Raw genomic sequence first — 231,575 nt, forward strand, 5'->3', positions numbered from 1 at the left:
CTACCAGCCTGCCCCTTCTTTCATGGTCCCAATCTCCCCTGTGCAGCTCTCCTTCCAGATCTCACCCCCACGGGAAGATTCCAGAACATGGCATATGGTAAATGAGCTCTTCTCGCCGTGTCTTCAGCCCTATGCCAAGTAGCCACTTTCTGCACTTGCTAATCCGAGTTCCTCACCTCCTGCTGCAGCCGCCTGCGTGACCAGTTCCCTGTATTAAGTCCCCTGCATTGCTGGCATGGCTTCTGTCTTGCAGACTGGCCCCTGCTCTCCAGTCCTTGCTAGTAAGGGATGATCGCAGGGCCGAGATCCTCAGCTGGGGTTCCAGGATGGAGCTGCTCATGTCTGAGCTCAGATATGTTAGGATCCTTTTGAAGGTGGAACCCATCACGTGCGGAGGCACCAACCCGAGCTTTTATCAGCACCGGCTGATAGCAAGACCCTGGGGAATTAAGTAGCTGCCGTAGTCAGATGTCAGGGCAGCAAGGACGGCCACCAAGACCACAGTGTGGGTGGACTGGACTGGAGTATATTTGGAAAGCTTGGGTATAGCTTAAGGTGCAGTCACGGAACCAGAGCGTTCCAACAGCAGCCTTCAGAGGAATCTCTTATTTTTTTTAAGATTTGTTTTATTTACTTATTTTTAAATAATCTCTACACCCAACACGGAGTGTGAACCCACAACCCCGACACCAAGAGTCACCTGCTCTACCGCCTAAGCCAGCCGGGTGCCCCGAGGAACGTCTTATTATTGCGCTGGCAAAGTAGCAGAACTGAGGACCAGACTCCGAACTTCAAGTTGTAAACTATGATGTAAGTTGGACACACAGTCCTGCCAAGACTCTTACGTTAAGGGCTGGTCATTAATGGAGGAGAAGTGTGACCCTGAGATTTGGGGTGGAGACATTGGAACAAATGTGAAATCCCGTATCAGCAGGACTTTCTAAAACAGAGCATAAAACCTCTCCTCTGTATGCAGAGAATGGCCTTGAAATCCTTCATTTCCTGAAGCAGTTCTCATTAGCAGATATTCTCATTAGCAAAGAAAGTGGACTTCCACAGGATTCAGATAATCCAGATGAAGGAATGAAAGAAAGCCTGCCCCAGAGAAACAAAAATAAAAAATGACCTTCCAAATAAACTGGGCGGTAGATGTAATTAGTGTTCTCGTGTCTTCAAAGTGCCCTGCAGAGGCAAGAGTACTAATTTATATCAGACTTTAATAAATCAAAGGCCTAGAAACCACTAAATAAAGGGTAAAATATTGTTACCAGACTAAAAAAAGAGAACATAGGATAAAAAATTTTCATCCACAAAACACACACACACACACACACACTGAGAGAGAGAGAGAGAGAGGAAAATAAACATGGAACAGGAGGGACAAAAGAAAACAAATTAAGACGGTATAGTTAAGCCAAAGTATATCACAAAAAGGGTGGCTCAGTCGGTTAAGCGTCCAACTCTTGCTTTCAGCTACGGTCATGATCTCACGGTTTGTGAGTTCAAGCCCCACGTCAGGCTCTGTGCTGACAGTGTGGAGTCTGCCTGGGATTCTTTCTCTCTCCCTCTCTCTCTGCCTCTCCCCACTCTCTCTTTCAGAAATAAAGAAAATATTTTTAAAATGTCATTTTCTCTGTTTTTAATTAGCAAAATTTAAAAACTGGAAACTCTATGCCACTCTCTCCCAGTTTTTCAGTGTGTTCGTTCTGCTCATTTTCCACACCTGTATTATTAAGAACTTCTTCATACCTCTTACAATCTTAAGTACTGAAAAGGTGTGAGGCCCCTGGGTGGCTCAGTCGCTTGAGCATCCGACTTCGGCTCAGGTCATGATCTCATGGTTGGTGAGTTCAACCCCGCATCAGGCTCTGTGCTGACAGCTTAGAGCCTGGAGCTGCTTCATATTCTGTGTCTCCCTTTCTCTCTGACCCTCCCCTGATCACGCTCTCTCTCTCTCTCTCTCTCTCTCTCTCAAAATAAATAAACTTAAAAGATCACACTGACTGTAAGTGAACCGAGTCCACAGATGTGAGCTGCAATTCTAGTCACTGTATGTCCAAGCTGCGATCTGTCAACCTGACTTCTCTGTTGTTGTCGACCTTGATCACCTGCCTGAGCTAGTGTTGGTCAAGCCACGCTTTTTCTCTACCTTTCCAGGCTGTGCAGCCCCCACACGCTAAAGGCATGGGGAGCTAGGCTCCACATCCCCACGTATGAAGTATCTAGGTAAGTATGAACCTGCTCCCCATGCAAGATGTGTTTAATCCTCCCCTCTTTGCTTAATAATGGACTTCACTCTGTAGGTACTCAGGGATATTCACATTGTACTTTGGGTTACAATCCGACACTACGTGACTTGTTTTCTTGCTCACACTGTTCCAGCTTCGACCCTCCACAGCTCTTTCAGTCGGCTCCTGTCTCCCTTTGACATTCCCGCACCGTTTTCAAAAATTAACGCGTAGACTTCATGTTTTTTACTACCATTTTAGATTCATAAAAACATTGAGTAGATCGTAGAGGAAGTCCCGCGTGCCCATCCAGCCCTGGCATGCTTACGCCTTTTCAAAGCTGGAGTTGACTTTCAAAGGTTGACGTTTGACAGGCTGTGCTATAAACACCAGCAGGACTGAAGACGCGGTTTGCCGGTCTCCACGTCAGCGGGAGCCCCCACTCCCTCCTTGCCACAGTTGTTTCTGCTTATGTTCTTTTATCACTTGGGTCTGTGCTTACAGTTTTGGAAGCATATTAAATGTTTTAGGGTGGTGGTCAACTGGAATGTTGTTTCTTTGATTCCAAACGTGTTTTAAAATAATTTTAAAGCGCTACGAAAAAGGGAATATAAGTGGCTTTTCGTGACAGTGACGGAATGTCTGCTTGAGCACAGAATTCCCCTGTTCCTCACAACCCGCATTTAATGGTTCTCTTACCACGAACTTCTTTACTCATAAGCCGGTGGAATGTTGCGGCTCTGGTGCCTGGTGTGTGTGGCGGGGTAGGTGTGTCAGTTACTTTGGAGGCTGAGGAACTCCGAAAGGATCCTGGAGCTTCGCGGGGAGGGGGATGGGGACAAGGCTGCGTCTCCCGGCAGGTGAATCACAGCTGGAACGTCGAGGTCTCGGGTCAGCAGGGGCCAGGGCTGATGGACTTGGAAGATTAAACCTCAAAGGTTAAGGACCAGACAGCACCTTTCAGGCTGAAGGTGACAGTGGGTGTGGCCCTCCTGACCGGTCCCCAGGCAGATGAAGCGGGTGCGAATGTCCTTTCCTTTCGGGGCTTCTAAGCTTCATTAAAGCTCTTGCCTAGCCCGGCTCCCCCTGACCATGGTTTGGTCTCCAGCGAGGGGCTCCAGGGGCCCAGCAAGGGTGCTGAGCTGCTAGGACCCAGGCCGTCTGTCCAGATCCACGACTCCCGGGCCCCGTGGGGCCCGTCCACGGGGAACGGCGTGTCCTCCAACTGGTGGGGTCACACACTTCCACAAGGCCACTGCAGCCACCTCGGACGTCACTGCTACCTGGCGGGACGCTGGCCCGCGTGTCTGCGTGGGTACCCGCAGGCTGAGCCCCCCGGCCCCCACATCACACAGGGCAGTTGGGTCATCACTCTCTGCAGAAGCGGAACCGGAGGCTGCCACGTGAACTTACAGATCACCTGCCCAAGGCCCCAGGCAGACCCAGGGTTCAAGGCCATGTCGAAGGCCCGGAGACGGCTGCTGCAAGGGCGCCTCTGCCTCAAAGCCGTTGTGATACCCACTCCAAGTCTCCAGCCCGTTAGTCCTGAGGAATGTGAGGAAAGCTGCACAGGGGAAATCTGATAAGGCAGCTGAAAAAAGGAGTTAATTGGTTTTCTGGATGACTGCAGTGCTTACTCCCCTTTTGCTCAAACAAATGCTTCCCCCGAGTTCATAAAGCAGCCGGGCAGCCTCTTTCGGCCACAAAACCTTTAGCTGCGGGCTCTTGGAGGAGCGGCCACGGTTGGCTGAGGCCTCACAGGCGCTTTGAACCACGGAGCTGTGAGCTCGGTGATGGATTTGAAGCCCATGACTCACGGGATGGCTCATTTACTTCTGTAAATATCCGTCATCAATTCCCCTGGCAGTGGGGAACCCGGTCCATCTCTGCCGAGAGGAGAAGAGCGTTCGTTCTTTGCCACATTTTCTACTCGTTGTGCCTCACGCAACAGCTAACAGGCCGCCGACCGCCGTCAGAGGCGCTGCTGTTGTTGACAACACACGATTAGTTTGGATGTGTTCTTAGCGGTCTGGCAGGAAGGTACAGGGCACAGAATGAAAGCCAGGAAAAGTCCCGTCCTGGGTTTTACACACTTCAGTTTGCACAAACAACTCCTTGCACGGTTCCTCGCTGGCATTTAACACTGGGCGTGTGACGCAGACGTGAGAGGACCGCACCAGAGCTGCGTGCCGAATGTCGCTGTGTGTGCGCCCTCGGTACAGCGGCACCGCGGTCAGCGCGGGAAGACGGCCGGGCCGAGGACAGGGTGGTGTGGCCGCTCTCCTGCTGGCCAGCTCGAGTCGCCCAACTGCTCCCGCCTCCTTCTAACCTGAAAAACAAAAGTGCAGTCGCTTATTAATTTCTGACCCAGTTAAAAGCGGCCAATGATCGTGTGCCACGAGACGTGACCTCGCCTCGCTGTCCTTCTGCGGCTCCCCCGTCACCAGGAACCCGAGGACTGCTGTGTCATTGTCCCCGTGTTAAAAGTGGGGTGCACCAGCGTTGGCTCCGTCTAGAACTGGGTCTTTGTTCTCTCCTGACAGTTTTATTTAATTGTCATAGACTCTGGGTCTGGAGTTCTGTCTCGTCCAGCAAGAGAGCGGATGCAGGATTAAACACGTGAGAGAGGCTAACGTCCGGGAGGAGACAAGAGCCCCAAGCAAGGGTCCTCGCTCTGTTTTTATTAGGATCAGAAGGCTCACAAGCTCGATGGACGTGCACAAAGAGACAATGAAATCGTGAACATCAACTCATGGGTGTGAGGGAAAGCGGTTTTGAAGTTATGCGGTGTTAGGGGTTTGGATCAGTACAAAACAAAGTGGGCAGCAGGTTGTTTGCAGCAGACGTGAGGCACCACCTCTGTTTACCTGAACTGACCTAGGGGACAAGACAGGGCAAGCTACCTCAGGGTCAACAAGGCACCCTTCTTCTGCTACTTAGCTCCGCTCAGGGCAGCTTGGCCCAGCTGCAGTCTGTAGCCCTATTTACCTATTTACCTCTCGTGGTCCTTCCCTCCTGTGAAAACAGCTTCCTGCTATGGTACTAAGTTGGGGGGCATTTCCACCCTGAATACCTAACCTTGCTTACCTCATCTTGGATGCTTTCATCCTGAGATTCCCTATCCCTATACCTTTGTCCTACACTGGGGGACTTTGCCCCGTTTACCCAAACATGGGTGCGTTCGTCCTGTGGCTTTGTAATTCTTCATGCCTTGTTCCTAAGCTTATTCCCCACATTTAATTCCCAATTCTCTATATTTGGCAGATTTGTTTTGCTTTGTTCTTAAAATTCAGAAGCTATGGAGAATTCAACATAACAATCCTAAATGCTAACGGCATCCACAACTTGATCACACTTAACTTTTTTATCTTTGGTTTACAGAATGGGGTCAAGGCCATGCAAACAGCAGGAAGGGAGAAGGAAGCGGGTGAGGAGGAGGAGACGGGAGCTCGGCCGGGCTGGCACAGCATTCACACGTTCGCGCGGTTCCAGGGTGACATCCCAAGAGATTTCAGCCGGAAAACTGGCTACCTTCTCTGTTCAGGTGAGTGCTTCCCCCTGGGGTCCCACAGCACATTTCCAGGTAAACAGCCCACTGCTTGAGCTCTATTTCCAGAATTCCGGAAAGCATGTTAGTGACAAACAAATAGGATTTACCACCTTCCTGTGAGAAAAAAAACCCAGTCCAATTCCAATGCTCTGCTCTAATTCCCGTGGAACCTTGTTAGGCCCTCCCGCCCCTCAGTGATGGGCGCTACCCTCCCCCCACCCCCCCACCCCACGATGGGCGCTAAGACCTTTTGTTTCAGCTCAGTCTTCCTACATTCCTAACTTTTCTTTTTAGTCTGGGAAACTGTCTCCGTATATTTTTATTTTATTGGCAATATTTTATACACACGACTCTCTAAAAATTAATTTGAAATTCACTTAATTAATTAACTAAATTAAAGTCAAAAATAAGCTATTGGGACTAGACCAAAATAGGAAGCATTTGCTCGGTGAAGGAAACCATCAGCAAAATGAAAAGACAGCCTATGGATGGGAGAAGATATTTGCAAATGACATATCCGATAAAGGGTTAGTGTCCAAAATATATAAAGAACTTATTCAACCCAATACCCCCCAAAAAGCCAAACAACAACAACAACAACAAAAAAAAATCCCAAATAATCTGATTGAAAAATGGGCAGAGAGCCTAAATAGACACTTCTCCAGAGGAGACATCCAGATGGCCAACACACACATGAAAACATGCTCCCCATCACTCATCATCAGGGAAATGCAAATCAAACCACAATGAGATGCCACCTCACACCGGTCAGAATGGCTAAGATCGAAAGACTAGAGATAATGAGTTGACAAGGATGTGGAGAAAAAGGGACTCTCCTGCAAACTGCTGAAGCCACTGTGGAGATCAGTGTGCAGGGTCTTCAAAAAGTTAAAAATAAAATTATCATGTGACCCAGGACTCCATTACTGGTGTTTACCCAAAGAATGCAAAAACACTAATTTGAGAAGATACATACATTATTTTTTTTCAACGTTTTTTATTTATTTTTGGGACAGAGAGAGACAGAGCATGAACGGGGGAGGGGCAGAGAGAGAGGGAGACACAGAATCGGAAACAGGCTCCAGGCTCCGAGCCATCAGCCCAGAGCCCGACGTGGGGCTCGAACTCATGGACCGCGAGATCGTGACCTGGCTGAAGTCGGACGCTTAACCGACTGCGCCACCCAGGCGCCCCGATACATACATTATTTATAAAGGCCAAGATATGGAAGCAGCCCAGTTGTCCGTGGGTAGACAGATGGCTAAAGAAGGTGTGCTGTATGTACAATGGGATATTACTCGGCCTTAAAAAAGGATGAGATCTTGCCGTTGTGACAACATGGATAGAGCTAGAGGGTATTGTGTTGAGTGAAATAAGTCAGAGAAAAGATAAATATGATCTCAGTTATATGTGGAACCTAAAAGACAAAACCAATGAACAAACAAAAACCAGAAAGACTCCTAAGTACAGAGAAAAAAATGGCAGATGCAGAGGGAAGACAGGTGAGGGACAAGTGGGGGGGGGGGGTGAAGAGGACTCATGGGTACAAACTTCCAATTAAACTTCCACGACAAGCAAGTCAAGGGGCGCCTGGGGGGCAGGGAACGTAGTCGATAATATCGTAATGATGTCGTAAGGAGCCAGATGGTCACCGCACCTCCCGTGGCGAGCATTGTATAAAGTGCAGGATGGTTGTGCACCTGAAACTATTATACTGTATATCACGTGTACTTAAACAATAAAAAATAATTAGCTTTTTCTGTTCCCAAGATAACAAATGTACCTTGAAAAATTGAGAAGCCCCTAAAAACCACCTAAAGGGTAATAGTCGGGCATAACCGCACCCACAGGGGTGGCCACCGCTGGTGGTTTAGTATCCACGCGCCCAGCCTTCTCTGTGTGCGCGTGGGAACACGCACCTGGATCTGCACACGCTCTTCTGTGACCTCCTATCCCTTTCAGCATTCTGTTTCTTCCGTTCCATGTGTAGAGTCTACATCAACAGATAGGCTACAGCCTATTATAGTCTGCATAATACCTGTCCCGATGGGTGTATCCAATTTATGTCACTAACTTCCCTCTTCGTATTCTTGGACATCCATTTTGTTTTCAACTTTTGCTCGATTACATATGAAAAACATTAAGCCCGTTTTAAAACAGCTTTGGACCCAAATCACTGGTGAAGCCCAGTTGTAAAGCCACGAATTTGGATTGAACAATTGCCCTAAGTCTTTTCCAAAAACGTTTCCTTGAAGCTGAATTTCTCAATTAGCCAATCCTATTAAGAGTTAGTATGATTTAGGGACGACTGCAGTCTTCCTGCTTCCACATGACTCTTCACAAAGGCGACGGGGCAGTACCGTGAGGTAGGAAGGGACGGGCTTGGGAGCCGGGGGACAAAGGGACGGGCTTGGGAGCCGGGGGAACAGAGATGTGGATCCCAGCTCTGCCATCGGCCGTCTGTGTGACTGTGGAAAGGCACGGAAATACCCTAGACTGTGGCTTCCTGGTCACCGTGCGCGGCACAGGATAAAACACTACACTAACGAAACTCATAAACACTGTGCAGCTGCCTTGGACTATATTTCTATCACAACGAAAAGTTATAGATGAGCCTTTTCCTCGGCAAACCTCCCCGACGCAGGAACTATGATCCCCCTTAGAAATAAGGAGACTGAGACTCCAAGAAGTTGTGTGCCTTCCCCGAGTTCACACAGCAGTAAACGGCCAGAGGCTCGAACTCAGGAGTCTTACAAGCCGACGGTCTTCATGCTGTAGCTCACGAACCAATCATACCTTTGTAATAGGAATTTAAATGACCAACTGGAATTTAACTTTAAAATCCTTATTTGAGGGGCTCCTGGGTGGCTCAGTCGGTTGAGCGTCCGACGTCGGCTCAGGTCATGATCTCACGGTCTGTGAGTTCAAGCCCCGTATCAGGCTCCGTGCTGACAGCTCAGAGCCTGGAGCCTGCTTTGGATTCTGTGTCTCCCTCTCTCTCTGCCCTTCCCCCGCTCACGTTCTGTCTCCCTCTCTCTCTCTCTCTCTCTCTGTCTCTCTCTCTCTCCCTCTCTGTCTCTCAAAAATAAATAAACATTAAAAAAATTTAAAAAGGTTAGGGGCACCTGGGTGGCTCAGTCGGTTGAGTGTCCGACTTCGGCTCAGGTCATGATCTCACCGTTCCTGAGTTTGAGCCCGTTGTCGGGCTCTGTGCTGACAGCTCGGAGCCAGGAGCTGCTTTGGATTCTGTGTCTCCCTCTCTCTCTGCCCCTCCCCTGCTCACGCTGTGTCTCTGTCTCAAAAATAAATAAACATTAAAAAAACTTTTAATCCTTATTTGAATAATAATGCTCTATAAAATGCATTCATACTTCTTATGTTAGCACTACTTAAAAACTAGGAGACAAAGAACCCAATATAAAATCGTCTCCTAAAATCTTTTATCATGTCTCGAAGCTGTCTTTTAGAAAATAACATTTCTTTTGCTTCCCAAAGGGGCCCTGTTTCCCTCCCCGAAGTCTCTGGTGTGTTGCATGGAAATGTCAGTTTCTTTGTAATTCTTTATTATTATTATTTATTAATTTCAAAGTTTTGTTTATTTTTGAGAGCGAGAGAGCATGTGCAGGGGAGGGGCAGAGAGAGAGGGAGACACAGAATCCAGAGCAGGCTCCGAGATGTCACTGCCCCACACGGGGCTGGAACCCACCAACCGTGAGATCATGACCCGAGCCGCAGTCCAGAGTGGGCACTTCACCTACAGCTTCCCTCCTGGTGATCCGTCACCTCAGGAAACCACCTGGGATTCTGGCCAGAAGAGCTTCTGAAGACGGCGTTCAGCGCAGAAACACTCCCACGGTGACCAGTGTCTCCAGACGGAAGAAGCGGTTCAGAATGGCCTCACCTCCCTCCGTAAAGGCCGGGGAGGGAGAGGAAAGGGCGCCCCGTGCTGCCTGCCGCCGGCGCTGGGCCCCGCACGACTTCCTGGCGCCCGGACACCTGCCCCGCGGGGCCCCAGATGCGCTGCCCCAGGTGACCCGGGAGAGCATGCCAGGGGCGGCCAGGAGCCGGCCTCGTGCTGCCCTCTGCCGGCCAGAGCGCCGAACTGCAGCGGAGACACGGGACGGGCAGGCGCGCTGAACCCCTGGTGTACCGCTGGCCCCCGCCCTGGCCCTCAGTCTTTGCCTCACTGAGAAAAGCTGCTGTCACGACAGCCCGTCTCGTTTTCAGAAGGCTCGCAAGGCCGATCCGCTCGTGATGGGGAAGAGAGAGGAGGAGGCAGCCAAGTGTGCTGCGGATTTCTCCGGAAAGCCTGTGCTCAAACCTCCCACCGCCCCGTGGCTCTGGGCAGGCTCGCTCTCCCACCTCCAGGCTTTTCCGCCTTAAAACAGAAGGAGCACATGCACTTCCTCTGCAAGGTTTTGAAAGGCTTCAATAAGTCAATGTTTAAAAATGCAGGTACTTGGTGAACCTTTGCAAACCATGGCATAAAAGTGGTTGCAGAATGTCTACTAGTGGGTTTCTAAGTTTGATTTTTTTTCCGGATTACACAAAAGGCTGCAGGGAGACTCATTTCATTACCCTGAATCTATCTGAAGAGGAAGCCTAGTTCAGCATTACAGGTGTGTGAATATTGTATTGTTTCATGTATTATAATCTTATCAGAGATAAATTGAAAAGTAGCAGAAGGTCTAAATATATACAATTACTTCAGTAGTAGTAATCCACGAGCCAAGGCCTGCCCACATAGTTCTGTCTACGTGATGCAGAAACCGCTCTCTGGGGTGTCACTGTCCCCTTGGAGTGTGAGTCACCGCTGAGGTCACACATCTGACGTAAACGTGCTGTAACCACGTCGTACATGTGTCACATTAAGGAATTAGTGCATTAATTAGGATTGTGTTGCTATGCATTTTCCTTCCGGCTTCACAGGGGAGACCCTAACTCTGAATCCAGCTCTGGCCACTGAACAAACACCTCTCAGATGCCAGAGAACATGATTGAGATGGACAGACACATCCTAACCCAGCGGGCACAGAGACCTCGCACCTGCAAACGGCCGCCAGCCGGCATTAGGTCGGGCTGGCCAGCCCTCTGGCCCCTTCTCCTCCTGGCCACAGGAAGGACCACTGTGATGCCGGTCACCACTTTGACTGAGTCTTGGTGCCTTCCACCCGCACACACAGGGTATGAAGTTCATGTCCATACCGAGTTTTCATTTACTAAGATTTTGAACCTTGCTGAATGAGGAGCAGACCTCAGCCGCATTGAGAAAGCCCCCGGACTAAACTGGCGTTGGAATGACAGCTGGCAAAAGTGGGCAGGCCCCACACGCTGAGCCAAACAGAGCGAATGGGAGGCTTGAATGGGATGGAGAATCTCCTTACTCCTTACAGAATATGGAAAACGCACAGAATACACGTGGAAGTCACTTGTCATGACAGGAAGCAGGGAAAATACAGCGTGAGTTTTAAAAAGGGAGAGGGGGCGCCTGGGTGGCTTGGTCGGTTGGGCATCCGACTTCGGCTCAGGTCATGATCTCACGTTTCGTGAGTTCGAGCCCCGCATCGGGCTCTGTGCTGACAGCTCAGAGCCTGAAGCCTGTTTCAGATTCTGTGTCTTCCTCTCTCTCTGCCCCTCCCCTGTTCATGCTCTGTCTCTCTCGGTCTCAAAAATAAATAAGCGTTAAAAAATTAAAAAATAAAATAAAATAAAAAGGGAGAGAATGTATTGAGAGGATCACGTGATTCTTGTCCTTTTATTGACACGATGCATCACACTGATTGACTGGTGGGTATTGAACCAGCCCTGCAGCCCAGGGATAAATCCCACTTAGTCGTGGTGAATAATCCTTTTAAAAAGTTTTTTTTAATGTTTACTTATTTTTGAGAGACAGAGAGAGACAGAACATGAGCAGAGGAGGGGCAGAGAGAGAGGGAGACACAGAATCCGAAGCAGGCTCCAGGCTCCAAGCTGTCAGCACAGAGCCCGACGCGGGACTCGAACTCACGAAACGTGAGATCATAACCTGAGCCAAAGTTGGATGTTTAACCGATGGAACCACCCAGGTGCTCCTAAATGCAAAGAACATTTATTTTTAAGTTTATTTATTTATTTTTTGAGAGAGGTAGAGAGCAAATGGGGGAGGGGCAGAGAGAGGTAAACGGAGAATCTCAGGCAGACTCCTTGCTGTTAGCACAGAGCCCAACAAGGGACTGGATCCCATGAACTGTGAGATCATGACCTGGGCTGAAATCAAGAGTCAGACGCTCAACCAACTGAGCCACCCATGTGCCCCAGAAGCCAAGAACTTTTTATTATTTGTTACGAGTAAGGAGGCAGGGAGCTCGCTCTCAAAGCGCTGTCTCCCCGCGGGGTTTGTACAGAAGGTTTGCATTCAGCGTCCGAGGTGGGGGTGGGGAGCTTGTCTGTATGCTGGCACACACATCGTATTTCAAAAACTGGTGGAAAACTCCTCCGGTAGGAGGAGATCTTAGTGTTATAATGAGCTGAAGGTAAGTTCGGGATGTCCTGGGGGCTTCCTCACAGGCCCTTGGTTCCAATCCTTGGTCCCAGCTAACAGACTCACGTGAGCACCAAAATCAATCCGACAGTAAAATTGTCTGGCAAGGTTTGTAAAGCAACCATAATAAAAATGCTTCCAGAAGCAATGATGGAAGGTTGAAACAAATGAAAACACAGAACATCTCGACAAAGAGAAGTGACAAAAAAGGACCAAGTAGGAATTACAGGATTGAAAAATATAACAACAGAAGTGAAAGAAGGTTGGCGGAGCTCAGTGGTGGCACTGTGTCAGTGAACTTGAGGACAGATCAAGATCATGTCCCCCATCTGAGCGACAGAGAGAAAAGAGACTGCAGAAAATAAAGAGGGGGTGCCTGCGTGGCTCAGTCGGTTAAGCGTCTGACTTTGGCTCAGATCATGACCTCACAGTTCGTGAGCTTGAGCCCCACATCAGGTGCTCTGCCGTCAGCATGGGGCCTGCTTGAGATCCTCTGTCCTCCCTCTCTGCCCCTCTCCTGCTCGTGCTTGCTCTCTCTCAAAAATAAATAAACATTAAAAAAGATAAAATAATTTTTAAAAAGTTAAACTTGGAAGGCAAAGTTAAAAAAATAAAGGTAACAGATCAAAAACTAAAAAAAAAAAAAAAAGAATCTAAGTGAACGCTAATCAGGATAAACTTAAAAAAAAAGTCCACACCAAGGCACATAAAAATAAAACCTCTTCAAACAAAAGACAAAGGAGAAATGATGCATAACCTATTACCAAAAAACCCGATGTGAGTGACAATCGATGTCCTGTCTGAAACCATGGAGGCCAAGAGGAAGGAAGGGCCAGGAGAGAGCAAACTCTCAACCACAATTGTTACAGAGAAAACCACAGATCCAAAATGGCGCCACTTAGGCCAAGTCCCCAAACCAGGGCTCAATACCTAATGTGACTGCACTTCTAACCTCCCCAGAGTGGAGTCTTGGTCAGGAATTTTCTGATGGGCACTGGCCACCTGGGCCTCTCTGTCCCCTCAAGGGAAGATGAGGTCACCCGTGTGCCTTCGCCCTAGAAACAGACCGTGCCTGGAATTATCCTTTCCTTTTGTTAATAACTTCCCTGCCCTACCCTCCTTCCATAAAAACCTTCCATTTGTACAATTCCCCAGAACTAGATGGGCTGCTGACGATTCATGACACATTTAATAAAGCCAGTTAGATCTCAAATGTACTCGGTTGAATGTTTGTTATTTAATACTTTATACCTGGCAAAACTATCCTTCAAGAATGAAGGGGAAATAAAAACATTCTCAGATAAAGGAAAACTCAGGGAAATTAGCAGCAGCAGACCCAGCCTTAAGGAATGGCTGAAGGAAACTCTCCAAATGAAAAGAAAACGACCAAAGAAGACAGAATTTCAGTATGAAAAGCAGGATGATAATAGTAATGGTAATAACCGGGGTAAATATAATAAACTATCCTTTACTCCATAGAGTTCTTTACTTTTTGATGGCTAAAGCAAAAATTGTAACACCGTCTAATGGTGGAATTCAACATATGTAAACAAAAGACTTAAGACAATTGTATTCGATGTGGAGAACAAAAGCAGAAGAAAAAAATTAAATTTCCTTACAACTGGACAGAGGGACTTTCTCCCGGGTAGCTCAGCTGCCTCGATGGTGACACTTTGCTGAGGGTTAAAGGCAACCTTAGCTTGACATTGTCCCAACCCCCCAGGATCCCGTGAATCTTCTCTAACATCTAAAAATCCTTTTGGAAACCTCCTTGATCTCTACCCCCCAAATATATGTCAGCAATCATCCTCCAAGCATGTGGCCCCTGCTACGCACCTGCAGGGTCTCATGACTGAGGTTTTACCAGACGTCAGTAAATGACCTTCTCCTCACGGCAGCTGGCTCCTCAAGGTCCCGGAAACCTTGCTTCCAAATTCCGTAGAGACTTCTACACGGAGCCTGACTCGGGACTTGATCCCACCACCCTGGGATCATGACCCGAGCCAAAATCAGGAGTTGGACGCTTAACCAGGTGAGTCACCCAGGCGTCCCTGCTTCAAAATTTCTTAACGGAGATGGGAAAAGAATCTAAACGGAGGCAAGATTTCAGCACCTGAGTTGAAGTCCTAGAACTGCTGTCAGTACCAGAGAAAATGTGCGTGTGTCCAAATACATGCTTACTTAGCCATGCCTACACTGTAACACTGTATCCACATGCGCATGTGTATTGTATCCATATGTATGAATACTGTAACCGCTAAAACAAGCACTAAGAAAACCATATAAAGTGATACAGTAAAAAATGTTAAAAATAGAGGCGCCTGGGTGCCTCAGTTCCTTGAGCTTCTGACTTTGGCTCAGGTCATGATCTCACCGTTCACGAGTTCGAGCCCTGCATCGGGCTCAGTGCTGTCAGCACAAAGCCTGCTTTGAATTCTCTGTCTCCCTCTCTTTCTGCCCCTCCCCTGCTCTCTCTCTCTCTCTCTCTCTCTCTTTCTCTCTCTCTCCAAAAAATAAACATTTTTTAAATGTTAAAAATACAATTCATTTCTAAAAAATATTCAAGTGACCCAACTAAGAAAAGAGAAACAAAGGAACAAGAAACAGAAGAGGCAGACCCAAATGATAAAATGGCAAAGCAAAGCCCTAATGCACCAACAATGACCTTAAATGTAAGCAGCCTGTATACACAGAGTATTAAAATTGAATTAAATGCAGAGATTATCAGAGTAAATAAAAACCCAGTTCATTATATGCTGTCTGTAAGATGCTCAAGTCAAATGTAATTAACAGGTAGATGGAAAGAACAGAAGGGAAACTGATATATCATGCAAACATTAATTTTAAAGAGGCCTGTTAACAGCAGATAAAGTAGACTACAGAATGAAGAAATCACTAAGGACAGGAAGGGGCATCACCTCGTGACACAAGAATCAATCAACCAACAATGTATATAATCCTAAAACGCAGACCCCAGGAAACAGAGTTTCACAGTATATGAAGCAAAAACTGACAGAGCTAAAAACATAGCTGGCCAAACCCAAAATTGTAGTCGGAGACGTCCTCCCCCGTGACACAGACTGCTCTACCAGATGGAAAGTCGGTAAGGATACCTGAGAACGACAGAAAACCCGCAACCGACGGAACCACACGAATGTTTTCAGAGCCCTGCCCTCAGCAGTGTCTCAGTCACCGAGGTAACCAATAACCCAGATTATAGGTCCCACAGAATTGAAAGTGTGTTCTCTGACCATAACGGAATCAAACTGGAAATCAGTAACAGAGAGAGAACAGAAAAGTCCCCACTGTGTGGAAACTAGACGCCACACCTGTAAGTAACCCATGAGCCAAAGAGGAAGTTGGAAAGGAAATTTTGGAGAGACGTGAAGCTGTATGAAGAGGAACCTGTGCTTATCAGCATCTGTGGGATGCGGCCAGAAAAGCGCTGACAGGGAAACGTCTCGTGCCAAGTGCTTACATCGGAGAAGAGGGACAGTTTCAGATCGATGCTGTAAGTTCCCAGTTGAAAAAACTAGAAAAATAAGGCCGAAGTAAATACAAAGCAAGAAAATGAAGAAAATAATAATGAGAAAAGCAGAAATCGATACAACTGAGAACAGAAGAAACGTCAGGAAAATCGATGAAGTGCAAAGCGGGTTAGTTCTTCCAAAAACGTCAACAAAATTGGTAAACTTCTAGAAAGGCTGAGAAAGATCGTGAGGATACACAAATCACCAATATGAGGTATAAACCTAAGAAAAGCCCCAGCTGCAGATCCGGTGGCCGTCAAGGGATAAACAAGGATTGCCGTGAGCAGCTTACGCTCCTACGTAGGAAAACTTGGGAGAAGGGGACCAGCTCCTCGAAAACCACAAACTACCGAAATTCGGCTGAAACGGAGTAGATGGGTTGAATAGGTATACAACCTTTTTTTAAGAATTCACCTTGCCGAGGTTACCAAAACAGAAACATCCAGACCCAGATGCTTTCGCCAAAAAACTTTAGCACGCATTTGAAGAAGAATCACAAAATTGTCTCTAGAAAACATCAGACAAGGGAGGGTTTCGTGAGCCCAGCATAACCAGTGAACATCCAAAGTGTAGAGAACTCACGTGGCTCACTAGCAAGGGGTAATCGTCAGCATCCAATTCAAAAGTGGGCAAAGGTCTCGAGTCGATACGTCTCCACAGGAGACGTCCAGACGGCAAAGACGCATGAAAAGGTGCTCAACACCGCTCATCATCGGGGAAATGCAAACCCAAAGCCCAAGGAGATACCACCTCACGTCTACTGAATGACCGTTACAAAAAACACAAGAGACAAGTGCTGGAGAGGATGTGGAGGAAAGGGACCCTCGTGCACAGTTGGTGGGAGTGCAAACTGGTGCAGCCGCCGTGGGAACCAGTGTGCAGGGTCCTCAAAATCTTCAAAGCAAAAGTCTAATGGGATCCAGCAATCCCACTGCTGGGTGTACGTCCAGCGGAAACGAAACCACTCTCTCAAAGAGATCTCTGCTCTCATTCACTGCAGCGTTATTCACAGCAGTCAAGACGTGGAAACAACCTAAGTCCCCATTGAGGGACGAAGGACAAAGATGACGTGCTCTGCACACTCACAGAGGAATATGATTCAGCCACGAGAAAGAAGGAAACCCTGCCGTTTGCAAACGCATGAATGAACCTGAAAGTCATGCTAAGTGAAAGAAGCCGGACGGAGGAGAGAAATAGTGCATGATCTCACTTGTTTGTGGAACCCAAGAAAGCCAAACTCGTAGAAACAGAGAGCGGATGAGTGTCTGCAGGGGGCCGGGGGCTGAGGGAAGCGGGGAGATGGCCAGGGGATAGAAACTTTCAGTTCCGAGGTGACTAAGTTCTGGAGATCTAATGTGCAACAAGGCGGTTACAGTTAACACACTGTACTGAGTCCTTGAACTTCGCTGAGACAGCAGGTCTTAAATGTTATTGCCATACACACATACACAAAAAAGGTAGCTGTGCGAGGTGGCCGATGTGCTAAGTGACCGTAAGGCGGTGAACATTTCAAATGGACGTCTATCACCTCAACCCATTGTACGCCTCGAACTCACACAGGGTCATTTATCAATTATAAAACTGGACAAAATAAAGGAAACACATAAATAGGCAAAATGTGTCCTTTGGATTTATTTTTATCCTTTAGAATCCTACCGTCTCTTAACACAGTTTCATGCTCTTTTCCCTCCATAAAAAAATGCGACAAGGTGTGTCTGGCAAAAGGAAAAGGTTGTCTGTCCCTTCAGGTTGGACGAGAAATACCTTGTCAGGAAATGTGCATCCGACCCACCATACGTTCCTCTTACCATCTGGCTGAGATGAACGGAAAGTGGTCTTCTGATAGTAAATCAATACCAAAGCAGGATAGGAAGAGTGTTTTAGATCAGGTTTCCGTAATGCCACTGTTGACTCTGCGATAATGCTTCAAAACGATGCTGCGGTCTCTGCCAACAATAGACTCAAAAGTGCAATTTTGGCAAAATAAATAAAATGATGGTTTAAAAAAATGGTTTTCTTTTGCAATGATCTCACAGGTCGCAACATTGACATCAAGGACATTTCTTGTAGAATATGCAGGAGATGGAAGAAAAGACGTTGCAATAATGGAGACAGAGGCGCGAGAGACGAGAGAAAGCCAGGTCCTGGTGTGCCCGCTGGGTGCACATACACGATCCTCACAGCGACCCCCGACAAGGTGCCAGCCAGCACCTTGCCCCCTGCTTCTCAGCCCTGGCCTGAAGGGTTCCCTCCAACCCCATCAGGACCTCCGGGGCTTGGGCCCGGGCAGGGTGATTTTAAAACATCCCCACGTGATGCTGATATGCGGTCAAAGCCTCAGCCCCCAGGGCAGCGGAAAGACGCCCCGCCCCCATCCCCAGGGACCCCTGTCCCCAGTCGACCTCAGGCTCTCAGGCTCCAGCTGCTCTTTTCTTCTTCGAGGGCGTTGCACTCACTTGACCCGTGGTCATCCTTCTCTGTGACCTCTGACTCCTGTCACTGAAGAAGAACCTGCACGCTCCTTGTCCACATGCACCTACTGTTCAGTGTCCCTAGATGCCCCCCCCCAGACCCCTTGTAGAACTCACACCTCCCTCCACAGCCCTGGCCCAGAGTGTCCCCCACTCAGAGGCTCACTACCCACCCCCCTCCATGATGCCATGAAGCAAATCTCAAACTCCTGACCATGGTATCCTGACATGTTTGGGTAGATCATTGATATTTGACCAGACAAATACAAAATGTAACTAAAATGAGAGCCAGCAAGCTTTTTTTTTTTTTAACTTGGCACTCTTTGTTTATGGTGGACCGTCCCCATGGAAACTGGGGATAAAAATAGCCGGCCTGTGTGTGTACCTGGTAACGTTGTGATGAGCACACGGGACACTATGAATGTCCTTATCCAGGAAGCTGTTGCATTGCTGAGCTGGGCACTCCCTCCAAGGCCCAAGCCTCACCGACGGGCTTCGAAACGGAGGTGTCGGTGTTTGGGAGACTCCCCAGCTCCCATCCTGCTCCCATCCTTCCAGATAGCCTCTCTGCTGGCATCTAGGCCGCCGTGCACTCCCAGCAGCCAGGCTGGAAGCCTGTGCTCACTTCTCGTCCGACCCGAGCTCGCCCCACATGGGGCCACGGCCACTTGGAAAACTCTCTTTTCTTGGGGCCCCCTGTTCTATGAAACGGGTTGATTGTGTCTCCTCCCGTGGCTCCTGCTTCTGTCAGTTTGTGGAAGGGGTCTCGGGTGCCCAGGAGTGGACTTTGCACACAGCGCCCCTCCCCCGCCACTCCTGTGATTTATCCCTTGACTGTGAGCTCCTGGAGGGCAGAGGCCACGTTTTATTAATACCTATAACCCAATATCGATACTTTGCCATTCAATAAGAGTTTGCTATGAATAAATAAATGAATACTGATTAAATATGATTCAAAAGGCACTTAGGGGAGAGATGTTCTGTGAGTCATAAATATTCAGAGGCCGAGTAGGAGGCATCCTTGAGCGCTTCACGGGGCCAAGAAAAGGTTCCTTTACCCCTAATTTGGCCTTGTGAGATAACATAGGTGATGTGTGACAGTCATGTGTTTGGCACAAAACCCGTAACTTGAAACGGTCCTTGGACGAGGACCTCAAGGGCCGTAAATACGCACAGCGCCCCCACTGGCGGAGGCCAGCTCTGCGGCCGGCTCCTAGGTCACTGTGCAGCACTGGACCCGCCAGCCCGGGGCCACCTTCCCCAGGGGGGTAAAGGCGCGGGGATACTCTGTGGGCCGTGCCCTTGTCCTCACTGCCGACGTCAGATGGTTAAAAGTCCCCTCTTCCTTCACGGCATTTTGTGTGTCGACCACCAATTCACTTATTCAAGCCTTTTAAATTCCCCTGCTGCTAATTATAGGATAAGTAGCTTCACGGATGTGCCTACTGTGAAAAGCTAAGGCCTCCTCAGAAAAGTAGTAAATGCGCCTCTTCCAAACTAGAGGGATGTCCCCAAATCCTGAGGTCCTGGGACAACAGTCTGTCCACTCTACTCCGATCTTTGTGGCGTTACAGAAGGCAGTCTTGCCCTTGAAGGTTTCTTATTTCTAGGCTGAGAAATGTTTGTCTGGTCTGTTTCCATCAGTGCCCGGAACTCTGCCTCGCATCCCAGAGTGGACTTGGCAGGACCCGTTCTGGGGGCGCTCAAGTGTTACATTTACCTTCAGTGCCTCCTGGATGACCTGGAACTTTCCGCTGTGCTGACTATACCCCGAAGCCGTGGTTTCTAAGAGCCCAGACAAGCTGTATTTTCTATAATCTGAAGTACCTCCAACCACATGTGCAAACAGATCACATTCGAGACCCGGCAAAGGCCACCTGGACGTTTCAATTTGTCAAAGTGCATTCAGAGTCGAACCTTCCTTATGCCAAGTGGTGCCGAAACCACAGAATCGCAGGGCAAGAAAGGATCTTGACAGTCTGATCCATTTTCTTCCCTTCAGGGGAACTATTTCCCTCGCCCCAGACAGGGCGACATAATCCTTGACCTTTGAAGTCCTTCAGAGAAGGTGACCCTGAGTCTGTCGTCGGGACAGACCCTGTCGTCTGTCGTTCTTACCGGAACTGCTCCGTCAGGACACCTGGATCCAGCAGGCCTACTCTGGAGGATCGTTTCTGCCAGGAGACCAGGACCGTGATGATTCCAACCCCCTGGTCTGTGTTTGTTGGCAGGTGCACAGGCCTGGGCGGGCGTCCGTGTGTGTGTGTGTGTGTGTGTGTGTGTGTGCGTGCGCGCGTGTGTGTGTGTGCGTGCGCGCACGTGTGCATGAGCTCTGGGCCTTGAGGCCCCGGGTGGAAACAGGGAGCTGGGCACCCACACCTCACTGCAGGATCTTCTAGATCCTTCCCGGGTCGGAGACATCACACCCACCCAGCGAGGCCGAGTCCCTCAGGACCTGCTGGCTGCCTTCTCCAGACACAGTCATCCCAGGACTTCACCTTCCACCCTAGAGACCCGCCCCCATCCCCACAAGTGCAGAGGACCATTGCAAGGCAGGACACGCTAGTTATTGGGGACCCCCCAGTACCCACAGCTCAGCTCACTCACCCCCAGCACGATGCTGAACAGACTGTTCCTGTTGCAAACTCTGCCATTGTGTCCCTGCAAAGAGGTGAAATGACACCCAAACAGTTAGCCGGTGAGTAGTTACTGAGTTCCGACCATGTGTAGGAACTACTGAGTAGCAGTTACTCTGGAATTACTGAGTTCCAACCTCGTTGACTTTGGCACCGTGGAGAACCTCTCACAGTGCTGAGCAAATGGGGGGATTCCCTCAGGGCTCTCAGTGTTTCCTGCTCTCTTTCCTAGGGGGAGGGGTGGCACACCCAGGGCTGCCCCCAAGAGTAGAACTGGCCTCGGCGACAGGAGACTAAATGGCGTGTCCATGGACAAGCCCACGCCCGGTCCCTCTCAGTCTGTGGCCTCGAAGGCAGCATGGTAATGAACGGACAAGGGACTTGGAGCCAGACTTGGGGTCCTTTGAAATCTGAGTTACTTATCTTTCTGAACGTGAGTGTCCTCAGCTCTCAAGTTTGATGTCACAAGGTTGTGACAAATTATAATGGTTTCTACTGTTGTCCTTCCAAAGATTTATTTGGTTACCACCCCTGGGTGTGATCGCTATAGGCCGGGCATTGTCCTTCTGGGCACGTCTACACTGCCAGCCTCCAATTTTCCTAAACCTTTGGGGTTTTGGTTCTTGGACTTGTTGCTTTATAAAATGGCTAAGATTAACTGAATTACATAATAATAATAATAATAACATGAAGATGGTTGTCTGTCACGTCCACGTTTTTATGAGTCCCTCTAAGGAATATCTTTGCATCTATGACTCCGTATCCTTTATGACTACAAAGACAAGATTGAGGCTTCTCATATTTTGGGGACACGTAGGTTGTAGCGATTGGGCACGTCTTATGTGTCAAGCACATTTCTATAAATCAAACCAGATAAAAGCAGACACGTAAATCAGAGAAACTCCAGTAAAGGCCAAAGTTTCGAAGGTGCACCACAGGAGATGTGACGTCACGGGGGTTTGACGGAGAATTGGCTCATTTTGTGTCACGGGAACAGCAAAAGTTTAGAACACTGCATCTTAGGGGCACCTGGGTGGCTCCAACAGTTGAGGGCCCAGCTCTTGATTTCAGCTCAGGTCACAATCTCAGGGTCATGAAATTGAGCCCCGTGTCCACGTTGGGCTTTCTGATGAGTATGGAGACTGCTTAGGACTCTCTCCCTCTCTCTCTCTCCCTCTCTCTCTCTCTTTCTCTCTCTCCCTCCCTCTCTCTCTCTCCAAAAAAACAAACAAAACACCGCATCTTAGTTTGTAACATTATTCTTATTTTCCAGCACTGTGCCTTGGTGGCACATTATTGAATGAGTAGCTCATCTAAATAACGAGTCAGTGGTTAAATGGACTTGTCAGGGAAAAGGGAACTACAGTCACAATAACTCAGATGATGGCGAATTACGCTCACAGTCAGAAGAATTCGTGGGGCCAGCAAAGCACGAAACGTGCAAATTTATCAGTATTTCAGAGAAACCAAAACAGTTCCTCTGTTAAGAAGAAATGTTGCGGGGTGACTGGGTGGCTCAGTCGGTTGAGCGTCTGACTTCGGCTCAGGTCATGATCTCACAGTCTGTGAGTTCGAGCCCCGCATCGGGCTCGGTGCTGACAGCTCAGAGCCTGGAGCCTGCTTCAGACTCTGTGTCTCCCTCTCCCTCTGCCCCTCCCCTGCTCACGCTCTGACTCTCTGTCTTTCAGTAATAAATAAATGTTAAAAAAAAAAAGGATGAATGGATGGGTGGCAAATAAGCACATGAAAGCTGGTCAAAATCATTAGTCACTAGAGAAATGCTTTTAAAAACCATGCACAGGGGCACCTGGGTGGCTCAGTCAGTTAAGCGTCTGACTTCAGCTCAGGTCACGATCTCATGGTCCGTGAGTTCGTGCCCCGCATTGGGCTCTGGGCTGATGGCTCAGAGCCTGGAGCCTGCTTCTGATTCTGTGTCTCCCTCTCTCTCTGCCCCTCCCCCGTTCATGCTCTGTCTCTGTCTCAAAAATAAATAAAAACATTAAGAAAAAAATTTTTTTTAAAAAAGAAGGAATGTTGTGGGGCGCCTGGGTGGCTTGGTCGGTTGGGCGTCCGACTTTGGCTCAGGTCATGATCTCACGGTCCATGAGTTCAAGCCCCGCGTCGGGCTCTGTGCTGACAGCTCAGAGCCTGGGGCCTGTTTCAGATTCTGTGTCTCCCTCTCTCTCTGCTCCTCCCCAGTTCATGCTCTGTCTCTCTCTGTCTCAAAAATAAATAAAAGTTAAAAAAAAATTAAAAATAAATAAATAAAAAGAAGGAATGTTGCTAATTAGGATTTTATCACCGCTACAGTTCGTCTTATTTACTTTGCTGTATACATAAGGCATTCCTACATGACTTTACACTTGTCCGTATTCAAGGAAGATCATAAGTTTGAAAGCTTTGTTGAAACTACGGAGCCACAGTATTTCTTTCAAGGTCCATATATCCTCAAGTTTGAGAAAAAGCAACATGGAGTGGTTACATGTATTTTGTATTTTATGTCACATACATAATGTTGGCATTTGTGTTGTATTTCGTATTACACGTAAATGTTTAAAGTTTTGGTTCCACTCTACCTTTGGGAATAAACAAAATTCACATTTTTTATTGCTAAATGTATTAAGTGATACTTACTTTCTTCAAAAGTTCTGCCTGCCCCTTGGGGTGACCAACAACCGAACTTGCTGGGATTCAGTCCACACACGGTGACATTGGGACAATAGTGCTGGTGTCACAGGGAGCTTGTAAGCACTCAGTTTTATGATGGACGTGGAAGCCTCCAGGGCATGGCCCCACGGAGGCCCAGCGTGTGGACAAGTGCATATTTGTTACCGATTGACTCGCATTGAATGTAGGGATTTACAGTGTTTCCGACACACTGTGCTCTCTTCCTGTCCCGAATCAGGCCAACAAGGATTTGCTTAATCTATTCATCACCTTAACATTTTCCCAACACACTTCTTTTCTTTTGTTTATTTTCACACTGATAGGTGACGCTTTTTCCTCCATCAGTCCTCATGAAAATCTCTCTGGATGCTTGAAAATATGAGTAGCCTCCTGTGCTTTTCTAGCCTTATTACTTATTTCTCAAGTGTGGCAACCAAAGGGATGTAAAGATCTCCAGGTGCAGAAGCTGGTAGGAAGATGTTTTCTGCTCTGCTTCCATCATCTTCCGTGATGATGTGTGGCAGCGTCTTGTTGACGTTTTTGTTGACCACAGCAGGACACCGGGTTTCGATTTCATCTGCCTGTGCCAGAACACTTCCCTTCAAGGCTTTGCTGGACCTCAAAGTCCCCCGTCTGCAAAGAAGCCTCATCATCCCCCACCTGCCCTCCTGCCTTTGTCCTTATCACTCGGGCAGAAATCCTGGCTCTACTGTGATTCCTCCTCGCCCCCTTCTTGCCACCAGATCTGTCCCTTCCTCTTCCGCTCCTAGACCTCCAGTCCACCCATCTGTTCATTCAAAGGTGTCGTTGGGTGCCTGCAAAGTGCTGGACCCTGAGCTGGTACCAGGAACCCAAAGAGGACTGGAGGGCGGTGTCTGCCCTCAGGAAAGCAGGAAGAGTCCAGCCGCCGGGCAGCAGGATAACTGGTCTACCAAGTGTGCACGGGGGTCCCGAGCTGGGCTGAGAAGTGTCACTAGCTCGGCAGCTCCAAAACCTGCTTCCCAGGGAGTTGCTGCCTAACTGGGGGGAGAGTGCTAGAAACCCGTGGGAAGGGAGGGAGAAGGGAGAAGCGCACGGACCCAGGAATCTGCTCCACTGACCTCGTCTGTGAAGGGGGGGTGACAAGAGCTCCCACCTGGGGGGGCAGACGTGCGAAGCTGGTGAAACGGCACATGTGGGGCTTCACGTCGGAGGGCAGGTGCTCCGAGCCGGTTAGCTCCTCCTGTTTTTCAAAGAGCACATGGTCTTACCGGGAAAATGGGATGTAAAATCATGACAAGTTCCACACAGATAAAAGTACTGAAATAACGTGTAACGTTCTGCTGACAAAGGTCTGAAGGCACACAGCCTGTGCTCTCGCCCCAACCCTCCTCCACCGTTCGCATGAGAGGCCACGCGACAAGCTGTCACTGTCTGCATGCCTGCTGCGTTCTGCACACTTTGCTGGGTGCTTTAACCAGTTCCTTCCAATTTCCACATTACCGTGAGTGGCCACTGGGTCCCCTGTGCATGAAGAAATTAGAGCTCAGTGTGAGAAGGGCCCACCTGACAGGGAACAGCTTGGAGCAGGTGGTTGAGGATCGTACCCAGGACAATCAGCCCTGGAGCACAGCCCACCCCACCTGGAGCACCGCCCACCCCACCTGGAGCAAGCCCACCCCACCTGGAGCACCGCTCACTCCACCTGGAACACAGCCCACCCCAGCAGGAGCACAGCCCACCCCACCTGGAGCACAGCTCGCCCCGTCTTCCCTGTAGCACAGCTCACTCCACCTGGAGCACTACCCACCCCAACAGGAGCACCGCCCACCCCACCTGGAGCACTGCCCACCCCACCTGGAGCACTACCCACCCCAGCAGGAGCATAGCCCACCCCACCAGGAGCACAGCTCACCCTACCTGGAGCACAGCCCACCCCACCTGGAGCACAGCCCACCCCACCCGGAGCACAGCTCACCCCAGTTGGAGCACAGCCCACCCCATGGGGAAGATCATACTTCCTCCTCCTGGAATCACTGGTAGGTGTCACTGCCAGCTCCTGCGTCCATGCAATTTATGACCCTCCTAAATGAAACTTGCTCTGAATGTGGTCCGGCAATGACCTTTGGGAAGGACAGAACCATGGCTCATTCAGAAATGGATCAAGGCAGAAGGTGGGGAATTAAAACAGCCCAGTCTGGGCTTACACAGTGCCTGCTCCCCGAGATCAACCTTGAGAAAAATCTCATTTTTCTGTTTCCCACGGCCCCTGAGGCTGGATGGTGCTCACTTCACGGCAGCCTCGGAACCCCTTTCCTTGACTTCCTGGCTAACCGCTCTGTTCTTCGCACAGGGAGGGCAGATCTGTGCTGAGGATGAGGCTGGGACAGGGGGCCTGGGACAGGGCTGGGCAGGAGCCAACACCCGATAGCCACAGCAGGAAAGTCCTTTTACTTTGGAATTGAAGCTCTGTGAGTTCTGTGAGGAATTCACATCTCCAGTCACTAAAAATGGGGGCACTTGTTCCTAAAGTAAGTTGTCCAGGTGACGTATTTTCAGAATTCGCAATGCGATAAGAACGGGAATTTCTTCTTTGTTGATCTAAGTGTGTCACCTCCTATGTGGCCAGAGGAAGTTTTTCAACACAGAACTAGAAAAGATCAAGGACGATAAGAGGAATGGCACTCAATCTACTCTGCCAGTATTTATTTATATATTCGTGTTTTCAGAGGGTCGGGCTCAGAAGAAAGGAAGAGCCACTGAGAGAAATAACGAAGGAGGAGGCTGGGCACAGGCTTCTCCAAGGGAGGCCCATCCGTGCCTGGCTGCTGGCTCCCTCCGCTCGCTTGGCCTCCTTTCCCTCCAGCGGCTTTGCCACCGGCATGGAGCCTGCACCTTGGGCTCCGACCGCTTCACGGGGAAGCTGGTGTTGATTTGTGTGAGTGACGTAATCTTACAGAAAAAGGTGTTACAGTAAAACATCACTGTGGCTCCAATGACGATAAACATTGACATTAAATTACCCTTTGGGGGTGCCTGGGTGGCTTAGTCAGTTAAGCGGCCAACTTCAGCTCAGGTCATGACCTTACTGTTCATGAGTTCGAGCCCTGCGTCAGGCTCTGTGCTGACAGCTCAGAGCCTGAAGCCTGCTTCTGATTCAGGGTCTCCCTCTTCTCTGCCCCTCCCCTGCTCATACTCTGTCTCTCTCTCTCAAAAATAAACATTTAAAAAAAGAAATAAAAATTTTAAAAAATTACCCTTTGAACTAGTGTATTGTACCCAACATATTCATAAAAAATGACTTTAATATTATGGATTCTGGCCATAAGTAAAAAATTCCAGCGTGAAGGATTTTCACCATCAACCTGCCTCTGAAGAACTATCTTCTAGTGTCTTACGGAGTGTTTGTCACGAGGCATTCACATCAGGTTATTGTCCGCCCCCCCCCCATCCCCCAGAGCTGTAAAGACACGCAGGGTGCTGCCACCTGGATACTAGGCTGTCGTCATGGGGGGCACGCAGTGCTGGGTGGGAAACTGAGTAGTCACTTAACACCCAGTACCACCTTCTTGTGCCGGCAGAAAGAAGGGATCATGAGAAAGACGGGAGGAAGCAGTTTTGTCTACGAAATCCTGGGTTCCAAGAAGTGCCTCTGGCAGTATGAAGGCTATGAGCCAAGCTGTGGGGAGAATAACACCCCAGAACCAAACAAGCAGGACAGCAGCAGAGGGCGAACAGAAGGTGCTTACCCACCCGCACCCCTGCCTTCAGTCCCGCCCACGACCCCAGCCTCCCAGGCGGGCTGGGGGCCGCTCTCAGGAGCAGAAGTGGAGCCCGGGGGCAGGCGGGCGGGGGGGGGGGGCCCAGGAGAACCAAGCCTTCTTTCTGGAAAACCGGGAGGAAGGATCCGCTGTGCTTGGCCCACATTAGCCCGCTGTCAACGCTTCGCCCCTTTGCGGTGACGTCTGCCTTCCCTTCTTCCTGCGTGTAAATACATGTCTGCTTCCCTCAACCCTCTGAGACTCAGCTGCATCTGTCAAAACCTCCAAAGGTCCCATGTGCCCTCTAAACACTTCTTTAGACTAAGGATGCTGTAGCCTGAATTCCACACTGACTGCTGACCCCGTGACGCCCTTCATCCTATGTTCCTGCAAGTACGTGACCTAGTCTAGGGCCACCCCTTGCCTGCACTGGGTTTTCTCAGCGGGTGTCCACCGGTCAGCCTTTGTCTGTCTGTCCGTATTTGCTCTCTTGACTCCCGGACCACCTGTAGTGGAAGAGGCTCAGGGGTTTGGGTGTGTGCATGCGGGGGCCCCGCCACTCTCAGGCTTCATCAGCGCCCACGGTGGGTCTCCTAGCTCTTTCCTGGACCTCTGCAGGTTCTTTTACCTTCATAAGCCACTGGACACATGCCTGCAGGCCGAAGGGGCTCATCTCAGGCCCAGGCGGCCTCCTCACCTGCCTTTTCTCCCTGGGGTGGAAAGTGGCACCACCAGAGCCCGATCCGCAGGCGCAGAGGAAGTTTGCAGCCACGTTGGGCCCCGCGGCCCAGCGTGCACGCTCCAGCCTGTGCACTTGTGCCTTGTGGCCGCTGACGAAGGTCCGTGGACCAGACTGCGGGGCGTGTGTGTCCAAAACCAGTTTTCGGGTGATTTTTAAGGAATTCCAGGCTATCTGAAGTCTGGGCTAAATCCAGCTATCTCAGAATTTGGAGATCTTCAAAGGAAAAACTGAAAGCCCTGAAAAGCATCATGGGTCATGATAACAGACACGAGAGACTTTTTAAAAATAGAGACATGTTAAGACCTGACATGTTTGAGCCGGGGGCTGACCTAGCCGGTACCCTTGCAGTGGGGGCTCCAGACTGTCCTCTGCCCTCTCGCTTTCCAACAGGAAATCAACGTCCCTCAAGGACGGGACCTTGCGTTTTCCCAAAGACGGTATTTTAGTTCTGTCCCATCCCCAGCGTCTGTACCTCTATCCTGGTGGCTGTCACCCTGCTGCCGTCTGGTCCAGGCCGTGCTCAGTGTGTTATTAGTTACACAGATCAACTAAGCGGACGGTCCAGAATTAGAAGAGTGGAGCTTCCCGTTTGAGACCGTGATGGCCGTGCCATCCAGAATCCAGAACGGGGACCCTGAGCTCAGGCAGAGGGGTGCAGGGTGGAGGTGGTGGCAGCTGGTGAAGTGTCCTTGGGCCCTCCCCCCTCTGCTCAGCGCTTGGAGGTGGGTGGGCGGCACCCCTGCAGGGCTGAGCTCGTGGAGATAAGAGCAGCCAGCGCTGACTGGGTTCTCTCCAAGGGCCAGACATGTCCCAACACGTTTAGTGCTTGTGGGAACCCTGCCAAGTGTGAACTAATGGTGAGTTACAGATGAGAAACCAGGCTCGGAACCGGGGTGTGAACCCCCACAGCCCTGCCCACGCGCCGCACCACCACTGTCTGCACCCCCCACTCCCGCCCCGGAGGTCAGGCCCTGGGAGGCCAGGCCCCAGGAGGTCAGACCCTGAGAGGTTAAGCCCCAGAGGTCAGGTCGCAGGAGGTCAGGCCCCAGGAGGTCAGACCCTGAGAGGTTAAGCCCCAGAAGTCAGGTCGCAGGAGGTCAGGCCCCAGGAGGTCAGACCCTGAGAGGTTAAGCCCCAGAGGTCAAGCCCCAGAGGTCAGACCCGGAGGTCAGGCCCTGCGGGGTCATTAGAGCAGTGCATGTGCCCGGGGCCGGCACACGACTAAGGCCACCTGCTGTCATCTGCCTGTTTCCTGAGCTCTGTCACATTCTGCCCACTGTCCCCAGTGAGCTCCCCTGGGGCACCGAGAGGCCAGAGCTGTGGATGACAGGTGCCCAGGCGGGACCTCCATCCCTGGGTGGCCCCAGCCTCCCTGAGGCACAGGGCTCAGGGGCCCAGACCTGCCGTCCGCTGTCCCGGGCCAGGTCCTGGAGCCATGACATAACTCCTTCACTGGTCGCGGCGGGGACACTGCTCTCAAGCGGCACTGTCCCAGCGGGAGCTTCAGCTTTTGAGATATGGGAAAAGGGCCAGAAGGAGAGCAGCCGAATCCGGGAAGCACCTGCAGCAGCCGGCCGTCACCTGGCAACAGAGGGAGATGCTGGGGGCGCCCAGGTCTGGGAGGGGAGGGAGAGGAGGAAGAGGCCCAGCCTTGCCACTCCCCACCTGGGCTCAGAGAACCCCCGACGGAGGAGCCTGGGGCCCTAAGGAGGAGTCTCTGGAGGCTTGGTTAAATGAGCTTCCTTACTGCAGCACACGCCTGCCAGCTCAGGGCCGTCTCGCCGCAGACAGCTGGACGGTGACCGTCTCCTTGGAGGGACTGGCTGGATCCTATGGGAGCTCTGGAAACATCTCACTCATTTACGGTGAAGAGAGGCCACCCCTCCAGCTCACTCACTGGCTCAGTGCCAGTCTTGGAGGAGAAACAGAAAAGGCGGGACACCCGGTGATCCGCTCATCTGCCCCCCAACCTTCACTGCATCCCCAGGATGATCCCAAGGCTCACATTCTGAGCAGGTAGCAAGTAAGAGTCTGAGTCTTCAGGTCTTTCCCCTGCAGCCTTAGCCATCAGGGGGGAGCTTCCAGAACAGACCTGCCAGGACCCCCCGCAGGGTCTCCTTGGCGTCCACCCTCGCACTGCTGCCCCCTTCCAGATCTGCGTCCTGCCACCAAGGGTGGGAGCCTCCTGGCGTTTCGGTCAAGTACTGATTCAGTGAACCCCTACTGTGTACCCAGCCCTGTGGGAGGCCCTCAGGCAGTGGTCCTCAGCTCTGACCACTTGTACACAAGGCCATGTTTGCTCCTGTCCCAGACACCGCTGTGTAGGTCTGGCCGATGCCTGGCCCGGGCCTGTCAGCACCCCCGTGATTCCCCCGGGCAGCCAGCGTGGGGACCCGCTGTGCCCGGGGTATAGGCACTCAGACCCTCCCTGTGAGTGCTCCTGGTGTGGCCAGCTCTTCATCACCCTAGACATCAAGTGCCCTATTAAGGGGGGGAGACTTTAGGGGGAAGGGGCCCCAAGAGTGCAGAGCGTGTGAACCCGAGGCGAAGCCCACACTCTGCCTCTGAGGACTGTGTTCCCCGTCGTCGGCCTCCTTTGTCGCTGAATCAGCACAACGTGAAAATGCAGTCAGATCAATTAATTGCTACTTGACATCCTGGCCACACAGGCAGGTGGCTTCATCCCATCAGATGCATGGTCACTTCAAACAAAACTGCCCCACCCCCTTCCGCAGCCTCTACTCACACCGTGGGGCTCAGGACCCCAGGGTCCTCTGTCCTGTTCCTTAAAGCTTAGCCCGTTTGCCTCTCAAGGTGGTAAAAATCGGAGAACTTAGTTTTCTTTAGGGAGCAGTGAGTTGATAAGGCTTACTATGTTCACTTTCTCAGAGATGTTTCTATTCTGTTGGTGTTAGTATCATAAGCTTCACGGTGTCACGAACCTGCACTGTGTTGGGAGACTGTTTGCCACGAGGCTCGCATCTCTGCATGTCCAGCAAGAGGGCACTCACTGCCCTTTGTCCCCGACCATCGTCCCCAGATGTCTGTATGACTAACAGCCTTGAAAGACAGAGAGGACGGCTCCTTCTGGACCCTGGGTAGCCATGCGTCCTGCCTGTTGTAAAGGATTCAAGTTCCCCAAGTTCAGGGATCTTCTCTGTAAGGCACCCCACACGTGTGGCCCCCACCCGGCCCGTGTGTATCATCCCGTGGGACTTGAGGACAATTATGTCGGTGACCCTACTGCCTGTTGTGACATGAGTAATAAGTCCTGTCCCCGACCCAGGAGCCTCCTGCCTCCTTCGTGCACCTGCACAACTGTGGCCAGCTGACGGGGCCGCCTGCAACAGGCGGCAGTCCAGACTCTGTCGGACAGGACAGTCGCACAGTGGGCGGCCCCACAGCGGCCAGAACGACTGACCTACAGCAACACAGGGCGGCGGGTTGGAAAGGCCATTTAACCCATTAACATAGAAATGCTACAGCAAGTACACTGCTGTCGTTATGAAGGTAGAAACCACTGTGCTCACACACACACTTCCTAGGTGCACATGTGGACGCACGACTACAGAAAGTTGACAGCAGGGGCCCACTGAACTTGCGATTTGGGCTAGCAGTTCCCTGGGACGGGGAGGGCTCACACGTCAAGGGAGGTCACTGTCAGAGTCCTGGCTTTTGTTTGCGGTGCTGGCTTTTTAGACGCGTATTGCATTTTCAAAAGTATAACCGGTAACCCCCTACCATCCACTGGCCGCTGAAGGAAGCGTGGAAAGAACCACAGATCACGGTTAATCCAGTTTGTACATCTGAGTGTGGTGGGATAAATAGAGAGTTCAAGAATATATTACTGCATTAATGGATAGATGGATGGACAGATAAGTGATGGGATGAAGCTTGACCGAAGTACAATATCCTTCTCAGTGAAGTGATGTCTGGAAGACGAACCGAGACATTGGCTTAAAGGAATTGAGAAGCAAAGCCACCTGGGGGATTTCTCTTACAGAAACACCTGTGGGCGGCTAGCAGTGGGGTGGGCTAAAGGGGTGACGGGCAATCAGGAGGGCACTTGTTGGGATGAGCACTGGGTGCTGTGTGCAAGTGAGGGATGCCGAATTCTGTTCCTGGAATGATTGCTACATTATATGTTAACTAACTCGGCTTTAAATTTAGAGAAGAAAAGATTATTTAAAACAGAAAACAAACAACAAACAAACGCCTCTGGTGGCAACAGCTCACACCGAAGATGCCAAGATAAGACACATTCTGGTCCCGGGCTGGGCACCCTTGAACTTTGCAGGGGGTCCAGGCAGACCACGCACAGCATTACGAGAACCCGCAGCAGAGCATGCGCCCTGGCTTCTTCACCCCCTAAGGTCCCACAGGGGCCGAGGGTGCCGGGAACAGCACCGAACCGCGACTCCTCATTCCTGCCCAGCGCTCCCTGAATGCGGGGGACACGTGTGCACTGCTCGCCAAAGCTCAGACCGAATCACAAGGCGCCGGGGGGCAGTTCTGAGCCCCACCAGACCTGCGCCTGTGGCTGGACACCAGCCAGCCACAGTCCGCTGACAGCGAGGTGTCAGCCCCCTGTCGTGCTATGTGTGTGGACGTCGTGCACAGGATCTAGTGCACAGCGGTTCTGGCCCCAGCACCTGCTGCCTGTGCTGACACCCCCAGCAGGGGGGTGGGGATATGCTCAGTCGTCCGGGCCTCCAGGCCTCAGTCTCGCCTCCCAGTTAATTTCCTTGAGGGGCAGAAGTGCCCTGGGCTGAGAAAGGCCTGTGTGATCCCAGGGCAAGTATTAGGTGGGGCTTTAAGAGTACCTGCAAGGAAACAAAATATTAATCACTGAAAAGTGTAATTCCAAGACCCATGCCACTTGGGACCTTGCTGGGGATCTGCTGTTGATAAGCTTAGTGACCTTGGGGATATCCCTCGACTTCTCTCGTGTCCCCGCCAGTGAAGCCTGGAGGTCATAGCGGACCATCTCCCACAGGCCCTCCTTGTGTTGGAACGCTACAATCCTGCAGTTCTGTGCTCGACGCATTTCCTTGTGCAAACGCAAGTCCTGTTTCCCGGCCCCTCGAAGAGGGATCAGAAGACAGAGATCCCGTCTCCAGGGTGAGCAGCTGTCTCTCGTCTGTGTCCGCCCAGCAGGCACAGTCAGGACACCGAAGTTCTTCGCGGGGGGTGGGGGTGGGGGGGGGGGAGTGGTGCCCTCTAGTTAACGACACCATCACTTCCCCAGTCTGAGAAGATTCATTAAATGATGTCTGTGAAGTACGTGAGGTCATCAAAGGAAATTGCTCTATGAATCCAAGATATTAAAAATAGAAGTGAAAGCAGAGACATTTAAACTCAAGGATAAAGATTTCCTGTGTGGCTCCATAAACCGTGGGCTCTGCGCGGAGCCCACGGCACTGCCGAGGGGAAGGGCAGCGTCTGTGTGGGAGCCTGCAGAGGCCTGGGGTGGGAGGTCAGCACAGTGGGGAGATGTCAACCGTCTGTAGGGAGCCCCACCCACAGACTCAATAAACGGGGCCACACAGCACGCGGCTCGGCCGCCCCAACCGGGAGACACGGCGACACGGAGCGGTGGACAGAGGCAGCCATGCGAAGTGGGGGACGGGGTTCTAACCCTTCCCCGACCTTGAGTAAGTCACCCCCCTCCCTGAGGCTCATCTTATTGAGGATGGGTTGAGGGGCGCCTTTCAGGGGTGCCTGGCTGGCTCAGTCGGCTAAGGGTCTGACTCTCCATCTCGGTTCAGCTCATGATCTCACGGTTGTGAGTTCAAGCCCCATGTCGGGCTCTGTGCTGACAGTGCAGAGGCTGCCTGGGATTCTGCCTCCTCCTCTGCCCCTCCCCTGCTCGCGCTCTGTCTCTCTGTCTCTGTCTCTATCTCTCTCTCAAAATAAAAAAGTAAACATTAGAAAAAATAAAAATGAAATAAAGAATGGGTTCACCAGATAATTTCTTCGGTTCCTCTGAGTCTTGTGATGTGTTTGCAGCAACAGTCTGCTCAAATCCCTGAAGCCTCTGGGGTCCGATTCCTCCCGCATGAGAGGCTGGGGCACGTGATGGCCAAGAACCTAGACCCCGGAGAAAGGCTGCCTTGGTTTGAATCTCAGTTCTGCCATTTTTAAATATTTTCCCTCCACATCTTATTGTGAAAAAATTTTAAAGTCAGGAAATCCGAATGAATTGCTCAGTGAACACCCGTATACCCACCACCTAGATGCTGTGTAGTCAACACTTTATCCACACCTGCTCGTCTGTCTACTCCTCTGTCCATCAGTCTGTCGTGTTCTTTACAGATTTCAGAATAAGCTGCAAATGTCAGTGCACTTTTGCTTCCTCTCGGTCCTGCAGCGTTTTAGCCGTGAGATCTTGGGTCAGTCGGGCTCTCTTCGCCTGTTCCCCACCGGTGAGACACGGCTGTATGTGGCCCGACCAGAATCACCTTGTGGGGCAGTTAATGGACACAAAGCACTTAGGGCCTGAGCGTTGGCCCTAAGTGTTGGCTGTCATTCCCGGAAAACAGAGACGTCGCAGGACTCACAGCCTCGCTCCAGAGCAAGTCTCTACGCCAAGGTCTCTTCCCCAGAAGGACCAGAGTCGTACACACGGCATCTCACAAGCAGGACACAAGATTATGGAGAAAACTTACGGGGGAGACTGTCCCTACGTGCCCAAGGAGCACCGGGCAGGTGCAGGCGTGTCTGCTCTGGCCGTGCCGGGACTCGCCCTCCTCGGCCTCTGCGCAGGCGTGGACTGACGGCGCCGGGCCTGCAGCCTCCCGTCACATCATCCGTGACACCATCTGTGTCACCTTTTATTCATTGAATAGTTTCAACTTAGAGGGAGTTAGAAAGAAAATAACCCAGTGCCCAGATCTAACTATTTGCAAAATGTCTTTATTCCCCTGCTCTGTTCTTGGAAGTGGTGGAAATCACCCCAAACAACCCCGTTGAGTGACCGTGAAGAGTGAGGCTGTTCTCCCACACAGGGAACACTTGTCACACACAGAACTTCAGGGCGTCTGACGTCCGGCGTGAGCGCCTTCAGTTGTAGGACCCTCAGGGCTTATGCGTCCTATTTTGTTTGTGTCTCTCTTGCCTCTTTCAATCTAGGCCCATCTCCCCAAGGAGGCGGGCCAGTTTCCAGGTAGAAAACCCCACATTCTGCATTTGTCTGATTGTTCCCTTCGGAGACGGGTGCTTTGCCTCCTTCTCCTGCATTTCCTGCAAACTGGAAGCATCGGTTCGTTTCAATTTCCGGGGTTGGGTGTGAGAACGTGTGGTTATTTTTATTTTCTGATACCTGACGATTTTCTCCTTCTTCCTGAGGAAATTCAGGTGAGAACAGACAATGTCAGACGGCAGGTGGATGGAGACACGTCTATTAACCCCTCCCCCTGCAAGAGTTGCTGAAGTCACGTGCTGCCCCTGGTTTTCTCCGGGGCGGATCTGCCTCTCACTGCGGGGACTGCGGCCTCAGTGATCCCACCCGAAGTTTGTCCCGCCACAATTCCGGACCCCCTGGTCTCGTCGAGGGGTCAACATGGTGTCTGCAATCCAGTTCTGGTTGGAGAGGAAGACCAAACGGTAATAAACTCAACACCGATTTCATTTTCGGGTAGAAAAGAATATTCCTGCAACTTCTCACTTCCGTAAAAGACATTTTTTTCCTTTTGTCTGTAGCTTCTTTTACGATGCTGATTCTGCTTTCTCGTTCTTCCCTGCCTCTCGACCCTGAAAACCCGCAGAAGGTGACAGTTCGTGTGGACTGAGATCCCAAGTCTCTGCCTGGGCAGCAGCCCCGCCCCTCCTGCAAATCATTTACCGGACATTGGATTGGACTTTATCCAGAGTACTTTAATGTCCCTTGATGTGTCCTGTTTCACAACTGGACACATGTTCTTGCGTTTACAAGGAAGTCAGTAAACTGAACGGTACTTTTATGGAAATTTCGAATTTGCCTGTCATTGACACACTTTCCCTTGCACAAGGCTAAAACACAAATACGTTCTTCATTTAAAAATAAAGAACGATCCTATTTAAAATTAGTAAAAAGTGACCCTCTGTAGGCCTGCAGTCTAACCGGCATGGCCGTGAAGGGAAGCTGTCCCGGAGTGTGACGCGGGCTTGTATCCGTGGGCTCACGGGGTCCTCGACCACGGCCCCAGGGCCCGGACCAGATGCCGCCCACCTCCCCAGGTTCAGTCAGCAGGCAGCGTGGTGCCCAGAAACGGGGAATCAATCGTAAGACAGCCACACCATCCAAGGCAGAAGTCAATCAAATGACATTTCTTTTCTGGACTCCTGCCGTGCTGTCATTGTCCCCTAACCCACAGGCTCCAGGGTCACGCCCCTGAGAATGGGGTCCTTTTCCTCCCCAAGCTGTGTCCCCGGCTCCGACCACGCATCCCGCCCCGGGGATCCCATCTCTGATCTCTGATGTCAGGCTGGAAGGTGTGGTGGCCACATGGGGTGGGGTACTGTCCCCCAAAGTCATGTCCGCCTGAGCCTGTGAACGTGATAGGCTCTTTGCAGACACAATCACGTCACGATGAGGCCACACCCGCCTGGGGTGGGTCCTCACCCATGGTGACTGGTGTCCTCTGAGAGGGAGGGAAGTCAACACACACGTGAAAGATGAAGCCACGTGAGGATGGAGGCAGAGACCGCAGGGCTGTGGCCACAGGTCCAGGACCATCGCAGGAAACGGAGGGGCCGGGAAGGACTCTCCCGTGGAGCTTCCGAGGGGCTGTGGCCCTTCAGACCCCTTGTGTTTGCCCCCTGGTCTCCAGACTGGGAAGAGCGCCCTCCCAGGCTCTCTCTGCAATGGCAGGACACTCCAGGAGGCACCAATGACCGCTCTGGGGTGAAGCGCAGGGAGGGAGGTGAAGGGAGGCCGGGCTCCCTGGGGCTGCGTGCACATCACACACCCCCACCCCACCCCCAGCCAATAAGGACAGCCGATGGCTCTTCTGAGCTACTGTGTAAAAGATCCACATCAAAATGTGAAAGAAAGTGTAACTTTTTATTTCCAAGTAGAGTTCACACGCACAAGCCCGATCCGCTCACTCGTCCTCCCCTCCCCCGCTCCCACCCGGCAGAGGCTTGTCCTGGGGAGGGGGCAAATCCATTCAATAACTCAGAAAATAATTCAAAAGCTTTTAAAAGAATGAAAGTTAAAGGTGTAGGACTTTCTGTATTTTGGTTTTTAGGCCAAGTAAAAACTGCACTCGCGTGAAAGCGGCCGAGAAAAGCCTCACACACAGGCAGCCATGGCACCCCATGTCGCCCAGTAACACGGACACCGGACACCGGCCTGGGGCCTCCTGGGGCCTCCTGGGCGGGGGCGGGGGGGGGCGGGGACTTACAGGAAGCTGGCCCGGCTCTTTGAGGTTAACTTCTCAGTTTCTTCAGTCCTCAACAAAGACCTCATCATGCCTTTCTCCTCGGCAAATTGTTCACTTAAGAAGAATTTGCAAATGAAAAGGCAGAAAAGAAAAGAGCAGTGAAAAGTGTCTCTTAACCTTCCTTTGAAGGAGAGATCTTTCCAATGTCACCTACCAGACCCCAAAATCTGCCTCCGGGACGCAGTCCTTCCGCGGTGTGACCGAAAGGCGCAGGCTGCAGCGTGCGGTAACCTGGAACATACATTTCCTAATGACCTACGGTTTGGGGTTGAATTAAATATTGAAGCAAGCTCCAGAAATACCTGCAAGGAAACACACCAGCAATATTATATCGATTGTGTTAGACTGTTTAATAATTAATCCGCTCACCTCGGGTCTGAATGTCGTCCTGTTTCTCCCTCGGCTCCACAAGCACCTGCGGAGGGGCTGCAGCTCGCGGGCCTCGTGTGCTGTTGGAGGAGGTTGAAGACACTGACCGGCTGTGTCTCCATCTCATGCCAACCAAGGCAAGACGCCTTAAGCACACTCCTTCTTAGGGCAAAAGGGACTCCATTTGTTCTCTCCTCAGCGGGACACCCATCCCAGGATCATTCTAGAGTCTGTCAGGTCAAGCCTCGCAGGATCGCTACGTGAATATCTAGAAGGGCACTGGTGAGATTGGGGCTGACCTCGGAGGTCTTGCCAGTGTTTGAACATCATTCGAGGGCCGTGAGCTCAGCTCGGAGGCCATTTGTATGATAACACCCCCCTCCCCCCCCCCCCCCCCCCCCCCCCCCCCCCCGCCCAGCGCAGCCCCCACGAGTGCTCAACCAGAAATGCTGGCTTCTCTGCGTGTTTCTGCCTCTTCAGAGACACCCACGCGGAACATCACCCTGAGTGTGAACCCAAAGCCATCGGCAGGGCAGATGAGGCCCATGGCGCCCGCTCACCCGCCCTGAGCTCCTGACGGAGGCTCCCATGGGGCCCCATCAAGTTACCCACTCAGCAGCTGCTTTGGCAAAAACAACCTTGGGGAAAGTGTTTGCCAACAGGAAGAACTCCGGGTCACCTGCTGGGTGTTTGGTCTTGTCTCCACCATTGGCAAGGAGATGAGGACTTCCTCATTCCATCCGGGGGCGGGCAGGACCGCTGTCCTTTCCTGCTTCTCTGTTGGGTGTCAGAGCAAACCCAGCAGCAGGGCGCCTCCGCCTCAGGAGGGACCAGGTGGCCCCCCGCTGTGGCTCCCAGGGGGATTCCGCACACTCAGCACAGGTGCGGGGCCTGGGGGGGTCGGTACCCCCTCGAGGGGGGATTAGGCTAATCCAGTGCTGGGAAAGGGTGACAGGGGATACGGGGTGCTGAGGGGGGCCGTGAGGACCTCACGAGGAGCGGCGTCCTTGAGGAACGGAGGAGGGCCAAGGGGCACACTACCCTCCGCTCTGGGTCCACGTCTCCAGATGCCCGAGCTGCAGGATTACGTGGCACCCGGTGCCTGGTGCATCGGGGCTCAGCAGGTGGAACAAGGAGCACAGCGGGCATCAGGCAGGAAACGCAGGAAAGCCACGCTTCATGCTTCACCCCTCTCCCTTGTTCATCCGTCTGTCCTCGCATCCACCCAGCGAGTCTCTCTCAGGCCCAGAGGTGAGCACTGGGTCAGCCCCAGGGCCGGGGAAGCACATGCCATCGAGGACCCTAGAGTGGCCCCTTGTCGTCTGGTGCCCACCGTCCTCGAGGTCTGCCGGAGCCCCTCGGAAACAGCACGGACACTTCCAGTTCTGTGGCAACCCCGTTGTCTGCAACGGAAGAGAACCCAAGACGCAGGCGGGGTGTGAAGCTCGCCGGGTCTGGGATCGGAGCAGCGACGGACTGGCCATGGGTCTGGGATCGGAGCAGTGACGGACTGGCCATGGAACCTCTGAGCTCCTCCACACTGCCGCCATCCTGGGAGAGGTGTGCGTGGGCCAGCAAGGTGCGCTCTGTGGGCAGCCGTCCTCTGCTCCGGTCTGTGGCACTCTGGGCTGGAGGGGAGGTCGCCACCACCGCGGACACCCAGCAGCCCCGGCAAAACCCCGTGGTCGCCGCCTCCCTCCCCCCCAACCCACCTCACGGAGAAAATGAGCGATGTGGCCATGGGGCTCCATCCAGCTGGCGACCCAGGCAGGTCATGCTGTCCGTGCCTTGGGGCCACGCCCACCCTTGCACCACCCCCTCCCCACAAACAGACCACATATCAAGCTCATTAATGAGAAACTTTCTTACATGAAGCAGAAATTTGACGCGATTTCTCCTGGGTCGTGTGTCCTCTCACTCGTCGCTGACAAAGTCCCGTCCCAAGTGCCCCGAACTCTCCCTTGGTTGTGAAACATTGACCTCTGTGCCCATCTTCTACACCCCATCCAGCCAAACGAAGTCCCACTGACTCCTTGTGACCATCCATTGTGCCTCAAGACTGTCCCTCAGGTCGAGCCCACAGCAAGATTATGGGGAATATTTAGGGGTGCCCGGTGGTTCTGTTGGTTGGGCATCTGACTCTTGATTTTGGCTCAGGTCACGATCTCACGGTTTGTGGGATAGAGCCCTGCGTTGGACTCTGTGCTGACAGCTCAGAGCCTGCTTGGGACTCTCTTCCCCTCTCTCTCTGCTCCTCCCCCACTGGCACACTCTCTCTCTCTCTCTCAAAATAAATAAACACACGTTAAAAAAATATTATGGGGAATATGTCAAGTAGCGAAAGCAAGCAAGAAAGCAAAAACTCCCAAGGTAGAGTACTTACTGCTAAGGAAAGAGTTTCTCCGTAATGTCATCAGGTCACAGTCTCTAGACTGCTGAGACTCTTCCCACAGTCTTGCCTCAGTCTCCCCATTTAAAAGAAGAAGAGTGGGGCTGATAACCTCTAGTTCTATCTGGATCCGGAGCAGCCAGGGTCCCACATGGGAGAAACACCACTCACACGGAGAGACACGCAGAGGCCACGTCTTCCCAAACTGCACCGTGGGGCCACTTGAGGATTCATGTTAGAATAACCAATGCTCAGTCACCTGGAAAGATGTGCCAGGTCCCAAGAGGGTGGCGGGGGGCTGCCCCATTCAGTGGAGTGCAGAGCCTTGATTTTCAACTAAGCATTTAACTCTTTGCTCAGCACGGGTGAGCCTCTGAGGGTTCACGGTCTCTACTCAGAGTTGAACGCCTTTCCCCCTTTTCCTTCTACCTAAGTCACATGCTGGACAGCAGAGCTCCCCGCATTTTGTGGTCGTTTTCTTGTTTGTCTGGGGCTGAAATTTGGGAGAAATGGCTGGTTTAGAGCTTCGCAGTGGGGAACAGACCTGCTCTGGGCAACGTCAGAGCCCCATGCCTGGCAAATAAATCAGAAGGTGTTTCTCTAAAAGCTTTGAAATTTGAAGGACAATTCAAGATAAAACTCAGAGAAAAAGCAGTAACTCCTCGAATTACCTTTGGTCAACATGCCGAACACTTCAGAGTGGCCACTCAGGTCTTATGAGGAAGGAGTGAGTGGCCCTCGGAGGGGAGTGGGGTGTTAGTTTTCCCACTTGGTGCAAGAGAAGTGGAAAGCCAGCGAGGCGGGGTGATACGTGCGGGGGACCCTATGGGTCCCAGGCTGGAGTCGGGATTTGATCGCAAGCTCCCCGAACCCTGTCCACAGAGGCCCCCGGACGTCGGTGTCACGAGATGCGACTCCCCAGGACTCAACCTGCCACACGGCACTCTTGTCAACCCGTCTCTGAGCACTGGTCAGGCGGACGGGGTCTGGCAGCAGCTATTGGCATCTTGCCGTCAGAACCTGAAATGACCCCCAGCGTCACGACACCAGCCCTTGGAGTTTGCTGTCAGCAGCCTCTTCCCCCGTAAAACCCTGCCTCCTGCTGAAACATCAGACCTTGTCAGGTACTTAAGGAGGCACGGCTATCGCAAAAGGAGAATCAGAAGAGTAGAAATGGACACAAAAACTGTTGCAAACACCCTCCTTGGTAGTCATGCCTTACTCATAAACGTACCTCATCAGCACTTAGACCACAAATTTTGTACTATAAGTGGAATTTCTAAAAGAGTCTAACTTACATTTTCTTACTTCAACCAGCTCTTTATGAATAATGCATGACTTACCGATGCTTATCAAGTCTGACTTGGAAAATGAGAGAGTAAATTTAGTCAAATGAAAGGAAAGGAAAAACTCTAAATCAGTCCAGTATTCAAGATCTCCAATAACAGCAAAATATGGCAAGCACTTAAAAAAAATAACTGACCAAGGAAAAGTCCTCTCCCGGTCACCTAGTACACGTAGAAGGACATGCCACCATTTATATAGAACTGCACCCAGTGACATTGGTTTGCTGTGTATGAAATGTCCCCTTATCCTCGGTCCTGGCCAACCCCAGGTGCTCTCAGGCCCCCTATGCTTTCTTGAGCCGTCTGGTAAAATTCTGTAAGAGTCTGGCAGGGCTGCTTTAGACATTAAAGATCTGCAAAGACCCAGACCTTACGTGGGAAACATGAGAGCCCAGCTCCGCCTGTCTGCCAGGAGACGGCACGGGGCGAGGCCACTGGCAGGTCCAGCCGCCGCTGTCACGAGAACCTCAGTCCCTAGTCACTCGGGAAGGAGGGGATGTGGACCAGCATCAGAAGACGGGGACAGGGGTGAAGAACAAAGAGGAAGGAGACGCCAGGCAGCACCAGCGTGTGCCCATTGGGAGCCACCTGCCCTCCCTGCCAGCAGAGAGGAGAGCCATCTGAATCACAAACGCTGGGTCCTTCCACGGAGGACGCAGAGAGCTGGGGCCCAGGATGTGCCCCCGTGGCTGGAGGGGAAGAGAGAAAAAGAGAAAACCAAAATGAACAACGGAAGGAGGGAGGGAAGGGAAGTTTCAAACGAAAGTGTTTACATTCATGTCAATTCTCTTACGTGGAACCAGTTCAAATTGTTTATGTTTAACCATACTCAACTCCATTTTTACAAACGTGGCCGGGGTCACGTGTCCAAGAAGCCAGCTGACAAATGTACGCCATACAAGTCTCTTACTTTCAGTGTTCCAGGAAAAAAGGATCTTTTTGTTAATATAAAGAAAACAGCCTAACAAAGTTGGGTGTCTTGTGAGTGGTGACCAAACACAGCCAAATAGTTTCCCATATCGTGCTCCTGTGAGAAAACCAAAAAGCTGGATGTCAGTCTGTGAAAACAGGAGGTTCTGGCAGCAGAGTGGGAAACGTCTGATTCTGTATTTGCCCCCTTTTCCTTTGCAAAGCCGCCCTGTGATCACCAGGACCTTAGACATGGTGTGATCTCAGTGTGTCATGGGCTAGAATCATTTACAGATATTTACTGCCGTTCTGTGTGTGCAAAACACTATTCTTTTCCCAGATGCCATTGCTACGCCCTTCATACACGCCAGATAAGTACTTTCTAATCTACTTCCTCAGACCTTCCTCACGAGAACCCCGTGAAAGATGTACGTATTCTCACGTCAACACGGGAAAACTCAAGGTTGCGGGTGGGTTTTATCAAAGTCAACTTAGCAACCTGGAGAGGATACAAAACTGTCAGACCCCCTTAAACAGCCGCCAACTAGGGGAGCCTGGGGGGCTCAGTGGGTTGAGCGACTGACTGCGTCTCAGGTCACCATCTCGCGGTTTGTGAGTTCGAGCCCCACGTCGGGCTCTGTGCTAACAGCTCAGAGCCCGGAGCCTGCTTCAGATTCTGTGTCTCCCTCTCTCTCTGCCCCTCCCCAGCTCACGCTTTTTGTCTCTCTGTCTCTCAATAATAAATAAACGTTAAAACAAAACAAAACAAAAACAGCCGCCATCTGACCGGCCTCTCCGCGGCTCCGAGCAGGCAGATCCCTGCACACTCCTCGTGCACGAACGCACCAGCGAAGCAGAGGAAGCCAGCCTGTGCCAGGCCCTGGCCCCAGCTGTGTGCACCCAGCGGCCCGAGCCCCGTGTCTCCCCGTGCAGGCCTCCCCAGGCTTGTCTCTCAGGCGCCGCGAGATTGTTCCTGTGACGGGACTTAATAAGCCCCGTGTAAACTCGAGCGAGGCATGCTTGTGGCTCTCAAGGTCTGAACTTGAGTGCATAGGGGAGCATCCCTGTACTGTACCAACTCCCAGGGGAAAGTTAATAGATTTTTTTTTTTTTTTTTTTTATTTATTTTTGGGACAGAGAGAGACAGAGCATGAACGGGGGAGGGGCAGAGAGAGAGGGAGACACAGAATCGGAAACAGGCTCCAGGCTCTGAGCCATCAGCCCAGAGCCTGACGCGGGGCTCGAACTCACGGACCGCGAGATCGTGACCTGGCTGAAGTCGGCCGCTTAACCGACTGCGCCACCCAGGCGCCCCAATAGATTTATTTTAAACATGTTCCTGAAATCAAAGAGGTATTCCACACTTGTTCTAGTAAATTATTCTCAGAAGACCCAAGAATCAATGGCTGGGGAAATAGCTTCTTTGTTTCGGCACAAGTGCCACGTTTGGGGCCACACTGTGTGAATCAATGTATTTGTTGATTCGATAAGAGAACAGCATTATGCTTTTCTTTGTTGGGGCCCAAATTACGCACTCATTTTCTGCTTCTACCAACACCTGCTGTATGTCAGAGGGTCTGCTGTGGCCCCGGGCCCCACAGCAGGCTGGGGACCGGAGACAGCTCTCCCGTGGCTTCTCCCTGAGACTGTGGGGTTCCCACAAAGGGAAAGCCTTCCCTGAGGGGGCGCTCCCCCCACCCCACCTCCCTCCCTGCTTCAGACAGGAGGCCTTTTAGCACCGGGACAAGCAGGCCCTGTGCTGTTAGGAAAAAACAGGGCTTCTGCCCAGGTAGTGAGTGACAAAGGCCAAAGTCATGACTCTGACCAGGAGACACAGCGGGAGCAGGGGAAGGACAGGGGACAGGCCTTAGGTTTGGAGGGGAGTCTGCCTGCCAGTAACCTAGACAGATAAGATGGCTCAACCCACGTGCCTGCTTGCCTCACACTGAGGGCACTCCCAGGGGACGGACGCTATGCCGCACCAGGAAAGTCCCAGGAAGCCAGGCCAACTGGCCCCTCAGGGTTCCAACCCCCGTGACCCTCAGTCCTGGAGTCAGAGCCCCAGGGCTCTGGACTCACTGCACCCGCAAGAACCTGTGGTCAACCACAGTCCCTCCTCCCTGTGTCCTACTGGGCCATCCCTCCAATGGCGGGGCAGTGACTTCCAGTCCCCACCTGTGGGCTGAGATTGCCAGTGCTGCCCCGCTGGGGTCAGCCCCAGACCCTGCTGCTGTTCAAGTAGTGATAGTAGTAAGCGCTTCTTGGAATGTGCATTAGCGGGGCTCCAACACCCACCAAACCTCACTATTGACCTATCGGAGCCGGCGTGATCGGAGTTCCCAGGCTTGTGTGTGGAGATCTGATCTCCGTGTTGAATAATTTAGGACTCTGGCAAGCAACTTCAGACGTTCCATTTGCCAACGTCGGGGTGCTGAGTTTTTGAGTTTTTTTCTCCGAAACTTTGGTTTGAAAGAATAAAGTTAAAAGGGATAAGCTTTCAGGCTGTCTTCTCCCCTCCATTAATGGGTTTCCTTCAGGTGGCTTGATGGAAATGGCTCGGAGTTGGTGGATGTAAAGTTGAAATTTGATACATGTTGCCATATTGGAAAGAAAGACAAAGAGACGAAGGGAGAGAGAAGGGGGGGAGGGAAGAAAACACCGGCACAGAGCTTTGTGTTATATATTATGTGCACACGGAATTGCCCCCCAGCACAGGACAGAAATATGGAGTTATTGGGGCCCTGGGTAGGACCGATTCACTAGCTGAGACAATGTATGTCACACTTGGAAACAAGTGAAAACATGACGTGACTTGTATTTAACTGACATTTTGTCTGAAAGTGACCACATGTGTGACAGAGGAAAAAGAGGCAACACTGAGGGGTGCTTATAATCTGTCCTCTCTTTTATCCCTGCCCCCCACCCCTTACATCCTGGACCCCACCCTGCGCCTGCCCCCACCCCTGCTGTCTCCGCCCACCTCTCGGACAGCCCCTTGCCCCCACCCCTGCCCCCCACCTCTGCTCCCATCCCGGGCATCCCACATACACCCACCCCGTGTCCTGGCCCCCCCACCCCTTCCCCCACCCCTGCCATCCCCTCCACATCCCAGACAGCCACCTGCCCCCACCCCTGCCATTCCCCCCCCCCCACTTTCTGGACAACCCCTTGCCCCCACCCCTGTTTCCAACCCAGCTGTCCCACACCCACCCCCCCATGTCCCAGCCCCCCTGCTCCCCCCGCTGTCCCCCACCCACATCTGCACAGCCCCCTGCCCCCACCCCTGCCATCTCCTCCCACTGCCCCCACCCCTGCCCAGCCCCGGGAGCAGCACAGGACACTCCGGAGAAGGCTCTGTGCTGGAGTGGTGTCTCCATATTTTGGAGCAGCACCTGTGTCCAATGCCATCGCCACTGTCCTGAAATGAGACTCACATGTGATGTGAGCCACCTGTACACACGACTTTTTAGAAATCTATGTGGTCCCCAAATTGCTACTCAAAGAAATATACAAGAGAAAACAAGAGTCATTGAAAATAAAAGAATACAAGGCTGCCTGGGCAGCTCAGTCGGTTGAGTGTCTGACTTCGCTCAGGTCCTGATCTCACGGTTTGTGAGTTTGAGCCCCGAGTCGGCACAGAGCCTGCTTCGGATCCTCTGTGTCCCCCTCTCTCTACCCCTCCCACTCACACTCTCTGTCTCTCAAAAATAAAACTAAAAAAAAATTTTAAATAAAAGAATACACATTTAAATATGTAAATTCTCAGACATGATTACAGTAGGAAACATAATAAACCAGTCAGATGCTCAGACTTTGCTATATTAGTCTTGCTTTTTAAAAGTAAGTTCAGAAGCAACATCATACAGCTCAGGGGAAATGACAAACTGCAGTGATAATTGTCACCAGTGTCCATAATTCTTGGCGATGTTACATGTGCCGCCTTGACCATAATTTTGCTGGAGGCTTCTGCTGGGCCTCTGACGTGGGCGTGCTGCAGTGAAGGGAAGCAGCCCACATGCCACTTGGGTCCCTGAGTGCCCTCCTACCTCGGAGATCACCGTGAGCCGGGGTTTCTCAGCCTCAACACTATTGGTATTTCGGACCGGGTAATGTTTTGCTGTGGGGGCTGCACTGTGCATCTTAGGGCATTTGGGGGCACACCCCAAGCCAGGAACGCCCTCTCCCCAGTCACGAGGATTGGAAATGTCTCCAGGTATTGTCAGATGTCCCCTGGCAGAGAGACAGGGCCCCAGGTGACAACCACTGACGACGTGAGCTACATACTGTCCTCTCGAGGTCTCTGCTTAATGCATTTAGTGATTTTCTAAAACAGGATATGCCAGCAGGAGCCTGACTTCCCGCAGAGAACAGAGCCTGATATTGTCCTAGTGAGAATGTGAAAGTTTTCAAGAAATCTGACCCAGGAAAACCGCTTACGTTTCTTCCTTTATTCCAGTTAAGCTCGGTCATTGTTTTGTGTATGAGTTTAGCCAATATTACTTTACCTATTAGCTATTCTGTATGGTTTTTTCTTCCCCCAACCCAGGAGCACCTTTGAAAAGTAATCACACCATACGTATGCCTTTTTGAAGCTTGGAGGACGCTCAAAATCAGGTTTGATCAATACCATCATAATGAAGATTAAAGTGTGATTTTTGGTTCCTTAAGAAACTATTACAACAATTTATCATAGCTGGTCAGGTAGTCAATATAAACAAAACTCACTGAAGAAAAATAATCACTAGCTTATGTAATACAAATTTAATTGATTTACTTCTATTATTAAAAAACTAATGGATAATTTGTCAGAGTTAAATATTTATAGCTCCAATTTAAAAATTTGATCTCTACTTTTTGTAGCCTAAAACTAAGCCAGTGGATGTACTTAATGCTGTCTCAGATTATACCAGAATGACACCACATATCAGCTGGTAAAATATGTTTCTAGGCTTGCATTTTTCTTTTCTTTTCTTGTTAATGTTTATTTATTTTTGAGAGACAGAAAAAGACAGAGCGTGAATTGGGGAGGGGCAGAGAGAGAGGGAGACAGAATCCGAAGCAGGCTCCAGGCCCTGAGCGGTCAGCACAGAGCCTGACGCGGGGCTCGAACTCACAGATTGTGAGATCATGACCTGAACTGAAGTCGGACGCTGAACCAAGTCACCCAGGCGCCCACCCCACTGCTTTGGAATTTTAAACTTAATTCGTATCTATACATCTTTCTAGTTTATTCAAAAATACCTTACACTAACTCAATTTGTAAATTAAGTAGGAATTTAATTATGCAAAGTTGAAGCTGCATTAAAGGAGAGGCTGGTGAAGGGTTATTTATGAAGTCCCTTCCACAGGGACATTGCATAGACATTTCTCACATGCATAGGCATTTCTCACAGCCATCTTATCTTTACGTATTTCCCCCACTTTACAGGAAGGAAGCTGTGGCTCAAGGAAGCAAAGTAACTCGCCCCCCAACCCACAGACATCATCTACAACAAACCAAGGGACAAGGTCTTTTGCCAACCTGCAAAATGTGAGCAGATGAAAATAAATCCCCAACAGCTAGAAAACTCACAAGGTATCACTATCTGCATTTCAAACAACGAGGGAAGGAAGTGGGACACTGATGGCCTTGAACACAGGCCCAAAGTGGCCGTGGTCCTGACCTAGAGGCCCAGCGAGGCAGACGGCAGAAGTCCAGAGTGGCATGGGACCTGCGCATTCTAGTTCTGGGGCCCCTGAGAGGTGATGTCGCTGGATCTGGACGCCAGGTCTGAGCCACTAAGCAGTGCCCTCCCCGAGCCAAGCTCTGTGCTGAGGCAGGAGAGGATTCAAAGGACAGGGACACGGGGCAAAGGAAAGGACGTCCAGTGGGAGAAAGGAGAGGAGGCCAAGAGGCCACACACAGCGGTCAGGGGTTCACTTCATGAGCACAAGACAATCAATAGCAGACAGACCTTCCTGCCGACAAATCAGATAACCTAGATGAGCTCAGCCCTAGAAAAACAAACTACTGAAAATGACTCAAGAAGGGACAGAACATCTGAATATACTTAGGACAGTTAAAGAGATTTACTTAGTCATTAAAACCTTTTCTGCAAAGAAAGGCTCAGGCTCAAATGGCTTCGCTGGTGAGTTCAACCAAACGTCTAAAGACGAATCAATACCAGACCTTCACAAACTCTTCCTAAAAAAACAGAGAGAGACACTTCCTAACTCCTTCCATGAAGCCAATATGACTCTGACACCAAAGCCAGCTAAGGCTGTGATCACACGAAAACTACAAACCAGAGGCGTATCGATCCTTATGCAAGAATCCTCAACTAAATACCAGCGAACCAAACCCAGCAACATACAGGAAGGATCATGTACCGTGACGAGTGGGGCATATGCCAAGAATGTAGAGTGATTCAATGTACAAAAATCAATGTAATACAGCACTTTATTTTTTAAGACTTTTTTTTAAGTTTATTCATTTATTTAAAGAGTGGGGAAGGAGCAGAGAAAGAGAATTCTAAGCAGGTTCCGCACTGTCAGTGCAGAGCCTGATGCAGGGCTTAAATTCACCAACTGAGATCATGACCTGAAGTCAAGAGTTGGACCCTCAACAGACTGAGCCCCCCGGGCATTGTCATACGGCACTGTAATATGGTAAAAGACAAAAAGCACATGGCCATCTTAATTGACACAGAAAAGGCATTTGACCAAATCCTTTCATGATGGAAGGAAGGAAGGAAGGGGGAGGGAGAGAAGGGAAAGACGAGACAAGACAAGACAAGACAAGACAAGACAAGGCAAGACAAGGCAAGAAAAGAAAAGAGAAACAAACCAGGAATAGAAGGCAACTGCCTCTACTTGACAAAGGTCCCTGTGAAAACCTGCAGCTGACATCACCCCTGCTGGTGAAAGTCTGTCCTCTGTCCCCTGAGAGCAGAACAGGCAAGGACACTCTTGCCACTTGTGTTCAATCTCGTACCATAGCTTCTAACACAGTAGTTGGCGCGCGCACGCACACACACGCACACACACACACACACACACACATACACAAGAGGTATCCATATCGGAAAAGAAGAAGTAAAATTAACTCTCTCTGAAGTTTCTGAGGAACGACCCACATGGAGACAGGTGGATCACCATGCAGGATTGATCATTATTGAAGGCAGCTGATGGCTATCTTTTTCTCTAATTTTACATACGTTTAAAATTTTATATAATAAAGATTTTTTTTTAAATCTCAACTGTCAGGGCGCCTGGGTGGCTCAGTCAGTTAAGCATCTGACTCTCGGTTTTGGCTCAGGCCATGATCTCATGGTTGCATGGGTTCGAGCCCCGTGTCGGGCTCTGAACGGACACGGCGGATTCTCTCTTTCTTCCTCTTTCTCTGCCCCTTCCCTGATCACACTGACTCTGTCTCTCTCAAAATAAATCAATAAACTTAAAAAAAATCATAACCGTCATTACCATTGAAAGATATTTTTAAGCAATGAGGAATATTCCTAGGAAGTTCAGGTGTTTATAAATCAGAGGGGGGAGGATATTTGAAAAGGACACTTTTCCATTCTTCCTGAGGTAGTCACAGGTGAGAGTTCCATCATGAGGGTCTGAGGCTACTGAATAACTACACGAGTCAGAATCCAAGACTTCTCATTTACTCCGAATCTGTCACAAGGAATCTTGTGGATACATTTATTGCTTTTGTTTTATTAAGAGAAAGCTCAGTAGTTCACACAGCAAACACGTTTGTAAAGATCAGTGTTACTTCCACGTTTTCCCAAGTCACTGTCTCTCAGGAGACAGATTCTTCCCTCTACTTCTTATCTAACTAACCTGCAATTAACAGAATTGACTTTTTAGAACTTGGCTCACCATCCTCAGGGCAGCTTCCTGGGTCCTTCCAGGCCAGGGTGACACACAGGACACTGCATTCTCCTTTGGAAACTTTAACACAGGTTTTCACGGCATCTTTGTTTTGCAGATTAGGTGGCTGCTGTCATCTCCCCACTGGGCCACTTGATGAGCCCAGGGGCTGTGTGTGTCCTTACCTGATGTCAGCCCCAGGCCCCGGTGCAACGTCTGGCACACAGGGGTTCTGCATACGTGGTTGTCGAATGAATAAATGTGAGGACAGACGAACATATGGATAAACGAATTGATGCTGTTAGTTACCAGTGCCTGGTCATTATTTTAGACTTTATACTATAAAAACTTGGAATTTCACCTTTTTGCAATAGCTTTTCAGTATCTTTATCAAGAACATCAGATTCAGACATTTAAACATACTGCTTTGCTTTTACACCCATCTGTTTGTCGTCCTTATTCAGAATATGCCATAGGCTTTATCTTACCGATCTTTATCAGAGTAGAATTGCATTCAACAAAACTATCATCAGTTCCTGTTTTATATCATCGTAAAATTTGTGTATTTATTTATCTATTGAATTGGTTCCTTACAAAAAGAAGCTTATTGGGACATTTGACAGAACCTTAAAAGAAAAACATTTTCATTTGTTGTATTTATTTTATTAAATTGATTTGAATTTAAGAGTTCTGTCTCAGAAAACCTCAAGTTTCACCTCATCTATAGCATAAGGGTAAATTTACCAGAAAAAGTAAGAAGTTGTCCTGTCATTATGTAAGTGAGTACCAAAAGAGTAAAAATGCTTCATGATTAATGCATGTAGCTCTTAACATTCTAGCCATCTGTGCTTTATGTGGTCTGCCGGTTTGTTAATAATGCATTACTATTTGTTTCTATCCCAAATAAGTTGCGTGACAGGAAAAGACACCAAGTTTTTTTAAGACACCAAAATTTTAACCCACTTCATGAAATCTGAATTTCATGTCAGGTGTGGATAAACCTCCCCTCCCCTCTTCTTCTCTCCCACCCCCTCCCACCCCTTCCCAAGCCAACCCAAGCCAACCCAACCCACCTGATCCCATCCCATCTCTGTCCCAGTCCATCTCTGTCCCATCCCAAACCACTCTTGGGCCATGTCAGCCAATACTGTTTTCCAGTGTACCTATTTCACCATGTTATTCATTTATTACCTTACAATCCTTTAATTTCCTTGTTCTGTCCTGGCCACAAGCCCTGTATTCAGAGTAGATAGTGTGAATACACTCTGGCCCATCTGATGCTGACATTATAGCTGCTGTCCATGTCAATAGCTGGGTGCTAAACATTTTGAATTTCTCTCCAGCTATATGACTTGGTACATGTTTCCCCTAAAGGGTTCCTGTGCTGTGGGGAGGAGTGGAAACTTTATTTCCCCGAGCCTGGTGGCAGGAAGTGAGGCAGAGAACTCTTTCCCGTCACTCCCTGCTGGAATGAGCAAACATGCAGGTTGGAGTCGTCAGAATCCAGAGCCTCTCTCTGGAATGAAGTGTGGTGCGCATGCACGATAGGTGTGCACACACGATTGATAGATGTGCACACACGACTGATAGATGCGCACACATGATAGGCGTGTGCACACGATTAATAGGTGTGCACACATGATAGGTGCACACACACGATAGATGTGCACACATGATAGGCGTGTGCACATGATAGGTGTGCACACACGACTGATAGGTGCACACACATGAGTGATAAGCGTGCACACATGATAGGTGTGCACACACATGATAGGTGTGCACACACAATAGGTCTGCACACAGCGTCTATTGTGGTGGCCCCATCTTCTAAAGACACCCCCCCACCCCCATAAGACCCTGCAGTCCAGGGGCAGAAGTGATCTTCCGGTTGGGAAGTACCCGTGGGTGTGGGTCCCCTGACACTGTAGCATGAACTCCTTCCATGGTTGGTGCTCTGGGGTAATGGAAAATGAAAATATGGAAATAAGATTAGCTTCTGACCCGAGGGACCTACAGTTTAGTTTGGGAACCAAGGATAATGCATAGAATCACACTGTCCAGGGTCAAACAGAATACGGTGAAATAACAACAAACACACAACGGCACCGCTACAAGAGCTTCTCACGTGTTAAGACAGGAACCTGTAAGCAGTCCATGAGGCAGGGATCGTCATTTCCCCGTTTCACAGACGAGACCCAGGGAGCTCACACAACCCTCCACGGTCTTGAGTTAGCAAGCGGCAGACCGGGATTTGAATCCAGCAGTCTGGCTCCGGCGTTAATTTTTACACTGTGAAAGCCATGGCTGTTTCCTGGAGAGACAGCCAGTGATGACCTCCCCCAGGGCTCTCGGCAGGAATCGTTCCATCTCGAGGGGTGAAGGAGAGCCATTGCCATAGGCTCACAGAATCGGGGACGGCTGCAAGGCCAGGCTCAGAAGGTGGCCGCGCAGACCAGACACAGGGAGCTGGGTGACCCACCACAGGCAGGCCTGGAGTAGCAGCGACCCCTTCTACAAACACTTCCTCTGCCTTTGGGCTGCTTGTTCAAGGAGAAAAGTCACAGAGATGGTTGAATACCACCCCCGGCTGCACTGGGGAGCAGAGAGAGGAAAGGCTACCTCCTGATCTCCTGTGGTCAGAGATCCCATTGTGCTCAGCGCACGCTGAGTGGTCCCCCCACACCGGAGCTGGGGGAAACGCAGTAGAGAATGACGTCGCACCTCACAAGTGCTGGGAACTGTCTCGCGTCCAAGACCTCGCTAGGTGGGATGTCCCAAGGCGGGGACAGGGCTGGTGGGAAGCGGGCGGCGTAGCCCCAAACTGGCCGCATGCCCTACGGTGGGCTCTCTAGGGAGGCATGTGGGCTGGGCCTCTGCAGACAGGGGGAGGCAAAGCGGGGCAGGGGGAGGAGGCCTAGAGAACACCAGGAGACCTGTTGTTCCAGCAGGCCTTTCGTCCCGGCTCCCACGTGCCCAGCTCGTTACTGTCCAGGCACTGCCGCTGCCAGAACTAGAGGGATGCACTTTGCTAAAGGATGTCACAGAAGCCATGCAGAGAGTGGCGCACGACCAAGTACCTGTGAAGCCACCGCCAGGGAGAAAACACAGGGGGTGCCACGGCGCCTGCGTCAGGTCCCTGCTGCCGTGAGACATGTTATCCCAGACACAGACGCCCAAACAGCACACACTTACCTCCCGGTGTCTGTGGGCCAGGGGTCCGAGGACAGTTAGCAGAGGCCTCTGCTCAGGGTCTCGGGACCTTGACATCAAGGTGTGGCGGGGGCGGGGCTCCCGCTGAGGCTCAGAGCTGCCTTCCACATTCGCCACTGGCTGCTGGACTTGGTCCCTTGCGGTTGAGGGACCGAGCTCCCTGTTTGTTGCACCTGCCGGCCGGGGACTGTTGTCAGGTGCGGGGGCGCCTGCTGTCCCCTGCCATGTGGCACTTGTGGCAACACGACAGTCTGCCCCTTCAAGGCCAACAGGAGTGTCCCTGCTGCTTCCAATCTGTCTGACTTCTGCCCTTCATCCAGGCCCACCTGCAAAGTCTCCTTTTGAGTAACTTCCAGTCAACTGATTAGGGACCCTAATTACATCCGCAAAATCCCTTTGCGATATGACCGACATAGTCTCTGGAGAGAAAGCCCAGCGCCTGCGGGACTGCAGAGAGCACACGCAGCTTCTGCCTCCCACGACCCTGGAGAAAGGAGAAATACCTGAGGAGGGGAATGTTCCATCTGTGCTCTGCAAGGGGGGAGGGGGTTGCCCAGCGCCCAGGAGGGAGGGGAGGGTTCCAGGGGGTGGAGTCAGTAACAGCAGGAAAGGGTTACATACGTGGGGTCAGCCGAAGTGTGAGAGCCAGAGAGAACGAGATTGAAAAGTTGTGTTTCGGTCAATAAAAAGCAATGAGACGGGGCGCCTGGACACCTCAGTCAGTTAAGCTTCTGACTCTTGATTTCAGCTCAGGTCAGGATCTCACAGTCTGTGCGATTCAGCCCTGTGTTGGGCTCTGTGAGGACAGGGCGGAGCCTGCTTGGGATCCTCTCTCTCCCCGTCTCTCTGCCCCTCCCCTGCTCATGCGCATGTGCACGCATTCTCTCTCAAAAATACATAAACTTAAAAAAAAAGGCAATGAAATCAAATTAATATTTAATTGTGAATATGTCAACCATAAATTGGGTGATAGGATCAAATTCTTTATTGTAAAATTCACAAAAGTAAAACGACTCCATGCTTGTAATATAACAAACAATAAGGTTTATAAATAGACCCTCAGCAGCCACGTGAGACTCAGTTAGACCAAGACGCCACAGAGCTATTAGCAGTCCCTTTCTCTGCCATTAGGGACTCTGGGCGGTATTGATCCTCCTGCCGCGGCCATCAGGATGAGCCAAGGGAACACCCCTCTGTCCCCCATGAGCTGAGGTCCACACAGCCATCCCCAGCTCACAGCCATGGCAGGCGGGTGAGGAGGGGTGGGAAGAGAGGGTGAAGGAAGGGAAGGGGAGGCAGGGCAGAGACAGAAGACACACGTGTGATGAGGGACCTCTGGTCACTGGGGTTCAAGAAGCCTCGGAGGTTCTGAGCCACCCTTGTTACAGGCCAGTAGTCCCCACAGCTGCATCTGGCCCTGGTCTGTCCTCACACAGTTCCCAAATCCTCAAGATAAACACAGCAAGAAGTCCTTTTTTTTTTTTTTTTTTTTTTTTTCCGTTTTTACTTTAGGTGGAATTCTGAACGACGGAGAATCAGAGCCCAAACGGGAGACACAGAAGCTAGTCTGGCAATCCCGCAGACGTGACAGCAGGTTCCAGATCTGCTGAGACAGTGAAGGATGGGGTGTGGGTGACGTTCCCACCGAGACTCACGTGGGACCTAGCAGGTGAAGGAGTGTCTTTGTCACCAGCACAGAAGACGTTCTCCGCGACGTTGCCTTCCCCACCCGGCAAACGTCCCCCTGGAGCAGCTGAGAAAAAAGTGTTTTAAAGGGCGGAAACTAATGCAAGCGGTAGGTTCTATTGTGCATATTTCAGATCCGGGATGTGGAATTCGCGGCCTCACTTGATGACATTTTAATTAAGTTTCTAATTTTACCAGGGAGGGAGCAAAAATAATCTATTGGTATCTTAAAGGCTGACATCACCTCAGACTCCCGGACAGCCTCAGGGTGCAGGGCTGAGGACAGGCCAACCCCAGGACCGCTGTGGCACCGAGATCCCAGCTGAGGGCAACAGAGACCCTGTGGGCTCAGGAGAAACTTCCGAGCCTCCCTTAACTCCACGGGAGACTCTAAACGGGGGGCCTTTCCCAGAGTAAGAGCTATTAGCAGAGATGAATGTTATCCGGGTGAGCCATCTGCATGGCAGGACAGACATCTAATTGCCGAACATCTGTCCTCTTTCCACCCTGCGAGGTGGGTTCCTTTCTCCGGCGGCCCCAGACCCTCACGTTCCCGATGACACACACACCTCAGTTTGCCCTACTCTCTTCAGAATTTCCAGGTCTGTGTGCGTTCCTCATACACACGCCCATTAAATTTGATTTTCTCCTGTTAATGTCTCATGTCAATTTGATTCTTAGTCCAGCCAGCAGGACCTTGGAGGGGTTTGCTCAGGATCCTGGAGTTCTGGGTCATTCTCTGAAGGCTTCCAAAGCAGATGGAAGAAAACATCCATCCTCACAGCCTCTCGGGATGCAGATTCTTCAAGGACTTCCTTTTCCTAAGAGACGTCACACCAACAGAGGCACACAGTCTGCTTCCTGCTCTGTTAGGCCAGAAATTGATCATTTCAGTCCCAAATTGGTAGCCTGTCTCCATTTATACCTTAGATTGAAAAATGGGAGACAACTTTTAGAAAAGAATTTATAATGAAAACTCCCTGGTTAAAACTAACTATACTTATTATTTGTAGTGAGTGCTTTTAGTTAAAATAAGGTTCCCCAAGTAGGAAATCATTCTAAGAAACTGCCACATGCTGTTTGCTTGATTTTTTTAGGGAACTGATCTGCCAAGTTGCGAGACCCTCCCTTCATAGCATCTACTCGAATACCCACTCATATTTTGGGGCTCACGGGGTACCTCGGCACCCAGTTCTGTTGTGAATGTGATCCATGGGTTTTTGTTTGGCTATGTGGCCACTCTGTTTTAAGGCTGAGATTTGGAACAACTAAAGACTCTGCCACCATCGTCTTCTACTTTCAACCTTTTTTTGGATACATCATCGTACTTTATTCAAATTCCACTCTGATCACCTATGGTCCAAGAACACTCGAATAATAAACCAAATATGAACAGATGTTAAAGATTGGCCTTTATTATAGCCAATGATGCCAATCACTTGCCTGTGATCTTGCCGACATAAAACCACATCCACCCCTCGGCGGCCACCAAACCACTCAGCATAGTTTCCTTAAACGTGAACTGTTTGAAGCTACCAGTTTGAGGACTCTTGACTACTTCTTTCAAGCTCTGAGTAGCTGTAGGGATCTCAACAGGGGTTGGAGGAACCAGCCCAACCTTGGCATAGTGCCCAAACGCGGCCAGTCAAGGCTTCAGGTAAGTCGCAGCGGCATTCACCAGTGTAGGAACCTTCTCGGTGAGGTTATAGACAAAGTGGGCCGTGGTTCCAAGATCACTTTGGACATGTTTTAAACCAGCATTTCCTACCTACGACTCTGTACTCAGCCAAATCACCCATTAGGTATTACATCAGAGAAAAAACTTGTTTTGGACATTTACTTTCCATCCAGGAAAGCATGCAGGAAGCTACTGGAGAATATATTCCACCAAAATAAAGAGACACAACACAAAAGGAGGTACGGGATCCGGACGAGTGGTGGACGGCATTCCCAGGACAGGTGAAGGGAGGCCACCGTGGGGCCAGCACAGGGCGCCAGGCGGCTGCAGGAGAGCATCTCTGAGTGAGAACCGGATGTGTGTGCTCACATGGACAGTTTTGCAATGTTGTCAGAGCTGGCTGTGATTAGCAGCAAATAAGTAAAACCCTGGATTGCGAGTAACTTGTTCTGCGAGGGTTCTGGAAGACGAGCAAAACGTTTCTCATAAATTTTAACTAGATAAACAAGCGACGTCACATGATCACAACTGAGCCAACGATTCTTGAAATTTGCTTTGACCCACTAGTGCTTTGGATTACAAGCATGTTTCGAGAACGAGTTATGCTCACAAACCAAGTTTTACTGTACATAGAAGATCAAGAAAATGAAGGGAAGGAAGGAGTGGTGACCATCAAGGAAGAAAGTTTGTGCAGGAAAAGACCTGTAGTGAGAACACAGCCGTGGAGCGTCCGTACCATGGAGGCACACGGCAATGTCCGCTCACGCAGAATAGCACGTAGTGTTAATACGCAGAATACTGACCCAACGAGGATGTGCTAAACTGTGGGGGTAGGCAGTGGGGGGGGGGGGGGGAGAGGGAGGTGTTCGCAGCAGTAGAAAAGAGGTAAACACTTGGTCTCCTCTAGGAAGAAATCAATCGATAGCTTCCAAGGTAAAAAATAATACAGCATAAGCACATTTTTACAAATATGGAAACAATCAAGGAAGAAAAAGCCAAGGTTATAGGTGATTCTCTGCAGGAAAGGGTTTCAAGCTGAGGTGTCTGGTTATTGTCATAGGCCAGGTAGCTCTTAATTTTAAAGCCATGCAAATGCATGTCATTGATTAAAAGTAAAATGCATTTTTCACATAAGCAAAGTTTTATTGCAACACAGAAAACACACCTGATGCGCGTCCGCCAGGTTACACGGAAGGAAACCAACCGATCTTTGTCTTTCCTCTTCTGTTCCAGGTGCACGCTGTTTTGGACCCAGCCCAGCACTTTCCCCACAGGACACTCGGGTCTGAGGCAGAGACGGTGTGACCGCTGTTCCGGTGTGAGGACTCTCCCCTCTGCAGACAGCCCTGGACCCACATACATCTTGACCTTGTTGGGAGTGCTGGCCAGAGGTGTCCTGCTTTGTTCTGGGCAGCGGCTCTTGGCCAGGGGGTCAGCCTCTCAAACACGCACACGCTTGCCCTTCTCCCACGCGAGGACCACTGTGGTGGACCTGAGGAGGCCCCAACTGGTTGGCCAGGTCATGTGATTGTACAGAGGTCACGAGTGGAGGGGCCTGGGGCAACACTGGTGGTAAGGGGGCAGGCGCCCAGGCTGTGAGGCAGGGCAGGGCTCCCAGTTGCCGCAACCTGGACTCACCAGGGAATGTGCTGGGGCTCCTTAGGGTCTCCTCCCTGGATGCAGCAAGCTGGGGAATAAGGCCATGCATCCCCTGGAGGGGACCAAGTAGAGAGGAAAGAAGGATGACACTTGCTGAAAGCCTCTAGTATGGGTCAAATTACACAAATCATGACATTTAGCCTCGTCCTCTCAGCTCCCTGATGCTGACCTGAGCATTCGATTGTGCCCCCAGGCTGGGGACCCACCGTGGGTCACCCTTTTGTATCTTTGACTTCCCAAAGCACCAGCCCTGTCCCATCATCGCTGGCGGGGGGGTGAGGAAGCCCAGAGAAGTGGAGAGCTGGGGGGAGAGTGGGGGGAATTAGCCTCTACGGGCAGAGCCCAAGGCCCAAGGCCCTTTGCCCACATCTCCGTGCTTCCCACCCCACCCCACCTCCTGACCGAAACTCGACTCCCCCCGCACCCCCTGGGCTCCTGGAACAACTCTTTCTCTTTCTGCCTCTTTGAGTATGACTTCTCCAGGTGGGGTCATACACGATGGGTCCTCTCGTGTCTAGCTTATTTTACTCAGAATAATGTCTTCAAAACTATTAAATTACATACATGCATATGTACATTTTTCATTTTTGGCTCTTTGATTAAAATCAGATCACCTCCAGTTAAAACTGATGAAATATTCTTGTAGATTATGATAGGTAATTGATACCTTAAGGAAAACCATTTCATCTTTCTCTTTACAGAGAGAGAGGGACAAGAAAAAGCACTTTCCCTGTTTTCTGGAACGCGCCCACAAATAAAGGCGCGGCGACACGCTGTCCTATGCCGGCAAAGCGCCTGGATGGGGCAGCTGCTCTGAGTGACACTCCACCCGAATTATTGTCCAGCTCCAATCTCAAAGCCCTGGATTTTATTTCTGTTGTCAGCAGCATCTTTAAGCTTCTGTTCAAATAAATGAGGACGACAAATTATTTTCATGACTTTCTTGGTAATTTCAAGCTCCACAGAACTTAGCTTTTTTTTTCCTGAAAGGAAACTGGAATTAAAATAATTGATTTCTTTAGGAAAAAAAAAAAAAAAACAAGGGGCAGGGGTGCAGGGAGTGTGGAAAAGAAATCAGGAAAGAGAAAATAATTCTTAGCATCTTTTCCTTTTATGTATTTTCTCACTGAAAGATAACTGGGAGAAATGGGGAACTAAGAAGCAAACGTACTGAGATCAGGCTCACTTTGGGACAGGCGACCCCCTGGCATGGCAGTCCCAGCAGGCGTTGAAGCGGGGTCTCCGTGGTGGTGCACTGAGCACGGCGGAGGGGCAGGGCCTGGAGACCCCGAGCAAAGCGTCTAGGGCTCACTCCCCAGCCGTGTCTGCACACCTGAAAGAAGAAAGCCTAAGAAGAAAAAGGCACAGAGCGACAGTGGAGACAAACCTGTCAAGGACAGGAGTCAGAGAGCGGGTGGTGTCTGAGGATGGGCGAGCATGGGGACCCCGCAGCCAGACCTGGTGAGCACAGGAGTCCCAGGACTCGGTGATGGTTTTCACGGCAGAGCTCACACCAGCGTTGCCCAGAAGATGAAATCTTGATAATTCTTTGCGATTGGCAAATCGCAAAGTCACATATTCTGGATTAAGAATGATAATGAAGGTAACTTATTCCATTTTGGATACCTGTGTACTGACCGACTCTCAGGAGTCACTTCCTCACTGGCTCCTCCCAGGTGTGGGGACACCGGACCCTGTGTCATCACCACATTCCTGGAGAAGGGGATGGCGAGTGTGGCGGAGTGAGGTGACCTCAGTCACAGTTGAACCCAGGACCTCACTCTCCACAACACCCCCTCACATACTGCCTGGTCTAAGCGCACAGGTGTTTTCTCTACCTGTGCTGGAACCTCGTACCCTCCCTTTATCCTGCTCCATGAGTGCTCGTGGCTGAAATAGCAGTGTAGGGACATTCACTTTTTCACTTTTACTGAGCACCTATCATGTACAAGGGACCGTGCTATGCCCTGGGGAGATCAACAGGACCCGTAATAGAGGGCATCGCAGGCAGACAGACGTTCAGACCAGCGGATCTCAAACTTGCCGGGTCTCGGAGCTTTTAAAAAACACTGATGCTGGGACCCCATTCCAGACCGATAGAATCCAAGAGCCGGGACTGGGGGGAGGGAGGGGTCCCAAGGAATCTCTGTTAAAAATATGTATATATCCCTGGGTGATTTTAATTGGCAACCAGGGCTTTTCGACAAATAACTAAGTTATGCTGAGTTGGTGCCTTTAAAAGTACTAGTAGAGAAACTAATAACAGAGGGAGCTGAGGAAGGTATAGGGGATGAGGGTGTGACTACAAAGGAGGAGCAGGTTTGTGGGACGAAGTGGGGTTGCCGCAGAAGATTCCAGACAAAAGGGATGAGGGAAGCCAGAGGAAGCCTGTGGCTTTTTGCCACTGGGGAATCCCAGGACAAATCTGTGGGAAGACAGAGCCCACACTATCTGGCCCTGCAGGGACAGTGGCCTGAGAGAGGGGTACAGAATGCTCCAGCAGCTTGGAGGGGCAAGGCTGCTCACCGAGGAGGCCGAACCCCCCAGCGCAGGGTGCCTGTCCTTCCTCACACAAAAACAGAACACATCAATAGCTCATACTTCCCTGTCCCGTGTCTTCAGTAGTCACTTTGGGCTTCAGCTTTGTCATTGGAGAGAAAGGTAACAGTTCTGAACCATCTTTCCTGGAAGGTTCCACTTTTTCACCCCCCCCATTCTTATTTCCCCAAAGTTTTTTTCACTTAGAAGTCAATGAACCCAAGACCCCTGGTTACCATAGGAGGCATCTCCAAGGTGGAGGGGAGGGACGGACAGCAGGTGTTCACGAGTCTGTGCACAGGTGTGGGTGAGCATCCAGAGGCGAACCTGCAGTTTGACTTCAGTTCTGGAGTTTGCCTCCTGCTTTGTCCCCGCTCTCACCAGACAGCACTTGCCGTGGTGAGGCAGCCATGCTGTGGGGGTTGGCAGCGGGGGTCCCCATGACCTGACGATGAGTAAGATCCCTCCATTCTCCTTGGATGCTTGCCAGTCAGCAGTCAAGGATCTGCACTAAATCCAGGCCTATGCCGACCATCTACCGGCATTCTACCACCCAGGGATGTGCACTTAGCCGACCCAGTCAGAGTCCAAGATTCTCTCTCCCCAGTGGGAACGGAGAGACACATATTCCCGCCGCCATTTCGCTAGGGACTGGCTGTGATCCTGGCAACACTTCCCACGACTCTTTAAGTCGGTCTGTGCAGACAATTTCCAAGATGACCACACACAGTTCTCTCCTCTCATGCTGCCAGGCCCTCCTCCAACCAAGATGTGAAATCTAGTCTACTCCTCTCCTTGGATCTGGGCCAGCTTTGGAACCTACTTTCCCTGAGAGAATGTGGCAGACGCAGTGTCCCAGCTTTCAGGGGCTGTATAACGTCTACTTTGGCCCTCTCGGTTTCCAGCTGCCGCGTAAGGAAGCAGAGGCTAGACTGATGAGAAACCGTGTGGAGCAACAAAGGTCAGTCCGCTCCCAGCTTTTCATCCCCCAGGCTGAGACACTGGACATGACCGAAGCCCCTGAACCTTCCAGAACCTTCCAGGCCCAGTGGAGTCCCCCAGAGAATTCAGGTGCACGAACAGTCCCTGTCAGCACCAAGGAGCCATCCCACCAAACCACGGGGTCCTGAGAAATAAACACTTATTGTCAAAGCCCCCAAGTTTGTAGAGATTTGTCGTACAGAGGTAACTCGTTCACAGGGGACTTGGATTTTCTGTTCCTTTTATAGAGTTCTAACTGATCTGTTTCCATAGGTTTTAAATTAAGATGCTCACAGCTGCAGCAGGATTGGTTAATGGCCCAATGGTGTCATCGGGGACCCATGCTTCCTCCCATCTTCCCGTGCTGTCATCCCCATGGTGACAAAGTTCCTCAAGCGACCTCCTGTCCTGGACGTGGGACCTGGCCAGACATGAGGGGGGCCCTGTCCCAGACACGGGACCCAGCCAGATGTGAGGAGGGCTTCCTCTTTATGTGCCTTTTTAAGAGTGAGCAGCCATTTCCCCCATAGCAGGACTCATTGGCTTTGACTTGTTATAAAGCAGTCACTGCGAGGAATGGCTGATAGGACCCGGGGTTTGCCCCTCGGCATGCAGGGACGGGGCCCTGGAGCAGGATGGGTTTCCACCAGCCAGGACAGAGGGCATGCGTCTGCACCGTTGACTAAAACAGACACTCCTGAGAGACGGGCAGCCTTTGCCAGCAGCCCTGCAAGACGTCTGCTTGTGCCCGCACACCCTCCATCCAAATGTCACTGTTTGCAGGGCAGAAGGCTAGTCAAAATCTGGCACAGCCATCAAGGTCCTGTCAGGAAGCAGGGGGCTTGAGAGACTTAGGAGACGGTGTGAGGGAGAGACATTTGCCGCGGCACCGTCACGGTTCTGTGACCCAGCCAGGGGTGCTGCTGTCCAGGGACAGCACCACAACCTAAAGAGGCAGGGAGTCGTTCTTGGAGCCTGACACCAGTTGTCACAACTGAACGGGAAGGCCTACAAGCCCTGTCCTCACAGAGGGACACAGACACGGTCCTGGTAGAGGCCAGGCGGGAGGGGAGGAGGGCACACCCAGGCTCTCAGCCGATTTCAACCCGAAGCAGTCTGTCCTGTTGGTGAAGGTCCAGTGAGCACAGCCACTGGCCTCCTGGGCACAGGGCAGGACAGAAGGACAGAGTAGATTTGTCTGCAATGTGGAGAATCGACGTGTTAGTTGACCAAAACCTGGAGTGTTTTTCTGCAGGAAAGTAGTTCAGAATCCGGGGTAGTTTAGTCACTATCACCATGAAGCTGTTCTCATTTCTACCCATCTGCACCTGGGCCAGCAGGTGCACAACCAGGCTTCTCTTCCACCACCAGCCGGGAGGACGTTCACACCCCTGCACACCTCCCAGGGCAGGGGTGCTGCCCCTACAGCCGCTGCCCCTCAGATTTCCTGAGTGGTGACCGAGGGGCAGCAGGAAGAGAAGACAGAGTGAGGGATATCAGTTAAAGCCAGGCTGACTATGGAGCTGGAGAGGGGAAAACAAACGTTCTCTGGTGTTGGTTCCAGGGGGCAGTTCTGTCTGGTTCAGAGAGAGCAGGCACCGGGGGCACTGCAGGGGGACCTGGAGGCCGGGTTGCCTTCCCTGGGGTCAGGCTTGCCCTCCTGGTGTCCTGCCTCCTGGAGGGGACTGGTGGGGGGGGCGGGGCAGGGGCCGGACCAGCCAAACCAGGAGAGGCGTCACCGTGGGGCTGGCAGCTGGTGTAACAGGCTCAAGGATTCCAGCCCCTCGCCCCCGCCCCCGCCCCCGCCCCCGCCAGACGGTCAGGGTTTCCACTGTCACGACTCTGGAGACCTAAGGCCAGGAGGCAAGGGCTACGGAGGGAAGGAGTTTCAGAGGGGAGGGATCCCACGAGGCAGGCCCGATGCTCACCTTCACCCCAGCGCACAAAAGCTGAGCGAAGCTGGGCAGCCACCTGAGGCACGACTCGGCCCCGTGTGGCACCTGCAAACCAGGAGCGGCCACGCGTGGCGACGGGCCCAGCACCAGGGCGCGACGCAGGCCCGGCTGGTGGGTCCCGCGCCGCCATCGGGCCTTCCGGAGGGAGACAGAAGTTTGGGAGCATGCGGGAAGGGGGGGGGGGTACGGGGTGGGGGGGGGAGCCGGGCCGCGGGTCCGAGGCTCCCCAAGGGGCACGGTCCCCGCGGCCCGGCCGCAGGGCGGGCCCCGGGAGGCGGAAGCAACAGGGAGTCGTCCCCGCCCGCCGGCCTCCCGCCTCCGGCCTCCCCCCTCCGGCCTCCGCTCCGGGGCCCTCGGGAAGCCCGCGCCCTGGGGGCGGGCCGGGCACGGGCACGCGGAGGGCGGGCCACGGCCGCGCGCGCGCGCGCGGGGGTGGGGGCGCGGGGCGGGGGCCGCGGGGCGCATGCTCACTCGCTCTCGTGACGCGCTCGCCGGGGCCGGGCGGCCGGAGGCAGGGCCGAGAGGGGCGGCGGGCGGGGGGCAGGGGAGGGAGGGGAGGAGCCGGGGCGCCGAGCGGCGCCGAGCGGGGAGAGGAGGAGCCGAGCGGCGCCGAGCGGAGCAGAGGAGCGGCGGGCGCCGGAGAGGAGCACACGGTCCGCGCCTCCTCGCTCCCGGCCCGCGCCTCCTCGCTCCCGGCCCGCAGCCCCCCGCCGGCACCCAGGGCCCCGAGCCGCCACCCCGGGCCCCGAGCCGCCACCCCGGGCCGGGCCGGGCATGAGCGCGGAGGGGCCGCGGCCGCCTCCCGCTCCGCCCGGCGCGCCCAGGCCGTGACCGGGTCGGGGGCGCGCGGCCGCACTCGGGCCCGGGCCCATGGGCGCGCCGAGCCGGGCGCGGGGGCGCTGAGCGCGGCGGGCGCGGCCGGAGGAGCCATGGACTGCAGCCTGGTGCGGACGCTGGTGCACAGATACGTGAGTGCCGCCCGCCGCGGGGGTGCGGGGGGTGTCGGGGGTGCGGGGTCTGGGGACCCCGCCGCGGCCGGAGGGTGGGACGGGCCCTGAAGACCCCGTGGGGTTCGGGGGGTGCGAGCCTCGGGGACCCGGCGGGGGTGCGGGGGTGGGTGGGACGGGCCCTGGGTACCCCGCTGCAGCCGGGCGCGGCTTGCCGAGGGTGCACCTCGGGCTTGCGACGGCCCGGCCCGGGCGTGCACCTGCTCCGCCCCGCCGCCGCGCGCTCCCTGGAGTCCGGAGGGGACGGGGCTGCCCCGGGGAGACCTTGGTAGGTTTGCGCGCGGCCCGGGGCTGGGAAGGGACTCCCGTTCGGCTCTGCCTGTCGCGCCCGCACGGGGACTCAGAGATGGGAGAGTCACACTCCAGAAAGGCAGGGACTTTGGTTCGTGTTTGTAACACCACCGGGGGAATCCAGAAGTGAAGTTTGGCATCTTATCCCCCTCCCCCCGGAAAGTAACCAATCAGATCGGCGCCCGGGTGTTGTGGGCTTCCTCTGGAGTCCACACTCGCTGGTGACCGGGTGTTGGGGTCAGGGGAGGCTCGGAGGGGAGAGCAGGTTCTGTTTTACATCAGAGCGAGGGGACACCGCGTGCGGCTGTAGTCCCTGGCACCGGTATGAAGGGGGTGTGTGTGCACAAGAGAAGGAAAACTGTCCGGAGGGTGGTGTTTCCTGCCACTGTCTCCACAAAAGGCTCCTTGTTCCCCAGTGGCTGACGTCCGCGCTGGGGCACAGGTCTGAGGAGTCGCTCTCCCTGAGGATTGAGGGCATTATTATGGGTACTTCGCTATAGGAATTACCTCGGGCAGACTTTTCATCTTTATGAGCTGCCTTTGAGAAGGACACTCTGGCAGAGATCAGTTGTCTCTTTTCATCTCTGGGATCGCCAGGTCACTAACCCCGAGTTGTTCACTAACCGGGAGGCTCCAGAGTCCAGGGAACTCCCGGCCACCTTCCTCAGGCACTTGTTCCCTGGGGCAGGTCTCAGGGCCTTACGGTTGAGCGGGTTGAGTGAGAGTCACCCAGACTCTGGGAAGGGCGGGGCCAGACTTGGGATCTGGAGCTCATATAATTTCCCCCAAAGTCCCTGTTCTGATGTGAGTGGTAAATATCAGGTGACACCTTTGTTTCTCCACTGGGGTAAGTTCTGGAAACCTCAGCACAGCGACTGCAGGTGACAAGGTTTGTCAGAGAAATGCGTCGCCGGGCAAGGATGTTCTGTGTTACTCCTGTGTCCAGGAGGTGCGGTCCCGTTCACAAGGCCTTTTCCGGCCTTTGTTTGCTCAAAGGGAAAAGGAGAAAAGGGTGGAACTAGTATTTGCCTAAAAAGTGCTTACAGCTTTTCAGTTAATTTTCATTCCCTTCCAACTCTTCACATTTTGTGATCAAAGTAACAAAAAGGAGGGTTTCGCTGTGTGGGGAACGGGCTGCCCGCAGGAGAGTTGCCGGAGGTGTGGGTGTCTCTCCTCTGACCCTGAGGCTGGAGGCCCCCAAGGGTGGATCTGACCTCTCAGTTCCTGACCCTTCTCCTGGGAATGGGGTGGACACATGTCCAGCGTTTGCTCTGTCCTTTCCTCCAGGCCCTCAGCTGTTTCAGCTGGTATCATCTTCTATACATTTTCATGTAGTTTGCATATTAAAATTCCCTTTTGCTGTGTTCTTAGGTTTGTGAAATGACATCTTCCCTCAAACCTAAGTGGCATCTTCCTTAGTGAACTTTCCCAGCCTGTGCGTTATCTGGTGACGTTCCTGGAACGCAAGTTAGGGGCCACTGTTATTTGTGTTTCTCAATTCCACGTCTTTTTTTTTTTTTCTTCCAGTCTGATCATTTGACTATTTAACCATATTCGCATATAAGACTATTCATTTCTATGATATTAAAGTCATTTTGATGCTATTAAACTAGTTTGAGTTTTTCCAGAAACACGATCTGTTTTCTTGGTTATCTTTAATATGTAGGACCAAATTATATTTCCTTTTGCTAGAGGAAGAGGGGCCTGGGATTGAACGCTTACGTCCCTGTGGTTTCCTTATGTGACTTATTTTATAAGAATGAACAAAAGCCTGTATATGCCCTGTTCTCTTCCAGTGTCCACATGGTCAGAGTTTCTAGGACAGAGAAAACTTTTAAGCCCCTTCTGAGGTGTGAGGGTTGCCAAAAGGTAACCTCTTGGAAAACGTTGCTACCGATACTTTATTCTGGCAAATTCCAGGGGGAGAGAGAGAACAGGCAAATGACTGGGAGAAGTCTGTCCTGGGTCAGGCCACGGACACTCCAGAGCACGAACGACCGGTTGTGTGGATGGATGTAAGTTGTGCACAGATTATTTGTGTTTACAAATAGCACAGTGTTTATGTACCATGATGTGTGTGTCATGAGGTAGTTTGGCCTACTTAAAAAAAATTTTTTTTTAATTTAAAAAGTGGATGGAAAACTAGTGTCATTTCCTCTTTAGACACACGAGCTGGGAAGCCCTGGTTCAGGCCAGGGTTTCAGTTCTGGGGGAACCAGCGTAGCCTGGCGGGTCACCGCAGCTTCCATGGGCACCTGCTTGAATGTGAACCTGGCTGGCCTGCTGCATGAGCGCTATAACCTTGGGGAGAGGTTCTCTCATCTGAGAACCGTCCTGGCTCCCATTCAGGGGGCTGTCGTCAGGACTGTGTGTGTGAGGTGATACAGGGCAGGAGCTGAGAGCAGTGCCTGGCTCTCAGGAAATGCTCAGGACATTTATCACCACCGGCTGTTAACACAGTTGGGTCCCAGCAGGCCGGGTTGGCATGGAGGGAGGGAGAAGCCCTCTGTTGGTTGACTCCAGTCAGCGCCGTCAGTGGGGCCCGGGCTGCACGGGAGGTCACTGGTGCCCCAAGATACCGCAGGCCATATGCAGAGTCCACGGTCCACATCTGGCCATGAAGTTGGTTCATGGGGGAGCATCCCAGGCCAGGATGCGCTCACAGCCATGACACCACGTCCCTTGCTTTCCATGCTGCACATTTAGAAGACCCGACTTTAACACTCTGGAGGTCAGGAGCCTAATTTTGTTATGTCTGTGTGATGTGTCTGCCACCCTCAGCCGGGGCATTCGCGAGTTCTTTTCTGCCACCTGCCACGGTCTCTACTTGTGTCTTACACTGTTTGCTCTCTAGGATATTTCGAACATTTTAAGAGACTAAACTTCTGAAAAAGGTGAAGGTTTTCCTTGCTGGCAGTAGATCATGTTTCTGGAACAATTTGTTACACCAGGACTTTATAAGGAAAAAGTAAATATTTTTGGTCCCTGGGAGAACTTTAAGCATGACTGTGTTCAAGTGCATTAAACCATCTAAAGGTCCAACTGTTTTATGTGTGTGCATGTGTCTACTTTTGTTCCTTTTTATCAGCAAGCCATCTGTGACACACGGTCAGTGTTCACCTGAGAGGCGGCCTGTCCTAAAACGGCATTCTTTTGACTTGGTGACTCCAGTCTCTGTTAAACACTTAAAATGCCGGGGGATTTGGGAGTTGCCTCTCCTGATCCAGCGTTAGATGGCCCTGTGGGGTCTGCAGGTATTTGACAGAGGTGAATCCCCCCTCGGCCACGGCCACGGTCACTCCACCTGTCTCCTGTGGACCAGGGCTGCCCGGCCTCGGCCTCACCTGCTGAGGTGTTCACACAAGCTTGCCCAGCCCTGATCCTGACCTCAGCGGTGCTGCTTCTCAGCCGCACATTTTAAAGTAATCTGCCTAGTCTGTAACTTAACCTTTATGTTCTAGCTTTCAGTTAAAGTTTCTGCATTTTCTCTCAAACCCTGTTTAACTTCTGCATGTTGAGAGCAAGTGATCCTGAGACGCTTTTATTCTGTGCCACAGGGTCAGTTTCATAACACTGGGGAAAAGGAGCGTGTATGATGGGTTTTGCTACAGTCCGTTAAGTTTCTAAGGGATGAGGACGCCGTCTCCGTTTACAGTTGGTTAGAACTGTATTCAAACCACTGATAAACAGACTTCACCGCTTAACTGCACAGGAAGTCCTGTGTTTACAAACCTAAACGCAAATTGTTCCCTGTGCTTGGACCAGATGTTCCAGCAGAAACGGTTGATGAGACATGGTTGGATCCCTAAGTCCCAGACTTATAAATGCTTTTCTAACCCAGTTAAATGGAGGCAGAAATGCTATTTATTTGCAGAGAAAATCAATGGAAGGCGATTTTTACAGGGCTAGCAGTTCAGGACTAAACTAGGACTGTTTTTGCTTTCACTGGGATGCTGGTACCTGAGAGAAACAGAATAGTAGATCACGGAGGCCACAGCTCATACCCCGCCTCTGCCTTGTGAGCCGTGGGCACGCCGGCCAACTTCCCCGGTTTCTCTCTTGAGACGGAGGTGATGAGGGTGCCTCCCTGCACGGAGCTTTCACGTGCCCTGCTAGGAATAGATCCCCCCCCCCCCAACACACACACCCCTGCCAGTGTTCGCAGACCTCCAGACCCTCCCCTTTACATGGAGCATGGAGACTTTGCCCTGGGCTTCGTGGAGGGAAGGCAGTCACCAGACAGGACACCCCCTCTCCCAGGCAGCCCACCAGCCTTGCCCTGTCTGCTCTCGCCTCCTTCTGGTGTGGGGCCCCACGTCTCTCTCTTTCTCCTGGATCATCTGTGTCCCTCGGTCGTCTCTGTGGCAGTGGCCAACCCTTCAGATCGCCCCTTCTTTGCGGACTTTCCCGACCCCACACGCCCCTCCCGTTCTCGACCTCTTCCATCTCCTTCACAGCTGAACTTCTGCTATTGTGCTGCTGTCTCCTGCTGTCCCCCTGCAGTCCCCTCACACTCCAGAGGGGTCACCACCATCACCCTGGTGGCCTCAGGTCCACCTGCGAGGCCCTTGGTGTCCTTCGGGTCCCCCCAGCTCACACTGAGGGCATGCTGACTTCTCTCTGAGCCTTGCACATCCAAGCTCTGTCCCTGGGGCACTTACCTTCAGATAGGGGGAGGCAGACAGAGAGCAAAACACAGGCATAAATGTTGGGGTGGACCTGGGGGAGTGAGCCGTATGCCAGGCAGACAGGCTGCACTGCAGCCCCGTAGCAGCCCCTCAGCTTTCCTGCCTGCCCCGGACCCTGTGCTGGCACCCTCACCCCTCCATCCTCACCCCTGCATGGCCCTTCTTGGGTCCCCAGGACCCCGTGCTGGCGCCCTCCCCCCTCCATCTGCACCCCTGCCCAGCCCTTCTTGGGTCCCCCGGGCCCTGTGCTGGCGCCCTCCCGCCTCCATCCGCACCCCTGCCCGGCCCTTCTTGGGCCCCCGGGCCCTGTGCTGGCACCCTCCCCCCTCCATCCGTACCCCTGCCCGGCCCTTCTCGGGTTCCCAGGACCCCGTGCTGGCACCCTCACCCCTCCATCCTCACCCCTGCCTGGCCCTTCTTGGGTCCCCCGGACCCCGTGCTGGCGCCCTCCCCCCTCCATCTGCACCCCTGCCCAGCCCTTCTCGGGTCCCCCGGACCCCGTGCTGGCGCCCTCCCGCCTCCATCCACACCCCTGCCCGGCCCTTCTCGGGCCCCCGGACCCTGTGCTGGCACCCTCCCCCCTCCATCCATACCCCTGCCCGGCCGTTCTCAGGTTCCCAGGACCCCGTGCTGGCGCCCTCCCCCCTCCATCCACACCCCTGCCCGGCCCTTCTCAGGTCCCCTGGGCTCTGTGCTGGCGCCCTCCCTCCTTCATCCACACCCTGCCCAGCCCTTCTCGGGCCCCCAGACCCCGTGCTAGCGCCCTCCCCCCTCCACCTGCACTCCTGCCTGGCCCTTCTCGGGCCCCCGGGCCCTGTGCTGGCACCCTCCCCCCTCCATCCGCACCCCTGCCCGGCCCTTCTCAGGTCCCCAGGACCCCATGCTTGTGCCCTCCCTCCTTCATCCTCACCCCTGCCTGGGAGGAGCCCCCAAATACCTTCTCCATGTCCGTGGGTCCCACATCTCTTTCTTTCCGCATCCCAGCTGCCCTGCCATGCTCCTGAACAGTTCCTGGTGCAGGGTCATTCCTGCGGAAACATCTGCCGAACAAGTGATTTCCACCTCCCCCTTTCAGTATTGCTGATACGTATGTGGGTGGGCGCTTCTGAAGGAAACTCACGGGTGTTTCCAAGGATCAGGAGTGATTCATGATTCATGAGAGTCTCTTAAAACATGTTTAATGTGACTTCAAACTTTTGGATTTTCTCTTGGTACATTTCACAGTGGTCATTAAGCTGTGGGGGCGGCAGGCAGCTGTCCCACCCCCTTGCGCGGTGAGCACTACACTGGCGCGGGTTGGGTCCTCAGGGCCACAGCCCAGGGTCCCCGCGCCCCACCGGGTGGCCTGCCTGGCTTGGTGGCTTCCATGGGACACATTTCCCCGGTCTTGGTTTAGCGCTTCCTGTGGATCGTGGCGACTCCTTGGGTAACTGGGTCCCTGGGACCAGCGTTCTGGCTGGACCACGGGGCCCTCTCCTGGAGGCGTGTGGAGCCCAAGCTCTTACCTGCTCCCCGGCAGGAGACGACCCCTGACACAGGGCACAGAACTTCTGGCACAAATGCTTTTCATTTTCTGGGCAAGTAACTGGGTTTCCCAAAATTTGTTAGATTCTCAAAGGAGCACCTGCCTTGGTCAGGGTTGGAGCCCTTGTCCGAGGACACAGGTGGGAAGCTGGTGGCCCACCCGGGGAGGTGAGGGTGCCTGTCTGCACCTGCAGGAGCCGCAGGGGCCTGAGAGCCAGGCTGAGTGTCCGCAGGGGATTTCTGTCCTTTCCCCAGCCTCTCCTTTGTCGGGCTGAGGCCAGACCCGAACGGGAGCTCTGTGGGCAGCCGCACCTGTACTTGCCTCTGCAAACAGCTCTTGAAACGTGTCCCCAGCCACTCTAGGTGGGGGAGATACTCATTTTGTGTGAATATGAACTGGGTTCTTGTCAGAAGCGGTGGGTAAATTTTTCCCGCTCAGACAGTTGGTGAGACAGTTGGTGAAGATAAGATCATTTCCCTGGTTTAGAAAATAAGATGGGAATTTCAAGAGAAGGTTTGTTACCTACGAGGAAGACTTTGGCCAAAGACCAGCAAATTATGCATTCCACACAGGTGGTGTCTCTGCCCCCAGTCTGCTCATCCCCTCGCTCCCATGCCCTAGAAGAGAGTAAGGAGGGGGGCTGCTGAGAGAGAGGGAGGGAGAGAGACACAGGGACAGAGACAGAGAGAGAGCGACAGAGAACGAAGGGACGGCCCCCTCTCTGAAGGAGCCTGGGATGTCTTGCATGGGAAACAGGGAGCCCTCGCAGCGTCTCCGTGACAGGCACCCCGTCTATTCCGCACAAGAAGTGATCTTGGCCACTGCGGTCTGCATCCCGTGAGGGGTGGTCCTGTGCCGTCAGCGCGCCCTGCCGCGTCCTAGAATGACCTTGAGAAGCAGGCCAGTCCACTCACAGCTCACTGCAGGAGTCACTTCACTGAAACCCTGGACCTCTTTTGCCTTATTGGTGAGTTTGCCCCCAGGTGCCCCTGCCTGGACCCAGTTTCCCGCCTCCCAGATCAGACTCGGGAGGACGGCGGGCGCTTTGCAGGAGGACGTGGGGACAGAAGTTCATGAACCAGGGTGTACCCAAGAATGAGAGTGGTCTTGGCACTCTGAGGTGTGCCGTCTGGAGAAGCTGGTTTGTGACTATGATCTGCTTGGACCCCTGGTCCTTCTTCTCATTGTTACCCTGGGGCCTGCACTTTCATGTCCAGGAAACACACAGATATGACATTTTGTTGATGTGCGTGAGCAGGTATCCATCCTCATGAGTTAGCGTATGCGTAGTTAGTCCTGGGATGGCAGGTGATGGTTGGCATGTGACAGTCAGGCTCTGCTTAGTTTGGTTCAGAGGTGAGGAGCTCGGGGTCGTCTGCCCTCCTGGAGAAGACCCCCCATGTGTGCCTGATGCTGTCACGCCGGGAGGATTCCGGAGCCAGGGAACCAAGGGCCAGGGGTAGAATCTGGTGTAAAGCACGTGGCCAGCAATTCATTTTGCCCCGTGAGTAACTTTCCCACGTCGTTATGGCCCCGGAGAGACGGAGCAGCCCCGGCAGGTCTCATCGCCGACGTAGACTGTGCGGGTACCATGTTGGGCTCGGGTTGAAGGTACCTCTTCCTTCCTCCAGTGGTACCTGCTTGTGGAACCCGTCGTGTCTCAGGACCTGAGCCGTCTTCGGAGGATGGAGATCCGTGAGAGGCTGTAGATATGGCTCTGTGATAGGGAGCCGTGCGTGCCCGAGAAGGTGCCGGAACATGCTTCCCCTTTGCCCCGAGAGTCCCGAATTCTTCATGTAGACGTGGCGTGTGGCCCAGACCCATGAGGGGAGCCCGCACCCTTCCAGGCTGCTCCTCGCTGGCACATTCACCTGGGGGCTCGCTCCCCCTCCCATGTCAGCTTGAGCGTGCAAGGAGAGAGTAGGCTGCAAAATCAAAGTAAGTGGCGCAGAATCGACACACACACCAGGCTCTTCTTGGAAGCCCTGCGGCCTGCAGCCCCGCAGCCCTAGAGCCTGGTGCTGTGTGTCGATTTTGCGCCATTTACTTTGATTTTTCAGCTCACCTCTTCTGCCCCCCGTGTCTTTTCCCGTGTCTTACTGGGTGAGGTTAGCAGCCGGCCAGTTTCTGGAATGGTCGTCCTGCTGACATGGATTATCAGGGAAATAGATGCTAAGAATGTGGTACAGGAGGAATTGTTTTCATCCAGAGATGACACTCTGTTCACTGTGTTTTCTTTTTTTTCTTTACTTACTTTGAGAGAGGGAGAGAGCAAGTGCAAGCTGGGGCAAGGCAGAGAGAGGGAGACCGGATCCCAGGCAGGCTCCATGTTATCACTGAAGACAGAGTGAGACAGGTACGTGTCTGTCTCAGCTCAGGCTGGGTAACAAAACGCCCCAGGCCAGGCAGCTTAGACCACAGACAGCCCAAGATCAAGGAGCTGGCACGTTCATTTCTGGTGAGAGCCCCTTCCTGGCCTACAGAAGGCCGCCCTTGCACCGTGTCCTCACGCGGCCTTTGCGCGTGTGCTCAGAGAGAGAGAATGCTGGTGATCACCGTCTCCAGATATGATCACATGGGGCTTAGGGCTTGAATATGTGAATTTGGGAGAGGCCCTGTCCAGTCTGTAATGGTGGTGTATTGAGAAAGCGGGCACTGTTTAGGTTGTGAGTGTTCAAACAAATGGGAAAAGCAGAGAGAGGGGTTTGAAAAAGCACATTAAGTTTGCTTAGTGTTCTATCAAAAATATAGAAATAAATGTTCCACAGAATCTGGGAAGAGAAAAATAAGATCAATATTTAGTGGGAATGGGTCCTTTCTTTAAAACTGTGGATGTCGGTGATTGGGCCACCATTTGGCAGAACAGCCCCAGTTTCCATCGCCCCATAGATCTGAGGTTGTAGTCGTTTATGTTTTTCTCCCTACTGCTCCTTTCCCTGGTGCAGGAGGCTGGCAGGAGAGTGGCCGCTGGTATAAAACAAGGCTGTGAGGTATTGTTTTGGTCTTTGTATTATAATCCAAATACACAGCGTCTGGCTTGTTGACGGGACAGATGTCACCATATTCGGCACATAACTGGATTGGACGCGTCTGCTTGGGCTGCTGTGTCGTGGTCTAGTTGTTCTAGTAAATGCAATTGCATCTGGGGACTTCTGTTGGCCTCTGAACAGGATGACATTTCACCTTTGGCAGAATTGGAGAGTGAGCGTTGGAAATTGAGCCCTACTCTCTGGTTAGGGTGATGGGAACGCACTGTCCCCCTGCGGCTGCCCGGAGCCTGGACCACCTGTAGCCGTGTGGGCTGGCAGGTGGCCGAGTTCCCGACCTGGCCGCTGCCCCTTTCTGTGCCGGGTTTTTTACAGTCACAGCCTCGTTGTCCTTCATTAAGTATTTGCTTACGTGGTTGTAGCGTCAAGCAGAAATGACCCTAAAGCATGATTCATCTTTGGATCAGGAGTGAGGGTGGCCTCCGATACATGTCGGAGGAGCTCTGGATATTTTCTCTCACTTTGCTGATGGTGTGGGCTGAGTGGTCCCAGCCTGCAGGAGGAACCGTAAAAACATTTGCGACGCTGCTTGAAGCCACGGCCCCAGAGGACATCCTCCAGCTTGCGGCACTGTCTTTCCCAAAACCCCGTGTGCACATGAGATCCAGAAGCTTTCCAGTCCATGTTTTGGGAAATGAGTCTGAGATTGGCGTGGCAGCCAGTCCCCCCTCCCCGAGTACCTGCTGTAGCCCAGGGTGGTGTGACTGCTGTTCTCCTCCCTGGACAGACCTGCCGGCCTGCCCGGAGAGGAGGTGGCCACCCCACTCGGCATTACATAATCTCCCTCCTTCAGAGAAAAGAGGATTTCCTCCAGCCTATTTTCAGCAAAGGATTAGGGGCAATGAAGTTCTACCATTAGGATGTCATCTAGATTTTCGTGTGATTTTTCAAGAAGCCCTCAGAAACTCCCCACCAGGGGCGCCTGGGTGGCGCAGTCGGTTAAGCGTCCGACTTCAGCCAGGTCACGATCTCGCGGTCCGTGAGTTCGAGCCCCGCGTCAGGCTTGGGCTGATGGCTCAGAGCCTGGAGCCTGTTTCCGATTCTGTGTCTCCCTCTCTCTCTGCCCCTCCCCCGTTCATGCTCTGTCTCTCTCTGTCCCAAAAATAAATAAAAAACGTTGAAAAAATTAAAAAAAAAAAACAAACAAAAAACAAAAACTCCCCACCAAAACACAAGTTTGGAAATCGTGGAATCAATTGAAAATTGTTATGTGGAATAAAATTCTGGAATGGTCATTTGTATGGAAGACATGGGATTTGAGGGTAAATCAGACTAGGTTTACAAAATGCCAGAGAGTGACAGATAATCCATACACATATGGAAGGATTTGAGGCACCTTTTCTCTCTAGTGTGTGTGGTGCTGTTTTGATTCAGGTAAATGCGGACGAGCCACCGAAGGGTTGGGTGGCCGTGCAGCATGTGCCTTTTCCGCAGTAACATCCAGCTTGGATGAAAACCCAGGATCCCTGTGCGTGTGACGAGAGCCGCGTGGCCATTGTGTGGGCTGGCTCTTGGTCCTTGCGCTGATGTCCCCTCACTCCTTTGTGTTTCTCTGATGTAAAGTGGCAGTAAAATATGTGAGCTCCTGGCATTGAGAACACATATGGGGCAAACCCATGAAGACTCTTGAGAAGCATGTGGCATACTCAGCACATCGGTCCATCGGGTACTTGGTGAGTGCCTGCTGTGTGCGCCGGGGCTTCCGTGGGGGCTCAGCAGGCAGACTCGCGGGCTCGCCTGGAACTGTGCACAGGTGGCAGCTGATGGAGAGTAAGCGCGGAGCTGGCTTGGCGCCAGGAAGGGCTGCGGAGCCACGTCAGGGCCACCGGCCGGGACACTGGTGCAGAAGGTGGGGGGTGAGCGCAGCACAGCCCATCCTCCAGGGGCCCGACTTGCACGAGGCGCTGCTCACATGCCGTTGCCTAAAACGGGTGTTGCTGGTGATGAAGAGTTAAGTTTGTTTTGAAACCATGTGGTCAAATGGGGAAAATGGTACATAACACATAAAGTAGGGTGATCTTTAGGGGTACAAAGAAGTATCCATTTATTGGACAAACACGCTGGTTTATGGCAGTTGTTTTCATTGTAGTGAAACTTACGTAACCTAAGATTTACCTTTCTCCCCACTTTTAGGAACATGCGCGTTTCCCTGTCGTGCGGCCACCGCCGTCTCCAAAACCATTTTGTCATCCCGAATGGGAACTGATTCACAGCAGTTTTAGGTAGTTCGTTGTGTTTGACATCGTATGTCGTGCTGGTTTGGAAACACACATTTTTAACCAATGAGAAAGACCTCAACAGGGTCATGAAGAGAGGTTACTGACACTTGAGCACTAATTACATTTTAATGCAAAATGTACCCAAGTAGGAGGGTTTTTTTCTTTTAAGTAATTTGTGACGGTAACTTTTACTGAAACTTAAACACTTGAACGTGAAGATTTGTCTGAGGTTTGTTTTGCTTAATCTGTGTTTGTCTGCAAGCATCACTTTGGGGATGGTTCTGGAGAATAGCACCTGGTATTCGTCCTACAAAAGTGATCTTCCACAAGGCAGAATTTCTTTTTCTTTCTTTTTTAATGTTTATTTATTTTTGAGAGAGAGCAGGGATGGGGCAGAGAGAAAGGGGGAGAGAGAGAATCCCAAGCAGGCTCCAAGCTGTCAGCACCAAGCCCTCCGTGAGACTCAAACCCACAAACCGTGAGATCATGACCTGACCTGAAATCAAGAATCAGACGCTTAACAGACTGAGCCACCCAGGCTCCCTTCATGAGGCAGAATTATGTAAAAGTTATGTCTACACGGCAGTACATTCAGAGCAAACAGCTTATCATAATAAGTTTGTTTAATGATGTTTATGGAGTCACGTGGCTTTATCCTAAGTGCATTTGTAAGAAGTAGGAATTAAAGCATTTTATGGACATTTTCTTCCAGAAGCTCCCTTCTGCTAATTGACTGGTTTGACTGCGTTATCCATTTTCAGTGAATCTGTAACATGTTTTTTTACTATCTTACAGATGATTAAGAAATAGATTAGTTAAATTCAAAATTACATGTGAGAGTGTCTTCTCTAAAATGGTCCGTTCTGTGAGAAGTGATTGATTTCTACCAAAGGTGATGCGAGGTTTTTTTATCCTTAAATTGGAGTAATTCTTTGATTTCATAAATTGCTCCATTGCTTTTCAGACAACAGCTTGGCTCCAAGAGCTACAGGTCCCCGGGCACTAAGGTGCTCGATTTAGGAACAAGAAATTTAGCTGTAAAACTAAGCGATTATATTATAAATACTCTGTCTCATTAAAAACCATGGCTGTGCAGTAAGCTGGCCAGACGCCCTGTCTGGCAGGTAACCCTTGGAGTTGACAGAAAGCAAAAAGTAAAAATAGAGAATTAATGGCTTTTTCTTTGGATCCTCACATTTTAGTTCATTAAAAAATGTGTTGAGGGGTGCCTGGGTGGCTCAGTCAGTTGAGCGTCTGACTCTTGATTTCGGCTTTGGTCATGATCTCACGGTTTGTGAGTTCAATCCCTGCATTGGACTCTGTGCTGACAGTGTGGAGCCTGCTTGGGATTCTGTCTGTCTGTCTCTGTCTCTCTCTGCCCCCCCCCCCCCCCCCCCCCGCACTCTCTCTCTCTCTCTCTCTCAAAATAAACAAACTTAAAAAATTGGGTTGATATTGGCCTTTATGAATTTATTACCCTTGCAGATTCAGAGATGTGCTTCATCTGACAGATGGCGTCTCGAGCTCCTCACTCAGGGTGTGGTCTGTGCTCTAAGAGGGTGGCATGTGGCATGGAGTTGTCCTCTTTTGTCCCCACCCTGCTACAGACAGTCCACGCAGCCGTGGTCACGTCTCTCCTGCCTGTGCTGTGAGCTCAAGGCTGGGGTTTCTGTCAGAATTCAGGATCCTGAGTATCTTATTCCATTTTGGTTTGTTCCTCCAGCCGGCTGGCGAGGGCCGGGCTCCAGAGCAAACCCTAGGAGGCCATCCAGGGTGCCGGTTCTCTGTTGGGGGATGGATGTTGGGGGGGGGGGGCTCTGTGCAGGTACACTGTCACTGTGGCCCCCAGGCAGCAGCCTGGCCCTCTGCCTCCCATCCTTGGGAATCCTGGTCCAGGTTAGGACCAGGACACACGTGTGGCCTAGCCTGTGTGTTGTTCCTCAGCTCCCACATGTCCACGTGGTTGATCGTCGTGTGGCGGGCCGGGGACTGGAATCTGCCATCAGTGACAGTTTCGCCAGATTCTCAGGACCGTCTCTGCAGGCGTGCAGGGTGCGATGTGGAGGTCTGGGCTCTGGTCCCATGGGCCCACAGCTTTTCCAGTAGATTTAAATTGTGTCTTAAAGGCCGGGAGGTGGCCTCCAAACACGTGAGCTCCAAGCCAGTGAGCTCCAAGGAGTGCACCTTGTAGCCATGGTCCCCTTGTGTTGCCCATGTGGCTCTGACCTGTGTTAGTTCCGGATTTGGGCCGGACTGCAGCTTGAAGGCCACTCCCAGTGCCCGGCGGCCGCCCGGGGCTCACTGATGGATGTGAGCCAGCGCCTAGGGTTGCTCTAGCTGTGACAGCAGGGAGGACCGAGGGCAGGACTGGAGGGCAGGACCTGGTCTTCAGGAGTGTGGCCCTACATCGGGGGGGGCCCTCCCTGGGCCTATGGCTCTGACACCCTGGCTTTGCATTTGGCGTCCTCTGTGGGTGGGAGCGCCCAATATCAAACGTTTAACGACAAGAGAACCATGTCGCTCACAGGTGGCAGCTGGACAGGTAAGGAAGACCAGTTCTATCATTTGGCAAATACTGAAATAACAAAACCCGTGATGGGACAAGTCACAGAGACCTGCTGTCCCTGAGGCTCCTGGGAGGGGACGAGGACACATTTTTCCTGCAGCTCTGGCTCCTGTCTTCCCACAAACCTGGTGGTGATTTGGAATTAGCAGCAGTGGGCTCAGGGGCAATGGTTGGGCTGAGGGCAGCCAGGGAGAAGGGTCCTGCGTGCCAGGCACCCGGGCCTGAGAACAAATACGGGCAAGGTGGGGTAATGGTGCTTCCCATCTGGTGCCCCTTTCCTTCCCGGTGCCTGAGCCTTGCTGCTGTCCACAGCGGGTGGTCTGGCGACCCCCGCCCTCCAGCCTGCAGCAGGTAAGGCTTGCACCAGGCACCGGGGATAGGAGTGGGGGGCAGGCTTACGGCAGCCTCACCCCGTGTTCTCCGGACTCTTCCTAGAGCTGCTCTGTTGTAATCTAGTATTTGCTGGGACTTGAAGTAGGGAGAAATTGTCCTCAGTTATTTGCTCAAAATAAAAACTCAGAGGGCAGGCTCCTGACACAGGTTGGCTATCAGGCCCGCCCGTGGGACGGAAGAAAAGGACGAGGAAGGGCCCCACTGAGCCCACCCGCCAACCGGTGCTGTGTGGCCTCGTGCTCCCGGGGTGACCGGCTCTTGGTTTTGGTTTTGAAGTCCTGGCTTTCCCGCATTCCAGACGTGAGTTCACTGGAGAGCGGCGTCTCCGGGAACCGGGGGAGCGTGTGAAGCCACGTTCAGCATCTGGAGTGATGGGAGCAGACAGAGAGGCAGCCTGCATCCACCCATCCGTCCCTGTGCGACCAGCAGGTGACGAACGCAGAGGGGGTCGTCCTCCCCAGCCAGGGGTGCGGGGTGCAGGGGATGCTGGCCCCACGGGGAGACATGAGGTTGTCTGCTGGCTGCTTGAACCATGACTGCCAGCTGCCTCTTGTGCAGTCTGCTTCCACTGCCCCCTCCCTCCCCAGGCTGGGAACTCCGCTCTTCCCCAAAGTGCTGCAGCTGGTTTCTGTTTCCCATAGAACCCGGCGTGAGGGCTGGCTTTCTGCAGCCCTCCTGTGTCCAGGTGGGTGTCCTTTAGACCCACCCCCGGTGACGGGCCCAGGGCAGGGTCTCTCCCCTCCTGCGTGACCACTACATAGACCTCGTTAGGAAGCTCAGGCAGGCTCCCCAGTTTGGCTGGGTGCCAGGGCAGTGGGGCGACAGCAGCCCGCCCTTCATGGTTGGAAGCACTCTGGCTGTAAACTGCTGGCCACACACCCCAGACCTCTCCCCGGGAGCCCCCGTTCATGGACCAGCCTGGTGTCTCGCCCGAGGCGAAACCCGTGTCTGACGGGCCACTCTCTGGCTGGAGCAAAATCAGTCTGCTGCCTCCTCTTCTGTCCTCAGGCAGAGTGGCAGGTGTGTACCAGCCTGCGTGGGGGTCCCCCTTCGAGTGCACCCCCTCGCAGGAGGTGCTGTGGTGTCTCCGAGGTCGGCCGTTTCTCCAGCAGCCGCCCCTGGACCTCAGTGCCCCAGGAGAACTGGAATTGGCCTTTGTTTGGATGTTGGAAGGAGACACATTGGGTCAGTGTGAGCTGATCCTTCAAAGTTTCGAACAAATTCAGCTGAATTCAGTGAATTCGTAATAGTTCCAGATCATCTGTTTTGGTATTCTGCGTAGTACGTAACCGCTGACAAAGCTATGAATTTTTGTGAGATGAAGTCATTTTTCCTGTGGGTGTAAGAATTTATATTACTGAACGTACTTAAATAAGAACCCGCACGTGTATGATGGTTTTGGGTGTGCTGTCTGTCGCAAGAGATCAGTGGGCTTTTAGTATTTGTGGAGTGCTGTGGCCTCTTAGGCTCCAGTTTTCAGGCAGGATGGAAAGTTCCTTCCCCGTCTGTGGTGTGGGAAGATCACATTCTGGCCATCTAATCTTTGGCTGACGGCTAACTGTTGGTAAGAATGGAATGAAACCACACAGAGCTTGGGTGTCCCCGGTCGAGGCAGAAGAAAGCCAGGAATATTGGCGAGGGGCCGAGGCCGATGCAGACAGAGGGAGGCGGGGTGTGCGAGGTCCTCACACCCCTCTCCCCTGCTCTTCCTTCCAAGGCCCCACTCCCTCCTCTCCCCTGCCTTCTCCAGCCCTCACTTCCTGCTCATTAAGGAGCATTTTCTGGGTCCAGGGACCTGGGAGCCGTGACGCCTGATGGGGGACACTTTCACCCAGGGAAGATGCCTGTGGTAGTTTTCCTGTGTTAATTGACACGGTGGCGATAGCCCCGCCTCTTCCACGGGCTGGGAGCTGCCGTGGGGCAGGTGGGGGGCACAGGAAGGAGGGAGGAGAGGTGGGGGGCCCGGCCTGGCCGCTCCGTGGGCAGCTTGCCCTTCCAGCGCTGCGTCCCGTGCTTATTTTGTGTGCTTCCGTGGTACGGCCCTCGTCCTGTGATGCGGCTTTGACAGGGACCTAGAACGAGCAGGTGAGCTACTCCTGACTCCTGACCGCGGGACGGTGGCCAGCTCCCGAAGCTGTCGGTCCTGGAGTTCCTGGCGGATCAGTGAGGTAACATGCAGCATTTTTTACTGTGGTGACAGGCACGTGGTCGAAAACTTAGCGACGTAGCCATCTGACGAGCTGAGAAGCAGAGGCGCTGGGCACGTTCACAGTATGGTGCTGTGTCATCACCCTCCAACTCGGGGACTCTTCACCTTGCAGACGGAGCCTCTGCCCCCCTTAAACCCCAGCCCCCCAGCCCCTGGCAGCCTCCCGCTCTCTTTTGACGAGTCTGAGTGCATCGCGTGGGCAGACTCACACAGTATCCGCCTTGCTGTGACCGGCTCGGTTCACTCGGCGTAACGGCTCCGGTTCTATCCATGTAGCGGAATTTGTCAGAACCCGTGTCAGAATTGCCCTCGTCTTTGAAGCTGAATAACCGAATGTCACACACGTTGTTCATCCTCGTCGTCGGTGCCCGGACCTTCCCACGAGACTAGTGCCCTCACGTTGTCCCAACGTGCCGCGAAGAACGAGCGGGGTCAGCTCTGTCGGGTGCTGGCTGTGTTCCCTGTGCGCCTGGGCCCCGGCACTGACCCGTCTGTTCTTTCCACACGTCATCAGATTCCCCCTTTCCCTGGGAATTCTTTCTAGGTCTTTCTCCGGTGCGGCCTTAATCCACGCCTGTTCATATGTGGCTGCTTTGCCAGTGTTAATTTGCACCCAGTAGGTTCCCTGCTGTTCTGTGAGTATTTCTTAGTAACTGGGCCGGTGCCCCGAGGGCCTGGGGACCCCGACTTCCCTTCTGGGTGTGGCTCCCAACCCCCGAGGCTTGGGCAGGATGTGGAAGCACCTCTTCCTTAGAAATCCCATTCTTCCCTCATCCACGGCGATGCAGTCTGCTCGGGAGGGAGAGCTACATGTGTGTCCAGTCTTTGGGGTGTGCTCCCTGGCAGCCTCAGGGTGGGAGGAGTCCTGGGAGGAGGCCTGTGAGCTCCTTTGCCCCGTGAATTTGGGGAGACTGCAGACGCTACAGAATTCTGGCCAGAAGTGCTTGTGGCAACTTCTGCTTTCTGAGCCTGGTTCTCCAGCCTCCCAGAGCTGCCCCCAGTCCCTGCAGTAAACTACTTGGCAGAGCAAACGAGTGCTGCTCCCCGGGCCAGGCTTCTCTCTGGACCCAGTGCTTCCCTGGACCCAGCTGCTCCCTGGGCCTGGCTGTCCTGCTTTGAGCCGCACACCTGGTGGTCAGGAGCCGATCAGCTGTGTCTTGTGCATTCCAGGCCCACAGGAGCTACGGATACACTAAGTGGTAGTCGAGAGCCCCACACAGGCATAGTGAGTGGGCTTGCGGCCTGGGCGGGGATGTGGGCGTGTTCTGAGAATGAGGAAGTGGAGATTTTCTGCTGGGAATTCTGTGAATGAGGACTGAGAACCACAGGCACAGATTATTCTGCCTGGAGAAGAAATGTTTTCTTCCTTCAAGTATAAAGAATTGAATGATCGGGGCAAAATGTAAAATGCAAGATATGGTCTCATTTATCTGCAGTAAAAGGCTGGTAAAGCCGGCACATGACCAGGTCGCAGCCAACATCTTTTTCTCCTGAATCACATCCAACCTGTTTTGCCACTTTTGTTTCAGAGCGCAGGGTTGCAGTCCAGCACGGATGTGTGCCCTCTGGTCACACCATGCTAACTTAGGTCCGCCCATGGGATTCTTTGGAAAACACTTTCAGAAAGAAATGTTTTATCCACTTTCAGAAAGAAACGTATTATCCGGGTGGAGAATAAACGCTTGTGGCAAATGTTTCTGGTGCTTCGGGTCTGCGTGTGCAACCTTTAGGTTACTGCACTTTGCAAACACTACTGTTAAGTTTACAGGTTTTAGGTTTTATCTGTTAATTCGTTTTCAGCTTCTCTCCCTGCTTTTAATGGCAAGTGAGAGTGATAATTCCCTCCCTGTCTGAAGATACTGACCTCCTTAAATAACTGGGAGGGGACGGAACCAAACCTCCTGCCTGATGCTACTCTTAGAAGTTTCAAAACGACACGGCGGCGGAGCAGCTGCCGCAGCGTCTGAGGGGCTTGTCTCTGCCGCGTTCGCCACACGAGAGGCCCTGCTTGGCTTTACTTCTGCTCGGTGCTTTTGCCACTGGAAAAAGGTGTAAAAGCAACGCGGGTTATTAAGTCGTCTGCATTTTTTTGTGGCTTTAACAATTTCAAACTTATTTCGGCTCACGACGTTCGTTCCCCTTTTGTTGGCGCTCATAAAATTTGATTTGTCAGCCAGCTAAAAACCAGCACTTCTGGTCAGCAATCCCAGGGCTTCGTGCACATTCCGGAGAACTCCAGGTGCCGTTTGAAATCTCGGTGTGTCCGGTGGGGCCCTGCCTCCGTGTTGTGTGTGGTGCCCCCTGGGGAGGCGGAGACAGAGGGTCAGGACCTCTGGGTCGGGACCCGTTTGTCCCTCTGTTCAGGTTCTGGTAATCATCCTACCCTGTTCCATGGGTTTTGAGTTAACACTTAGCGGTCAAGAGCAGGGTCCATTAGAGGCTAGTCTTTTACGATAGAATAGTAAGGGGCCAGGAAGGCTTAAGATTTTGCCGTTGGTTTTAACAGAAAAAAAGACCGTGTGTGGACAGCCTATACATGTCTGAGGTGCGTACATGTGGTGTTTGAATGGCACTGACTGCTGTTTTGGCAAATTGTCAAGGGGGCCGCGGGCTGTGGCCTGAGTGTGTCCTTTTGAAGCAGGGTTAGGTAATTTTATGATCATGTGCCTCAGGTATATAAACGGCTTCAGAAGAGGCAATAAAAAAGCAAATGAATATAGAAGATCACCTTGTATTTTTTTCTTATATAATTTTCCCGTTTATTACTTTGTTGTGAAACACCATTAAAATCTTGGGAAAATCTCAGGTTGGTTAACCTGTACATTGTGGAAGTAATCCCACTTACTTAAAACACTGTATCCTGGGGGCGCCTGGGTGGCTTAGTCGGTTGAGCGTCTGATTTCAGCTCAGGTCATTATCTCACAGTCAGTGAGTTCAAGCCCCGTATCGGGCTCTGTGCTGACAGCTCAGAGCCTGGAGCCTGCTTCAGATTCTGTGTCTCCCTCTCTTTCTGACCCTCCCCTCGTTCATGTTCTGTCTCTCTCTGTCTCAAAAATAAATAAACATTAAAAAAAAAAAAAACACTGTATTCTGATGTGGAGTAAATATTTCCATTCCATGAATGGGGATTCACCTCAGAGAATCACAGTCCAGGAGCACAATAGTGCGGAAGTCCTGGGAATTTTCCACGAGGTGGGCTGCAGCGGTATTGATTACACTCAAATCTCTGCAGGAGAACGATTCAGCCTTTCCCTGAGAGTTCGTGCACAGCAATACTGTGCGGTCCTTTCAAAAGATGACGTCGAGTGCGGGTTCCTGATGTGGGGAGAAGTCTCTACTGTGCTGGATGAGAAAGCACATCACTGGCCGTATGTATGACATGACCTCACTGTGATTAGGCTTTTCTGTTTGGATTCATGTAAATATAGGCATAGAAAAAAATCTGGAAAACACGCACAAAAATGTTAGTCACGATTGTGGCTTATTGGTATTTTCATCTTTGTTGTTCTGTCTTGTGCTAAAAGTTTTATACTGATCATGTTTTACTTTTGTAATCAGAGAAGAGAATAAAGCTTTTACGATAGAAGTGAGTTGCACAGCTCTGACCATTACCGCCATTATTCTAGGAACAGACCCTTAGCAGACCTGAGCCTCTGTCCTGCACCTGATGGAACTGAGCTCAGGGGCCCAAGACCTGGCTCTTGGATTCCCCACGTGTTAGCCCTTGGGATGCCCACCAGCCTTGCCCCACGAGCATAGTTCCATTTGTGCCACGAAGACCTCCTCCCCCAACACCAAGACTACCTTAATTTATTTATTTTATGCGTACATATTTTAATGTTTATTCATTTTTGAGAGAGAGAGAGAGAGGGTGTAAGCAGGGGAGGGGCAGAGAGAGAGGAAGACACAGAATCCGAAGCAGCTCCAGGCTCCGAGCTGTCAGCACAGAGCCCGACACAGGGCTTGAGCTCACCGACTGTGAGATCATGACCTGAGCCCAAGTCGGACGCCCAACCGACTGAGTCCCGCCCCCCACCCCAGCACCCCTCCATGAAGAATTAATTGTGCAGGCAGACACTGTGGCGAGTGCCCTGGTTGTGTTTCTCATGGACCACACACTCCACACAACGTGGGAGAGGAAGAGTGGTGTGGGTGTGGCGGTCAGTGGACAGAGAGACCCCTGCCGCAGGCATAGTATGAACACGGAGCCATTACGGCATTTGGTGTAAATATCATAGAAATCCTGTATCCACCTTGGCTTAACCGTCCAGCGAAATTCCAGGGCTGTGTCCCCACTTGACGTGCTCACGCCTGCTTGGATGCGTTCAGTAGTTGCTGGCAAAGTGGGTTTCCACCTCAGGATGGACTTCTACGGCCTAGAGATGCTCTCGGACGCCAGGTCTGTTTCCAGCCTTCTGATAAACGGGCTGCAGAGAACTTCTCCGTACATAGGTCTTTCTCTGGGCCTCTGTGTTTGTGTCCTTTAGGGCAGGTTCTCAAAAGGAGACTTAGTCTGTGTGAGGGAAGAATGGTTTCCAGATTACTTCCAGAAACTCCCACTTCCACTGGCATGCACAGAGGTGTCAAGTTTTACTGTTCTTTGTTGTTTTTTAATTTCTTACCAGCATTGAATATCTTTGGCCTGTTGTTTTAACTTGCATTTCACTTATTGATAGTTTAGTGTGGGGCTTCATCTTGTCGACTGGCTGTTTGCACAGAAGCTAACAGATTGACTGGTTGGTTAAGGAATCTGGAACCTTCTGCTCAGTCCAGTTCATCACATGACCCAGGGCTGGGGGTCCCACAGGGGAGTCTTGCACAGAATGCTTTCCTTTTTGTTTCTAAAATGTGTCAGTCTATGCAGGCGGAGCCCACTTTAGAAAATCTGCAACATACACATTGTGCACGTGTGTTTATAAGTGTGTTACACACACACACCACACATGCTGCACTGAATTGGGGTTCTCAGGGAATTTGTAGTAACCAGAAGTTTAAGATGAAAGTAAAAATGTTTGTCTTTATCTCTTTTTTGTTTTTTTAAATTACTCGTTCACTTTAATAGAGTGTGTATGCGCACAGGGGGCGAGGGGCAAAGAGAGAGACAGAGCGCAGGGGAGGGGCAGAGAGAGAGAGAGAGAGAGAGAGAGAGAGAGAGAGAGAAAGAATCCCAAGCAGGCTCCATGCAGAGCCTGACATGAGGCTCAAACTCATGAACTATAAGATCGTGATCTTAGACAGAACCAAGAGTTGGAAATATAACGGACTGAGCCCCCCAGACTCCCCTTTCGTTTTTATTTCTAATCTGCAAACTAAAGTAGTGACTCTGAACAGAGAGTAGGTTTCCTGTGCCTGGTCACTTGCCTCGCCGTCCTGTGGGTCCCACCTTTGCAGGTAGAACGGCCAAACGTCGGCTTGTTGCATGAAAAGCAAATGTACCAATGTGGCCAATGTGACCAGATACTTGAATACTTCTCTCTGTGATTTCCTGTTCATGACTTTATAGTTTCAGAGTGGACTGAGTATGAATGTGCCTCTTTGCAGTGACGCTGCGTGTTTGCTGACTGCAAACCGCCCCTGTGCCCTGCATGTGTCACCATGTGCCTGTTGTCCACGTGGCAGCGTCTCAGAGCATCCGTGTCGTAGGACGGGCTTCCTCCTGAGCTGTAGCTCCAGGATTGAGCATTATCTTAGATGTGCCTCAATTTCTAGAAAATAGTGTAAGTAGTACTGGCCACTAACGCCGCTGAGCTAGGAGGCCCAGCTGGGTCCGGAGGAAGGCTGTTCATTCGTTCCGTCTTCTTCCTTCCAGGAAGGATTTCAAGTAGCTTACTGGAATTAAAAAAAAAAAAAAAAAAAAGAATCAGTGGGGAGCTACAGACAGTGGGATGAGCTCTTTTCTGAGGTGTGCACAAAACAAGTGTATTAATTTGGAAATGTGAATTGAATGTGGGCGGTTTCTAGCATGTTAAAATCGTACATTTGAGTACACAGGTTTCCTATCCATACAGCTTGACAAATCATTGGAAATCTGTTTTGAGAACCTGTGCCCTGATGGTGTGCACCAACAGAGGAGACACCGGCAGTAAACAAATAAATTATTAAGATGACCTCGTAGACAACACCAAGTGCTGGCAAGGGTGCGGAGCGGTTGGGGCTCTGACGTTCACGCTGCTGGTGGGACCTCCAGCTGGGGGCCCCTCCGACAGCTGCTTGGCCGTATTTAGTGAATTAGGTGCATCTGGAAACCACGCAAACGTCGGTCTGCAGTAGACAAAAACAACAAATCACGGGATGTTCGGGCAATGGCAGAGTCCCGTGAAATAGAATGAGCCAATAGGCACGAGTCTCACAGTCCTGGTGTTAAGGCAGAGCCGCCTGACAGAAGGTCTGTATTCTATGATCCCATTTATGAAGCTCCAACCAGACACAGAGGTCACGACGAAGATCCCCTGATGGGCGTGGTGGGAGGGCCTTCTCAGGGCACAGGTGAGGGTCTGTTTCTTGAGCCGGACCTGGGCACCCTGGGGAGGACTGAGCTGCACACCTGGGACAGTCACTTGTCAGTGGAATGTTCACTGAGATGCAGAGTAAGTCGTGTGGGTGTCGGTATCATGGAGGAACCTCCAGTGGGGGTGGGAGGTGGGGAATGATGGGCTTCGGGTGGGGGAGCAGTTTCACACAGAGTGGTGAGGCCTAGGGCCTGAGGAGGGGAGGGAAGGTTGTCCAGGAGCAGGATGGTGCATGCAAAGGCCCTGAGGTGGGTGCCTTGGGGAAGGCAGAGGGCTGGGGCAGTGAGCAACCAGGAGCCACAGGCAGGGAGGTCAGGTGGGTGAGTGGGAGCCCCGTGTACCTTTTACTCTGAGCAGAAGGGAAACCATGGAGGATGTTGGGAGAGCTATGAAACGCGCCGTCTTGTAAAAGGTCACTCTGGTCGGTGTCGTGAATAACGGCAGGGGTCAGGTGAAAGCCGTTCCTTCAGGGCTGAATTAAACCGTGGGTGTGACCAGCTGTGCTCCGGTGTCCCCCACCCAGGGCTCCCCGTGCTCCCGAGCGTGTCCTCCGCCCCGGGGCTGGCTCACTGTACTGCCAGCCAGTGTGGCTTTTGGCAGGACCTTCCCAAGATTGGCCACGTGCCACTGTCGAATGAGCCACAGAGTTCTCCCTGCCATCTGTTCGTTCCCACTGCTACCTGGACCCCATGCTGTCTGCACTCTCGGGAGCCCTCAGAGGCTTCCAGCACTTTCTGCAGCACCGTGCTTAGGCGTTTGTGACTGAGAGTGTTAGCAGCCAGGAAAGGCATTCTGTCTCTGTTCCCTGAATATGGAGCATACTCCTGCAGCCTTTGCCTCGTGCATAAGCGGGCGTGATGGACGTGAGAACAGGGCTGCAGACGTGATGGATGCGAGAACAGGGGTGCGGACGTGATGAGAACAGGGGTGCGGACGTGATGAGAACAGGGGTGCGGGCGTGATGGATGCGAGAACAGGGGTGCGGACGTGATGAGAACAGGGGTGCAGGCGTGGTAGACGCGAGAACAGGGGTGCGGATGTGATGAGAACAGGGGTGCGGGCGTGATGAGAACAGGGGTGCGGGCGTGATGAGAACAGGGCTGCAGACGTGATGGATGCGAGAACAGGGGTGTGGACGTGATGAGAACAGGGGTGCAGGCGTGGTAGACACGAGAACAGGGGTGCGGATGTGATGAGAACAGGGGTGCGGGCATGATGAGAACAGGGGTGCGGGCGTGATGGACGCGAGAACGGGTGCGGATGTGATGAGAACAGGGGTGCAGACGTGATGAGAACAGGGATGCGGATGTGATGGACACGAGAACGGGTGCAGAAGAGGTGACCGTGGCCCGTCTCCTGCAGGTGTTGGTAAGAAAGTTCCCGGAGACGAGGAAGGAGGCTAGCTCCGTGGCGGCCTGTCCTTGTCCTGGGAGCTAGTTCCCAGTACCCGAGAGGGTGTGTGCCACGGACTGGGAGCCCTGATGCGGCAGGAAGGGTAGGAACGGCATTGAGGTCAGTGGCAGGTGTGGGAGCTGGCTCCACTCTGGACGAGGCTGTGTGTTCCCACCACTGGGGCCGCAGCTGTGGGGCCCGTGTGCCCTGGTGTGAACACAGGGGGCCCGCATACCCTGGTGTGAACTGGCAGCTGTGGGGCCCGCGTGCCCTGGTGTGAACACAGGGCACGCGTGAGAACAGGGACAGCAGCGGAAGCTACACACACCTGCCATGCGTCCAGTGCACTTGGTATTTTCAACCCTGTCCTCCCTGTTTGGTGTGGAGGTTATTCTGAAACAGCAGCATTGAAATGCTAGGATGCGGGGCGCCTGGTGGGATCAACTGGTTGAGTGTCCGATTCTGGATCTCAGCTCAGGACATGATCACAGAGTCATGAGGTCGAGCCCCACGTTGGGCTCAGCACTCAGTGTGGAGCCTGTTTGGGATCCTCTCTTCCTCTGTCTCTGCCCCTCCCCGCTTGTGCACCTGTGCTTGCTCTGTCTAAAATTAAAAAAAAATAAATAAAATGTAGGGTGCAGCACTCCCTGCGTGTTGTGTGTGAACGTGGTCAGAGACGGAAGGAATTTGGGAAGGTGAAAATCGCGTTTGTCTGTGTGGTGTTGTGGCTCGCTGCCTCTCTTAGTCAGGCTTCTTATAATTTTATTACCTTCACAAGAATAAGTTGGGAACAAAGTGGTGAAAGGTCCTGTCTTTTGTGTCTCTAGGAGCATAGCCGGCAGGAAGGGCTGTGGGGCCAGATTTTTGCTCAAAGAAGCTTAAAATTTTCCATATGCTTCAGTTTATTTTTCAGGAGTAGTATAATAATAATAATAATGATAATAATAATTACTAAAACCCTAGGAAGTCGGGGTGGGAGCTATCGCAGGGCCGTGAACAGCACCCCCATTAACGAGCGGCAGCCTGTGACAGTGATGCTGCCCAGGTGTCTGTGACCTTGAAGGCCACACTCTTGGGATTTTATGAGCACATTTTATTTCTTATTGTGGAAAAGCAAGTTTGCAGTTAAGTACACCAGAATACATTTCAGTTTGGATAACATGAGATAAAACCACCTTTAATAGGAGCCTGTCTCGAGTCGCCTCTGGCCTTGGGCAGAAGTGTCCGTGAGGTGAAGGCTGTTAGGGACCTTTCAGAAGGAGCTTTGGGAATGAGGCCCATCCAGGCTCTAGAAGAGACCTTCACCAAGTGGCTCTGCGTATGCGGCGGGCGCACTTCCCCGGGGTCGCGGTCATGGTGCCACCGCGGCCTCCTGGCCCCTCGTGTCCTGCAGTGTGGCTGTCTGTCCCTGCCTGGCTCGCAGGCGCAGGCAGTGTGATTTGTAGGAAAGACCGCTGCTTTATCTGGGAGGCGCTTCCTGGGGAGGCGCTTACTAGGTGCTTACAGGACTGATGCCCTGTGGAGAGACCCCTGTTCCAGTTCTTTCCAGCAACCCCCGAGCAATGCTAACGGTGAAATTTAAATTTTGCTTTAGAGTTTATTTCAAGAGAGAGAGAGCACGCATGTGAGTGGAACAGAGGAGCACAGAGGGAGAGAGACAGAATTTTTTCTTTTTTGAGTTTATTTATTTTTGAGAGAGAGAGAGCGCGCACAGGGATGTACACACATGCACCCGTGTGGCTGGGGGAGGGGCAGGGAGACAGAGAGAGACTTAAACAGGCTGCACCCTCAGCACAGAGCCTGACGCGGGGCTCGATCCCACGACCCTGGGATCACGACCTGAGCCAAAATCAAGAGTCAGACACTTCACCGACTGAGCCGCCAGGCGCCCAAGGATGAAATTTAACGCTGATGCATTTTCTAAAGTTTGTGGTTGTTGGAGAAGCAAATAAGGAAAAGAAGCTGGTTTGACTGATGCCTTGCGTGGGAATGTGTTTGTCTGGGTCAGTTGTTTTTGAGAATCTAAAGCCCAAACAACTGTGTGTGCACAGGACTTAACAGTTCTGGGGTACGAGGTCAGGGAGGAGGGTCGGGAGCCTCGTCTGAGGGCAGCTGGCCGGGTGCAGCTCTGGGGTGACAGAAACAGCTGGTGGTGGAGGGCAGTGGGCGTGGCTGGGGTGCAGCCTCCTCCCAGGACTTCAGGGGGTGGGTGTCCGTGTGCCCTCAGGGTGGGTGCTGACAGCACTGTAGGCGGGTTCTCTCCTGATTGCGTCCCTCTGCTCCCAGCCACAACAAGTCAGGTCACTGTGAGAACCGAGGGCCCTAGTCTCACCCTGACCCTCATCCACCAGCCTCCTGCACAGGGGTGGGTGCCCTGGGAGCATCCAGCCGGGGTGGGGAGACCCTGCTCCCAGCTGCCTGTGCCCCCAGGTGCTCCTCATCCTTCCTCCTGGTGACCCCAGCAGAGGCCGTGGGGGGGGTCCCTGCAGTGTCGCCTGGACATTTTCTCCGTCGCCCGGGTCGTGCTCAGGGTCCTGTCCACTTGAAGGCTGCCTCAGGCTGAGGGCGATGTCTGGCCTTTGACAGGTTACCAACCAGCTGAGCCTCTGGTCCCAGTGACTCTTCCCGGGGCACGGGGGAGAGGACCCTTCCCTGAAAAGTTGCTCCCAGCTGTCCAGGGAGTATGGGCGCCTGGTGTGTTCCGTGTGCACACAGGCCCGCGCCCTGGGGTCAAGCGGTGGCCGTGTTGGGTAGACGACATCAGTACCTATTTAGACGCTAGAGAATCAAACTGAGAAAAGAAAAATAGAAAATGTGCTTGAATGTGTAAAAACGATGCTAATTACAATACTTTTTGTGAAGCCTGTTATTTGCACCAAATATCCGTGGACGTAACAACAGCTCCCTTTCTTTTTTTTTTTTTTTTTTTTTTTAATTTTTTTTTCAAACGTTTTTTATTTATTTTTGGGACAGAGAGAGACAGAGCATGAACGGGGGAGGGGCAGAGAGAGAGGGAGACACAGAATCGGAAACAGGCTCCAGGCTCCGAGCCATCAGCCCAGAGCCTGACGCGGGGCTCGAACTCACGGACCGCGAGATCGTGACCTGGCTGAAGTCGGACGCTTAACCGACTGCGCCACCCAGGCGCCCCATCAGCTCCCTTTCTTATGAAGTACTAGATGTGCTTTATTTTTTCTGGCATATTCCACGTGTGGAGATGGGCCTCCCTGCCATGACCCTGCCGTCCTTGCCATGTGGCTGGGTCTCCGCGGCTGGAGGGCATGTTCTCAGCCAGGCCATCACCCTCACAAGGAACTCTTCTGGACTTTGACCCTTGAGAATGTTGTGTCTTTGTGGCTGCAGGATGTGGGTTTTTCCAACCCTTTATTGCACCTGCTGAGGCGGGCAAGGACCTCACTCAGGAGCTGACCGGACAGCTCGCCAGCTCTTCTGGATTCTCTGCCTCGAGCTGCACAGCCTGCTGTAGCCTGTGGGGCCTTACAGGTGTAGAACGGTCACCCTGGCTCCTGCAGGGGGCTCAGGGGCACAGGACAGTGCCTGCGGTGACCTCAACCCTCGGCCGCGTGCTCAGCGTGGCGAAGCACGTGGAGTTCGTGGGGAGCCCGCCTCCGTGGAGCGGTGAGGGGAGACCGTGTGGTGGCAAGCGTTGTCGGGACACGGAGTGCACCTGCCCACCGAGCCCGTCTGCAGCCGCCACAGCCACCTTCCAGCCGAGGACCCCAGCAGACGGGCTTTTGCTAACGTGCTGGGTTTAAGGAGAAAACGAGTAGCTGTTTATGGACTGTGGTCTCAGCGTGTCTCCCCCCGGAGTTTAAAAATACGGCCACCATCCTGATGTGGGGGGATCCAGAAGGTATGATTTGAGCGCTTGGTCTCGGTGTTGACTTCCTCTGCTTTTCTCTGAATGGCGGTTCCAGGGATGGTTTTTGTTCAGTTTGTCCCGGTTTTAAAGGACTTGGTGAGCCCTGCTTGGACACAGTTCCCGAGTAGGACAGTGATCAGGGTTAATGGCTTGCGGACCCACAGCCCGCCACCCTGGGAAGGCCACCGAGCTGCACTCACATCTCGGTGCGGCCCGTTTGTCCACACGCTTTCCCAAGGACGACGCTTCCTCGTCCCGCTGGGCAAGGTGCAGGGTGCCCTATGAGGGACGTGACCGCTACATTGAGGAAGATGTCGGGAACCTCTCACATTTAAATCACCGATCTGTGAGCACAGGAGTCACAGTGTCTTTTCAGGGTGAACGCACAGCTCTGTGCACCCGCTGTGCACACGCCTGATCTGCTAAGTCGCCTTAAGTGGATTCCAGCGGATGGAATCCGCCTTGGCCCAGTGTAGAGTCTAGATTAAAATGCCTTAAAATAGGCAAAATTATGTCTGAAAAATCACCCTAAATTGTAGTATTTCAAACCATGTGAAAGGGAGGTGGCTTAAAACAGTCCCTGTGGTAGGTTGTCAGGTGGTAACGTGGCGGGTTTAGTCGAGAAGTGGTTAGGACCGCGGGGATGGCAGCCACACTGTCTCCTTCCTGTCCCCTTCACCTCCAGTTCCGCCTTGCCTGGTGGCCAAGCACCACGTGGGTTGGTGTGTGCACAGGCCGTGCTGACAGTTTGCTCAGCTGTGAAGGTAGCGTTCTGGGCAGAGGTGGGGGATCAGGTGGGCAGAAGCCTGCGGGGTCCATGGACCCACAGGTGGACCATGTGTCTAACGTCCAGGAGGCTGGCGCACGACCATGGGGGCGGGAACGGGTCCCTGGGACACGGCGGCATCTCCCCTTCTTTCCTCCAGAACCACGTGCCCTGGAGCCGTGGCCACCTCTGTGGACCCTTCGGGACCGTGCCTGCCCCGTGTGGACACACTGGTTGTGAACCCAGAGCAGATCCATTGTGCTCTGTAGGGTCCTTCCTTCCTCCATAACCAAGATGAAGGAGGTCACAAAAGTGAGCTTTTATGTAGCACTGGCCCTGGCCAGCTTCTGCCGGTCTTCAGGCGATCTGTGTCCATGGTGGCAGCACCTCTGACAGCCCACCCTCTGCACACAGTGTCCCACGTCCTCCGACACTCGTGATTTCCTGCTGTTGGATAGTGGCACCCTGCCGGCTGTGCCGTGACGTGTCCCTGCAGTTTTCTCTGCCTTTCCCCCAGGGGTTAGTGACGTTGGGCATCTTTTTGTGGGCTCACCGATCGTTTGTATGTTGTCTTGGTGAAACATCTGTTCAGGTCCTTTGCCGAGTCTCAGCTGGGATCTTTATTTCTGTGTTGGGTTGGACTGGTGTTTTTTACCAGCATCTGAGTGGGACTGATGTGCTGCAGATGTGGGTCTGTGAGACACGCCCAGCACGCAAAACATTGTGGTGGGAGATGGCAGGAAGCGGGGTCACCGCTGCGTGAGCTGACCCTGGTGACCCGGAGATGTCTAGCAAACAGCTGTTCAGCTCAGAGTCGGGGCGTGGGAATAATTGGAATCATCAGGGGGCAAGGGAAACGAGTCTTGACTCTCGGGTCCCGATTAAGGGTCGGTAGGACAGTGGACGTGGAGAGTGATGGTGGCAGAGACCCCTGTCCACAGGCTGCAGACACCAGGAGACGCCCATCCGGCCTCTGGGGGCTCCGAGCCCTTGACCGGCAGGGATTCACTCCACTCAGCATGTGGGCCGGTTATGCCAAGACTCTGCCAAATAGTTTTTCTGGCAGTGTTTCAAAGAAACAATGCTTTTCTTAGAGAGTGCATTATGAGAACATTTCACAGCTCCTTTGTAGCTTTTTGGAAAAAAAAAAACCAATAAAGGAGGTAGGATTGTCTGCAAAAAAGCAAGGCTGAGACCATGGAAGGGATGGGGTGAATTTTTTTCTCTTTAATTTTTTTTTTGTATATTAAATCTAATTTATTGTCAAATTGGTTTCCGTACAACACCCAGCGCTCATCCCGACAGGTGACTCCTCAATGCCCATCACCCACCCTCCCCTCCCCCCACCCCCATCAACCCTCAGTTTGTTCTCAGTATTTAAGAGTCTCTTATGGTTTGCCGCCCTCCCTCTCTAACTTTTTGTCCCCCTTCCCCTCCCCCATTGTCTTCTGCTAAGTTTCTCAAGATCCACGTATGAGTGTAAACATATGGCATCTGTCTCTCTGCCTGACTTATTTCACTTAGCATAACACCCTCCAGTTCCATCCCCGCACAGGCAGAGGCATCATGGAATCCCAGACCGAGATGGGTGTTTATCCCCTTTTAATTTTGATGATCACATGGTGGAGGTATTTATTCTGAGAAGTTATCATAAATGTGGCTGCAGGTTTTAAATTATGGGAGTTTATGCCTCTTTTTCTTAGTCTGAATTAGTAGTTGTGTGGCCAGCTACAGATATGTAAAAAACATTTTTTTTAAGTTTGTTTATGTATTTTGAGAGAGAGAAAGAGTGTGCACACATGAGGGGCACAGAGAGAGGGACAGAGAGAATCACAAGCAGGCCCCACACTGTCAGCACAAGGCCCGACGCGGGGCTCAAACTCCCGGACCGTGAGATCATGAATGGAGCGAAAGTCAAGGGTCTGATGCTTAACCGACTGAGCCTCCCAGGCGCCCTGAAAAAAAATGTTTTAAAGCCATGTTATCAGGCAGAAAATGCTTACAGGTACCTTCTGTGTTTGCATCATTAAAACATCATATGTGCTCAGCTCTAATTGCCAGAAGAGCTTCAGAATCAGGCCGGTGTCTTTTTAACACCTTAAATTTGTCAATTTTACACCGAAGTGTGCTTCAATGCATGTTGCACTTCAGTGCACAGAGGGAGTGCGTTTGCACCGGCCCCTGGGCAGCAGCCGCGGGTGAGGCCCTGGGAAGAAGCTGATGCCTGGTCCCCAGCTCCTGGAAGTCCCCGTGGTGTGTTGCATGGGAAGCTGTTGCCGTGGCCCCACCAGCTCCTGTCCTGTCCTCAGCCCAGCAGTACCAGCAGTGACAGCAGGCTGCAGTGTGTGACCCCTGGCCTCAGCTCGGTTTCCAATGCCGTGCTTCTGTTAAAAAATGGAAACTTAACACTTTTTTTTTTTTTTTTTTTTTGAGAGAGAGAGAGCGAGCATGAGAATCCCAGGAAGGGCAGGGGGGCAGGGGGAGAGAGAGAGAGAGAGAATCCCAGGAGGGGCAGGGGGTGGGGGGAGAGAGAGAGAGCGAGAATCCCAGGAGGAGTAGGGGGGTGGGGGGAGAGAGAGAGAGGGAAGCAGGGCTCACCCGAAGCAGGGCTCGAGCTCACAAACTGTGAGATCATAACCCAAGTCAAAGTCAGATGCGTAACAACCGAGCCACCCAGGTGCCCTGTACGTTTTCAATTCTGCATGGAGGGAGCTGCAAAACATTTACTATCAAGCGTATCACGCATACAAAAGACAGTATGTAAGGTGCGTGTGGAGTTTAAGGTCAGTAACAGCACAAAAAACCCAGCTTAATAAATAATCACCAAAACTTTCTGCTCCTCCTGCCCTTTTCCTACTGTAGCATTCTTAATAACAGTTATTCAAAAAACATTTTGTCATTGAGTAACTAGTTCTTAAACTCACAGTGCTCACATAAAGTATACCCAACGTTGCTTAAAGGCTTAATGAATTTTTCATGGAAAGAGTTGCGATTTGTTGAGAAAGTATGAGCTCCACAGATGAAAACGGGTTGGGGAGATTCACAGAAGTCAGGAAGGAAAGAGGAGGTACAGACGTGCTTTGGGGAAGACCCTGAACCTGGATGCTAGTGTGGAAAGCTGGGACTTAGCTTCTGGGAGGGTGGACACTTGGCCAGGTGGGAAGGGGAGGGTCTCTGTCCCCTCCCTGTGCAGGGACAGTGGCCGCCCCCCTGAACTCGTCAGTACTGCAGTCTGCTTAGCTGACTCATGTTTTGTGGACGGGTTTTCCTGCCTCCAGTTTGGAGCAGGGAGGGGAGGAAGCCGCCTGTTGGGACCGACCTCTGCTCACACGTTTGTGCGGCTTTACTAAACCCTTTTTTGGGAGGTGGATTATTATTACTTACTGTCCTATACAACTCCCACTGGGAGGGCGGCCCCTGGGGGCCCGTCTCCACGACAGCTCTCTGCACCAGCAGCACTTTGGTCCCATTCCCAGGGGGACTAAGGCACCTGAACGAGAAAGCCACCTTCGGGAGGCCCATCCAGGAGAAGGGGCTCCGGGTCCCCATCCCACTGTGACGGGCACTTTCCTGTGTATTCATATCTGCACACACGTGTGATGCCGTGAAGTGTCCCAATAACTGTGCCTCCAAACTGCAGGTCTCTGGGCCCCTGGGGTGCCTCACACTCCTAAGGGCCTGTTGACCTTTCCACGTCCTGAGGCTGTTCACATCCTGGGAAATTTAGGCCATGGTGCTTTCCGCAGGGCGTTTTACTGGGAGCCCTGTGTCTAATCCTGTCCAGAAAGGTCTGCCTCCTTCTGAGGGTTCATGGTCATGGTAGGGGGTTCATGGTTGTAGCAGGGATTCATGGTCCTGGTATGGGGTTCATGGTCGTGGTAGGGGGTTCATGGTTGTAGGGGGGTCATGGTTGTGGTAAGGAGTTCATGGTCCTGGTATGGGGTTTATGGTCGTAGGGGGTCATGGTTGTGGTAGGGGTTTACGGTCCTGGTATGGGGTTCATGGTTGTAGGGGTCATGGTCATGGTAGGGGGTTCATGGTCATGGTAGGGGGTTCATGGTCGTGATAGGGAGTTCACGGTCCTGGCATGGGGTTCATGGTCGTGGTAGGGAGTTCATGGTCCTGGTATGGGGTTCATGGTCGTAGGGGGTCATGGTCATGGTAGGGGTTCAGGGTCCTGGTATGGGGTTCATGGTCATAGGGGGGTCGTGGTTGTGGTAGAGGTTCACGGTCCTGGTATGGGGTTCATGGTCATAGGGGGTCATGGTCGTGGTAGGAGTTCACGGTCCTGATATGGGGTTCATGGTCGTAGGGGTCATGGTCATGGTAGGGAGTTCACGGTCCTCGTATGGGGTTCATGGTCGTAGAGGGTCATGGTCGTGGTAGGGGTTCATGGTCATAGGGGGTCATGGTCGTGGTAGGAGTTCACGGTCCTGATATGGGGTTCATGGTCATAGGGGTCATGATCGTGGTAGGGAGTTCACGGTCCTCATATGGGGTTCATGGTCGTAGAGGGTCATGGTAGTGGTAGGGGTTCATGGTCATAGGGGGTCATGGTTGTGGTAGGGGTTCACGGTCCTGGTATGGGGTTCATGGTCGTAGGGGGTCATGGTCATGGTAGGGGGTTCATGGTCATGGTAGGAGGTTCATGGTCGGTGTAGGGGGTTCATGGTCATGGTACGGGGTTCATGGTTGTGTTATGGGGTTCATGGGTGTGGTAGGGAGTTCACGGTCCTGGTATGGGGTTCATGGTCGTAGGGGGTCATGGTCGTGGTAGGGGTTCATGGTCCTGGTATGGGGTGGGGGGGTCCCTGAGTCTTGGCAGCGAGGCTGCACACCCACAGGCCTCCTTTCCGCTAGGGAGTCAGGTGCGTGGCTCCGGGGAAGGCAGCTTTTCCTGGCTTTCCATGCAGGCTCCCTGTAGCCAGCGTAGTGGAAGGCGATTGCTTAGGGCCTGGATTTATGTGCGGGGGCAGCGCAGACTCCGTTGGTTTTCTGTGATGTCTGTGTTCGAGCCGGTGACCGGTGCGGTGGTCTTTACATGGAATGGTACAAATGAGAAAAATGTGGGAAGTCTGAAAATGGAGAGGATGCATCAGGAGCAAGGCTGTTTCTGTGTTTGTAGCACAGGGAGTCTCCACTGCTTTCATTTACTCAACAGGTCCCCCGTGGGCCGCCCGCCGGGTCTGCTGCACGTGGCTGGAGGGTCCCCCGTGGGCCGCCCGCCGGGTCCGCTGCACGTGGCCGGAGGGTGCCCCGTGGGCCGTCCGCCAGGTCTGCTGCACGTGGCTGGAGGGTGCCCCGTGGGCCGTCCGCCAGGTCTGCTGTGCGTGGCCGGAGGGTGCCCCGTGGGCCGTCCGCCAGGTCCGCTGCACGTGGCCGGAGGGTGCCCCGTGGGCCGTCCGCCAGGTCCGCTGCACGTGGCTGGAGGGTGCCCCGTGGGCCGCCCACCGGGTCCACTGCACGTGGTGGAGGGTGCCCCGTGGGCCGTCCGCCAGGTCTGCTGTGCGTGGCCGGAGGGTCCTCTGTGCGGGGGGTGGCCTTGTTGTTGCTGAAGCGTCTGTGTGGTCTGCGTGGCTGGAAGGGGGGTGAGGGGCCACGTGCCCTGCCGTGGAGTCCACGTGTGGGAGGCTGCCCCCCACATCTGTCGCCTCTCCTCCCCCACCCCCACACCTCTGCAGCCACAGACACCTCTGCATGACGGTCATGGATTTCAGGGTGAGGACATTAACGGGCAGTTGTAGTTGGAGGCGTTCTGTCCATGCAAACTTGCCTTCTAAATGGAAAAAAACTAAAACAGCCTGGAAAAATGGTAGAATGCCAACAATTTACTTTCCGTCGCAGATGACCGCAGTGTGCCTTTGCTGTCCTGAAATTGCTGAGGAGAAAGTGTGTGGTCATCAGGGTGACCCCTGACACGGCGCTCCCGGCCAGAGTTCACCAGCAAGGCTGGGGCACATGCATCTGCCATCCAACGGCTCCCTGGGACGCCCAACTTGCGGGCAGCCGCCACCCAGCTGCAGCACTTCCTCTGGGCCACATCAGGACTCGTGGACAGTGGCTTCTGGGCCACAGATGGTGTGAGGAGTACAGTTTGGTGGAACCAGTGATTTAACGCCCTCAGCACTTTATCTGCATCACAGTTAACTCACTTGTGGACACTGGTATGGACGTAGGCAGTGCTGGCCAGCTGTGAAGGGTGGATGCCGTCGTGGTGGGGACGGGGAGCGGCCGGCCTGTGGTGTGGGGTGTCCTCCAGCAAACCCCTCCCTGTGCTGTGTGACAACCAGGAGGCTGACTGATGAGTGCAGACGCCCCAGGAACCGTAATCAGGAGACTGAGCTGCCGCGGGTCCCGGCACCTCTGGAGGCAGAAGTGCTCGAGGATCAAGGACTTGTTTGTTCGTGCGGTGAAACTTTTGAACCAAATTTTGGAAAATAAGTGTGGGAGTGGGATTATTTTACTAGGTGAGCATGTAGAGCACATGGTCTGTCATCTGAAAGTTTTCGTATAACTCACCTGATTTCTCCCCCAAGGGGCGTGTGGCGCTCCGGGCATAAGACTTGGGGCATCCCCTGGTGTCCAGTGGGCAGAGGCCGGGTGCCACCAGCCTCCCGTCGTGCGCAGGACGCCCCACAACCGAGCTGGCCTGGCCAACGTGTCTGTGGTGCTGAGGTGACCGTGCCTGGTTCAACATTATGCTCCTCATAGAACAGTTCTGAGATTTTGAAGTCTTTTTTTTTTTTAAATGTTTATTTTCGAGAGAGACAGAGACAGAATGCAAGTGGGTTGGGGCAGAAAGAGAGGGAGACACAGAATCTGAAACAGGCTCCAGGCTCTGAGCTGTTAGCACAGAGCCGGATGCAGGAGCTTGAACTCACGAGCTGGAGATCATGACCCGAGCCGAAGTCAGACGCTCAACCGACTGAGCCACCCAGGCACCCCAAAGTCATTTTTGGTGTGTGTGTGTGTGTGTGTGTGTGTGTGTGTGTGTGTGTGTGTGTGTTTATGTGTGTGTGCGCGTGTTTACTGCTTCTGAGTTGAAATGGTGAGCTTTAATAGAACATCACACCGCAGTTAGGGTAGAGATGGAAGTTTTGATGTGATGTCACAGCAAAACCCTACAGTTACCTGTGTGCCTGGAGGACGGGGAGACACTGCCGCATGAACTGCTGCAAACGGGGTCTTGAGATGACCCAAATGTGTCCTGTGGCAGGTCAGGAGGCCAGGCGTCTGAACCCAAGGTGTGGGCAGGATCCTCTCGCCAGAGGCCCCAGGGGCTCTTTCCACCATAGCCGCGGCCGGGCCTGTGTGAGCACAGCTCCTGGCTCTGACTCCACCATCCCTCGTGTGCGTGTCACATAGAAGGACACCTGTCACCACATTTAGGGCCCACCCTATGCCAGTGTGACCTGCTCATTACTAATCACACCTGTTCCCAAGTAATCATTCGTGACCTGTGACAGTCACAAGGAAGTAAAACCTCACTGTCCGTAATAAAGGTTTTTTTCAATCTTTTTCAACCACTTAAAAATGTGCAAACCATTCTTAGCCCGTGTACAGACAGGTGGTGGCCCCTGGTCCAGGTTGACAGGATTCTGCTGTGACCCTGCACAGGGAAGGGAGCCCCCTCAGCTGGGCTGCCTTGGGCAGCTGCCCCATCCACCCCACCGGGTTCCCGGCCCCGCTGAGTCCGTTCCCATCGGTCCTGGGGTTTAAAGTTGGGTTTCTCAGCTGGGAGTGATCTCACCTGGACCTGCCCTGCCCCTAGCACAGGTGCAGATTTTCAGTCGTCACCTTGAGGGGGTGCCATGGGCATCTTGTGGGCAGAGCAGGGGGCTGCTAAGTGGTCCATAGTGCACAGGACCCGCCCCAGAGAGCCAGCTGCCGGATGTCAGCAGTGCCCTGGCCGGGAAACTGCTCTGCAGGCATCCCGGACCCCTGTGCCCTTCACCACTGGTGTGTGGACACGGTTAGCATATTCCACAGGATTCACGCCAGCCGTGCCTCCGCTCCTCGGTGCACGGGACTTAGACACCAGGGAAAGTTCCCTGTCACCACGGACAGCTCAGCCGTTTATTGTCCATCGCTGTGAAAGACTTGACACTCTCTCTCTTTTGTTTGCTGTGTTAACTGTGCTTCTGAGAGAATCTGGAAGGGTTTGGGAGCCTGTCTTGGAAACTTTCATCTTTTTAATGAAGCAGCTTCACTTTACTCCCGTTTTGCCAAGCAGACGGACGGCATCTGTTGTGAAATGACGAAGTGTTGCTCACGTGGCATGTTAATTACAGAAGACCCAGTGTCAGTTCCTCTCCGGGAGCCGCGGTCGCCACTGGGACATTACACAGGTTTCCCCCAAGCTGCTTTCGCTCGGAAAGAATGCAGACAGCTGCACACAAAACCTAACTCGGCAGACTCGAGGCGCTAAATCCTCTCGCGTCCACTGTAGCAGATTCGCGGGAAGCCTTGTGCCCACGTGCCTGCACGATGGACGCGGCATGTGGGTTTCAAGGACAGAAAACCTAAAGCTTCTGCTGATGACAGTGCGCCATCCAGGCCGGGCTCCTGGGACGTCTGTGACCCAAGCAGGGGCCTCGGTGTTTGTCAGTGCCGTCCGCGTGCGCAGTGCAGATGGGGAACCAGAGTCATTTCTCTTATCTCTCTACTGATCCAGAGCTCACAAGGGTCTTGTCCAAGGTGGGCCACTCGGCTCGAGGTTCTGTGCGTCCGTCCATCCCACACACGGGGACGGGGACCCCTGCGCACCACCCACGGGGTCACACGGTGCTGTGGATTTTGGTGGTTTAAGGGAAGGATTCTTCGGGTAGAAACCTGCACTGCTGGTTACTAAGTTGTCATTTCAAGATTGTTTTTTTTTTTAATGTTTTATTTTTTATTTTTGAGAGAGACAGAGTGTGAGCAGGGGAGGGGCAGAGAGAGAGAGAGACACAGACTCTGAGCTGTCAGCACGGAGCCTGACGCAGGGCTCAAACCCACAAACCGTGAGATCATGACTTCAGCCGAAGTCAGATGCTTAACCGACTGAGCCCCCCCAGATGCCCCTCAGGATTGGTTTTCACACGGATTCTGTCCTAACTTAAGCATACTTGCCTGGTTTTTTCCAACCAGTTCATGCCGACATTAAATTCACATTCAAGGCCAGAGTGGGCCATCCTTGTCCAGAGAATTGGACAGATTCTTGTCCAGAGAATTGGACAGTTGCGTTTGGTTAGGACGGTTAGGGTGGCATTGTTCACGGCACAACTAAGTATTTATTGCTTTGCTGTGAGTTTGACAGAATCCACCTGGGATTTAAAATACAGTGGCCTGAAGGAATGAGAGTTAATTTTTTATGTAGTCAGTGTTTTGTGTGTTTATTCCACTGACTACTTAGTGGTGCTGGGGTGGTACCCTACCTTCCCATCAGCCACGTGTGGCCCGGCCAGCTGTCCTGGCTCGTTCTGGTTGTTTTCAGAAGGCCTGGCAGCCCCCGGCTCGGCCCGTGGCCCCGCAGCTGCCCTGGGACTGTCACCCAGCCTTGCAACACAGCCGGCCACTTCCCACACTTGTCTGCCCGGCCTGATGGAAGCCAGAAACCAACATTGAAAATGACCCCTGTCCTATCATGGAGTTTGATCTTATCACAGTCATGAAATGAACACCTGAATGTTTTCTTCTCCCCTGATCATTTATTCATCCACAGCTCGAGTCCCTGGAATCTTATTTCGGTGCTCCTGGTCCTGACCAGCTGGGGCAGCACACCTGACCGTCTGCGTGGTTCTTGTACCTGGGCTGGGGGGACACGTACTGTGAGGCCCCTGGTTTTCATGCTGGACCTGCTGCTTTTCACGAGCTGCTGGGTCTTGCTGGGGCTTCCTGTTCCTCAGTCTGTCAGAGTGGGTGATGCAGTCGCTGCCTCTGAGGGACAGTCAGCTGTCAAATTCGCACGACCTGGGAGCTGAACGTTTCCTTTAAAGACATCAGAGTATAAAAAGTGTCTTCAGGGGCATCTGGGCGGTGCAGTCCTTGAGCGTCCGACTCTTGCCTTCGGCTCAGGTCATGATCTCACAGTTCATGAGTTCAAGCCCCTGCATCAGACTCTGTGCTGACAGCTCAGAACCTGCTTGGGTTTTCTCTCTCTGTCTCTCTCTGCTCCTGTCCCTTGCTCTTTCTCTCAAAATAAATAAATACACTTAAAAACTCCAGTAAATCTGCATTGCAGCGTAAAGGAGAGATGTAGTGGTTGACGGGGAGGAAACAGGTGTGCTGGTCCACTGCCAGCGTCCCTGCCTGTAGCGAACACTCGTGCGAAGCTCGTCGTTCACAAAACGTGGGGGACAGAAGGGCCCCAGAGGGTCTGGGGTGGCCACTGTGTCTATGATGCCTTGGCTCTCCAGCAAGCACCGCATCAGAGCGTTAGCACCTGCCGACTAGGAACTCGGATGCTCAGGGAAGCGGGTGCCCCAGGCACGTTGCTTCATTACAAAAAAAAAGAAAAGATAAGTGTAGATGTTAAGTGTGTGGAAAATCCTTGGCCTTTCCCGTTCCTGTCTGTTTCTGGGTTTGTAAGTCCCGGCAGAAGCAATGAGGTTTTCTCTTGCTGCTGTGGAGCTGAAGGGCGGGCTCTGAGGTCAGGGGCTGTGACCCGGAAGGCCACCCGGGGCTGGAAGGTCTTCATCACAGGGAGCTGCACCATCTATCTGTGGGCTGCTCTGCTCTGCACCTGATTCAGCAAATCGTCTGGGAGGCTGGGTCTGAGTCCCCGGCAGTGGTTCCCAGCGGTCGTGATAAAAGCCCCCAGAACGTTGCTCAGTGAATTTTGTTACCTGGAGGATAAGAGAAAGCCCCAGACGGGTCATCGGGGGTGTGACCGGAGCAGCGCATCCAGGAGCGGCTAGTCTGACCTCCCATCCTGCCCCCCAGCTGTTGTCACTGCAGCAGTGACCTTCACACCCATTCATGCTCGAATGGCAGAGTCCGTGGAACAACTTGCTTCGGGACCATAAACTTGAAAACATCAGACACAAGAAGCGTTTGTTTATGAATGCTCCAGGTGTAGTGGATTTGCACACTGGGAAGAAGCTGATGAGTGTTCATTCAGGAGGAATTGCGACTTCTTACCCAGAGCACCCTCTTCCTGAGCTCTCTTGCCGGGGGCCGGGCTGGATATCACCGTGTTCGCCCACGCCAGAGTTCTCGCTGCACCCGGCCGGGCTCCCAGGGCACTGAGTGGAAGCCTGGGGTCCTGACCTGGCAGTGGCCAGTGACGCCGTGCCCTCACCAGCGGGAGCCGCTTGCAAGCTGGAGTGGGGGGCGGCCACGGTCACAGCCCCCATCGAGTCCCCACCTTCTTAAGACAGAACGGAAACATTCCACCGTCTGTTCCATTTTATGCCCACGGTTTCAGAAAGCATCCAGCACACGGCAGGAAAATTGTGTCCAGAAAGTCCTCTATGCTTGCATGTGCCGACGCGTGTGGCCGTTCTCACCGCTGCAGGGAGCTGCCCGAAGGTGGGGATGCCACCAGCCGCACCCTCGGAGGCCACACGTGTTCGTTCACTGAAGAAACCCTGTTATGAAAGTCGCCGTCGAGATCGGAGCCGCGTCTGCACGCCTGGGCGCTGGCCCGTCTTTGCCAGCGAGTCCCGCCATCCTCCTAAGTCGCGGCCCATCTGTGGGCTGCATGGGGTGTGGACGCACACAGCTCACATAGGCCGCTGCATCGCATGCCTGGACCCGCGGGTGCAGGTGGAAGACGGCCGTCGCTTGGGCCGCGGACGTGGGGGGTGGTGGGAGCCGGTGCCTCGGAGCCCCCCACTCCCGCCCTGCCATTGGTGAGTTCTGGGATGGTGGCATCATCGCAGCACACACGAGTTCTCACTAGAAACAATGGCAGAAAACTCTCTGCTTCTCGACATGTGAGGTTGTATTTGCTATTTTAGTTAAAGCAGCTGCTCGTCAGCGTGTTTCGGGAGCTGTAACACGTGTGAAGTCACAGACACACATCCAGCCCATTCCCACCGAAGACGGGGGCACGAAATCCCCAGAATTTCATCCAGAAGAAAGTGTCCCTGAGCACAGTCCGCTTTCTTGAGTGACCAGGTCTGAGGGAGCCCGAGATGCTGGAGTGCACCACTCACTGTGGTGCCCTGTGTCCCGCTGCATTTCCCGGGGGGGCCCGTGGGCAGCACATGTTCTCCAGGCCGCCTTCCCTTGGCCCATGGCAGCAGGTACGTGCAGTGGGAAGACAGAGGCAGGAAAGTGTGGGGCACCCTGTGTGGGTCCCAGCACCGTGTTTCAGGGTGCCCCAGCTCTGTCCCCCCACCTGCCCCCGTCACCACCTGCCTGCGCTCACTGTCGAGTCCCGGCCTCCGTCACCACTTGCCCGCATTCACTGTGGAGTCCCGGAGGGAGCACACAGCAGCATGCTGGTCAGTGAGGCATAGGTGAGCATCGTAGTTCACAGCAGCTGCTTGTTTCTCTTAATTCTACTCACTTATTGTCAATGAGGCAGAGCCCGGTGGTGACTGCCATTGCGTTTGTCCTTAACAGAGGCAGGACTGCCTGGCCTGCCTCTGGAGTTCGGGTATGGGGGGCGTCATGGTTGTCACAGTGGTTGAGGTGCATTGAGGTTGACATTGAGGGGCAGGGATTTTGACATCCTGCATGCAGCGTGGAACAGGTCATATCTCGAGGGTGATCCCTCATTTGTAGTTATCTGAACCCAGAACCTGGATCCATCTCAAATGTGAGCACAAAGCTTTATTCAGCAGCCTTCTGCATACTGAATGTTCTAGAAACACAGTGCTACGTTAACCACGTGTTTTATTTCCTGTGTTCTGATGCCTTGACCCTGGGGACTTGCTGACCCTGGAGGGCGGTCCACCCCGGGCCAGCTGTTCTAGAGAAAGTATGAAGGCCGGCGGGCCAGAGCTTTAACACCTTCCCCGGCCTCAATGACCCCAGAGCCAGGCACCTGACAGCCCGGGCAGCCCCCATCCCCTGGAGCCCGCGGAAATAACCCACTCTGTCTCTCTTTCAAAAATAATGTGAAAACATTTAAAATAAATAAATAAAACACCTATTGTTGCACCTGACACTTTGCTTCCCAGAAGCTCTTTCATGTGCTGTCTTTGTGGCCTGCGCCCGACCCTGGAAGGTCAGTGGTTTTATTGCACTTTCCTCAGACCGGCAGCCTCTGTCACTAGGTTGCCACAACACTGTCAGCGTTGGGACAGCCCACAGCGGTGGGTCAGAGGGTCCCTGGGCTGAGCGTGGTTCCATGTCGGACCCTGAGGTGCCTGTGCCGTGGGGGTGTGGGGGGTCACTCCCGGCGTGTACGGGCGGCAGCCTGTGGCCTTCGCAGTGGACTTTGGTGCCAGGTCCTGCATGATGGAGACCCAGTGGCTCTGGACACGCACTGCCTTACTCTGGGCACTCGGATCACAACGCTGGCTGTGTGGCAGGCTCCACGGCTCTTCCTGCATTGCTGGCCTGTCAGCGACAGCCCCGGAGCACCCCTGAAGGCCTCGCTCGTCTCACCCAGCACCTGCTCCCTGGTCCAAGTGCAGGCCAACCCCCTACTTCCTCCCACCTCCCACCCTGGCTAAGCATCTTAACTGTGACGATGTGTATGAGCCTCATGTCCCCCGTGTGCTGGTGCTCCTGGCCGGCTAACCGCCCCCCCCCATGCTGGTGCTCCCGGCTGGCTGACCCCCCGTGCTGGTGCTCCCATCCAGCTGGCCCCCCCCCCCCACCTCCCTGTGCTGGTGCTCCTGGCAAGCTGACCCCACCATGCTGGTCCTTCTGGCTGGCTGACATCCCCCTCCCCGTGCTGGTGCTCCTGGCAAGCTGGCCCTGGGTAGGGTAGTCCCGCTGCCCCCAGGGCCTTTCAGGAAGATATTCCTGGCCCCCCTGCCAGCTGTCATCAGGGTGGCCATGGGCGCAGTCTGGGGTCTGCCACAGCTGAAAGCCAGGAGCCCTTCTGATTATGCTGTCCCTGGTGGGGGTACCTGGACAGCTGCCCTCTGAGGTCACCAGATCAGATTATCACCGAATTCTGCTGGGGAGGATGAGCTCTCTTCCATCACCTGGTGCCGTGGACCTTTCTTGACCATCCTCACCTCCCACAGACGGTCCCTCCTTCCGGCCTGTGGCTTTGGCTTCTGGAAGCTTCTCTCACTGACCATCTGGCCTCATGCTGCAGGCTGGCTGGGCCTGACGGGGACAGAGCCCTGGGGCTGCCCTCTGGCCTCTTTTCTCTGTCCAGCTCCCCAGACTTGCCCAGGGCCTCAGTCCCACCACTGCTCCTCAGACTGTTCTGTGACACAGGTGGGTTAGGAAAACAGCCTGGAAGAAGGAAGAAGAAAACGTTCACTGAGTGAACCTCAGATGCAGAAGGAAGCGTTCAGCTAATGTTTTCTTGGTGAGAACAAGGGCAGCTCTCTGGATGAGTCACCAGCTCTGAGGAGCAAAGAACCATTGATTTCCGGCCGCTGTCGGGAAGTGAGGGGACGTATTGGGCAATGATCAGTCACCCCAGGGGCTGGGACCTGACCTTTCACCCCATCCATGAACATCTGGAGGGGACGCCCGGTGGGCGAGCTGCTCCTGTCCAGCGAGGGACTCTCGTGTGCCCCCAGCCACCTGCCCTCCTGGTGATGGGACTGGCTGCACCCCGTGTCCGTGGTGGGGGCCTCCCTGCCCAGCCCACAGGTACAAACCACACGTGGTGTGTGCATATAGTAAAGTTAATTTTGATAGTGTTTATTTAACCCCGTGCTATCCAGGATATCATTGCAACTTGAAGTCAGCATAAACGTCATCAGCATGTTTTACGTTCTTCTCTGCACACGAAGTTTCCAGAATCCAGTGTGTGCTTTGTATTGGGTGCCTCACTGGGCAGCGGCCACGCACAGGGGTGTTGCCTCACGCTGAGAGGGGCCGCCCTGTCCCCACCACCTGCCTCCTCTTGACACTCACATCACTGACCTGAGCGGGTGTCCTGACCTTCTCTGAGCTCTGGGGTTGGCTTGTTCCAATGTGGTTATTTTCCCCAAAACGGGGTCTATGCCTTGGGGTTTCAGAGACCCTGCTGCACCTCAGGCCGCCTATTTACAGACTGTGGGCCCTGCTAGGCCACGATTTCTGTCCGTTTTCCCCAAACGGTGTGCCGTGGTTCTGGACTCACCCTTCACCAAGTGAGTATTTCGTGTCTGGAACATCCGTCTACACTGCAGCGGAAGGTGTGTAATTTCAGCTGTTAAAATGTGTATACGACCTTGCTTCTGTTTGTGAATTCAGTAAGTTTGCCTGATTTTCTGGCTGATTCATCTCAAGGGCAGGAGCGTAGCTGTGGGACGTAAGTACAGAAGCACGTGGTTTTCGTGGCCGCGTCCTGGGGCTGGTTTTCCGAGCGCTGCACAGAGACTTAGGGGTTGGGTACTTGACAGTCGCAGCATCTGTCCCACTAATGTCCGCCCGCTGTCCCAACGCACCGTTTTCTGCTGACCCACGTGCTTGGGCGGTGTGGTGTCCTCACCCGTGTTTTACTATCAAGGAGCCACGGAAGCTGCATTGTGACGTGAATAGCCAGGGACACGCAGGATGGATTTCCACCAGAATGAGTGGGCCAGGGCCAGGGTGTCCTGGGGAGGAGGGAGCAGCTGCGGGTGTGGGTCACCAAGTTAGGGGCAGATGTGGGGGTTGGGCGCGTGCCGTGTGTGCAGGCCTGCTGCTCTGTCCTCGCAGAGTCTGGTGTGCGTTTCCCGGCGTCCTTGCCTGCCTGGTGGGTGCGCAGCACTGACCGGCAGCTTGGGGACTGCTGGGCGTGTGGCCTCCTCCTCTTGTCTCAGGGACACAGGGCAGTGTGCAGCTGTGGGCCATGGGGTCCCAGGGCCTCTGGCTCCCAGAAGGGCAGTCATTATTTTGCAGTGACACAGACCCTGCGTTTTCTTGTTGCGGGAGGAGCTCACAGGGCTGGACAGCAGCGGTCTGCGGCCTGGGTGACGGGGACCCAGCTGGATTCTCTGGCCAGTGGAGCAGGGAGCCGGGCTCAGGTCCTAGTACCTGGTGTATGGTCCTTCCCGGAGGCCCCTCCACGCTGAACCTCTCTCAGAATTTGTCCTGTTCTGCCACCTGATGGCTGCCTTTGTTCCTCCCTCCCACCCCCCACTAATGTCCGCTTGATTGGGTCCTTGTTGACTGGTTCGACTCCCTGCACAGAGGCCACCCCGGCTGTCATCAGTCTCCTGAGCCTGGCTCTGCCACCATCTGTCCTGTGGGGAAATTGTCTTCATGCTCTCTGTGCGGTCCCTGCCACGCCATGCCCCATCCCCGGGCCAGCACAGGGGGGTCCCCCGTTGTGCCTCGGTCTAAGTGAGCAGACCCCCCACAGTACACTTGGAAATGGCCGGTAGAAGCGACTCACCTGAGTTTACTTGGGAGCCCTTCATAATGTCCTGCAGTCTGCAAATGCAGGGAGAGTGCTTTGCAAGGGAGTCACTCAAAACCAGGATGGGAGGCTGGATGGGGGCTGGATGGGGGCTGGTTTGACCACTCCCCTGCCATTTTCACGTTTATGTTGTGGTGCACATGGCTTTTCTCCACATGCCACTGTCTGGAGGGGAGGGTTGGATGCCTTGGAGGGTTTTGCTCTTGCCCTACTGGTCTCCTCAGCTCCTAGACTCAGTGTCCCTTTTCTCTGCCCTTGGCATGCTCTAGGTGCACGTGCTCTGTGTCTCTCTACCACTGGGAACCGCCAGAGTCAAGCAAGGCCATGGTAGGGTAAAAGTCACTGTACTTACAATTTTTATTTCGATTCTGGACCCAGGAAACGTCAGCTTAGTCAGCTGACATTGTACGTGTTCCAGATGGTCAGTGTTTTCAGATGACGTGGACCATCCCTGTGGCTTTTGCGATCCAGATGATTTTGTGTTTAGAAATATGTTCCTGGCAGAAAACTGCCCCCAGATCTTGTAAATACCCCACTTTTGTATGGGAAGGGAAACCATGTGTCACCACTGATTATGGTAAGAGGTGGTCCAGGTCTGTCACAGACGCCTTGGGCTCCGGTCCGGCGGGAGCAGAAGGGGCCACACACACTGAGGTCCAGGCACTGCCCACCAGCCGCCAGAAAGGCTGGTAATTCCTGGCAGAGAACGTGGATCCCATGGATCCCGTGGAAGCTGCTGACGCACATCGGCTCCAGTGGGGAGCGGGGTTGTGGCCATCATACCTGTGCAAGGCCCGCACAGCGGGGTGGAAACTACCAGGTGCTCCCCAGGAGTGGAGCGCACAGTGGCAGGTGCATGTGGGCTGGGGCTGCGGAACAGGAGCTAGAAGAAGGCCTATTTTTAGAAACACCTAAGCACTGTGTTATCTTCTTACTCCTCAAACAGGAAATGTTGCCTTTGAAAGCTATAAACAGACACAGGAGTGGGACTTGCTCTGTTACTGGATCCCTGTGACTGTGACAGGGGCTGTCAGGAGGACCACCACAGAGACCCATCCAGGAATCTGCGGTTGGTCGGGTTACACGCTTCTGTTACAGCCGCACCGTGTAATTTGGCTAATGCGTTTGCTTTGTTTGAGCTGACATTCAAAACTTCCATTAGGGGACTAACAGGCTAAAATTGATTTTCAGCATATTTCTGAGAATCTCTCATGTCCCTGTGTGCTTCCTGACTTTACCGCCCGGGCTGCTGCACCCCGAATCCTCACGGAGCAGACGGTGGAGTTGTGAGGGAGGCCTGACTGCCGTGGTGCAGTGGTTTAACCGTGTTCTGATGGAGTTCTGAATTCAGGGTCTCCTCGTCCTGCCTGGGATGGCAGAGAAGCAGGGGGGGACAGCAGAGAAGGAGGGGGATGGCAGAGAAGGAGGGGGGACGGCAGAGAAGGAGGGGGGACGGCAGGGAAAGAGGGCGGCAGAGAAGGAGGGCGGGCGGCAGGGAAGGATGGGGGAGGCAGGGAAGAGGGAGGACGACAGAGAAGGATGTTCATGCTGAGACTCCGGGAACCCCTTTCCCTTCTGGGGGTAGCAGTGACTGCATCTAAAATAATCAGGGGCCTTATGTGCCCCAGAAGTGAAGTGTCCTCCTGGGTCTGCGTCCAGAGCGTGAGGGGACACTGCTAGCTCTCTGCTGTGTTTGCCCCATTCTACTTTGGCCACAGTTTCTTTCTGAGTTTCTCTGTTAGGGATACGTCTTTGAAAACACATTGAACTCCATTTTACCCACTAGAAAATGCCAGAACCCTAAAAAAGTTATCCGTGGTCCCCACACTGGAGGGAACCTGGTAGAATCCGTGTCTCCAGGGTGAGAGGGAAGTGTGAGGCAGTCCCCACAGGTGCGGGGGCGCAGACCCGGCCCTGTGAGCACACCCACAACCCTGCACACGTGTGAGGGGCTAACCAATGGCATTATTGGGATATAGTTCGTATGTCATAAAGCCTACCTCTTTAAAGAGTACAGTTCAGTGGGTTTTAGTACATTTACCAAGTTCTGGTACCATCATCGTAACAGAGTTTGAAAACATCTAAATCATCCGAAAGAAACCCCATGTGCTTTAGCAGTCCCCACCCCCCAGCCCTGGCAGCATGGACCTGCCTTCCTGGTGTGCCGTGTAGACGAGTCAGTGTCTGGGCCCCTGTGATTGGCTTCTTTGGCTTGGCCAGGTTTCAGTATGCACATCTCTGCTGATGTTGGCTGTTTGTAGGCCTTCGGAGAAATGTCTATTCAAATCCTTGTTATTTGTCCTTTTATTTCTGAGTTGTGATGGTCTATCTTGTATCCCAGGTACGATCTGTTACAAACCCAGATGTGGTTTGTGTGTGTTTTTTTTGTAGGGGAGCCATGGGGACCATTCACACACCCTTGGGGGCCACTCAGGCAAGGACTTGACCTGTATGTGGTTCACCTGTGGTCCCCCAGGGACACGGAAATCTGTGGCCGCTCCGGGATCATGTCCCACCGCCCCCCCAAGCCCCATGGGAGGGTGTCTCATGATCTCCCAGGTGATGGGGGGGCTACCTCCTGCTCCTGCAAGCCCAGAACGGAGCCGCAGCTATAACCCCTTCACTGCCCCCTGGACTTGGTTCTTGGCACCAGGGTGTGGGACTGCTGTTCTGTTGGAAAGGACATTCGGACGGTGCTCTGCACTTCAAAGGGGCCTTCAACCCCCTGCCATAGCCTTTGCTTCCGGAGCCCCGTGGGTGGCTTCCTGCCACCCCCTCCCCTCCCTTCTGAGCAGACAGGCAAGTTGCCCTTGTAGCTACTGGTAAAGGCGGGTTAGCTCTTTGCAGACCTGCTGGTCTACATGCATCCTAGGCCACGATCCCCCCCGGAGGTGAGGAACTGTGGCTAAGCCCATTTTGTGGGCTCTTCTCCCTGAACTACAGGCTCCGGCCCTGCTGGTGACCTCTGATCTGTGCACGAGTCCAGGCCAGTGTTAGGGACACCGCCGTTAAGAGAAACAGCTAAGTAGGTATGTTTATTCTGACACTTAGTAGGTTTACAATTAATAGCTGGAACAACCCTGCGTTTGTCACTTGGACACAGTGTCTGCCATTTGGTTCAGCAGCAGGATGTAAAGACCCTTGAAATATTGAGGTTCGTAAGGAGTGTTAGTAACGCCTCTTAGGAAGACAGAGCTTGTTTTCACATCGAAGGTTAGATAGGTGGGAACTCAGGGAAAAGCAGACGCTGAGAGGCAGTGCTTGCTGAGGGTTTCTTCCCAACACTGGGGCTCCTGGGGAGGACAGAGCCCTGCAGGACTCACCCAGGGCCGTGGGCTCCCGGGCGAGGCCCGTGCAGAGCTCAGGGCACAGCAGTCCTAACCTTACTCATTTCTCATCAGCAGTTTCATGAAAGCTGATTCGCTGGAGTCTGCTGCTAGGATTTTCCTCTACCTTTGAAACTGTGGATACCGGAGAGGCCGTGATCTTGCCTGTCGTACAAGGAAAAGTCAGAGGTCCTGCCCAAAATCAAGGTTTTTGGTGCCTCGAGGCTCATTAGTGAGAAGGATGGGCAGGAGCCATCCTGTCTCCCTGTTGATTACATTTTGGAGAAATGGGGAGATGAGGATACCGTGGGGGAAGATAAAGTAGACCCTGTTCCAGAAATTACCTTAATTGAGGACCCTTAGGGAGGTTGGCATTCTGATGCACAGATTGCAGACAGAGGATATCTGAACCCCACGCAGAGCACCCAAAGTTCTCAGAGGACACGCTAGGAGGTGTGAGGAGCCCTTCCCAAGTCAGAGGCCGCAGCGCAGTGAGCGGAAAGCCAACATTTACCAGAAACACGAGAAACACGAGAGAGCAGGGTCCCTTATGTCTTGTTTTCCCGTATTTATGTCCCTTGGTCACCATTGGTTTAAAACCTACTAAAATGTATTTCTTGCCTTGAAGAGTTTGAAAACCCCTGGGTTCGCGGTCAGGTTGATGTGAATATGATTTTCTCCTTTGTGCAAACCTTTCTTGTCACGCCCTGTGCTGGCCACAAGGCACCCGGCTCTTGAGGAGCCTGACCGTGTGCCGGGCACGGTCACAGTCACGGCAGCGTCCGACCTGTCCCACGTGGGAGCCGTGGGCCCGGACTTCAGCAGGTGGTGGCTTCTGCCCGTCCTTTGGGGATTGTTGTCGTCATCATGTATCTGGAAATCAGAACTCTGAGCACGTGTGAGGGGAATCATCGCTCTCCGTGGAGTTAGAGACTTGACTCCACTGGTTTTGTGACTTGGTTTCTCAGTCTAAAGGCCAGGTCTTGCTCAGTACTCGCGGGCAGGTCCCTGAACTTCTTAGGAGGAGTTATGAGAAAACAGCCGGAGGGGCGGTGATGGAGGGAAGCCGTCCTTGGAAAACCTCCTTGCTAGGGTGGGGTGCTGTTGCTCAGGGTTGACGTCATCCTACTGGACTTTGAGGGACACCGGCGACGATCTGCCCTCAGGTGGTGCACACTGAGGTCACCTGCTGCTGAGGTCACCTGCTGCTGGGCGGCAGAGATGACTGTGGGCAGTGGGGCAGTGGCCGAGTCGAAGTGAGCGCACTGGGCAGTGCGGACCAGCTCTGCCCCCATATCCCTGCTCTGGGACGTGCGGCTGTCTCTGTGGGGACCACCCGCCCCATCTGGCGGGTCTGCGAAGCCCCTCCATCTTCTTCACGAGACAAACAAGTGTGATGTGGTTGTGTCCGGGCCGATTGGGAGGATTCGCTATTTATGAGTCTTTTTCCAGAAAAGGGTTGTGGGGAGCTGGTACTGACACGTGTCCCATTTCTTAGCTGCCGGGCCGCGGGGCTGCTCTGTGTCAGGCTCTGTGTCAGGCTGGTTCTTAATTGAAGGTGCCGGGAGCCCCCGAGGCTTGAAGCTGACGCAGGAAGGTGGCGTCTGGCGCCCGCAGGGAGGGTAGTGAGAAGGGCCTTTCCCGTTGTCCCCCCTCCTTAGCAGAGCCTGGCCTGAGCCCTGTGACCCGCGTGCATCCCTGAGTGTGCTTGGGGCATTTTTGCGTCTTCCCCAGAGACTTGCCCACCTCCCCCAGGCCGTGCCCTCACCAACGTGTCACCAACCCCCTTCCTCAGCTTGTAGCATGAGTCCTGTGGCAGGCGCCCAACTTGGTTCTATGACCACAGCCCCCAAGGCAGGGAGTTCACTCCACCAGGGGTGGGAGGGAGTCTGAAGAGCCAGCAGCTGTGTCCCGGGAGCAGGTGGGCGCGGGAGCCTTTCCTGCTGTGAGGGCAGGGGTGTGGCTGGTGTGGCCTCTGACAGCCTACGGGGGGGGGGGGGGGGGGGGGGGGGGGGGGGGGGGGGGGGGGGGGGGCAAAGCTGGCCTTCTTGCTGCTGTCTGCCACCTGAGGTCTGGGGGAGCGGCAAGGGAGGCAGGCGGCCGTGCCAGGCTTATGTCCTTTCCTGCTGGTTTTCTTAGTTTCTTTGATATGGCCGTGCGATGAGCCAGCTGTTACAATGGTTCTGTACTTTTATTTTCTGGAACATTCCTGGTCCTGATTCTGTGCTCTGCCCTGGAGAGTGAGACCTTCAGGCAGAGCCAGAACCTGGTGACTCAAACCCCAGGACTGTACTTGAACTTCATTCAGGGTCAGGGTCACGAACTTGAATACCCACCCCCCCATAGTTGAGAGATAATTTTCAAAAAGGGTAAAGAAAGCCATGATTCTCGTGCAAATACCAACAGACACGGGTTTAAGATTTTATTTTGCTTGTAGTGAGGGAACCGGATACTATAGCTGAGGGGGTGAGGCACTGGTGGACAGACTCCAAAATTTCTAATTAATTTCTGAAAAAAATTCATGTGGTACAAACATGGCAAAAATGTTCACACGCTAAATCTGCTGGCTAATTTCTACGTTCTGTGGTTTTCTGTGTCTGAGTCGCTCATATGGGTGCTGCCCCCATATGAGTGAAAGTGGTTGGAAAAGTAGACAGTGCTCAGTGATGGGGACCAAGGGCCAGGCCAGCTGGACACTGCAGCTCTGACCACACCTGTGCCAGGCCCCCAGCCCAGAAGGATCAGGATCCGTCACTGACCTCCGATGCTTGGCCCCTACTTCCAGGGGTGGGGCTATCCCTGGAGCTCGGTCCTGCCCCCGGCCACGCCTCCTACATGCAGGGCACCCTGCCAGCTCTGGACGAAGGCTCCTTTCTTTCTTCCAGTGGGCTTGTGCTGAAATCTATGCGTCTGTGTAGAGACGGGCCTCCAGGTACTTTGTCAGTCCATCCTTGACACTCCACTGTCTGTCCACATGGCACAATCAGTGAATGGACAGGACGGGGCCTGGACCCTTCCTTTTCTCACCAGGATCACACACTTAATTGCAGGAGAGTCTTTGGTGGCCTGGCCTTTGCCTGACCTCAGAGTCGCTGCTCTGCTCCATTGATCCTTTTGTTAGTTGTGGGCAAGGCCACGCGGTCACCTAGTCTAGTGTCATCACTCATTTTCAAGAAGACGGTTGACACCGAACCCTGTTTAAGCCATCCTGCTGACCGTTTTGATGTCTTCCTGTTGGGGTCCAGGCCCACATGGCGGTAGCCCTTGGTTTGGGATTGCTCCCTGTCAAGTGGCGGGTTCTAGCAAAGTCTGCTTGAAGATAGGAGTGCTCGGGGGTCCAGGAGACAGGAGTCAGGATCTAACTGAATGCCTCAGGACACACTCAGGCCTGCACCCTGGATCTCATGGAACTGAGTGTCACTTGGGCCGAGAGGACTGCGGCAATCATGGAGAGTGTAGCCTGTGGTCAGCCTGTCTCCGAGGCCCTCGGCCGCCGGATACAGGCACCATACTGTCAGAGAGAGTGCCACCACACACGTGAACCTGTACATGTCTGGGATTTTCAGGCAGCAGAGATTCAACCCCAATGTCAGAACTATCTTCAGAAAAGAAGGATCAAAGGAAGGAGCCCTGCAGGCTGTTCGGAGAGCTGGGTCAGCGTTCAGCGAGCGGCTCTGACAGTTTCTACATGGCTCTCGTCTTGTGACATTGCAGTGACCCTTTCTCAAAGCGGCTGCTTTCTGGGAGGGTGGGGCTGCCTCCGCTCCTGGGCTGGCTGGGGTGGGGGGGGTGGCAGTGGTTGCACCTCGCTTCTCTTCCTGCTGTCTGCACGTGCTCCCTCCACCGGCTCCAGGAAGACTGTGTCCTCCAGCCTCACGCGGAATCTTCCAGGAGGCTCCGGGGCCCCAGGGCTACTGCCTGCGGGCTCCCTGCAGACCCTCTTCCTTCCCCGACCCTTCGACATCCTCCCTGTCTGCTCCCTTCTGGCCACGTGACGGTCACAGGAGAAGCTGACAGGCATGTTTAGCGCTGCCCCCACCTGCCCACAGCTTCTGCAGACACGCCTGCCTGTGACAGGCAGGTGAGCAGGTTCGGATTCTGAGCAGGTGCCTTGGGGCTCTGGCCACTGCAGGTCCGGTGAGATCCGGTGGTCCAGCTTTACAGCTTCCAAAGCCCCTGCCCTGTACCTGCCACTGGGGCCCCCAGGGGAGCAGCGTTGACAGGTCTTGTCTGAGGCTGTGGCTCTCAGGGGTGCACGGGAGATGCACACCCCCCGCATCACCGGGGTGACTCATCATCTGCCCACAGACTCATACAGAGCACGAACCGGGCACCACAGACATGAGGTCTTTTGTATGAATCCCACTGTGTCATGCCCCCTGCTGGATTTCTCACTTCCTACAAGGTTTCTGTTTGTAGAATCTGCGGGGAAGGCTGGAAAGGGGAAAAAGGTTCAGACACAAGCACGGCCTCTCCCACTAAGAGGACGAAGGAGGACGAGCTGGAGCCACAGGACTGTGCGTGTGGTGGGTGCGTGCACGAGCTGCGTGACCCTTGACCATGGCACTCCCCACGTGTTTCCGGAATGACAAGTGGCAACCTCGTGTGCATGTGGCCGCATGCCGCTCGCTCAAGCATGTATATTGGTCATTGCCAGTGACGTGTAACCCACCCACCCCAGGGGCCACCCTTCTGCGTGGACACTCGTCGGTGTCTGCTGGAACGTGTTCCCAGTGCTGTGCGCCCGCTATGCCCCCAGTCAGAACATTTTCCTCCAGAAGAAACCACCCGTGGTCACTTGTCCAGCCCTTGGCAAACCCTGTCTCTCTGGACTTGCATGTCCTAGACAGTTCGCATGAATGGAACCCTACAGCACGTGGCCTTTTCTCTCGGCTTCTCTCCCTTACGTGCATTTTCAGGGTTCACCCGTGCTATAGCGCGTGCTCTTTTCATGGCTGCGTAGTAAGTCCATTGTGTGGGCGGTTGACATTCAGGTTGTTTCCACTGTTCGGCTGTTGTGAATGATGCTGCTGTGGACACGTGTGTGTACGTGCTTATGTGGACCTGCGCTTTCGCTTCTCTTGGTGCAAAACCAGGGGTGGGATCTCTGTGTCGCTTGGGGACTCCACCTTCACCCTCCTGGGGAAGTGGCGGATTGTCCCCTCCACTATCCCGCCATGATGGTGAGGCCCCAGCCCCCTGCACCTGCCCCGGTGGCGGGGGATGGGGGCGGCGTGAAGTGCGGTGTCCTCGTGGTTCCGATTTGTACCTCACACCCACTCGTGATGGTGAACGTCCAATGTGCTCTGTTGCCTCCCAGCTTGTCTGAATATCCGTTCAGTGATGTGAATGGACTGGATGTCAGATCTTTGGTGAATTTAACCGTTTCAGAGTCAGCTGCTTTATCAAGGTCAGAAGTGGACGACGGAGGGTTTGCTGTGTTGCCATAAGCTTTCTGTCCACCGAGTCATGGCTACACGTGTTCGGGATTTAACACCCTTTCTGTGTAAGAGAATACGTTCACACAACAACCAACATCGTAAGAGCCCATTAGTGACACACGGTCTGCTGGAATAAACTGCACCATCTGCCTGCATCTTTCCAGATTGGACGTAAATGTACTGCGTATGTTAGTGAAACGGTCAATTTGTCTGCATTGTTTTCTGTGCCGTGGAACAAAGGTGGGACTTTTTATTCCCAGCTCAGTGGGACAGAAGCGCTGAGCCCTCCGGGGCATGTGACCCGCAGGGCACTGTGCCATCACCTCAGAGGACGCATCGTTCACACCCGGATTTGCCAGTGGGTACGCAGGTTGAGAGAGCCGAGCCCCATGGCATGCGGGGGTTCTGCTCTCCGGTCTTGCTTGCTGCTGAAGAGGCTTCCTTGTTTGTGGTTCCTCCTGGTGCCTCGTTTCTGGAACAGCATGCCCACCTGGAGCAGCCTGCACCCAACAGTTTCACCGAGCCCCCTGCCCCCCGCCCCCTGTTGTAGTTTTAGGCGTTTGCCCCCTTGTTCCTGTAGGTGACAATCTCATTCATGTGGAAATAGGAAGAGACTCCTTCCCCCTCTGACCCGCCAGGCAGTGGGGGGGGGGGGGGGGGGCGGGGGGCCTCCGTGCTCTCGGTGAGTACAGCACAGGGGTGGGGTTTGCCTCTTGGAGGCACGAGGACGCTGGGGCCTGCTGCACAGGTCAGGTGCACACTTTAGAGTGGGCTTGGAGCTGGCCTTTGTGGGCGTGCAGGTGCCCCCTGTGCAGCCAGGGCACTGACAAGGAACGATCAGTGTTGGAGCCTGTACTGCTGCTGAGTGTCCCTGGCCATCTCCAGGGCTCCAGGGTTCATGTCACGGAGGGCGTCCCATCCAAGACGAGTCCCTAGAAAGAGAGGCTGGCGTGTCCGTCTTCCTGCCCTCGGGAGGTTTTGTGACAACCCCCACCTTCATTCTCAGGGCTCCCAGTGACAGAATTGCCTTTTTGTGTTCAGCAGAGTTGCAGAACAGACCAGGTGACGCATACTTGGTTCAAGACCGGCGAGGGGCGCCAAGGTGGCTCAGTCAGTTAGGCAAACAACTTCAGCTCAGGTCACGTTCTCACAGTTCGTGAGTTCAAGCCCTGTGTCAGACGCTGCTGTTAGCACAGAGCCCGCTGTGGATCCTGTGTCTCCTTCTCTCTCTGTCCCTCCCCCTCAAAAATAAACATACGTTAAAAAAAAGAAATTGTGTAATTGGGGCTAATAGGTACTAAGTGTGCAGAGTAGCAGAGGATTGCTGACGAAGCGGACACAGAAATGTTGAATCACACGTCCATAGTCACAGGGCCGGTCAGCTGCAGGGCACACGCATGATGTGGGCGTGATCGTGAACCGCTTTCTCCGGGGACGTCTTGTTGGATGTGTTGTCTATATGTTTTGCACACCTGGTCTTAGCTTCCTCAGAATTGGACATTTTTGCAGAGAACAGCATGCGGAACTCACCTGGGTCTTGGTCTGAACCCAAAGACGCTTCCTGCGTGTCAGGGCCACACACGAGACCCCTTGTAAGCGCCGTTCCCTGGTGTCCCTCCTTGGGCACTATTACACTGACCACTTGGTGAGCAGAGTCAGCCGGAAGCAGAACGTCACCACCGACTCGTAGTCTATTTGTAGAAGCAGCAGGTCTGGCTGAAGCTTGTGGGTCATTGCTTCTTTTTGTTCCTTGGGGAACAGCATGAATGTAGCTTCCTTATGCACAGCCTAGTTTTCATCTAGTAAGTACGTGGCTCGCTCCCAAATGGGTTTTTTGTTGCCCCAGTGCTTGTTGGTGTTCACTTTTCTGGGCTGGTCTTGTCCCACAGGTGGACATAGTGTCCCGATGTGCAGTAGGTAAAGCCGTGGGCTGGACGCGGCTAGGAGACCCCCCTCCACGCACCGCAGACACGTCCCCTGTCTGGGAGGATCGGGGCTTCCAGAGTCGGTGTTGTGGCTGAAGCCTAGCGGCTGGCTTTGAAGTAGGAGCAGGGCCCCCGGGGTTCTCATTTTTGTGTTACAAGTCATGTTTTAATGCTTTTCTTTCCTTTCCGGTTCCCCTATTATGTGTTCCTTTTCAGCGTAAGTTCCGGAATCCGTGGGAATGAGAAGCATCCGCGGCTGTGTCTTGAGCATGAAGGGATATCCGGGACTTAGATTTGTGTGTAAAGCTCTTATGCCGCTGTGTCAGCACCCGTTACTCGTGGCCTCACCTGGACGGGGAAGCAGCGGAAAAGGCCGTGGGCGGCGGGGACATGGCCTGGCCCTTGCATCGTGGGCTCCTGGGGCGCCACATCTGAGTTCCTGCCAGTTTGGGGGCCCAGCCCATTCCTTCCGGCGATCTTGCACCATTTCGCATGTCCCTGCTGCATGTCTCTGGAAACGGGTGGAGTTCTGGGGACCAAGTCGGTCTCTGCCCTCAGACCGCGTGGACATCCGGCAAAGCCAGGCCCTAGAGAAGGCACGGGGGGAAAGTGCGTGCGGGCGGCTACTGTGGACCCCGCGGTGCTAGGGGCACATCTGTAGACTTCTGACCCCACGAAGCTGGGAGGTAGGCCCGCGCCATGCCACGCAAGCAACAAGAGCAAAACAGTGTGACGTGAGGCTGTCCTCGCCTCAGCCCATAGGGACACTGCTGGCCTGTGTGACCCCGTCCACCTGGCTCCACAAGCGAGGGTGGGCACCGCGCCGGGCGGAACACTCTGGCTCCCCACAGCCGTGTGGTTCTCTTCCCGCTCCTGTTCTCCGTTTCCCGCTTTCGTTCCTCGTCAGCCACCATGAGTGAGGGGCTGTCACTGTCCTCAGGGGCCGTGAGGCTGCCTGAGGCCAATGTCTCAGTGACAGCTGAGTTGGAGCTGTGACCTGACCCGCCTTTCTTCCTGTCCCGTCACCCTGACCTTCTGCAGTGCTGGTGTTCCCACCTCCTCCCCCCATGGCTCACTGTACCCCAACAGGCTGACGGAGTGTGAGGCCAGGACCTGGGGCTGGGCTGCTGGTCTGGGGGTCCCAGGACCTGGGGCTGGGCTGCCAGTCTGGGGTCCCAGGACCCGGGGCTGGGCTGCTGGTCTGGGGGTTCCGGGACCTGGGGCTGGGCTGCCGGTCTGGCAGGACCAGAACCCGGGTCTGGGCTGTTGTATGGAGGGGACCAGGACCCAGGGCTGGGCTGCTATATGGGGGGGTCCCAGGACCTGGGACTGGGCTGCTGTATTGGGGGCCCCGGGACTCGGGACTGGGCTGCTATATGGGGGTCCCAGGACCCAGGGCTGGGCTGCCATTCTGGGGGTCCCAGGACCCGGGGCTTGGCTGCTGGTCTAAAGGGACCAGAATCCGGGGCAGGGCGGCTGGTCTTGGTGGGGGGGACCAGAACCCGGGGCAGGGCTGCTGGTCTTAGGGGGGGGACCAGAACCTGGGGCTGGGCTGCTGTATGGGGGGGCCAGGACCCAGGGCTGGGCTGCCAGGTGGGGGTCCCAGGATCTGGGCTGGACTGCTTGTCTTGGGGGTGCCAGGACCCGGGGGCGGGCTGCTGTATGGGGCTGTATTTTAGTCTCTCATCTGTGGCTGCAGTGTCATAGACACCTCCGTGCTGAAGGCACAGGGTCTGGTTCGGTGTTTTAAAGGTTCTCCTGTCAGAAGACATTTACCGGGTGCCTCGCGCACGTGATACTGAATAGTAGAGTCAGACGCCGGCCTCCTGTCTTCCCAGGAGGGCCCTTGAGCAGGGGGACCCGAAACGGCTCAGCAGCTCCATCGTGAACTCAGTTTTACCCTCTCGTTAAAGACCCACCACCACGTTTCTAAGGGGGCTGCCTTTCCTGTTGGAAGCGTCGGGACCGTGCTGGGCCTTCTGTCTGCGTATGAGCCCAGCCACGTTCGTTCCCGTGACCACCAGCTTGTAAGGGCTTCCCTTTCGGGTGCAGACCGCCTGGCTCGGCCCAGTTCCTTGAGGAACTTAGCCCGTGGGGGTAGAGTGACGGGAGCCTGCTCTTCCCATGAGCGAGGACGCGCCTTACAGCTTGCGCTCCGCAGAGGGGCCGTCACCTGTGCTGACGGCGTTCTGTTCTCCGCAGTGTGCTGGCGAGGAGAACTGCGTGGACAGCCGGACCATCTACGTGGGGCACAGGGAGCCCCCCCCAGGTGCTGAGGCCTACATCCCGCAGAGACACCCCGACAACAGAATCGTCTCCTCCAAGGTGAGCTGTGTCCCTGTGGCGGGTACCCGCCCTCCTCCCGGGGCTATCGCCACGCTGCTGCCTGCCACCCGGCGCCGTGGTGGGTGTCCACGTGGGGCTGGTACGCGTGTCCCACGCCTGTCCCCACAGCCGGTGACAGACCGCATTCCCGTCACCTCCCTTTAATCACCCCAGGGCATACAAGGCCTGCTTCTGCCATGTGTGTGTTGGCTGGCCACGTGCCTGTGTGTCCTGGTGCACACATCCGTGTGGGGGACACACGTGATCCCGGGCGCATGTCCCCGTGCGCACATCTGTGTGGGGAACATAGCACATTTTTTTTTTTTAACTATCAGAGCATCTGAAATTAAGAAGACTTGAGAACAGATAAGCCTTTCTCTTTAAGGCAGTTTTTTTAATGGAACTATTTTATTTAAAACTGCCACAGAAAACAACAGTAATGACAACAGCCATAATAGGTTTAGTCACCAGAGTTGCTCATCAGGAAAATCCCAAGCGATGAGTGTGGCATGTTGTTGCCCAGCCGGATAAGTGACAGGAGGCTCCCAGGCAGGTGTTGGCAGCGGGACCTGTGTGAACACGATAGTCTCAGGTGGCTCTCTCACTAGAGACCCCCCACTCGCCCCCCCTAAACAGGACTCTCTAACGATTCTTAACAGTCAGCCCCTGTGCAGTACAGGCGCACCGAGAGTCAGGGAAGTGCGCTGGAAACGACCCGGGTGCCGTGTGAGCGCGTCGAGGTGGCGCCACGAAACCGCCCACGCTGCCCAGTGTCCATCCCGGGACATTTGTCAGGCCCTTCGGCCGCCGATGGCTCCCCGCCTCGGCTGGTTTCCCCCTCCAGGGACAAAGCCTGGCCTGAGAGTCCTAGCCCCCATCCCTTCGGGTTGGTGTGGAAAGTTCTGCCCAGGACTGAGCGGAAGAACCTTCTGGAAAACAAAGCACCTGGTTGGGGTGGTCTGAGGGCCTGCTTGAGGCATATGGTAGAAGGTAGCTGGATGCTGAAGGAGGCTTGTTTATGACCAGCACCCCTGTCACTGTTTTCAGGGGAGAGAACCAGACTCGGTGATTTCTAAATGCCGTTCCCGACTCTGTCCTGATTCGAGTGTCACAGCCAATATATTATTTCCATTTGTTCCTTTCAAATACTCCTGCGGTGACTTTGAGGTGTCCTGTCTTCTTTCCACGCTCTATGAGTTGCCGCCTTTGCTCCCCCTGCAGTGGCACCCACTGTCCCCTGCCCTTCCCGCACCGGGGCCCCCACGCTGCCTCGGTTCCTGACGACGGCAGGAACCCCTCAGAACAGGGCCTGGAATACCTCAGAACAGGGCACCTGGGTGGCTCACTCGGTTAAACATCAGACCCCATTCAAGCCATGATCTCACTATTTGTGAGTTCAAGCCCCTCATCGGGCTCTGTGCCGACAGCTGGGAGCCTGGAGCCTGCTTCAGATTCTGTGTTTCCCTCGCTCTCTGCCCCTCCCCCGCTCGTGCTGTCTCTCTGTCTCTCTCTCTCAAAAACAAATAAATATTAAAAACAAAAAGATGGCTCAGAACATATGGGAAAAAGAACTGAATTTGTAAAACCTGAGTTTGTAACAGTTCTGGAGAATGTTTGCTGTAACGTATGTGTGTTTCCTTGGGAAGAAAACATTTCTGTCAGAAGAAAAGACTGCTGGGCAAGACTTCTTCCACGCACAGAAGTCTCCACTCAGTAAGCCTGATTGCATTTAATCAGAGAGCTTTTATTGTGTGAAAAGTTACACCAGGGGCAAAATTGCCAAGCTCGCCGTGCTTTCCCGGCAGTGCCGGTGCTACGTCGGCAGTGATTGGAGTTCCGTTTCCTTTCTGGGGGAGACACACTGGGCAAGGGCCTGGGATGAAGCAGAAGCAAGAACTGAGTCCCCAGCGCATCCCTTTTCCTTTCCTTCTGACGACACATAGAGCCCCGTGCCCAGGACTTGAGCTCGAGCATGAGTGGATCCGGCCGGCTTTGGGATAAGGTCGGGTGCTGCCTCATCAGTTCCATAAGGTTGTACATGGGACACAACATCCATGTGGCCCCCAGTTTGCCCTCGGGACGCCACAAATCTGATACTAGGCTGAGGCTATGCGGTCACTGCGTACTTTCGAGAAAGCTGCATCACTTGTGACTTTTGGCCAGGGAGGATGGCGTCTGCCAGTCACACGTGGGCAGACGGTGGTCCTAGGACTTGTGAGAGCATTGTGTCTGCTCCACAGCAACCTCGTGATGCCACCGCCATGCAGGAGCCCAGCCCCTTGGAGGAGGAACAGCTTGAGAACAGGGCCCGCAACCAAGCCTTAGCAGCGAGCCTGACCCTGACCCTCATGTCCACAGGCCTGGCACCGCCTCCTGCCGGCCCAGCACACTGTCTGCTCAGCGTGTAACCCTAATGACCCCAGTCGGGCATGACTTGTTTCCACGTCCTGTTCTCCCAGCCGTGAGTGAGAGAGAGAAAGAGAGCCCAGCTCCACGTGTGGATTTCCTTCCACGGAGCTTCACTTGGCCTGCGGGGCGGCGTCAGGGCCGTCAAGACAGCACGGTGGGGGAGCCTCTCTGAGGCACCTGACAGTCAGGACCGCGTGGTGCTGTCCATGTGTTCCCGTCTGGGGTAGAGAGCGGTGCGGGGCTTGTCCAGACTTTTCTTCCTGGCCATGACTGGGACAGACCGGCAGGCTGTGTTTTGTCCTGAGCCACACTCCCGGCGGAAATAGAACCATGGCCACCACCACAGACAGACCCGGGTGCTCGGGAGGCGTCTGTGACATGGGGCACACGCACCATGGTGCTCGGTGTCCGTGACGTGACAGAGGTGAGAGCAGGGGCCGTCCTGTGGGACTCAGGACTCCTCGCAGGGTCTGCAGGGGCAAGGCGAGGACTTCATTCTGGCACGGCCGACACCAGGCACCTGCAGTCTGTGGACTGGGTCGGGGAGCTGGCGCTTGATGCCGTGGAAGGTCTGAGTCGCACGTGACATCCTGCCCGTGTCCACACTCTCCACACCCACTGTTTAACAAAGATGAAGCCGTCTGCAGCTCGTCGGCTCTTACGTGTTGTCAGATGCCCCTTTTACGGTTTCTGTCCACATGGTGCTGACCCGTTTGCACAGTCACACGCACTTAAATGATTTCACGGGTTTTCACCCTGTCACACACCATCAGGAGTTAGTGACCCTCCTTTCAACCACATTAACCATCTGCGGTAATGACTTATTATAGTAATTTATCCCACGCGGTAAGAAGATTACAAAGTGTAATGTCTGAGCTGCCGTGTGGCCTCTCCTGCCTGATTAGAATTCAGCAATCATGTAAGTGGCTTTCAAGCCCAAATCTGGGCTGCTTCCCTTGCACTCTAGAATCTGGGAAGCCATAAGGAGTCCAGAAACGGTAGCATTAAAACGGGACAAGACCAGATATACACGTAGCATTCCAGGCTTCACGAAACTCCCCACTTGGAAGGATTGCAGTGGATGACACTCTGTTTTATTTTCTTATACGTAAGATGAAAACTTTCTAAGGTGGAAACTTTCAAAAATATGTAAAAAGTCAGTGATGTGATAATCGCTCACATCCTTCTCACCAGTGTCAGTGGCTGTCCCCAGGCGGCAGTGCTGGCTTCATCTCTGCGTCCACTTTCTACCCCACACTTGGTGAGGCACGTCCTCTACAGCATTTGATTTTCATCTTTCGATTTTTCGGTAGGTGGAGGATGGGGTTTCCAGGAGGACCTTTTTCCATTCATGTGACTTTGCTATCAAGTAACACATTACAAGTATTTGGGGAAGTTTTTGGTTAACTGGCGGGCAGTCAGTACGGGCTGGGAAATGAGGTTGGTTTCACAGGGTAGGGCCTTGAAGACAGCTCCATTTTGGGTCAGGAAATCCGTGAAGAACAAAGGATCCTTCTAGGCTGGTCACAGAAACACGGACATGAGACGTAAATGCTGTTCCTGCATACGAACTTCTGTTTCTTTTCATCTCCTTTTAAAAGTTAGTGGAAAGTAACTGACTCATTATGGCCCATTTAAGAGAAAAAAATACATATCTTTCTTAAAAATTTAAGAAGATTGTGTTTGTATTGTTTGTCAAGCTATACAATTTTAATGTCCCTGTTATTTTTTTACTGCCAGTTGGAGCCAGAACTGTGATCCCTGCCGCATTCTTTCTGGGTGTGTGCTGTGGTACTTACTTTACACGTGAAAAAAACTGGAACACAGTCCTTAAATAATTCAAATAATTCAGTAAAGTCTACTGGAGTTTTAGGTGTCAGGACCAGGGTTTGATATGGGTCTGACCCCAAAGGCCATGTGTTTTCCAGTAGAATAAAGAGGAAATACTTTCTTTTAAAAAAAAATTTTTTTTATGTTTATTTTTGAGAGAAAGAGAGAGAGAGAGACAGCATGAGTGGGGGAGAGGCAGAGAGAAAGAGGGAGACACAGAATCGGAAGCAGGCTCCAGGCTCTGAGCTGTCAGCACAGAGCCGACATGGGGCTCGAACTCACAAACTGCAAGATCACGACTTGAGCCAAAGTCTGACGCCTAACCAACTGAACCACCCAGGCGCCCCCAGGGAAATACTTTCTGAATTCCATAGAACAGCCAGAGTATCCTGAGGTAGGGCACCAAATTAAGAATTCAGATCATGTTTTTTTGTTTTTTGGGTTTTTTTGGTTTGGTTGGTTTTTTGTGGGGGCGGAGAAGACACTGCTGATACTTTGGGAGAACTGGCAGTCAGGGTTGGTTTTTTTGGGGGGGGGGTTTGTTTGTTTCTGGTTGAGAAACCGAGGTAAAGACGGAGCCACAAATTCCCCTCCCTCTGCTAGTGTCTGCGGCTACATTCCTGACCCAGAGACCTGCTTTTTGGTTCTCAGTTTGTTTGCACTCAAATGAAAGCCTAGTGTGTCCTTGACAAAACACAGCACCTATTCATGATGTAGAGTTTCTGCAAACCAGGAACACAGGAGAATTTCCTCAACTCGATAAAGAACATCTATTATAAACCCGCAGCTAACGTCATTCTTTTAAAGATTTTTTTTTAATGTTTATTTATTTTCGAGACAATGCGAGAGACAGAGTGCAAGCAGCGGAGGGGCAGACAGAGGGAGACACAGCATCCGAAGTGGGCTCCAGGCTCCAAGTTTTCAGCACAGAGCCCGATGTGGGGCTCGAACTCACGAATCGTGAGATCGTGACCTGAGCCGAAGTCGAACGCTTAACCGACTGAGCCACTCAGGCGCCCCAACATCGTTCTTAATGATGAAAAAAGAGATTCTTTCACCCTAATCGAGAACAGTGAAAGTTTCCCCGCCGCCGTTCCCATTCAGTGTCTTACTGGATGTCTTCACTAATAACAGTGAGAAAGGAAAGGGAATACAAGATACGCAGTTTGGGAAGGAAGAAACCGCTGTTAACAAGTGACATGATGGTCTGCAGAGAAAAATGCCAAAGAAAAATCCCAACAAAACCTCACAAGCAGAGCACGGCCAGCGGCAAACAGTTGAATTCTCAATTAGAAACACCATTACATTGGCATGAGAAAACGGAAAAACACATATGTGTAACAAAATATGTACAAGATCTATGTGAGGGAAACTATAAAACTGTGATAAAAGAAAATATTTAGGTGAATGGAGAGACATTCTGTGTTCATGGATGGGGAGGCTTAGTGTCGTCATTAAGATGTCAGTTCTGTCCACCTCAATCTATACAGTCAACCAAATCCTCATCCGAATCCCAGCAGGTTATTTTGTGGACATCAGGACGCAGATTCCAAAGTTTGTACGGAGAGGCAAAAACCCAGAGAGCCAACACAATATTGAAGGAGAACGAAGTTGGAGGGCTGATGCCTCCCAACATCTAGACCAGATGTCAAGCCATAGCACTCAGGATAGTGTGGCCAATGGACCGGCATAGAGCCTGGAAATGGACCCCCATGTAAGATGGTCAACCAATCTTTGACAAAGGAGCAAAGGCAACACAATGGAGTAAAGACCGTCTCTTCCCCAAAAGGTGATGAAACCGCTGGGTGTCCATTTACAGAAAATGAGTCCAACATGGATCTTACACCATTCACAAAAATTAACTCAAAATGGATCATAGACGTAAATGTAGAACACAGAACTGTGGAAGTCCTAGATGGTAGCATGTGAGAAAATCCACACAACGTGGGGAGGGCCATGAGAGTTTGGGCACAGCACCAGAAGCACTGGCCGTGGGAGACAAGACTGCTGACCTAGGCTGCATTAAAATTAAATTTTCCTGCTCTTCAAAAGACACTGTTAAGGGAGTCAGAAGACGAGCCACCGACAGGAAATATTTGCAAAACACAAAGCCCATAAAGGCCTGGTATCAGACAGGACACAGAAGGGAAGGGTTGCTGGGGTGGGTCCGACGGGTGGGTTTGGGAATACTCAGAGCTAACAGACCAACATCAAGCTCGGTGTTTACTGGAGGGTAGTGACCTCTGGGACATGGCTGTTTGCAACACAAAAGTTGAGGAAATTCTCCTCCGGGGGGAAAAATCAAAAGTCTGGAGATTAGGAGGCGGCCAGGACCAGCCCCCCTCTCTATCCTTCCAAGCCCTCCATGTAGAGAGGCGCCTGGGGCTGACCCCGGACACCTGAGCCTCGGGGATGTCTCCAGGCAGTCAGGACCGCCTGGTGATGCCGACTTCTATTGTAGCTTCCTGTTGCCAGCTAGTAACACTGTCACAAGACCAAAGAGAGCCTATGGAGGGAAGAATGCTGAACATAAATGTTTTAACAGTCACAGGTTTACATGGGATGAAATAGACCTTAATGGTAAAACTTTCATTAAACTACGTTGTATTATGTCAGATTATCTGGGATTGGGTAACTCGTGTGCTACTTTTGGGGTATGTGTTCTGTGTCAGCAGTTTGTATTCACTGTCAGCCAATTGATAAAATAGCTACAAAAGTCTAAATTTTGAATGGTGAGTTTTGTATCTAAACATTTTGTGCTTTGAAATCCAGCACCATCGTTGTATAGCAGAGTAACACTAGAGAGTAAAATGTGATCACAATGCCACCTCTTTGTTTTTTCTTCTCTACAGTACACGTTTTGGAACTTCATACCCAAGAACTTATTTGAACAATTCAGGAGAATAGCCAACTTTTACTTTCTTATCATATTTCTGGTACAGGTAAGGCCAGCGGACTTTTTTTTTTTTTATCACCTCAAACATACATTCTAAATAAGTGACTTTCATTCCCAGGTGATCAACTGTGGCTTGCTAAGGAGGGTGAACAAGGACTTGGGGCCCTTATCTACACGTCCCCCACCCATTTCCTTCAGGGACAAGTGTTTTGGTCCCTCTGACTTGGCTGTGACTACCTTCCCATCCTGGAGGGGAATCAGGAGCTTACCTGGTCTTTAGGAGAAATTCAGCAGCCAGGCTCGGCTTTATTATGTGGAGCCCCTTCCCAAGTGCACAGGGTGCTCTGAAGAGATCACAGAGAGGAAGAGAACGGAGAGAAAACCAGAGTCCAAATCAGGGAACAGTGGGTCCAATTCGTTTTCAGAATAGCAATCACATTTTCTTCAGTCACGCGAAATACAGTGGAAGGACTTACAGAATTTCCCCACCGTTAAATTATTCAAATACTGTCATTGAAGCCTGGCGCCGAAAGCAGAGTAGAAAATTAAAATGTGCACTGGAATCAGACTTGTGTCTTTGCCACTGTTGGCAGGGTTTCCTTAAGCACCCTTAACTAGAGCGAACTACCCTCGGTTTTATAGGAAACAGGATGACTAACCCCCAATCGGATTGACCTCTAGTCGGGGGATAAAGTGGGTAACAGTAAAACAATTTGGAATAAGCAAAAGCAAATGTTTTCGTTGGCGTTACAGGGCCAACCAGTCTGTCTAACGTCAGTAATGCGTGTTTTTGAGAATGGCCCTACAATTCTGTTTTAATTGCAGTTGATTATTGACACCCCCACGAGCCCAGTGACGAGCGGGCTCCCACTGTTCTTTGTCATCACAGTCACGGCCATCAAACAGGTAAGAAGTCTGCAGAAAAAGGGAAGGCATCACCATCCCTGTTACATAACATCACATTTTATCCAAAGCGGAGTAATCTGGTTTGTGTTGGCTAGTTTGTAGGCAATTTAACCAAGTTCTAGCAATTCATTTTGGTAACTGCCTTAGATTGACACTTGAGCTAAAATAAGAGAGATTATGTAACGCGGCAGCTAGCGTGACACCCTGTGAGTCTGAGGGGGAAGCCAAGGTGTTCACATTCAGAAGCAACCAGAGATGGTATCTGTTTTTAGAGGCTTTTCTTAGCCTGTCCACACCGTCGGCCGTCTGAGCTGTAGGCACCTGCTGTGTGCAGAGTCTGGGATGCAGTTTTCTAACAGAGCGTGCTGACTCCCAACTCACCGTGTGCAGGGGGCTGTTCTCCCGGGGCCACCCAGACAGAAGAACACGCCTCAGTTCTTTCCACCGTGCACGTAGCCATGTTAGTGCTGCAGCCATCGCCACTGTCTGGTTCTGGAAAATTCCCATCCCCTCAGAAGGAGGCCACGAGCAGTCTCTGCTGTTCCCCTCCCTGAGCCCCTGGCCACCAGAGGTCTACCCTTGTCGTGGCCACACTTCCCACGTGGTGGGGGTGAGGTAGCTCTTTGTACTTTCGGTTTGCATTTCCTTGGTGATTAATGATCTTGAGGATCTTTCCCTGTGCTTATTGGCCATTTCTACGTCTTCTTCAGAGAAAAGGACCTTTGCCCATTTTAAAATCGGCTGAAGCATCTTTTTATTGATGAGTTGCAAGAATTCTTTATGTGCTCCAGATAAAGATTCCGTATCTGCTGCAAACTTTTGAGCCTAAGGATGTTTGCACTTCGGTGTTGATACATCAACCTTCCATTTGGGAGATCTGGATAATTTGTAAAATGGCAGCTTCTAGTGAAATGATTGGTGGTCAAATTCTTGCTGAAAAAGCCATGCTTTCCTGGTGTTATCCTTTAGATAAAAATAAAGAAAACAAAACATGTGCTTTACATGAGATGTGGTATGAGAACAGCCATGGGGTGACAGTGGGTGCCAGTGTTGCGGTGATTTTCTGTAGGCTGAGGAAGGACGTAGAACGGAATCAGGTTCTAGTGTGTGTGCGTAAAGAGCGCCTCTGGGTTGTCTTCTGCCGGCCTAGCGGGTCCTCAGTGTGAGAGTGTCTGCATTAGTGTTTTTTTAATACAGAACTGGGAGCAGCATTTAAGGATTTCTTCGTTTTGATTTGCGTTTTATTTCTCAGTCTTCAGTAATCTGGGAATACAGATTTGAACAGAACGATTTTGCTTCATACCCATTTGATTGGCTTTTAAATGTAGAAGCCTGCAGAGCAACCAGGGACAATAATGTAGTGAAACGCATCCACTCTCCACTGACGGCAGTGTGGTGGCGCCATGTTAGAAAGCCATTTGGCGCTAATGGATGAGGCAGAAGCTGTCAATGGTGGGACCCGTAGTCCGAGGGTGTCCAGTATGTGCAGTTGGTGTGCATTATATGCATCTCAGAGTGCATGGAGGCCCCACAAGGTGTCCTGGGATGTTCGTTGCAGGCCTCTTTGTGGAAGAAAAACTAGGGACAAGATGTCCTTCAGTGAGGTAACAGACGGTACGTTCGTTACACGTATTGAGGTTACTGGTGCAGTAGCCACGTAGTGTGGAAGACGTAACACTGAGTGACGCACTCAGTTACAAAGGAAATACTCGGTGTGTTGTCCTCACGCGTTTGTAAGCATGTAAACACTTCAGTTGTTTATGACGCACGTGTCAGAAAAGTGGAAAACCATGACGGGAAGGAGTCTTTCCGAGGAGGAAGGGAGAGAAGGAGTTGGCATGCGGATCAGAGGGGCTGAGTGTGTATACCACCTCTCGGGATCTGCTCTGAGTGGTGGGCACAGTAAAGTGAGGTGTTTCCATTGCTTCTCTGTGTGTTTTCGGGAGAATAACCATCCTTGTCCCCAAGAAGCTGGTATAGAGCCCACGAGAGGGCCTCAGGAGGGGCACAGAGGAAGGGGACAATGGCTCTTGGAAGCTGGTGGTGACTGTGGGCAGGCAGAAATGGAGCAGAAGGCGTCCCAAGGTCCTGTGGACGCCAAGGGTCCTGCCAAAACCGTGCAGCAGATCAGGACTGGGAAGATAAACCTGAAGCACTGGCTTCCTAAAGGCACTTGAAGAAATTCAGAAAAGGGCAGGGGATGGGGCACGTGTGCTCGGCCAGGTCTTCACTGCCTGCCACGCTGCCGTGGTGCCCTGCGGTCCGCCCACCGCAGTGCCCTGGCTGAGAATGAGCGTGCACCGACCCCATGGGGAACACGCGGGGGCCCGCGCCCGCAGCTGCTGCCGTGCGGCCGTCTGCGTGACCCAGGGCCTCAGCAGGCCCGGAGAGACCTGACCCTGCTCCGCTGAGCTGCATGCAGGCCCAGAGAGCCCAGAGCTGGCGGAGTGGTTCCCTGACCCACCGCGGCCCACAGAGTCCCTGCAGGGGAGCCGCAGTGTCCAGCGCATGGCTTCTCTCCAAGGGCTCCTGGCCTGACCCGCTGCCTGGCTCCACGAGCACAGGCCCTCTGCCCCCTGAGGCTGTGTGCCCCCCAACACTCTATGCCTCCCAGGATCCGTGCCCCCTGAGGCAGTGTGCCCCCCCACACTCTGTGCCCCCCCAGGATCCGTGCCCCCTAAGGCCGCGTGCCTCCCCGCACTCTGTGCCCCCCAGGATCCATGCCCCCTGAGGCTGCATGCCCCCCACACTCTGTGCCCCCTGAGGCCATGTGCCCCCCCACACTCTGTGCCCCCCCAGGATCCGTGCCCCCTGAGGCCGTGTGCCCCCCCACACTGTGCCTCCCCAGGATCCGTGCCCCCTGAGGCCGTGTGCCCCCCGCACTCTGTGCCTCCCCAGGATCCGTGCCCCCTGAGGCCGTGTGCCCCCCGCACTCTGTGCCCCCCCAGGATCTGTGCCCCCTGAGGCCGTGTGCCCCCTGCACTCTGTGCCCCCCCCAGGATCCGTGCCCCCTGAGGCCGCGTGCCTCCCCGCACTCTGTGCCCCTCAGGATCCGTGCCCCCTAAGGCTGCGTGCCCCCCTGCACTCTGTGCCCCCGCAGGATCTGTGCCCCCTGAGGCTGCAGGCCCCCCCCCGTGCCCTCCAGTGTCCGTGCCCTCCAGGCTGTGTGCCCGCCCCCCCACCAGCTACATGTCCCCGAAGGGTTTGTGGGAGGGTGTGTGATGACCCCCGTGTGGCGGAGCTCAGTGACTGCCGGGCTGCCGGGCTGCCTGGTGCACAAATGTACCTGTGCTCTCCCACCTCACCTTTGCCAAATGCAGCTCTCCCCCTCCTGAGCCCCTCACCCCATTCCTGAGGGTACCTGGTTTTCTGCCCCTCCACCTGTCCTCTGCCCCTCTCCTTCTCACCTTCCTCCACGCTCTGGTTCCTGCTCTGGATGGCCCTCGGCCCTCCCCTCCTCAGCCCTGCTTCCCCAGTGACCCCAACTGGCACGTGTAGGGGATCCAAGGCCTTTCCTTGCAGCTGAGAAAGCCCCCTTCGGGGAGCACCTGGGTAGTCCCAGGTGGGCGCTAAATGGCTTCTGACAAGCATCTAGCCAACTCTGTCCAAATCCCCAGCAACTCGAGTGAGCCCTTCACGGCCACCCACCCACCTTCCCAACTGGTTTTCTGCTTGCCCCACACTGTCTGCAATCCTCCAGGCTGGCCCAGCCCCTGCCCCACCCACGTCTGCTCCTGAGCCCTCATGCAGCTCCTGTGCTGTGGTCTCTGCCTTACAGGACAACCAATCAGCATCCTCCAGGGGTGGCTCAGACCTTCTCCTCTGAGCCCCCTGCACACACATTTGCACACGTACACTGTGGTCACACTGCCAGCAGTGGCTGTGATGTGCTCCCTGGGGCAGGGAACCAGGTGAGGCTCTGCCTGGGCCTGCAGGAAGGGGCATGGGGGACCCCTGCCCAGGTCCTCCCGCCTGAGCTGGTCCCGGCGCCTCTGAGGCCCTGGCCATGGTGCTGATGGTGGGCAGCCAGGCGTGGTCACCCCAGTGGTCTCTGGCACAGACAGAGGAGGCGTGTCCCACAGGGGAAACTTCAGAGCCCTGTAGCAAAAGTCGGGGCTGGTGTGTCCCGATCACTGGAGGCACGAGAACGCAGGGGCCAAACTCCTGGAGGGAAGGATGGGGCAGGGTGGCGGCCAGGGCCACGAAGAAGTAGATTTGGGGTCCATTCAAGGGAAAAGCGCAGTACTTGTTGGGGGGTGGGTGTCAGCGTGAAGAAAGGTAACTTCTGCCCCTCACTTGTCCACGGCTGCAGCGGGACGTGGGTCGCAGCCATGGCCCGTCCGGCAAAGCCCAGAATGACGGGCTCAGGGCCGTCCTCTCTCCCCTCCAGGGCTATGAGGACTGGCTTCGCCATAAGGCGGACAATGCCATGAACCAGTGCCCGGTGCACTTCATCCAGCATGGCAAACTGGTCCGGAAGCAGAGCCGGAAGCTGAGGGTGAGTAACACTGGTGGTTTGTTCCAGCCCAGATGTGGAAAGTCCAAACCCAGAACACAGCAACGTGACGGGTGCTACGTGAGCTGAACCTCTGTCTGGAATTGCTTCTTTACAGCTGGAGGCCAACCTCCTCCCCATACGCTTCTTACTAAAACAGACGCCTTCCACTATCTGTTTTCTTAACTTTAATTTTTATTTATTATTTTCAAGTTGTAATAGACTTGATTTTTTAGAGCAGTTCAGTTTCACAGACCCCATCGGGTTGTCTGAACTTTATGAGATTGTACTCACCAGTCACGATAGAGAAAGTTCTAACACGCTGTTAAAGAATTTATTCTAGAACAAGGCAAAGTCATATTAATGTGAATTCCATTGGTTGGAAACTGTGAAAATAGGGACAGAAACCTCACTGAAGCCTTCGTTTTAATTTCCTGTTTCAGTGAACCATTCATGCATCATTATCTGTTAAATGTTGGCATCACTTAGGCAGTGGTTTTCACGCCTGTGCTAGCCAGTGGGAAGCATGTACCCAGACAGGGAGTGTGATTGCTAAGGTTTATCCTGAGGAGTGCTCACTGGGACCCCATGGGGCCGCTGCACCGAGGCTGTCTATCTGTTCTGCAGGTGGGGGACGTCGTCATGGTCAAGGAGGACGAGACCTTCCCCTGTGACTTGATCTTCCTCTCCAGCAGCCGCGGAGACGGGACCTGCCACGTGACGACCGCCAGCTTAGACGGGGAATCCAGTCACAAAGTACCATGCCTTTCATCTGAGGCCACACAGGCCTTGCCCCAGCCCTGCTGTGCCTGCAAACACAGTGTTCCCAGTGGTCACAGGGCACCCCAGGGGGCTGTGCTGGCCATGTGGCCCCTCGGGGTCCGTGGCAGCCAACCATGGTTAACAGAGGCAACTTCATGTTATTTCTTAGCTGTGCCATTTAGCCAAGGGGCCAAATTAAGGATGCAATGAGTAGACTGTGGGAATTTTGAAATTTTCCATTTAGTGTCTTGACTAGACTAGAATTATGTAAAAAGCCACACAAGAGTCTAGATTTTAAGTGACTATTATTTCAATGAGTGCCTTTTTGTTAGAATATCTTCAGGATTTTCTGAACTTATAATTAATGTCTTGTACTCCATGTGGAGCTCTGTTCTGGCAGTTGGTGCTACAGAACTTTAATGATCACGAAAGAATAGAAGATATCACTATTACTTTTAAGGATTTCATTATTTAAAAACTGGAAGCTTCCATGGAGTTTAGGGAAGTGAGTGTAGTAGCTCAGTGGGCCCAACCGTGTGGGAGGCGTCGGCCAGCTGTGGTTAATAGTGGTATTTGGCCATGAGAAAGAGAGGTTTTCTTTCTTTCACGGATAGTTCACATCCTTGCATGAACCGTGCGGGACTTTTTGGGCACGTTTCCTACATACAGATCCCGAGAGAGCTAACATTCTGGCACCACTCATACTAAGTAAGGAAATCCCAGGAGACTCTGTGACTGTGGTCTCTGGGGCGCGGGGACACCCGGCGCCCCACGCATCCCTGGCTGTTGGCAGCAGGCTGTCCCTTGCACCCGTCCTGCAGGAAGGGTGCCCCAGCGTCGCTAGCGAACGGGTGCTGCGGTCTCCAGCCACGTGACTGTTCTCCACGTGAGATGGGACGGCCATTGCCCCCACACATTGCTGGCAGACACCCCCCTGCACCTTGCGTGCTACCATGCTCAGCATCCCGTTTGTGTTTCTCTGGTGTCACCTCTGCACGTTGGGTTTGGCCCGGAGGCTGGAGTTACCTGAGCCCTTTGCTTAAAAGACAGCGAGGCCCCCACACTGGTCACATTTACGGCTTGTGTGGCCTCGGGCAGGCACTTTGAACTTCCCTGCAGTTTCCACATCCATGGGACAGACTTGTCTTCCAGGGGCTCTTGTGAGGATAGACTTAGAAAGTCTCCCAAAGCGCCAGGTGCACAGCAGGCGCCCCAAGGTGTTGTAGATGCTGCCGCTGCTGCTTGAGTGTGTCTCCCGCTTGTTTTGATTCATGGCGCCCTTTCCTGCCCACACTTGATTTCTGGGAGGCCCGGAAGGAGTTCAGAGACACGCTGTCTTGAGCAGGCCCTTGCACTCCGACTCCGAGCCCAGGTGTTCACGTTGGTGATGCGTCTGGGCCGGGGCATCAGCATTGCCTGGGTCGTGTTAGAAATGCCATTCTTGGGGCCCCCAGACCCAGCACGTCTGCTTGGGGCTGGCCCCACTGTCGCTGCCCCACAAGCCCTCCAGGGTCTGAGGCTTGCTCGGTTCTCGGAGCCATCGGTAGAGGCCCAGTGGGCAGCCGTGTGGTGAAAGCTTACGCTCACCAGCAGCGCCAGGCGAGGGTGGTGTGATGCCAGGGACACCACCGTGCACACAGTAGGACCTCACATGAGGAAAAGGAACATTAACTCTGTCACAATGGCAGATCCAAGTGTCCCACTTTACAGAGGAATGTCCCACAGCTGTTAGCTTGAAGTTGAGGGTGGCAGGCAAGAGCAGAAGTTTCTGGCACCTAATAGAGGAACAACAGTAGCCCCATGTGATTCTGTAACTTGTTAATAATACCTGCAAACTGTGTTACACGTTCACTTACATGTTACTTGTGTGAACGTTTTCTCTGATGTGGTAACTAAGCTTTGTCATCAGGCTTAGCTGTGGGCACAGCAGATTAGACGTGGGTGCTGCCCCCGTTAGAGGGGTGCCGGGGTTGTGTCGGTGGTTTGGTGGTGAATTCACCTTTCTTGTCTGTCTGCAGACTCACTATGCCGTTCAGGACACTAAGGGGTTTCATACCGAAGAAGATATTGACGGCTTGCACGCAACCATTGAGTGTGAGCAGCCCCAGCCCGACCTGTACAAGTGAGTCCCATCTGTGCTCCCAGTAACTACCTTTGTCCCCCCAGGTGTCCTTGCTCTGCACCAGCCACATCCAGCACCATGCTCGTTTGGAAAGACCGTGTAAAACCGCTGCATAAAAATGAAGACCAAACCAGAAATATGTCACTTAGAAATTTTCATGGTTCAGCAACATTACGATCTATAGTCATTTATGCAAATATTTGGCCTGGCTTTAATGAAACAAGCTTATTGAAGAAAAAGTAATTTTCTGTGACATGAGGAACCGATTTTAAGGAAAATCCTTGAAGTCAAGGGCTAATAAGGACAGAAAGTAAAGGGGGAACAGGGGAGGAATTTAGGTAAAGATCCCAACCCGCGAGCTTCCCGGCGGGAACTGGGAGGTGGGTGCAGGGAGCGGGAGGGCGCCTGGCCCTGCGTCTTGGCCACCGCTGCAGGCAGTGACCCAGCTTCTCTGTCGCCAGGTTTGTCGGCCGCATCAACGTCTACAGCGACCGGAACGACCCCGTGGTGAGGTGAGCACAGACGCACTTGTGGGTGTTTTCACCCCCGCTGTCAAATCCAAGTGAATTCTTAGATTACTGATAAGAGGTTTCCGCTGCTGCTCCGTTGGGTTTTGAAGACAGAATTCTGCTTTACAAAAGGTCCAGCTTCCGCTGTCTTTTGTGCCTTCTCTTGTGAACACAGCTATATGTGCCAACACCTGATGGCACTCACGGAAAAAGTTCTCTCCCCAGTGTCAGGAGCCCCTCTAATCATTAGTCGCTGCCCCCATTGGAAATGTCCTTCTACCTTGTAGACAGTGAGGTTGAGGGATTCCCGACATTTTATCGGAACGTAAGCACCTACTCACAGTTGTCACTGGGACAGTTTTGGTTCTAGATTGTGTCTAGATTTAAGGGGCTGTGCCTCACCGGGGACCGTGCAGGTGGTAGGCAGGTGTGCTCACCTGTCATAGTCTGGGACCCGTCACACACGCGGGTTGTGGACAAGGACCTGCACCCGCCATGTGTCAGTGCTGAAGCCCGGGGGCCGCACCGTCTCCCTGCGTCTGCAGGCCTGTGGGTGTGTCTTTTGGGCGTTGCTCCCCACTCTGGAGGGTTTTGCTGCCCGGGTCGCTGAGATGGACAGTTTAGGAAGTTGACTTTGAGTAGGATTCAGACTTGACCTTTTCTGTAAACCTCACTTGTTGGAGACATTCTAGTTCTTCCGATTTAAGTGGTCTCCAAACCATTGATATCCTGGTGTCACCTTGTGTGTCAGAGAAAACCTCTGCCTAGCAGTAAGAACAATTTCAGGGGGACTTTGATGAAAATAAATTGTTACTGAAAGGTAAGCCCCTGGGGCCTCTCTCCTCCTACAGTCTTGAAATTCTGTTTTCTAGAAATGACTTGTGCATTTCACATTTTAGCACTGGTACCCAGTAGTGCTAGGGAGGCTGTGGGGCATGGCCATGGTCTTTCATAAACGGATACTAATCCACAGGGAGTTCCTGTGGGGAAACAACCTGTGCTTCTGTTTCTCGTGAGCATTAGCATCTGAAGGAGTAAGTAGAGAGGGGTTCGTTCATCATGCTGTGGGGATGAGCCCGAAAAAGCCAGCCGGCTTTTCGTGGTTCATGGTCAGATGAAGTTTAGCACTGAGCAGCGGGGAGGTAATTACTAACATATTTCACGTTTTGATACTAATTCTTGTTTTGCTTTTTAAGTATTTATACTTTTCAGCAGACTTTTAATTCATGGGTGGGGAAGGCGTTTATATCTGTGGTGCGAGCGAATGGTGATGGATCACGTATACTGTTCCTAATCCACTCAGAGTGGTACTTCTCCGTCCTCTGTCCAAACTAGATGCACCGTTCCTTTTAAAGTAAATTATTTTAGACTTCCCAGAGACACCTTTTTAAAGGGCCGCTTGCTTTCACAAGCACGTCCAACAGGAGCTCTAAGTGCCGCTGGCGGAGGCCGGCGGTACGGGTAACAGGAGATGACCGTGTGTGTGCAGCCTCCGTGGCCATCAGGCCGGGCATGCGTGTCCAGACCACAGGGCCGCCCTGGGCAGGCACGTCCGGTCAGGTGCGCCCCAGCAGCAGCCTCCCCGCCCTCGTTTCAGCCAGCAGGGGTCCTAAGCTGCATCGGTTAAGCGTACGGGTGCACCACAAGTACGTGGCGTTTGTGGGCAGCTGGCTCCCCGGGGCCAACGCCTGTGGCACGCGCTGAAAAGCGACAGCGCTTGCCTTCGCCCCACCAGGGAACCGTGAGTGCGCTCACTGAGCAACGCTGGCAAGGCTGCAGCCTGTGCCTCCTTCTTTTCCTCCTGGGAACTGATGAGAATCCGAACCCTGCAAAGGCAGAGGTTTGGTCCGTGGTCATTGAGGGCATAGGGCCCTGCTCGTTCCTATGCAGATGACTTTTAAATTCCTTGGCCATGGCTTCCCCAGAGCAGCGGCCCATGGCGGTTCCGGGTTTTGAGGCCACCTGCCCCCGGAGGGTCCGTGTGGGTTTGCCCCCCATCCCGTGTTGATGACTGTACACAGCGTTCCCAGCCCCTACGTCTGAAAGCAAGACCAGATCCCGTGAGACTCGTGGAGTCTCTCTGAGGATGCGGTGGAGTCCACCGAAGCCTCCCGAGTCACAGACCATCTTTTCTCTCTCCCTGAACGGTCAGGGCCCCCAGCCCAGCAGTGCTCACAGGAGGCCTGTTAGGAGCGCGTGTCCAGGCGCTGCTGGTAGGACCCTGTGGGTCAGCCCACCTCCCTCCGTCGGCCTGGACGGGCTGGGAGCCCGCGTTCCTGACGGGGCCGCACACATGCCGGTGCCCTGAGGGCGGATGCTGTGGAGTGCCAGCCGCTGGGTCCCCCCACAGAGCGGTTCTTACCCCCTAGGGGAAGGCCGCATGCTCTTATGAGGAGCCAGGCTAACTTCCATAGTCCAGATAGAAGCACCTCTTCAGAGACGCGATTTCTTCTTGGAACCAAGTTTGTTAGGTGCAGGCCTCGATTATGTGCCCATAGCACCTTCCTCTATTTGCTGCATTACTGTCTCTGATCCCTCTATCCTTCCAGGCCGCTGGGGTCGGAGAACCTGCTTCTCAGAGGAGCGACGCTTAAGAACACTGAGAAGATCTTCGGTCAGTGTCGGTTGGCAAATTAGTACTAACAGCTTCTAAAGTTAAGGATGTACAGAGCAGTTAAAGTCCACAGTGCTGCCACGAACGAGCTCTCCGTCCTCTGAGTGGACTCTGTGGCACCAGTGAAAACCTGTGCTAAGGATGACAAAGCAGTGAGGTCTCAGGGTGTCACTTGCGTATCAAGTGCCTGTAGTTTTTGACTTAGAAACATAGAGTCATGTCCCCGAGAGAATTCACAGTGTGTTTCCACAGCAGATTTCTCTCAACGCCTGCATATCTTTGGTAACGTCTCCCATTTCTGTGGGTTATGTTTGTTTTTTAATTGAGACAACTTAAAAATATACACATGTGCCCCGTTGTCAGAAAACCCAATATCTTAAAACCTGAGCTTCAAGAAAAAGTAGAGATTGATCTCGACATGAGAAAAAAAAAACATTTCTTTTTTTTTTAAATTTTTTTAATGTTTATTTTTGAGAGAGAGACAGACTGTGAGCAGGGAAGGGGCAGAGAGAAAGGGAGACAGAATCTGAAGCAGGCTCCAGGCTCTGAGCTGTCAGCACAGAGCCTGACGCGGGGCTCGAACTCACAAACAGTGAGATCATGACCTGAGCCGAAGTCAGACACCTAACCAATTGAACCACCCAGGCACCCCTAAAAAAAAAAAACAAAAAACATTTCTTTAGTCTGAAGAGTCCTGTTGTGGGACTCTTTTTATGAACAGTTAGCTTGCCTAGTGAAATTTAGAATACAACTTTTATCCAGACTTCTATATTTACTGCAGCTGTGTGCAGCTTCCTGCGTGAAGGCAAGGTACGCCTGTGTTATTGTTCTAACTGCTGTCTTCTGCCTTGCAGGTGTTGCTATCTACACGGGCATGGAAACCAAGATGGCATTAAATTACCAATCAAAATCCCAGAAGCGATCTGCTGTAGAAAAGTAAGTGTCAGTACCCCTTTGTTTGAAGTGCGTACAGCTCCATGACCTAGAACCATCATGAGCCCCTGTAGACGTGAAAGCATTTTCCTTCTGGCTTCGTTAGTAATTCCTTCATGGTCTCTAGGGAGACAGCAGCACTGGGCATTTAGACAGATGGTCTCATTCTGCGGGGCAGCAAATGGCTGCATGCGTTCAGCCTGCGTCTGCAGGCTCCCTCCTGTGGACACCTAGAGTCCCAGCAGCTCCTCTCACCAATCCATGGAAACGTCAAAATCGGGTCACTTTCAGCTTTGGGGTTGTTGGAAACCGTGTGTTTTTCTGAGGGAAACATAAGCAGAGAGAACAATCTTCCTTTCGTTAAACAGTAAAATCCTTACCGTGATGAGTCAAGGACAGAGTTGAATTTGTGAGAAAATGTGGCCCAGAGTGTTGTCTTACTTTCCTTTTGTTCAAGTGCATCCTTGATTTGCGGTGGTTACAAGTTATTCCACACGGGGGGGGGGGGGGGGGGGGGGGGGGATGGACTTGGGGATCTTTGGGAAGACTGTCAGGTGTCTGCTGCCTGCCTCGGGCAGGTTGGTCTCAGAATGTGATCCTGCCATCTCCATCCATCGACGGCTACACCGAATATGAAAATGGAGATTTGGCTCTTAATAAGCAAGAATGCTCTGTTTCCAGGTATTACCTTGACGAATAGGTTTCAGAAATAAATACTGGAAACTCAAGCCTTCTTCACAAGATCCGCTGAGCCATTGGCCAGGGATTCAGCCTTTTTCCTATTCAGAGGGCATTTCTCTCCTGCCCCAGTGGTACTGGGGAACTCACTGGTTGGAGCTTAGTGGCCGAAGGGTAGACATCTGGGTGTCTCTGAATCTTGGACTCCCGGACCGCACAGTCAGCAGTGTGGCTGCGTGAACTGCCCTCTCCTGTTCTTGAGACTTTCCCTGTGGCCCCAGAATCACATGCCAGTGCAAGCTTCTGTTCTCATGGTGACCATGCCAGGTGATGGGGGGGTGGCTCACACGTTGCTGTTTCCTGGCCATGCATTTGGCTTGAGGTCCATCAACTGTCTACACAAAAGCACTATCAACTGTCATATAAATAAAGTTTAAAAAACCAACTCTGCTGTCATGTTTCATTGAGTTACAGGATGCATCTGTGAGAATGAACTAAAACGGAAAAGTTTTCATCGGAACCGTCCTGATAACACGCCCGCCCCAGATGCCTGGGAACACAGCACGGAGGGCAAGCAGGTCCCTCAGGAAGCAGTGACTAAGTATCATTGCTGTCTTGTGTTGTAGATCCATGAATGTGTTCCTCATCGTGTACCTCTGCATTCTGGTCAGTAAAGCGCTAATAAACACCGTCCTCAAGTACGTGTGGCAGAGCGAACCGTTCCGAGATGAGCCGTGGTATAATCACAAAACCGAATCGGAAAGACAGAGGAATCTGGTACGGAAAGTGCGTCCCTTTGTGGTGACCAGACCGCCTGTAAGCCATTGTTATGGCAACATGGCAGGAGAACAGGAGGCCTCGGTTGGTGACATCTCTGTCCTGGAGGCGTTCACTGATCTCAGGGTGTGTCAGTGGTCTCTCCCTGCGGACCGCACTCGCCCCCGAGCGTCAGTGGTCTCCCCCTGTGGACCGTGCTCACCCCTGTCTTGGTTGGGTACTGGAATGTACACTCTGGAAAGGGATGGGCCCCCACAGTGAATTCATTAGGGCAGCACCATAAACATTTCCAGAGCTTCTAGATCCCAGCACAGTGTCCTGTACTTAGAGGCTGTTCAGCAAATGCTCAGTGAGGATCATGAGGCAGATGGGGCTGACATATGGAGAGACTAAAGAAAGGAGGAACATGTCAGTTACAGGAAAATTGTGGTAAGAACTGATTGCATTTCCCCTTGGGGTTCGGGCTCAGTTGCTCATGTCTATGAAAACCGATTTTCCCTAAGCCAGGAGTTAAAATCATTTGACTGAACCTTTTCCACTTAAAAGAGTACTGTTTTCTTCCCTGAGTTAACACCTGAGCCATGTGCCTCCAGAACAGGTAGCACCGGGTGCAGAGCCGGGCCACGTGCGGGTCCAGAGCAGAGTCCTGCCTCACCTGTGTTCAGTCGGATCTCCCACAGAACTAAATGGCTTAGAGATCAGAACAAAACTGTGCAGAGAAGTCCTTTCTCCCAGCCTTATTTCTGGGGCTGGGTTATTACCAAGTAAGTTTGGAAACATGTCAGAGTCTGGAAGCAAGTGTGGAACCCTCAAAACGTGCAGTTTCCCGCCAGCTCTTAGGAGGCAGGCGCCTGTCTCCCCCAGTGTGACTGTCTCACAGGTGACCTGCCCCTTGCCCCTGCCACCAGTATAGGCCTTCTCCCTGTCTGTGGCCCTCATGGTGCTAAAATCAGGTGACTGGCCACTAAGCTGTGCCTGCCCCCAAATAATGTGTATCTTTGGATTTGAAACAAGCACCTGTATTTACAGATAACACTGGTGCGACCTGAAGGGAACGCTAAGTGTCAGATCTTCGTGGTGTTGGTGATGGGACGCGGGAATCACGCGGGGCTCTCTCAGTTCCTCAGGGCGTTCACGGACTTCCTGGCATTCATGGTTCTCTTCAACTACATCATCCCGGTGTCCATGTATGTCACGGTGGAAATGCAGAAGTTCCTGGGCTCGTACTTCATCACCTGGGATGAAGACATGTTTGATGAGGACACAGGCGAAGGGCCTCTGGTCAACACCTCAGACCTGAACGAAGAATTAGGACAGGTGAGTATGTGTGGCGGCCTCTTCCCCAACTTGTAGATGATCGTGCCCTCCGTGCTGTGTTCCCAGGCATCTGGGGCGGGCATGTTATCAGGACGGTTCCGATGAAAACTTTTCCATTTTAGTTCATCCTCACAGATGCATCCTGTAACTCATGAAACACAACAGCAGAGTTGGTTTTTTAAACTTTATTTATGTGACAATTGATAGTGCTTTTGTGTAGACACTTGATGGGAAATTAGCTGTATTAGCTGTTTGATAAAAGCTCACCGTGCGGCCCCAGTGCTGCTCGTTCTGGCTTTTCATGCCGTGAAGGCAGGGAGACCATGTTTCACAGGCAGCGCAGTCTGCTTTTCTGGGTGATTCCCTTTCCTCAGTCTGAAGATGAGCAAAGAGACACCTCCAAGTGTCCGTGGCTGGCTGGATTGCAGGGGTCAGACACCTCATTGCACACTGTTGGCCCGAGCTCTCCATATCTGAGCTGCTTCATCTGTGAAATGGGCCTGATACCTGCCCTGCCCAAGTGCAGGGCGGGCTGAATGGGGTGTCGGCCGGTGTGCATTGCAGCTCAGGGCTGCCCAGAAGAGGGGCAGAGCCCGTGCATGCCCATCCATCGGCCCCACGGCTCAGCTCCATCGCTATGCCCCAGCCTGACCCTCTCCTGGCTCTTACGTCTTGGGAAAGGGCATTTGGTAAATGGTGGTTCATTCATCTTTGAAAAGAAAAAGGAAAAAAACAGGAAGAAACTTGGCAGATTTTTGCAAAGAGGGCCGTTTTAGACTGGCAGCTGAAATCCACCCCCTACAGAACAGCAGTCTGTAGTAGATGCACAGACTCAGGTGGGGGTCTGCAGCGCTCCCCCCTTGGGTCAAGGGGGTCTGTTCCCGAGAGAGAACTTGCTTGTTGGTGAGCATGGCTCTCAGGGCATCGCTCCAGCGTGTGCCACGGCCCCGGGCTGGACTCCGGTGTCACACAGCCACGCGGAGCCCCAGCCCGCTCATTCAGCGCCAGAACAGCTTTCCCTCTGCATGTTCACACCCTCGGTAACATTACCTGGTGTATTTTGTGTGTTGCTGAGAAATTCTCAGAGGAAAGCATTTCTCTGTAACAAGAAAAATGTCGAGTGTACTACGGAGAACGTATCTGGCTCCAGCTGTCGGACAGCACAGGGGCCCCGGAGGTTTGTGGGAAAGCTTCAGGAGATGGGGCCTCCTGAAATAGTCATTATCATCATTGGTCCTCACTCTGAAAAATGTCAGATGTCGCTCACTTCCAGTAACACAGCCACCCGTGCCCGTGAGCCCTCACAAGCGGGCGCCTTCCTGTCACTAGTTTTCCAGATTGTGGGGAGAGGCCTGGCAGAGTTTTGGGTGTTTGGATGGCAGGTGGTTTAAAAATAATTCAGGGGGGTACTGCTGTGTACTTACAGTTTACTTGAGTCAAGCACACAGGGGAAGGCATTTTCTGCGGTGGGATTAAGACACCAGAGAACATTTTGCTGAAAAAGGCACAGCATGAAACATGTAGCCAGTTCATTACCTGTCTCCTCTGCTTCCCGGGCTCCGGCACTTTACTGCCCTTAAACCTGCCTCCCTTGCGCGTCCCGGGCAGTGAGCGGGGACTTGCTCCTCCAGCCAGCGGGGCTCAGACGGCGGGGATCCCCACACTGTTCCACTGTCCAGAATTCCACGTCATTCCTGATGAACATGTACCCGAAATTGATCCAAGTTTAGCGCTTAAAACTGGGTGTAGTTTTGTGTCTGAAATTTGCTCTGTGCTTTTGTTTGAGTTCTGACTGGTGAACTGTCAGTGGTGTGGTGAGTTTTGACCTCCCAGACCTCAGAGTGAGCTCAGGTTCATTCTCCCTGCATCCTTGATTTTCTCATACCCCCGCCCCACATCTGTGCATCCAACAAACAACGGGAGCCGAGCTGCACCTAGAGCTTCCACCTCCAGACCCAGAGGAAGGTGCTCGCGCGGCTCAGACAGGACCGCTGGCCTCAGCGGGAGCTAGAGGAGGCTGGCTCGCCCGGCGTAGGGTCCAGCAGCTCCGGCAGGGTAGGGGGTGGAGCCCGGGAAGCCCCCTCCGGGTGGAAGTGGAGCTGCACCGGGGTCTGACCCGCGAGTGGCACCTTCTCTGTGCCCGAGGCCGCGGGCCCCTGGCCAGACCTGCCCAGCGCAGCCGTGTGTCCGCAGGTGGAGTACGTCTTCACGGACAAGACCGGCACGCTCACGGAGAACAACATGGAGTTCAAGGAGTGCTGCATCGAGGGCCACGTGTACGTGCCGCACGCCGTCTGCAACGGGCAGGTGCTCCCCGACGCCTCCGGCATCGACATGATCGACTCCTCCCCAGGCGCCGGCGCCAGGGTAGGTGGGCACGCCCCGGCAGGTGCACTCCCTCGGGGCCGTCCCCTCTGTCCTGCACAGGGTCCCGATCACAGGGTGGGCTGTGTCACCTCGTGCTCGGGTCCCCTAGTGACCAGCGTGGAGCCTGTGGGGCGCCGCCACTTCCGCCAGCAAGTCCGGCAGGTCACGTCCGTGTGAGAAGCAGCTTTACACTGTGGACAGGCAGGCGAGTGGTGGGCTGAGGGCAGAGGGGCTCAGCGCACCAGGGGTGTGTGCTCACGCACGTGTGCATATTCACGCTTGAGCACATACGCACACGTGCATGCACAGAGATGCACACACACAGACACATGCCCCCCCACGCACACGTGCGTTGCACGTGCGTAGTACACACACCTTCATGTGTGCGCACGCACTACGCTGAAGTGCACATACGTGCCCTTCATCTCAGATGTGCAGGTGTGTACACACACATGCATGTGCACACACCAGCCTATGTCCCCCACGTGTGCTGCACGTACACACGTGTGCACACACAGACATGTGGCCTTCCTGCTCACACGTGCATTATGTGTACATACACGCATGCACAGACATAACTTATGTGCACATACCCTCTTACGTGTACACAAGCTACAGTCTAGCACGTGCACGCACACACACACACACAATCTCACAGGCACACACGGACACATACCCATGTGCTGTGGCTCCAGATCTCAGCATCTCTGGGAGGTGTTGTGACCCTCACCGCGGTCACCATGGTCAGTGAGGAGACCATTCCCGAAACCTTGGTGACTGCAGAGCTCTGTGCAGGGTCACACAGCTCACCTTAGCAGGCTGCACAGTGACGGCCTGTCGTGACCAAGTGCCCCCCCACCTCCTGCCACGTGTGCCTCTGACAGTTTCCACCTGGGGACTGCGGCTTCCCCTCAGAGTCTCAGAGGGAGGGCCCGGGGTCTGTGGTCATCGTGAGGTGTGCCACCGGCTCGGTGCCCTCTTGGCACCCTTCTGCCTCAGCCGCACCCCAGGGCCCCCAGGAAGTGGTCGGGAATCCCCAGGGCACACAGGCTCGCAGAGGTTTGGCCCGCCGAGTTCACTGCCTGCGACCTTGACCCTGTCTCCTCCCCTTCTTACTCAGAAGTGCTGGAGAATGAAGAGAAGCCACACACACCCCACCCTTAAGCACCAGAGGGGACACTAACCCCTCCGAACCCCTGAAGGGTGCCCACCCTGCTTCATTGTCGATTCGCCATGTGCTCTGAGCTGCGTCAGCATAGACGTGTGGGGTCTTGTGCTGCACTTTGACAGGAGCGAGAAGAGCTGTTTTTCCGGGCCCTGTGCCTGTGCCACACAATCCAGGTGAAGGATGACGATGACGTGGATGGACCCAGGAAGTCACCAGACTCAGGGAAGTCCTGTGTGTACATCTCGTCCTCTCCCGACGAGGTGGCCCTAGTTGAAGGTATCCAGAGGTACGTGTCCGGGCGTGGGCGGGTCTGGTGCCCGAGGTCCATGCTGTGCGATCCGCCCCGACCGCGGCTCGTACCGGCGTGTCCCGACGCAGTCCCGTGCTGTGGGGGAAGGGGGCTAGACAGGCAGTGCCCTCACGCCCCAGTGCCCCCCATCTCTGTTGGTGGAGGACGGTCCCTTCTGCACACAGCCTGCCGCCGGCAGCCCCCCTGCTGCTGGTCGTTACCACTGTCTTAGATGCATGGTTCCCCTTCTAACTTCTGTCGAAGATACAGTCTTAGATGCATTTTATGGCCAGTCTTCTCTGTCCTAAAGAATTGGTGCCCAGGGATGTCAAGCAACTTGGGCAGTGTCACACAGCATAGGGTGCGGGGCTGTCTTCGTAGTTCACTTTGTCTGCTGTTGTGTGAGGTCTGTGTGCCTTCCGCCACCCACACCCTCCTACTGGGAGTTCTAGCTGCCTCAGGACGTGGCCTTCCACAGATGGCATTCTGAGCAAACATGGGGAAGAATCCTTTATTCCAGAGCCATGTCAGGGAGATGTTTCCCCAGTTCCCACAGCCTATGGCTACTGAGTTAATGCCGGGGGCCCATCGTCCCTCTTCGCTGCCAGTAACGAAAGGGCGTTGAACACTCTCATCTGCTTAGAACCTGTGCATTGTTGACTCATACGTTTTTCTTTTTCTTTTTTAACTTTGCATCATTTATTTTGAGAGAGGGAGAGAGAGAGAGAGAGAGAGAGAGTGCAAGTGGGGGAGGGATACAGAGAGAGAATCCCAGGTTGACGCCACACTGTCAGTGCAGAGCCCGATGTGGGGCTTGGACTCAAAACCATGAGATCATGACCTGAGCAGAAACCAAGAGTCAGATGCTCAACCAACTGAACCACCCAGGCACCCCAACTCATGCATTTTCCCTGTGCAGTTTGAGTGGTGACTTCAGGCATGTAAGTTGTGTCAGCGGGACCCTGATCAAATGTGCAAATTCACACACGTGCAGAGGAGCTCTCTCCTTGGACACGAGGGCTCAGAAGGGAAAGCTTGTGCAGTCACATTAGAAGTCAGGACGGGCTTTCCTGCCGGTCACTGTAGACACGCTGCTGGGGCGAGTGGACACCCTGTTCCCATGGTCCTGTGGCGCCCTGGCATCGTCGTGGCCACCGGCTGTGTTCAGGTGGCGGTTTCACGTCCCCATCTCTCGGCTCCTGGTGCACAGAAGCCACGCCCCTCTCTCTGCACCATAGTACCTGGCACACTGGTGGCTCTCAAGCTGGCAGAGGAGGGGTGTTACAGGTTACACGCTCTGCGGGCTTGTTGACTGACTGCTTGCTCTGGGCTGTAGTTTCCTCATCAGTAAACTGAGAGGGTCGTTCTGGAGACACCGTGTCCCGGGATCCTTGTGATTGTGACATGGCTGCCGTGGCTAAACAGCCCACTGATCAGTGGGCAGAAAGGGGTCGCCACCCACGGGCCGGTCCACACACCTGCTCCTGTCCTCCTGACACCCATTAACACCAGTACGAGGGCACGATAAGTCACAAGGCTGTTGGCTCTCAGAGAATTTCTTGAGATGGTGAATACGTGACTGTGATAACTTCCTAACTCTGCAATGCAGTTTTGCCAGAAGTATTTCTTTCTTGAAAAGAACGCTTTCCCCAAACTTAAGTAACATGTAGAGGAGGAACCTGGGGACTCTGGCTAAGCTCCGCACTTGTGCGCTTCTTTGCAGACTCGGCTTCACGTACCTGCGGCTGAAAGAGAACTACATGGAGATACTGAACAGGGAGAACGGCGTGGAGAGGTGAGGGCCGCACGCTGGGGGAAAGGACTCCTCCACACGACGGCTTTCCCGGGGAAAACCCAGACCCTCTGTCCTGCTCCCACGCCTGCCTCCCCTTCTTCTCCGGAGAACCCAGGACCGTCGCCCACTGGCGGGGAGGTTAGGAGTGGACGGCCAGAGTGGAGGCCGGCCAGTGCTGCGGCGTCCGGAGGGTCTGCCACGAGCTGCCTGACATCAGGCTTTAGCACGAGAGTGCCCTCAGCTTCTAACACATTCTGACACTCTCCCAGCCACTGTCTGCCTGCCTGCCTGCCTGCCTGTCTGCCACAGGGAGTGGCCACAGTGGTCCCGTGTTCACACAGCACCAGCCCCCGGGCTATGGGACCCCGTGGCCTGCCGAAGACAGTCTGAGCAAGGACGCGGTGGGTGCTGGTGCTTCCCGTTCTGTCTTCAGTGACCACATGTGCTCAGGGTTGGTGGCCATGTTGTTCTGAGATGCCTTGTCCCAGAGACAGAGGGCGTGTCTTGAGTCTTGACTCGGGGCTGCTGGTCTCCTTTATAAACACGAACATGCGGTGATGGGCACGGGGAAGGACAGGTGGCAAAGAATGTGACACTGGGTGTTGACGGCCTCAGAATCCCCCGAATTTTAACGTTCCCTTGAGCAAAATAAACCCTCGGGTCAGCATAAGCAGTGTACCCCTGACCGCTCTGGGCTGGCTGCGGGTCCTGTGTTGGCACAGGGGGCCTGTGCCCGCAGCACTGGGGGCTCCCGGGGCCCTGCCTGCCATCCTGGCTCCCTCCGAGGTGGCAGGTGGGCTTCCGCAGAGGGGTTCTCCTACAGCTTGCCCTCCCCACCCCCACAAGCTGCAGCTGGGGTCTCTGGACCCTGAGGAGTCTCCAGAGACGGTGTCTGGGGTTGCTGAATTACCTTTGGTATTTCAAATGCCAGCAGAGATCGTGGTCTTCTGATGATAAGACTACAAGCCAATTAAATATTGGTTTTCTTTGTTTTTTAAATGATTCTTATTAACTGAAAGGACCCTGGTTTATTGTCCTGGGTTGGAAGCTCTGATAGTGTCTGCGTGTCTGTGTTCAGAATCCAGAAAAGTGAATGTGCCTTTTGTTTGGGGAACGGACTCCCTGGGCACCTACAACTTGGGCTCGGGTTGGGAGGGTCCCGTGCGTATGTCCTGGTGGTGAGCACACGGGAGCCTGGCCTTGGCGGTGTTGTGCCAGCTCTGAGGAGCAGAGTCCCCCACTCGTGGGTCCCGATTCCATGAAGGAGCAGCCTGGCCGGGAGGGACAGGGGACAGGGCAGGCATGCAGGGAGGGCTCTCTGGACGTGGCAGAGGACACCCTGGATGTCCTGCTGAGCAGAGGCCTGTGATTACTTAGGCTCACAGGACTCATGGGGCAAGGTGCATGTCAAAACCAACTTTTAATCTCTTTTTCAGGTTTGAATTGCTGGAAATCTTGAGTTTTGACTCCGTAAGAAGGAGAATGAGTGTGATTGTCAGATCTGCTACAGGTAGAAATGTTTTTTTCTTCCATTTCCTCAACTGCACATTGTAGCGGGTTTATTCTGATGCTCACATCCTGTAGGAGCTCGAGGACTTAAGCGTTCGTTCGTTCTCTTTAAAACAAAAAGTTGCCGAACCCACTGTAGGTCCCGTATCTCCTCATGCCCCAGGTGCCCGGCCCTCCTCCTGGCACCTCTGCTGGCACAGGAAAGCCTGATGTTTCCCCTTGACCAGCAAGTCCTATGAGGTCTCCTCTCCTTCCTGGCAGCCCCCTCACCGGCAGCCTGGGGTCTCCCACCTGCAGCCCCCGCCTCCTAATCTGCGGCACATCAGTCCTAAAGGGCCCCGAGGGTACCTTGCTGGTGGCGCAGCCCCTCCTCCGGTGGCCAAGCCCTGGCTCCCGAGCTGCCTTCCCAGTTGTCAGCCCACAGCCAACCCTGGACGTGCACATTTTCCACCTGGGGGCCCCTCCCCAGAGGCACCTTTCCCCCTGGGGGCCCCCTTGTTCACTTGCGCTTCTCTGAGGGCAGCCCCACGGCTGCCTTGCGGGAAGCCTTCCCTGGTTGCCTCTGTCGGGGGAGTTGTTGTCTTCTCACCAGCCAACTGTGAACATCCTGAAGACCGAACCCCTGCTCGCCTCAGCAGGGTACGCACCACTGCCCTGCTCTGGACCACTCGGTAGACGCTGCTTAATTCAGTGCGCTCAACGCAATCGCAGTTTCAGAATGGCCTCTTGTCAAAAGATGTGGGATCTTACTCCTTTTTGTAAAGGGTAAAACTAGGTGGTGCCAGGCTGCGTATCTCTTTGGAAAGTTGCCTGGTTGGCAGCGAAACACAGCCATGACCCTGGAACCAGACTCTGAGCCTGACACACTGATCTGAAGGCACATTGGGGAATTTTGTGTCAGCCAGTGTCCTGACGCTCACGGGAGGACCTCGTGTGGGGAGTACCTCAACAGGACTGTTGTGACCATCTTCTGATGGGACTGGCAATGACTAGTTTTCCTCCTTAGGCCACAAAGGACGGTGTGAGGTTGCCGGGACGCGTCTTTTGGCAGGACCCCACGAGTCGCTTCCCGGGGTGCTGGATGATGAGCCTGGGGAAGGCACTTGGCAGCTCTGGGCACTGTCCCTGCATGGTCCCCGTGCCCCTGAGCCAGTTGTCAACAAGGAGGACTGGCAGGGCTCCGCCAGTGAGTCTTGGCACCAGGTGTCACGGGGCGTGAATAACATGAGCACTATTCATAATGTGTCAAAATGGATTTTGGCACTGGGGTCAGCAGGGTGTGGGAAGCACTCGCCCACAGTGTCGACAGACACGCTCAGGTGTGTGGGGCATGCGGGGTGGGCGGCTCCCCCCAGCGGTTGGAGCACCTTCTCCAGGGCTGGAGCCTGTCAGAACACCCCAGAACAATGGCGTGGGACTCTGGGACATGACATCCTCAGTCCTTCACCATGTGGTGTCCCCACGGGAATGTGAAGTGTCGTGGCTGCATCCCACCTGGAAGGCAATTCGGGAGCCGGCAGGCATGACCTCACCGCAGGAAGAGAAGTGTGACTTCTCACAGCTCCTGCCCCGTCTGCGCTTCTTCCTGAGCCACGTGCCTGTACGTGCTCCTGGCAGGTGCACTGTGGAGTCCTCGACAGCTGCCACCTCCCTTCAAAGGCCCATCCCCAAAGCTCGGGAAGGAGCTGAGTCACATGAACAATTTTCGTCCGGGGCGTTCACTCCCCGACAACAGCCGCTTCCCTGGGACGACATCTGCCTGTCCTCCAGGGTCCCCTGCGGGACTGCAGGCTCACGAGGACAGGCCACGTGCCATGTGCACCAGCCTCTGTGCCAACTTGTTTCAAGAGAAGTTTGAATAATTAATTAAATGAACTGTTCTTTGGGTAGTAACGCATCCCTGGAGAGAACGCTAATTGCACTGGTTTTACACCTAACGGGTTTGGGGGACCGTAGCCCCCTGGCCAGTTAACGGCATGGGCTTCCTCCCGGGGCCATGGACATGCTCACTGTGCTGCAGGTGCCTCACTGTACGTTCACTCCGCTGGGTTCTTCCTGCTCGTGGACAAACTTGCAAGAGCAGGATCCAGGGGTGGTTCCACGTGCTGCCTGCTCCTGCTTTTTTGCAGGTTAAAGTTTGATTCACACTCCGGTCATTTTCATGTCGGGGGCTGTCGGTAACCAAGCCCCAAGGCCAAACACATCCCTGGTGGAATGTGTCAAGCGATTGACAAGTTAAGACAGTGGGAAATTTAAGCCACTCCCGAGCCAGTGCCTTGAGTCATCCTGATTTTTCTGGAAAAAAGCGGGAACACATCATTATGTCGTTTCGACTAGCATTATTGCCGTGAACCATGTCTGACAACTTGCACGATTGGCTGGAAGTCATGTCTGGAGTCAGGAATGGGTTCTGCCCCCGGGCTGGTTGTGGGGCCAGCCCAGGCCCCACTCTTCCCGGCTCGTGATAAGAACCCACACAGTTGGTGGGCATGTCCTGGGGATCTGGCTCCCAGCCCCGTGTGGCCCTGCCCAGCTCCATGTGTCACCAGACACCATCTTTTCTGGCTGTAGGCTGACTTTAGCTTTAGTTTCAGGGCTTTGGTGAGCATAAATTGTGCTGTGTTTTAGGGGGGGTTTTAATGTCTACTTTTGAGAGAGAGAGAGAGAGAGAAAGCATGGGTGGGGGAGGGACAGAGAGAGAGGGAGACACAGAACCCAAAGCAGGCTGCAGGCAACGTGGGGCTTGAACCCACGAACCGTGAGATCGTGACCTGAGCTGAAGTCAGACACTCAACTGAGTGAGCCACCCAGACGCCCCTGAATTGTGCTATTTTACATGTTTTCGCTCTGTGTGCAGGAGGGAGTCCTCTCTGGCATCAAGGGGATGAACCTAGCTGGGCTCTGAATGCCACAGCTGAGCTCAGGTGCCCTCATCCAGGTTCCCGTGCTGTCCAGCCAAGCGGTCTCACTAGCCGTCGCCCCAGGGGTGTGCCCTCCCCACGGCCCTTTCTCAGCTGCCCCCCCAGGAGCAGTGGCCACCCCTCCTGGTACCTCTGGACTTGGTTTCCCCTGAGGGCCGCCAGTGTCTAGGAATTCCGAGACCAGCCCCAGGCCAGGATGTCTGCGCTTCCTGTCTAAAGGCGGGTGACGGAGACAATACCAGTCATGGCCGCCGCCGCTGTCATGGACTGACCTCACGGTGTTTCAGGAGCCGCATGCAGACAAAGCTGGCCTAGCTGTGTGCTGCGTGGTTTTTCGGGCCAGGAGATTCGTGGCTGGAAAAGAAAGAGCCCCTGGGTGCCAGGGGCCTGTTGATCAGAGCGGCACTTCTGTGTCGTTGATCTCTTCATCTTGGCTGGAGAGCTTCTCTGCTTCCCTGGAAGAGGAAATCGGTTTATCTCAAGGGCAGGGAAGCATGTGTCTCAGCACCAGGGTGTGCACGGTGGGGACATTGATGTGTGGGGGGCATTTCACAACAGATGTCCCTGTGGTCTTGGTGACATGAAGGACAGCAGGATGCCCACCTGGCCAGGCCGAACCAGACAGAGGGCAGTGACAGTGGTGGCCCATCCTGCCGGGAGGCACAGAGGCTGCGTTGTAGCGCGTGGCTTCAGCTTCTCCGACGGCGCGTGTTCACGGGTCTTGGGAAATCCCTACGATGTCTCAGCACTTGCGTCCCTATTTTTGTTTCTTAACAAAAGCAAACGTGAAAAAGAGTCTAGTCTTCTCTGCGTTGTGATTAAGTGTCTTTTTTTTTCTCATTTTGTAGGAGAAATCTATCTGTTTTGCAAAGGAGCAGACTCTTCAATATTTCCCCGCGTGATAGAAGGCAAAGTTGACCAGATCCGTTCCAGAGTGGAGCGCAACGCGGTGGTGAGCTGGGTGGAGGGCTGCACAGTTGTCCCACGCTGGGGTGGGGGGGGGAGCTGGCTGCCAGCATCCTGTTCTGTCCTGCATGTGCCTTCGACGGAGTAGAAACCTGGCGGTGCTGCTGACCTGGGTGCCTGCCACCACCGCCCCCCCGCCCCCAGCACCTGACTGGGCAGGCTGCAGCTTGTTTTTGTTGTGAGGTGGGGCTAGCGGTGTCGGGGGGCGGTCAGAATTTAAGCACATCTGTGGTGACTATGTTGGCATCCTGAGGATTTCTGGTGATTCGCTTTAAAACTCGTGCTGATACTTTCCTTTGTGGTTCTCCTGCGTGGTTCCCCCCGCGTCTCGTTCTGAAGGGGGTTGCTCTGCCTGCTCCCACTGCGCACGGCCCGCCCCACGGAGGACAGCAGTCCAAGCAGGAGCGTGTGTGTCCTTGAGACCACCTGCAAACCCTCAGCCAGGGCTTTGTCCCCACTGCTGCAATCCACAGAACATGACATGTAAGAATCGCTAAACCACGGAGTTTGGGCCCCGGTAACCTTGGAGAACGGGTCCTGAGTCTTCAACGCCACCTCTACTTCACAAGTAACGTCATAAACGTTCCACGGTGCTCACGCAAGTGTCCACGTTTATCAAACTGAATGTCATAGCATCGGACGTGTCCGTGACCGGGAGGTGCCTCTGTGCCCTGGGCATGCCCGCCTGGCTGAGCACTGCCGTCCGAGTGCGCGACTCCACCTTCAGGTTCCCGTGCAGGTGCCTCCTAATGCCTGCCGGCCGAACAAGGCAACTATGCCAACCAGCAGGAATCTGGCGGTAAGCTGCAGGTTTGAGAAGGCTGAGCCATGTCGCTGCCCAGAGGCGAGGATCCTGTTTGTGCTTCTGTCCAGCTCCCGAGGGCGCATGTACACCTGACTCTGGGGCGACGTGTGTTGGTACAGGTGTGCCGGTCACCCCAAGGGGCAGCGGGTCACTTTGGCACCAAGTCTGAAGTGGCGGGAGGCCTTGTTCCCGCGACAGATGGCCGGGACGCTGGCTGCGCTCCTGGGCACAGCCATCAAACAGGACTGGCTCTGCGCGCACAGTTTTCTCTGCACCCAGGATGCTGATTTGGTGGTACTCCCGCCCTTCTGGGGTCTGCCGTCCAAGCCCCCCTTCTTTCAGGGGGAGGGGGCCCACGGGCCAGAATCTCGTGCGCTCCACCGAAACAGCGGCTCAGTGCGCCTCGGAAACCCCCGACCTCAAGACAGCGGTTCCTTGTGGGAATCATCGTGGCCCTGGCTCCTCCCCTGAAGCAGTGCCCACAGCGTGGATGTCACGGTCCTTCCCTCGTAGCCTCGCCTCTGGCGTTAAGGTTGCGCCAGGCCACCTGCATCTCACGACCGCCTTCAGATGGTGCTGGACTCTCCCCCTGGGCGCGTCAGGACCATGCTGTCTGCGCCCACAGCCACCGTCCCTGGCAGCGTGGCGGGCATGGCTTCCCAACTTCCCTCTCCACACACGGGCAGCTTCTCCCCATTTGGGGCCATTGTGGAAACAGCCGTGTTGTGTCTTGGGACGGATGCGTGTTCCCTGTCGCTCCGGGAGGCCGCTGTCCCCGTTTCTGTTCTCTGTATCTATCTCCTCTTCTCCTCTTCGCCCCTCTGTGGTCAGTCAGGCGGTCCCAACCTGCTCTGACGCAGTGACCCTGTTTTGTGCTCAGGCTGCTCCAGGCACTGGGTCTGTGGGTTCACGGGTTTCTTAATCAGGTTGGGGAATTTCCTAGCCAGTGTGTCTTCGGGTGTTTCTTCTGCCACTGCCTTCCCAGGACGCCAGCTGGGACTCCCTGGCTGCTCCAGGGCTCCCCAGCTCTCTTGTTTTTAAACCGTCTTCTCCCTCGTCGTGGGTAGTTTCTGTCATCCCGTCTTCGCGCCCACTCACATCTCAAGCAGGGTTTCATCAGCCGCCATTCCTGCCCGGAGATTTCTCAGATGTCAGGCCTTTGTTCCATGGGTGTCTGTGTGTAACTTGCTGCCATCCGTTACACGGTCATAGTGGCTGTCTGACGGGCTTCTCCTAGTTTTGACCTTGCTGCCGGCTTTGCTTCACCTCAGTTGAGTGCTTAATGTCCTCGCTGTGGGTAGTGCTCTCTGCCCCCTTGTGTGTGCTGATGGCCTTTGATAGGACCCGGCCTGAGGACGCTGCTTTGTTAGGTGCGGGGTCACCCTGTGTTCCCACCGGGCACGGATTTGTTCTGGAAGAGGCTCACCCTGTTCAGATGACGGCTTTAGCACGCATCAGGTGGGTCCAGGGCACCACTGTCCTGTCCAGTGGTGCCCTGTGGACTGGGGTCTCCAGCCTGGCTTCTAGGACTGTTCTGCCCCTTGACCTGACCGTTTGTTCCTGGCACTAGGGGTCCCCTCACATGCTCACAGGTCCTCTGCAGACTCGAGGGGCTGCCATGGTCACTGTCCCAGGAACCCCCCTACTGTCCAGGCCTGAGTGGAGGCACCGATAGGGCCACTGCATTTGTGTGACTCTATGCACAGAAAGGCATTTGTGTGCCTTTCTGGTGTGTCGTTGAAATAATGTGGAGTCCCAGGGGGCCGTGGAGACAGTGTGGAGGGTGCCCTGTGCCCTCCCCAGCGCCCCATTTCTTCACATCTTCCCGAACTGGAGTGTGGTATTGGAGCCCGGGGACAGGCGTTGGTCCAAACCATTGGTCATTATGTCACTTGAGCAGCTTTCTGGCCCACTGCGCAGGGGTGCAGAGCCACACTGCCCCTTGCCCAGGCCAGCTGCCCCTACCAGGCCCAGATGCCCCTTCGCGGCCCCTTCCAGGCCCCTTCCCGGCCCCTTCCAGGCCCATCACTCCTTCCAGGCCCAGCTGCCCTTTCGATACCCCTTCCAGGCCCAGCCGCCCCTTCCCAGCTCCTTCCCAGTCCCTTCCTAGCCCCTTTCAGGCCCAGTGCCCCTTCCAGGCCCCGCTGCCCCTTCCCGCCCCCTTCCTGGCCCAGCCACCCCTTCCCGGCCCCTTCCTGGCCCCTTCCAGGCCCAATCGCCCATTCCTGGCCCCCTTCCAGGCCCAGTCGCCCCTCCCCAGCCCCTTCCAGGCCCAGCTGCCCCTTCCCGGCCCCTTCCAGGCCCAGTCTCCCCTTCCCGGCCCCTTCCAGGCCCTGTCGCCCCTTCCCAGCCCCTTCCAGGGCCAGCCGCCCCTTCCCGGGCCAGCCGCCCCTTCCCGGCCCAGCCGCCCCTTCCCGGCCCCTTCCAGGCCCAGCTACCCTTCCGAGGCCCCTTCCAGGCCCTGCCAACCTCGGTCTGTCTGCCATCTGCGGCTTTCATCATTAGGAGTGTGATGTAAATAGAACGGTACTGAGTGTGCCTTTCTGGTGTGTCGGCACCTGGTCCCTGTGCGAGCCGAGCAGTGTCCACGGCACACAGGCACCACCTTCTAGTTCTAAAGTTGGAGGCCGTGAGGGTGGTTGCTTCCATTCTGCTGAGATATGTGAATATGTGTCACCGGATGGACACTCCTGTGCTGAATCCTTGCCTCCGGGGGTAAATCCCACTTGGTCCTGAGGCATAGGCCTCTGGGTGTGCTCTTGGATTCATCTTGCTGATACTTTGTGGAGGGTTTTTGCATCTGTGTTTGTAAGACGTGGTTCTTTAATTTTCTCGTAGTGCATCTGTCTGGCTTTGCTCGTATATCTGTGTTGTTTTGTAGTGTCTGGGGTGTCAGCAGTACTTAGCTGGAGGCCTCCGGAGAGGTATTCTACTCTGTCTCTACGACACCAGCACCGTATACTTTTACAAACGAACGTTTTATTCCTGGAATCTTCGGCCTACAGTTCACACTCACTGAAGAATTCTGGGGATGATAGAGGCTGACCACTCCGTGGGTGTGTCCTTCAGCCACGTTTGAAGGTCTTAGAGACTTGAGGCATTTCCTGGTGGTGACGGACAACTTGAGCTCATATTCTGGAAACTCTTTTAAAAAATCTTACACACCAGGATTCTGCCAGAATTTGGGCCAATTATAGAAGGACTCTGGCTCTTTTCCTGGGATTAGGCAAGTCGGGGCTGAAAGAACAAGGAGGCAGACAGACCAACCAGAAGTCGTCCTCAGAGCATCAGGCAGACCTTCGTGAAGGTTCACTTCCTCTGGACGAGAAGGAAACAATGCTTGATGGGATCGGTGTGGCCCTTCAGGCACCGACTGAGCCTCGCTGGCTGCTGGCATGTGTTCTGTGTGGTGACACCCAGACTTACCATCAGAGTAAACCCACTGTCTCAGATTCTGTTTCTCTGTCCTGTGGACCCATGAGGTTCGATAAATAACTGAGCATTTTTTCCTTCAGTGGGTGCTAAGTCTGTGTCACAAACTCCCCTGTGTAAAAACTATTGCTTTAGAAAAATCACTTGATATTTACAATAAAACAAAATTGCAAATCACGTTCTGAAAAAAGTTTAACTCTTCATTTGTCGAAATAAAAGAAGAAAGGCTTCTCTTCCCAGGGTGTGGGTGTGCCTCCTTCCCCTGCGTACATTGAAGTTTTGTAACCTGTGATGATTGTGTTTAACGGGGATGCAATTCAGCTGTAAGTGACTGATCCCTTTGAGGGCTGGCTGATAGTTCTTCTAATTAGAGGGAGGGGGTACTGGGAGAGCTACTAGAAGACAGCGTTTCAGCAATAAAGGCTGCGTTGTATCCCACAGGAGGGACTTCGAACTCTGTGCGTTGCCTACAAAAGGCTGATCCCCGAAGAATATGAAGGTGTTTGCACACTGCTGCAGGCCGCGAAGGTGGCCCTTCAGGATCGTGAAAAGAAGTTGGCGGAGGCCTACGAGCAAATAGAGAAAGACCTCATTCTGCTTGGTGCCACGGCTGTTGAGGACAGGTAGTGGACACGCTGTGTCTTCAGGAGAAGGTGGCTCTGTGTGCTGTGGCATCAGGGCCCATGGACGCTCAGGGGACGGGCCACTGCACCTGATATCCTCATGGGGACATGTGTCCACATTGGGACAGGCAGGCCTTGGGGTGGTGTCACTGGGAGGTCGTGACTGGACCACGTTGTAATTACATGAATAAGGACCCTGAAAGTCACACTTGGCCTGAGGGACGAGTTGGCATTTCACATGATGTCAGGGATAGTCAAGAGAGGGGATCATTTTTAAATTATTCTGTAGAGTCCATCAGTAACTAATTCTTTTCCTAATTTGTCACTAGTCCTTTCCAAGTTCAAGTGACACATTTTAGATCTTAACGAACACAGTGTATTTGTCATTTCTGATTGAAGAAATTTAAAACAATGGAGTAGAATATTGCAGAAACCACTACCAATAACTGGTGAGATTGCCAACCACGTACTTTCCTGTACTCGGAAGGAAGGGCTTCTCAGCCGCCACTGCTCTGTGATGAGGCTGAGGTAAGCTCAGGCCTCGCGCACGGACACGTGGGCATCTCTTGCTGTTGTGACTTGAGAGACTGGCAGGAGAGGAAAAGAAAAAATACCTCATTTACAGGATGAAGCAGAAACTTTGCGGGCATTTCTTGGAAGTTTACGTCCCATAAAGTTTCAAAGTCTTTAAGGTATAAATGGACCCAAATTTAAGTCCTCACTGGAAACCTACAATTCCCAGTGTCTTTAACGAGCACTCAGTGACTTCCCAATCTTGACAGGGTGTTGGGGGATGTGTTTGGCTTTGATTTTGTGTCTGTAACTCCTTCCCTGACTCCGGCCAGACCAGGGCCTCAGGCACCAACACAGGAAACGTAGCTTGTGCTCAGGACCGGAGGTACAGGGAGAGGAGGGTCTGGATGGGGGAGCCGCGTCTGCAGACCCTCATGAGGGTCCAGGGAGCAGAGTAACTCTGGGGAGTCGGGACCTTGAAAACAGAGTAGATGCCCAGGGGCCGGTGGGCGCCAGTGGCTTTGAAGTGATGATATTCAGTTGCAAATCATTTCCCTAGAAACCCTGACCAACTATTTTGAAAACCAAAGAAATTAGAGATGTTTTCTCTTGTTTCTGGGCTGCTGAGGTTGGATAGGCTAGAGGCCTTAGCAGGGAAGCTTACCCCCGGTGTAATCGGGTCACTCCAGTTAGAATCCTGTCTGCCCTTTTCATCCAGTCCTGGACAGGGTCACGGCACACTACTTCATATGCCCGTCGAAAGCCCAGACTCTAAAATCTGGGAAGAATGGCGGGGCCCAGATAAGGCAGATGTGGCTTTGAAACCAGGCCTCCAGGCCCAGCAAGATCCTGACCGATGTGGTCAGAGCCGTGCAACCTTGTGCACATCGTGTAAACCCTGTGTGCTCTGGGTTTTCGCTTAGAAGGGGGTTAATCATGGAGGATCCCCTGCTGGCATTGTCGGTATCACACGTCGCTTAGAGGCTCCAGCATGACCAGTGGCAGAATTCCAAGTTCACCCCAAAGGAAAAGACCATGACACTTACTGACCACCTCTTTTCCTGACCCCGTTTTTCCTGGTCAAGACTTTGTTGGTGGTTATGGTCCTTCTTGTAATTGATTAAGCCCTCTGTAAGCGGGAAGTCCCAGCTAGACAGTGCCAGCTTACCTGATGGGAATTGTGCACGACAGACACTTAACTTGATACGCCATGGGTGTTTGTCTTGGGAGTTAGGAAGTGCTCTCCTGGCAAAAGATATCCACTTATCTGGCCCTTCCTGGTAAGATGACAAGCTAGCGGCCTGATGCTTCTTAGTTTTGGGCCGACAAAGATAGCTTCACGGGTCGCAAGTCTGAAACTCTCGGCTTCGATTTGCCTTTGTCACACACACAATTGCGGGTCTCGTCTTTGCTCAGGCTCCAAGAGAAAGCCGCCGATACCATCGAGGCTCTGCAGAAGGCGGGGATCAAAGTCTGGGTCCTCACTGGGGACAAGATGGAGACGGCGGCCGCCACCTGCTACGCCTGCAAGCTGTTCAGGAGGAACACACAGCTGCTCGAGCTCACCACCAAGAAGATAGAGGAGCAGAGTCTGCACGACGTCCTGTTTGAGCTGAGCAAGACCGTCCTGCGCCACAGTGGGAGCTTAACCAGGGACAACTTCTCAGGGTAGGCGGTGCCCCGTCCCCTCCACTAGCAGGGCCCGGCTTCGGTGCCCCTGTGGACCGCGTGGGTCTGTCCCTGGGCATCATCGCACGTTCGTGTGGTCACCGTGAACAGCAGGATGAGGCCAAGGCTAGTTCTTCATAGCAGCTGTGACGTGTCTTTCTGCAAAAGAGGGGTGTGTGTGTGTGTGTGTGTATGTGTGTCTGTGAGTGCACATCTGTGTGTGTGTCTGTGTGTATCCATGTCTGAGTGTGTCTGTGTGTGTGTCCATGTGTGTGTGTCTGTACGTCTGTGTGTGTGTATCCATGTCTGGGTGTGTCTCTCTGTGTCCACGGGTGTGTCTGTGTGTCTGTGAGTACGCGTCTGTGTGTATGTCTTTGTGTATCCATGTCTGAGTGTGTCTGTGTACGTGTCCATGTGTGTATGAGTGTGTGAGTGTCTGTGTGAATGTGTCTGTGAGCGTGTGTGTCTGAGAGTATGTCTCTATGTGTATTTCCATGGCTGAGTGTGTCTCTCTGTGTCCACGGGTGTGTCTGTGTGTGTGTGTGTGTCTGTGAGTGTGTGTGTGTTCACTTTCAAACTTCTGCTCAAGGGTGCAGAAGGGCCTGATTGTAAACCACTGGGGTGGGATGGTTCTCATCTGCCTGTAAGCCACTCGGGGGCTGTATTGTGGATTCCTCAGGGCATCTGCCGGAGCGAAGAGAGAAATGTTAATAATGCATGCTTGTTTGCTAAGAGAAAACAGGATATACCTGAGAGTTGTTTTTTCCAAGGATGCTCAGCATTTTATTCACGTCTTAACCCACGCTGTCCTTGCTGGTGTCAGACCCATGATCTGCGGTCAGAGGGCATCTGAGTCCTGTTAGGTTGTCATTAATGTAGTAAAGCTCTCGTCACCTGCAAATGTTAAATGATTCAGAAGCAGAGCAAAGATGTTTCCCTCCACCTGGTCTGTGGGTCCCCCTCTGGGGGGAATGGGGGTGTTCTCGTAACGTGGAAACCTAGCAAAAGGACCCATTCTGACTGTGCTCCTCCCAAGCCCTGTCCTCCAGACGGGACGCCCGTAGAGGTCAGCTGTGAGGCCACGGCCCCGCCGCCGTAGTGCGGCTTTGGGGATAAACACTGGCCTGTGCCGGCCACGAGATGTGCACTCTCCGTTTGTTGTGGAAAAGTGTTGGAACAGGCATGTGAAACCACAGTGAGAACTCGTTGTTTGCTCTGCCTAGGGGGCGTGAGAATGTTTAATTGAAACCCAACTTTAAAATGTGCTCAAGGGCTTCATGTCTGGTACTCTAGAGGCTGCTGGTAAAACCGGATTACCACTTTCTTGATCCTTCAATCATCAGTTTATAACCTCTGTAAATATTCAGAAAACTGACGTAGTCTGGTAGAATCTATGGACCTAGCTACTGAGTCACGTCTCTGGTTTGTGTGATTAAACAGACTCTCGGCGGACATGCAGGACCACGGTCTCATCATTGATGGAGCTGCGCTGTCTCTGATCATGAAGCCCAGGGAGGACGGGAGCTGTGGGAACTACCGGGAGCTCTTCCTTGAGATCTGCCGGAACTGCAGTGCCGTGCTCTGCTGTCGCATGGCGCCCCTGCAGAAGGCCCAGGTGCGGCCCCAACAGCCGCTGGGGTGGGGGTCAGCGCCAGGAGCTGCTGGTTCCAGCCAGCTCTGATTTGTGATGGGGGGTGGGGTATCTTTTTTTAATGTTTACTTATTTTTGAGGGAGAGACAGAGAGAACACAAGCAGGGGAGGGCAGGGAGAGAGGAAAACACAGAATCTGAAGCAGGTTCCAGGCTCTGAGCTGCCAGCACAGAGCCCGACCCGGGGTTCAAACCCATAAACTACGAGATTGTGACCTGAGCCGAAGTCGGATGCTTAACCAACTGAGCCACCCAAGTGCCTCTATAGTATTATTGTACAACAAAATCACATTTTAGCCGAAAGTATTCCCTCCCCCACATTATTATTTAAACAAAATTTTTTAACATTCATTTATTTTTGAGAGAGTGTGAGCAGGGGAGGGGCAGAGGAAGAGGGAGACACAGAATCTGAACAGGCTCCACATGTTACTCCTTATCATATTTGGTCTACTTGAACCACTGCTCTGAAACACGTAAATGGAGAGAAAGATTACAGAAAAATGGCCTACGCACTTAAAATTATTAATTGCATCGAATTGCCAGATTGGATTTGCACACACGACAACTTTGACAATGAAAATAGCATCAGAAGCAGCCTATCTGTGAGAAATCGATGCTGGATACCAGATAGCTTGGAACGGCTATATCATCCAACAGGATGTAACCTTTAGGTTTTTCCTACAAGTTTATCGCATCCCATATGTTTAAAGCTGCACGTGTAGCAGGAACCAGGAACTACTGGATTTACTTCCTGTTTCCGTCTTCAGCCTTTCCCACGTTATTTCCTCGTAACCCCACTTCAGCTGCCTTGTCTTTACTTAGTTCTGCCCAACACGAAAGGGATTTCATCCCCTGTGGAGAAAACAGATTGAACTGCTCTGTGCACTCGAGCCAGATCGTCGCTTCCTTCTCCTTACGTAACTTTACATCTGCGTTATTTCTGTCTAGTTAGTGAATGACCCACACAGAAAACAGAGAAGATAAATTCTGCCTCTGTTTTTTTTCCAGATTGTTAAATTAATCAAACTTTCAAAAGAGCACCCTATCACTTTAGCCATCGGAGACGGTGCCAATGACGTCAGCATGATCCTGGAGGCCCACGTGGGCATAGGTGAGCTGCCCATGTGCCCCAGCCCCGTATGCCTGGCCGGTGAGGCGGGAGGGGCCGGAGGTGGGACCAGGGCTCAGGGACAGGGTGCCGTGTGGTGCGGGGCGTCTCCTGGCCCGTGTTCGCTTGCGCCTTGTTTCGCTCCACACTGTTTTCCATCGTGGTGCTGAGACAGCATTTTCTCTGGCAGGTGTCATTGGGAAGGAAGGCCGCCAGGCTGCAAGGAACAGTGACTACGCCATTCCGAAGTTTAAGCACTTGAAGAAGATGCTGCTTGTTCACGGGCATTTATATTACATCAGGATATCTGAGCTCGTGCAATACTTCTTCTACAAGGTAGGAAGGGCTCCCGTGCCGGGTCACCCACACGGGGCAGTGTGTGGCTGTCAGGTGCTACAGGGACCACGGGGACGGTCTGACAGGGTCTGACGCTGACCCTGCTTCTAAGGAGGAAGCGGCACTCGCCCGTGCGCACAGATCGAGCGTGGAACCGGTAACGTGCGCTTGTACGTGGCCGTGAGGAGGACGTCCTTGCACGAGTCCTCGTCTTGTGCTTGGACTCGGCCCTGGTCATACTCACGCCCACGTTGCTTTCTCCTTCCTCTGCAACCAGTTTCCCTTCACGTTTCTGTTAACAGAGGGACCAGAACATGTGCTTTGTGCCCTGAAAATAAGAGTAGGCTTCAGAAGCCCTCACCCGTCTTGTGAGAGTACAGGGCACCCTGGGTCACTGCCTGCAGGGAAGGTTCAGTACGTGGATGGCTTAGGAGGGAGAGCCTCTCATGGCTGCCACTGAACTAACCGGGATGTGGCTTCCCTTTCAGAACGTCTGCTTCATTTTCCCTCAGTTTTTATACCAGTTCTTCTGTGGGTTTTCACAACAGGTGAGTCCAACTGCCTGAGGTCAGATGGGCTGTACCTCCCTCCCCGTGGGGGTGGCTGCAGGGGTGAGCAGACTGTAGCGGGGGAGCAGGCCACAAGGGAGGAACGGGCTACAGGGGGAGCAGGCCACAGGGGGTGAGCAGGCCACAGGGGTGAGCAGGCCTCAGGGGGAGCTGGTCAGCAGTGCAGCACCCTGTGGCGGGTTCAGGAGCCGTGGTGGCCCAGTGGCTGTGCCGGCCTGCCAGCGATGTGCCCCACCCATGCTCACCGTCCACAAAAGCCCTAACTTTCTGCCCTGAGAGGACACAGTCGGCATCTGAGACCCTCTCCCAGGTGCCCCACCATCGACATCTGCACACTCAGGTGTGCCGGCTGGAGGCCGTCTCGCCTGGCCAAGGAGAGCAGCGGCCCCTTGGCTACCCCCTTTCCATCACTTGTTTCCAGCGGAGGGACTGGGATGGGGAGGATTGAAGCTTAAAGATGGCCACCAAAATTGCCAACTTTTAAGCAACACCTTGCGGTGGCTGAGTGGGGTGGGTCCCGGTCAGGCCTGGGTCACCCGTGGTTTTAACATGACAGTTGACATCAGGAAGGGTTGGCAAGCGTCCGGCTGTCTGTAGCTGCAGAAGCATGGCTCTGTGTGCGTTCTAGAATGCTCGTGTCTCTGGGTGTTTGCAAATTGAAAAACCGTCAGAAAAGTTTGTCGAGAGGCCCAGGGTGTTGTTCTCAGTGTGACTTTGTCCTTCCCGCAGACGTTGTATGACACTGCCTACCTGACCCTGTACAACATCAGCTTTACGTCCCTCCCGATTCTCCTGTACAGCCTGATGGAGCAGCACGTCAGCATAGACACGCTCAGGAGGGACCCTTCCCTGTACAGGTACGAGCCCCCGGGACAGGTGCCACATAGCACTTAGCCACCAGCAGCGCCAGCCTCAGCAGCTACACTCGCTGCACTGGGAGCCCTGGCAGGAGAAAGCGACGTACCTGAAGTGGACGTGCTTCCGATTTAGGTAGAGGGTTCGTGGTGCATTTGAAACGTGCATAGTAAGTCAGTTTGTACCTCACCTGTTTCTCAGCAGTTCCGGAAGGAGCCGGGATGACTTCTTTCCCCTCGTGACCCCAGTGCGTTTATAGCCTAAATTATCCTTTAAAAAGCCATGTATGTTCTGGGGCGTCTAGGTGGCTCAGTTAGTTAAGTGTCTGACTTTGGCTCATGTCATGATCTCACAGTTCATGGGTTCGAGCCCCGCATCGGGCTCTGTGCTGACAGCTCAGAGCCTAGAGCCTGCTTTGGATTCTGTGTCTCCCTCTTTCTCTGCCCCTCCCCTGCTGATGCTTTGTCTCTCTCTGTCTCAAAAATAAATAAAAACATTTTTAAAAATTAAAAAGAAGAAACTAAAAAAATGGGGGCACCTGGGTGGCTCAATCGGTTGAGCATCTGACTTCGGCTCAGGACATGATCTCACAGTCGGTGAGTTCGAGTCCCACGTCGGGCTCTGTGCTGACAGTTCAGATCCTGGAGCCTGCTTCGGATTCTGTGTCTCTCTCTCTCTCTTCCCCTCCCCTGCTCATACTCTGTGTCTCTCAAAGATAAGCAAACATTAGAAAAAATTTTTTAAAAATCCAGGTATGTTCTGTTCAGCGAGATAAAAAGAAAAGTTAACAGATTTGATCTCACAGTGCTCTTTTTTGCTTAAAAACTATTTTTTAATAGTAAGGAAAAGATGTTTTTCTTCTTTGTTGGAGCTGTACTCCAACATTGTTGGCAGACTCAGTGTCAGTGTTCTTGTGGGTTTTTAAATTAAACTTCTTCTATGAGATCATTTTAGATCCATGTGTAGTTTTAAGAGCACTCAGGTTCTGTGAGCCTTTGTCCGGTTTCCCTGGCAGTTAAAGTCTGACGTGTCACAGAGGCCACTGGGCACTGGCACCATCCAGCATCTTGCCGGCTGCCCCAGTGATCCTGGTGTGCATTTGTGTGCGTGAGCACATGTGTGAGCACGCACACACGTGTGATTCCTGTGTCCACTCCGTGCAAGACGGCCTGCCTGCCAGCCTCTCAGCCTTTGTCAGAGTGTCAGCCGTGGTACGGGATCTTGAAGCATCAGAGCCCCAGATCATGACCATGACTGTGGCCGATACAAAAGCGAGTGTGGAGCTCACCGTACACATGTTGTGGTAGAGGAGGACATTGAGGGAACAGAAGATGTTGAGTTAGGTGTCCGGGGGACCCTGCTGCCGGTCTCTTAGGACGTAACAGGTGTGAGAGTCGCACCAAGAAATGTGCTGCAGAGTTGACACCCGCAGCCCGTGTGACGTGGGAACGTGCATGGGCCTCGTGTCCTGGGTCCCTCCCTTTCACGAGCACAGTGTGAGCATTACTCTGCTCTTAGACACGTCAGCATCTACCTGGAGAGAGGAAACCAAATGTCCGTCGTTCATATCAGGTCACATGGGGACACTGTCCGGGTGGTCCCACACCACCTCAGTGTGTTTGCTCCGTTCACTGAGACTTGACGCTGTTTCTGGTGCAGCAGGCTCAGACTGTAGCTGCCCCAAGCCCTTTCTGGAACCAGGCGTGGTATGGGGCAAGGGGACCAGGGACTGGCAGCAGGCAGCTGGCGCTCATGAAGCATGTGACTGGCACATTTGTGGCAGCCCCTGGGAGGGGAGGCCACCCCCCCCCCCCACCCAGCTGGGAGGACACGGCCCCCAGACCCACCCAGCTGGGAAGACAGGCCCCCCCACCCCCACCCCCCGGACTCACCCAGAAGGCTCTGGGAGGTCACAGCGTGTATGCAGCCCTTCTGTAGCTGCACAGGGTGTCAGGCAGATGGGGAAAGACCTGCGCAGGCGGGGCGACCACAGCCAGATCCGGACCCTGGCGCTGGGCCCGCTACCCCATAACCCAGTTTCATAGCTTGGCTGAGCCCGCCGGCTGTGCAGCCTGGGACAGTCCGGTGACACAGGGGGGCCTTCTGGACAGATGGTCCCTACAGAGCCTGGGGTGGCCCAGTCATTATGTGAGTCTGGTTCTCCTGAAACGCATTCTCCTCTGTTTGCTCACACAGAGATATCGCCAAGAATGCACTCCTTCGCTGGCGCGTGTTCATTTATTGGACGTTCCTGGGAGTGTTTGATGCCCTGGTGTTTTTCTTTGGTGCTTACTTCATGTTTGAAAACACAACAGTGACCAGCAACGGGCAGGTGAGTGCAGAGCCGCATCTTGCTGGCTGCTGGGGACTCAGGCGGGCACGGGTCAGTGTAGCGGTGGGGTTCCTGGCATTTGGGCACCCCTCCACCGAGTCGCTCCAGGGTCGTGGCACGTCAGGCCATGCTGGGCTCTGCGGAGCGCTGCCCCTGTGGGAAGCCCCCTCCGAGATCAGACCCAGTGTAATCTGCACGTCCCATTAGCTGCGAATCCAGCGCTAATCCAGTCGTGCCGGCACCTCTTATTTCTTTTGGGGATTAATTTTGTAGTTGACACAGTGTACTGTGTTTTCCCACATGCGCACCTAAGGACCTGTTCCCCTCGCAGTGAGGAGTTAGCGTTTTCTAGTGGCCGCTCGGCTCTGGGTGTTCGCATCATCTCTGGGGGTTGTTTTATTGGTATCTTTGCTTTTTTTCTTTCTGCCACTCGCTTCCCTCCCCACTCTCAGATAATGACCACCAACACACACATGGTAAGAAACTGTGGGTTTGTCTGTATGTTTTGGAGTGCGCTAAAAATAAAATATTTCTCGAAATATTTTGAAATGTGACTTCTTCTGTGTGCTTTGTCGGTAGAAATGGTGTTAGCTGCTGCTGGCTTCCAGTTCGGGGCTGGAGCCGCGTCAGGCCGGTGTGTCTGCATTTGGTCCTTTGTACGTGGTGTTTCCTCCCGGGTCGGTGGGGGATGGGGGGTCCGTGTCACGGCTGCCGGCCGACTCAGTGACACTCTTTAAGTTGATTTTATATGTCCAAACTTCGCGTGTGAGGCACCGTCCCAGGCCCGGGAGGCGCGGTGGGGACATTGCTGTAAGTGTGGCAGACCCGGGCCTCAGGGACGCATGGGGGGCACACCGGGGCGCGTGGATGCCCTCAGGGCCATCCCCACCGTAGCACCTCCCAGGTCTGGTGGCCGCACTGGCCCCAGTGGTGGTGTCCGGGGCAGACCCTCCTCAGCTGAGTACCTGGGCCTCCTTCCCACTTTGTTTCTGGTTCGTTCCTTCAGGAGTGCACCCTCCCTGCCCACTGTGCCCACTTGTCCCCTCCCTGGTGACTGATCTGTTTTTTCCTTCTCCTTACCTCTCATTGTAGCTCAGATCAAGTTTTTACTAAATCAATCTTGAGAGATTTTTAAATGTCTGATTTCGCTCTTCTGAAACCTTATGCTTTTCTAGAATTTGTTGTCTCAGTTGATGCGAATAACTGTTGGACATCACTGGGCCACAGCGTAGTTACGGAGCTGTCCTCATTCCCTGGCATCTCTACAATGCTTCCTCGCAGGCTGGGCCCTAAGGAAGTGTGTTGCACGTATCTTAGGAAGAACTCAGAGATGCCAGGACTGAGGCAGCCTGTGGGTACCGCGAGAAGGCCCCTCACCCAGTGCCACTATGTTTGCTTGGCGTTAACATGGAGGGGGCTAGAGATCAGACACAGGAACACACACACACACGAGCACTCAAACCAGGGTGTTTGCGCAAGACTTAGGCGTTACTTTGTTCGTGCTATGCCCAGCTGCCCTCGTCTCGATGGGGCTTAGAGCGATAGGTGCCTCCTAGGCAGCACGGTCGGAGAGATTTCAGTGGGCAATGGACACACACAAAAAGACGTGTGCAGCCTGGTACCTGTTGGTTAATGGGCATGGCCTTGAGCTGCAGGTCCCTGGTGAGGCCTGGGCAGTGTCCCCTCCTCATGCTCAAATCCCTGAGCCCTGATGTGCTTCCAACCAAACCTCCCTACAGCAGCTGCTCATGCAGCCGCGGGTCAATTCTATGGCGGTTGCTCGTGCTGCTGTGGTCAGTTCCGTGACAGCTGCTCGTGCCTCCATGGGTGTGTTCTGTGGGTCATTTCCATGGCAGCTGCTCATGCCACCGTGGGTCAGTTCCATGGCGGCTGCTCATGCCGCCGTGGTCAGTTCCGTGGCAGCTGCTTGTGCCGCCGTGGTCATTTCCGTGGGTCAGTTCCATGGTGGCTGCTAGTGCCACTGTGGTCAGTTCCGTGGCGGCTGCTCATGCCGCCGTGGTCAGTTGCGTGGTTCCTGTGTCCTCAGGGGCCTTGAACCCCCCGGAGCCTGGAAGCTGACTCCCAGGCCGGGGCTTTCCCGCAGTGCCTTTATGTCCCCCACTACCACGGGCACACCTCTGCTCAGCCATCCGTTAGCGCACAGTGCTGCTCGTTCGACTTGAAACAAGGACAGAAAGAGAGACGAAAACAGAAAGCGTGGTTGTCCCCACCACTCCATCCCGGATCAGCACAGCAGGTGCCTTGCCTCTCACTGGCTCAGAGCTTCCCGGGCCCGCCCTCGGCCGCGCTTGCTGGCCCGTTGGGACAAAGGTTCAACCACGTAATGGAAGTCTCATCCTACGAAAAGCCGCTCAGAAGCCTGGGGAAACTATGAACCAGCCCACAGGGCCAATAGTGCCAGACAAGGTCTGTAACATGAGGTGTTTGTCCGCAGTTACACATTTGAGAGGTGAACTTTTGCCATTCAGTAGCTCTGTGTAGATGGTGGGGAGCCAAGACCAGAGCTGTGGGAGCGCGATGGTATAATCACGGCGTCCTCGGTCATGAGTGGGGCCTCTCTGCAAGGGGCCCGGGGTACACATCTCCATCCTGCATCACTAGGAGGACGGGGTCCCCAGGGGGCTGGAATGGCCAAGGCCACTCCACATAAGCACAAGGCCGAGGTTAAGCGTCTGCTGTTCCAGTTCTGGACCCCCTTGTGCCTCTTTATCTCCAGATGGAGCTTTCCTGGTTTGAGACGGTTTTCTTAAATTCTTGTTTGCTTTGGAGGTAAGAGGGTTAGATCACCCACAAGACTGAAGAGGTATCATAGATAGCCTGGTTCTATGGTAATTCACATAAACCTGAACAACCCACGTGCATCGAGGGGCCATCTCTGGTGACTGATGATGCCCTTGGTCCTTGGGCAGCAGAGGTTTGGTGATGGTAATGCGCATCTCTGGCCACACACCCTCCATGGTTGGAATGCATCTCATGGTGTTACCTCTCAGAAGCCCCTTTCCGTTGGCTGTTGTTAGGTGAGGACCCTTTTGTAAGATGTACACCGTTCCGTGGGAACATTTATAAATCACGTGTAGTATTGAGGAAACAGTCATCAATAACTTTTTTTTAAAAAATTCACTTGCGGAGCATTTTCTACACCGATACGTGAACCGAAATCATTTCTCCTTCTGGTCCCACCGACGAGAACATTGAACCCTAATTAACTTACTCCTGTCGAGCAGCAAGCAGGCTGTTCTCAGATGAGCCTCGCGGCTGGAGTGCTTTGTAACACAAGTCAGTGAACATTGCACACGGGCTAGAGGCAGGGAGTCCGTGTGTGGGGGCATGTGGACGGTGTTTTCATGACCGTGATCTTGAGAAAACACAGTTATGTTTGTTGTGGGTATTTTTACACATAAAAATTAAGTTGGTCCTGGTTTGAGGGCTTTTCTGAGCAGAACGCTTTCCTCCAAGATGCTTCTCAGAGGACAGAGGGCACGTGAGGGTCTAGGGCCGCGGGAGGCTTGGAGGTGCCCTCCTGGGCGTTCAGTGTCTTCCAAACAGGACTAGGAAGTCCTTGTCGGGGGGTGGGGGACAGATCGGGCACTCAGGAGACAAACGCCCTGGACACACTTTCGTGTTGGGGGCTCCTGCCCTGGGCCTTCCCACCTCCGGCCCCCACGGTCCCTAAGAATGAGGACAGAGAACTTCAGCAATAAATGCACTATTAGCAGTTAGCCCGCGGACTCCCATCTGTAGTGAGGAGGGTGTTCACCGAGCTGTCACCATGACTGTACCAGTGAGTCCCAAGCTGCCTGCTGAGGACACGGTGAAGGTAGAGCAGGTGTGTCCTCATTGCCAGGGCCCTCAGCCAAACTCCTGTTCAGGAGTCAACATGTTGTGTTTTGCTATCGTTTGCCTGTAAAAATTACAGCTGAGGCCCACGGGGCCACGAGGCACTGGGGGCCGTGACTCATAGCCCCGGTCGGCCATCGTTAGCAGACGTAGGGATCTACCGACTCTGAGGAGGCAGTGGGACCCCGTCCCCCTGTGGTGCATGCTCACACTCGCACGTCTGGCTGTTGGCCAACGCTTTACACAGAGATTGCCGTGTTTCCTGCCAAGCAGGGCTGCAGGCGTGGGGCCCAGTGTCAGGAAGCGGAGGCGGCCTTCCTGCCAGGTCCCCCGGGTGGGCCCACGCACAGCTCCGGGCCCTGGCTTCCCCAGCCCTGCCACAGGCCACCCCTTCTGTTAGCTTCTAGTGAAAACCAAACACCCTGCCGACCGGCCACGTAGACAGCTGCCACGCTGTGACCCGTCTCAGAGTTTAAAACGTTTGCTGCCCCCCCAGAAGTTAAGCCTTGACGAGGCCACGCTCCGATCAGAGTTTCTCGTCTGGGCGCTATTGCCTTTTGGGGCCGGGGAGCCCTGTGCAGTTAACAGACCCCTGTCCGGACCCGCCAGCCACTGGTGGCCCTGCACCCCCACCCCCTGTGGCAGCCGACACAGTCTAAGGACAGTGCAGGTGTCCCCTGGGGCACAACGGCCTCCAGGCAGGAGCCCTGCGTCAGTTCTGCTTGCATCCTGGTGAGGGACTGGTGGCGTCTGCAGGCGGCCTGTTTCCTGCACAGAGTCCTGACGCTCTGCTTGTCCTCAAGTCCTGCCAGTAGCTTCCCACCTCACTAAACGTAGCGCAAGGCCAGCCTGCATGTTCACCCCACTGAATCGCGTGGGGGCCGTGTCTTTGGCTGAAGACAAACTGGGACAGAAGGCCGGTTGTCATCCAGCATTTTAATTCTTCGTGAAACAAAGCTGTTTCCTCCGAAAGACGGGCTAGGAGCGTTTTCTGAGATGCACAGTTCACAGGGCCCAGGAGGGGGTCAGTTCTCTGGCAATGAGAGCATCAGTCCTGCACAAGGAAACCCGCCCTGGGCTGACTTTTCCCTAAAAGGGGGCTTGGCAGTCGCAGTTCGTTTTCTGTGTCTGTGTCTGTAGCTGAGAAATGTGTCGTTTCCGTGATCTGACCCTGTGCTTCGCCACAGGTGGCTCAGTTGCGTGTCGTGGGGGCGGGAAGCCGGGCCCACCACGCTGGCTGCCAGGGGCCTCTGTGCAGCTCTGTCCTGTCTGCCTGCACTTGTCCCTTCCCTGTGACTTTCCAGGGGCAACCCCGTCTGTACAGTGTCACTGTATGTGACGTGGTTACCTCACCCGCAAGCCGTTCTTGTGGTGGTTTTTCTTCCAAAGCAGGCAGGTGTTTGAGTCGAGTTTGAGAGAGAACAGGCAGGTCTCCTGAGTTCTTCCTGAGCGTGCGCGAGGCCAGAGCTGGCAGCCGGGGAGCATGTCTTCCCCATGAACCCGGGACAGAAGCGCTGTGCACACCCCCCTCCCAGCTCTGGTGTCTTCTCACTCTTAGTGTTCGTGGAGCAGCGAGGGGCCGATGGCGGGGGGCCCATGCAGGAAGGGCTCTGAGCCCCAAACCGCTGGCCTGGCCCCAGGGTTGGGGTGCCCGGGGTGCCGTGTACTGCCACTTTCTCGCCCTCAGAGTAACAAAGTCCCTGTAGCTTTGGGGTCTGGAGTGTTGGCACGCAAGAGCGGTGAAATGTGTCATCTAACACTCTGGTTTTGAGTGTGAAAGGGGAATCGTGTGTACTGACTAGACACCGTTTGGACTGTTTTCCCCACAGATATTTGGAAACTGGACCTTCGGGACACTGGTGTTCACTGTGATGGTATTTACGGTCACACTAAAGGTGAGCCTTCTCCAGCTACAGTGGACCCTGCTAGAATATGCCACCCCACCTGTCGTAACCTGTGGCCAGGGTGGGAGCCCCATGCACGCAGCTCAGGCAAGCTCCTGGGCCACCCAGGGGTGATCGTCGGTCATTTAAATAAGTCAAGTGCACAACAGCACACAGGGCCACCCAACACACAAGCTTCCACACCGGAGGTAAATGAGGGAATGAGCCTTTTCTTTCCAAAAGGAATCAGATCAGAATTCTTTCCAATGACAAGCAGCTCTCCCCCTCCCCGATATAATTAAAATCTACTTTAAAACAAATTAATGTGTTGGAGGTGCCTGGGCGGCTCAGTCAGTTGAGCATCCAACTTCAGCTCAGGTCACAATCTCACAGTTTGTGGGATCGAGCCCCGCGTTGGGCTCTGCGCTGGCAGTGTGGAACCTGTTTGGGATTCTCTCTCTTTCTCTCTCTGTCTCTCTGCTCCTCCCCTACTTGCACTGTGTCTCAAAAATAAATAAACACTTTTTAAAAAGTGTAGAAAAAAAGTTGTAGTTTAAAAAGTTGTAGAAAACTCAGTCTTTTTAAAGTCAAGCCAGATTCTTTTTTCTTTTTTTTCTTTTTAGTTTATTTGGACAGAGAGGGAACGAGTGCGTGTGTGTGCTCATGAGTGGGGGAGGGGCAGAGAGAGAGAGACGAGAGGGAGAGAGAATCCCAAGCAGGCTCAGCGCTGTCAGCACAGAGCCTATCATGGGGCTCAATCCCACAAACCGTAAGATCATGACCTGAGCCGAAATCAAGAGTCGGACACCTAACCGACAGAGCCCCCAAGCGCGCCTGGTCAAGCCAGATTCTGTACGCGGTACCATTCTGTGTGTCCTCCCACCATCTGCCCGAGTCTTCACGTGGCACAAAGCCCACCAGCAAGCTCCTTAGTAGTGACAACCACCACGGTGAATGTGCCGCTGGGGCCTCCCCGTTTGAGAAACACACAGGGGCAGCCTCCCGGGATGTGGGCCATGGTTACCTTCTTTCTCTCTCGAAGCCTAAGGTTCTCTTTATCCTAAGCGGTTTTTTGTGGGCGTTTTGGCTAAAATGAAGTTGGTGGCAGTTTGTGTGTTTTCCTCATTATTTACCAGCCTGCGTTCCCAGCTGTCACGGCTCCTTCCGGCATGCCCGGGTACCAGCCTGACTGACGACCTCTTTCTTTCTTCCAGCTGGCACTAGATACGCACTACTGGACTTGGATAAACCACTTTGTCATCTGGGGGTCACTGCTGTTCTACGTTGTCTTCTCCCTCCTCTGGGGAGGGATTATCTGGTACGACCTGGGTGAAACGTTCCCCATGCTGCGCATGCTCCCTTCCAGGGCTCTTATGCATTTTCTGCACGACGTTCCTGTGGCAAGTCACAGCGCTGGGGCCCGGGGACAGCAGGGGGAGCGAGGCCGAGTGCTCCCCCCTTCTCTGGCCCATGCTGTCCGTGGGGAGATGCAAGGAGTGCTTCCCGATCCGGCTGGGATGAGCGAGACCGGGTGCTTGGCAGGGAACCTGGTCCAGACGGCAGGCCTGGCCTGTCTTCTCTGAAGAAGTCACTACTGAAACGGGAACCTGGGAGGAGGTCACCCTCCTCATCACGGGTCCCACATGTTCAGTGCTTCCTGGAACGGGGCCCAGGCTAACAGGCCTGGCTCGTTCGGCATCCCCCGTGCCAGCAGTGACGGCCAGTGTCGCGGGTGAGCTGGCGGGGCTGGCCTGGGGCCCCGTGCTCTTACAGGAAGACCGCTGTGGCTGCCGTGCTGAAAACAAGCCTGTGAATTAAACATGAGCAGGACAGTCAACCTGCAGGGAAGCCGGCAAGTTGTGATGCTGGCGTGGTGCGTCCTGATGGGGCGGGCATCTGCTCTGGTGCTTTCAGGGGCACGCCTGTGTCATGCTGTCCCTTCTGCCCAGAATGTCCTTTCCAACTAGCCTACTGGGTGAGCTCCTACTGATCCTTCAAAACCCTGTGGGTCATCGTCCTCCTTGATGCTTCCCTTGAACCAGTACACAGGCGGGGCAGTCCCACATGGTCACCTAATCTGTCCCTGATCCCGTCACAGCACATGCTGTATTTTCTATAACTCTCCTGTGTGCCCCCCACCTCCCTGTAAGCAGGAACATTTCCTGAACATGCGTGGGACAGGGAGGTACAGAGGGCCATGACCTGGGAGTGCCTTCAACGGGCCATCCTCTCCCCTCCGCATGTTGGCTTTGAACACAGCTCTGGATGATGCAGGCGGCCCCTGGGGGACAATGCCCCCTCTTGTCCCCGCCTCTGGGAGCGTTGCTGGCCTCTAGTGGCCAGATCTGTGCATTGCATGTTCTTGGGGACCCGCAAGTGCTGAGCTAGATGGGCTTCTGGTGGTTTCCAGCCCGCCTGCCCCCAGCTCACGGTCTGTGCTGGTCCACGTTTGACCCTGAGAGTATGTCTGCCCCGCTCACAGGCAGTGGGCGTAAGAATGGTGAAACTAAGTCAGGGTCACCGCCAGAACGTTAACTGTGGGTTCCTTCTGGCTTCTCTCGTGGAGCCCAATGTAGATGTTTTCTCTGAACTCTGGATTTGCCTGGGAACGAGGCCATTTCATGCTGTTTTTGTAGAAAAGATGCCAGTTCACAGGATGAGCCTTAGGTACTTAGCTGGCTCTGCTGACGAGAACCCACACTTGCCTTCTGCATGGTTAAAGATTTTTTTTTTTAATGTTTATTTATTTTTGAGAGAGAGACAGAGCATGAATAGGGAAGGGGCAGAGAAAGAGGGAGACACAGAATCCAAACAGGCTCCAGGCTCCGAGCTGTCAGCACAGAGCCCGACATGGGGCTCGAACTCACTAACCGCGAGATCGTGACCTGAGCCGAAGTCAGATGCTCAACTGACCGAGCCACCCAGGTGCCCCACCTTCTGCGTATTAATAGCCTTTGCTCAGGTTATGATTCTAAGATACAAAAACAAAGCAAAACAGAAAAACCACCTATTTTAATTTTTTAAAATCTTTTTTCCAGTCCTGACCACTGCAAGGCTCTCCTCTGGCTGTGGGATGACTCCCTAGAATCCCTCCCTCCTCCCCCATTCCTTAGGGCCCTGCAGCCACTGCTTGTGAGTAGTCAGCACACAGGCCAGGGGTCTGGGCTGATGAGTATCGGTGACAACAGTAAGAGCTCCCTGAACAGGTGGGCTCTTCGTGCCAGCAGAGCAAACAGGCTGCGGTTTCGGCGTCCTCCCGATGACCTCTGACCTGCCAATCTGTCCTTTTTCTCGTGTCCTTGGCGCTGCAGGCCCTTCCTCAGTTATCAAAGGATGTACTTTGTGTTCATCCAGATGTTGTCCAGCGGCCCTGCCTGGCTGGTCATCATCCTGCTCATCACTGTCAGCCTCCTTCCCGACGTTCTCAAGAAAGTCCTGTGCAGGCAGCTGTGGCCCAGCGCCACAGAGAAAGTCCAGGTACTGGCTGCTCGCCAGGGGAGGGATGGCTCGGGGCGGGGCAGGGCGGGGCGGGGCGTGGTCCCCAGTGTCCAGCCTGAAACAGGCACTGTGATCCCTGTAAGGACAGCAGGAAAGGTTGTGTTTGGAAATGTGATAGGTCCAAGTATTACTACTGAATTTCATGATACCATATAGGTTTTTTTTTTTTTGAGTTTATTTATTTATTTCAAGAGAGACAGAGAGAGTAAGCAGGGGAGGGGCAGAGGGAGAGAGAGAGAGGGAGAGAAAGAATCCCAAGCAGGCCTCCATATAGGATTTTAAAACATTGAGGTAGATGAGATTCAAGACTACCCATGTTTAGATCCAAACAGCTACTCCGCTGAAATAGAAAATGGTCGAGAGAGAAGGATTAAGCCAACACAAATGACAAATTCTTTTGCGGAAATCTAAAAAAGTTTTTTTAATTAATCGTTACTTTGGTGGTAAAACTGCATGAGTTTTAGGGATAGTGAATGTGGCCCAAAACTTAAGCATTTATATTGAGAAGTTCTGGTGATTTCTAGGCTCACTTATTTTCCCCAACCTCAAATTGAGGCCAACAGGCTGAATTGTGGGTTCAGGAAAGAAGCGACGTATGCAGAATGCCCCATCAGCACATGTCACTCAGAGCTTCTCAAAACCGCTGTGGCCTGCTCAGGAAGCATGCCCCTACCCCTGTGATCTCAGGGAGGGCACGCCCCCATCCCCCACCCCTGTGACCTCAGGGAGGACACACCCCCTCATCCCCCACCCCTGTGATCTCAGGGAAGGCATGTCCCCCATCCCCCACCCTGTGACCTCAGGGAGGGCACCCCCCCATCCCCCCACCTGATTTTGCCTCTGGAGGTGCAGAGCCCCTGTGAGGAGAAGGGAGGTCCTGCTGGTTGTGCAGAAGCCCAGGCAGGGCGGTTCCTGCAGGGCTGACGTCTTCCCTGCTGAGCACAGGTGGTTGTGCAGGTGAAGGTGGGGGGATGTGCAGGTAGGAGGCTGATTCGCACACTTCAGGCCCAGGCCCCCGGCCCTGGTGGGGTCGGCGAGCTTTCTTAGAAAGAAGTCTTGCGCGGATTTAAGATGTTGAGCCCAGCGCCCCGGCTCCTGGTGATTCCCTCCTTTGTGGGTGTTTGTCGACTCAGCACTGGCAGCACTCAGGAGTGAGTGGGTGTTCGTGAACGACTTCACCCTGAGCTCCGTGGCGTGGCCGCCCTTAACCGTGAGGATGGCGGGGCAGCGGGAAAGGGAGGCCTCTGCTCGGCTGGGTCTGGTCTGGGCGAGAGAACGCTTGTGGTTTGCTTGGAGGTGGCCGATTAACCGGGCTCAACCGCCTAAACTTGTTTCTCTTTTCCCTTCCTCCTGCCCTTTGTCTCCAACCTGTCTGCCTCAATAACCACCCCCACCCTGTCTCGCTGCGCACGGCCCCCCGGCCCCTGTGGGACTGCAGACTGAGAATCAGTGCCTTTCTGTCGAGCAGTCCACCGTCTTTATGCTCTCTCAGACCTCCAGCAGTCTGAGTTTCTAACGGAACAAGGTGATGCTTTTCTGTCGTTCGGCATGGTGGGGTTGCAGTCGCAGGAAGCAGAGGGCTGACCTTCCTGAGAGCCGTGCGCACACCCCCTCTGGGGAGTGTCCGGTCCCATGGCGGAAGCCCTGGGGTGACCTGTGTCTTGAGATGCAGAGAGGGCTGTGTTCTCTCCATGCCAGGAACTCACCTGTGTGTCTCTCTGGGTGTCCATTTGAAGTACCAGGTCCCCTGCCAAGGTGCAGCCACGTCCTTCCTGCGGGCGTAGGGCTGCACCGCCTTACACTGGCCACCGGGTGGGACTGGCTCCCAAGTCACAGGAGCCCAGGTGGGCAAAGTCACCTCAGCACTACCGGTCTCTCCTCAGCCCGTGGCGGATGGAGGGCAAGGCCTCCTCACTCACAACCCCCTCTGTGGACCTATTCTGTGTACAGGGAAACTGAGGCCACTACGTTAGAGTATGCTCAGGACCCACAGAGCATTGCAGAAAAGACCAGACTCGGGCTGAGCCACTCAGACTGTGGACTGTGTGTTGGGTCCAGTGTTTCTCCAAATTGCCTTTTAGCTTATTTTTTAAAATCTGATTATTTTTAGACAAAGCCCTCTACTTTGCTGTAAACGGCAGTAGTGGCTTATTTCGCTGCTTACACGGAAGTTTTCTGTGGCAGGCACCCAGGGTCACAGCCTGTTGCAGAGCCAAGATTTTAGGCACGAAGTGTTGTCCAGAAATGGCTTTCAGTCTGTTTTCAGCAGTTTATTCATGTACCTGAATACCACGTTGACGTATGCCTCAAAATTAGTGATGCTTGCATCACTGTCTCCCAAGGCAGCTTATTTGTAGGAAAATACCTTTAATAATGTTTGATTCAATACAGTTGAAACACTTTTTTAACTCACAGGATGGTACATTTTTTTTAATTTTAGTAATTATCAGCAATCAAAATTTTTGTTAAAGTGCCATCAGAATTTGCTAGAATGAATTACCTAATTTCATCTCACTGTCAACCAACTTACTTAAAAACATCTAGAATGCAATTATTAGGAACACCTTAAGTTACAGGATGTGCTTGTGAAATTGATTAAATCCTGTCAACTCTGGGCTAAAAATCTATACTTTCACTACGGAGGCGGTTTGTTAAGACTCCATCTTGGAAGCCTGCCTCTAGCCGCTGGAGAAGGTTGGCGCTGGGCTCCCTGCAGTGTACTCGGCCACATGGGGCGGCCCGCGGGTGTAGCCACACCACGGAGTGCCTGGCACACACACGGGTGGATATGCCTGTGCTTCTGGGGAGCCACCCGACGCCTGCAAAACTTTGGAGGAACAGAGCCTAGACCGGTCCTCACTTCAAATGGACAGTTGTTTCCTCCCATCTGTTCTGATACAAAGAAAAACCTCACAGGGGCCAGGTTTCCAGTGTAGACCGATGTGACCCATATATGTGTATTTCTGTCTGCATTTAGCTGTATTCTCTATACGATCCCACCTGTGCAAAGGGCAGCGACCGCACCTCTCTCCCCAGAAGACCTTGTACTTCCCGTACTCACGTCTCAGACCCTGTACCTGTCCACCTCTTAACGATTCTCTTCTCCCGACCACTGAGAAACTATTACGGTTGAACTAGAAAGCCGGCGCCGGGAGGCCTGGCCCCGTTGACCTGCGGTGCTGTGACTCCGGAACCCTTCAGGGGTCTAGCCTCAGGCCAGGATTTCTGCGCTCCTGGAGTTGGGGCCAAGGGGCAGGGGACCAGGGTGTGGTACCTCCCCTTTGGAGCGAGTGTGGCCAGTCTGGCCCCTCTAGCCGGGGCTCCCCCAAGGGCCCTCGGCCGCCCCAGCCCTCGGGCTCCATCTGGTGAAGGGCGCCATCAGGAAGACCCGCTCCTTCCCCGACGGTGCCCATGTCAAGAGCCGTGCCCGCCCCACGGCCCCAGCCCACACAGACTTCCGCGGCCAACCACATGCCCTTTGGGCACAGAGGGGCCCGGTCCAGCGGCGCCCACTGGCAGAGCAAACCCCACGTCGGCCACGAGGCCAGACTGTGCTCACGGACGGGAGGCGCTTCTGGGGCCGGGCGCAGCCCCTCTCAGTATGTTTCCTCACCTTGCAGCAGAGCACGAAACTCAAAGCATCGGTCGCTGCCGCGCCCAGCATGGACCGGCCACTTCTGAAGGACCTCTTACCGCGGCCGAGGCGCCACTAGCCAAGGATAGGTAACAGTGTCCGCCACGCCGCCCGGTGGGCCTCCCGGGTGTGCTGTGGTCCTTCCAGACGGTTTGTTCTTCCTCCAAAGTTTTGCTGTGCTGTGCCATTTTTGATAACAGGGGTTCATGGTGAAAAAAAAAACCCTGCTTTTAATGCACACGTGTGTGTTTCTATCCCAGGTAAGTGACGTGCCTGACAGTGGCCGGGCCACACACGGCCGTGCACTGTGCCCACACACACGTGTGCCGTGGCCCATGTTGTCCCACGTGTGTTTATGAGCTGCTACTCCCCCAATGTGTTCAAGGTTCATTTTGCCAGAACAAAGCCTGTTCCGCGGACTTCGTTGTGGAAACAGCTTCACCTGAAAGGTCTATCAGGAAAGAGTGTATTTTGACAAAAAAGGGGAACGTTGCATGATTTGCATTGAACGCCGGCCCAGACAGATGTCTGGCGCAGGCCTTCTGCTGTCCACAGGCTGACGCGTGGAGCCACATCTGCCCCTGAGAGGCACAGGCTTGCAGCCATGCACAAAGAGCACTCTGAATTAGGTTTTTGAAGTGTGACAGGCACATCTGCCTGGGGACGGTTTTCCTTTAAGACCGATTTCTCCTTGACTGTTCCCCCACTCCCCACTGCCCGGTAAACCTCAGGATGTCTAGGCCAGGCCACAGGGTCCCGTGAGCTGTCAGAATCTGCACAGACTGTGTTTGCGTGCGTGGAGGTGACCGTGGACCCCGGTCTCAGTCCCTCAGGCCTCCGGAAGAGGCTTCACATGTTGACATGCATCATCTTTGCCAGACGGTGGAGCCAAGCCGGGGAGCCATTTTTAGCCAGAATACAGTCACCACGCTGGCTTGGTGCCCTAGTTCAGATGGGTCACATGTGCCCACCCCCCCACCGCATCTGGAACGGGAGCCCCTACAGGCAGCATCAGCGCAGGTTGGGTGGGGTTCCTGTGGGGGGTCCTGGGACTGACACTGTCTGTCCTGTTCTCCAACAGAGCACACGCGTGCACGGCCAGAGCCGCCTCCCGGAACTCACCCTCCTGGCCTGTCGGCGGAGCTCCAGCCCCTGGGCCACGTGGCCAGGCCCACACGCAAAACAGGAGTCACTGTCGTGGCCTCCCCTCTCCAGTCTCCTGCACAGCCATTCTGTCCCTGTGCCCCATGGGGGGACCACTGGCGGACAGGCCATCAGTCCAGACCTCTGAGAGCCACACGTGTGAGCCTCTCCCCACCCTAAAGGAGGGACCAGGACAGCGGGACTTGTCTGGAGCTTGTGGCCAGCACGTCACCTCTCCTGGCTCTGGTGGCCTCACACTGCCTCCGACGGGCATTTAGTTGTGTTGGGAAGAAGGGCCCCAGGGCCTGCTGTGTCCCCACTGCATGGGGCCTCCAGCCTCAGACACCTCCGGAGAAGGACACCTATGTGGACATGCACCGCGGACGTGGAGCGCAAGTGGCCACCCCACCGGCCGTGCTGAGCACGGGGGGCCTGTCCTCACCGTGGGACGGGCTGGCCTTGCTTCTGTGCCTCCTTGTCCACAACCCTCTGGTCCTCATGCTTCTAGAACTGGCTGGACCAGCCCCTCGAGCCACGTGTTCCCACGGCCTGTCAGCATCGTGGCCTGTGCCCTGCTTCTGTCCAAACCCACCACACGGTGGGGCTGGCCTTCAGGGTCCTGTCTGGTGTGGAGTTTGTTTCTTCGAGGGGATGCTAGCGTCCCCCGTGTGTTGCAGGGTGTCTTTGAGTCTTTCCTGTCTGCTGGCTGCCCTATGGAGAAAACAGTATCGCGTGTGAAGAATGAGTAATACCGTCCATGTGAGCCTTCCCAGTACAAGCTCTGAGATAGTTATCCTCACGCCCCCAAGAATAGAGCCTCCCCATGTTCTCTTGTTGGGAGAAGTCTCCCCCACTTGTTCTAGGGGCAGACCGCGGGCTGTGACGGTCAGACCCCTCCATATCCTCACTCAGAGGTGCCCTCCGGGGGCCGCGTCCATCTTCCAAGATCCATTTCTGGCCCACACTGGTCTGATGGTGAGTCGGCCTCTGAACCCCAAAAAGCAATATTGCCATCCCAGACTGCTGCCCACACTCAAGACCTTGACCAAACATTGTGTTTTCTGTTAGATGCCCGCTTTGTTGTCGTCTGTGCTGCCCAGGGCATTAGTTGGGGTGGCAGAGCCATCAGAAGGCTGGTGTGCTGACAGTCCCTGGCACTTCTCTGCACCAGTAATTGTTTCTAGAAATAACCTCTTTGACATAGCCTTAATGGTCCGGAAGGAAGACTGAGATTTCAGTCTGAGATTCAAGTTCACATGTTGAAACTGATGCCTTTTAAGAAAAGCATCACCCAGAAGCTAAAGTACAAGCAGGCACCTTGCCCACTGCGGATCCCGTGCTGTGGAACCGGGGACGTCGGTGAGTGAGCCCGGCGTCTACTTCGGAGATGCGGGATTTCAGGTGTTTTTGGAAGTTCAGGTTTCATAATTTGATTGTATAATGTTTCGCCTATAAAATATTTATTTGAACTAGGGAGTTAATTCAATGCGTACACACAGTGGTTGGGATAAGTTCAAGTGAAGTGGAAACACCATACCAAAGACCAGGAGACAGAACAAAGAGTAAGAGAGGGTCTCCGCCCTGAGGGTCCTCGCCACGCCCTCCGCTCCGCCCTGGCCACGCCCTCCGCTCCGCCCTCCCCACGTCCTCTCCGTTCTGACCTCACGCCCTCCCTGCACCGCTGTCCCTGGTCACGCCCTCTGCCCTCGCCACGCCCTCCCCCCCCCCCTCCCTGGCTACGCCTTCCGGTAACGCCTCGGTCACGCCCTCTGGCCCCGGCCGTCAGGTCCGCGCCGGACCTTGCGAACGGTGGTGTGTGCATTTTTACAGCCGTTTTTAAGAACCTACTATGGGTATAAATGTCCCCCCGCCACCTGTAGGGGGACAGATTCTCTGTATGTTTAGTTAACAAATTCTTTGTAACGTATTTTTTTAGAAATCTTAAAATTGCCTTTGCACTGAAGTATTTTCATAGCTGTTTCTATCTCTTTTATTCATTTATTTGTTAACATACCGCACCTAATTTTTAAAGTATGTTTTTAAAGCTTTTATTTTTTAAGTTGGTGAACTTTTGGCCACTTTACATTTAAATTCTGGTGAGAGTTTTGGCTGAATGTCTCAATACCCGATGAATGTGAATTTTCAGATTTGATTTTATTCTCTACACCTGTTTGTTTTTGGTGTTTCCGGTGGCAGTGATTAGTTGAAGGCATATTTAGAGCACAATGTTTTGCTTGCTTTTTCTTCACAGTTGATTGTGATTATCATCTGCTCTTTGTTTTCGATTTCCATCCTTCGGCCTTAAGATAGAAGTTTCTCGAGGGATGGTTCAGTATCCTCTTTCCACCTGTATTGAGACGGTCACCATTTACCTCTGATGATGCAAGTCTCCTTATGAAAGTCCTTAACCCCTTACATGCTCCAAAATGTCTTTTACAAAATTGTTTGGGAAATATTAAGTGACTGTGCCTGATCATTGGAAACAGAGGCGGGAGACAGAGCCTCAGAGGTGAGGAAGAACCCGCTGAAAGGCCGCACGTGGTACTCCGTGCGATCTTTCACCAACAGTAGTTAATATTTACTGGCCTTAAACTGACCTTAAAGCAAGACATGTCAACTTTTAGCATTTTTCTTAGTTTTGAAAACCTTGTTCAGGACTGCACATGTTAATGAATTAATTCATAATTTCCCACACTGGTCCCAGCATCTGGTTTTGGACCCACACACCATCCCCTAAGAACAGGTCACCAATAAAGCACGGGTGGTCCTGACCCAGTCACCATCTCTCTCCTGCTTTCAACTCCGAATCTACTCAGGGCCACAGGCGTGCACGTGTCTCAGCATGCACGCACACACACAGTGCACACACGTACGCACTCCCTGGGCCCTGTGCATCCTGCCTCCCTCCTAAGGGGACCCTGCCAGGAGCTCTGGCAAGACCAGGCTCCTTAGACCTCGAGCCTTGTGCCCTGGCTGGACGCCGGAGGCAAGCGTGGACGGACAACGCTGTGGTGCTCTGGCCTGATAAGCGTCTCCTGTTCGGGGTTCCCCCCCCCCCCCCGCCACTGACACCTGCCTGCAGCTGTGCCCTTAGGACGGTGGCAGAGAGGCTCCTCTGTGACCCGGGCATCCCTGGGCTCTGGCTGGCACCCTGCCTTGGGCAGCTGGGGAAACACACCCTCTTCTCCCAGACCAGCCTGAGCATTTGACTCCATAGGGTGAACGCAGAGCACAGAAGCCTGGGGCAGGGCGGGGTGGGGGGGGGGGGGGTTCCTGAGCCTGGGAAGGAGGCCAGAAATGCTTCTGCAGGTACAGGTTGATAGAATTGTCCTTTGGCCTGGTGAGATTCTGCAGCTTTAACTACAAAAATGTCTCCCATGTGCTGTTCTCATTAGTCTCGAATAGTTGCACATCAACCAAATGTTGAGTGCAGCCTAAGGGAGTTCTCCACCTTTTTTTTTTTAAACCACTAAGTGCATCTGTTTTGCACTGACTGGTGAAGCCTAATGCAACAGCTTTACTTCACCTTGAAAATCACATTATTTATTTAACAGCTGCGTGTCACGTTTCGTTGTTCAGTGTCTTGCCTTCTCCATTTCTTTTGGAAGTTTCCCATTTAAAAACAGGAAAAATGTCAGTTGGCAAATGCAATTTTTTTTAAGCTAGCGGGTGGGTGAGCGGGAATGAGAATCATTCTGATATTGTCTAGAAACAAAGCTTTAATGGAGATGTGTTGGAAGTATTATTAAAGGGTGATTCTACTTTTGCAGAAAAAATCTAAAGATCAGTTTATATAGCTTTATTTTTTACCTTATGAAAATATACAGAATTTTAATATGCATATATTGTCTCTGACTTAAAATTATGACGTGTCTGCATTGCCATTTAAAATGTCCATTCATTATGTAATGTAGTAAAAGAACCTTCAAAATGCATTTAACATGAACTGTATCTATAGTTGTCATCATCATAAATACTGGAATTTATTTTTAAATTATTGAATATAGTAGGTGCATTTAAGATGGCCGATCAGCCTCCAGATAGTAATGTTAACCTGCTTTGAAAAATTAAATTGTGATTAAACCAAATCTTACATTTCTGTAAAGTTTATTTTGTATGCTACTGTTTTTAACTTTTATTTCTGTAGATAAAGTATGACTTGATAATATTAATTATATTGGACTTTTCTGCAGATTATCTAAGCAGGAGACTTGAATCTGCTTGCAATAAAGAAGAAAAAATGTCTGGTTTGGTTTCTTTATTAATAAAAAAAGCAGCAGTTGGGCTTAAATCTCTGGGGACAGAAGCTGCAGGGTGAACCTCTCAACCTGAGTGTGTGTCTGGGCTGAAGGTGGGGCGTCCTCCCAGAAATGGGGGGCAGCGCCTGCATTCCCCAATCGTGGGATCGCCGGCTGCCCTCTCACCGTCCTGCCCTCGCACCATCCTGCCTGCGCCTGCACTCATCCCGCGCCCTCCAGGCCCCTGCGCCCTCCGCTCACACCCAGCTCGGCCAGGATGGGCTGCGGGCTGATTTTGCGCATCCGGCTCCCCACCCACTCGGGTCCCAGCGCTGCCCCTTCCTCCTCTGGGGCCGTTTGCCCCCACACTGCCCAATGGCCGCTGCCCCCCCTCCAGTTCCTTGTCTGAGGACTGGCCTCGGACCCACAAAACCTGACTCCAGGCCCCAGATCCTGGGATTCTGACCAAATTAGGGCGGCAAGGATAGAGCCCTAAGGTTGGGGATGCTCGGTTCTGGGGTTGCCACCTCATGGGCCTCCCCAAGCCCCTGGGAGGAACCAGGTCAGGCCTAGGGTTCCACTGTGTGCAATTCTAAATTTGGGGCTTTTCCCGGCCTTGTGCACCACAAGCACCACACAGCAAATGTATCACACGCTGAGCGGGTGACGGTCACAATCACCAACCAAACGCTAGTGGCCAACACCAGACTCTAGGAAACACAACAGGAAGTAAATGCCTCCAGTGATTCTGGGGCCCCGGGGCCTCCGGGGCCTGTTACTGGTTGTCCGGTGTCCACACCTGTCTCAGGTGGCCCAAACCTGGGGCCACGCTACCCCTGGCGGCTGATGAGTACACTCGCCTGGCTTGAAGCTCGAAGATGTAACGGCAAACCCACTCACCTGTGCCCACGTGAACACACAACCGTGCACATCACCTGGTCCTATCCTAGCTTAACAACACTCTCTTTCATGGGAAAGTCTTGAGAACACATACTTTCTCAATTTCTTTCCTGCATTAAGGGGATACCACTAACATTTTTTTTTAATGTTTATTTTCGAGAGAGAGAGAGAGCGTGAGGAGGGGGACGGGGCAGAGAAAGAAGGAGACACAGGATCCGAAGCAGGCTCCAGGCCCTGAGCTGTCAGCACAGAGCCCGATGCAGGGCTCAAACTCACGAACCCAAGATCATGACCTGAGCCAAAGTCAGATGCTTAACCTACTGAGCCACCCAGGCACCCCTAAAACTTAATATATTAATTCCCCTAGGAAAAATACTCACCTTTGTGCATTTTGTACATTTTTATGATTTCAGGACTCATTGGAATAATTCAGGAACATTGAAATAGCAAATGTCTAACTTATCACCGAGATGCATTCACTTGTCCTAATCCGAGAACCCGTCAACTATTAACCAGATGAAGAATTTCTCAGACACTGAAGACACCAACCCCATAGTTAGTGGACAGGTGTCATGGCTAAAACCAGCCAATCTGGAGTAAATACTTGCTGCTCAACGTCCAGAGAAATTTACACTTACGGCCCCACAGCACATTACTGGAGGCGACCTATCACGTGTCCTTATGGCATTTTCTTTGCAGACCCATCAGCAAGACACTAGAAATCACAACATCCGGAAACCACAGTGCTGCTGTGCCTGGCACCCTCGGGGCCCACTGACAGGCGCTGTCCTAATTTATTGTTTTTTAATGTTTATTTTTTTTTTAGAAAGAGAAACCCAGGGAAGGACAGAGAGAGGTGGGAGAGAAATCTCAAGCAGATTCTATGCTTCCAGCACAGAGCCTGATGTGGGGCTCGAACTCACAAACTGAGATCATGACCTGAGCCAAAACCGAGACTCAGACACTTAACCTACCGAACCACCCAGGTGCCCCCTAATTTATTTGTTTACACTTTAAGAAATACGGATTCCTTGATGCATTGCTTATGAAGAGTATATTAGCCTTTAAAAATCCTTGCACAAAATCATAATTTGAAAAAAATCCACATCAATGTTCTTATTCACTTGGTTTTTACAAGATTCAAAGAGAGAGAAAGGGTTTTGAGATAATGAAGGATGAACAAACAGATCCTCTTGAGACTCTCAGATAGTTTTAGTATCTTTAGAATTTTATCTTTTAATTTTTTAACGTTTATTTATTATTGAGAAACAGAGAGAGACAGAGCATGAGCAGGGGAGGGGCAGAGAGAGGAGGAGACAGAATCCCAAGCAGGCTCCAGGCTCTGAGCTGTCAGCACACAGCCTGACGTGGGGCTCGAACCCACAGACCGTGAGATCATGACCTGAGCCAAAGTCGAACGCTTAACTGACTGAGCCACCCAGGCACCTCAGTGTCTTTAGAATTTTTGAAGACCTACTAGAAAGTCTCAAAATATGACTTAAGTATCAAAATAAATGTTTTTAAAAAATATTTATTTTGAGTGAGAGAGAGGGAGCACAAGGGGGGAGGGGCAGAGAGAGAGGGAGAGAGAGAATCCCAAGCAGGCTCCAAGCTGTCAGCACAGAGCCCAACGTGGGGCTTGATCTCATGAACTGTGAGATCATGACCTGAACTGAGATAAAAAGTCAGACACTAAACTGACTGAGCCACCCAGGTGTCCCTCAAAATAAATGTTTTAATTAGCTTAGACTTTGTTTTGTTTGTAAATGATTACACTTCCTCAATCTTTATAAGCCAGTGGAGTAAAAAGTGTCTATGTCCTGGGAGGGCAAACAGAGGCTAAAATACTGACCGGTGACGTCCCGCATGTCACACTGAGACCCTGCTACCACTGTCAGCGTTTGTGGGCCATCCCACGATGGTAAGTACTACCTGGGCTGGACAGCAGAAAGGATGATCAGGCAGGGGCGCAGAGACTTTTTTGCAAGAGCAGTACATTTACGTAAAGGATTTAATCTCAAATGGTAGTTTCAAACACAAGGAGAAACGGGGACCATCTGGAAGGCAGAGGGGCCTCCCTAGGCTGGCCACCGGGCACAGTGACCGACGGGGACAGCTCTGTAGGACTCCAAGGGGAGGGCACAGATGCCACCGTCACAGCCTCGCGGGTGCTGGGAGAAATCTCAACAACTGATTTGGAACCCGCAGGCAGACTTCAACTCACACCTGTCGGGACCAACCTCAGAACTCACTGGAGCTGAGGCCTGGGGCATGTGCTGGGAGTGTGCACTGGGGTGCTGGGAGCGTGTGCTCGTGCGCTGGGAGCGTGTGCTGGGGTTGTGTGCTAGGGGCATGTGCTCACGTGCTGGAGGTGTGTGCTCGTGCGCTCGGAGTGTGTGCTGGGGTTGTGTGCTGGGAGCATGTGCTCACATGCTGGAGGCCTGTGCTCATGTGCTGGGGGCGTGTGCTGGGGGCCTGTGCTCATGCGCTCGGAGTGTGTGCTGGGGTTGTGTGCTGGGGGTGTGTGTTCACATGCTGGAAGCCTGTGCTCGTGCGCTGGGAGCGTGTGCTGGGCTTGTGTGCTGGGAGCATGTGCTCACATGCTGGAGGCCTGTGCTCACGTGCTGGGGGCGTGTGCTGGGGGCGTGTGCTTGTGCGCTCGGAGTGTGCGCTGGGGGTGTGTGCTTGCATGTTGGAGGCCTGTGCTCGTGTGCTGGGAGCGTGTCTCGTGCACCAGGAGTGTGTGCTGGGGTTGTGTGCTGGGGGAATGTGCTCGTGCGCTGGGGACCGAGGGCCGGCTGCCAGGGAGAAGCCCAGCCTCTCCCCTGCAGTCTCCCCTCTCATACTGATTCCTTCACGATAAGCAGATGATACTACCTGCGAATTCTCCCTCGTATTTCTGCTTGGCCGTGCACCCCCAGAGCCCCATTTGTGGTGGTAACTTCCTCGTGCCTCACCACGGGCCTCACCATGGGCCTCGGGGGGCTGTGAGAGCCACAAAGTCGCACAAAGGACTCATGGCGCCATAATGAGCAGGACGCCAGCAGGGTGCTGCTCAGGCCAGCTTTGCACTCAGGGGAATTCATTTCCTCTCGAATTACCTCAGCTTTGGAATCAGCCCTCACGTTTTCCAAGCAGCACAGACGTCTCATTTTGTCCTCTGTACATCCACCGCGTCGGTGACCTTGCACCAAAGCAGAAAGCTTTCGTGGAGAAGGAACAATGTTCTGGGCTGCAGGTTCCGTGGCCGCGCAGGTGTGGGTGACTGAGCTGCGGGTCCCGGATCCTGGGCGGGAATCCTGCCTGTGGCAGCCACACTCAGGTTTGGAGCCCAGGCCTGGCTGGCCCCTGGGATTGAAGCCTGCAGCCCGGCACATTCTCACCGGAGTCACAGCACGGGTCCCAGCCATCTCCCCTGGTCTTCTGCACCAGCGGCGCTGTTTGCACATCCTGCGGAGCCGCCCTCCTGCGCCACCTCGCTTTGGCCGTGGTATTTCCTGCAGCCTCCTGAGAGCATCTCTTACCCGAGGGCCTTTGATGCTGTCCTGGGGGCCAGGGCATTGGTCTCAAAGACACAGGCAAAGCGCACCACACTGGAGCCCCCCGGCCTCACTGGGGCCCCTCCGAGAAGAGGAACCTGTCTGGGTCTTGGGGCTGCTGCCGGCCACCAGCCCTCTGCCAGGCAGAGGGGTTTCTCCTTCCTCTGATTTCCTGTCCCCCTCAAGCCACCTGCTCCTTCCTGAGACAGCCTGCCCCCTTCCTGGCGAAGCCTGCCTGCTCTGTCCACGCACTCAGGGGCCCATCCTGCACTGTGCCCACCGCCTGCCCCAGGACCTCCCAGGAGAGCGTGGCACCCGCGGGCCCCGCGTTCCAGGCCGCCAGAGCCTGGACCCTCCGCAGAGCCGCCCCAGCCCGTGCCCTGGCCACCAGGGTGCCCACCGGGTGCATACAGACCTCCCACAGGTGACGTACAGAGCCACACCCGGGGGAGGAAAGTCCTCCTGCAGGGTCAGTGCCAGGCACCCTCCTCCAGGTCAGGGTCACCATCCCCTGCGTGGGGCTTAGGTGTCCTGGGCTTAGAGCTGCCTTGGGTTTACATTTATTTCCCTATTGGCAGAAGCCCGTTGTTTGATTTCAACAAGCCACCCACCTTTACCCACTCCATGCGGGCGCTTTAAAGGCTCAACCAAGATGAAGCTTCCGTGCGGGTCAACACTTAGGATGTTCTGTATGCTGCACCACGTTCACATTCCAGCTCTACTCCAGAGGCTCCCCTCCCTGAACCTGGGAAATCACAAGAATAAAAGGTTTAGTTCCTCTCCCTGGAAACACGGGTTGCAAGGCTGGGTACTCAAGCCAGCCGGAGGGACACCGGGGCCCTGCCACCTTGGCTCTCTGGGCTGCCTTCCCGGGACATAAATACGGAGGGGTGCAGGGAGCCCCTGACCACTGGTGACCTGGGTCGTGAGAACAGGCAGCTGCAGTGTTTCCAACAGTGTGGTCTGGTTCTGACCCCTGTCCTGCCCCGGGCACCGCTTCCCCCAGGAGCCTCCTCCCCCATACACACAGCTGGCCTGGTGCACCACAGCAGGCTTTGTGGCGACCCAGCACCAGGCCGGCCACCCCTGACAAGGTCGTGGGGAGCTGGGGGATCCGAGCCGGTCCAGGGCTTCCGAGAAGACGCACAGCTCCTTCCGGGTGGCTCTGCGCAGGTCCCCCGAAGCAGGGTGCGACCCCGGGGAACTGGGGTCAGGCCGCGGTCAGCCCCAGGGCAGAACTCCAAGCCCAGCCCGTGTCCCCTTTGGGTGTGCGATGTGAATCCGGTCCGGGGCGACCCTGGGCGGAGGGGCACGACCCCGGCCCCCTAACACGTGAGGGAGGGAAGGGCGGGCTGGGGCATCTCCTTCCCCTCCTGCCGCCCCCCTCCGCCTCCGAGGCCGCCCCTGCCCCAGACCTTTACCCCTCTCTCTCCTCTCCCGCCCCCTGCCTGGAGCCCCTCCTCCCCCTCCGCTCTTCCCGCGGCCTTCACCCTCCCCCTCCGCCCTCCACCACGGCCCCGCCCCCACCTTTCTCCGCCTCCCTCGTGCGCCCTCCTCCCCAGCACCCCTCCCCCTCAGCCGCCCTTCCCCCAGCGGTCGGGCCTAGAGCAGCACCTGTGGCGGAGTCCGAGGACGCGTGAGGACGGTCCAGGCCGGGCAGGTGCGCGGGGGCAGGGGCGGCGGAAGGGGCAGGGGGTGGGACGCGGAGGGGCCGTCCCACGTGGGGGACCCGACCGGAGTCCCAGCTGTCACAGGTTGGAGGGCAGCGGGCTCCAAGGACACAGATGCCCCTCCCCATCGTGACGGGGTCCTCCCGGACGCGACAGGTGTCACCCATGCCCCCCCCCCACCTTGAAGAGCCACATCCTGGGCTCTTCTGAAACGCGTCCGCTGATTGGTCGGGTGTCAGGACAGGTGTGGGGACAGGTGAGGGGCAGGTGGGCATGGGGGCACAGGAGGGGTCCACCCACGTGCATCTTTCGGAACCTGGTCGCAGGGAGCCGGCAACGGGAAAGGCGGTGGCCCAGCGCCCCCCCTCTAGTCGCTGAGCTTTTCAAAAGCGTGACTCAAGAGAAGACTCTCAGACTCAAAATAACAAGGCTTTTGTCCTCCGACTTCAAAGGCCGTTCTACCACTTTTTAAAGGAAGTCTGGCTTCTCTGGGCAGCACCGACACTTGAATAAGAGTGAGCTGGGGGAGGAGCAGACTTCTGCCCCCAGCAAGCACAGCTCCTATCCTTGCTGGAAACATCCCATCCAGGGGCAGCCCCTAGACTAGGAAGGGGTCAAGGCACCCGGAGCAGGCCCAGGAGGATGTGCAGGGGATGCTGTGAGACGCCCCAGGATGTGTGTCCACGGGGAGCTGCAGGGGCGCCACCAAAATAGAAGTGCATCCCCAGGGGCCACTGGTGCCCGAGTCCTGGAGTCCTGGGCAGGGGGAGGACCCCACCTGGCAGGTAGGCGGGTAGGGGTGGGTTGGGGGGGGGCCTGGGGAAAGAGCCTGTGCATTGGAGGTCCTTGTGCCTTGCAAATCCGTGGGGTGACTGGCCCAAAGCTGGTTCTGAGAGCTGCGTTCTGCCCCAGACTCCTCGGGTCAGCTGTAGCAGGTGGGAAAAACACCCTGTGAGGTGGGGACAGAGGACACTCCTGCCGTGGACCTGGGTGGGTGGGGAGGACGGTGCTCTCTGGGGTGAGTCGGCTCTATCTCAGGACTCCCGTAGAGTTTCCGGACCTGCCCTCCTCGTCCCACCCCGTGGGCTGGCTGTGCCCTCCCGGGCCCTGACGCCACAATCTGGGCCTGGCTGCCACTCCCGGGTTGTGGTGCCTCCGCGTGCCTGTGTCTGCATCAGTTTTGCCTTCTGTGAAATGGGAGTGTCGCCTCGCTGCCTCATACAATTGTGCAAAGAAGTGGTTTGTGCACAGAGCTGCTGGAAAGCAGGGGCCCACAGCCCACGGGGTGGGCTTGTGCCCCGGAGGCTTTGGGCTTGGGGCTCCGAGTTGCATGTCCCCAGTTTCCAGGGTGAGTCTTTTTTAGAGCATGGTAGAGGCAAGGCTTTCTTAAGGAAAAACTTGCAGGAACGGTTAGAAGGAGGCCATAATTCAGGGGCAGGAGCGATGGAGCCGCAGAACGGCCGAGAACATCTAACAGGCGGAAGGACTGCATGTAGCCAGAAACCCGCCTCGGCCTCCAGCAGAGTCCCTCCCCTGCAACTGCTTCTCCCCTCTCCCATCCTCACTGCTGCAGCTTGCTGGTGATTCTCTCTCTTTCTGAGTGTCAGGCTCCGTGGTGCAGTCTTTAGCTAAAACCTCGACTTTTGTCTGGGAAAGTGGCATCTTGGCGAGCGGAATGAGGACACGGTCACGGCAGAAGGAGAGGTCTCTGACTTCTGTAACATGGGGGGATCCCTGCGGTTGAGCCAGAGGCCCCTGCAGTGTCTGTGTGACACACAGGTGGCCTGGAATGTTACCGACAGACACACGGCACGTGGCCCCAGACTCAGTTGATACAGAAGTTGTTAACAAGCGTTCAGTGCATTTCTCCTCTCGTGTTTGCTTGTGAGAACATCGGTGAAGCTGTTTCCTGGCAGGTGGGGACTGTGGGCTGCAGACACGCGGGCACAGGTGACGCTGGGCCCGGAGCCACCTCTGAAGCAGCCCCCGTGATGCTCAGAGGCCCCCATCCTTGACAGAGGGCAGAAGATGGGGGTCAGTCTTCACCAAAACACCTGCAGAAGCGGCTTTGGGCTGGGCGCCCGCACAGGAAGGCAGAGTCTGGCAGTGCAGTCGGCTCGGGGTGGCCGCTGATAGAGGCTGGGGAGGGGGCACCCAGTTGCCCGTAGAGTCTCAGTGGGCTCCGGGTGGGCATAGCTTGCCTATGGTATTTTCCTCTTTGAGATGGGACATAACCCTCCTGGCCTCCTGGCTTCCTCGAGTGAAACTTTCAGAACTTTGACTCCACAGTAGGATGTCTGACACTCCAGGGTTACCAGGAAACTAGGACATGTCAACTTTGGGGTCGGGCAGGGGAGGAGGTGACGATCCACCCCCCCCCTCACCTTCTCTCTCCTAGAACCATCTTCTTTGTTCATGAATGATAACACCACCTTTTGAGTATGACAATTTGTAACCGATAACGCGATTGTCACGAGGGGCAGCGACAAAGCCAGTGGTGACGCTCCTCTCCAAACACACTTCTCTAGTGTTCCAGCTCCGGTGAGAAGCAGCGGGGACGCAGAGTCTGATTTCCCGTCCTGGTGCAGCTGTCTGTTCAGTGAGAGTGTGTGGTGGCCCAGGCGCCTCCCTCGTGCCACCCCACCCGGTGACATCACAGAGCATGAGCGCCACTGAACCAGGGTGGTGGCACGTCTGATGCCTGGAACCCGTGTACACAGGCCGGCTCCCCCGGGAACTCTGTGAGGGCAGGGGCTGCCTGATGCAGGAGCGAGTGTGCAGGGAGGCGGCCAAGCCAAGGGAAAAGCCGGCGAAGCTGGTTGGCTTGGGTCTTATGCTGTGCTTGGCCACGTCCCCATCACCCAGCCCCCGGGTCCCTTGGGTGCTGTGTGGGGGACACCTGGACTCCAAAGAGGGACAGAACCAGACACGGGTGCCATTGTCTCTCCGGGTTCGAGCTGCTTATAGGGGCTTTTTCAGAGGCAGACAGGACAGCCAAAGGGCCCCAACACAGTTTGGTGCTCAGTGGGGACACCAGCCCGGAGGTTGTTACAGTGAATAGGCCTGACATCTGGTTTCTCTGTGCCCTTGGGGCTACACTAGCTGTGGGAAACTCTGCGATGGAGAAGGCTCTCTCTCTCCTGCCTGTGCCTCTCTGCCTGGGGACACTGGGGGCACTGTCCTGAGCTTCTGGAGAGGTGCAGTCCTGGGGGAAGGAGGGAGCCCACCTCCCAGGCCCCTGGTGCCAGCTGTCCTTGGGCCGGAGGCTGACCCGCCACGGGGAGAGGGAGGCTGGGACCTAGCAGAGGAAGCAGGGGTCGGGGGAGCCTCACCGGTCCTTCACCCAAGTTGGGTGGGCGGCACGCTTTTGAGAACGAACTAATTAAAGCAGCTCTTGGATCATCTTGCTTATGTCTTGAGACCAAGTGACTGATGACACTTGTGCACTGCGGCAGGAAGGGCTGGACAGAGGGGCCGGTGGAGGGGCTGGATGGTGGGGACGGCTGGGTGGAGGGAAGGGCTGGACGGAGGGGCTGGATGGTGGGCCTGGGCAGGGAGGGCTGGACAGTGGGGCTGGGTGGAGGGAAGGGCTGGACGGAGGGGCTGGATGGTGGGCCTGGGCAGGTAGGGCTGGACAGAGGGGCTGGGTGGAGGGGCTGGATGGTGGGGACGGCTGGGTGGAGGGAAGGGCTGGACGGAGGGGCTGGATGGTGGGCCTGGGCGGAGAGGGCTGGACGGAGGGGCTGGATGGAGGGTAGGGCTGTGTGGAGGGGCTGGGCGACAGGAGCTCTCCTGGTCCTGGCAGTACTGGAACAAAGGTGGACTCACACACTCGTCCTTTTCTTTCTAGTCCGGAAGTTTAAGATTACAATCAGCCTGCTGGTTTGAAATTCTCTGAGCAGAATTTGGAAGAAAAGAGGAAAAAACAGGTTGTTTAGTTTTAACCCAGAAAATCATTCCTCCTAGTTTTTAGTATCAACACCAGACTCAGGCTGTCGGAAATCCTTAGCCTCAGTGTGACTGTGGCCGCCGTGTGCGCCCTTCCTGGAGCACCGCACACGGTGTGATCGTCTTGGAAACGTGGGTGTGGGATCTGGAAGGCCCCAGCTGCTGCCCAGGGAGAGGGGCTCGCCATCCCTGGCGTTCGGTGTGAAGGCTCCTCACCCTGGCCCTGTGTGAGGAGGTTAAGAAAACGTCATAGGGATCCAAGCACATGTCCAGAGAAGTTACGTGCAGGACGCGTACGGGTAACCAGCAGCAGTGTTTGTAAAAATGAGGGACGGGTGCGTTTTGTGGGACAGTCAGGGAACCCGGCTGGAGCTGTGTGTTTGGGCAGGGAGAGAGGGAGGAAATGGGGTGCCTTCCCGGGCAGGGGTGCGGAGTTGTTGGTGCCCGATGCACTTGGGAACTGGCTGCGTCTGCCGGCTAGCGCCACCCCCCAGTCCGGTGGTGGCTCCTTCCTCCCTGTGAAGACCGGCAAGGCTCCGTGCCAAGGGTCCTATGTAGGCAGCAAGTGGGAACCCCTCCCCAGGGCCGGCCGGCAGTGCTGGGCTTTCAAAGCTGCCCGGGGGTCTAAGAGGCGGTCAGGCCTTTGAGCGGCTCCAAGGGCAGACTGGCTGTCGGGTAGCTGGACCGTCGGGGAGGGCCTGAAGGACAGGATCGGCGGGGCCGGTCCCCGGCAACCAGGGGCTTGGGGGGAAGGACTGACAACTGGTGACCTGGTGGCCGGAGGGAGGGCACGGTGCCTGCGCCCTGCGGCAGCCGCCTCCGGGGAGTGGCTTCAGTCAGAGACAGAAGCAGAGGTGATGTTCGTGGAGCCACAAGTAAGGGTTGTTAAGTTATGTCATTTACATCTGTACCCTTGAAGATGGGGCCCTGCGGGTGTGAAGTCGACAGAGGGAAATAAGAACGAACCGGAAACAGGCTCAAAGACCAGGCACAGAAAAGCACGGTCGGTAGTGACCTGCTGAGGTGACCCTTGCGCCCCATGCATGATTCCGGTGCTGTCTGTTTGAGATGCAGCTACCAGCTGTCTCTTTAAATTCAACCCTGCTTCCAAAAACTTGACTGAAGTTTCTTTGCCAAATTTTCACTGGAGGGATAATACCTTGATGTTTGTTCTGGAACTCAAGAGGACATTCTTTGCTCAGAGGATTTAACGTGTTTTTAAGTAATCTGAATAAGCAACCAGCAAGGGTTCTGAAGTTTGCCAGTTCGGTGAATGAGACTGTGACCTTGAAACCGGGGACCCAGGGATTTTTATATCCTTGAAACAAGAGCCTAAATGTCAAGGGGGAAAGATCTAGGCCTTTGTTTTTCTTAAGCAGCAGAAGTAAATGATATTTTTGTTTATGCAACCTTTACTCCACTTAAGTACTGGGACAGCAGGCTGGTTGCTAACTGAGCGTTGACACGATGGAAGGCAGTTGGAGAACGAGTGTCCTCGTGGACGCACTCTGGCCGTTTCTGAATAAGCGCCGCGGAAGGCTGCGTCTGGTTATTTGGGCTTTATTCGCAGACACAACGCCGATGTTTTTGGGCAGGGTGACCTCATTTTTGTGTTAAAATCTGTTTCCGCACTGCAGACTTATGTTTGACTGCTGGAGATGTGTCCCATGCCAGAGGGCTGCACGTGACCATCGCTCCTCCCTGAGACGATCCGATGAGGCTGAGGAGGAAGAAGGTGACCATCAGATCGATGTCCCTGACGTCATCAGGCTTGTTCAAGACCAACCCGGGGGGTCAGACACACCCACAGGTGGGGATCGCGCCTTATTTCTGTCCGGAAGCTCGCGCTGGTGATCGGACTCGCACGTCCTCCTCGTAGCTACTGTGGTCCTGGGAGCAGGTTGATTTCTTTTGGATCACTGTCGCCTGCTGTCGCCTATTGTCACCTGCCCACGGCTGGCAGGCAGTCTCCCAGGATGGTCCTCACCGGGCCACCTGGCGGTTCTTCAGATGAGCGGTTTAAGACGAGGTCGGCTCCGGTGAGAGGGGAATAGTTCATTCGGGTCTGCAGTGAAACACCTGCGCCTGAAGGAGACCGTCACCAGGCTTTGCTTCAGTTCTCAAAAACACGTGATCCGTGGTTTGAATCGATGGGTCGAGCTCCTGCCGGTCAGCAATCCGCAGCCGGTGCCCGGAGGACAGATGAGCAGGACCAAGGGGTTAGACCCCACTGTCCTCAGCGCCCAGCCTGACCCCCGTCCAGGCCCAGGCCCTCCCTTGCTCCCCTGGCCAGGGTCTTAACGGGAGGGAGAGGCTGTCTCCACTCTGAGTTTCACCCACACAGAGTCATTGCCGATCCTCCCTGTCCCGCTCCGAAGTAGTTTTCACTGGATGGGGTGAGCCCTGCACCCACCACCAAGGGACAACATGACACGGATGGCGAGTGTCCATCTGGGGCTGGACTGGAGCCAGGCAGGCCTCTAGGAATGCGGGGAACACTCCTCCTTGCTCTGCATCTGGAGCTTTCTCGGCCTTGCCCTAGCTGGGCTCCGCCACAAATGGCCCTCTGGGCGGAGGCATCCCCGGCCTCCCCCTGGAGCTGTGTCGCGGGCATCCCTAGGCGAGCAGCTTGTGAGCATTTCCCTTCAGACGGGGTGGGGGTGGAGGGTCTCATAAACACCCCAGACCTGGTGGGCCTGAACCGCGGCCCCAGTGACAGACACTTGCGTGTGTGAACACCGTTGGCCATTTGAACCTGGCTGGTGGGTAGTTGCATCCTCGGGTGGTGGCCTTGCCAGCATCTCTGTTTAGTAGGTTTCGAAACTTGATTTTTGTCACTTGCCTTGTTGGTGACTGTTGGCGAGTGAGAGGCCACAGCCAGAACCCCCAGGGCGGTCTCCCTGAGATGGCGTGGCCCCGGGCTCTGGGAACTTGGGATGGTGCTGGCTATCAGCAGGTGTGTCCACCCCTGGAAGGGCACTTGGGGTGGAGGTGGCTCCCGCCTGGAGCAAGAGCACAGTTACGGGCGCAGACACCATGGAGCGCTGACTTTCGCGGCTAGAAGGTTATCTAGCTCTCCGTGCTCAGTGGGGCTGCAGTGAGCCTCCGTGACGGCTCAGACTCCTGTGGTGGTTGTGCCCCCAGCTCTGGGGACCCTGCTGGGAGAGACTAAGGGCGGGGAGGAAGCGGGGCGTATGGGTGACAGGCTGACCGCTTCCTAATGTAACCACATGTCCTGGGCTGAGGCTCCAGAGTGGACTTGGAGGCTGGACCGTGGCTGTCGCGCACTGGCCCGGACTGTTCACGGCCGCACTGAGCAAGCAGTGTGTCAGGCAGGGAAACACGTGGCTGTGAAGGGTTCGTGAGTTTGTGTGTTGGTTTGAATGCCCTTGTCTGAAGTGCAGGAGCACGCGCTTGTCACTGCCAGTGGTTCCGTGTCGCCGCCGCGGTGCCGTGTCAGGGAGACGGGTCCACTGGCAGGGGCGAGCTGTCCCGGTTTGGGAATGTTGTTGCCACGGCGTTTACTTTTCAAAAAGTTCTGTCTCTCCTGATCGGTTAGTAGCGTCTTTAATGATACCACACCTGAATAGGTACCGGGCAGAGACAACTAAGTGCGGTCGCTGACGTGGGCGTGAAGCGGGCAGTTACCGCCTGCAACATGAGGTTGAATCGTGGCGTCGCTGATGTGTCGCAAAACCCTTCGGATATCGATGCTTTCACGTGGCTCACCTGATGCCTTAGTGCATTTAGGACGCGGGCTTGTGCAGGTGGCGCGGGTGGCCCGTGGGGGCCGGGGGCCCAGCTGCGGGAAAATGTACTGGGAAGGAAGGAAGCTCCAGGATTTCTGGTGTGGCCACTGGGCCTCAGCTCCGCAGAGAGCAGAATGGCCACTAGTGACCGCGGGTGGCATTGTGCGTGGTCTCACAGGCGCTGTCCTGTGGTTTGTCTCCCGGAGCTCATGCCACGTTCCCGCAGAGGCCCCCTCCCCACGCACACTGCCCACCCCCAGCAGCCGCTCTCCTGCTGTCCGTTAGCACAGGACTGATTTTGTTGTGTTTCTGCAGACAGTTGGTGGCTTTCCTGTTTCCCTCTGTGCTTGATGTAGTGTGTTGTACAATTACGGTGATCCAGGGGCCAAAGTGCTCTGGAGGAAGTGTGTCTGTGGGCCGTAACCAGCGCAGATGAGGGCCGTCGGGGAGGAGGTCTTTCTCCCTGTTGCCTTGCCCGTGTCCGGACTAAAGTCCTGCCCATCTGTCCGTCCTGCCCACCTGTCTAGACCCACAAAAGTTCCACCTGTTCCGCAAAGCGCTGCTCTGTGACACGGCCGCTCAGTGTCGGGGGTGTGGGGCCTCCCCGACCGAGCACAACTGTGTTGTCCCCGGCAGGGCAGGTTCCCCTGCCTCCGAGACACGGCAGCGTGAGGACAGGGAGTATTTCCTTCCCCATGTCCCGTGCCACTGTTTTCATCTTCAGTGTGCGAGGCCTGGCGGTATTTGGGAATTACCGCACCTGCCTGCAGGGTGGGTGGTCCGCGGACGGGCCAGGTCAAGCGGCCAGTAGTGCTAGGCCGCATGGAGTCCACGAGAATGTGTCCTGAAGTGCCTGACCCACGTGGACAAGAGGCCTGGAAGAAGTGGCTGCAGGATGTTGTGTGTATGCACAGCAGGCAGCCCGCGGGGGGCCGGGAAGGGGGATGGACAGAGCCCCTTGGGGCGGGCAGAGAAGGCCCTGAGCAGCCGTCCCGGGATAGGTGGGAAGGAGCCTTCGGTCTGTGTCCTCACGGACGAAATTGGAGAAGCTGGCCGGCGCCACCCCTGGAGGCTGTACTGAAAACAAATTGAGGCATGGATAAAAGTCTTCACATGGTTTGGTTTCAATCAGCAGGTTCCACCTGCGGGGGTTTAACCTAAGGAATCAATCAAAAACTGTCACCAAGGTTCATGAACAAAGCTGTTCCCGACAGTCATTATTTATGCTAGTGAGTGTTTGGGGAAAAGCGAGGTCACGTGTTAAGAGTTTGGTGATGCTGTCTGGTCGCTCAGACGACACAGTCACTATGTCTTGTGCCCTAAGTGAAGCCCGGCTACAAAACATCGCACCACAAGTACGACTTTGTAAACAGAGCACGTGCACTTTTGATCAGAGATTTGCAGTTGTGTTTTCTATCACCCGTTGGTAATCTGTTTTCCTCTGTCTTTCTGTGTCAAGAGGCTGTGTTATCTCTGTGAGAAGAGGGTTTCCTGAGGCAGGACGTGAGGTTGGACGCATGCAGGTGTCAGGACCCAGCCCTGTCCTGCGCTGACCCCTGTTCCTGGACGTGTCCCCCACACAGGCTGCTTCTGCAGGAACCATCCCGCCCGGTCTCCCTGGGTCTGTGCCCCTTCTGCCAGGCCAAGCTCACCCTGCGGTTTGGAAGGGAAATGTCTCCTGGGAGAACGTTCCTAGCACTTTGCCGGTGGCCCTCGGAGAAAGGCCCGAGTGTGCACAAAGCCACGGGAAGTGGGGACAGGGGTCCTGGCGTGGCCAGACTGGCATCCCCTGGAGATGAGGGTCAGGCCTGGTGGCTCTGCCTGGTGTCGGCCCTCGAGGCCACGGCCCTCCCACACCCCGGCCTGCCCCGACACCCTCGCACCACGCTGTGGCACCTCAGAGTGGCACTGACGTGTCTTTGTCCCGGATTTTTCTTCGAAACTGTAGCTCCTGAGAACCTGAACCACCTCCTGGAGGGCACTTTCATTAAAGACGAGTCGCAGTGGCCCTTCCTAGAGGTATGTGACGTCTGCTCGTCCGTCCTGGGGATGGAGGCGGCCGCCGTGAGCATTGCTTGGATTCACTGATTCTTCAGACTTCCCGTGTCCTGGTCTGCTCGCTCCCTTCGCCCTTGTTAGTTGGCACCCCCTGCACACGCTCGGTCCTTTCCCTCATGTTTACCGGTTTGTAGGATGGTACATTTGTTGCTGGCATCTCCCCGAGGGAAGTGGGGAGGGCGTAAAAATACCGCTTGAAACCCTTAAAAAGTAAAATCGAACCAAGTATGGTTAAAAGACCTCGTCGGCTTTGCTCGCTGGCTGCGTGCCCGGGCAGCGGCCCGTCCACGGAGGAAAGGGGCTCCAGGTGTAGAAGGCGAGGACCTCGCTTACGAGCAGGAGGACGAGGAACTTTACTCTGGAAGAAAAGCGGGGGGCCCTTGCGGGGTCATCACTTAGGGGTCCGGCCGACAGGCCACCGACTGGCTGGTGCTGCTCAGGACACTCTGTGGCTGGGGAGTCAGAGCTGTGATTAAGTCTGTTTGGTGACGGGCCAGCGCCTGCTCCGTTTGGGGCCTGTGTTGTGTTTTTAACAGAACTAAGAAACTTTGATATTCTATGTACGTTCAGCTGTTCGTATTGGTCAAATTGTCCCTTTTGGGGCCTTGGGAGCCCCCCGGGTCCGCCGGGCCTGCTGCCACATCCTGGGCGTGTCCTTGCAGAGAGGAGCAGTGATGAGCGCCTGGCACGGGGCTGCCCACCGCCGCTCGGCCATGCCACTCCTTTGCACTTCAAGTGTGCCACACGCACCTGCTCGTGCGCCCGAGTTCTTAGCCGCAGAAGCTAACGAGCTGTGTGGACAACGCACACATACTGCCTGCCGCGTGGCCTCAGGGGAGGAGGGTCTAGAAAGGGCAGGGCTGGCCTCTCAGCCACAGGAGGCAGTGCGGAGGGTGGGATCCCCGTGCACACATGTGCCACAGCACGTCCACGGCTGGCATGGACCAGAGCCTCTCCCCTCTCGTAGCTGGAACACACTGATTCCTTCTGATGCTCTCAGTTCAACTTCGGGACCACGTGGGGCCCAGATCTCTGTCTTCCTGACCCCGTGCCCCAGTCCCACTTTCCAGTGACAGCAGCAGCCGGTGTGAACGGCAGAAGCCACTCCGTCCCGGACTCGGATCACGATGGCTGAAGGGGGAGGGGGGCTTGATTTTCGGCCGTGGGGCGGGGCCTGCCCCACGAGGGACGTACAGTCGAATCACCAGGTCCTGAAGTCCCTGGGAGTCATTTCCGCGGGGTGGTGCCAGTAAGCAGGTAAGTAAATCCCCTCTTTCATTTGTAGTGATTGCCGCTCACACTTCCATTCTGCTTTGTAACCGTGTAAGGTAACCGTGCATTTCCGAGCCCAGTGACCCACATCCAGAGCCGTCTAGGGTCTGTCCCTACCTGCTCCTCCTGTCCCATCTTCCCCCAGAATCGCCTTTCTCCTCTTTGGTTTTTGGCGTATGCCTCAGTGTGTGTGTGTGTGTGTGTGTGTGTGTGTATGTGTGTGTGTGTAAGCACGTGTGTACACATACTCATATCTCCTCTTGTTTGTGTACACATACTTCCCTTCACTGTGCTTCCTTCTAACCTGGTACATTTTGGACAGGCTCCCCCGCAGAGTGGTGGCCATGCTGCCCGCCCCCCCGGGTCTGTCTCCTGGGCCATCCTGCCTCCTCTGACCTGCATTCCGGGTTACCAGATGCTTGGCCTCCAACACTGACGCTGTCCCCAGGGTCCCGGCCAGTGTGAGAAAGTGAATCCTGATTTGTCCTTGAGGGAGAGGCGGCCATGGGTCCCACTGGCCACTCAACTGCCTATCAGGGCCCTTAAGGCTGTGGTCGTTGGGGTCCCTGCTTCCTGGGAGAGTGAAACATGTCTGCATGTGTCTGTGTGACTGTGTGTGTGTGTGTGTGTGTGTGTGTGTGTGTATGTCTGTGTGTGAGTGCATCTGTGAGTGTGTGTGTATACGAGTGTGTGTGAGTGTGTCTGGGGTGTGTGTGAATACGTCTGTGTGTGAGTGTGCATGTCTGTGTGTGTGTCTGTATGTGTCTGTGTGTGTGTCTGTGTGTGTGTGTCTGTGTGTGGGGTATGTGTGAGTGCATCTGTGTGTGAGTGTGTCTGTGTATGTGTGAGTGTGTCTGTATATGTCTGTGTGTGTGTCTGGGGTGTGTCTGTGTGTGTCTGGGGTGTGTGTGTGTGAGTGCATCTGTGTGTGTGTGTGTCTGTGTGTGTCTGTATATGTGTGTCTGGGGTGTGTGTGTGTCTGTATGTGTCTGTGGTGAATGTGTGAGTGCATCTGTGTGTGTGTCTGGGGTGTGTGTGAGTGCATCTGTGTGTGTGAGTGTATCTGTATGTGTCTGTGTGTGTGTGTCTGGGGTTTGTCTCCGTGGCTTTGATGACCTTACTTTCCTGCTGCTCACAGACCTCCAGGACTCCCTGTTCAGTGCTCACACCAGGTGCAAGCTTTCCTGAAGCCCCCGCTTGTCTCGTCTTTTCTCCGAGGAACAGCCTGGGCCCTCTCCTTTTCCCACCCTCCTTGCTTTCCTTTTTTCTTTCTTTCTTTTTTGGGTTTGTAAATAATAGTATCCGTCTTCGTGGCTCAAAATCAAAATGAGGTAAAAGCTATGCCCTGAGAGTTCGCTCTCGGACCCCGGTGCACCTGCAAGGCCACACCCATGGGCGCTCTCCCCCACGGGGCCCCGCGCCTGCTGGTCTCAGCAAACACACCTCCTGCCGGCCGGGACAAGACGCAGCGGGCCGCACGTGCCGCTGTGCATGCTTTTCCCGCTCACCGTGTTCCGGAAGTTGCGCATCAATGAGGAGTGAGCCCTCAGTCTCTGTTGGCGGATGCTGGGGCTCGTCCCTCTTTGTCACGGTTGCAAACTCTGCTGCAGTTAGTGCCACTTTGTATGTGTGCTGGCGCATTCCAGATCCCCGGAGGCTGAGCAAGCAGCAGATGCTTCTGACGGCTTTGCTCGAATCACGGCTGCCTGTAGGCTCCTCGTGCCCGGTGCTGTCACGACAGCGCTGTCTGCAGAGCCTCCGGGGAGCGGCTGTGGTCCCGTCTCAGCATTGGTCCCCGCTCAGCGTGTGGTGTGACCCGTACGTGGCTTACAAGAGATCTTTAACCCCCCTTGTTTGTTTCAGGGTTGTTTCCTCTTCCCTTTGCCCATTTTCTTATTGGGCTGCTAATCTTTTAATGGTTTCTAGGAGCTCTTTACAAGTGAGAGAGATTGGCCCTTGTGATTGGAATTGGAAGAACTTTTTTCTCAGGTTACCGTTGGCCTGACTTCCTTTTTTACCAGTTTTAAAATGTAGTCGGGGGGCCCCTGGGGGACTCAGTCAGTTCAGCGTCAGACTTCGGCTCAGGTCATGATCTCACAGTTCCTGGGTTTGAGCCCCGCTTCGGGCTCTGTGCTGATAGCTCGGAGCCTGGATCCTGCTTCGGATTCTGTGTCTCCCTCTCTCTCTGCCCCTCCCCTGCTCGTGCTCTGTCTCTCTCTCTTTCTCTAAAATTAATAGTAAACATTTAAAATAATAATAATAGGGGCGCCTGGGTGGCTCAGTCGGTTAAGCGTCCAACTTCAGCTCAGGTCACGATCTCCTGGTCCGTGAGTTCGAGCCCCACGTCGGGCTCTGGGCTGATGGCTCAGAGCCTGGAGCCTGCTTCCAATTCTGTGTCTCCCTCTCTCTCTACCCCTCCCCCGTTCATGCTCTGTCTCAAAAATTAAAAAAATAAATAAATAAAATAAATAAAATAATAATAATAAAAATAAAATGTAGTTGAGTTTCAGTATCTTACGGATTTTGGATGTTGAGTTACTGTTCAAAAGGCCTTGTTATTCTAAGGTTTTAAAGGAATTCACCCAATTTTTACCCTGGTACTTTTACTCACGCTTAAACCTTTAACCCATTTGGGTTTATTTTGTTGCATGGTTTCAAGTATGGGTCCACCTTCGTTTTTCTGTGGTCCTTACGCCTTTTATTGGTTTTCTATCTTCACGGCATGTACTGGAGACACCACCATGAAAATACGTCAAATTTCATTCCGTGTCTGAGATTTCTGTTCTGCATCATCAGTCTGTTTGTCTTTCAGTTTCTGGCACCACTCACTTTAATTACTGGGGCTCTGGGGCGTGTTTTAACATTTTATACGGTCCTGTCATTTCACTGCTGCGTTCAGGGTTTACCTGGCCATTCTTGGTAGCTTTATTTTTCCATATGAAATCCAAAATTCATTCTAATTACATAGTTACATAAACAAGTCAGCAAGTAATTATGGCTCTATTTCTTCTTTGAGTTTTTCATTCTTCTGATTTCTTCCTTGTCGAGTGGCATCGTCCAGCGTTTCTAGGACATTGTTATACAGCAGGCGTCCTGTCAGGAACACGTACTGCCCGGCATGCGTGTGGAGACGTGTGTCCGGGTTTCGTGGTAGATCCACTGTGGGGGCGGCAGTTGAACCCAGTCCGGGCGTGTGTGGCCGTGTGTGTGTGAGGCTGCGGGCTCCCATGTGCTCGTGTCTGTGTCTTCAGTGTTAGCCGGAGAAGCTCTGTGCGTTCTGGGTACGGGTCCGTGGTCCCCTCCGCACCCCTTAGCTTCTAGCCCCAGGTCCCTAACCTCTGTGTGTGACGGGCAGGCGTCAGGTGGAATCGGGGCGTGGGTTGGAGCCGAGTGCCCTCACTAACCCAGCCTGCAGGGTAGGTCCCGGAAGGGCCTCAGGGCTAGGCCGCGAGAGCCTGAGTGCACCTTCTGGAAGTTTCCACAGCCTCTGAGGGACGCACTGGTGGGACGCCATGGGGGGTGAGGAACCGAGCGGAGCCCGTCTTCCAGAGCAGGGTCTAGGAGACCCTGGGGCCATGCCAGCCACTAAGGGCCAGGCTCTGGGAGCAGATCCCTCCGGAGGTGGGAGGCAGTGGCACAGAAAGCCCTCCTCCCTCCCCCGGACTCCACCTGGTGAGGAGCAGGGAGGGGGGAAGGAGAGGGCGGATGGAGTCACCCCAGAGTGCTGCTGACTATGCGGCCCACCTGGGCAGGTCTCGGGGGGCATGTTCCGTCCACATCCACGGCCCACGTCGGCCTTGGGTGTCAGGGGCAGTTTGGTCAGTGAGTGCCCCACACACTCATTCAAGACGTGGGGCTGCTCGGACACTTAAAGGTTAGAGCAGGAATATCACAACTGGATAGAGGAAGCTTCCTGCTTCATACTCTTTCTTCTGTGGAAACAGTGTCCCTTCTGAGTGATGGGGCATTAGCATATGGCCAGCGCGGCCTGGACCCCACGATCGGCCCCCCTCAGAAGGCTCTGGGGAGGCCTCGCCCACCTCAGTGCCTCCGTGTGCCCCCCACCCCCGTCCCCGAGCACAGGTGTGAGACTCGGAGACCCGTCTGCTGTGCTGGCCCCAGGACACATCAGTGCGGCCAGGCCCCCCCCCACCCGCCCCCGCTGGATGGAGCCCCAGACCCCTACGTGGGACTGAACGGGCGTGGATCTGGCCCCTGAGGACGCAGCCACGGGTGAACTGCTCTGCACGGAGCCGGGGTCAGCGTTGAGGCGTCCTCTGGGGTACCTGGAGGTCACTCGATGAGAAGTGGCCCCAGGAAGGTGGGTTGGATGCTGCTTAGCTCACACTCACAATCAGTTCCTGTGCAGGGTCTGGAGGGCGCCTGGTGCCCTGCCCGGCATGGGCTGTGGCAGTGCTGAGGCCCTGGGGGGAGGCCCTCGACCTGGGAGGGAGGCCGGGGAGGGGTGAGGGCCCGTGGCTGCAGGCTCATGACCACGAGGCTGAGCTGTGCACGGAAGCAGGACCTGGGGGTGCCAGCTGGGGTAGAGCAAGGCAGACGCCCAGCTGGCACTGACACCGACAGCGAAGCAAACAGCCAACGCAAGAGCCCCCTCCCCGGGCCCCGGCGTGCCTGCTTCCCCGGCAGCTGCTGGGCCTGCGGGTGAAGGGAGGGCGTGCGCCGGTGGGCTGCGCTTCCTATGCCTGGGCCAGCATGCACCTGCACCCACGGGGTGTGACGGGTGACAGTGAGAACATCATCGGAGGTCAGAGACACCACAGCTGTTTCCTAAGCTGAGCGCCTCTGCACAAAGAGGTGGCGAGCGTCCGGAGCACAGCCCACACGTGGCCTGCGACCCCACAGAGGCCGAGGGCTTGCTCGGCGCTTACTGCCGTCACTTCCCTCCGAATGGCCCGACCCTGGACGCATTCCACTAACTCTTCAAATCAGCGGTCCTATGTCAGGCATGCCGATTATTTCAACTTTTTTTATTTAAACCTTAGTGAATAGTCTTCATTCAAATCTTTGCACGTTGGTCTGTTGGAGTTATTTTCGAGGCTCCGTTTCCTGTAGCAGCTACCATCCAAAGGACAGTGGTATCGTTTGCAGATCGCCATCTGAGAGGCCAGATGAGGCCTCCTGAAAACGTGGGCTCCACAGCAGGTAGAGGTGAAGGGTGAAGGGACGCTGGTGACAGCCAATATTTGGGAAGCACCTGCTATGTGCCAGGAGCCGCCAAGTGCAGGGATGCACAGGGGGCCCTTTACAAACAAGTGCGGAGGGGGTGTGGCCATTGTCGGGGAGCAAGATCGGAGCCCAAGAGCTGGGGGCACGTCCCAGGGTCTCCGGGACCATCCCTGGAGTGGCTGCCCAGACACGGAGGAGCTCCCACTGGGGGTGCTGACGAGGGCACCCCGCGAACAGAGTCCACCGCCACAGCTCAGACAACGTTCGCGAAGGAGACACATGAGCTGGCATGGCTGGCCACCTGCACTGCCCCCGAGGGTGCTGTGAGCACAGGAGCGATCCCTGCCCGAGGTGTCTGGTCAGGCTTCGCTTCTCTGCACCAGAGACCGTGAGGTGCACTCAGGACGCCCACTTGTCATATAGCGACTGGCTTCCTCACTCCCTGTTTGCAGGTCGACATCTGTCTTTAAAATTCTCAGGCATCAGGATTTATTTTACACTCAGTCCTGCTTCTCCTGAGAGAGGTGCAACCCATTGCTTGCTGTTTGCTTTTTAATGAACAAATTTGATCTTTAGAGCAGTTTCAGGTTCACAGAAAAATTGTGCAGAAAGTACCGAGTTCTCCTTTGCCTCTGCCCCCCTCCCCCAGCCTCCCCCGTCATCACATCCCCCAGCAGATGGGACGTTTGTCATAATCTGTGAGCCTACACGTCCCTGTTACTCGACATCCATGGCTTATGTCACGGCCCTTCCTGGTGCCGTGCATTCTGTGGGTGCGAACGAATGTATGGTGATGGGTCCCCCATTAGCATCAAAGAGAACACCCATGGCTATTTTGCTTCTAAAATGCGCTCGCCACGTTTTAGTGGGATTTAGGGCAGTGACTTCTGTGGGATACTGTCAGGGTGGATGTGCGACACCACGTATCTGTCGGAACTCGGTAGTGTGACCTCGAATGTAAACCAGGGCCTTTAGCTGACTGTGTCACGGTGACATTCGGGGACGGTCACGCACGCGCCACATCAGGCACGGGACTGGAGCAGCACGTGTGCGAACCCTGCACTTTGCATTCTGCTTTCCTGTAAATCAGTTCTCTGTAGAGGGCTTATCGCAGAAGGAAGTGAGGCCGCTTCACCGTCTTTGGGACCTTTTCCATGAGATCTGTTCAAAGCCGTGGTGACGGGTTGGCCACGACGGACCACAGGGCTGCCGTGGGCACCATGTCCCAACCCGGGGCACGGTTGTCACCTTGTGAGCAGGAAGAGTGGGTGATCGTGGAGACGGCCGGAGAGCGGCTGACGGAAGGAGCAATACTGGCTGTAAGAGTGATGACGTCTGGTGGCATCGAGTGGTGGACGCTCGTGGGGCATACGCCCAAACTGCGCGGCTGGGTTGGCACTGACAGCCGCTTAGCTTTCAAGGCCGTGCTGCAGTGGGGAGCATCCACGCAGCGTGGCTCTCGGGCACCACAGTGGCTTCCCTGTGGCCACAGGTGGGAAAGTTTGGGCTGTTTCCCAGGAAACCCTGAGCCCGTCGATGGGTGAGCCCCGTGTCGTCTGGGGTCTCCTGTCTCGAGGGGATTTCTCTTTGAAACTTTCAACCCTTTTCTGTGTGTACTTGTTGAAATTCTAGAGCTTTTGACAACTCATGCTAGAATTCAGTCACCTTTTTATTGTCAGTTTTTCACTTGAAATGTCAAAAATTTTAAGACATCATTCTGTTACATAGCCTAATTGTTCTAACTAAAACTCTCCAAGACCTTCCAATAGGTACCCCCAAAGGTCAGTTTTCTTCCCTTCTGGGTAAAAACTACAGTAACCAAAATTTCAAAGTACAAAAAGATGCAGCCATGGCCCTGTGAGTGTCATTGCCAGCGAGGTGTCTTGTGACCCGAGTGCTGCCTGACTCGGAGGCCTGTGGCCACGTGCTGCGCAAATTGAGTTCGGCGAGAACGGGCCACACGGGGGAGGCCAGAGCTCCGTGTCCCCAGTGCTGCTGACGTTTGCTGGCTGTCCTCTCAGGTGCACGTCCCGCCTAGGGCTGCCTCGGGGACTCTTTCTGAATGGATTCGGCCACAGCAAGGTGTGTGGGCAGCAGCTCCGACCGGCAGAGCCACAGAGGAGATGCTGGTGCCCTGACCTGACTTGAGCCCAGGAAAGACCAGTTCTGGGAAGATTTTCCCCGATCTTCCCTCTAAGTAAAGCGGAGAACCCTGGGCCCAATGTGTGAGAAAATCCTGCAAGATGAAGAGAAGGAGGTGGTGACCAGGATGTCAGGGTCTGGGGCACAGGGCTGGGTGCCTGGGCTTCCTTTCGCCCGGAATATTCCAGACCAGGTGCTGGAGAAACCAGCAGCCTAGAAACACCAAAGGGCATAAACAAACAAAAAAGAGCTGAAACCACAGCCTGTTCTCAGAGACTTGGGGAGCCCAGCCTCCCACCCCACGGCTGCCCGAGGCCCCCACACCCACAAGAAAGCCATGCCGGGAGCTCATCCCCACTCCCTGCTGGGGTGACGTCGGAGGAGGCCTCTCGGAGTCTGGGCATCACTGCCACCAAAGGGCAATGCAGTCACCCCACCACGGTGACGGTGGAGATACGTGGGGAGAACACGGCACCCCACAGCCTCCCAGCCAGGGGGCCTAGCCAGGGCGGTGGGGGGGGGTTGGCTAGCAGGAGGCCTAGTGGGGGGCCTAGCAGGGGGCGGGGCAGGGGTCCACCCCTCCCAGGACTGACAAGGACCGTTGTCCCCCTCAGATGTCCGCAAAGTCCTCGAGTGTCACCTGCAGGGTCTGGACTTGGACACACGCCTACAGTGAAGAGGTGGTGTCCTTCCCTCGCTGTCTGCGTGCCCGAGGAAGCCAGCTGACGCAGAAGGTTTCCGTGAGATCCGGAACCTCCTAATGTAATACAGAAATGTCCATGTTTCCATAAAAAAAGAATCGTCCTGTCAGGACCCAGGAGAATCTCGACCTGACCAAGAAAGGACAGTAGGTGCCAGCACTGAGTGACAGAAGTGAGCGAGGCTGTCACAACGATGCTGCATGGAGTTATCACAGGTCCGATTTCCGAAAGCAAACACAGAGGTTCTCAGCAACGAAAAAGAAAATGGGAATTTGGAAATGAAAAATATGGTAACTGGGGGCGCCTGGGGTCTCAGTCGGTTAAGCGTCCGACTTTGGCTCAGCTCACGATCTCATGGTCCTGAGATTGAGCCCCACATCGGGCTCTGTGCTGACAGCTTGGAGCCTGGAGCCTGTTTCAGATTCTGTGTCTCCCTCTCTCTTTGCCCCTCCCCGCTTGCACTCTCTCTCTCTCTTTCTCTCTCTCAAAAATAAATAAAACATTAAAAAAAGAAAAATACGATAACTGAAGTCAAACCCTGAATCAGTGGGCCCAACACCCCAAGAACCTGCAAAGTTGAGGATAAAGCAGTGGAATTTGGCCCATCTGAACAGGGAGACAATAGACTGGAAGAAAAATGAGCCTCAGGGGCACGTGGACTCTCACAGCTGACCTGACCCCGCTGGGGCCGCACAAGGAGACAAGACTCAGAACTACCCAAATTTGGCAAAAAACACAAACCCAAATATTTGAGAAGTTGATAGAACCCCAGTTAGAAAAATCCTGCTGAACCATACCAGGACATCTCGTGGTGGAACTTCTGAAAATTGAAGACAAAGAAAAACAGACCACGTGAAGCACCCAACAGCGATTCGGGACATTGAGTTAGTAGTTTTAGGGGCGCCTGGTGGCTCAGTCGGTTGAGTGTCTGACCTCAGCTCAGGTCATTATCTCACGGTTCATGGGCTCGGGCCCCACGTCGGGCTCTGTGCTGACAGCTTGGAGCCTGGAGCCTGCTTCGGATTCTGTGTCTCCCTTTCTCTCTGCCCCTCCCCCGTTCATGCTCTGTCTCTCTGTCAAAAATAAATAAACATTAAAAAAAAATTTTTTTTAAGCTCTCCACAGACCTCCAGACCTGAGTGGTTTCACTCAAGAATTCTAACACACATTTAAAGAACCAACATCAATTCTACGTTGTCTCTTCCAGAAGATAAAATGGAGGCACTTCCTGGTTTGTCTTATGAGGCTAGGATTACGTTGATGCCAAACCCAACAAAGACAGAAAAGGAATCTGCAGACCAGTATTGCTGGTGAATGTGGACACAAAAGTCCGTAACAAAATATGTGCAAGTAGAGGTCAGCAATGATAAAAAGAATTGTTCAGTATGACCGGGGTGAGTTTGTTGCAGGTGCGAAGGGCTGGTTCAGTATTTCAAGCTTTATCAGTAGAATCCACCAGAATGGGCCAAAGAAGAAAGCTCAGACCATCATTTCAATCAATATGGAAGTATTTGACAAAATTCAACACCTGTTCAGAAAAACAGGAATACAGGGGAACTTCCTTAACTTGTTAATAAATATCTACAGAGATGCCGACAGCCAGCATCACGTTAAAAGGCAAGAACCGCAGTGGCCGTGTGGTCCGGACACAGTGTCGTGTCTGCTCATGGCTCTTAACCTGTGGTGCAGGTCAGGAAAAGGAAGTACGTAGCGTGGAGATTGGGGAGGAACCAACAGTCCCTGTTTACAGTGATTACCTAATTATAAAATCCCAAGGACTCTACAGAAATTCTCCTAGAATTAGATGAGTGAGTGTAGCAAGGCTGCAGGATACAAGATGAACATTCACAGTCAACGGACACATGGACACCAAAAGGAAAAAAAAAAAAAAAAAAAAAAAAAAAAAAAAAAAAATGCGACACCACTTGTAATTACTCAAAAGAGACACTAGGGGGCGCCTGGGTGACTAAGTTGGTTAAGTGACTCTGGAATTTGGCTCAGGTCATGTGATCCCATGGTCATGGAGGCTCTGCTTGGGATTCTGTCTCTCCCTCTGCCACTCTCCCCTGCGCATGCACTTTCTCTCCCTCTCTCTCTCAAAGTGAAAAAACAAAACCCTTCTGTGCAGGTAACAAAATCTGCGCAGGGCTGTGTGCCAGCCCCTGCAAATGCGGATGTGGGGACTCAGAGACCTCGGTGAAGGGAGAGCCGCGCTGTGTTCACAAGTCCGAGGCTGAGCCTAGCACGTCTGTTCTCGCTACAGTGATTAATGCATTCCTAGCAAAATCCCAGAAAGGTTGTTTTGTGGATGTAGGCGACGTGATCCTAAAATTTGTATGGAAAGTCGGAGGAGCTAAAATTCTTACAACAATCTCGAGGAGGAAAGAAAAGGAGGAACCAGTGCACTTGCTGTCAAGACATGATTTGCTTCGTGTGCTGGGACAGTGTGGTGCTGGTGCAGGAGCAGGTGCCAGAGCAGGAGGAACTCGGACCTGCACAAATGAGACCAGCGCACTTTTGGCAAAGATGGGAAATCAATCAATGGAGGCAAGATTGCCTTTGTAACACATTTGGCTATCAGAGCAATTGGGGGCCCGGGGCAAAAACAAAGACTGATCTGAATTTCATACCTCTTACATAAAGTTAACTCAAAATGTGTTACAGATTTAAAAGTTTTTTTTGGATGTTTATTTTTGAGAGAGAGACAGACAGAGCATGAATGGGGAAGGTCCAGAGAGAGGGAGACACAGTATCTGAAGCAGGCTCCAGGCTCCGGGCTGTCAGCACAGAGCCCAACGCGGGGCTCGAACTCACAGACTGTGAGATCATGACCTGAGCCGAAGTCGGACACTCAACCGACTGAGCCACCCAGGCGTCCCAAAATGGGTTTTATAGTTTTAAACAAAGTGTGCAACTATAATACTGTTAGAAGAAATGTAGTAGACAATATTTGGGGTCTAGGAGTACACAAAGAGTTCTCAGACTTGATGCCAAAAACATGATCCATAAAAGGAGAAATTGGTAAATTAGACTTTGTCAAAATTAGAAACTTATGCTCTGCAAAGGATGCTGTTCAGAGGGCAGACAGACTAACTGCAGGCTGTGAGAAAGTCTTTGCAGATCACAGAGCTGGTAAAGGACTAGTGGGTCTCCAAGCTTGCCACACACAGCTATGAATGCAGCTAGGACAGGGGCAGCAGGCCTGAGCAGATACTGGGGTGGGGGAGACAGGCGTCAGGCCCCAAGCGGAAGGATGCTCAAAGCCATCAGCCTTTACAGAAGTGTGAATAGAACCACGAAACACCAGTAGCACCTTCCCGAATGGCTGAAATCATAAGTGACAACCTCACACGCGGGGGAGGATACGGCGAGCCAGAGTCCCCCTTCACAGCTGGTGGGGCCACAGCAAGGAATGGCCCCTCTGGAAAGCCTTGCCGGTGTCTGTTAAACCACGCAGCTGTGCGCTCCTGGGACTTTATCCCCAGAGAGGAAAACATTTACACAGATTCATGCACGTGAATGTTGATGTTAGTTTTATTTGTAATAGCCCCAAACTGGAAAGAACCCTGATGTCCTTCGATGGGTGAACAGTTAGGAAAAACTGTGGTCTGCCCGCACAGACGTGGTCTGTGAGCATTAGCTGTGGCAACACAAAGGATCTCCAGAGAATCAGGCTGAGTGAGGAGAGCCCGTCCCCAGCATCACGGACAGACTTGCCTCAGACACACGGTTCCGGCTCACGCCGTCCCGGTGAGGCGGATGCCACAGCAAAGTGACTCAAGTGAACTTTGCCAGTGGATATAAACGTGCTATTTACACTACCTGTTAAGTGTGCAGGAGTGTTACATCTAAAAAACGTACCTTAATTAAATACTTAACTGCTAAAAGATGCTAACCGTCATCTGAGCCTTGGACGAGCTGTGATCCCTAATCACACATCACCATAACCAACAGGATGAAAAAGCTCAAAATGTGGAGAGAATGACCAAATGCGACACAGGTACAAAGGGAGCCCATTCTGGTTGGAAAAGTGGCTCAGACCTTCCACCTGTAAACAGGCAGCATCTGCGACCATGCCTGTCTGCGCAATTGCGTTTCTAGAACACAGTTATGGAAGTGGGGAACAAAGCAGTGGCTGCCAGGGGCTCAGAGCGGAGCGGGAAGGAGGCGGGTGTGTGTGTCAAGGGACTCCGAGTCCGTGCGGGGATGGGACGTTGTCTGTTGACCGTATCTGTGTTGGCATCTGCGCTGTGACATCTACCTGGTTTTGCACGTTGTAACCGTCGGGAGGGAAGAGCACGTGGGATCTCTCTGGATTATTTCTTACAACTGCATGGGAAGCTACGATCACCTAAAAATAATAATAACCCGCAGCCCTACTCACGCACTGCCGACAAGCACATGCACAGATGCCACATTGGGAGGCTCTTGACAGTTCATAGAATCAGGTCTGAAGTGGGAGGACTATAGCTGGCTCTGACCTTGACTGGCTAAAAATAAACTATTTGCCACAGATTTGCAGGTCCAGATGGAAACGCGTAAAGAGCTGTGCTGTCCAGGTGGTTAACTCAATTTGACCTTGCCGTTGAGCCCTGGAAAAGACTGACTCTAAGTTAAGGCTTGAGTAAATGGCATTTCTACAGTTAAATCATGCATGTTTAAACGTTCAGCACCAAGGGAAGGAAGGCAGAAGTCGACTGACCGACCCCGCAGTGAGAGCTGGGCTGCCGTTGCCTTCCTGTCCTCCCTGTGGAGCGTCAGGTGGAGGGGTGGAGTAAGCCCACACCAGGCCCGCCTCTCCCCTGCCCAGGCAGCCCGCGCCCCTGCCTGTGGTGGCAGCTGCTGCATACACATGCCCAGCCCCCTGGTTGTCTTCTGGGGACGTCCACAATGACGCAGGAACCCTGCTGACCATGTCCCTGTAAGGGAACAAGGAGGTGGTCCCCACTTTGTCTAAAATGCTCAAGTGCCCAGCATGCCGGCTCCAGGTCCTTGGGGCACAGGACAGCCCCCCGCTCTGCAGGGCCTGAACCACTGTGCCTCCCTCTCACCGTTTTAGGTATTTTGTAGATTGTGTGGGGCACATCTGAGGGCAAGAATCTGAAAATGTAAGATTAAATCAAATTTAAGTTCGTTACTATTAATTTTCTAAACTAAGTAATAAACCAACTTCCTAATTATAAATTGGCGTGTTCTAGTGTTTACTGTTTGGGGCGGAAGTCACACAGAGTGAGAACATAAACAGTTGCCTGCGTCAGAGCTGGGGCGGCACGGTGCTACGGCTCCCCAGAGGCCACGTTATCGTCCCATCAGCGGCTCTATTGTTAGCAGTTTCCCTTCCAATAAATGTCAGATCCACCGGCCAGAGACCAGAACGGGCACTGGGTGTGGGACGACAGCTACGTGCCTGTTTGGGGAATAGACGCTGTTTTCACAAAGACCAGCTGGTACTTCGGGGGTCCAGGTGACCTGGGCTGCCCTGGGCTGACGCCCCGCGCACCCGTCTTGGCGAGAGCGGAGAGTGCCCGGGCTTCGCTGCAAGCCCCTTTCGGAACGTTTCTGGTGAGCCGGAAGGTACATTTCAGCTCTGATATCCTGTAGGAACGTGGTGGACGGTTGCCTTCGGACCCTGAAAGTTACAGGCGTTCTGGCCACGGGTCTGTCTCCTTCAGAGAATATGACCACCGTGTGCAGGGGGCGGGGAGCTCTGACCACAGGGTTCTGCCTCTGCAGAGCCATGAACAAAGTTCAAAATCAGGTCTCACCTGCCGTGGCCCCTGGACGCCCTGCCCCGGTCCAGCCACAGGGGACTGATGTGATCCCTGCCCCCGTGTCAGCCCCATGCATCCGACCCGGTGTCCCCAGGGCCCAGCAGGGCTGGGTGAGCTGGGCCAGAGGCTTCGGGTACTCTCCCCTGACACTCTCCAGCTCTGAACGGTGCCTTGTTTGGCATAAGCAAGGGCCCCACTTAAGTCTGTGTCCATCCTGAACTTTCCCACATTTGTCTCCCCGCCCAGCAGGAAGGTGAGGGCCCCGAAGGAGGGGCCACCCCCCCACCGTCCTGCACACATTTCCCAGGCCTCAAACCTCAAAGTGCACAGCTGGCCAGGCCTTGTTGCCAGATCTCGGGGGGCCGCCCCACGCAGCCCCTGCTAACACCTCCCAGAGGTGGGAAGGTGGCCAGGCCGCTGCTCTGTGAAGAGGCGGCCCTTCCCCCATCCCACAGACGTCCAGGCACCCATACCAGTCACGTTCTCACGAGGGTGCTTGGCGCTCCATGCCTCACCAAGGTGTCCAGCCCCAGAACAGAAGGAAGTCCTGCCACTTGAGGCCACCCTGATGAACCTGGAGGACCTCTTACTGGGACAAGACAGAGAAGGACCAGTGGACACCCAGTCCGGCTGGGAGCTGCACCCAACAGTCACCGTCAGGAAAGCGGGTGGTGACAGGGGCTGCTGGGAGGGGAGGGCACGACCAACGGGCGTATGGAATGTTCTAGAGGTCCGCTGCACAGCACTGCCTGCCTCAAGCACGCCGTTCTGTGTGCCTGGAGGCCTCTGTCCCTGGGAACTGTTCCCGGCACACACAAGGCCCAGGAGGCTCCCGGAGGCAAGTGTGCATCTGTGACCTTGGTAGAGGGGCGCCTCACGGTGTTTGCCAAGTCCAGACTCACCGCAGTGAATGGGTGCGGATCTCTGTGTATCGATTATACCTCGATAAAGTACTTAAACCTTGAAACCAAAGGAAAAACGTGGGCCTGCCCTTCTTTTGTATTCTCTGTGTTCTGCCTCATTTTCCTGCTAACTCAGGCGTCCTCGGGGCCGAACGGAGGGTGATTCCCCCAAATGACTGCTCTCCATGGGCTGAGCCTGGGAGTGCCCCTCAGGGTGACTGGCCCAGAGCCTCATTCTTGGAGGGTGGGCTGTGCTTTGGGATAAGGGGCTGGTGGCCTCTCCTGTGCTCTGTGTGGTCCTTGAAGGGTGGACATGCTGTTCACGCTATCTGCAAACAGCAGGGGCTTGTATTTGCTGGTTTGCTGTGTGGGGAGGAAAGCGGTCCTGTGCTGTCACAGCTTCCTGCTGTCACCTGCGTGGGGACCGGGGCCAGCGCCTGGCTCAGGGCCTCAGAATGGGGACGTGGCCAGGACCTGGGCCTATCAGAACAGATGCTGGGGGCCCCACATTAAAGCTGCCCGAGGTGGAAGGAGAGGTGGGGACGAGGGACCCTGTTGGGAGCACATAGGCAGGCTGGCCTTCCTCGGAAGCAAAGCCATGGAGATGAGGGTCTTGTGTGTTGTCAGTGTTGTGTCCCCGGCACGTGGCCTGTGACACGTGGTAAGGGCTCCCTTACGAATCAGGTAAGGGGATAAATATGTGAGAACAGCGAACCTCGAGTCTGTCCCGGTCTCACAGGCCAGGGTGGGGGGAGTCACAAACAGGGGCTGAGACACGGGGACACAGAGTTAGTGGGATAGGCTCTTTCTGGGGTCCTTCCTGGATTTTACAGTCTGACTCTCCGAGTTTACTGGCTAATAATCGTCGAGCGTTTGCCGCTTGTCAGGCACCATTCTAACCATTGATGCGCTACCAGTGACGTAGGCAGCATGTGACCCCTGTTTTATGGATGGGGAAACTGAGTCACTTCTCAAGGTCACCACCTAGTCAGGGGCAAGCTAAACCCACCAACTGACCCCAGAACGCAGGCCCTGTGCTGCACCGCTGGGCAGAGTCTCCGGGAGGCGTCACCATCACCAAAACCAGTGCTCACCGAATGTGACTGTCACCCTGCAGGCCTAGGGTCCTCCCTGCTGGCATGTGGCTATGCACACACATCCCGACTGGGTGGGGCCTCTTACATCTATATATCCAGGACGTCCCCAGACACTTTGGAGAAGAAAACCAGCGCAGTTGCCAGAATTGAGTCCATATGTTGCGTCGTGACCCAGAGGGAGCGAAGCCAGGTCCCCTTAAGGCCAACGGTATTTTTTCTCTGGTTTCATTTGGTTTCTTAGAAAGTATTTGTAGGAGCGGAGTCCAGATGCCAGAGTATATTGATTTATTTTTCCTACTTCCCAGGAGGCATGATTACCAAGGAACCCAAATCGGCAAATCCAAGAAGTGAGTGGTGCTGGCGCTGTGAGGCCTGGGCCCAGGTGGGTCGCGGGAGGCCCCCGGGTGAGGCCCAGCACAGCCCCTGCTTTAGAGGCACACGCTGGGCTGATTGTCTCCAGGCCACTGCTGCCATTTTACTTCCTACCCATGAGGCAGAAATGGCTCATGCCTGTGCTGTCCCTTCTCGTGCCCTCGAGGTGCAGAAGCAGCCAGCACTGGTGGCCGGGTCTCCCGCTCAGGGAGGGGGGCGGCTCTGCGTCCTGCTGTCTGCCTGTGACACCACAGCATCCTGTGCCTGCGGTCCTGCTTGGCTCTGCCTCACCCGGGGCCCTGTCCCAGGGGCTGGTCCTCCCTGAGGACAACCGGTGGCTCCCACGGGGTGGGGATGCGGCCCGGCAGCCAGAGGCTGCCGGAACTCCCGGGGCAGCTCACGGAACAACGGAAGGAGACAGAAGAAGGAAACCGGCCGCTGCTCCCTCAACTCACAGCTGTTAAACACATTCTCCTCATTTCGGTCGGTTCACCCCCTTGGGGCTGTTTCCTCGCGGTGAGAGCAGAAACATTCTCCAGGCGCGGACGCGGGCAGGTGGGGCGTCAGCAGCCAACAAGTGAACATGCAGTGTCGGCACACACCTCGCCGTGCAGGACGACGTCACACTGCGGCCACCTGGTTATTCACGACGCTCCCCGTCAAGGCTGTAAAATCAAACTTCAAATGTCAGGAACAGACAGGCAGACTACGGGGTTTTCTGAATAATCACGAGGGTCTCCACGCTGCCAAGTGAAGGTTGAATGTTCAGCCCGTGGGGCAGTCGGGGCAGCAGACGCATTTGTGGGCACGAGGAAGGGGCTTCCCCCTGACCCTCGGGGTTTGTAGGAGGCCTGTGTGTGCTCGCCCATCTGGGGCCCCACGTCTGCTGTCGGCCTTTTGTGGGGGCCCCGAGACCTCACACTGGGTGGCTTCCTCTCTGCAGCAAGGGCTTCTGGGCTGGCGCACATGGCCCCATTACTTTCCTCTTGCCGCCATAACAGATGACCACAGAGCCTTGGATGGCACACACGTATCATTCTCCAGCTCCGGAGACCAGGAGTCCCAGACCAAGGTGGGGGCAGGGCTGGTTCCTCCTGAGGCCCCGTGAGAGGCCATTTTCGGGCCTTGTCTGCGTTCCTTGGCAGTGGCGCCACATCACCCCATCCTCTGGGGCTGTGGCACATCCCTTCCCTGCCGTGGGGACCCTGGGATACGTCCAGCCCACCCCAGTGACCCAGGACAGTCTCCCGGTCTCAAGATCCTCAGCCGGTCTCACCTCCAAAGTCCCCTTGTCTGCTCAGGGTAACTCATCCGTGGGTTCTGAGGACGAGGAGAAGGATGTCCTTCATCCTGCTCTCTGTGGTGCTTTCTCGGTCACCTCGGGCTTGAGTTTGCTGGCTCTTCTGTGCACACTGTGGTGACAGCTGGGGTGGGGACCCCCTGAGGAGCCCACTGCTGTTTGGGGTAACGTGGCGAGGGCCCGTGGGCTGCTTCTGCAGAGCCCCAGCGATGGTCCAGTTCTCTCTGCTCCCCTTCTCCTTCTCCTCATGGGGAGTCTGAGTCTCCCAGCCTCCCTGCCCTCCACATGTGCCCCGGTGACACATGTGACAGTGCTTCTGAAGGAGTTTCAGGTAGTTTCATTGTCATCGGAACAAAGTGTCTATAGGCGCTGACGTGTTCTCAACGTCGTGTCCCCCAAGTCCACATGCGGAAATCCAAACCCCCAAGGAGATGGTGTCTGGAGATGTGTAGGGCGAGGGTAGAGCCCCCCAGTGACCCCGGTGTCCACGTGATGGAGACCCCGGAGCACTCCCTCGTCTGCCCCCACGTGAGCACACAGCGGGACGGCCCCAGAAAGCGGACCTCACCGGAACCCGGGAACCTGACCGTGCAGGCGCCTTGATCCTGGATTTGCAGGCTCTGGGGCCGTGAGACATCAGCGTCTGCGGTGCTCGCTCCCAGCAGCCTCAGTGGAGAAAGGCAACAAGTGACAGTAAAAAGTGGTTCCTTGACACTGTTCACTGCTTTCCACCTGAATGCCTGTTTCCCACATGAATCTTTCTGACTTAGAGGCTGGCTTGGCCCTTGAGATGATGCACAGGCTGATGCCCCCAAGAGATTTGTCCAGAGCTCAGCTGGGGGGGGGGGGGGCAGGGCTGGACCCGAGTCTGGTAACATAGACAGGACGTGAGGAAGCCAGCGCCCGGGGTCCCCTGAGTGGCTCTGCCCTGCGTGTCTGCAGTGGGACCGTGGCCCCTCCTGTTCTCAGAACCGGCTGAATAGGGGTTTCGAGGGCTCACCCCTTCCTCAGGAAGGCTCCTGTGGTGACCCCCCTCCTGGCCACTCAGACTCCAGGAGTTTTATTTTCCAGGTAGGATCCTTCCAGAAGGTCACTCCTTCTGGTCACAGGGTCCTGGTCCAGTGGGTTAGTGGTCCTTTATGGCCTGCTGGGTGATTGCGGTGAATTTCCCCCGGAAGTTACAACACGCGTGTCCCATCCTGGCTCCGGCATGAACTGGTGCCCTGACTGGCGCACACACTGAGTTTTGTGTTTCCTCTCAGGATTCACGATGGTTTTACAAGGTGACCATCGCCAAGTCCGCCGCTCACACCCAGGGAGCTGGGCTTTCCTCCTGAGCCCTCCTGCCCCCTCCTGCCCCCGCTCCCTGGACCCTTGCTGGACGGAGCGGAGGGTGCCTTGGTGACACTTTATTCTGACCCCGAAATTGTCGTGTTTGGTCATTTTGTTTCCTGGGCCCAGTCCTGTCCGCGCACACACTCAGCCTCCCTCTCCTCCTGCCCCACCCAGGGCCACAGGGAAGGGGGCCGCTCCCGGCTCACTGCCCTCCCTCCCACTTCTTCCCCGTGGGAGCAGGGCGGGGAGGCCCGTGGGCACACACACCTGCACACACGCATGCACTCACCTGCCGGGCCACATCCCGGGTCTTATCGGTGCTGCCTTGTGGGGCCCCCGTGTGCTGGTGGTCCGGCCCTGACCCTCCGGTGCCGGCTCGCTGGTGTAGACCTGTCTTCTCCAGACCTTGGCAATAGGGGCTCCTAGCTCCTTTCAGAGGTTCGCCTTTGTCACCATCTCCCATGGCTGCCCTCTCCCCCATGCTGTACTGAGACACAGTGGACACACGGCCACTGCATGAGGGGAAGGTGCATGTGGTGATGGTTCGACAGAGGCATGTGCCGGGAGTGGTCACAGTGAGGTTAGTTACCACACGTCATGTCACATAGTTACCAGTTCTGTCTCGTGGTGAGAACCAGTCTTCCAATGTGTAACCCAGGGTCGTGTCTGTGGCCGTCTCTCTGCACCTTAGGGCCCCAGAACTTCGCCTTCTCACTGGAAATTCGTACCCTTGAACAACAGCCCCCACCCCGCCCCCCGGAAGCCGCCATTCTGCTCCCTCTGTCTCTGAGCTCAGCGCTTTTAGATTCCACATACAAGTGACCAAATGCAGTACTTGTCTTCCTCCGACATATTTCACTGAGCCTGGTGCCCCTCGGGCTCCACCCCCTGGTTGCAGATGGCGGGGTTCCTCCATTTTCATGAGCGACAGCCCGCCGTGTGTCCACCCACCTTTACCCACTCCCCCGTCTCCTCCATCAGTGGACACTTGGGCTGTTCCAGGTCTTGGCTGTTGTAAACGACGCCCCTGTGAGCATGGGGCACACAGATCTCTTTGAGTTGCTGTTCTTTCTTTAGGTCCATCCACAGGAGTAGCATAGCTGGATTCTAGGCTAGTTTCCTTTTTGGTTCTTTGAGGACGCTCCACACTGATGTCCACAGTGGCTGCACCGGTGGGCATTCCCACCAACCGTGCACAGAGGTCCCCCTTCTCCACGGCCAGCCAACACCTGTTATCTCTTGTCTCCTTGGTAAAAGCCATTCTGACAGGTGTGAGATGGCTTCCCCGATGGTCCAACCAGTGGTGTTGGGCACACGGTCGGTCACAGCTGGCCCCTCTCACGGTGCCCCCCGGGGAATCCTGCCTGGCATATTATGCCTGTTCTGTACTGTGTTTGGTCCAGGGTTGGAAGAAAGGTAGCTGGTGTGGATATCATCCTGAGCACTGGTGGGGATGCTGCTGGGCTCAGAGGGCTGGAGACCCAGGTCATGGGTCTGCAACCATGGTCGTGAGGTGCTTGGACCAGACTGAGAACCCTGAGGACCTCAGGCCCCTCCCCTCCCTCCAGGCCCCACCCCTCCTCTGGTCACAGGACCCTACAGGGCCCTTCAGCTCCTCCTTCAGGGAAGCCTGTTGCCACCCCGCTGACACTGGGCTCGAGCTGTGTGTCTCTGCTGCTAGAAGCTTAGTTTCACCTGTCTCTGAATTTGGTGTAAATGGAGTCCCATTTTGTGTATTTGCAACTTGCTGTTGTAGTTCGGTTACTGAGTGGTTTCCCGTTGTGACCGGGGAACCCCTCGGTTCTCCATTTGCTGTAGTGGTGTGCTGCTCTCAGACTCCCACCCCTTCCTGGTGCCCCCCCTCCCCCCCCGCCAATACCCCTCCCCCTGCACTCCCTCCCTTCTCCTCCCCCTTTCTTTATCCCCTCCTCTCTCCCCCTCCCCCTACACACCCTCCCTCCCCTCCTCCCTTCTTTATCCCCTCCCCTCCCTTCCTCTCCCCCATGCTCCCTCTCCCTTCACTTCTCCCCCCACCCCTGTCTCTGCCCCCTCCCTCCCTTCCCCTCCCCTCTGCGCTGCTGTAAGCTGCCTACCACAGACATGGGTGTGCATGTACCAGAGCACACAGCTGGAACAGGGCTTACCCGTATCCTGGACTCTGTCCTGTGGCCTCACATCAGTTCCCCAGGGGATCCCTTGTTCCCCAGCCGCCATAAGGATGTGTGTCCTTGTTAGTGGCTGGCCCTACACAGAGTGTAAGCCCCTCAGGGGCAGGGAGCCCCCCTGCCTAGCTCAGCCCCGCCCTGCCCAGGGAGTAGTTGTTCAGAAGCAGCTGGTCGCCCTGCTCCAGGAGGCTGCACCTGCCCCATACCCCAGCTCCAGAGCCAGGCTGTGCTGTTAGCAATTGTGGATTTCTTCAGAACCTTTTTTCCGAGTCCCCCCTCTCCCCATGCTGCCCCCTTGACGTGGGGCAAGGCAGCATGGGACGTATGTGCGTCCTCAGTCTCCAGGGCTGTGCTCACTTCCAGCCATGCTCCCCCCTCCCCCCAGAGCTCCCCCCTCCTCAGGAGGGCAGGCTCCCCAGGGCTCCTGTTTCGGGCTAACTTTCCGGAACGGTTGCTAAGCGGATGTGTTCTGTATCCAGGTGTAACATTACCTCTGCCTTCCCACCTGGGCACCGTGTGGCCTCATGGGGCCCAGAACAGCCCTGTCCTGTTTCTCCTTTCTGGGAGGGGGCAAGACAGTGATAGAAAGCAGGCCCGTGCCCTTGGGCCTGGTTCTTCTTCAGTATTGGGCTTGGGACCCTCCCTCCCTAATTGTCCCTTATTTACTCTAAAGGACTTTGGGGATGGCATTCTAGTTGGGATGTGACAGGGTTTCCATAAAGCAAACACTCATTTGTGCATCTGCCACTTCACAGCTGTGTGACCCTAGGCAGGTTACTGAGCCTTTCTGTGCCTCGTCCTATAAAACAGGGTGAAGACAGTGCCACCTGTCTGTGATGCCTAAAGGGGTTCACGTCCTTAAAGAGATTGGAGAGTCCCCGGAGCTGGGTTTGGGGACAGTGTCACTATTGTTATTCTTCAATCAGATATGAAGTGATTTCTATAGAAAGCACCATTTATGCTATAGTTTAAGGAGAGAGTAAAGGTTTGGTGGAAATTGAGAAAGAGAGAGGAGGGAGGAGAGATCTATAAATGACTGGCTCAGCTGGCTGTGGGGCTGGAAAATCTGAAATCTGCGGGTGCAGGTGTGGGCTGGCCACCAGGGAAGAGCTGGCGTTGTGGGTCATGTCCCAAGTCTTCCCTCTTCCTCAGGGCAACCCGTCCTTGTCCGTAAAGCCTTCACATGATTTAATGAGGCCCATCCACAGCACGGAGACAGATCTGCCTTACTCGGTCTGCTGACTTACATGTTAATCACATCTGTGAAATACCCTCAAAAAGAGATCCAGCCTGGTGTTTGAACCAACATCGGGGCACCAAGGCCTGGCCAACTGACACATAAACAGCACCCATCACAGAGGTCAGCGGACTCCACCTAAGCAGCACTTGGTCTGGGGATGGGCACCAGCCAGAGGCGTTTCAGGGGACAGGGTGGAGGCCTCAGGGCTCAGGAAAGAAACTGTGTGTGAGTGGAGATGTCCCGCCCCGATGGGCAGGGAGTCAGCGAGAGCAGGGGGCAGGCATCTGCCTTGTCCTCTTTCGCAGCGGCTCTCAGCTTGTGGACCAGCAGCCTCAGCGTCACCTGGGGTCCTGTTGGAAATGCCCATCGCCCCCACTCCTGACCTACCGGGTGTGGTGGGGTCAACCAGCCCTCCAGGCTTCCACGGGACCTCAAGTTTGAGCACTGCAGTGACCAAAATGGGTTAAACCCTGTGAGGGAGGAGGTGGAGACGCCTCTGAGGAGGGATGTGACCCCCAGATGTGCAGTGCAGGTGTGAGAGAGTGTGGCCAGGGAGAAACGTGTGCGGGTCAAGGACAAGTGTGGGGGTTGTTGCCTTTGGGGCAGTGGGATGGGCGCCGCCCTCTGCACTGGGCAGGGCAGGGCAAGGCAGGGCAGGGCAGGGCCTGACTTGGACATTTCAGGATCTGCCCTGAAGTCAGGCAGGTGTGTGATGGGGGTCAAAGGGGTGTGTGATGGGGGGCGAAGGGGAGTGTGAGGTGGGGCAGGTGTGTGATGGGGGGTGAAGGGGTGTGTGATGGGGGGTGAAGGGGAATGTGTCTGGCACAGCTTCGGGCAGGACAGCCCAGGACCAGGGCCCACAAGGGAAAGAAAGGCTCTTTGCCTGCTCTGCAGGACACCTTGCTGCCCCCGCCCTCACTGGTGGCAGGTGGCTCCGATGTAAACAAGAAAAGCAAAGCACAAGGGCAGCATCCTTCATCCCGCTCAGCAGCACTTTCCAGATTTCTCTTGCCCCCCAGGCCCACGGCCTCTCCCAGAGCAAGTGCTGGGTCACCTCCAACCATTTGCCCCTGGGACCCAGCTTGGAGCCTGACCGTGTGACCGAGTGTTGACAGGAGCCACGGCCGGAGCCTCAGAGGCTCCTCGCTGGAACATACCAAACCAGTCACGCAAACGGTCGCTTCTTCCTGAAACCCCGCTTCTGCAGGGAGGAGCGCGCCACCTGGCATGCCAACCACAGAGGGCTGGCAGACCCCGGGCGAGGAGAGGGTTAGCGCACACCCCTGTTCCCTCGCAGCCGCAGCTGCCCACACGGCGACTCCGATATGCAGGGCGCTGAGGTGTAAAATGCACGCAGTGGCTTGGTGCCAAGCATGGCGAGGTCGGAAGGCCTGTGCGAGCTGCCGCGCGCTTCCCTCCCCGCGCCCTGCGTCCTCAGACCGGCGGCGCGACTTGGGGGGCGGCTGTTCCACCCTGGCCACCCGCGGACACATCGTGGACCCAGGGACCCGGGGTGGCTGGGAGGCATGCGGCGGCGCGGGGAGCGCAGGGAGCACGCGCTGGGCTGCTGCGGCCTCTGCACCTGCCCCAGGGCAGCCAGAGGTAAAGTGGGGGAAGCAGGTTCCCGGTGACGCCCTGGCGGCCACTTCACCTTCTGCTCGGCCCGGCAGCTCCTCCTTCCTCTCGGGGGAAGGAGCAGAGACCCAGGGCTGCGAGGGATGGGGGCGGGCTGCGTCTTTGCGCGGGGAGCACAGGCGGTACTGTGGGGGGTGCCGCCAGGTATCCGTAGGGGGTCCACACATGGGTTCCAGGTGGCCCCGGGGGTGCACACGCAGGGCTGCCAGGTGGCCGCGGGGGCGCACACGCAGGGCTCCCAGGTGACCGCGGGGCGCACACGCAGGGCTCCCAGGTGACCGCGGGGCGCACACGCAGGGCTCCCAGGTGGCCGCGGGGGCGCACACGCGGGGCTCCCAGGTGAAGGCGGGGGCGCACACTCAGGGCTCCCTGGTGGCCGTGGGGACACGCGAAGCAAGCGCGCCGCTTCCGCTTCCGCCCCGCAGCCCCCCTGCCGCAGGGCGCGCCCCCTTGGCGGGGCTCGGGGACCAATCCCGGGAAGGGAGGCGCGGCCGTGCCCCCTCCCCATCGCACGACCCCACCCATAAGGCGCCTTCTGCAACAGAGGGTCACTGGTGTTGGAGGATGAGGTTTTGGCTGAGAAATGAAGAGATGGCTCTGGAAGAAATGGTGCGGAGGCTCGATGCGGTTTCCAAGCACACTGGTAGGAGGAGCTGCTGAATCCTGTGTTCTTAAGCCTGACATCATGCGCCTGAGTTTTGCATGACAGCCTTCGTTTTCTTCCCCAGCAGCGAGAACAGGAAGGAGCAGAGGTGCTGGGCATCTTGCTGGCGGCTGCTAGGTTTCCGTGGACAGGCAGCGTGATTTGGTTCCACCCGGGAGAGTGAGCATATAGCTGCAGGTTGCAGATCCGGGTTCGTACCCTCGTCTGAGATCTGCTTCTTCACCCCGGGGGGCAGCTGCCTTTCGAGAAAGCATACGGTATCTGTGGGTTGAAAATAATCCGAGCCAAGGGCTTCCAGAGTGGGGCGTAGGCATGGTGAGGCTATCAGAAGCTTGTTTTTAGGAGGAAAAATCTGGATTAACGGGATGCTTCTTTTCCTCACCAAATATAATTTACAGCTGAGACAAGCGCTTGGGAATGGTGTAGGTAAGGGTAGAGGACGGCATGTGTGGGCTTCCGTTGCCTGTAT

General features: G+C 54.1%; 2 protein-coding genes across 12 annotated transcripts; one reads left to right on the top strand and one right to left on the bottom strand.

Moving 5' to 3' along the window:
* Positions 1 to 64,965: 64,965 nt before the first annotated feature.
* Positions 64,966 to 188,467, top strand: ATP11A (ATPase phospholipid transporting 11A). Of its 9 annotated transcripts, none has more exons than XR_006200322.1 (30): positions 64,966 to 65,054; positions 123,929 to 124,051; positions 131,143 to 131,232; positions 132,012 to 132,092; positions 136,483 to 136,590; positions 137,215 to 137,343; positions 139,368 to 139,471; positions 139,933 to 139,983; positions 142,530 to 142,594; positions 143,449 to 143,530; positions 144,832 to 144,982; positions 146,102 to 146,299; positions 148,493 to 148,666; positions 149,957 to 150,120; positions 151,847 to 151,918; positions 153,355 to 153,428; positions 157,197 to 157,300; positions 161,993 to 162,174; positions 164,104 to 164,355; positions 165,796 to 165,970; positions 167,014 to 167,116; positions 167,304 to 167,449; positions 167,938 to 167,997; positions 168,748 to 168,875; positions 171,070 to 171,205; positions 176,893 to 176,958; positions 178,161 to 178,264; positions 180,258 to 180,423; positions 185,160 to 186,580; positions 187,528 to 188,467. XR_006200322.1 is itself a non-coding variant. In XM_042930480.1 (30 exons), exons 1-29 carry the CDS (start codon positions 65,016 to 65,018, stop codon positions 184,155 to 184,157), a joined length of 3,420 nt encoding a protein of 1,139 aa, XP_042786414.1. In that variant the 5' UTR covers positions 64,966 to 65,015; the 3' UTR covers positions 184,158 to 184,167; positions 185,160 to 185,246. The 9 variants fall into 9 exon arrangements, 8 of the variants coding, with proteins under 8 accessions (XP_042786414.1, XP_042786432.1, XP_042786439.1 ...); XM_042930480.1 differs by lacking the exon at positions 187,528 to 188,467 and adding an exon at positions 184,065 to 184,167 and having other exon boundaries at positions 185,160 to 185,246; XM_042930498.1 differs by lacking the exon at positions 187,528 to 188,467 and adding an exon at positions 181,883 to 181,969 and having other exon boundaries at positions 185,160 to 185,239.
* Positions 188,468 to 192,085: 3,618 nt separating this feature from the next.
* On the bottom strand, positions 192,086 to 195,130 carry LOC122199613. 3 transcript variants are annotated; one of them, XM_042904838.1, is made up of 4 exons: positions 195,046 to 195,130; positions 194,510 to 194,643; positions 193,743 to 193,904; positions 192,086 to 193,544 (listed from the first exon to the last, which is right to left on the bottom strand). In XM_042904838.1, the coding sequence occupies exons 2-4, from the start codon at positions 194,522 to 194,524 to the stop codon at positions 193,233 to 193,235; spliced, it is 489 nt and encodes a 162-aa protein (XP_042760772.1). In that variant the 5' UTR covers positions 194,525 to 194,643; positions 195,046 to 195,130; the 3' UTR covers positions 192,086 to 193,232. The 3 variants fall into 3 exon arrangements, with proteins under 3 accessions (XP_042760772.1, XP_042760780.1, XP_042760764.1); XM_042904846.1 differs by having other exon boundaries at positions 192,086 to 192,296; positions 193,461 to 193,904; XM_042904830.1 differs by having other exon boundaries at positions 192,086 to 193,904.
* Between the last annotated feature and the right edge of the window lie 36,445 nt (positions 195,131 to 231,575).

This window comes from Panthera leo, chromosome A1 (assembly GCF_018350215.1).
Source record: "Panthera leo isolate Ple1 chromosome A1, P.leo_Ple1_pat1.1, whole genome shotgun sequence".
Classification (NCBI taxonomy): Eukaryota; Metazoa; Chordata; class Mammalia; order Carnivora; family Felidae; genus Panthera; species Panthera leo.

Excerpts from the sequence above, each read along its gene's own strand:
- ATP11A (XM_042930452.1), top strand. The coding sequence starts at position 65,016 with ATGGACTGCAGCCTGGTGCGGACGCTGGTGCACAGATAC. Across the intron at positions 137,344-139,367 it reads ACGGGGAATCCAGTCACAAA|ACTCACTATGCCGTTCAGGA; the intron begins GTACCATGCCTT and ends GTCTGTCTGCAG. Across the intron at positions 144,983-146,101 it reads CGGAAAGACAGAGGAATCTG|TTCCTCAGGGCGTTCACGGA; the intron begins GTACGGAAAGTG and ends GGGCTCTCTCAG.